This window comes from Rhinichthys klamathensis, unplaced genomic scaffold, assembly GCF_029890125.1.
Source record: "Rhinichthys klamathensis goyatoka isolate OS25496 unplaced genomic scaffold, OSU_Roscu_1.1 h1tg000372l_1, whole genome shotgun sequence".
In the NCBI taxonomy this organism is placed as follows: domain Eukaryota; kingdom Metazoa; phylum Chordata; class Actinopteri; order Cypriniformes; family Leuciscidae; genus Rhinichthys; species Rhinichthys klamathensis.
In genome coordinates, this window is record NW_026606879.1 from 1,946,164 (window position 1) to 2,234,521 (window position 288,358).

The following is a 288,358-nucleotide window of genomic DNA, read 5'->3' on the forward strand; positions in this document are numbered from 1 at the left end:
AACAGTCACATAATATGCGCCAGGTTGAAGCTCAGTAGTTCCATGGTAGGAAATATGACTCTAGTTTCTTAAATGCATGCATAAATGTTCACTTACGGACAGGGCTTCCAGACACACACTCCGTCCTGGAATGCTTTCCCACTTGTGTAACAGATTCATCTGAAATAAAAAAGACCAAACAATTTGTACAGATTGCAAAAAGAAAATTTGAATTGTGTAAATAATGTAGTCTGTACTTAAGGTCTTATAGAGTAAGGTTGCTATAGAGTAAAGTTGTCAACTAGGGTTCGAGTTTTAGTTTACTTTTACTTTAGTAACTTACTTTTACTGTTGTGCTCCAGTCTTTTTTCGATTCAGTAATTAACCAATGAAAAGGAACTTAAGAAATTATCTATCCAAAACTAATCAACAAAATCGTATCTAAACATTCATATTTAGCCTGTAACATCGTGTTTATGATATATTAGCATATAAATGTTAATTTGCAGTTTGTTGCTTATACAAAGACATTTTATTTCAACATATTTCAGTCTATTTTTACTCTCATCTCAGTAGGCTATAGCAATATATAGTTTGGTAAAAGCTAAACTAGCAGATGTGTTCATGTAAAAATAACGTACAAATAACACGGCAAAGCATAGACGTCGTGCACAGCAGCAAACAAAGACTCAAACAAAGCCCAATATATATATGCATTGGCATTATGAATTACAGCCATTAGCTGGAGCTATATCCATTATTACAGCTAACTTACAGGACCCAAAACAGTCATATGAGCATGCGCAGTGCCGGAAAATAACAAAGCCCTATGGGGAAAGGGCTTAAGGTAAAACCCCAAACCCTTGCATTACAACCACAACATCATGAAACTGTAACGTATTTCACTTAATTTTTCGTGAGAATGTGAAGCTGTTGGTTGTTTTTCCAAGACTTCCTGATAGTGAACGGTCTGCTGGGTTCTACGTAGACTTATCCATTTCTTCCAGCCAATCAGGAACCTCCGTGTTGCGTCACACGCCTTGACGTCAGGCAACCTGGCCAATCAGCATTTTAGATGGTAATTTTAAAATAAAATGGAGTGTTGCTTTCTCCGACACAGTGATACTACCCACGTGTAGTATTTTTTTAATCTCTTTCCTGCGCTTAAATATTAGATGGAGGTTTTTTTTTTTTTACTGTTTAAATGTAAAAGTATAATGCTAGTGTGTGACATTACCAAGCGGCAACCTCCCTGTCTCTCTTTTGAAACCAACACGGAAGTGAATTAAACTGCAATTCATCTACTGACCGCTTGAGGCTGGAGGCAGAAGTGAGTCAAATCTGTATCTCCCCCATTATGTTAAAATGCCCAACTTTACAGCAGAAAAAAACATGTTTACAGGCTGGAGCAAAAAGTGGTTTTAGTCTTTATAGCTTATTTTGCCCTTCATGACAACTGTGAGGGGGGTGAATTTTTTTACAACTCATCCGTTTAAATTATATTAAGCCTGCATGATTAAGGGCCCGGCCACTTGAGTGACAGGTGGATTGCGGCCGTTTGTCTGCTGCCTGATAGCGTCACTCTCAGCTAATTCCAGCAGCTGCTGTACTTGCCATCTCTGCCGTGTTTGTGCTTTTTCGGGATTATTTCATACAATTTAATACACGCATTATACCTTCGCCCACACCGTTGGATTCCGTTGTTGTCAAGTATGGAGCATAGACTGGTATGGAGAGGCGCTGTATTTCCAGTTGTTTTCCTCGCATGCACCAACGTTAATGGATGTCTGACAATTTCTTTGCTAAAAACGTCTATAGATATAGAGACCACACTCGTTATGCGGTACTAATGCTCTCACGGAACAGATATGCTTGTTTAACTTTTTAGTGTTAAATAAAAAGTACAGTCAGATAAAATCCTGCAGGTGTCATGCTTTCTCTCCGTCCATGCAATAGATGCACACATTTGAATGAGCGCGGGTTTTTAGTGCATTTACTTGAACTACTGAGGTTATATCTTTGGTTTAACCGATTTGAGAAATTGAGAGGCGGCCAAAATGGACTGAATAAAGCTCTTTACGAACTTGACGTGCGATGCCATGCTGACTGACATGTATGCGCATGAATCACTGCCACACCCACAAGTTTAGAGCAATATTGTAAGTTACTGCATGATAATACATTTTTACAGCAGAATAACAATACATCATACACAGTCTCACTTTTAGTTACGTATTTTAACTATTATAATATTTCGAAGGGCAAAAACAGGAACTATTGGCTTTTATTCTTCAATCAGCTGTCACTTTAGCGCAAGGCCAGTAGCATATAGCATTAGCACCTCAGCTCCACCCACGTCCCGCCTCTTTGCCCATTTTACTTTATCGGGTAGTGACGAGAGGCTCTTCAGAAACCGACAGGTGACGTCACGGACACTACGTCCATATTTTTTTACAGTCTATGGACATTACACATCCTTTTTTGCTCGACGGTACAGGAATAAATGAAACATGTTCTGAATGTATTCTAACAGTGATAGCAGAAAACTATTATAAACATTTTACCCAACCATTATTATTTGTTTAATCCTACGTGAAACTCACAAACAGTGTGAGTGCTACGTGCGTATTTCTATAAAGAGACGAAAAAAATCATTTAAAAAAATGTAACTACAGTTACACAAGCACCCCAGGCTTGCAACATGAACTGGTCAGTTAAGTTGGGAGCAAGCACTAACTAAACCGTGTCTATAACGTTAAGGGCTCTAATATACCTGTGCTCAAACACACCAATTTATTTCGAGCGTCCATTTACCTAAAAGCCACTGAAAGAAGACGGGTCCCCAGCATAGACAGTAAAAGAAAGGTTCCCATGCAAGTTCTGTGTATCCAGAGGGACTTCGGTGTATGTAAGTGTATAAGTAACACAACACGGAAGTCAGGACAGGAGGACTTCAATCGGTCACCTGAAAGCAGAGGCACTTCCCCCTACTGGCGTGGGGGTGTAACGGTTGGATTTGTACACCGAACTGAGCCACTTTTAGAAGTGAAATGTGAAATGAAAGAGGTCAATTTTCTTAGTTGTGAAAATCGTTCGTATTTATTTTCAACTAATACAGTTAACAAAACGAAATCAAGCACAAAACTTATTGTTTTTAGCTAAATTGACATCAGCTTAAAAATAAATATATTCTCTTGCTATGCTGTTTATCTTACTTATTTTTCATAAGACCAATAATTTTTGAGTGAATCTGTCAAGTGACTGCAAACCTTTTATATGCTACGTCATAAATTTAAATGGAGCTGGTTTAAATAAACATTTCAAAACCGCACTCAGAACAACCAAAAAAACAAAATAAAAGGGAACGTTGTGTGGAGGTACAGTGCAACCACAGGAGAACGTTTTAGTTGGTTGGTTCCCTTAACGTTTAGGGAACGTTATAACCCTGAGGGAACGTTCCCTAAACGTTAGGTTTTGGTTTGGTTCAAACTAACCTTTAGAGAAGCATAAACTAACGTTCCCTAACGTTCCCTAAACGTTCTGTGTTAGTGGGGACGTACCAGTCGTTTGCATATGACCGCCTCCAGCGCAAGACAACTACACCTCATTTCGCTCGATGGTGTTTTTAGCCCCCAATGGCTACTTCCAGGCAGCTAACCCTAACCTCATCCCTAAACCTACCCATCCCCTCACTGCCTGGAAGGCGCCGTTGGGGGCTAAAAACACCAAACACCCCTCAGCTCACATCATCGCATGCGTTGACGTGCAGCGAGTGGGTCTGTTTACAAGATGACTGCAATGCCACGCAGATGTGCTGTTCCTGGCTGTGGACAAACAACATGTTTGAATGCTGCCGAACGATCCGGACGTCAGGGAAAGCAGTTGGATGCAGTTTATTTGCAGCATATGCAGCCCGCCAAAGCCTTATTTGTTCGGTGAGTGATGTAGATGAGTGTGACAGAGCGCATGTTACTGAAAGAACGAGCAGAGAGAGAGAGAGAGAGAGAGAGAGAGAGCGCCCCGGCCGCGCGCGCGCCTTCAAACTGTCTTGCTCTCCCTCTCCCTCTCTTGATTTTGAAATTGGTGGGGACGGGGACATCAATATATAAATATATTTTAAGTTTTGATCGAAATTATTGCTAGGGATATATCAGTGTCACTGGATATTGGTAGGGAAACGTCCCTAGTGTCCCTACTAAATTCTACGCCCCTGCTCTTAACACTCAAATACTCTTAACAGTCTCAGACCACAAGCTCTCTGTCTGCTCAAACACAAAACCCACTCTGTCTGTAGAGGAAATGATGACGTGTCTTTTAAAACACTCTGCACCTATCAGGATAGAGCATCAATCACGGTGCAGGAACCAATCAGATGGCGTTCCCGATCATCCTGCAGGAACCAATCAGATAACGTTCCTGGACAGACATACAGAGAGACTCACAAAACAACAGAGAAATAACAAAATACAAACCATAAGGTCGTAACAAAAGACATGCAACTAACAACTAATGCTTATTTCAATCCAACACTGCAACGAGTCAGGTTCAGAAATATTTCAGAAATATTTCTGTACCCAAATCACTCAATATTTGCGATCCTACTGCCAACAATGGATTTCTCAGGCAAAGAAATAGCTTGACCCATAGACCTTTGCTTTCTCTTTGTCTTTCACTCACCTTTATTCTCAGGGTACGTTTACACAACACTGTGTACTAAAGACGGAAAAGATGCGTTTTTCGCATACAGACGACAACGCTGTCAAAACAATCCCCGTTCACACAGATCAGCGAAAACAATTAAAAACACTTTATTATGCATGGCAGACCAGTAGTTGGCGATGTCGCTTTGTAAGGAAACACTAATCACCTATAGACTGAACATGTAATATGCATGCGCATGACGTCACCGTTTTCACAAATTTGCGTTTTTATAGTTTGCACAGAGAGGATAACGGTATCGTTTTCAAAAACTTGCACTTTTTAGTTGAAAACGGTGTCGTGTAAACGGCTCCTAAGTTAGGCTACACGAACATAATGTGCAAAAAAATTTCTAAATTGTTCATCAGAATGAATCCTGTGTTAAATGTAGTAAAACATACACAGAGGCAGTAAGGCAATTTATAAAAAATAAATGAAACATAAAATGAAATATTAATCTACTCTTTACATTACTTAGATTTTTATTCAGCATTCAAAAGATGCTTTGAGTCCAAGTGCATTCCGATTTATCACTTGATCATAGTTATGCTGTCTGCCTCTTTCCTCTGCCTCTTTCACATATTTATCATCTAACAACACTAAACTAGACTTCCTTGTTAATAACACACTGCTAGATTCTCAAAGTGGCATGCAGACAAATTAATCTTTAGAGTTTTCAGTCAAGCACACAATCATGCAAACACAATCTTCAGCACTTCACCAAATCCACTATGATTAGATTAGCCTGGCATTTTCTCACAGTCTGCAGAACAGCCAAAAGAGAATACTGCTCTGGGTTGGCACTGGTTCTGATGACTGTGCAAGCTCAAGCCTCTGCTGTATCCTGGCAACAGTAATTGGTTATTTCTGTGTGGAAATTGCTGAAACTCATGAAAGAGGATAGATAAAATGTATTTAGCATTTCATTCTACATATATTATTCTATACCTCAGACCCCCTCTCAACGTTTGATCTTAAACTCAAGAGTATAATGATTGACCCCCTTAGTGAAAAATAAATTTACTAAAATATCATTTAAATACATTTATTTTATAAGTATACTACAAATACATTTACATATTTATGTACTTAATATAAATACCCTGCAATTGTACTTTTAGTATACTAAATTGATACACTTAAAGTCTGCTAAATTGGAACAACTAATTTTGTACTTTTGTTATTCAGAAATAGTGCTGATTTCCAACTAAAGATATACATGCTAAAGTGGAACTACTGCAAGTATACTTTAGGTACACTTTACATATCTTGCATTGAAAGACTGATGTTATACAGAGATCATACTATCCTTACTAATATAGATATTGAAACTCATTTTTGGCTTAATATTAAGAAATGTGCATTGTGCAATAAAGTTTAAATATAACGAAATGTCAGTAAATATTTTAATGGATTTGTAGTTTACTGTTGTACAGTATTATATAAAGTGCAATGCAAATACCCTGCCTACTTGTCTATTGTAGACATCTTTTTGTTACAGATATTTAGCCAATGTACTGAATATAATGCATTGTGTACAATGTTATTATTTTGTAAGAAATGCCTTATACTGTATTCGCAGAGATGTACAGTAATTGCTAGTTATTTATGTGTGTGTGCCTACCTGTCATGGTTTTGCCTGCTTATCTGTGTATTTTCCTAGTTTTGTGGCAGGACCATGACAGACCCATGTTTTGGTGTACAAGCGCATGGCCAATCGTCAGGGCCATGTGCTTGTGTTGTCTTGTTACCAGTTCCCGCCCCCCTTGTTATCCCTGTCTTGTAATCATTGTATAGTTGTTATCACCTGTCTTGCTCATTAGTGGTTCCCTATGTAATCCCCGTGTTCTCTCTGTCTTTTGTCGGTTCATTGTTTAAACACTGTCTGATGTCTAACCTTGTTGGTTCTTTGTCTATTGAGATTACTCCGTGAAACCTTTGTCATCCGTGTCTTGATCCTTGTCTGTCGTTCGAGTTGTGAGTTCCTGTATTATCAGTTTATCCTGTCCTGTTTTGCCCCATCGTGGGTTTTACTTTCTGTTTTGTCGTCATTAAACCTTGTTTGAGTTACTCGCTGTCTGCATTTGGGTTCGTTCCTCACCACATCATAACAGAATGAACCGACCAGAAGGGAACCCAGCGGACAGCGCGTCGATCTACACAACCCCGCAGTCTTCAGACCCCGAGCGGTGGTGGCAGTCGGTCGTCGCCGACAGCCGGGAGGGCAAGCTTCCTTTCCCTCCTCAGGGTAGGTCAACCCTGAGAGAGTATGTCCGGCTTGTGGAGGAAAGAGGGTTCTTCCTGCCGGACAGCCTGGTGAAATGCTACCTCATCGCGGGTCTCAACGCTCCTCCCCCTCTCGCTGAGCGAGAGAAACTGGTCAGCCGCCTGTTCCACAGCATGGTGGACGCTCTGTCACAGCGGGAGCTGCAGAGTGTTACACGAACTTCACCTTCTGCTCGACTGTCGGTTATCCCTGAAGGTCTCCGGATAGGGGTCGCGATGTTTGGAAGCCCGGTTGACTCTTCCACGACTCCTAGAGCTCCGTCCACCCCTTTTGATCTCCGTGGAAAACGAGGGAGGCGGATCTCATGGGAATCCCCGTCAGAGACGTCCTCTACGGAATCAACCCAGCCTGAGAGGACCGTTCCTCTGCCGCCTGTCTCGGACCCGACAATGGCTCCCCAACCGAGCACTGATCCACTCGTGGTCTCTGCTTCCCGTCCCAGGAGAAAGAAGAGAAAGAAGGGACCTTCTCGTTCTCCGCCCCAACCATCTCCTGTGCCCGCAGTGAGTTCCTTACCTGTTTCGGCTTCTGTTAGAACTGTTCCTGGAGCTGCTGCAAGTGGCACAACGCCCGAGTCTGAGTCGGAGAGGGCTGATCCTGGGTCAGCTGCACAGAGGAGAGTTTCCGAATCAGTGGCTGAGAACGCTGTTTCCGACTCAACGACTGAGAGTGCTGTACCAGAGCCCTCTTCTCCGAGAGTTGCGGCCGATCTAGCCGCTGAGAGGATTGTGCAGGCAGTTTCGGCGCATCAGGAGATGCCCTTTAACATTGCGGCTAAGACCCTGTCTGAATACCTGTCCCATCTTCACAAGATCCTTGATCCCCCTGTCTATCCTGTCCCGGTGAGCGCTGCACCCGATCCTGTCCCGGTGAGCGCTGCACCCGATCCTGTCCCGGTGAGCGCTGCACCTCTTGCCACCGCTGAGAACATTGTTTCCGTGACTGAATCTAGGAGTTTGGTTTCCGAGTCCGCTTCAGAAAGCACAGATCCAGAGTCGGATTTCATGAACACCGAGTCTGATTCTGTGAGTTTGGCTTCCACTCCCCAGTCACCTGCTACACCCCCGGTTATGTGTTCGGTTCCCTTACCAGCTGTTTCCCCGGCCAAGAGACTTGTTTCGTCACCCTCAGTTTTCCCTGTCACGATTCCCGCTCCGTCGCCCACTGTCCCTCCTGTCCCTGTTCAACCACGAACTGTTTCCCCTAAGTCACCTCCTCGTGTGTCCCCTTCCAAGTCTGCCCGGATTCCTCGTTCCCCGTCCTCGTCCCGCGGACCTAAGAACCCCCGTGCACCTGTTCACCCAGGACTACCCCCTAAGGACTTTGTGTTTCCTCCACCTCCCCTTCCATGTATGTTATTTTTAATGTTTCACCCGGACCCTATGATTGTGTATTCTTGTATGCCGTTGATGTTATTTGTTATGTTTTGCTGGTTCTTGTCCCTTTCTCAGTCGATCTTGTCTCGTGTTTAATGTTATTTGTTTTGCTTTGTTGGTTCATGTCTATGTCCTAGTCGGTCTTGTTTTGTGGTCTCCCTGAGGAGCGTCTGGTAGCCGCTCCTTAGGGAGGGGATTCTGTCATGGTTTTGCCTGCTTATCTGTGTATTTTCCTAGTTTTGTGGCAGGACCATGACAGACCCATGTTTTGTGTACAAGCGCATGGCCAATCGTCAGGGCCATGTGCTTGTGTTGTCTTGTTACCAGTTCCCGCCCCCCTTGTTATCCCTGTCTTGTCATCATTGTATAGTTGTTATCACCTGTCTTGCTCATTAGTGGTTCCCTATGTAATCCCCGTGTTCTCTCTGTCTTTTGTCGGTTCATTGTTTAAACACTGTCTGATGTCTAACCTTGTTGGTTCTTTGTCTATTGAGATTACTCCGTGAAACCTTTGTCATCCGTGTCTTGATCCTTGTCTGTCGTTCGAGTTGTGAGTTCTTGTATTATCAGTTTATCCTGTCCTGTTTTGCCCCATCGTGGGTTTTACTTTCTGTTTTGTCGTCATTAAACCTTGTTTGAGTTACTCGCTGTCTGCATTTGGGTTCGTTCCTCACCACATCATAACACTACCCATGAGAAGGAAGAGCAGAAGTGTGTGCATATGTGTGTGTGCTCAAGGACACAAAGTACGTCTCGGTTGCGTATGCAACCCCCGTTCCCTGAAGGAGGGAACGGAGACGTAGTCGACGTTCGACTGAATGGGTTCACGCCAGGAATGGGTTCACATATGGACTGGGCGGATGACCAGGCAGTACAACATATGGAATGTCACTGGGATAACTTCGGCCTAAACAGTGGGGAGGATCAACCGAACAGTCTCTGCCGAAGGAAGACACGGGCTCACCGGAGGGAGCCATACCGTGGAAGAATACACATATGGGATCGCCGTTTTAGAAATGGGACCAGTCACCAGTGCCGGAGCACACAGGGAATGATCTGAATGAAATTAGCGAACTGAAACAGTGAAGCACTCACTTTTCCGCCCTCAACCAGCCGTCAACACACACAAACAAAGAAATTTGTTTGCTGTTAAAACATCAGTTGAGAGCTCAAAGCTTGCGACCACCGCTGAACTGCACTGTAGAAACCACCAGCACCGGGAGAGTCTTTCCAGAAGAACACCGACACACTCGCTCGTTGAAAACAACAGTACTCTTCAGAGACATCAAACACGATCGGCTCCGAAGCGAAAGGCAACTAGTGCGTGCATCCACTTCCGTATTTATACCCGTGCCATCACCATGTGATGCAAGTCACGCACGCCAATTCCATTGGCTCGTTTCAATAGTACTTTAAGATGACTGGCTCCCTGGCGTGATTCCATTCAGTCGAACGTCGACTACATCAAACGTGAATGACTGAAAGGGAACTGTGGTTCTACTCCTATAACCTTAAAAGGAAATCAGCCATCTTGCTTGAGTTTTCTGGAGTTCAAAGAAATTAAAAGGCACACAGCTTGCACCTAAGAGGCATTGAGAAGGATCTTGGAAACTTTTGAAAAGTTACAACTTGAGTCAATCAAGAAGATTAGAACCTAACTTCGGTGTGAAACAACAGGAGTATAAAAAGACTGATGAGCTGTTTGCCTTTTTGGATACTGATACGTTGTTGCCTTTGGCTTGCTCAGTTGGGGATATTCAAATTAAATGACCCATCATACCACTGATCAGCTCTACCAAACTTGGATGTCTTTTTTCAATAATAAACAAACACTGTTGTTTTGATTGATACTGTGAAGCAGCTTTGATACAATCTGTATTGTGAAAAGCGCTATATAAATATATTTGACCTGACTTGACTTGACGTCATTAAAACCCCAACAAGAGCTGAAGACAAGAAGCCCAGAGCTGTCTACACCTTTGACTCAAAGCGTGATTATTTGCCCTCATATTTTTGAAAAAAGAAAATTAACCCCATTTAAATGTGACCCGATCTGGCGAAATGTACGGTGGCCGAGACAGCTCAACGCGCTGCAACTGAAGCAAACACATGCAAATAGAAAAAAACGCGTGCAAATAGAAAAAAACACATGCAAATAGAAAAAAACACATGCAAATAAAAAAAAACGCGTGCAAATAGAAAAAAACACCTGCAAATTAAAAAAAACATCTTGCATCAGTTTCACAACACATGTGTGCTCCAAATCCAGAAACGCGCTGCAAAAGTTCACAACACAACCAAATACATAAACGCGCTGCAAATAACACAGACCACAACGGAAATGTTTCCAGGGGAACCAAATAAGTGACGAACCCGGCTGGGACGTGCTTACTGCTCGTGAGCGTCTCTGTGCCCTACTCCCTTCGAAGGGCAGACGGCAGAGCCCTTAAAGTGGGACTTTGGAGTGAGCAGGGCTCTAGTGTGCCATTATAGCCGTGTGGAACGCACTTGATGAAGGAGCAACTAAAGACAACGTAATTCCTCATTATTTTCACCTGGGATGTTCCCATGACAACGCAGCACGGCGTCCATCAGCTGAAGAGCTGGTCTTACGACAGAAATATAATGCTGTTAACATAACGGTTGCAAATACATTTGTATTTTTACTTTTTTTTAAATATGCGTTATATATCTGTGTGTCTCAACTTTAAAATTTTGGACCCTACATTACCTAACATTTCTTACGAAACTTTTCTTTATGAAAATGTAAACATAACATGAAACAATTTGTACAGTGTAACTGATGTATAGATAAATATCTTTCCTTCATGTTTATCTTCTTTATCTTTTTTTATTTATTTATTTTAGTTTCCAATTCATTGTTCTTTTCTCATTTGTATTCTGATGACATTGAACATAATTATTGTTAATACATTTTGTACATTGTATACACGTTGTATGTCATAAAAAAAAATTAATCTCTGTATGTTTTGCACAAATAAATAAATAAAGTAGAATTTTAAGCTGTAAGCACCAGCACGCATAGATTTATGGATATCTATCTATGCCAGCACGTGGCAGTCACTTATTTGGTTCCCCTGGAAACATTTCCGTTGTGGTCCGTGTTATTTGCAGCGCGTTTATGTATTTGTGTTGTGAGCTTTTGCAGCGCGTTTCTGTATTTGGTGGTGTTGTGAGTATTTGGACCACACGTGTGTTGTGAAACTGATGAAGATGTTTTCTTAATTTGCGGGTGTTTTTTTTATTTGCATGTGTTTTTTTCTATTTGCACACGTTTTTTTCTATTTGCATGCGTTTTTTTCTATTTGTATGTGTTTTCTTCTGTTGCAGCGTGTTGAGCTCTCTCGGCCACGTAGAAATGAGTCGGAAGTCGCAACGTTCTATTTTAAGATATGGGCCGATTATGTGGAAAAACAATGAAATAATAGATTTTTTTGTGCTAATTTCAAAGAACAGACATTCAAAAATAATCTCCCAAAGTTTCGTAGTCCAGATAATTGAGTAAAGGTATCTAAATTACAATTAAAGTTTACAAAGTTTTACTAAATTCGCTGGAAATTAACATTAGGCTTGTTTGAGATGCGCCTTGCCTCGCCTGCAATGTAGTCGAGAGTAGGCGGCTGCAGTGAGAGGAGGAGTGAAAAAAGCGCAGGCAAGCCGGACAGATCTCGCTTCTCGCAGTGGATCTGACACCTGTGAGATCAAAGGCGGATATCGCGGGATTCACACTCGTGCACGGTGTTGCTAATAAACAGGATGTATTTTAAGTTTTGTTGCTTGAATATGAAAATAAATATAATGAACAAGACACTCAAAGTACTTATTTAATTCCATTTTAAATAGGCCTATATGTTTTTGTTTATGAATCATTTTTTTTCTTTACAGATATGTGTTTTTATTTTTAATTTAAAAAAAAAAAATTACATCAAATAGATCGCACTGTCTGAGAGTTTGGGGATATCCACACATAATTTATACACATAAAACATGATATCAGAGTTTTAAAATCAAACATTTTAAAAGAGAACAATACATCACGGTTGTTTAAACCAATGAGCATTAAGCTGTGCCGTCAGCAAGTCGTTTCCCATCATGCTTTTGATCAGCGCAGTCGGTTGAGAGCAACTGCGCGCGACTGCAGAATCCGACACGTGCGCCTTGCGGTCGCGAGAGTTTTTTGACTCACGTCAGCATGACATCAGAGCAAGGCGGACCGCACTCGGACACATTTCTAACCGGCATGCATCTCGCGCTGATCACCGGTGATCGGTTCTGCGCAGATTTTGCTCATCTCAAACAAGCCTTATCTCTGCTCTTTAAATGGTGTTACACGTTGTATAGAACCAATCAAAAAGCTTAGAAATGTACACAAATGCTGATCATTTGTCGATGGGAAGCCGTTTCGACTGACCGGCACGCGATTGGTCCAGTCACCCTCCTGTCAGACTCGCAGCGAGCGCTCTGGTAATAAACAAGCTAGCAGATCTCCTCAGAAAGATTAAATATTATTAATTTGAGAAATGTCGCTGTCAAAAGCGAGCAAAGTTGTCAAAGCGTCATCAAGCCCCCTGGCCATTGCACACTGAGTCCGCGTTTTTTTCGTATGCGTTTTTTCGTATTGATTCGGTGGCTCCGAATTGTCAAAACACCATTCAAACTGCTTGCTACGGATGCGAAAAACTTACGATTGTTTTTATAAAACGGATGAAAGTTTCGTAGTGTGCAAGCGTGATTGACATAACGTGATTGACAAATGTGAATGAGTGTAGCTATTTATCTGCAAGGAGAATTCATTAATGTGTTTGATTAACCCAATATTTGTTGGTATCTCCGTTATGAATTTGTTACGCTGTTATTGTCAACTAGCCTACACTAAAATATGATTGCATAGACTAGCATTATTTGATCTGTTTCCTTGTCTCTCTGCCTCTCTCTTTCTCTCTCTCTCACACACACACACAGACACACACACACACACACACACACACACACACACACACACTCTCTCTCTCAAGCAATGTAGCACCTCTGTTCAATCTTTCTGATTTTAGTACATTTTTGTAAAAGGTAGGCCTACTGTTAAATTATTTATTCAAATAAAAACTTTAAAATAATTTGAGCTTCAGCCTGGTTTAATAGCATTTATATATTAATGTCTTTGGTCAAATTAAGCTGTAAAATAAATAGTTTTCCTTTAAATGTAATGGATTTTGAAAGATATCAACAAAAAACGGGCAAAAAACTTTAAAAGCGATTTTCTCAGGTTTTCAATTGGAAAAAGAGGGCAGACGACCATAATTCAAATGTGTATATCTTTACAACCGTTTAAGGTATGACTTTGACTAGGATATCAATTGAAAGCTTAAGGTCTCCTCTTTCCATTAATACCAAAATCTCAATTTTTAAATTTGGGTCACTGTGACTCATTTTGCTGGATCAGGTCACAAATATATTTAACTGATTACAATAACTGCCCAACAAGGCTTGATTTTTTAAAGACTTTATACAAGAACATATACAGAGAAGTTTTCTGACCGAATTGTAAATCATTTAAAATGCTTATAATTTAGGCCAGACTCAACTTACTTTATCTAACCTGAGAATAAAAAAAAAAAGGTTAATGGTGTTAAGATCAATGTACACACTGCAAAACAATAAATGTATTTTAAATGATGTTTTATTAACAAAGTTCGGGAGGAGCACGTTCAGATAATTAAACCTAATTAAACACACGTGGAGCACATTCAGATAATCAAACCTAATTAGACACGAGTGGTGCTTAATCAACGAGTTAAGCGCTGTGTATATATACAGCAAACTTACCTCCGTTCATTGACAGTTTAACAGCATTTGGCCCCGCAGTACCTTCCTAACATGCCCGAATCGAGCGCTTCCCGTTTGATGAAGAATCTTCGTCCTTCAGGATTAGGAATCTTTGCCACAATCCTCTGGTATTATCTCGTGGGCGTCAGGCCAAACAAATGGGTCCTCGCCACCGCGGGCGAAACATCAGCAATCTACTTCCGCGTATTTCTTTAAACTGTCCCATTCAATAATTCCTGCCATAGAGAAATGGTCATAAGTCAATGCCGCCCTCTTAATTCGAAGGAACGGGTCTTCCTCCAGCGTCAGGCCGCCCCAGCAGGCCCTAAGTAAGCCGCGCTGCAGATTCAGTCCCGGTCAGTCCACACTCAACATCTGCCGGGTCAACTCTGTGAGTGCTTGGCTCAAAACCTTTTCGTTTTCTGTCCCTAATTGAACTTCGTATCACTTCAGTTGTTGAACCACGAGCAAGTTATGCTATCTGGATACTAATTTTGATCGGGGGAACGCGCGTTTTAAATAGTTTCCGTACAAATGATTTGCCGTTCATTAACGCGATGCTTCCTTTTGGTAAACTCACACGTAAACAATAGGTCGCACATTACGTGCAGATTGCACACAGAATCATTAAGAACCTTTCGTTAACACTGTCCTGCAATTCATTTACAAAAATCGCTTAGAAACTTAAAGTTATAGCATAAATGCATTTTTTTTTTTTTTTTTTTTTTTTTTTTTTTGAAGTAGGTAGGCTAGTTTAAAGCCACAGTTTCACTATTGGTTTTTCTGATTCAGAACGAACAAATCGGCAGGTAATATGACCCATAGAAATGATCAAAATAAACGAAATAAACGGAGAAAATAAGAACATTTTCGTACGTTTAATAATCGATCTCTCAGCCCCGCACAGTTTCTGCTGAGCTCGGGATTCCAATTGCACAGGTTAAAACCATGGGTTCAGCCTCGTCCATTTGAATTCTGGGCATTAACTTGGATACAGTTGTTTTCCAGGCCTCACTGCACAAGAAAAAATCGATAGGATATTTTGATCTCGCCCACCTTCCCACTGTTCTAAAAAGCGAACTGCTATCTTTGCTCGGCCACTTAAACTTCAGATGCGCATAATCCTGCAAGGATTTAATCTCTCACCACCTCTTCGCGTTTTTGATTAACGCGCAAGAAGACGAGCATCGGCCCACCAGGCCCCAACCTACTCCTCCCTTTGCTCAGCCTCACACCAGAGGAACTCAATTTGTCCAGGTAAATTTCTCCACTGCCGCAGCAGTGATGTCTTCTCCGCTCCCGCAGGAGCTCATTTCTCCAGGTAAGTTTTCTGCTCCCGCAGGAGCTCTGTTTCTCTGGACACAAGTTTGACCCATGCTTTTTGCTTAAAGTTGAAGACCCAACTTTGTGTATGTTTTGTAAAATTCCCTTATCTGTCAAACATGTTTTATTAGATTGTTCTGCCCTTCATGCAAGCAGAATGCTCTTTTATGAAGTTTCTTCATTGAAGGACATATTTAATGAGATTATGCCTGAAAAGGTTTTAGATTTTTTATCATGTTAATTTAAATATATATATTATATAATATGACTTGTTGTTTATATTTGCTTTGTTTTTATTGTATTTATATGATATTTGTATTTTTGTGATTGAATTTTTGCCATGAAAATAGCTCTGGATGCTGACATGGCATTAAATAAAATAATCTGATCTGTTTCTCTGGCTATTTTCTCCACTGCTGCTGCAGTGATGTCTCCTCTGCTCCCGCAGGAGCTCTTTTTTCTCCAGGTAAGTTTCTCCACTGCCACAGTAGTGACGTCTCCTCTGCTCCCGCAGGAGCTCTGTTTCCCTGGCTATTTTCTCCACTGCCACAGTAGTGACGTCTCCTCTGCTCCCGCAGGAGCTCTGTTTCCCTGGCTATTTTCTCCACTGCCACAGTAGTGACGTCTCCTCTGCTCCCGCAGGAGCTCTGTTTCCCTGGCTATTTTCTCCACTGCCGCAGCAGTGATGTCTCCTCTGCTCCCGCAGGGGCTCTGTTTCCCTGGCTATTTTCTCCACTGCCGCAGCAGTGATGTCTCTGCTCCCGCAGGAGCTCTGTTTCCCTGGCTATTTTCTCCACTGCCGCAGCAGTGATGTCTCTGCTCCCGCAGGAGCTCTGTTTCCCTGGCTATTTTCTCCACTGCCGCAGCAGTGATGTCTCCTCTGCTCCCGCAGGAGCTCTGTTTCTCTGGCTATTTTCTCCACTGCCGCAGCAGTGATGTCTCCTCTGCTCCCGCAGGAGCTCTGTTTCTCTGGCTATTTTTCCACTGCCGCAGCAGTGATGTCTCCTCTCCAGTACCTCACTATTCAGAATTAATATTCCTGTTAAAACCCCTACGTGATGCCTCTTTCTCTGTCCAGCGAGCATTGGTCTCCCAGCGGACGTTGCATGCATCTATGTTTCCTCTTTCTCTGTCCAGCGAGCATTGGTCTCCCAGCGGACGTTGCATGCATCTATGTTTCCTCTTTCTCTGTCCAGCGAGCATTGGTCTCCCAGCGGACGTTGCATGCATCTATGTTTCCTCTTTCTCTGTCCAGCGAGCATTGGTCTCCCAGCGGACGTCGCATGCATCTATGTTTCCTCTTCCTCTGTCCAGCGAGCATTGGTCTCCCAGCGGACGTCGCATGCATCTATGTTTCCTCTTCCTCTGTCCAGCGAGCATTGGTCTCCCAGCGGACATTGCAAGCATCTATGTTTTCTCCTTTTTCTGTCCAGCGAGCATTGGTCTCCCAGCGGACATTGCAAAGCATCTATGTTTTCTCCTTTTTCTGTCCAGCGAGCATTGGTCTCCCAGCGGACATTGCAAGCATCTATGTTTCCTCTTTTCTGTCCAGCGAGCATTGGTCTCCCAGCGGACATTGCATAATTCTGTCCAGCGAGCATTGGTCTCCCAGCGGACATTGCATAATTCTGTCCAGCGAGCATTGGTCTCCCAGCGGACATTGCAAGCATCTATGTTTCCTCTTTTTCTGTCCAGCGAGCATTGGTCTCCCAGCGGACTTTGCATGCATCTATGTTTTCTCTTTTTCTGTCCAGCGAGCATTGGTCTCCCAGCGGACTTTGCATGCATCTATGTTTTCTCTTTCCCATCCAACAGGTATCGATTTCCCAGCGGACAGCAAGAAATCTCCAGTCCGGGCTTCCAAAAAACGCGCCAATCCACCGTCAGCCGGTAGGGCCCATCAGCCCGACGCTGTGAGCTGCTCCCGTCGGAAGCTACATGGGCCCTCCTGGTTGGGCATTCCCAAATCTTGTCAACCAGTAGGGCCCGTCCGCCCAGCGCAGTGAGCTGCTCCCGCCAGAGGCAACACGGGCCCTCCTGGTCAGGCGGCATAAATCACGCTGTTCATCGGCCGGTAGAGCTCGCCTGTCTGACGCTGTGAGCTGCTCCCGTCGAGAAACGGTGCGAGCCCTCCCAACTGTTGTTCCAACTTACGACTGCTCCCCGTTCGTGAGCCAGCAGGCCCTCCTGGTCAAGCAACCAGGCTTATTCTCAAAACGCCAGCCCGCCAAATTCTCTGCGTTTTGGGGGGTCTTTAGTCTGGCGGCTGTCCTTTGCTCTTTTTGCCTTTTGGGGGAGTACTCTGGGTTCGGGCAAAATTCCGAGCTCGGAGCCCTCCCCCCGGACAGCACGCCAAATACGCATAATCTTTACTCTGTTTAATTGATGTAAGTGTGAACTCGTGAAATGATGTTTTATTAACAAAGTTCGGGAGGAGCACGTTCAGATAATTAAACCTAATTAAACACACGTGGAGCACATTCAGATAATCAAACCTAATTAGACACGAGTGGTGCTTAATCAACGAGTTAAGCGCTGTGTATATATACAGCAAACTTACCTCCGTTCATTGACAGTTTAACAGCATCCCTCCACCACCCCATCTCCTCACTTATAGTCCTAATACTCTTACAACAACGGGGGGAGTACTCTGGGTTCGGGCAAAATTCCGAGCTCGGAGCCCTCCCCCCGGACAGCACGCCAAATACGCATAATCTTTACTCTGTTTAATTGATGTAAGTGTGAACTCGTGAAATACATTTTGGTGTAGTTTTTTTAGGGAACATATGCTAAGGGCAGAATTTCCAAAGACAACTTTTTGCCTACAGTGTAAATGTAACAATGAGCAATTTACAAATAAAATTAATTTATAAAATATTTAAGTACAACTTCAGAAATGTATTTTTGTTTAATCCTCTGTTGACCTGTTATGATTAAATGTATCCTACAACACAATGAGCTGTATTTGAGTTCTACTTGTTGAGTATAAAAATACTATAGATAAAAGTTTATAGGAAAGGTGTTTTGAATTGCAAAAAATAAATAATAATAATAATAATAATAATAATTCACAATCATGAAGTAAGCTTAAAAGTTATGACATTTACCTTGTCAATAATTTAATTAATTTAATAATTTAACTTGAATATCAGATATTGTTTAATTCAGTTCAAATGTATTTCTATAGCACTTTCACAATGTTGCATGCAAAGCAGCTTAAATACATATAGAATGTAGCTACAAAAGTAAAGATATGTAAATATGACAAATAATGAAAACAAAATATAGTCAGTTTAAAATGATGCAAAAAAAAATATTTTACCTGCCTACCCGTTAAACTTTGAAAAGCCATTTGGGCTGTCAAAATAGCATATTATTAATTATTAAACGAATTATTAAAATAATCCTGACCAGTCCTCAAAAATTACACAAAAAGTTGTCAAATAAATTCAGAAACGTTAAATACATAAAAAGTAACAACATAAAATGTATTAAAATAATTTCAATCCATGCGTCACATTTAAATCCGCAGCATAGTGAGACCGTCAAATCGCCAAATCATTTCATTGTGTTTTACATCCAGAGCAGTAGTGCAGTAGGCTACTTCACGAGTTCACACTTACGAATGATCAGAGAGTAAATGGTTATGCGTATTTGGCGTGCTGTCCGGGGGAGAGCTCCGAGCTCGGAAATTGGGCCCGAACCCAGAGTACTCCCCCCGTATCTCTGTTTAGGAAGATAGCCAGGCAAGTGTGAGGAGATGGGGTGGTGGAGGGATGCTGAAAACTGTCGAGAAATGAAGCTTAGCGCAAGTTCTGCCAGGAAGACTCAATTGTTCACGTCATGTATTACCTTCTCATTTATCCAATCATATCCTAATAGCCAGTATAAAAGGGCGGTACTTACTCATGTCTGAGTTCTCAGATGCTGTCGCTTCAACCACCGCCATCCTCCCCGTCCACCACCAGACGGGACTTTCCTTCATCTCCCTAACATTTCTATGCTGGGTCCTCCCCTCCATCCTTCCCATCACCTCCAGACGGGCTCTCCCCTCTACCCTGAAGACGCCAGGATGTCCTCTCCTCCTTCCACCCCACCACCACCAGATGGCACCCTTCCTTACTTCGCGGGGTGGGCTGCGCCCCTGCCTTCGTCTTCAGGCAGGATATGCAGATTCCGTAACCTCGGAATGCGAGTTACGGACGGGGCCTACGCCAAAGAATTTGATTGTTTGCTGAGCTCGTAAATAAATGTTTATTGTCTCAGTATTAATTCTCCCGAGTCTTTCTGGTAGAACTATGGGTGATTCGAATGCGTATATTTATGGGCTTTACTCATGCTGATTGAGTGGACCTGTTGATTACTGATTGCTTGACAGCTGGTTGGAATGACTTGATCATGATCATTAGAACGTGTTCCTCCCGAACCTTGATAATAAAACATCAATTCACGAGTTCACACTTACGAATGATCAGAGAGTAAATGGTTATGCGTATTTGGCGTGCTGTCCGGGGGGAGGGCTCCGAGCTTGGAAATTGGGCCCGAACCCAGAGTACTCCCCAAAAAGCTAAGTGAGCAAAGGACAGCCGCCAGCTTAAAGACCCCCACTAAAAGAGCGCAAAGATTGGCGGGCTGGCATTTCAAGGAGAGCCTGGTTGTTGTTTGGCCGGGAGAGCTCTCGCAGCATCCGACGGGAGTTCAATACTTACTGTGTCGGACGGGTAAGTATGGATGTTCGAACAGGAGGAGGAGGAGGAGGAGACGAAGATGCTTGACCTGGGGAACTCTCGTTGTGTCCGCTGGGAGATCAATACTCGCTGGACGGAGAAAGAGAAGACATAGATGCTCGACCGGGAAGACTCTCGCTGAGTCCGCTGGGAGATCAATACTCGCTGGACGGAGAAAGAGAAGACATAGATGCTCGACCGGGAAGGCTCTCGCTGAGTCCGCTGGGAGATCAATACTCGCTGGACGGAGAAAGAGAAGACATAGATGCTCGACCGGGAAGGCTCTCGCTGAGTCCGCTGGGAGATCAATACTCGCTGGACGGAGAAAGAGAAGACATAGACGCTCAACCGGGAAGGCTCTCGCTGAGTCCGCTGGGAGATCAATACTCGCTGGACGGAGAAAAGAGAAGACATGGAAGTTCGGCCGGGAAGGCTCTTTCTTGTGGGATTATTATTTTTTTTTATTTTTTTTTATTTTTTATGAGGGTTTGGTGGGCTTTTTTGATATGGAATCGGTTGGTTCTGATGTAGCTTTGGAAAGCGTCTGAGGACCATCTTCCAAGCGCTTGGATCTGCTTTTTGGGCTGCTGAGGTTGCTGCCCCGATGCAGAAGGAATGGGCTGTAGAAATTCTCTGCTGGGATGCCTGATAGTTGGAAAACAGATTTGAGGTGCTTTTGGAACCAAAAGCGTGTCACGAGTTTATTGGAGTCGTCTATGAATAGGGGTTCGAGATGGGTTTTAGCATGAGCGTTTCTCAGTTGGAGGTATGCCAGTATAGTTTGGTATGGTTGAATTGGTGATGAGAGGTTGAAAATGTATATGAAATGGCCTTTTTTAGTTTGGTCTGTTTTGCTTTGTTTAATCAGAAAAGAGATTGTTTCACTGTCAAGCACTGATAGGTCTGAGATGCTTGGGTGGATCTTTGGGTCAAATCTAGAAGTGATAGCCAGTTCCGAGCATCTGAGAAAACCGAAAAAAGCTAGAATAAACATGGCGTCGAGTGTGCGAGAGGTATTAAGGGATTGGTAGCCTGTGCGGAGGGTATGAATACATTTAGTAAGAATATCTAACGTTATGGGTTGTCTGGTGTCCGGGCGGGTGGGCTGGGATCGTTGGATGCATTTAATTAGGAGGGAGGTTTGTGAATTATTAACCCCCGGGGAGGGGGCACCGTGAATCAATTTGTGAAAAAATTGGATGCCGCTCAGGTAACCTTTGATGGACCCGACTTGGAGGCCTTTAACGCTGTTAAGGTAAGTGATGAAGGAGGTTATTGAAAGGAGAGAAAAATCAGGGAATGGCAGGTTATAGGAAAAGTGAAAGGCTTTAAAACATCTCCATGTGGTCACATAGGATTGGAGAGTTCTGGGAGAAACTGCTTGGAGAATGGTATCGAGCGATATGTCGAGGAGGGATTTTTGCGGGTGGGTTACGGTTACGGAAATATTAATTCCGAATAATGAGGTACTGGAGTTGGGAACTTGTCCGCCTCTGGAGCCAGCGTCCTGAATTTCTGAAACAAAAAGCGAGACAGCAATTTGTTTTTTTGACCCAGGGATATGTTTAGCGATTAAGATGAATTGATCACACGCTGAAATCCAGATTAGACGTCTTAAAAGTGGCATCAGTGCGGGTGAATGGGAACGGCCTTTATTAATGCACTGGACTGTAGCTTCGTTGTCACAATGCACTACGATACTGCTAGGAGTCCATTCTTTCTCCCACAGGAAGGCTGCTACTACGAGAGGGTAAAGCTCGAATAACGCGGAGGACTGTAGCGTGTCCTGTATTTGGGGGGGGGGGGGGGGCATGGAGACGCGAACCAGCGTCCTTGGCAAAACCCCCCAAAGCCGACTGAGGGGGCTGCATCTGTGAATAGCTGGATGTCGATGGGGGAGGAAATTAGATCCCTATAAAAAAAAGATAAGCCGTTCCACTGTTTAAGGAATGTTATCCAAAGCCTGAGTTCGTCGTGGCACGCTGGAGTTAGGGAAATGAGATCTTCTAGCGCGTGAACTGAAGACGCGAGAGAGAGAAGATGAGAAATGAAAGGGCGGCCTTGTGGAATGATGCTCATGGCGAAGTTTAATTGGCCGAGCACGGATAGGAGTTCGCGTTTGGAACACTTTGAGCTGTCTACGAGGGTAGATGAGATAAGGATTATTCGATCGATTTTTTCCTTGGGCAGGGAAGCCTGGTATTTAACTGAATCTAAGTTAATGCCAAGGAACTCGATGGATGTGGCGGGACCCAAGGTTATTTCTTGGGCGATGGGGATTCCGAGCTTTCCGAAAAAACTTTTTGAACTGTGAGGATCTGGGCTGCTGGAATGGTGCCGGGAGGCGAAATTATAAGAAAATCGTCCAGCAGATGAATGAGGTGAGGAATTCCGTAATTGTTTGACAAAATCCAGCAAACGGCTTCAGATAGCATGTCGAAAATTTTGGGGCTGCTTTTGCATCCAAAAGTTAAGCGTACGGCGAAATAGAATTTCCCATGCCAGCGCACTCCGAATAAGTGCCATGAATCCGGGTGGATGGGCATCACTTTGAAAGCCGAAGTGATGTCAATTTTTGCGAGCCAGGCACCCCGACCCACGATTTTTATCAGGTCGACTGCGTGATCTACGTCGTGGTATTTGAGAGAAAATTCGTCGAGTGGGATCAGGCTGTTAATGCTTGGGAACGGGGATTTATGCGGAACTGACAGATCGACTATGAGGCGTTTCTTACCTGAAAACTTTCTCGTAGCCACTCCAATGGGGCTAATGCGAAAAACTTTGAAAGGAGGATCGTCAAAAGGGCCAATCATAAAACCTGACTCGACTTCTTTTTTGATCAGGTTGTCTACTACATCGGGCTCGGCGAGAGCCGATTGGAGATTATCGCAGATTATGTTTTGGGAGAGAGGGCATACCACTCCAGGTTTAAAAACCGTGTTGGAGACCGGACAGCAGATATTCAGTGAAGTCGGAGTCCGGGTGGTGAGCTAGTTCGTGAAAGGCGAGAAATATTGACGGGAGTCGATAAATAATTTTTAGATTTTTTATTGACATCTTTAAACACAGGGCATACAGGACAGGCATGGGCATCGCCACAGAAACTGCATATGTGCAAGTACCGACAGCGCTGCCTGGTGTACGTGCCGATGTTAAAATTGTTGCAAGGCTGTTTGCTGTCCGTAGATGCTCTGGAGCTGAAATTAGCCTCGTGGGGTTTTGACTGGTGCTGTGTCCGTGCATGGGGGAACGGAGGGGTTGACTTGTGGGCACGATATTGTGAAATGTGCCACTAACCTGCAGACCGCGCAAGAAATGTTCCTGCAGCCAAGGAATACTCTGCTGTGTAGGTCGGTGTTGAGTGCTCCCCATTAAGGGCATTGGTTCCACTGGGAAACCCTAACAGCGCATTTTGCTGAGAAAAGTTTGTGATAGGTTATAAGCTCGGCTTATAGCGCTAAGTAGTCGTTTAGTTCGCGCCTTCTATGAGGGAAGGCTGAGCAAATGACTTCTGTGAAGTGGCTGAAAGCGATTGAAAACTCAGAAAAAGAAAGTAAACGGGATGAATGTGTGTTTTGATTTTTTAAAGTGACTGAAAAATCCCCGCAGTCTAACTTGCGGTCAGAATCGGACACGGGAAGAAGAGAAAGTAAATGTGAAAGGTCTACATCCGCACCTGCCAGAATCTGTGCTCAGATGTTGTGAGTCACTGGGGGAGGCTCCAGAGCGACAGTGTTTGGTGGAACTGGCATCGGGGTAGCTGTAAAAAGAGAATAATGTGATTTAGCATTTAAGAGAGAGCTGTAAGGGAGAGAAGCCACGGCTGCGACTATTGGCGGAGGCAACCTCACGCTTAGGTCGGCCTGTGGGGCTTGAGGAGGGAAATTAAGAGAAGCATAAGGGGGAAAAGGAGGAAATGAATGAGATGCATGAGCCTGTGTTTCAAGCGGAGGCAGTCTTGCGCTTGCTTGTGCTGCAGGCCACTGAAAAGCTGAGAGGCAGAGTGTTGGCCGGCGGGCCCAGCTGTGAATGGCGCTACGGCAGGAAGCACCGTGCTGAAAAGCTGAGCTGAAGCGGGAGGCGAGAGAGGTCTCGCAGCGGTGGAATCTGGGGCTCGCAGACAGGCAGGAAGGAAGGCTCGCAGAAGACCTGGCGCCGCGGGCTGATGTGCGCGGAAAACCGGATCTTGTACGAGAAGGTGACGGAGTCGGGCGAGGCGAATTCGGGGCCTCCCGAGTTTTGCCCGGCCTGCTGGCCGCTTTGGAACCTGGGGCGGACTTAGGAGAGAGATTGGAAGATTGCAAGTTAATGTACAAGTTCTATAATTGAGCTTTGGTCATCCTGCGCGAGGGCTGAATATCGGAATTTATCAGCGCTTGTCTCAGACTTAAGACTGTCCACTTTCCAATAGGCGGAATCGTCGGTACGGCCGAACGATAGGAGGACGCCAGGGAGAGAGCAGGAGTCCTCGCCGTTGGAGGTGAGGGTAAGCCTCGGCGTCTTGGCGTGCGAGGGGTTGCTTGCGCAGACTGGCGCCCGCGAGATTAAGCGTGGGGCTCGGAGGCCGTGTCAGGCGGAGAAGAAATGGTCCTGGGGCCAGCTGATGGCGGCGGAGGAACCGGAGCATGATTAAGCTCGTCGTCGGATGGTGAGAGTTGCATTTGAGACATCGTAGCAAAACGGTAAACCAAATGCTGAAAACTGTCGAGAACTATGGGTGATTCGACTGCGTATATTTATGGGCTTTACTCATGCTGATTGAGTGGACCTGTTGATTACTGATTGCTGACAGCTGGTTGGAATTAGGGATGGGCATTTTTAAAAATATTGCATTCGAATATTCGAGCTCACAGAAAACGAATATTCGAATATTAGTTTATTTAAAGAAAGTTTATTGAGAAAGACGTTACTTCAAACAAACGTTAGTTTTGTCACCTATGAACATCTCTGAACAAGCCTATATAACTATATTAACAAGCTTATACATTTCATCCTTTGTATAATTGTTGAAAACATTGTGTGCACAAAAAAAGACACATAAGAATAAGAAATACATAAGATAAAATCCATTTAAGCACTAAACGCAGAGCGCACAAAAAAACGGCAATAAAGCAGGCTGCCCCAATTATTGTACAGAACGTTTAGCCTACACTCAAGTCTGAATGTTATTGCGTTGTTCTACATATTCTTGTTGAGAAAAACAAGCATAATCAACATGCTCGGGTGAAAGTCGGCATCTTAGTCTGTTAACAATAAGGCCGGCTGCAGAGAAAACGCGCTCCGCCGGCACAGGCGTTGCAGGGACACACAAATAACGGTGTGCTAAGCGGCCAAGTTTCTTGAAGCGCTTTGTGTTGTCTCTCCACCAATTCATGGGATCTTCATCTGATGGAATACACGATTCCATCAAGAACTGTTCCCACTCGTCTCGGCTTGACTCTCTGTAATCTTCGCCGAAGAACAGGCTCAGCCTTCTCCGATGACTGGGCACTCATCCTCTCTATCATTGGCGGGGGCGGCGGCGGCAACGGCTGCACCCGCACCACTCACATCAAAAGAAATGCTCTAATATTGTTCAAAAAGTTTTTCTCTTACGGCTTCTCTCATGTTTTCGTCGAAGAACCTGAGGTGTTTGTGCCGAGGATCTAGAGCGGACCCGAGAAGAGGAGTTTTCCCTGCGTTCTGCAAGTTAGCGATGTTTATTCGTTGCTTGAGAGATGCTGCAACTGTGTTTTTGAACTCATTCACTTTCTGTGATTCTCCACCGCTCATCTGAAGGTGTCTGTAGATACAGATTAAATAACTGAATATGAAAACTGAATTGTAGTCTTATTCCGTATTGCCCATTTATATTTATTTGTAAGTCATGTAAATAAATGATAAAACAATTGACTGAATTTCTTAAATTAATTAACGTTTTATTCGTTTTTATAAATGCATATATTTAAATGGAAATAACCCGATAGAATAATTAAAAATAGACCATAATCAAATTAACTAGAACTGAGTAATATGCTACATTTATTCGTTCATTTGAATTATAGACGAACCTGGAAAGAAGGCTTTGCACAAGTGGATACACCATGGAGACAGACACGTAGTTTTCGCCACCCAGTGCTTCACTTGCTATTTTCAGGGACTGGAGAACAGGTAATATTTCCTCAATTGTCTGCCAATGATCACCGATTAATTCCAAAGTCTTGGCATCCGCCAGCTTGGTTGTGGTCCTGTCAGACAGGACAGCGGTGATCGCCCAGCGTTGTTCGTGCAAACGTGCAAGCATATCAGCAGCCGAATTCCAGCGTGTTTTGCAGTTTTGCACAAGCTTGTGCGAAGACAATTCCAGCTGTCTTTGTTTCTGTTTTAGTGCATTTGAGGCAATCGTGCTATGATGGAAATGTCCAACAAGTTTACTACATGCACCAATGAGTCTATTCATGCTTGCAGCTTTAAATCCATCATTAATGGCCAACTGAAGTGTGTGTGCGAAGCAAGGTAGAGATTCCCAGTCCACGTCTCTGTTTGCAGCTACTATATTGCTAGCATTGTCATGCACGCACGCGACCACTTTGCCGTCCAGGCCCCATTGTTCCACAGACGTTTTCAAATAATCCGCCAGGTTGGCAGCGGAGTGTCGCTCTTCCATTGCTCGGGTTTGCAGAACATAACTGTTCACCTTACTATCAGCAATAAAATGACACGTTGTAGTGACTTATGACTCTGTAGTTAATACTGTCCAACTGTCAGTTGTAATGGCCACGAACTCTACTGTCCCTAAAGTAGTTTTGAGTTCGGAAACCATGCATTCATATTGAAGCTCAATTCTCGCTGTTATGGTTTTCCATGAGGGAGTGTTGTAATCTGGTTCAAGAAACTGTAAGACTTCCTTAAATCCGTCTCCTTCAACGAAACTTAAAGGAAGTATATCTCTTGCGATCATTTTTGCTATTAGATGAGTGGTCTTCTCGGCTCGCTCGGGGGTACATCTGGGCCTAACGTTACCTGCAGTCGTGAAAGCAGTGATGGGTAGCTGTCTTTCTTCGCTTGGCTGGTCAATAATGACGTTTCGGTGTTTGGATTTCATATAACTCCTCACCCAGCTAGAAATTTTACGTTCCCAGAACGTTCTGAGAACGTCCCCGCTGGTGTCAAGGACGTTGCCTGGTAACGTTCCCACAACGTTCCCAGACAGACACGATGTGGAGTTCTTTAAAGGGTTTGGGGACGTTATTTGGAGGACCTTCAGGGATCATTCAGGATGTTCTGGGAACGTTTAGAGGACAATATTTAATTCAGAAATCCAATGTTTGCAAAACATTCTGAGAACGTCCCGCTGGTGTCAGGAACGTCGCTTGGTAATTTTCCCACAACGTTCCCAGACAGTCACAATGTGGAGTTCTTTAAAGGGTTTGGGGACGTTATTTGGAGGACCTTCAGGGAACATTCAGGATGTTCTGGGAACGTTTAGAGGACAATATTTAATTCAGAAATCCAATGTTTCCAAAACATTCTGAGCACGTCCCGCTGGTGTCAGGAACGTCGCTTGGTAATTGTAATGATGCAGCGGACGAGGAGAGATCCATTTGCAGGCTTTATTAAATAACAGGGTCAGACAGGCAAGGGTCGAATACCAGCGATATAAGCAGAGCAGAATACACACAATCAGAGTCCAAGGACAGGCAAAGGGTCGGGGCAGGCGGCGAAACAATCAGAATACAGAGTCCAGGCAGTGAGTAAGGCAGGCAGCAGACAACGAGAGGTAAGGTCCAGATAAAGTCGTAACAGGTAAACAAACACAGGGTACAAACGCTCAGAATAGTTCACTGGGAAAGCAATACTTTGCACCGAGTAAATGTGAAAACCAGGTATTTATGGTGCGAGAGAAACAAGGTGATAAGACACAGGTGAATGAAATGAGTGCTGATGAATCCGGGCAGTGAGTTATGGCAAATGTAGTTTGTGAGGAAGTGATCATAGTCTATTGTGGAGCGCCCTCTGGTGGCTCTCGAGGGCACTCCAGCTGGTGATCGTTACAGTAATGTTCCCACAACGTTCCCAGACAGTCACGATGTGGAGTTCTTTAAAGGTTTGGGGACGTTATTTGGAGGACCTTCAGGGAACATTCAGGACGTTCTGGGAACGTTTAGAAGACCATATTTAATTCAGAAATCCAATGTTTCCAAAACATTCTGAGAACGTCCTGCAGAACTTTTAGGGACCAACTTAGAATATAATTTTTTTGTCCTATTAAGGTCTTCTGTTATATTTAAAGAATAAGAAGCTGATGCTTCTCCGCTTCAACCTGATCTGCAGGCTCTGTGTGTGTGACAGGAGTTTTTTTTTTTTTTTATACTGTTTACATTTTGCTGCCATTGTTGCTGAGCTTAAAACGTCTGCATTCTTGATTTTATAATAACAATTGTAAAAGACTGTTTTACATCAATGAGCCAAATAGCGGGATCACCACAACTTTTTTCCCATGGAAAAGTGGTGTAGCCTTTACCAAATAATAGGAAAAAATGACAATAAAAGAAAAGAGACAAAAATAATCAAACATATTCTAAAGACCCTCGCATTGAACTTTATGCCGCTTAGATTTCGTGAGGAGACCCTGCAGGCTATGTAAACAAGAGTTAAAATAAGCAAATTGGAATAGGCCTAGCGCTTACGTTAGCTTGTTTATCTAAAAAAAACGCCAATATAGCCTGACCATCTACGCGAGAATGGTTCATTAAAATAACTTTACATGATAATCACATTGGCTTTTTCTGGCTCACTGTCGGTGAAGAAAACAGGAAAAAGTCTGCCGTCAGGTGTCCGTCCGAGAAGGGTCCAGCCCACAGACAACCCAGATAAACGTGACAGAAGTTGAACCTCAGTTCGTCCCGCGTCACCGCTCACAGAACGTGATGTATATGAGAATGTTTTCATTAAGTTAGTCACAAAACGTTCTCATATGGTCAACAGAGAACCATATGGGAACGTCCTTATTATGTCCTCTTTGTAATGTTGCTATGTGACCATAAAATAACCAATATGGAACGTTCCCCTAAAGTCACATAAAGAACGTCATTGTATGACCAACTTAGACCCATATGAGAACGTTTTGATTACATCCTCTTTGTAACGTTGTGTGACCATAAGATTACCCTTACGGAACGTCCCCCTAAAGTCATATAAGGAACGTTATAATATGACCAACTTAGAATCATATGCGAATGCTCTGATTATGTCCTCTTTGTAACGTTGTTGTGTGACCATAAAATAACCAATATGGAATGTCGCCCTAAAGTCCTATAAGGGAGGTTATTTTTATGACCAACTTAGACCCATATTAGAATGTTCTCATTAAGTTAGTCACAAAACGTTCTCATATGGTCAACAGAGAACCATGGGAACGTCCTTATTATGTCCTCTTTGTAACGTTGTTATGTGACCATAAGATTACCATTACGGAACGTCTCCCTAAAGTCCTATAAGGAACGTTATAATAGGACCAACTTAGACCCATGTGAGAACGTTTTGATTACGTCCTCTTTGTAACGTTGTTATGTGACCATACGATTACCATTACGGAACGTCTCCCTAAAGTCCTATAAGGAACGTTGTAATAGGACCAACTTAGACCCATATGAGAACGTTTTGATTACATCCTCTTTGTAACGTTGTTATGTGACCATAAGATTACCATTACGGAACGTCCCCCTAAAGTCCTATAAGGAACGTTATAATAGGACCAACTTAGACCCATATGAGAACGTTTTGATTACGTCCTCTTTGTAACGTTGTTATGTGACCATAAGATTACCATTACGGAACGTCTCCCTAAAGTAATTTAAGGAACGTTATAATAGGACCAACTTAGACCCATATGAGAACGTTTTGATTACATCCTCTTTGTAACGTTGTTATGTGACCATAAGATTACCATTACGGAACGTCCCCCTAAAGTCCTATAAGGAACGTTATAATAGGACCAACTTAGACCCATATGAGAACGTTTTGATTACGTCCTCTTTGTAACGTTGTTATGTGACCATAAGATTACCATTACGGAATGTTCCCCTAAAGTCCTATAGGGAACGTTATAATAGGACCAACTTAGACCCATATGAGAACGTTTTGATTACATCCTCTTTGTAACGTTGTTATGTGACCATAAGATTACCATTACGGAACGTCCCCCTAAAGTCCTATTAGGAACGTTATAATATGACCAACTTAGACCCATATGAGAACGTTTTGATTACGTCCTCTTTGTAACGTTGTTATGTGACCATAAGATTACCATTATGGAACGTCCCCCTAAAGTCATTTAAGGAACGTTAAACTGCAGCACTTTCATTACCAAAAGAGGACGTTTCAGGAACGTCCCTAATGTTCTGTGAATGTTCGTCACCTTTAGAGAACTTTTAGGAAACGTTATCAATGGTCGCGGGAACGTCACCTTCTACTTGGGGCATTGTGCTGGTACTGTTATGATAACTCAATTTCATTTGACAAATTTTGCACACGACATGTTGGTCATTTTGATCAAAGTAATTCCAGACTCCACTGCGTCTAGATTTAGACGACGCCATTCTTCAAACACCAGTCATCAAATGCACATCATCAAATGCACAGGTGCCACAGCGCCACCCTATGCATTTAGTTATAACTGTGAGATTTAGTTTGCGTGACCATGATTTATGAGGGATTTTTTTTTTACGCCCATCAAAGCAACCTTTTGCGAAATTCGAATAGTGTTTTTATTTTTCGAATAATTATTGCAGATCGAATATTCGAATATTCGTGCACATCCCTAGTTGGAATGACTTGATTGTTGATCATTAGAACGTGTTCCTCCCGAACCTTGTTAATAAAACATCAAATTGAGAGTTGAAGTGCGCAGAGACAATCGGCAGAGAAATGCATGCACTGAAACACAAGCAGTTCGGCACGTTCACATTCTTCCACCAACGAATGAACTGTCTGTCACACGAATAAAACTAATATTATGCCGGCTTCCTGCAGCGTTAATGAAATATCATGTCAGGAGGGAAGCAAAATATTTTGCAAATGACATTTAATGTTGTGTCTGCTGGCTTTATTTCTTCAACAGCTTCAAGTTTAACGCACTTTCGTAGGCCGTTTCGCGTTTATTTTCACACACCACTTACTGCGCATATATTAACTTTTCTCAGCGATTAGCTTTTTTGATGTCCATTTATTTTGACCTGTCATTGATGGAAAAATGTATTTGCTTATAGCTGAACTTGTAACAGTAAAGAAAGAACACAAAGCAACCCCTGTTTTGTGTGACTCATATCTGCGTGATGGCGCAACTGGTAAAACGAGTGCATTTATGAGCAAGGGACTCGGGCGACCCGGGTTCTCTTCCAGTCCTTCGTTGTTGCTGCATTCAATGTACATACATCTGTTCACTGGATAAGCGAGTTACTGGTATACTGGAGTTTGTCAGTAGAAGGCAAATTCTCAAGCAGTGCCCTAAAGATTACTTTGAAAAACACTGTAATGATGCCATTAGCACACTTCAAGTTTTCTTGGAATGCCATTGCAATGTGTTTTAAATCACTTAAAGTGTGTTATCAGTATAATATTAATGTATGTTCAACACTCTTAAAGTGTAATTGCAATTGTAATGTTACCAAAATAAATTTGAATTTTTGCTGAGTGAATTCTGCATTTCAAAACTTAAATACAAGAGTATATTTAAAGTGTACTTAAGTATACTTGGAATAGTTCCACTTTAGCACAAACAAGTATATTAAAAACAACTTTAGTTGCACTTTAGCACTACTTTTGGACAACTAAAATGCAATTAGTACAAAATTAGTTGTTCCAATTTAACAGACTTTAAATATACCAATTTATAGTGTGGCACACATTTTTTCAACATTTCTATTGCCAAAAACCCAGACAAGAGTTCCCTTAATCTGGCCAAGGAGGGCAGCTGTCCTACAGAACGTAGATCAAACCCTGATCAAACTAAGGCCTTGTCCACACGGACACGGGTATTTTTATAACCGGAGTTTTTCCTACAGCGTTTTAAAAAAAAAAATCCCGTCCACACATGCTCGGTCTACATGAAAACGCAAAAACACGTATCAAGCGCGGTCAAGAGCATGCCACGCCAGCAGGCGGCGATATAAACCTTAACCATAAAGCCACGTTGGCCAATCAGAAGCGCAAATCTGACATCAAACACAGCGGATAACGGCGCACACTCTGACGTCGCAAGGCAAAACCCCCGGTTTCACTGTCAAAACGCAAAAACACGTATCAAGCGCGGTCAAGAGCATGCCACGCCAGCAGGCGGCGATATAAACCTTAACCATAAAGCCACGTTGGCCAATCAGAAGCGCAAATCTGACATCAAACACAGCGGATAACGGCGCACACTCTGACGTCGCAAGGCAAAACCCCCGGTTTCACTGTCAAAACGCAAAAACACGTATCAAGCGCGGTCAAGAGCATGCCACGCCAGCAGGCGGCGATATAAACCTTAACCATAAAGCCACGTTGGCCAATCAGAAGCGCAAATCTGACATCAAACACAGCGGATAACGGCGCACACTCTGACGTCGCAAGGCAAAACCCCCGGTTTCACTGTCTACACGACACGCTGTAACCGGCGTTTCTGAAAATCCTCACCCTGGCAGGGGTTTTCAAAAATGTTCGGTTTCAGTGCGTTTTCGTGTGGACGAACGGCCGAACCTCGTAAAAAAAGTCACGGTTATAAAAATACCTATGTCCGTGTGGACAGGGCCTTACCTACTTGTAATATTCTAGTTACTGAAGACCTTGATTAGCTTGACCAGGTGTCTTTGATTAGGGTTGGAGCTTAAACTCTGCAGGGGAGTGACCCTCCAGGGCTGGGTTTTGAGGAGCCCTGACCTATGCGATCCAATATCAGTTTCCGAAGTATGAGAGGCCATCAAATGACTACAGTGCAGCAAATCCCTGGGTGCCGAAAGGTTTCCTGTTGTATTTTATAAGAAGTTTTCTATATCCCTTGGACCAGAATTACAAATTATGTACACTGTACAGTGAGGCTTTTTCTAGTGGCCACTTTGTCACTGGCATCGATCACAAAAAAAGAAAGACACCTTGTTGTGAAGTAGTTATAGAAATATTTCACTTTTGAATGTTGACTACAAAATGATCCCTATAATTATAAAGTTTTTATTCCTGCATCTGCAGCAAGTGCTACCCCAAATAATTTGTACTAATCAAACAGGATTCATAATCCATTCTTCCGTAATGGGAAAATGTGTTATAAAACAATATAATATAATAACTATATGTTGCTCCAGTGGCATCAGTGGAAATTAACAGTGTGCTCTTTTCTCCTTTCTCACTTCATTGAAGCAATGTGCAGGGTCCACATTAAGCGTTTTATGGGTTCCCAATGATAATAGAAATGTATGCATTTTGCAGACACTTTTAGCCAAGGTATATATTTAAGCAGTATGCATTCCCTATTGGCTAATAAACCCCATTGGCTGCTAGTCATGCTCTCTTTGACCTACAGGAATGCCTATATCCCTGACATGACTAATGTGCACACACTAACCTGTTTCCTGGGTGAATAAGAAATCATTCATCTAAATCACCTATTTATACATTAGTTTATGGAAGAAATTATAATTAGTCTTTTAGCTGTTGTGTTAATCATTCAGACTCATTTCTAGAAAATACCTCTCAATCTTAATAAACCTTCAGAACATTCACTCTTAGGAATACAAAATAAGAGAAATAAAGTTTATTTGTGTGAACTATGTTGCCCTATTTCATTTGTTATAGCCATCAGTGTTGTAGAATAACCCTCTTAGTCAGGCCATGCAAGTTTGCTCCTGAATGTATCTCTTTGTTTTAAAGCATCTACCTAGGGGCAAATGTGACCTCTTGAAATACATGTGAGATGAACTGAATTGAAGGTTATAAGGTTCCTTGTTGAAACATCAAAATGTTTATGGGGTTGCCCAGTGACCTCAGCAGTGATGCACTGCTGTCCAGAAACTTGCATCATATGTATGAGATGAGAGATTTGAGAATATTAGGAGTAAAGGTCAACAGCATCAACAGTTAAGAGCTACAAAGGTCATTAGCTCTGCACTTTCCAATACTGTTTTTGTAAGTCTGTGACTTTTATACACTCATACACAAATAGCATGATTATAGATTTATCAAAACCTCTATTATCTTTACTGCAATGCTAAGTATTGGGTGAATTTGAATGGACGATTATTTGCACAATGTGAGGATTCATTACCCAAAGAGTCTGTTAGATCCATGATATGCATTTCTTTGTTTTCAGTTTTTTTAATTTAGCATTTGTTTTGCAGACAGTCCAGATTAAAAACCTAAAATACAACAATCAGATTTCTGAAACATATTGATTGGTTTGTTATCTAATATCTGCACTGTACCATTATACAGGTCCTTCTAAAAAAATTAGCATATTGTGATAAAGTTCATTATTTTCCATAATGTAATGATAAAAATTAAACTTTCATATATTTTAGATTCATTGCACACCAACTGAAATATTTCAGGTCTTTTATTGTTTTAATACTGATGATTTTGGCATACAGCTCATGAAAACCCCAAATTCCTGTCTCAAATTAGCATATTTCATCCGACCAATTATGCACTCGATGGTCAATACTTGGTCGGGAATCCTTTTGCAGAAACGACTGCTTTAATGCGGCGTGCCATGGAGGCAATCAGCCTGTGGCACTGCTGAGGTGTTATGGAGGCCCAGGATGCTTCGATAGCGGCCTTAAGCTCATCCAGAGTGTTGGGTCTTGCGTCTCTCAACTTTCTCTTCACAATATCCCACAGATTCTCTATGGGGTTCAGGTCAGGAGAGTTGGCAGGCCAATTGAGCACAGTAATACCATGGTCAGTAAACCATTTACCAGTGGTTTTGGCACTGTGAGCAGGTGCCAGGTTGTGCTGAAAAATGAAATCTTCATCTCCATAAAGCTTTTCAGCAGATGGAAGCATGAAGTGCTCCAAAATCTCCTGATAGCTAGCTGCATTGACCCTGCCCTTGATAAAACACAGTGCACCAACACCAGCAGCTGACATGGCACCCCAGACCATCACTGACTGTGGGTACTTGACACTGGACTTCAGGCATTTTGGCATTTCCTTCTCCCCAGTCTTCCTCCAGACTCTGGCACCTTGATTTCTGAATGACATGCAAAACTGAGCAACAGTCCAGTGCTGCTTCTCTGTAGCCCAGGTCAGGCGCTTCTGCCGCTGTTTCTGGTTCAAAAGTGGCTTGACCTGGGGAATGCGGCACCTTTAGCCCATTTCCTGCACACGCCTGTGCACGGTGGCTCTGGGTGTTTCTACTCCAGACTCAGTCCACTCCTTCCGCAGGTCCCCCAAGGTCTGGAATCGGTCCTTCTCCACAATCTTCCTCAGAGTCCGGTCACCTCTTCTCGTTGTGCAGCGTTTTTTGCCACACTTTTTCCTTCCCACAGACTTCCCACTGAGGTGCCTTGATACAGCACTCTGGGAACAGCCTATTTGTTCAGAAATTTCTTTCTGTCTTACCCTCTTGCTTGAGGGTGTCAATGATGGCCTTCTGTACAGCAGTCAGGTCGGCAGTCTTACCCATGATTGCGGTTTTGAGTAATGAAACAGGCTGGGAGTTTTTAAAAGCCTCATGAATCTTTTGCAGGTGTTTAGAATTAATTAGTTGATTCAGATGATTAGGTTAATAGCTTGTTTAGAGACCCTTTTCATGATATGCTAATTTTTTTAGACAGGAATTTTGGGTTTTCATGAACTGTATGCCAAAATCATCAGTATTAAAACAATAAAAGACCTGAAATATTTCAGTTGGTGTGCAATGAATCTAAAATATATGAAAGTTTAATTTTTATCATTACATTATGGAAAATAATGAACTATTTTTTGAGAAGGACCTGTATCTCCTATACCAAATATCATACTGTGCCAACCCCATAGCCCACAAAAGTGATCTTAAAATACATGAAAATACAAAATTGTATTTTTTTTTGTTTTAAATTTGTAGCAATGTGCAGACATTTCAGGCAAAATGTTACAACCATGTTGGTGCATTCAAGCATCTTTTCTCAGACTATAAGAAGTTCTATGTTTTTTTGTTTGTTTCTCTTGTAAATGTAGATATCCGATCCAGGTAGAAGATAGAATAAACACGCTGATCGGGTTCTGCCTTTATGGACCTTCAAGAGGTGGATAGAGTTGCATGTAGTTCTATCACTCTCTCCTGCTTCATAGGCTTTGAGAGTAGAGCGGACACAGATTTTGCTTGCTTCTTTAGGAAAACCATGCTTAATCATGCTTTGCAAGGACTTAGGCAGAGAGTATGGACTAATGTTAAGAGTATGAGTTGTTCAGCATGCTCCTCTGGGACTTAGGTCCAGGGAATGGATAATGTGAGGGCTGCCAAAGATGTTGGTCACGGTGAGATGATGGACCCCTTCGCTTATATTGGGCCCTCCCTGTTAAGCTAAAGGAAACTGCTCTCTCTCTGTCTACTGTTTCACTATTACGCATAGCAGTGCTTCATTAGGTTATGCACGCTGGTGCATTCTTATATTCGGGAGGACACATATATATATATATATATATATATTCTATTAAGGACAGTTGTATGTCTAAGGACATCCCACCTCCTTTACCTGGCTGTAGAGTGGACTGGCGAAACAGAGATTGATCACTGTTTTCATCCCTCTTTAAATTTCTGAAGGTTCTTTCCCAGGGTAGAGCTATGAAGAAGATAGTGAGAATATCTTCTCTCTTTTTTCTACCTTATGTAAAAAAGGATTAATATAAAAGTGAATAATGTACTCTCTTGTGGATGTGTTGCTATCAGTCGACATTAGGCACAAAGATTGGTAAAGAGTATCACTATGGGTAGAATGCTATGCATCCCGCATTCCTCTTATACCACCCTCTCCAATTGTTTATTGTATTTTATGCAGGGCTAGAGAGCTTCCCTCTAGACAAGGACACCTTAGGGTTGATAATGGGTAGACAAAATTATGGTGGGTAGACAAAATGATGGTGGGCAGTCCGCATTGCATCCCTCTATTCTGTTTACCTCCCTCCCCAACTACTGTTAGCTTTTGTATAGCGGTATAGCGATGTAATGCAGGTCTCTAGAGCAAGGTTCGGCAACCTTTTTGTCATGAAGTGCCATTTTTAAGTTTCTGAGTTAATCACTGTGCTACCTACCTACCTATTCGTAGTCATTCATGTGTTTTAATGGATCAGATATCTGTTTTGTTAAAACCGTTCCATTTACATTTGGGAACATAAATGTGTCTCAGCAAAACGAATATAAATCTATTCTTCAATTCACTGTGCTACAGTCCATGTCAAAGAAAGCAAGATATGAGCTTCATTTTATTTATCATCAGCCAATTTCAAGATCAAAGACCACAATTGGAAAAAAAAGTTTTTGCAAAAGTTTTTACAACCCTAGTTGGAATGAAAAAGGGGTGCAGAGAACCTAAGTGCAGTTTATTTAGAAAAATGTGAACAAACATAAAACAAAAGCTTGGCGTGGCGTGGCGTGGCATGAACTCAAAACAAGAACAAGAACAGAAATCTTACCAAACAGTGGTTACACAAACAATACTTAACAAAGACACATGGCAAACATGAGGGCTTAAATACATAAGACTAATGACTAGACAAGTGAACAATGAAACAATGAACCAATGACAACACAGAACACACGGCAGGATCACATGACTAAAACAGGGATCACATGACAGACATGAAACAAGAACATGAAACAAAACCAAAACGTGAGTTGGCTTGCTGAAGAGAGGCTCAGCTACTCCTCTGCGGCGATGCATGCTTTAGTAGCACTGTCGTATTTGAGTATCTATCACATGTTTACTTTTTACCATTCTAGAAGGAGTAAAATGAATGTGGCTTCAACAACCAACAAAAGATAAATTTTGTCCAGTTTTATCTGGAATGCGAAAAATCCCCTCTTTTTCAGTCTTTTCACGATTGGATAGTTATCCGATCAGAGAAAACACATGAAGTGACCAGGTACATATGAACGGAATTTCCACATGCATCAAAGTAATTTTGATGTGTGTGGAATGTTTAACTCTTTCCCTACCAGCGTTTTTGAAAAAAGTTGCCAGCCAGTGCCAGCATTTTTTAATCATTTTCACAAAAGTTTCATGGCCCACTTTGTTATATGAATACCTGAACATGGATAAAAAATAAAAATAAAAAAAAAAGTTTTATTCTAGCCTCATGCATAATTTTTTTATTAACACTTGAATGTGGGTAAGTTTAATAAAAACAGCAATATTTTGAGCAAAAGGCTGAGAAAATCAATTGATGCGAAGTGGTCGCGCCAATGATTTGTGAGAGCTGCGCACTTTCATTTATTTGTGCAGTTTAATTCTCACACTTTAATAGTATTTTTAACTCCTAACTTAATAAAACAAGGTGTGATACTATGAGGAATGATTACCTCAAAATGTAGATCTGTATGCAGGTACGAGGTACTTTATCTAAATGAATTACATATACCTCTCTCACTTTTGCTCACATGCCAGCGATTACCCATGGCACGTGTGCCATATGGTTGATGACCCCTGCTCTAGAGAGAGCCCTTTACCTTGGCAGGGTATGAGCTTGGGAATAAGGTGTATGGGTGGATTGCAATGTGTCCCATTCTCCTATTTGCCACTCTCCCCAATTATATTTTGGGATTTTAAGTAGGGCTCTCGTTACCTCCCTCCCTTATGATTTGTTGTAGTTGGGATATATGCTCCCCCTTGGATGGTGACGATACCAAGGTTGTAGTAAAGGCAGAGAGTTGGACTTAGCAATTGCTGTCCAATCTTTGCCTGTCGCATTTCTCAGTAACCTGAGTTTGGAGGTACTGACAGCTAACATGCTCCCTTTGGTAGACTGCTCCCTATGAGCCTCTCAGGCTTAGCATAACATGGCTTAGGTTATTTTGTGCATTTCCCTTATAGCCTTGCTTCTGGGCTTTCAGGCTAAGACCTGTCTGGTGCCAGGATGGATCTGTCTAAACTTGGACATCCTCGTCTAAAGTCGGAAACACTTAAGGCCTTCCCCATATAGTATCAACACCAAGACGCACCATCTCGTTCCCATTCTCAGGGAACTGGGTTGCATTCACAACCTGAGACATTTCCTTAGCTGCTGACTATGTTTTATGGAAGTAAAATAATGACAAATGTTTTTAAAAACAAAAGCTTGTTGAATTGCACTACTTGAACAAATATGCATTGCATTAACCCTGCTTGCATTTTAATGCATTGTATTTTTATGGCTTGCATTTTTATGGCCTGAAATTCAACATGGTTGTATATTTAAGCTGTGAATATTTCAATTCAAAACATTTCACACACGTTTTCATTAATAAAAATTCAATAATCCATATTCATATTCAAAATATTAATTCTGTTTAAAAATACAACCTATAATATTCGACAGGCAATTTTCTGTCCATTTTATTTCGCTTCCACAAATTCAGTGTTCAAATTCGACAGATAATTCAACATTTGACTTCCTGGAACAGCAGGAATTTCAGTAGATTGCAGATTGATAATATCCATAGCTGTTAGTCGACCTCACCAGCAGGGGGTGCAAGCGGCTGTTGACGAAGAAAACTATAGAGCAACGGGTGAGAGAGTCATTCGTTCATAAAAACGGATTTACAGAAATGGAGCAAGCGGTAAGTATTTGTGATGATTATCAGGGCCAGTATTATGGAAAAGGTGATAAAGACACAAAAGCTGTGTTAACATTTAAGTCTTCACATTTAGTTTTGCACATGTAAGCAGCTTTCTCTACCGTGAACGAGATTATGATGTTATTCCCCAATGCTGATGTACAGATAAAACGTAAAATTTGAGGTAGTAGACATATATTTTTCTAGGTTGTTTAGTTCTACCAGAAAGACTCGGGAGAATAAATACTGTAACAATAAGTACATTTATTGATAGCCCAGCAAGCAATAAAGTTCTTTGGCGTAGGCCCCGTCCATAGCTCGCAATCCGAGGGTCCGGACTCTGCATTTCCTGCCTGAAGACGAAGGCAGGGGCGCAGCCGACCCCGTGTGAGGTATAGGAAGGGACCATCCTGGTGGTGGTGGGGAGGATGGAGGGGAAGGGACCATCCTGGTGGTGGTGGGGAGGATGGAGGTGAATGAAAGCGTCAGCATCTGCGAACTCAGACATGTGTAAGTACTGGTCTTTTATACCGCAAGTATTAGACACGATTGGATAGATGAGAAGGTAATAAGTGACGTAGCAATTGAGTCTTCCTGGCAGAACTTAACGCTAAAGCTTCCATTTTTCTTAACTTTATATTGCGGTGATGTGCTGCAGAACTGGGGATTCCCTCAATAAGTTAATTCAATTCCAGGGTTAATTCAATGCATATCTTTTCAAGTAGCCTAGTGCAATTCAACAATGTCATTATTTTACTTCCATAATGTTCACCTGTGTCTAGATTAGTTAATCATAGGCTATTCCTTCATTTGTATAGCCCTCTGTTACAGTCTATCATTGTTGGTTTTAATTTTAATACAGTCTGTTTCTTTATCAATGTTAATCTGTTACAGAAAGAACAGAGACTACATTTAGAAGGAAAGGGTGTCAACCTAATCAAATATTCATACTGTAGCCTACAAATAATTTTTGTGAACATAAAACGATTTGAAGTATATTTTTCTAATTCAAATATAACTCCTTTGTTTCTCATTAATTCTTTTTAAATTGAAAAACAAAACCTCAAAACGTACACAGACCTGAAAATGTCAGGTTCGTGAGCGACATCAAGACCTTAAAGTCGATATGAAATGGAAGTTGCAGTAGTCTTTTCTTCTCTAAATGTGAAGTAAATCCAAATGAAATGGCTTCGCGAATAAGAGAAAATGTAGGGCGGGAGTTGAATTTGTCCATCAGGACTTGATTGGATTTTTGGATTATTGTCATTTGCTATTGCTGCAATCTCTTGTGAGTGACAGGTTGTCAAGCCCTCGCAATGAGAAACATCATCAGAGAAAAGACATATGTTGCTGAAATTGGGAAAGAAAGTTATAGAGTGCTGTTTCTTAGACTTATTTTTGTAGGCCAATCCAGAAGTTAGCATCACCCTAGAAAAAAAAGACTTTTCCGTTGGCTTTTTGGATTATTGCTGAAAATAAAGTCTGTGACTAACAAAAGCTTATGATTCTTAGCCTAAACGTTTTTTTTTTTTCATCATGATATTTACAAATGAACACAACTTTTATGAATTCAATCTCAGAAGTCAAAAGCTAAATGTAAGCTATAAATGAACTACACTCCATAGGCTACTCTCATGACTTCATTGTCTCCATCTCTAAACTTCCGACAAATCATTCATTCTTTTTAAAAACATTTTCCCTGAAAGTTCGAGTTATAATAGTTTGCAAGAGCACGGTTATAAACACAACGAGGCTGTGAAAGCAGATGAGTTTACCCATTCGGCTAAGAATGGTTTTGTCCTCGACAACCTCTGTCCCATTTGTTAGAAACCATGTTTTACAAGACAAGTAAAAGCTTTAAATAAATCACAATAAGATATTAGTATATTACTGGTGTATTTTATGTCGTAGAATAAAACGTGAAAATATCTTAAGCTTGTGTTCACCAGGCCTTATTTCAAGCAAAAACCCATTCAAAAAACCCACTGACTTAAAGTAACACCAGGTTACTTTTGCTCTCGGGGTGGGGTCCCCCTAACCTGGCCCTTCGCTCCGCCTAGCTTCACTCACATCCATCTGGAACCTCTTCCATTGAGAGTGATTTCTCCAACCAACTTTATGGTTTAGCCAATCAGGACGCAGGGCGGGAGTTTCATAGATGTGACGTAGTGGAGAAGCGACCGTGAGACTGTTTTGATTCAGACAACAATGGCGGCTCGCATCGAGGAAACAAGCGTTAACATTGATGCTGTTAACATTGATTTCATCCGTGTTGTCCAATCTACCTAATATTGTTTCATTAAAAGAACATCAGAGAACGGCTCTTAAGGCTTTTGTTGGTGGAAACGATGTTATATAGATCAGTGCCTTCTCCCGACCGGATTCTTCAGCGTCACGGGTTGGCTTCGGTGTGAGTGGTTGAAATAGCACGTCGATAAAGATGACAGACAAGTGGCTTATCCAATCATATGCAAGGATTTTTGATAAGGCCCAGCCTTCTGAAACGCCATTTCAATGGATCGGTTCCAGATGGATGTGAGTGAAGCTAGGCGGAGCGAAATTCATCTGGCTAGGGCCAGGTTAGGGTCCCCCTACAGTTGGGAAACAGTATTGTCCTCTAGACCTCTACTACTGTCGTAAACTCTACATGCACGTGCAATTGTTGACAACCACGATAGCCCTGAACACTGTAGGAGGAGGTCACATGCAGGTGTTCTGCTTGCATCTTGTCTGAAATGTCTTCATCCCAGGTACAGTGGCAAATATTTCAGCATGTCATATGAATATAATTTCATGGGTTTTATTTTTTTCTAACGACAAATGATCGCGATGATCACGTTTACAAGCCAGCGTCATTATAGTAGCCTAGTCTATTGGTTACCGTTTTACTGGATCTATATGATACTTCAATGCAATGTTTGAGTGGTAGATAATAACCATATATCGTCAACATTATAATATCAAGCTACCATAAATGAATCTGCAAATTTTACAAATCAATTTGCATTATAGCTTGAGGCAAGACAAATAAACAAATATCACAGACATGTTAGGTATCCTAAAATATGATTTTGTACATCTTATATATTTACTTGCAAGAATGTAGCCCCTACCAAACTTGTGCACGCCGTTTAGACACAGGCTTTCATTTGATTTTTTTTTTTTTTTTTGCCAAGTCCGCATCGGTCGGGCACCCCTCCTCCAATGTTGATCCTCGTTCTGCCTTGTACGCAATAACTTTCTCTTTTTATCTTTTTGCTTTGCTCCGATAAAACCTTTGCTTTCTTGTTTTTCTGTGCTGCTTCGGCCATGACTATAACATTTGGCTCGCACGTCCGATTTTAAGGAAGTGGGGGTGGTGGTGGAAGTGACGTATATGCCGTAAAGCAGTCGAATTTTGTAGTTCTCTTTGTTCGCCGGCTACTACCGGAAACCCGAAGTTTAAAAGTACGATTAAAAACGCTACAGACCCCTTCAGGCTATGGCAGACGTGTCATTCAACCTATTGTAAGTCGATGTACCATCACAAGAGACTTGGAAATATATTATGAAGGTTGAAAAGTTACCTGGTGTTACTTTAAAGGTACCGCCTGACACCGCTTAGAGCACCTTTAAGGACGATGGAACTGAAGTGGTAAAATGCGTCCCTGCACCACTCTACTTTGATTAAAGATTACAAGGGCTCATGATCAAAAAAAGATCTGCACACATAAATCAATTATTAAGAAAAGAATGGTCCATTTTGATTTCATGGTAGCCTAACTTTAAACTATTTTAAAGACAAAATAATTACATTTAGAGCAATTCCTAATTTTTTGTCATATTTTTATGTCATCTTTACTGGTGTGTAGTCTTCAATTATCTCTCACATTGTTTTGTTGCTATGTTTCGCTTAATCTGAACCTGAGCTAAATAGCACAGCATCACTCTGGGATCCGCCCAAGAAGCACAAATACCTTTAAATGAAGTGCAGTGCGCCTCCCTCCACCACGGTTAACGTGAGCAGAGCTTCATACTGACAGCAGCTCTCCAGGGTGAACACTGTTCGCTTGATTAAGCTGCAGGACTTCTAATAGAACCGGGACAAATTGATTTCGTTTTTTTTTTTTAAAAAAAGGGTGAATAGCCTACACGTATTTTTGAGGTTTATCTTCCCCCGAAATCCATTCCATTTCATCTCAGGACTTAATTAGATATCATGTCTTATAGCCTATGAACCATTGGATTCTAATATCAAGAGGTGAGAGGATTGATAATTGCTATTTTTAAAACACCGATACACTTCCCTTTAACCGTACGCTACTTTCGTTCTCGGATATCTCAAAATAATTCGACTAATTCAAGGCTACTGGAATAGGTTCTCTGACCATGCAGCTAAGTTTGTATACTCTGATTACATTTGTATGGTGTCTACCCGGCTTTTTTGCCTCGTACGTGCCCTGTGAGCCTTGCGATCAGAAGGCGCTGTCCATGTGTCCACCGGTGCGGATGGGGTGTCAGGTGGTGAAGGAGCCCGGCTGCGGATGCTGCTTGACCTGCGCACTGACCGAGGGGCAGGCGTGTGGAGTCTACACGGGGACATGTGGACAGGGACTGCGCTGCCTGCCTCGGAGCGGAGAGGAAAAGCCGTTACACGCTCTGCTTTACGGCAAAGGAGTTTGCATGGACGAGAAACTAGGTCTACACAAACCACTTCATATGCCGAAGGGTAAGTTTTATTGACATAGGCTACAAAATATCTGTTTTATATGCAATAAACGACCTGATACAAAAGAAAGTATCTATCTATCTATCTATCTATCTATCTATCTATCTATCTATCTATCTATCTATCTATCTATCTATCTATCTATCTATCTATCTATCTATCTATCTATCTATCTATCTAATATGCAATAAACGACCTGATACAAAAGAAAGTATCTATCTATCTATCTATCTATCTATCTATCTATCTATCTATCTATCTATCTATCTATCTATCTATCTATCTATCTATGCTGAATTATCTAGGTCAGGACTTCTAGGCTATAGCAGACAGTCTTGTAGGCTACGATTTATTATAGCCTATTATCTTGATGAGTTTTTGCATTTATTGAATACAGAATTAGTATTCAAATCAAATTCTTTCCTAGCAACCCCCACCCACACACCCGCAGATCTATCTCTCTGTCATCCTCTTTATCTCACTGCCTTTCACAAGCTTTAGCCTCCCCTGCCTTTCTTAGCAAAAATCTGCGATTAAGTCAGCTGCAGCACCCTTAAAACTGTGATAATGCGATCTCATCACATTTACTGAAAACAGCTGCTGCAGCTATTTCATTCTGAATCATCATCTTACAAGTCGTTAAAACTTTAGCCTGGAATGGAAGGCTTGAGTTCTGACAGAGAACGACTTGGAAGAATTAGGCAGCATTCAGAATACAAAACAACCCCTAAAATTTACACACCTGAGTTAAGGCTGTTTTAAGGAGGCTCTGCACCTCTGAATTCTGTGTAAAGGTGCAATGGTGCAAAACAGTATAAGGCTACTAAGCTCTGACCTAGTATCAAAAGTAATAATGATATTAATAATTTCATATTTTTATTCATTTAATAATTTGTATTTAGAAATTATATTGTGTCAGGCATTAAAAAAGATATATTGTTGAAACAAATTAAGAATTTGTTTGTGTGAGAAGACGCATCTATGGCCACTGTTATATTGGCAGGGACAATTTGATTGAGTTCTATTTTGCATTGTGAAAACTCAAACCATGCACATGGAATTGTTTCCCAATTCTAAATAAAACTCATTTATCTCGCAAATTGTCTCTGCCCATAAAAACACTCTCATCAGACACAGTAAAAGGACAATGCAAGTTTTAAGGGCATGAAAAAAAACATGGCCACAATTTGCTAAAACGTAAAAATTAACGAGATGTTGTCACAGTGTGAGGTAAAATGAGGCAACAATTAACAAAACATGCTCACATATTAATAAAATGCAGGATTGATTCCTTAATTTGTGGCCATAACTTTTGGCTCTGTATATTAAACAGTTTGTGTAAATGCACTCATTTGGTGCAACCTTTGTACTGTACAAATGAGATTTTAGTAATAAAATGCATGGCAACATGTAACAGAAGAAACTTAGAAGAGAAAGCAGATAGAAAGAACGAGCACACATTCTCTCTCAGGGCTGCACAGATCTCAGATTAGCATGCATTCCCAGAACAATAACCCCAGATTATGAGGCATGGAAGTGCACTCGTAACATCACTAAAATAAAACATAATATCCCTCAAATAAGACATCCGGTTAACTAATGCTTGGCAGATGATAAAACAACAGATTAAGAAAGTGGAAGCACCATGTTGATTTATTCAATGATTTCAAAGCTTTGCTGAGGCTTTTTCTCTGATTTGTCAGTGATGTCATCACAAATGGCTTGGGAGATTTGCTCATCTGCTGTGACCCTGGCTGCTTAGCTTCTCTACAGAAGACGCAGAAGGGCGAGGAAGGGGTCAAGCCCTTGAATCTGATTACTCACAGCTGGGCAATGCAGTGACGTGTAAGGGAGAGGAAGTAGGTCTAGAATGGGCAAATTGAAGTTGGCATCTGGCATCTATGCTTTCAGTTAAAAGAAAGAGCTGGTGGTTGAGTTCAAACTGTTGAGGACTTTATTGTCATGCTTGATTTGTAACTTCCAAAATAGCCATGATAGGTTTTCATAGACTGTGTATTCAGAAATACCTGGCTTTCACTTTTCGGAATTTGAATAACTTTTCTAGGGTACATTTATGTTTATGGTTGTATTGTTTGGAAGGCATGGCCAGTGAAATATGCATGACAGCTATTTTTTTTTCTGGCAGACTTGAGTGATTTCCGCTAAAAAGTTTAACAATGAGCTACTGTTATGAGACACCTGGAGAAAGCCAACAGCTAAAATATATCTGCTGATCTGTTGTCTCTTCTGAAGAGTTCTGGCTTGCTTTCAGATGCTAAATATTAGTCTTGCTAAGCCTCTGTTAAAATCAATGGACCAATTGCACAAATAAAGTAAGCCACAACATTCTCAATTTAGATAACTCTTACAAAAATAATGTTATTCTTCGTGATTTTTATTAAGTAAAGTTCAAGTATATGTTAAGTATACTTTATAAGTATACACATATCAATGGACTAGAAGTGTACTGTTTCAATACTAAGGAATAAATTGCCCCACTTTTAGTGTATAAAAGTAGGCCTATACCAGTGTAACAACCAAGTGTAAGAGTAGTAAACTTTGAGTACACAACTAGTTTATAAGTATTTTGTGTGTATGCTGCAACTATACAAGTGAACTTATAGGTGAGTTAAGTGAACATAACATAATGCTTATAGTTTACTATACATTTGTAACGTAGTTAGATGTTATGGGAAGAAGGAGGCGGGAACCGGCGAACATTCAACAAACTTTAATAATAATAATTAAAAAAAAACAATACAAAATGAAAGTAAAGACAGCAGCCCCTGCTGTCAAATATAACAAACAAAGATACGAGACCGGGTCGCGCAGGTGTCACTCATCATTAATCACGCCACCGGCCTCGCGCCGTTCTCCCACGGCCCTCGCCTCGTACTGCTCACCACTATATTATTTTAGCACTTTAAGTATATTAATATGTTCCTATTTTTTATACTTGAAATATAGGCCTACCTTTAACTGTACTTTTTTCTAGTACCATTTAAAAAAAAATGTCTAGCATCATGCATCCTGTTTTATCAACACTTGAATGTGGGTAAGTTTTTTTTTTTTTTTTTTTTAGCAGCATTTTAAGCAAAAAGCTGAGAAAATCACATTTTTGCCAAAGACTACTTCCAGGCACATCGAATTCAGAATGATGATCAAAACACAGATGGAGTAGCCTAGATCAAGTCCATCAACACCTCCAAAGCTTCACAGTTTTTAACCCTTCAGCAGTTTTGAACTTATACGCTGTTTAATGTTTGATGATCGTGCTATTTTACATTTTTACATCTTCTATCACTTGTTTCCGCTTTTTCACCTGTGTTTTGGAATCCGGAGATTCTACTATTTCGGAAAATATGTAATGGTGTCCCCTACCGTATAACAGTGAAAACATGGATAGCCGGAAAATTCAGTCAATGGTGGGGAAAGGGTAAAGTAAATTTGAAGTAAATTTCTATGTACACTACCAGTGGAATAGCCTACATAAAAATTCAGATACTCGGAATTGACTATATCTGTTTTCTTTGTAAATCAATATTCTCATAATTTAAGTTATTAGACGTTATGTAAAGCACTATGAAAAAAGTATTTAATAGGCTACTCAATCAAAAGATTAAACTCAAGGACAAGCCAAGAATACTGAATTATAATTTTAAGTATATCTCAATCAAAAGATTTAGTTCAAGTATAGGCCAAATATACTTAGACTTTTCTTTCAGTATAAGTCAAGTATACCTAAGTGCAGTTTTAGGAAGCACATAAAGTATATTTCTGAGAAGTACATAAAAAGTAGACTGAAAGTATACTTTCTTATTTTTAATTTAAAAGAGATATACCAATAGCACACTTGAATTAACTTATTTTTAGTAAGGGAAGACCAGTGCAGGAAGTCTTTGTTGTAAATAGATAATGAGAAAATTGACTGTAATCAACATTAAGCACACCAATCCAATGTGGCCTTAGATCGATGGTCTTTTTGGTTTTGTGACTGACATACAGGCGTCTTGACAGTGCGAGCAACCCTTGTTTATTTGTTACGTAAACAATGCCAATCTCAGTATGCCATTGCATTTGACTATTGTCCTCTTCCTAGATCAAGAGTCACACGAAGAGACCCTGGTTACAGAGGTAACAGAGGATCTGCTTCCCCAGGCTAAGGTTCCATTATTCCAACGAGACCACATTAACAGCAAGAAGGCTCAGGCCATGCGAAAGGATCGGAAGAGACAGCAGGCTAAACTCAGGACAAATATGGACTACCCGCTCTTGGGAAGTGACAAACATCACTCTGACATTGTAAAGTTTTTTTTATTCAACTTTCATCTGATGTCAGTGAAAAAAAAAAAAGTTTTCATGGTGTTTTGTGTTATTTTACAACTTTCTATAAATGCCTGACACCTTTTCCAGACTGTTCTGTTAATGATGTGTGTGCTAACTGCAGGGTCCATGCCGAAGAAAGCTGGATGGAATTATCCAGAGGATGAAGGACAGCCCCAGAGTCATGGCTCTTTCACTGTACCTACCCAACTGTGATAAGAAAGGTTTCTTCAAGCGCAAACAGGTTAGTTTTGCACTTCAGCAGGTTTGTAGATGTCAACTACTGGCATGCTTAGTTGTCGGAAAGTTTTCTTTCCTATAAACACTTGGCACTTGGCTGAGGGTATGGTCAAATTACTTTGCTTACTTTGCTTTGTTCATTTTCGGTTACAGTGTAAACCCTCCAGGGGGCGCAAGAGAGGCATCTGCTGGTGCGTAGACAAGCATGGAGTTCAAATGCCTGGCACTGATTTTAATGGAAGCAACATCCAGTGTAAAGATCTTGAAAGCAACGGCAGCAACAATGAATGAGACAACTTAAATTCGGTCACGTAACAACAACATCACTCACTCACTCACTCTCTCTCATCTACCATATTATGTGATTTGCCAATCATTTCTAATCTTAATCTTAAAGAGTCTGACCTTTATTTGTGGAAAATCCATATAAGCCTATATAAGCCTATTTTAAAGCACAATACAAGCATCAGTTATTGAATCCTGAAATTGTCCTCTTTGATCTTCATTGGTTGGTGGGATCTATCAAGTATCATTTGGGAGTGAACTAGTTTCTACTGTATCTTATGTCATAGACAACGAAAGTCTTATGAGCTTAAAGAGCTTTAAGGGATAGTTCACATAAAAATTGTATTTCTGTCATAATTTTCTCACCCTCGTGTCATTCAAATCTATATGACACACAGTACTTTCTTCTGTGGAACACAAAATAATATATGTTGAAAAATGATCAAAGAGTTTTTGCCATTACAATGAAAGTCATGGGGTCAAAAACAACACTTGACCCATTTTTGTTTCATTGTACTGTATGGACAAAAAACATATTATTATTTTGTGTTTCACAGAAGAAAGCAATGCATACAAGTTTGAAATGACAAGGTGAGTGAATGATGAAATAATAAAAAAATTTGGGTGAACTATCCCTTTAATATTAGCCTACTGTTTCATATGACTCTGCTTTTGTCCGTGGCACAGCACTTACTCACTGAAGAGTACTTGTCTTCACAGACTCTGTTTTTTTTGTTGGTTTGTTTACCCCTTTCCAAAGATTTCAGGAAATTTTATTATTAGTCTTGCCACATTGTTTTGCCAACCTGAACCACATAGGAAAATTCATATTCTAATAACCACTGTTTTAGTGCACTGTAAAAAAAGCAAAAAATTAAAGAAAGCTAAGCACAACTTCTTACTGATCTTAGATACATGTACAAACATGTAGTTTATATGAATCACCATAGAATAAGAAAGACTCACCATTTGAATGCACAATGGTGACAAACCAACCAGCCATTTTTCTAGTTTTTCAAACATTAACAGATCAGGGTCCTTGGGTTCTTATGGAAATATCAGTGCCTTTTTTTCTAGTCAAATATTTGAATACTGATTTACATCAAAGGCATCAAAGGGGCCACAAAGGCAAAACACAAACACTCAAAATGCTGACCTTTAGTTTGCAGGAGTGTAGATTCAAAAAAGCAAATTCAATGTTCTTAAAAAGCAGGCAAATTGAGATTATTTGCATTATGAAAATGCCATAGTAGTACAATACCAAAGGACTATTAGGTTTTGGCCCACATAATTGAATTTGGTGCAACCAGTTTTCCTCCTAATAGTATAAATATGTTCTTGGTGCTTATGAGATTTTTTGCATGGTGTGACTTAGTGTCAGATCAGAGGCTGACAGCAGTTTAGAATTGTTCCCTGATTGAAGAATTTTAGAAAGTCATCTGTCATCAACATCAACAGTGAGTGCATTTTTAAAGGACAATATCCCTCTTTTTACTATTGAATAATATGGAAATACTTCTGAACGATACAACTCCATGTGGGGAAATTAGGCTCACTAGTATGAGACAAAAATACAAAGCAGACCAGTGTGACAAGTTTTGTAAGGTGCCTATCTAATAATGGAGTGAATATTGATGGCTATACAAAATAAAAACTGGTAATTTTTTGCATAACTTTTTCAGTTGAAGTTTCTAATAATTGAATACCCTTTAATAGCTCATTTAAGTTAACCCCAAATCAAGTCATATGGGTGGTTAAATTTGTATGACATCTAAATATCTGTGTGCAATATTTATTCATGTAATTTATGTACTCTTATTTTGTCTACTTTGTAAAGACAATACATTTATGTAATAAATATATACATATAAAGATATTCAGATATAAGAATAGAATCTCTGTTTTTATTTTGTTTGTGTACTCTACTTATCAAATATAGTTTGAGATGAGCACACCCCGGGGAGTAATTTCAAATATTTAATTGGTGCATCACTAATTTTTCCTTTTATAAAAATGTGCAGCATGTTTTCATATTTTATATATTTTATAACTTTGGTCACTTGGGAAAAAAAAAATCACTGGAGAGATGATTATTCATTCAGTTACTACAAATAAAATACAAGGTATAAATACCTTGAAATATTCTTTATTTGTGTACATGTAAAACATAGGGTCCAAAACAGCAAGTGACAATAACACCTAACAGAAAGGTTGAATTATGAAAATCTGCACAAATAAACCATAATGTTAATTTAAAATTTTAGTGAACATCTCTCTGTATTAAATCTATTTAACACATCTTCAATGAGTTTTTATGCAGTTATAATTATGTTTTCTCTTCCTTAGTGTGACCACCAGATGTCAGTAGGTAGTTACATGCAATTGTAACAGAACATCAACTGCATTAGTATAAACTGCGTAGTCTTGGACTGCATCTGAAATCGGATACTTCCCTTCTAAATAGTAGCCGAATTCCCAGTACTCATAGAAGAGTAGGCAAAAAGTTCCCGGATGACCTACTATTTCCGGCGAGATTCTGAAATGTGCAAACGATGGACACTAATATATCATGAGGCCTGGGGAGAGGATTTGTAAATGACAGTGAAGTGACACAACTGATGCTGGTAGGTCACATGATAATGACAACATGGTGAATGTTGTACGTCCAGATTATATTCATACTACACAGACTCATACTATATAGAACATAGTTTTTTAGCGGTTGAGAAGTAATTACTTATTCAAAATAAGTACCTACTCAAGAGAGTATCCGATTTCGGACGCAGCCCTAGTACTAAATGGCTTGAACACTCCAGATGCATTCACAAAAAAAATCAACTGACAACTTTTATTAGCATACATCAGGTTTTTTTAAGCCAAAAGTTCTAGACTTCATAAGCAGCCCCATATCTTTTATTTCTGTAAATAATTTAAAGTAAGGAACTAGCTCTTTTTAACTTTATAATGTAGCGCTTCAGTGTGTTTGTCAAGACGAACACTGTCCTATCCAGTAAAAAACCCTTACCTTTTTCATTATATGAGAGGGGGGCAACCTATTAAAGAAATAGGGACGAATAGCACCAGCAACATAATGAGAGAACTACAACCGTACACATTATGATTAGCACAAGATACATACTAAGTATGTAAAAGGGTTTAAGGTAAGTTAAACTCTAAAAAGGTATGTTTACAATTCTAGTTAATTTCCTACAGAAAAGTAGTATTATCAGCCTGCTAACATCAGTCCTCTGGTCATACAGTTATGGTCAGAATTTTTGGCCCCCTTGGTAAATATGAAAAAAGAAGCCTGTAAACATATACATGCATTGTTAATCCTTAAAAAAAAAAAAAAAATCGAACCTTTCATTGAAGTAAAATAATTGAAAATGAGGGAAAAACCCCTATGAAATATATGTTTTTCTCCAAAACACGTTGGCCACAATTATTGGCACCCTTTTCTTCAATACTTTTTTTTTCAACCTCCTTTCGCCAAGATAACAGCTCTGAGTTTTCTCCTATAATGCCTGATGAGTTTGGAGAACACCTGACAAGAGATCAGAGACAGAATCTCTCCAGATCCTTCAGATTCCCAGATCCAGGTTGGTGCTGCTTCTCATTAGTTCACCTCACTAATTTTTTATAGTGTTCAGGTCAGGGAACTGGGACGGCCATGGCAGAAGCTTCATTTTGTGCTCCGTGACACAATTGTGTGTTGATTTCTTGCAAAGGCAGTCAGGTTTTGATTTTTTTTTTTATCTGTTGGTATTTTATAGGATAACATGTGCCTGAACAAGATGTCCAGGACCTCCAGCAACAACAAAAAAAGGCCCACAATATATATATAAAAAACAGCAGTATATTAAATATGGGCATGGGGTATACTTTTTATCCCGGTTTGCAGCCAAAACATTTTATTGTTTTGATTCATCTGACCATAGAACCAGGTGCCATTGAAGTACCAGTTGTGTCTGGCAAATTAATATGCTGGAGATTGTTTTGGGATGAGTGAGAAGGATTTTTCTTGAAACCATCCCAAACAACTTGTGGTGATGTAGGTGCTGTTTGATAAATAGTTTTTAGGCTTTCTGAACCCAAGACTCAATGGATCTCTGCAATTCTCCATCTGTGATCCTTGGAGAGTCTTTGGCCACTCCAACTACCCTCCTCACTGTGAATTAGGACAATATAGACACACTTCCTCTTTGCAGGTAGATTTGTAACATCTTTAGTTGATTGGAACTTCTCAATTATTGCCCTGATGGTGGAAATGGGAATTTTTTATAATGCTTTGGCCATTTTCTTGCAGACACTTTCTATTTTGCGAAGCTCAACAATCTTTTGATGCACATCAGAACTATATTCTTTGGTTTTACCTGTTGTGATGGATGATTAAGGGAATTTGGCCTTTGTGTTTCCTTATATTTATACTCGTGTGGAACAAAAAATCATGGCTGGACAATTTCTTGTATTTAGTCACCCTGGTGTGCTAAAAAATGAAAAAAAAAAAATGAATGGGAATATACTTCAGAGATATTTTACTCATAAAACATTCTGGGGGTGCCAATAATTGTGGCCAATGTGTTTTGGAGAAAAACATTTATTTCATAATGTGACCACACACACACTTTCAATTCTTTTACTTCAATGAAAGGTTAGATTTTTGCACATTTTTTGAATGAAAGAACAAATGGATGGATAATGCAGATTTATTTTTACAGCCATCTTTGATCATATTTACCAAGGGTGCCAATAATTCTGACGACAACTGTATGTCATCACTTGGATTTAATTTAAGTACTATCAGTTCAGTTATATCAGTACTTCAACTGTAACAATATTATGTTTAACTGTAACGTGTTTCAAACCATCTCAAATCTACAAGCGCAAAAAATTCATAAAAACACAAGGTATATTTGTAGCTTGTTTAGAGAGTGTGAAACACTGACTCTTTGGGGGGCATGATTGTGGGTTTGTAGGCTTGAAGGTCAAGATGGGAAGGTTCAGGATATTTTTAGTTTTGAGGGTCCACAGAGGGATCCATCTCTAGGCCATCAAGGTACTGGCTGCAGTTGGGATCCCCCCTTATCAGTGGAGAGGTGGGAATGGGTCTTCCTGTGTGTGGATTCACACACCAGCACTCACCACGATGCCCATTCACTGACATCTTACACTGAAACACATGAAAGAGTCCAAATACGTTTTTAGAACAAAAATTAACCAGAGACTTTAAGCTCAATTGACAGCATTTGTGGCAAAATGTTGATTAATACAAACACATTTTAATGTCTTTTCTTTTAATAAGCACTTACAATGGAAGTGAATGAGGACAGTTAATTAACTTCAACAATCATATAATTTTAGAGCTTGATAAGGGGGGGGGGGGGGGGGGGGGGGGGGGGGGATTGGCACACCATCTGTTAAGGTGGGGCTGAATGAAGCCTGAAGATTATGAAGTTAGTGGAGATGGGGAGGAAGAGGGATGCCAGATAAACTGCCAGTGGAGTGATGTAAGTTGTGCTTGGTTGACAAGATTAGATAAACAAGCTTCTCCCGAATTTATATGAATGTAAAAGTAACATTTCTTTAAATTTGGATTTTTTTTAATCTTCAATTTTTTTATCTCTGGCTACACAAGGTTATGGCAAATGCAAATCCTGCATGTGAAATACATTTTAAAGGGGTACAAATATTCCATTTAATCACTCAATTAATAACGGGCTTTAAAAGCTGCCTGCATGCACAATAATTATCAAAGTATTACCACAATGCTTATTAAAATAGGTTTAGTTGGATTACAGCAATTCACATTTATTATTTCATGTCAAATACCCAGATCTACAAAAATGTGTGTTGCTCTGAACTTGATGCTGCTGGAAAATAAATACCTGTTTCAGGTTGTACTGCCCCCTTTTGTCACAGTTGGGTATGTGCAGGGAATAGAGGTCCTCCAGGGGACCCCTGTTATCTCTGAAGGGTATTTTTGAGATTCTTTCCAGCACCTGGTCCAGCTCCTGCTGACACGGACTCTAAAATATGTAAATACATGTGTTTGAATTTTTGTCTTCAATCGAAGTACAATAACACCATTGTGTCTTGAATTGTTTAAAATATTTAGAAGATATGTTCGAATGATACCAGTACTCATAAAGTGTGATTTTCAACACTTGTGTTATCAATGACTATAAGTTATGTATTAGGCCAAGATAATGCACACTATATCATCACAGCTGAGGTGGAAAATATCTCAGGGAAAATTCAATGGATAGAACCTTAGTCAGGTTGCTATGTTTCTACAGTCATATTTAACATTAATATCAAATTGACCCCAGAACTACATTTTCCAGCCAATGATTTAATGACGTGGAAGAAAGTACATTTTAGATATTCTCTAAATAAAATCTGTAATGCATACACATCATTAAAATCACTTCAACTTACTAATGCTTTTGTGTCATTTGTGGATGTTTTAAGTTTATTCAAGGTAACAAGACCTGAAAATACAACCTGCAAAGCATCTGTGTGTGTGTACTGAGCCTGAAAAAAGTTATTTGCACTTGTTACTGTGCATTTGAAGTCTGCAGATTGCTCAGATTCAGTCACTGTATTGTGGTCAAGGCCCTCAGCCAAGATAAACAAGCTCCACAGGCAAATATTAAGCATAAGTCAATTGGAACGTGTTTAGTCCGGGTTTGGAACAGCTATGGCAGATTTAGACTTTACCTACAGCTCACAACATTAGAATGCATTAAATGAGTATCCCACTCTGAGAAAATATATTTTATAAACTTCTCTCTGCAATTCCACAAGATCAAAGATACAGTACCATTGAGACAACCTCTAGGAGAAGATAAAACATTTTTTATTGGTTTTGTTGTATTTGTTTTTGATCCTCTACCTGTTTGGCATGCGGCGCTTTAGGGTCCTCTACTTTGTGGTACTTCATCTTGGTCTTCAGCTGCTGGCGGTGTTGAAGGACAGCACTCTCCTTCCTTGGACTGTCTTTGGTGGGCTTCCTTATGGGAGGAACCTCAGTCAGACCAATGTCCAAAGAGTCCTGTACCTCGCCTGATGATAGGACACAAAAAATGTTAAAATTTGAGAGTTAAAATTGAGTATTACATTTAAAATTTAGTTAGTATAAAACTGCATCTAGTATTCATAGTTCCCTTTCAGTCGCTCACGTTCGACGTAACGTTGACGTGACAACGTAATTGGGATCGCCTTGAGAAACCAATCTACTTCGAGAGTATTAAAACGAGCCAATGCATATTGGCATGCGATAATTGCATCAGCTGCTCTGCTTGCAACGCGAGCATATAACGAGCAGCAGGTGCGTCGCATATTGTCTTTCGCTTCGCTACTGTTCCTGCTCTACAATCTTCTGACAGTGTTCAACTTCAAAGAAGAAAACGAGTCTGCTGTTCTGTCTCTTGCAAATTGTAGCCTCTTTTTCCTATTTGTAGTTCAGGGAAACGCCTCTTCAAAGCTGGTGTTGGTGTTACAGCGCAAACAGCGCTGGCCGCGATCTCACGAGGGCCGGCAAAACTACTTGGTTACTTACGTAACCTCAGTTCCCCGAGTTAGGGAACGAAGTATTGCGTAGCTATATGCAGTGGGAAAACTCCTTTTTCCTGATTTACTGAAACCTTTATGTAAAACGCATTTGCAGCTGCACAGCTAGCCCACAGATCGCTTGGCTCGCTCATAGGCTGTGCTGCAGCAACTGCACATCCAATGGCGCGGGCGACCAATGAGACCACTCTACGTCATTACACGTCAGAGCCCGTCAAGGGGCGTGGCCTCAGCCTATATTAGTCCCTGAATTCGCCATTATAGCAGGTTTATACGACTGAAGCGACAACTAGCCAGTTTAATGCAGTGCGGCCGGCTACGCAATACTTCGTTCCCTAACTCAGGGAACTGAGGTTACGTGAGTAAACAAGTAGTTCCCTTTCGAACGGTCACTTCGTATTGCATAGCTATACGCAATGGCAACACTATGCAAAACGCCGCACTGAATAACTGGTTGCCACTGCAACTCAGAGCCCTGAGCAAACAGAACAAGCCGTAATACTACACGTATACATGCATAATATACCTGAGTCAGTAACCACCACCATACCACACTAATAAACCCAGACACCGTCGGGGTAAATAGTACATGGCAATACAACCGGCCAAAGCAGGTTTAAATGTACATGAAAATATAACCAGCCAAAGCGGGTCTTATATACACTCACCTAAAGGATTATTAGGAACACCATACTAATACTGTGTTTGACCCCCTTTCGCCTTCAGAACTGCCTTAATTCTACGTGGCATTGATTCAACAAGGTGCTGAAAGCATTCTTTAGAAATGTTGGCCCATATTGATAGGATGAAAAAAAGAAGTGTGAAGTCCGCACACTGAAAAAGCTGCTCCAAAGAATTTATTAGCAAGGCAACGTTTCGACCATCAGGTCTTCATCAGGCACAATGATGAAGACCTGATGGTCGAAACGTTGCCTTGCTAATAAATTCTTTGGAGCAGCTTTTTCAGTGTGCGGACTTCACACTTCTTTTTTTCATTTGTATTACTCAGTTGTCCTGCACCTGCGCCCAATCTGGGTGTTTGGGATGTGCACACCAGTTGTGTATTTTTTTATCCATATTGATAGGATAGCATCTTGCTGTTGATGGAGATTTGTGGGATGCACATCCAGGGCACGAAGCTCCCGTTCCACCACATCCCAAAGATGCTCTATTGGGTTGAGATCTGGTGACTGTGGGGGCCATTTTAGTACAGTGAACTCATTGTCATGTTCAAGAAACCAATTTGAAATGTTTCGAGCTTTGCTACATGGTGCATTATCCTGCTGGAAGTAGCCATCAGAGGATGGGTACATGGTGGCCATAAAGGGATGGACATGGTCAGAAACAATACTCAGGTAGGCCATGGCATGTAAACGATGCCCAATTGGCACTAAGGGGCCTAAAGTGTGCCAAGAAAACATCCCCCACACCATTACACCACCACCACCAGCCTGCACAGTGGTAACAAGGCATGATGGATCCATGTTCTCATTCTGTTTACGCCTGTAATGATGCGGCAAGGACGAAGCAGAGAGAGAATCCCAATGCAGCTAAATTAATGAAGTAAACAGGTGAAACAAAGGAACACGGAACTCAGGACAGGAACATGGAGAACACTACAAGCAACAACAACGACCGACAAACCACAACTGAAACACAGAGGTATAAATACACAAGCTAAACAAGATAACAAGGGGGCGTGGTTAATCCGAGACACCTGGGGAGACTAATCAACAAGACCAGGAACACCTGTGGACAATAAGCAAACAAATAACAAAATGACAAGACACATGGCAGGATCACATGACAAACAGGGAATCACGTGACAGACAAGACCCACACCGTGACAACGCCAAATTCTGACTCTACCATCTGAATGTCTCAACAGAAATCGAGACTCATCAGACCAGGCAACATTTTTCCAGTCTTCAACTGTCCAATTTTGGTGAGCTCTTGCAAATTGTAGCCTCTTTTTCCTATTTGTAGTGGAGATGAGTGGTACCCGGTGGGGTCTTCTGCTGTTGTAGCCCATCCGCCTCAAGGTTGTGCGTGTTGTGGCTTCACAAATGCTTTGCTACATACCTCGGTTGTAACGAGTGGTTATTTCAGTCAAAGTTGCTCTTCTATCAGCTTGAATCAGTCGGCCCATTCTCCTCTGACCTCTAGCATCAACAAGGCATTTGTGTCGTGGAGCAGCCAATAGTTCCAAACACTGATAGTTCCAGCATTGAACCCCATTCATTTTCAGTGCTTCCGAAGTACGCTCGCTGGTAAATTAATGAAATTACTGTATTTTTTTTACTTTTACACACATTAGCCGACCTGTCGTGAATCTAGTTATATTTTATGTAGCCAGTTTTAGTTAATGTTTATTGGAAGATAATAGGTTCATTGCAGCTATAGCTTACGTGACCAACACTTCACTAACGTTAGCTAACTTACGGTAACCTGATGTATATAATATTATTAATAATAATATTTTATATATATATATAATATTATATATATATATATATATATATATATAATATTATACACACACACACACACACAATTCATTTATTTAAATGGGTTAGGGTTATGTGTGTATATACATATGTCAAAATGTGTGTGTGTAATACATATACATAAATACACATGCATTCATATATATATATATATATATATATATATACACATACATGCATGCACATATATATATACACTCACCGGCCACTTTATTAGGTACACCTGTCCAACTGCTCGTTAACACTTAATTTCTAAGCAGCCAATCACATGGCGGCAACTCAGTGCATTTAGGCATGTAGACATGGTCAAGACAATCTCCTGCAGTTCAAACCAAGCATCAGTATGGGGAAGAAAGTTGATTTGAGTGACTTTGAACGTGGCATGATTGTTGGTGCCAGAAGGGCTGGTCTGAGTATTTCAGAAACTGCTAATCTACTGGGATTTTCACGCACAACCATCTCTAGGGTTTACAGAGAATGGTCCGAAAAAGAAAAAACATCCAGTGAGCGGCAGTTCTGTGGGCGGAAATGCCTTGTTGATGCCAGAGGTCAGAGGAGAATGGCCAGACTGGTTCGAGCTGATAGAAGGGCAACAGTGACTGAAATAACCACTCGTTACAACCGAGGTATGCAGCAAAGCATTTGTGAAGCCACAACACGCACAACCTTGAGGCGGATGGGCTACAACAGCAGAAGACTCCACCGGGTACCACTCATCTCCACTACAAATAGGAAAAAGAGGCTACAATTTGCAAGAGCTCACCAAAATTGAACAGTTGAAGACTGGAAAAATGTTGCCTGGTCTGATGAGTCTCGATTTCTGTTGAGACATTCAGATGTTAGAGTCAGAATTTGGCGTAAACAGAATGAGAACATGGAACCATCATGTCTTGTTACCACTGTGCAGGCTGGTGGTGGTGGTGTAATGGTGTGGGGGATGTTTTCCTGGCACACTTTAGGCCCCTTAGTGCCAATTGGGCATCGTTTAAATGCCACGGCCTACCTGAGCATTGTTTCTGACCATGTCCATCCCTTTATGGCCACCATGTACCCATCCTCTGATGGCTACTTCCACCATGTCACAAAGCTCTAATCATTTCAAATTGGTTTCTTGAACATGACAATGAGTTCACTGTACTAAAATGGCCTCCACAGTCACCAGATCTCAACCCAATAGAGCATCTTTGGGATGTGGTGGAACGGGAGATTCGCATCATGGATGTGCAGCCGACAAATCTGCGGCAACTGTGTGATGCCATCATGTCAATATGGACCAAACTCCCTGAGGAATGCTTCCAGCACCTTGTTGAATCTATGCCACGAAGAATTGAGGCAGTTCTGAAGGCAAAAGGGGGTCCAACCCGTTACTAGCATGGGGTACCTAATAAAGTGGCCGGTGAGTGTATATATATATATATATATATATATATATACACATGTGTACTGTACACAGTACGTATGTATTTGTGTGTGTTTTCTGATGAATGGTTTAGTCTATTGGCGCTTTTCCACTGCATGGAACGGTACGGTTCGGTTCGGTACGGCACGCTTTGGCGCTTTTCCACTGCATGGTACAGTACGGCTCGGTTCGGTACGGCTCACTTATGGCGCATTTCCACTGCATGGTACGGTACGGTACGGCTCGCTTCGGCTCGCTTTAAATGGTACCTGGTCTGTTGAGGTTCCAAGCATACTGTACCGATACTAAAATGTGACGTGAAAACACTACAGATCACTGATTGGTCAGACAGACAGAATCGTCACTATCAGCGTCATTGTATTTGCGACACGAGACACTAAACCCACTAGATTTAAATAGCCAGTAGACAACAGCCACCACTGTAGCACCTGTTTTAAAACTACTTGCTTGACTAGCTTGAAGAAAAAAGAAAGAAAGAAAACTTCCATAAAAAAGAAATGGCTGAATCGTGGTCAGTGGACGAAGTGAAGACGTTCGTCTCGTTGGTTGCCGAGGAGCGGATAAACTATAACGGTCCGACTATAATCCCACCCACTTTGAAGCGGTACTAACTGCAGTGGAAAAGCAAACCGAGCTAAAGCGAGCCGCGCCGTGCCGTGCTGAGCCGAGTCGTACCAAGCAGTGGAAAAACGAAGCGAGCCGAACCGTGCCGCGCCGAGCCTTACTGAGACGTACCGAGCCGTACCAGCAGTGGAAAAGCGCCATAAGATTAGGGTAGGATGAAGGGGTACATTAGCCCTACTGAAATGAATCCCGTTAACAGTTATGGATCGTATGTTAAAAACATACATGTTATGGATCGTATTTAGGAACATAGTTAATTCACTCATTAACTATCTTTCCGGTTTCATTTTATGAAGTTAATATTTACCGAACATTGCTGCAAATATAGTCGTTACTTTCTATGTTATTGGAGCAGTCCATTTCCCTCCTAAATCATTCATTTGTACATGCACAGCGTAATTATTTATATTTTATGTTGGTTGGAATTCTGAACGGACCGCCACTGCAGACCTCTTTGCGTGATCACGAAGGTCGGCTAATGGCTGAATCGGAATTTATAAGCAAGATCACGGGAATCAATAGCCTAATACAGCCCAGTTGTGTTAAAATAAATATCACGAGACGTCCATCATCAGATGAATGATATGGAAAAGTTAAGTTAGAGCCGCTAAAGCCAGTGCTACTACCCATGCGAACATGAACACTAAGCTTTTCCCTCCAAAAAAAAGGCCTAAAACTTATCTAAGTAATATACAGTATTCCGTTGTCACCCTGTCACCCTGCCTCTCCAAATGCAAAACTGACATTAACAAACTGCAATAATGCAGTAACAGCTGAAAAAGTACTTGGGTGTGTGTTTTATTTTATATTTAACGTTCAATAATGCAATCGCTGCTGTCTGTCCCATAGAAGAACATCGGCGGCGAACATCAAAGAGTGTCGCAACTCTGTCTCTCTATGGCTCTGTAGGGAAGGCACCTCCATGTTATAGAATTTCATAAATGTGGAAGGCGAGGACCAACCTGCCGCATCACGAATGTCCTGAATGGGACAGCCAAATGACCAAGCCCACGACGAGGCCATGCCTCTGGTCGAATGGGCCCTGATACCTATAGGGAAAACCTGACCCACTGACGTATAAGCCATAACAATAGCATCCACTATCCACTTAGACAGTCTTTGTTTAGTGACTGGACCCCCTTTGGATCGACCACCAAAGCAAACAAAAAGCTGTTCTGATTGTCTAAACGACGCAGAACGCTCCAGATAAATTCTCAGCGCCCTAACAGGGCAGAGAAGATTAACCTCCCCATCCTCAGTAGAAGGGAGAAGAGTCAATAACGTCACCACCTGTGCTCTGAACGGTGTTGAGAGCACTTTGGGCACATACCCATGCCTGGGCTTGAGGATGATCCTAGAGTTATCCTGAGCAAACTCCAGACATGCTGGACTCACAGAGAGAGCCTGCAAATCACCCACTCGCTAGATAGATGCCAATGCTAACAGAAGAGCGGTCTTCAGCGAGAGACGTTTGAGATCAACCGACTGGAGCGGTTCAAAGGGTGGACCCTTCAAAGCCCCCAGGACCGTGGAAAGGTCCCATGGTGGCACAGAGGGAGGTCTGGAGAGGTTAATCCTCCTAGCACCCTTCAGAAATCTCATGACCAGGTCGTTTCTCCCCAGCGATTGGCCAGGCACCAGGACATGACGTGCTGCAATGGCTGCCACATACACTTTGAGCGTGGACGGGGCACGGCCCTCGTCCAACAGCTCCTGTAGGAATGTAAGAACCACTGATATCTCACATGAATCTGGGTCTACATGGTTTTTCGAGCACCAGCTGGAAAAAAACCCCGCCCATTTCGAAGCATAGAGGCGCCGAGTCGACGGGGCCCTAGCTTCAGATATAGTGTTCATCACCTTCACAGGAAGGTGCCCGGATACCCGTTTAGGGGCCACACGTGGAGGGCCCAAAGATCGGGCCGCGGATGCCACAACGTTCCCTTCGCTTGTGTCAGGAGGTCTTTCCTCACAGGGATAGGCCATGGAGCTGTGTTTGATAACTGGACCAGCTCTGGAAACCACGGTCTGGATTCCTAGAGAGAAGCCACCAGGAGGACTGGGCACTCGCTCTCTCTGATCCGTTTGATGACTTGTGGATGTCATCGAGACGGGGGGAAAAGCGTACAGGGGACGGTTGGGCCAGGTGTGGGCCAACGCGTCCCTGTGCTTCGAGAAGAACATTCCGCAGTGTGTATTGGCTTCCGAGGCGAACAGGTCTATTTCGGCTCTGCCAAACACCTCCCATATCAGACTGACCGTCTGTGAGTTCAGAGACCACTCGCTGAGGGGAGTGTTGCCTCGTTAGAGTATATCCGCACCCAAATTCTGGGCGCCCGGGATATGCGCAGCTCTCAATGAGCTCAGATTGGTCTGTGCCCATAAAAGGAGATCGCTCGCCATAGCATGCAGGTCTCTTGACCTGACCTCCCCCCTGGTGATTTATGTCGGCCACTACTGACATGTTGTCCATGCGGACTAATACGTGGTGACCCCTGAGGTTTGACAGGAATATTTTCAGGGCCAAACCAACTGCTTTCATTTCCAGACAGTTGATGTGCAAGCTCTGCTCCGTGCTCGACCAGAGGCCGGATGCAGGCGCGTCCTCGTGTAGCGCTCCCCAACCCAGGTTGGGCGCGTCTGTAAAAAACACTTTCCTTCTGGAAATGGTCCCCATTGTCACACCCTCTTGGTACCAGTCCTGTGCCCGCCAGGGAATCAATCGTGATTCACCTTGATGCGCAGGCTGCCTGACTGCCATGGCGTTTCAGCCAGTGCTGCAGCTGGCGCATGCACAGTAATCACATGCGGAGTACTGGCGATGCTGCTGCCATAAGACCCAGTAGTTTCTGAAATCTCTTCACGGGCGCGTGCTCGCGCGCTCTGAATGAAGCTTCAAGCGCTCGAACTGCTGCTCACTGGTGTGAGCCGCGCTTTCATCCTCACCGAGTCTAGAACTATGCCCAGAAAGATCGCACTCTGGCTGGGGAACAGTTTGGTCAATGTCAAGGTAGCATTTATTGTCTCCCTTAGGAGAAATTTGTTTTAGATTAGAGAACTGCTGCCGTATCAACACATAACACATGTAACAAACAACATTAAAAAACATATCAAATCATAAAAAAACCTGCATCATTAAAAAAAAACAGTACATCTCATAACACCACACTCAGTTCCTGTCTGTTATACTGCTATTGCAGTTATTTATCTTCTTGCTGCAATCGCTCATTAATTAATTAGTTTGCTCTTTGAAACATTGATTGTGAAACCCAGACATTTTAAATGGCCGAGAATCAAATCCCTGTGAGCTAGAAGCTCGACTCTCGACTGCGGCAGCACAAGCCAGTCGTTGAGATAATTCAGCACGCTCACTCCTCTCTGTCTCAGAGGAGAGAGCACTGCATTTACACACTTCGTGAATGTGCGGGGTGCCAAAGACAGACCGAATGGCAGAACTGTGTATTGATAAGCCTGGCCCTCGAAGGCGAATCTCAAGAATGGCCTGTGACGAGGGTGTCTCTGAATGTGAAAGTAAGCATCTTTCAGATCCATTGTGATAAACCAATCCCCCGGGCGAATTCGCGTGAGGATATGTTTTATAGTCAACATTTTGAAGGGCCTCCGCATGAGAGCCTTGTTCAAATGTCTTAAATCTAGTATGGGTCTGAGACCGCCGTCTTTTTTCGGAACCAGAAAGTAACGGCTGTAAAAACCCTTTTGTTTTAGCGCAGGGGGGACTAACTCTATCGCCCCTTTTGCTGATAGATTCTGTACTTCGGTGCGAAACACGTGACCCACGTCGCTTCTCACCGAGGTCTCGACAACCGCCTGAAACTTTGGGGGTCTGCGAGCGAATTGGAGCGAGTAGCCTCGCTTTATAGTGTTTATGACCCAACTCGACACCCCGGGATAGCTTGCCAGGCTAGAACCCGAGTGGCTAGGGACTGACACACAGATTGGGATGGGGCACCTAACATAGGGGGACCTGACACCCTTATAATGTGATTTGGGCATACATTGAGTGTTTGACTGACTGAACAGGCATTTGCGTGTGGGGGAGTCAGTGTTACAACAGGGGGGGAGCCGCCTAAATCTTCGAACAGGACCGGAGATGATCGAGCAGAAGAGAGTGACGCACGCGGGGACTCGGCCGGCGTGCGATCGCAAACATCCATGCTCTCAGGAAGCCGTTGGCTGCGGCGCTTCTTCTTTCTCGGCTGAAGTAGGCCCGAGGGAGGGGGCGCGGGTGACGTGGCGTCGCCGTCCCTGGAGAGAGCTAGCCGAGTCCGTAGCATGTAGATGGGCATGTTTTCGCAGGCCTCACATCCGCCGGCAGAGAGTGCATTCTGCGCGTGGTCGAGTCCCAGCCATGAGATGCAGCTCGTGTGTAGATCGGCCTCGTGCAGCTTGCCTCCGCACGTGGCGCAGGTTTTTACACGAGGCATTAGCTTTAGAATTTGTAAAAGGATACAAGGATATCGCCGGATAGCCCCAGGTGAAACGGCGTCAGGAGACACACAGCTGAAGCGTAGTCTGCTGAACTTGAAGCTGCTCAAGCTGAAAAGGCTCGTTCGATGGCGAAAAGGATCAGCAATAGTCAGAGACGTATAGTTTGTCGCTGAAGGAGTAAAATATGCTATAATGGCGAATTCAGGGATTAATATAGGCTGAGGCCACGCCCCTTGACGTAGAGAGGCGCCCGCGCCATTGGATGTGCAGTTGCTGCAGCACAGCCTATGAGCAAACCAGGCGCTCTGTGGGCTAGCTGTGCAGCTGCAAATGCATTTTACTTAAAGGTTTCAGTAAATCAGGAAAAAGGAGTTTTCCCACTGCGTATAGCTACGCAATACGAAGTGACCGTTCGAAAGGGAACAGCTGTTTTCACAGCTCAGAATGTTGTGCCTTCAAGGAGAATGTGAGTGCTCACATCAGGCAGGCTTGCACTATCTTCCTGTTTGTGTAGCCGCGGTCATCCCTGGGTGCTTCAGCACCAGAGAGAGCAGTTTTTCCTGAAAGAGCATACACACGGTTAGACACTGCGTCTTTTTCAAGACGTCATTCAAACCGTGTGTTTGTGGATGCGGTCGTTTCCTATCCTCATGTGACGGCCACGATCACTGTTTCACATGCCTGGGCTTAAGTCTGCTGAAACTGTGCTCGTGGGTGGTTTATGTTCTCTCTGGTCTTCTCAACTTTTGTTGAATCATTCTGTTCCTCCACTGGCGTCCAGCCAACGGTTCCAAATTCTCAGCAAAAGCAGCTTCTCTATCTCTGGGTCCCAAGAGAGCGAGGTTGGCGGTGTGCGACGCTATGCCTTGCCACCCTCTGCCCCCTCTTGCTTTCCTACTGGCGAGGGACGCAATCGAGCCAGTCCCTCCAGCCAATATGAAGACCGGCTTCTTCAGCCCGTACTTCATTGTACCCAATAAAAGTGGTGGGTTACAACCTATCTTGGACCTGCATGTCCTGAACCGGTCCCTTCACAGGCTGCCGTTCAAGATGCTTACGCAGAAACGCATTTCAAGTGCATCCGTCCCCAAGATTGGTTTGCAGCGATTGACCTGAAGGACGCGTACTTTCATTCCTACGGGCAGGTGTTCCCCTAGAACAAAAGTCCAGGCATTCTATGGTCTCCACGGATGCCTCTGCCACCGGCTGGGGGGCCACGTACAACGGGCATGCAGCTTCAGGTCTATGGACGGGGCCTCAACTGCATTGGCACATCGACTGCCTCAAGTTTTTAGCAGTACATCCTGCACTGGGCCGCTTCAAAATGCTGCTACTAGGCAAGCATGTACTGGTCCGTTCGGACAGCACTGCGACCGTTGCGTACATCAACCACCACGGTGGTCTACACTCCCGTCGCATGTCACAACTCGCCCACCATCTCCTCCTCTGGTGTCAGAAGCATCTGAGGTCGCTTCGTGCCGTTTATATTCCGGGCCTGCTCAACCGTGCAGCCGACGAGCTCTCAAGGCAGCAGGTGCTACCGGGAGAATGACGACTCCATCCCCAGGTGGTCCAGCTAATTTCCAGGTGCTTCGGGACCGCACAGGTAGATCTGTTGCCGCCCTGGACATATCTCACTGCCAGTTGTTCTATTCCCTGACCAAGGGGACCCTTGGTTAGTTAGTTAGTTAGTCAGTTAGTCAGCTTTATTGTCGATTCTTCACATGCTCCAGACATACAAGCAATCGAAATTACGTTTCCCTCCATCCCACGGTGAAGACAGAGAAAAATATATATATATATTTAGTTAAACGTAGTTAACCCTCTGGGGACCAGAAACGCGCCCGCGCGTTTTGCTCGTTTTTTTTTTTAGCAATGCGAAATAAACTCAAACTGATCAAACTTTTGATCTTTCATGTTCGTGTTATACATCAATTGATCCTGTTCAGTTTCTATTTTTTTTCTGTATACTCACAATAAAAATAAAGTGTTTTGCTTTTTGCCAAATAATGAAAAATGAACATGATGCGATTTCTTCACTCTCTCTGTCAGCGAACTCCAATTTGAAACGCGTTCGGAAATGATCTGTAACTCCACGAAAATTCAGTCAAACAGGCAAACATACCCACGGCCATAAAGCTAGAGATCGCATCTTTTAAATGAAGTCATTTATATTAAAAACAAATATTCTCAGCTTCTGTAATCTGTATGAAAATAGAGCGATTCCAGTCGAGCTCATTACGAACTCATTCACTTTAATTCGTTCACGCCTACTCCCGGAGCGCGCTATTCACAAGATAATGTGTTAAGCCATCTATGGAAAACAGGTAAACGCCCCCAAGCAAATGCATTAAAGTCTTCAAGTTTCATCATTCAGTTCACCTGCGCCGCTGCGCGTTAGGAAGATGGCACGATACACCGGTGTAGAAGCTCTTCAGCTCGTCCTGGATACTAGCGACGAAAAATCCACATTTTCATCAGAAGAAGAGCGCGACTCTGATGACGACCGTTTGATCGAGCCGTGGATAGAATTTCGTATGAGTAAGTATTTAGTCTTACTTCCATTAGTTGACAAGCAGTCTTACTTCCATTAGTTGACAAGCTATTCAATATAAACATGTAGCTTACATATTATACTGGGTGGACTATTTTCCACTTGCCATCCAGAGTATTGACATTTGATATATTCAACACGATCTAATGAAAGTGCATGTCTATACCATGAATTTAATATCTCGTGTTAAAGAGAAAAATGTTTTTTTTTTTTTTTTTTTTTTTTTTTTGTGCATGCTACGCACTGTAAACCCCAGTTAGGAAATTTGTATGTGTAAATGATATGTTTAGATCATTGTGTATGAAAGCTAGAATGTAGAAGTTATTTTAGAAAATAGGCCTACTAGATGTTTAGATTATATTTTGACTAGTTTAAATGCTGCCTCATTATTATCATTGACGATGCATGCTCGCAAATGAATGCTCCCGGTTAATGACTTGCGCAAATGTGTTTTGTTTGCGGTGTGCCTCTCCGGTAATGGCCCATTGACACGCATATTTATTGCACTCGCCTAAAATGATTTACATCAGTTATTCATTATAGACTAATGCTGCTATGGTTATATTTATGTAATAATATTCCTCAACTTAAAAAAAAAAAAAAAGGAAGGTAGTTTCATCACTACCTCCGCCTGCAACTCGGAGTGCGCTTAGCAACACAGTCAGAAATCAGAAAGAAAGTACATATTTACCTACAATTTTACAGATGTTAGTTCAATTTTGTTTATACTTAGTGTTAATACAATATCCGACTGATTATTTATTTATTTTACTCACATTTGATTTGCTTAGAGCAAATTTAGAACATTTAGTTTCTCCATATAGAGGAATTACAATAAAACAGATTGAAAAACCTTTGAATCTCCTCTCATTCTTGGTTCAGGCTGCCTCACTTGATGGGCCATTAGCCATTGGGAGAGTGTCTGTCACACCCCTGGTCTGAATCTCATTAATATTGATAGGCCATTACCACCCCCTCGCATAAACCTCTTCTGACCAAAAAACTGTCATACAAAGTATGAATTCATGTTTTGCTTTATGTGAACAATAAGGCAGGATGGTTTTCACATCATTTTGAAGCCAGAACTCGAAGCGACAACATCCATTAGTCAAAAGTCTTGTGGACACATATTTAGTATGTGTTTTGTGGTCTTATTTCAACAACTTTCATTTTTATTTTTTTCAAAAACCACGCATAAACATTATTCTCTTAAAAATACAAACATGTACATACATGTTGCTCATATATTATGGTAGCCCCGTATGCGCTATATAGAGTGAATTTACACCTTTGCCATTAACATGTTTATAAATAACTGAAAAAAGCACAAATGTTAGTGCTTGTCAAAACATCCCAAGGGCCCCAAAAACACCCTGGTCCCCTAAGGGTTAAACGTAGACTAGAGTTAAACCTATACTATCACATGTATGGGCATCAATAAATAGACATTTAAATTTAAGTCTGCAAGTGACATGATAGTGCAAGACAGTTTCGGTCATAGCAAACATCAGAAGTGTGCAAATGGCATGGTAGTGCAAAGACAGTTCGTCGAAAGCAGCAGCTGAAGTGTGCAAATGGCATTGTAGTGGGGGGGATTGTAAACTTCTTAAACTTTTATGTAGCCACGCAACAATAATTTCAGCATGCATTCACTGTATACACCGAGACGTGATGGAGGAACAAATATTGTATTGCAGTCTTTGCGAGACCTTGTTTGTATGTCACGTCTTCCAAATAGTTACAGACAACAACAAAAAATTAAATTCCCCAGCCTGCTTCTTCAAATCCACTCGTACTTTTGGGGAAGACATTTTAATCGGCTACCAAAGTAATTGAGCATAGAACATTGTTGGCACTTATACTAAATGGGTAAAAATGGCAATATATAGGCTTATTTTTGGAGCCAAATGTTGAAGTTGGAATAAATACCAGGTTTTTGTTTTTTGTTTTTTTTGAGAAATAAAAGCCAAATGCTTGATAATTTTACAGCCACATCATTTTCGTTATGCATTATTTGTTTTGGTTGTTTAAAAACACACACACATTTTTTTATCCGATTACTCGATTAATCGATCGATTAAGTGCTAGATTAATCGATTACTAAAAGAATCGATAGCTGCAGCCCTAACTAAGTCCAAGATATTATTTCCCCTTGTTGGAAAATCAACATACTGGTGTAATTTTGGAAGGACAGTCTTGAGGTCAGCATGATTGAAATCCCCGGCGAGGATGATGAAACCGTCTGGGTGTGCTGTCTGTTGTTCGCTGATAGCCTGATACAGTTCATTTAGTGCCTCATTCCTATCGCTGCTGTTGTTAGTGGGAGGTAAATAAACTGCAACTAGCAAGATCGCGCTGAACTCCCGAGGCAAATAGAATGGTCGGCACTTCATGATCATAAACTCCACCACTGGTGAGCAATGTTTGCACACCACCACAGCGTCTCGGCACCACTCGTTGCGGATATAGACACAGACTCCTCTGCCACGCGTCTTTCCTCCGTCTATGAGGGCCCTGTCCGCCCGGTAGCATGCTAATTGCTCTAGTTGTACAGCAGAGTCGGGAATGTTGTCATTTAACCAGGTTTCAGTGAATATAAACACACAGCAGTTACTCACTGTTCGGTTCGCTGACCTCAGCAGTCGTATGTGATCCAGTTTATTGTCCAGTGATCGTACATTTGCCAGGATAATAGATGGTATGGCTGGGCGAGTTGGGCTAACCGCTAGCCTGGCCCGGATGCCTCCGCGCTTTCCCCTCTTCTGCTTCCTCGCACATCGCTTCCGACGCCTCCTTTCCGGGGGAGGAATAGCAGGCGAGTCTGGTGTTATCGTAGGCCGCAGTAGTCTCAACTCTCTTAGGTTCTCTATTGCGTAGTCCAAAACATTGCAAATCTTATTTCTGCTGATGTCTAGCAGAGCCTGTCGACTGTACTTGTGTTTTAGACGAGACAAACACGTAAAACATTCGGACAAACACTTTCGAAACGAACATATCACTGCACAGCTGGGACAGAGAGCACGGATGGCACGGATGCTCTGGCATACAGCTGGTCCCCGGGCCTACGCAAGAATGCGTTTCCCCCTGTGAGCCTTCTTGCACGTACCTTGTGCAAGGTCAGGGAGGACGAGGAGCAGGTCTTGTTAGTTGCGCCGTATTGGCCCAACCGGACCTGGTTCCCGGAACTGGTGCTCCTCGCGACAGCCCCTCCCTGGGCCATTCCTCTGAGAGAGGACCTGCTCTCTCAGATACTACTGTAGGTATATGTGTAATATTTAATGTCAATCAGTAGTTGAGGCATGTTTTTTCTTATACAGTATATAAGCTTCAAGGACAAAAGAGTGTGACCACTGTTTTAGATCAGCCGTTTCTGTGAAGGATCCAGAAGAGGACATGCACAGTTCATCAATCTATCCATGCAGGCACTCTGAAACACCACTGCATGTTTCCTTCATTTTTGGTTAAACTAATCCTTTAAATTAAATTTTTTTTTTCCAGTTTCATTTTAATTTGAGTTCAAATTAATAAAAATAAGATTCAAAGTTTAGAATCAAATCTATGCATATTTTGAATCGAAATTTTATTCAGGATTGAGAACCCAAGAATCAATATGAATCGAATCGTGAGACTCCAAAAGATTCCCACTCCTACACAATAACTTACTAAAAATAACCATTACCTAGAGTTTTAAGAGTCAGAGTTTTGAAGCTTCTCAGACATCCGGGGGTGTTTAAAAATTCTTACCAAGGCACAAAATGCACGGGTGAAAATGTAGCACACCACTGCAAAAAATAGCAAGACTGAACAGCAGGTAATAACAAAAACTGCTTCATTTTCCACTCGTCAACACTTCTTAAGACCTTGCTGCTTAACCTCAGTGGTGATCTCTTTGAAGCTAGTATCCCAGCAGGTTCTACAGAAGAGGAAAGAAATTAGGGTAACGGTATGCAAGAGTACCACACCAAAGGTAAAGCATTTCTGAAAACAAGCATTGCTTTCCTGAGAAACTTCAGACACTGTCTGGAATAAAGGGGGATAACCCCACCAAGCAAAAGGCCACTAAAGTCCTGCACACAGTGTCGCTTCTTATCTAAACACAGAAGATTAGTGCACTCTCCCCTCCTCTTGCAGAGGCTGTGCATTTGAATGACTTAGCAAAATTGCCTACAAAGAACTCAACAAAACAGGAGCAAACAAGGGGAACTAACCGAGACATGGGTGTAACTAATCAGTAACCAAGGAAACTAACAAGACAATAATCAAGACTAAACTGAGGATATGTTTACACAACAAAGATGTACTAAAAATGGAAACGTTTTCCTTTGCATTTTCTGCATACAGACGACACCATTTTCCAAACTGTTCACACAGATCCGGGAAAAAAACAAAAAATGTTGTATTATGCAAGCCAGGCCAGTAGTTAGTGCAGTCACTTTGTAAAGAAAAACTACGCGCTTATAGACTGAACATGTAATATGCATGCATGCACATAATGTAATATGTTAATAATAATGTAACAATGTTTTAACAAATTCACATTTTTGTTATTTACACTGAGACGATAACGGTATCGTTTTCAAAAACTTGCACTTTAAAACCCGTTTTCAAAAGTTTGTATTTCCAGGCCCCCAAAACGCTGTTGTCGTGTAAATGAACAGCCAATAGGCATTCAAAGTTTTACATTTTTAGTTGAAAACGGTGTCGTGTATGAAAATGGCCCTTGAAAGAAAACTCAAGAAACAGATACATGAACAAAAAGACAATTAAACTCATCATAACCCGGACAAAACTAACATGAACAAACAACACACAATTATATTTGTATTAACTTACATAAATAAAAATGAATAAAGACTGTAAATTATATTGTGAATTCAGCTAATGCACTAACAAATTAGACATAATTGTAAAATGTTACCCTATACTGTATTTTTTTAATAGATTTGCATACCAGTTGTAAACTAATATTTTTTTCATGCACAACTGAGCCATCTTTTCTTTTTACCATACATAGAAACCATGAATCATTTTTGTATCACACTGAGTAAATGTTAAAATCTTACTTTGGTTGGTCATACCAAGAACAGCTTTATGTTCCAAGTCTTATCTTCATGTTTTCCATGTATTTGTGTTCACAAGCCACCATTAATAAGCTGCACTGGACTTTTTGGATGTCTTCACAAGTTCCCCAAGTACAAGCATTCAGTGGAAAGTGGAAGGAACTTTTTTTAATCTGCAGATGTTTTCCAAGTCCTTCAGGAAATAAATAGGGGGAGGGACGCATACACTAAGGATGTCAATTCTTAAAATAATCCACATGGAGGGCCAATCATCACTGTCAAGCAGGAAACAAATGAATGCAAAACGAATGTGATTCATTTTTTACAAGCAGGGGGCAGAGTGTTTTTATTAAGTTGTTTCCATTACCTTTACATCTTCCATGAGGATATAACTGCATGGATGCTCAAAATGCATGCTGGTTTGAATGGGTAAAGAACTTACAGTGCTGGAAGGGATGCCAATTTGTTGGCATAGGGTCATGCCAACAAGCCTAATCACAACCATCTTATCTGGCATCATCCAGTGCAACCTCTACACTGGAACTCTGGCATGGTAGTCAGCACTGATGGTACATGGGAACTACACGCTCCTTGCCTTAATAAAAAAATCTCCTCTACATCTGTTTGGGATCAAACATTTCTGTTTTAGTATCCACTGAAAGGATGGCAGTGAAAACCATAAGATAGAGATCTGCACCACTGCTTCAACACTAATTCAATATCCTATGTGTTTTACAAGGCTATTTTTTTTTTCCAGCAGAAGAAAAGTATATATTTTGATTGTTAGGTCCTCATTAGTAAGCAGATTGGGTTATAGCCCAAAAGTGTCCTGCCAATTGAATTCTTCATTAGGATTCCCAATGAAATAAGGGCTGATAAAAAGTTGATGTGCTTTAGGAGAAGTGGGACATTTAATGATATATAATAATAATGGATCAGATAATATAATGGATATGACCCTGTGTTAACCCAGGCTAGTTTTGCATTTTCAAAGCACTTTTCCTTTATATTATATTATATTTATTAGTTTTATTTTTTAGGTAACTTTGATTTTAGTTTTTGTTTTGTGGATACTGATCTATTTCATTTTTATATAATTTAGTTTTAATAATACAGTTTAGTAATGAACACATCCCAAACAGCTGAAAATAAGAAAAAAAAAAACATTTATATTTAAGCACACTTTTCTTGTAAGCAAGTGTAAACAACTGAATATTTGCATAGTTTACTTAGATTCAGCATATCACATAATAACAATAGCATTTGAAATGAGTTGCCATTTTCCCTTTTTAGCACAATCATCGAATTAACTGGTGCAGCACTTGGAGTTATGAACTTGGGGTCAAGAGCAGCATTAAAAGGTTTAAATTTAGTTGAATATCAAAGTTAAATTTCTTATATTGATTATATGTTTGTCGTCCAAACCTCAAATCTTTGGAAACGCAGGGTTAAAGTCAGCTACTTCTAGCACAGCCTTCATTAAAGATGGTACTCTTCTTTTCCAAACCTTGGGTCATGAATCATTTTGTACTCCTTGCTGTGCTCTAAAATCACTTTCCTCTATTAGGTTTGTGGGATTTTATCCCTTTAATTTGAACACCACAAATCATATAATTGGCTGTGATAATTCCTTTGCTTTTTCCATTTTCATAATTAAACTCAAAATAGTCCCACACAGGGCTGCGCTGTTTCCAACCAGCCATCATTTCCCTGTCGTCATTATCAGTATCCACTAACCTCACATGCATCACACACCACATCACCAACTGAAGTTCTTCACATACAGCCACACAGTTCAGATTATTCCACTGTGATGAGTAAGAGCTTAATGATTGCAAAAACTGTAATGTTTGAATAATTATTCTTTAATTTCAGTTAGTGTTTTAACAACTGTTCTTGTCATTTAGTTGTATTTTTTATTGACTTTGCTTAAGAACGTGTAAACACACTCATTGACACAGCTAGATTTTTGTCCCTTACCCTGCTTTTGCTCAGCATGTAAATACATTAATCTGTGTTCTGTTGGCTTATTGAGGTGTGCATGTGAAATGTAACAGGAAAGCATCTTAACTGCAGATTTAAGCGCATCCAGACAGAGCGAGCATTTTGCAAAACTCTTGAGTCTTTCTTGACCCAAGAAATTATGGTGTTCTCATCTTGTGCAGTCAAAGTAGAAGTATTTACTGGTTATTTATTTAACATCACATCTCATGTAACAAATGGAATACTCAGAGTTAAATAATGATTAGGTTTTGACTTCACTTGGTAAACATGGTTTACTTGCGTTACCAGGTTATTGGTTTGCATGAAAACCGGAACAACAGTTTAATTTAATTCGCTGATTTTTAGGAGTTATCAGCGTATTGGTGTCTATATAAACATGTTCAATGATTAGAGACAAAGAGGTTTGCTTTACAGCATGCAGGCAAGACAGTACAAGCTTGACTAAAAGGTGTTAAGTGACTAACAAAGTTCACTGAGTAACCATAATCTGGGCCTTGGCCCTTGGGGTAACAATGTTGCCCTACATCCTCAACCCAGTCCAACATGTATGAACTATAACTATACCATGAAAAATCCTGAAAAAACCCCACCAGCTCCACAAATTCCAAAGAGGTCCTTAAACCATTGCTTGCTCCCACCCCAAGTGCACTCGCCTCAACATTTCTCACATTGTTGGTGTTATCTCCAAGCTGCTGCGGGGAGCTAGAGAGTTTATTCTGGACATAGACACAGTAAGATTCTTGGCATTTGAGTTGCTGAGTAGCCCTGGGGGGGTGGCAGCCATACCCGCTCTTGCAGAAAACTGGGGGATTAGTTTGCTCTATTTTAGTCCAACGGGTACCGCTTTTCCACAGCCCTGTAGGAACAGCTCATAAGCATTCCGTTTATTTTTGAGTCCCTCTGCCAGGTGCTGAGGGTTTTGTGAGGCCTATTTTTTCGGGTCACTGCAAATGGGAAGAGGGTCACCAGCCATTTCCCTCTTGATGAAGATGAGACCAATATATGAGGACCTACTTGCTCTTTTCTGTCAGCACTCTCAGTGCTTTCCATTGTGGTCAAAACTCTACAATGGGGGTATTCCATGACCCATTTTTAACTTTAAAAATTCTCACAACTCCACCACTCAACTCATATAATGAAGCTATACACTTTAAGATCTTACAGGCAAAAAAATAACCATTCTTAAGAATAACAAACAATTTCCTTATTTACTATTTGTTTTTAAGCATGCTGTGTAAAGCCCAGTTTATACTTCTGCGTCTACCTCCCGCCGTAGCTACGTCGAAGGCTGTGGGTAGTGCGCGTACCCTTCGGCGTACCCTGACGTGCACCTCTCCAAAAATGTAACAACGCGTCAATTCTATGCGGACGCAAGCGCTGTGATTGGTCTGCTAGAACCGCTCCCTCGGGTTTCACATGTTCCCTCTGCGTGCATTAACACGGACAACGATGCAGAAGTATTAAAGTATTAAAACCAACGCGTAGTCTACAGCGTAGAGGCTCCGGCGTAGGTCCGACGCAGAAGTATAAATCAGCCTTAATGAGTACAACATTTTAAAGTTAACAGTATATCAACTAAGGTAAACAAGTATACCAGAGTGTTAGCGACAGCTGGATCATTACGCTGGCTGCGTCCGAAAGCAGAAAAATGTTTCCTCCGCAGGCAGCATTCGGAGGTAGGAAGGCAATAAGCCACGTCTGAATCTAATGACCGTGTCACAGCCTGTCTACTGATATACTATTGATTTTTGAAGGCAGCATAGATGTATCCTTCACTGTCTATCATATGCCATTATCCTGTGCATTTGAGTCTTTAACAGTTGAGCTATAAAAAAAAAAAAAGTAGTCTGAAAGTTGCTTTTGGTGGGCAGTTTGTGTGTTCTTGCGAGAAATTAGCACTGCAGTAATTTAATATTCGCTTAGTTGTCACCAAAGCTCTCTGTATTTTGTTGTAGAATCTAGATCATTAAACCTTTATGATCAGAAACTTGTTTGAAATCAGTTTCGTGGGGTACCTTCATGTGCAAACGCCGCCTGCAAAGTCATTGCCTGATAGGGCAGCGCGGCAACAATTTAGCTGCTTCAGCTTTCGGATGCAGCCTTTTGAGTTTACCTTTATGGCTAGGCCATCCTTGCATCCATTGTTTATCCCTTGTGCTTCCCCCCAGTCCAAGCTTTCATTCAACATTAGACGCGTTTCTACTGTCAGGCCAAAAGGGAGAGTGCTAGTGTGTGCCAGGGCCAGTTGAGTTTTCACTTTCATTTCTGGGGCTTGATGGGGCCTCCTTGGGGCCAATGGCCAGGGGTTTTTAGCCCCCGCCGTATACCTTGGTCCAAAGCGAGCCAACTGGGGCTTGGACAAGTGGTCATGAACAAAAGCAGAGTTTACCTGAGAGGGTCAACACCGGTGCTCATGTCCCATGTTTTCATATCAGGCTATCAGCTAACCTCAACATTTAAGACATTTTAAACAATTTTCAGCTCAAAACTCACTTTCAGACATCAGCGAGTTTCTGAAATAACTTCTGATTGCAAGCGTTGTAAATGCTACTTAGTATGATAACAATTTCCATAATAAATACATACAGTATATGCTTATGGAAAATACCAGAGACCAATTGAAGAACTTGAAGAAGACAAACCATATATGCTTATAATTGTGTTTTTATTTGGTTTCATGGTCCACCTGTCTCTTGCTTGTGCCTTTGTTGATACCGGATTTCTACATCTGCATATCTCGTAAATTACATATACTTCGGTTAACTCATAAAACTCTTGTTTTCTGTCCGTGAGCTCCTTCTGTTGTTATGACTGAAAAGATAACAGTAAAGTGAGATGAGAGAGATCGCCCAAACATCCTCAAATCGCATAATCCCTTGGAAAATTAATAGAAATGCTTATTATTTTTAAAGAAATGTGATGTAAAGATATATTTTATTAATATTTTTCTAAATGTGTAAGCCTTTGGAATTAAAAGCCTTAATGGAGCGGTTTTGTGCATTCCTGTGCTCACAAATAAATGGAAGCAGGCACGACTGAACAATTATGCATTTGTGTTCTCTTTAACTTTGATTGATTGATTGATTGATTCAACTTTAGCATGATTGATGTGCACTCCTAAAACAAATAAATAAATTACTGTCACTGTAAAAAAAATATATCGTAAATCATTGGTCAAATATTGATGCTGGAGTCTTTAAGTGAAGACCAAACGTCATGTGCATTTTGTGATCTAGCTAGTTTTCAGTCAGCTAGCGCCATGCTGGTGAAATTCTGGGGTTGTATGACATTTTCTATGGAGGCGTGTTAAGGGCGGGTTTTTGGGTAACGCTTCGGGGCTATTGGCCCCACAGTGGAAACATAGTTTGATTTTGGCCTTGAGGTCTGAGGCTATCGGCCCCGTCCGGCACATTGTTAGCACTAGCTCGCACTGGCCCTACACTGAAAAAACGGCTAATGTCACTTTACTTGGAGGAGGGCAAGGGAGCTGCTTTTCCAGGCTTAAGAAAGGTTCCAGGCACACTCAGGTACATTTGTGTGCAAAAGTTTATGGCTCTCTACCAAAAACAAAAGGGTGCCAGCTTGGCATTGCAATTTTGTGGTCCTTCTTATTGGTGAGGTCCTCAGTCTGGTGGTGGTGCGACTGCAATCCCTCCATATGGTTCACCTGGTATCTTAGGTCTCCTGCATCATATCCATTTGTCTCAGTCCAATTTCTCCCATTGTCTCTTTCTTTCCTCCATCCCCCATTTTGTAAAAGCTTTTCCAGTGTACACCCCACAAGGAGGATGCTGGATTCGCAGGGGTGGAGGGAATACCAGTATCTTTTGGACCTTTCGAGGGGTACAGCATTAAATGTCGCTGTCAAGAGCCGTCCTTAACTGGTCACATATCCATGGGTTCCATAGTTCCATACTGTTAAGACTCAGCTGATCTCTGGGTTTTCTCTGCTTGTTCCGTTTGTCTAAGTAGGCTACTCTGTATTCTTTTTGTGTTTGCTTTTGTTTTTCTTTCTTAGTTACTGATTATTACATGCCACACCTGTTCCTAATTTCCTCCCCTATAATTCTCCCTTTGACTGCTGTGTTGTGCTGGACTGAACTGTCTTAAGACATTTTACCTTGCCAGTCCAGCATTTATTGTTCTGTACTACCTGTATGTTTGCCTGTTACTATTCTCTGTTTGACTCTGGTCTGTCCGTGACTTAATGAACCCTGACAGCATTGCACATTTATGAATGAATGGATGAATTGTTCTATTTATTAATTTTATTTTAACTCTCTTTAATAAATAATGAGAATGTGAGAAATGTGAATTTGGCCAGGTCATTTTCAAAAAGCTTAACAAAAGTATACATTTCTTCATCAGTAAATCATTTTTGATTTTAAATGAACAATGTGACTTCCGGTTATGGCAACGCGTTGACAACGCACGATTTGGCTCCGCTGTAATTTGTAAAGAGATTTCCTAAATTTTACCCCGGCTTTCTTCAAACTTCGACCACGATTTGTTTTACAAGTGAATGCTGTCTGAAATGTCGCCTAAACCAGCAAAACAGAAGATGAAAAAAGTAACAGATATTGCCTCCGACTCCGAGGGCCTGGAAGAACTGTCGCGTGTTGCTTATGGCGAAGAAAATTCACCACCGAGTTTTGGAGACCATGCTAGCGGCGTCCACTCTGATACAAGTGACATCCTTCAAGCAATACAATCAGTTAGAGTCGATATGGTTTCTCAGTTTGAGACTGTACTTTCAGCTGTACAAGATGTTAAAAATCAAGTTGCAGAGTGTTTCGGAAGATTAACGCAGACGGAGGAACGCATCTCACAGACCGAAGTTTCAATTTCTAAACTTCAATCGATGACCAGTGCTCTCGAAAAGAAATTTGCCTCACTTACAATAAATCAAAAAGCTCTCTAGTAATTGCTGACTCTATTACTCCAACTCTGAACGAACTCTCTGCTCCTCATCACGGTGCGTCTCGGGTGCTGCGGTAATCACTCCCGTCCAAGTAGCAGTGCTTCGCCTTCTGAGAATATAGTTCCCAATACAATATTTATACGGTTAAAAGATGACTGTGTCTCATATGACCTTGTTATTTGTACACTCTGTGACTATACAAATCACAACATGTAAATAGGAAAATGTTTGCGTTATTTTGTCACTTATTGGGATTAGTATGCTAGCTGGAGCCATTTACATCCAGTCTTTGTGCTAAGCTAGGCTAGCGGTGGGTGCGTCAGATAGAGTTACAGCACGCACGGAGATGAAAAAGGTATGTATGGACTTATCTAACTCTGCGGGATACGGTGAATAAGCTAAAGTCCCAAAAAGTCGGCGTGTTCCTTTAAAAAAGGGAGTTTCTTATATGGCCATTCTATCCCTGGACGCTGAAAAGGCTTTTGATTGGGTGGAATGGCCCTATCTATTTGAGGTCCTGAAAAGATTTGGGTTTGGGGAATTTTTTGTAAATGGATTGAGATACTTTACACACGTCCTATGGCTGAAGTACTCACTAATATTATAGTTTCCAGGACATTTAATATTCAAATCACCTCTTCTTTTTGTCTTAGCAATCAAGCCACTAGCCATAGCAGTAAGGTCTCATGGTAACATACGGGGCATTAGATAAAATACCACAGATATAAGTATTTCTTAGATACGCAGACGATGTCATATTATACCTAACAGATTTGGCGCACTCCATCCCTTCCCTAATAAATCTTCTTTCAACTTTTGGTAACTTCTCTGGCTATAAAGTCAATCAATCTAAATCATGTATTCTTTTATTGAATAAGGAGGATAGTCAACTTTCAGCTTTTGCTCATTTTAAGATAGTAGATTCCTTCACTTATTTAGGAATTAAAATCTCAGCTAATATAGATAATATATCTTTGGTAAGTTACCAACCCCTTTTAAAGGTGCTATATGGAACTTTTCACTAAAATGAATCCTTTTTTTATTGCCTGTGTGTGAATCACACATTGTAATCACACATTACAATGATCCACTTGTCGGGTTTTGCTATTACCTCTGAAGCCCAGTATTCCTATTTCTATGTGAAGTCTCCGGGTCGGATTTTTTTGCGAAATCCATCGGATGTGACGTGCATGCGCGCTCCCGAGCCTCTCTCCTTTTTATATACAGTCTATGCGACAGCACTGCAGCTGACGACAAGAGTCTGATAACACCTAAAACTCCTGCCTCCAGCACAACACAGACTCCAAAACAAACTCCACATAAATATAAAAAACAAAACAAAAATGTATCTGCTGAAGCTCGTCAGGTCAAACGTGAATCGGATCGACTTGGGACGAAAACACGGATCAACATCGGCAGAGCATTTGAATTATGGAGAGACCTCCGCTATATTTTTATTGTGATAAATTACAAGTTTTCAGATAAGCTGAAATAATGGTAAACTGTAATGAAATAGCAAGGTAAACTACAACATACATGAGATATGAAATACAAAAGACTGTTCCAGGATAACAAAAAGTAGGTGCTTTAGGATGTAACTTATTTTATGTACTTGATCTACTGTCTAACGTCACTCATCCCACTACTATCATATTGTTTATAATACACATTTCCAGACACGTTCAGTACAGTAATGTTACTTCCTACGATCTTACTGTTACACTGAAATTGTTCAGTCTAGTCACTAACCGTTTTCGTTATCATATTATACATTCATCTATGTTGACATTGCTGCCTGATTGTGAAAGACACGAATAGTTAGTGAAATGCCTTATGCTAACACCACATGTCGGCTAAATGCAGTCAATGTAACGTTATCATGGTACGAGCATGGAGCATTAGTTCAACGTCAAGCTGATAAAAGTAGCCTATTATTGTAACGTTGCAGTGGGAGTTTACATGAGTTTCCAGCATGTTGTGTGATGCTTTCTCCGGTGTGTTGAAAGTCTCAGTGTGGCCGTGTACCATGAGTGCTCGCTCTTGTGTTCGAGCACGCGCAAGAGCATGAGCGCTCTTGTAAAAATTGGTTGCAATCTGAAACATCACCGATAGAGGCCGCTAAAAAATACATATAGCACCTTTAAATGACATCTCCAAATTTATAGACAGATGGAGAAGTCTACCCATATCGTTAATTGGGCGTATTAACGCAATACAAATGACCGTATTACCTAAAATACTGTACCTCTTTCAAAATATTCCTCTGTGTCCTCCATCCTCCTTTTTTTATGTCGCTTCGGAAAATATTCACTGATTTCATCTGGAATAATAAACAGACGTGTGTTCGTCTGTCATTGTTATATTTACCACACAATAAGTTCTCCAATGGTCTCCAATTTACAATTTCCAATATTGGGCAGCACAATTACGATCTACTTTATACTATTTTTCTTCTGAAGCCCCCCCATCATGGCTGGACATTGAATCTTTCTTTATAAAGTCAAAATTACCACTTAATCTTTATCTTTATTCGACAAATATCAAAACTCTCAGAAAAGGCAAAGATATTATATCTCATAACCTTATTCTCATTAATACAATTAAAGTCTGGTGCGATGTGCATAAGTATTTAGGCCAGTCAAATACTTTATCATGTTTTACCCCAATATGGGGTAATGAGAGTTTCAAACCAGCTACATCAGATCCAGGATTTAAGCTATGGTATGATAAAGGGCTGTACAAAATTGAGGATTTTTTATAAAGGAAATGACTTAATGTCTTTTGCGGAGATTGTAGCACAGTTTGATATTCCCAAAAAACATTCCTTCAGTTTAGGAGCTATGTTTCTTCCTACCAAGGTGCAAAGCTTACAATACCTACTAAGACTTCTTTTGAGATTTTACTATCAAAGTCTTCCCAATCTAAAGGCTTAATATCAATGTTTTATAAATTGTTATACAGTCATACACTAAAGAATCTTCAGAATCCAAATTGGTCCTCTGGAGAGATTTAAAAATGAACATTTCCTTAGATATATGGGAAAATATATGTATGAATGCTCATTCGCAAACTATTAACAGTAATCTCAAATTAACACAGTACAACTGGATTATGAGAACGTATTTTACTCCAGTTAGGTTAAATAAAATTAATCAGAATTTTCCAGACACATGCATTAAATGCTCAACTGATAAAGGCACACCGTTGCACTGCATGTGGAATTATCCTAAAGTACAGGAGTTTTGGAAAGAGGTAATTTTACTAATTTCTAAGATAAAGAAACTAACTGTCAATCTCCCAATGAGACCAGAAATTTTTATTTTATTTTTCCAGAGAAAATGGTACATTGTAGCAGCACTCGTAGATTCATTGACATATGTACAGTATACTTCAAACAAAGCGTTTAATAGCTATGTATTGGAAGAAAGTGGAAAAGCCACCTATTGTACAGTGGATCAATAATATGTCCTTTTGTTTGTCAATGGAAAAGATTACATATATTTTGAAAGGTAAATTGTCTTTTTTTAAGACTATTTGACCCTTTATATCCTTTATTTCAAATTCTGATTTTAGTAATATAATGAATGAGGTGAAAGAGATAAAGAGAACTTGATTCTCAACCTATTTTCACTCGCATGTTATTACTACTAGACCATTAGTCATTTAATCATTTACTATTTTTACTAAATTACCCCCAAGATGTCATATATATATCTGAATCAAGATAAAGAGAACTTGATTCTCAACCTATTTTCACTCGCATGTTATTACTACTAGACCATTAGTCATTTAATCATTTACTATTTTTACTAAATTACCCCCAAGATGTCATATACACTCACCGGCCACTTTATTAGGTACCCCATGCTAGTAACGGGTTGGACCCCCTTTTGCCTTCAGAACTGCCTCAATTCTTTGTGGCATAGATTCAACAAGGTGCTGGAAGCATTCCTCAGGGAGTTTGGTCCATATTGACATGATGGCATCACACAGTTGCCGCAGATTTGTCGGCTGCACATCCATGATGCGAATCTCCCGTTCCACCACATCCCAAAGATGCTCTATTGGGTTGAGATCTGGTGACTGTGGAGGCCATTTTAGTACAGTGAACTCATTGTCATGTTCAAGAAACCAATTTGAAATGATTAGAGCTTTGTGACATGGTGGAAGTAGCCATCAGAGGATGGGTACATGGTGGCCATAAAGGGATGGACATGGTCAGAAACAATGCTCAGGTAGGCCGTGGCATTTAAACGATGCCCAATTGGCACTAAGGGGCCTAAAGTGTGCCAGGAAAACATCCCCCACACCATTACACCACCACCACCAGCCTGCACAGTGGTAACAAGGCATGATGGTTCCATGTTCTCATTCTGTTTACGCCAAATTCTGACTCTAACATCTGAATGTCTCAACAGAAATCGAGACTCATCAGACCAGGCAACATTTTTCCAGTCTTCAACTGTTCAATTTTGGTGAGCTCTTGCAAATTGTAGCCTCTTTTTCCTATTTGTAGTGGAGATGAGTGGTACCCGGTGGAGTCTTCTGCTGTTGTAGCCCATCCGCCTCAAGGTTGTGCGTGTTGTGGCTTCACAAATGCTTTGCTGCATACCTCGGTTGTAACGAGTGGTTATTTCAGTCACTGTTGCCCTTCTATCAGCTCGAACCAGTCTGGCCATTCTCCTCTGACCTCTGGCATCAACAAGGCATTTCCGCCCACAGAACTGCCGCTCACTGGATGTTTTTTCTTTTTCGGACCATTCTCTGTAAACCCTAGAGATGGTTGTGCGTGAAAATCCCAGTAGATTAGCAGTTTCTGAAATACTCAGACCAGCCCTTCTGGCACCAACAATCATGCCACGTTCAAAGTCACTCAAATCAACTTTCTTCCCCATACTGATGCTTGGTTTGAACTGCAGGAGATTGTCTTGACCATGTCTACATGCCTAAATGCACTGAGTTGCCGCCATGTGATTGGCTGCTTAGAAATTAAGTGTTAACGAGCAGTTGGACAGGTGTACCTAATAAAGTGGCTGGTGAGTGTATATCTCTTGTATGCAAGATTATTTCCAACTCTTCTTAAGGTGTAGCTATCCTAATTGACCTGTGCCTGTTTTTTTTTGTTTTTTTTTAATTTTCTCTTTTTTTTTAAATGGATATTTCATTTTTTTATTATTATGTAAACGAGATTAACTTTAAATGTATGATTTTGTTGTATTATAATGCCATAAGTTGTATCTCAATAAATAGAGTATTAAAAAAAATTAACAATGTGTTTCTTAAACTGATCATTTTACATAATGTTACTCAGAACTTGTAAGTATTATTAATGTAGTTTTTTTTTTATTAGTTTATATTTATTATTGTTAAAATTATCTATTCAAGTCAGTTCACTCTGCATTCATTGACTGTTTTATTTAGAAGTTGGGACTCCCTGTACTAGAGGTGCTATTCATGACATTCCAATTTTTCCAATTTATTGTAATATCAGTGGCCATTTTTAAATGGCATATTTAAATGGCATTCTGGTGCTAAATGTGTCAGCATTTGGGACTGCTGTTTCCTTAGTTGTGCCACTAGATGTAATATCACTCACCTGTGTTTTCTCGTTTGTGTAATTATCTTCACCTGCACCTCGTTTCCCCCTGTGTATATTAGCTCTGTCTTGGTTCTCCCTTGTTACTTGGTCTTTGTATGAGATGTCTGCCTGGTGCCCTGAGTTTCTCTGGATTTTTGAGACCCTGTGATATAGTAAGGTTTTTGTTTGTTATTTAAAGTTGTGCATCTGTTTATTTTCTCCCCTCGTGGAGTTTTTTTTTTTTGTTGTTGTTGTGTTTTTTTTTTACCTCCATTTTGAGAAGACCCTTTGTTGAAGTTTTTTGACATCATTTTTTTATTTATTAAACTATCTTACCTGAGACCTCGTATCCTGTGTTTCGATTGGATCCTACCCCTGCTTTCTGGTGGCTCAGTGGTATTACCACCTAGCTCTTACACCGGAGACCCGAGTTCTAGGCCGGGTCGTGACAGAAAGACCAAGTCACACATGGATCCAGCATGGGTCAAGCATGAGGTAGCGTATCAACGCCATGAAGCAGTTCTCACCCGTCAGGAGGAAACTGATGGCCAAGCACTCTGACCTTCTCGCTGATGTGACGAGATCCATTGGCCAGCTTTTTCAACGGATTCCAGAGAGTTCACCTCCTCCGGAACCACGTCCGCCTCCCATTGATAGACCCCAAGTAGTCGCTGAACCTCGGCTTCCACCTCCTAAGCCCTTTTCAGGAAATGTCAATTCATGTGGAGGATTCCTGACTCAGTGTTCCCTGACATTTGAACTCCAGCCCTCAAGCTTCCCTACCGACCGCTCTAAGATTGCATACATCATCACTCTCCTTGCAGATAAGGCACTTTCCTGGGCCTCTGCGGTGGGGGAATCTCAGGATGTCTGTTGTGGCTTATATGCTCTCTTTGTGGAGGAGTTCAAGCGGGTGTTCGACCATCCAGTGAGTGGTCGGGAGTCTTCCAGGCAACTACTCACCCTTAAGCAGGGATCACGTAGCACTGCAGACTTTGCTATAGAGTTCCGGACCATTGCGTCTGGTAGTGGATGGAACAGCGAAGCTCTAATGGCCTGCTTCCAGGGAGGGTTGTCCGGACCCATTCGGGACGAGTTAGTTACTCGCGAACCCGCGACTGATCTCGAGTCCTTGATCACCATGGCTATTCGTCTAGACAATCGGCTAAGAGAGAGAGAGTCAACCCGAAGCAAGACGTCTCCGCCCCGGTGGTCTGGAAACAGGCAACCCTATCCTGCACGCATCTCCTCACCTAGTTCTGAGAAACTCGAGCCCCCGGAGGACATGCAGTTGGGGCGTTCCAGACTCTCCCCTGCCGAGAGGGATCGCCGCATTAGGGAGAATCGCTGCCTATACTGCGGTGCATCTGGGCATTTCCGTCTCCTGTGTCCCGAGCTTCCGGGAAACGACCGGCCCCGCCCAGTTACAGGAGGGCTGTGATGGGGAAGATTAGTGCTCCTCCTTCCAATGCAGTGCTTTCTGTTCCTGTAACTCTTTCCTGGGAGGGCCATCAACATCAGGTCCGAGCCTTGATCGACTCCGGGGCTGCTGGCAACTTCCTGGACCGATCTCTAGTTAGGAGGCTTGGAGTACCTACCCAATTACTTTCTCGGCCCCAAACCGTTACTGCCCTAGACGGCAGACCCTTGGAACCGGGCTGCATTACGGAGATCACTTACCCTCTTCGCCTCACTCTTCTCCAACATCAACATATGGAAGAGTTTTATCTGATTGACTCTCCCAAGTTCCCGGTGATCTTGGGTTACCCCTGGCTGCACCAACACAACCCTAGCATCGACTGGCTAGCTGGAACCATCCTGAGTTGGGGTACGCATGCCAGGCTACCTGTCCCCTCTCGGGTCCCCCAGTCCCGAGTCTCAAGAACCCATCAACCTGTCTCGAGTCCCTAGTGTCTACCACTGCTTCCAAGCTGTTTTTAGTAAGTCCCGAGCCACGTCCCTACCACCACACCGCTCCTATGATTGTGCCATCAACCTTCTCCCTGGTAGCTGTCCCACTAGAGGTCGGATCTTTTCCCTGTCTCCTCCCGAGCGCATCGCTATGGACACATACATCAAGGAGTCCCTAGCGGCTGGCATCATCCGTACTTCTACTTCCCCGGCAGGAGCGGGCTTCTTCTTTGTGGGGAAGAGGGATGGAGGACTCAGGCCATGTATCGATTACCGGGCACTTAATAAGATAACGGTTCGAAATCGCTATCCCCTGCCTCTGATGGCCTCCGCCTTTGAGCTGCTTCAAGGGTCTTCCATTTTCTCGAAACTGGATCTACGCAACGCCTACCATCTTGTGCGGATTCGGCAGGGGGATGAATGGAAGACGGCCTTCAACACTCCCACGGGTCACTATGAGTACTTGGTGATGCCGTTCGGGCTCACCAACGCTCCAGCAGTCTTCCAGGCCCTAATAAATGACGTACTCCGGGATATACTAGACAAGTTTGTTTTTGTATACTTGGACGACATTTTAATCTTTTCGAGGTCTCTCGAGGAGCATGAAGGGCATGTCAGTGCTGTTCTCCAACGACTCCTGAATAACCATCTCTATGTGAAACCTGAGAAATGTGAGTTTCACGTCACCCATGCTCAGTTTCTCGGTTTTATCATCACCCCAGGTCATGTGGAGATGGATCCCAAGAAGGTCGAAGCAGTCCTGAAATGGCCTACCCCTACGACAGTCAAGGAGGTTCAACGCTTCATCGGCTTTGCAAACTTCTATAGGAGGTTTATCAAGAACTTCAGCTCAGTGGCTGCACCCTTAACTGCACTGACTAAGGGAGGTGTCACCAAGCTCTGCTGGTCCTCAGAGGCAGAAGGGGCCTTCCGTGACTTCAAGCGTCGCTTCACATCGTCACCTATACTCTCAGTTCCCGATCCTGAAAGACCTTTTGTGGTAGAGGTGGATGCATCGGATGTGGGAGTTGGGGCTATCCTTTCTCAGAGAGGGGAGGACGGTAGGATGCACCCTTGCGCCTTCATGTCTCGTCGCCTGTCAGAAGCGGAACGCAACTACCGCGTCGGGGATCGGGAACTTCTTGCGGTGAAGCTTGCCTTGGAGGAGTGGCGCCACTGGCTTGAGGGGGCTAACACCCTTTCCAGGTTCTCACAGACCACAAGAACCTTGAGTACCTCCAGCAGGCTAAACAACTCAATCCTCGCCAAGCTCGTTGGTCTTTGTTTTTTAATCGTTTTCAGTTTCTTCTGTCCTATAGGCCAGGCACCAAGAACGTCAAGCCAGATGCCTTGTCCCGAGCTTACTCTCCTGAGTCAGAAGAAAAGTCACTAGAATTGATCATCCCTAAGGCTAGGATCATCGCGCCGCTGCGCTGGGAACTGGAAAGGGAGATACGTGAGGCCCAAAACCAAGAACCAGACCCAGGAGGTGGTTCCCCAGGTCGCCTTTACGTTCCTTGATCCGTCCGAGCCTGGGTTCTACAGTGGGGTCATGACTCTCCCCTGACCTGCCACCCTGGTATTGCACGTACCCTGGACTTCCTCCAGCGGCGGTTCTGGTGGCCTTCCATCAAGGAGGACGTAAGGAGCTTTGTGGAGGCCTGTCCAGTGTGCTGCCAAGGGAAGTCGAGGCGCCAGCGGTCTTTCTCCATCCCAGGGCAACTCTGTCATCCTGGTTATTGTGGACCGGTTCTCTAAGGCCGCCCGATTCATTCCCTTAACCAAACTGCCTTCAGCCAAGGAGACTGCTGTGCTCCTGATTAATCACGTCTTCAGAATCTTTGGAATTCCTCAGGATGTCGTTTCCGATCGAGGCCCCCAGTTTTCATCTCGATTCTGGGGGGCCTTTTGTAAATTGGTTGGGTCGTCTGCCAGCTTGTCCTCTGGGTTCCATCCTGAGTCGAATGGCCAGACTGAACGGGTCAACCAGGACCTTGAGACCACCCTGCGCTGCATGGTGGCCAACAACCCCACCTCATGGTCCACCTTCATCGTGTGGGCAGAATATGCCCACAACACCCTCCGATCATCTGCCACGGGACTGTCTCCCTTCGAGTGTCAGTTTGGCTATCTTCCTCCTCTGTTTCCTGAGGATGAGGCACAGGTCGGTGTCCCATCTGCCCAACACTTCGTCCGACGCTGCCAGTCGACCTGGAAGAAGGCTAGACGTGTGCTTCTTCAGACATCCTTGAGGTACCAGCATCAGGCTAACCGTCATCGACAAAGGGCTCCCAGCTTCCGGGCCGGCCAGCAGGTCTGGCTGGCTACCAAGAACTTACCTCTTCGGGTTGAGTCTAAGAAACTTGCCCAGAAGTTCATTGGCCCTTTCCGTATTGCCAGGAAAGTAAACCCTGTGTCTTACCGTTTGTACCTTCCTCGTTCCCTTAGAATTAACCCTACCTTTCATGTGTCTTTGTTAAAACCTGTTTTGTCTTCTCCTTTTGCCCCCCCCACGCAGACCCCCTCCACCCCCCAGGATCATTGATGGCCAGCCAGCCTTCACGGTCCGCCGGATATTGGACTCGCGAAGGGTCCAGAACTCCCTGCAGTATCTGGTGGACTGGGAGGGTTTTGGGCCAGAGGAACGCTCCTGGGTTCCGACCAAAGACATCCTGGACCGCAGCTTGATTCGGGATTTTCGTTCCCGGAGACCGGGGTGTTCTGGAAGGAACGTCAGGAGTCGTCCCTAGGGGAGGGGGTCCTGTCAGCATTTGGGACTGCTGTTTCCTTATTTGTGCCACTAGATGTAATATCACTCACCTGTGTTTTCTCGTTTGTGTAAATATCTTCACCTGCACCTCGTTTCCCCCTGTGTATATTAGCTCTGTCTTGGTTCTCCCTTGTTACTTGGTCTTTGTATGAGATGTCTGCCTGGTGCCCTGAGTTTCTCTGGATTTTTGAGACCCTGTGATATAGTAAGGTTTTTGTTTGTTATTTAAAGTTGTGCATCTGTTTATTTTCATCTGAGTTTTTTTTTTTGTTGTTGTGTTTTTTTTTTACCTCCATTTTGAGAAGACCCTTTGTTGAAGTTTTTTGACATCATTTTTTTATTTATTAAACTATCTTACCTGAGACCTCGTATCCTGTGTTTCGATTGGATCCTACCCCTGCTTTCTGGTGGCTCAGTGGTATTACCACCTAGCTCTTACACCGGAGACCCGAGTTCTAGGCCGGGTCGTGACAAAATGCAGCTATGATTCACAGGTAGTGTAAGTTTTCCTCTCTTCCACCAGAAAACCTTCCGGCACAACAGGATTTGGAGAACACTTGTGTAGGGCTTCAAAGCACCAAGATCAAATATTATCTGTGAATGTTCAGTATTTTAAACAAAAACAATGGATTCATATGGACCTATTCACACTGGGCACGGACATTCGCCCACAGACAGACAGACAGACAGACAGACAGACAGACCAAAGTTGTTGTTTGCATTTATAGAGAGCTTTTGGTCACATTTCCCAAGTGCTGCTGTATAATCCAGAATGTTGGTGCCACTGAAGGTTGCAAAGGGGCGGAAAATTTACGGTAAATTTCCGGTAAATTTCCATGGGAAGTTAAGCTGGGGAATTTTGGAAATATTCCATATTAGAAACTTTCCACGAGAATAATGGGAATTAATGGGAATTTAGGGGAACTAACTGGGAATTCATTGTAATGTAATTGATCATTGTATCATATCCAAGGATAAATATAAACAGAAGTCATAAGAAAACATCCATGCAAAATGTTTTCAACAGATTTATTTGTTAGTAGAACAGAACAAGTTTTAATTATTATACTGAACAATCACTTGTTTCATGGAAGAACAAAAACAGGAATATTGGGTTAAATATTACTCATCCCCCAACCCCACTCAATCAAAAATGAACCCCCATCCAAAAATCCCCACAAAGTCCCATTCAAAATGTTAAATGAAAAAAAAAACCTCCCTCCAAAACGTCCCATTAAACATGCAAATCTTCCTTCAAGCAATCCTCTGCAGTTTTGCTCAGTCAGTGGGCTCTTTGTGGGCCTCATCAACATCCAACAACACGTCCACTTCCTCAACTTCCAACTCTTCCTCTTCAGTGTCACTTTCCAGCCTTGTTGAGGATGGCTCTGTGTCAGCCTCAAAGAGCCTTAGGTTTGCCCGAATGCCAACCAGTTTTTCCACTCTTACATTTGTGAGCCTGTTGTGAACCTTTGTGTGCGTGTTCCCATTAATAAATATATTTCCCCATAATATCATCAAAACTTACATCACTTTGGTTAGTCCACAGGCTCAAATGTGTGCCTTCAATTGTCGTGGGCTTTGGGCTTCTGTACATGTGATGGAGGCATGCAGTGCCAGTAGGGGGTGTGGTCTCAATAGCAATGCAGTAAGCAGTGTTCTATGTGCATGTGATTGAGGATTCAAAGTGTATTTGAATGGCATCTGTTTGTTTTAGTCAAGATTATGCTAAAATATACTTTCCTCAACTATATTTAAATTCCCTATGAAGAGCCAGCCCTCAACTTTGAAAATTCCCACTTTATTCCCGTTTATTCCCATAAATTCCTGTTAATTCCCTTAAATTCCCATTAATTCCCATGGAAAGTTTGCATCTTTGAAAATTCCCAGAATTTTGAAACCCTAGTGCCACTAAAGTTATTTTGACACTAAAGTGAAAGGGTACTATTTGAGTCAAGAAAATATCAAATAATAAACGTGTTTTTATAAAAGATAATTTGTTTACCATTTGCTAAAGGGCTACTTTTTAAGTATACTTAAATATTGTTTACAGATCTTGCTGTTTGGAGCTATGTATTTGCATGGCATGCCATTTTTGCTGTATCACTATCATCCATTTATATACACCAGTGATTCTTAAACTTCTAAATACCCCCTAGACACCAACTAAAGAACTTAGTCAGGGTAGATTGCATTTTACATGGGTGAAAGTATGAGGGATATTACACAGATTTACAGTCTTTATGGCACTGTTACATATAATTTTCAAAACTCAACTGTTTTATGGAACTTGTATCAACTGAATGTTCTTTTAATCATCTAAATAATTGCCATGTTGTTAAACAACAATACAATCCATTAAACACACTGTACTTCTGTCCATCACAGCCTCTTGACTGGCCTTTGCAGGCATATGGAGAAGCCTATTAATAGTAGCACAAGCAATAGTAAACAAGCACACATTCACCACAATCAAAACATTTAAAAGCTTTGCAACTGAATTCAAACTAATTATTTTGCAAATGATTCCAAAGTTTGCAATCAAATTCAATCACACGAATAAATAATATTTTAGGAATTTGGCCAGCGTAGTCTAAAACATTATCTTGTGTATTTAGAAGCATTTCGAACTGTCCAGTCGGGCTTCATTATCAATATCATGATCGAAAGTGCAAAATCCATGGTTTCAAAACAGTCACCAGAGTCAAAAGCAGACTGCTCTTTAACGTCACCATGAAATCAAAATGGACAATTCTTTTTTATGGAATATTGCACATAATTATTGTTTTTAAAAATGAATGTGCCCTCGTAATCTTTAATCACAATAACTTCCCTAAGCCACTCCTCCTTCTCTTCTCTAATGACGTGTTATCCGGTGCGAGGGCGGGTCACTCACAAGAGATCACGGCAATAGCAAACCACAACGATCCAATGAACCTATCAATTCTCAATGGACAAAATCATGTCCCGACATTTGTTCGTGCTCGGAAAGCCATTTGAATATACGTCACAATAGGGAAGAAAAGACAATTGCCACTTCCATTTCATACCAGCTTTAAGAGCATTAAGGGCAACCAATGGGCAACTTAAAAAGAAATCAGGTATTAGAAATATAAACACACACCTGAAGGCACTTTCATACAACTGGTTGTGAACTTACCACAGTTTGAAAACCACGGATCTCTATTATTTCACTAGATTGAAATGAAATGCACTGTGGACCTTACATCTAAGAAACAAAAGTGCTGGAGCCCACATCCCACCCTTTACTCAGATATACATCCATCCGTCCACCCAGGGCTTGACATTAACACCCGCCAACCCGCCAAATGTGGGTGGATTTCAGCAGTGGCGTGTAACACAGTCACATCCACTAGCCACTCTGGCAGGTTGAATTTTATATTAAATAAATATATTTCAGAGGGAAGCATGCCTCTTTTTTTACATGCATGCAGGTTATGTGTTTCTTCCAGTGTTTCAGAGTGGCTCCGTTCACAGTATGCTGCTCCACAACTATGTCTCTTTATGTGCTGTTTGTTTGGGTTTCCAATAACGTGCATATGGGAACGCATATAAAGTCTGATGCGCTTTGTGTTTAATAGCGAAGTGTTGCACTGTTATTATCTTAGCAGCTTGGTTAACAAACTACATCTCTGCATATGCTGTGAGTTTGGGTTGCTAATAAGGTTAATCTGGGAACGCCGTGTAATTTCACCAGATTTGTAACATAAATTATATATAAACCTACACCAAAACAGGAGAATACATCAATATGTTTCTAAATATGCGAAATTGTTGTTCATCGTGATTTCAAAATAAAAATGTAAACCCTCGCTCTGTGTTTTGATGTCCACATTTTCTTGTTCAAGCTGTAGGATTTCTATGGTAAATAAGTGGCCAAATATTAAAGATTAAGTGGACATTTGGATGAAATGTTTGGCCAATATTAAACAAGGATTTGATCAGGCTGTAAAGTGTAACAACAACAATCACCAGGCCATGGTGCCTCAGCACGCATTTGTTATAATACATAACACATAAATTTATGTTTATAATGTATATGACATTATGTATTTTAAAAGGGTTGTTCAATAAAAAAACAAATAATTACTTAAAGCTGCAGTCCGTAGCTTTTCCTCTTTGTCGCCATCTCTCTGTTCGAAATCTGTAACTGCAGTGATTCGCGGAATTATCATCTTTACGTGGGTTGTAAATCGGCATGAAACAGCGCGGATGAACACAGTGTTTTGAGGCGAGTGGTGCTGTCAGTCACCGCGCTGTGTGGATACTGTCATACAGAATCACAGATTCACTTTTTGAAAGTTTGACCAACATAAGAATTTTCATAAGAAAATGTCTTCTGAACAAGTAAGTAACATCCATTTTTGTTCTGACCAACTAAGGGGGAAAAAGCATTCGACATGATAAGCTTCGTTAGATTTAATCAACGCGATTTACAGCAACCGTGCAAATTATAGCCTACTTTGTTCTCAAATTGTTCATGTTAACAACATCACATCAGCATTGCGTGACTAATGTTAAATTTAATGTGTTTTATGATTACCTGTGTAGTTCAGAATTCATATTCTCCATAATAGCAAAACGAGAAAGGCACAACAAAGGAAACTCCATAACTGTGTGAATTAAGAAAACGTACTGTTACACGATTGAACTATTGAAATGTCTTAACTTACTTGTTCAGCAGAAAAAAGCCGTCTCTTCTTCCGTTTTGAACCCCTTCAAAACACGGAGTTCACGCACTTTTCAAAAGCCCCGCCGATGTTTAAATCCTTGTGTTCGCATGAGACGGTTTCTTTCTCTTTCTCTAGCCACCTTAAATCCGAAGTACGAAGTCTTTTGGGTTTTATAACTGCTGAATCTCCAGTTGACACTGATGATTGTTGTTTGGATCTTTCTGGATGCCATAAGTTTAATTATGTAAAGTGCTGCGAGAAAAGCCTATACATCTAAACATCTCGTCACGCGCAGTATAGCCGGCTAGCCGAAACTCTTTCTTTATGTGTACGGGTGTGACGTAATGACGCAAAGACATGCTCGAATTTCCCGCGGAAACCCACCAGTACCACTGGAATTAAAATCATTATTACAAGCTAACCGTTTTGAATCTAGCTATGGCAAGCAGATAGTTTTGACCACTGGCAGAATAAGTTTTTTTTAATATAATTATTTTGGATTATTTTTAACTTAAAAAAGCTACGGACTGCAGCTCTAATTTTGATATTTTATTTGAACCCATTATTATTGCCTCATTGTTATTATAGCTTATAGCCTCCCATAATACCTGATGTACTCATTACATCATAAGAAGAATGGCATCTACGCTAAAATAAGTCTCTGTGTTTTCAGAGGTTTTCCGTACTCAGCCGATCCGGGCCGTATCCATCAGATGGAGGACCTGCGCTTAGACACGACCACAATGCAGCCCTGAAGTGTCAGCAGAGACCTCTGTACAGATGAAAACGTTATCAAAATGATTCCCGTTCACACGCATCCACGGAAACTATACTAAAAATACTATATTATGCATGCCAGACAAGTAATTGGCGATGCCACTTTGTGAAAGGAAAGACTACGTGCCCGCGCACATACGCATTCAAACGCGCATGCCTATAGACTAAACACTTAAAGCTGCAGTCCGTAGCTTTTTTTGGGTAAAAAATGATCCAAAATACATATTTGAGAAAATACATAACCAGCCAGTGTTCAAAACTATCTGATTCAAAGCGGTAAGCTTGTAATTATGTTTTTAATTTCAGTGGTACTGGTGGATTTCCGCGGGAGATTCTAGCATGTCTTTGCGTCATTACGTCACATCTGTACACATATAAAGAAGGAGTCTCGGCTAGTATAAGCTATATTGCGTGTGAGGATGTTGGAGGAGGAGATTTATGGCCTTCTCACAGCACTTGATATAATTAAACTTATCAATTTGATGGCGGATCCAGAAAGGTTTAAACGACAATCACCAGTGACAACAGATTCACCCGCCGTAAAATGCAAAAGACTTTGTTCGGACTTCGGAGTGGCTACAGAAAAAAAGAGACTGCAACCGGACCCATGCGAAAACTAAGGATACATATCGGAAGGACATTACATGTAGTCACGCAATGCTTGCTTATGTTGTTAACATTAACAATTTGAGAACAAAGTATAATTTGCACGGTTTTGCGTGATATGATAACTTATAAGCGATTGTTAGATTTAATCAGCGCGATTTACTGCAATGTCAGAACCAGAACAAAGGTGGATGTTTCTTACTAGTTCAGATGACATTTCCCTGTGAAACTTCTTATGTTGGTCATACTTCCAAAAATAATAATCTGTGATTCTGAATGCCAGTATCCACACCAGCGCGGTGACTGACAGCCTCACAGTCTCCTCAAACACTGTGTTCATCCGCGCTGTGCCGTGTCGAGGGTGTTGAACTACAACTCACGTAAACTTGATAATTCCGCGAATGACTGCAATTGCAGATTTCGAACAGAGATGGCGACAAAGAGGAAAAACGCCGGACTGCAGCTTTAATACGCATGTGCATGCCGTCACCATTTTCTCAGTTTCACGGTTTTGAAGTTTACACAGAGATGATAACGGTCTCAACGGTAGCTTTTAAAACCCGTTTTCAAAAACTTGCACTTTGAAACCTACTTCAAAGTCTGTGTTCTCAGGACACCAAAACGCCATTGTAGTGTAAATGAACAGCCAGAACGCATTAAAAGCTAATAACTAATGATTTTTACAACAGAAATTAATCAATTAAACTTTCTTAAGCTAGACAATGACTTTCTTCTAGAGCTGCTGTACAGCCAAAACAATTTCCGATTATCATATCACTGTAAAACTGCTTTGAAACAATCTGTATTGTAAAAAGCGCTATATAAATGAAGGTGACTTGACTATAGTACATGTATTTAAGTAATTTTAAAGGCTATTGTTCATTAATCATTATGCCTATTTTTATTATCGCAAAAAAATATTATTGATTACACGATTAATCGTCGAGATATTTGTCTGATTACTCGATTACCAAAGTAATAGTTATTGACAGCCCTATATTAATTAAAACATTTTACATTTCACCATGTTGTGACTTTCAGTTGAATAAATGAATATTATTTCCAGTTATATATTTCATCGTTGAAGATTTATTTCAAATAGTGTTAAAAGAGCGTTGCGTCTCGTGAGCTAAGTGAATCGGCACCCCCAATAAAACAATTTCCTAAGAACAAAATTGTGGCCAGTGAAAATGCTGAGTGACTAGCAACTTATGAAAACCACTAGCTGCTGGTGAGCAAAAATGTTAATGGCAATTCCTGCATTCACCACTAAGTGGTGCTATAATAATTAAATTTACGTTTTTGCTATAAACTCCAGAATCAAAATTGCTTTTCTTTCATCTTCCAATGTTATATTATATTTGCCATTCTGAATTTTCTAGAACATCTAGCTAACTAGGCCTAGGCTACTGATATTAGTCGAAATTTGAAACGTATCCTATCATCTCGCCAAAAGTTAACAGAAGAATTCTGATTCGTCAAATCGATTCACAAACCTCCTGTGTGGACACAAAGTCAAAACGTTACACTCACTCGAGCACGCCTGAATGTCATCATTCTGGATATTTATCTACGTATTTAGGCTAGAGACGTGCATTACTGAATAAGCGGTGCAGTAGCCTACCCTAATGCCGAGTTCAGACTGCACGATTTTCAAAATAATCGGGTCACTGTTGTTTTCACATTGCATGACTATCTGGGGTAACATTCAGTTGCTGCTGTGTTCACACTGCACGATGGATCGGCGACTGGAGGTTTCACACTGCATGACTTTACAAAAGAAAGAATCGCCGACAACTTCTGCCTGGTCCGCAAACTACGTTTCACAACCAAACAAACGTGAGAAGTGATAAGGAAATAACGGAAGATCACGCGTGCGTGAGACCGGAGTTCTCGCGCGACACGGAATTTGTTATTAAAAATGATAGCCTACTAGAAGATTGCGATCCAAATTGTCTGTGCACTGATTAGCGAAAAAAAAAAAAAAAATAAAAAAAAATAAACAGTTTATGCAGGAAATGGTTGGGAAGACGAGGGGAGCAAGGACTGTGTTTTGCAAAGAGAGTTGGGGGTAAATAAATAATTTTGCAAATGACGTCCTGCTGTTGCTGCTGGTCTCGCAAATGTTTGTGCTTTGTTTCTGTTTGATATAATTGTAGATATAGGCCTATTCTATTAAAATACTGATATTCTGGTCTATAACTCCTCCCCGAACAGCCTGCTGTCCTGTATCTTGCTCTCTCGTTGGCTGTCGGTCATCGCCGATGTAGTTTTCAGTCAGAACACATTCACACAGCAGGATTGTGAATCGCCGACAGGTCCAGATATTTAGCATGCCAAATATCTCACGGGCGTCGGCGACTCGTCGGCGATTCTCTCAGACCGCGTCTTTGCTCATTCACACTGCGTGATTGTCACTCGCGTGAACGAGCACCGATTTGCCTGTGATTTCGGGCATTTGTCGGCGATTTCTCAAAACCTGTCGGCGAGCCAAAATCGGGGCTAAAATCGTGCAGTCTGAACTCGGCATTATGCCGAGTTCAGACTGCACGATTTTCAAAATAATCGGGTCACAGTTGTTTTCACACTGCATGACTATCTGGGGTAACATTCAGTTGCTGCTGTGTTCACACTGCACGATGGATCGGCGACAGGAGGTTTCACACTGCATGACTTTACAAAAGAAAGAATCGCCGACAACTTCTGCCTGGTCCGCAAACTACGTTTCACAACCAAACAAACGCGAGAAGTGATAGGAAATAACGGAAGATCACGCGTGCGTGAGACCGGAGTTCTCTCGCGACACTGAATTTGTGATTAAAAATGATAGCCTACAAATTGTCTGTGCACTGATTTGTAGCGAAAATGAAAAAATAATAATGAACAGTTTATGCAGGAAATGGTTGAGAAGACGAGGGGAGCAAGGACTGTGTTTTGCAAAGAGAGTTGGGGGTAAATAAATAATTTTGCAAATGTCCTGCTGTTGCTGCTGGTCATGCAAATGTTTGTGCTTTGTTTCTGTTTGATATAATTGTAAATATAGGCCTATCTATTAAAATACTGATATTCTGGTCTATAACTCCTCCTCCTCCCTGTATCTGGCTCTCTCATTGGCTGTCGGTCATCGCCGATATAGTTTTCAGTCAGAACACATTCACACAGCAGGATTGTGAATCGCCGACAGGTCCAGATATTTAGCATGCCAAATATCTCACGGGCGTCGGCGACTCGTCGGCGATTCTCTCAGATCGCGTCTTTGCTCATTCACACTGCGTGATTGTCACTCGCGTGAACGAGCACCGATTTGCCTGTGATTTCGGGCATTTGTCGGCGATTTCTCAAAACCTGTCGGCGAGCCAAAATCGGGGCTAAAATCGTGCAGTCTGAACTCGGCATAAGGGAGACATACACAATATGCAGAGCAGTGGGTCCCTAGGACTGGAGTTGGGAACCACTGACTAATGCCGAGTTCAGACTGCACGATTTTAGCCCCGATTTTGGCTCGCCGACAGGTTTTGAGAAATCGCCGACAAATGCCCGAAATCACAGGCAAATCGGTGCTCGTTCACGCGAGTGACAATCACGCAGTGTGAATGAGCAAAGACGCGATCTGAGAGAATCGCCGACGAGTCGCCGACGCCCGTGAGATATTTGGCATGCTAAATATCTGGACCTGTCGGCGATTCACAATCCTGCTGTGTGAATGTGTTCTGACTGAAAACTACATCGGCGATGACCGACAGCCAATGAGAGAGCAAGATACAGGGAGGAGGAGGAGTTATAGACCAGAATATCAGTATTTTAATAGATAGGCCTACATTTACAATTATATCAAACAGAAACAAAGCACAAACATTTGCATGACCAGCAGCAACAGCAGGACATTTGCAAAATTATTTATTTACCCCCAACTCTCTTTGCAAAACACAGTCCTTGCTCCCCTCGTCTTCCCAACCATTTCCTGCATAAACTGTTTATTATTTGTTTTTCATTTTCGCTACAAATCAGTGCACAGACAATTTGTAGGCTATCGTTTTTAATAACAAATTCAGTGTCGCGCGAGAACTCCTGTCTCACGCACGCGTGATCTTCCGTTATTTCCCATCACTTCTCTCGTTTGTTTGGTTGTGAAACGTAGTTTGCGGACCAGGCAGAAGTTGTCGGCGATTCTTTCTTTTGTAAAGTCATGCAGTGTGAAACCTCCTGTCGCCGATCCATCGTGCACTGTGAACACAGCAGCAACTGAACGTTACCCCAGTGTGAAAACAACTGTGACCCGATTATTTTGAAAATCGTGCAGTCTGAACTCGGCATTATTTAACACACCTGATTCAGATCCTCAGCTCGTTAGGATAGACTCTGAACTGAGTGTGTCAGATAAGAGAGATATACAAAATGTGCAGAGCAGCGGGTCCCGAGGACTGGAGTTGAGAACCACTGCCCTAAGTGTTCAAATATTAGGACAACGCATTTTTTTTAAACAATTTTTGGTGTGCCACCCCACCTTACTATTTTTACTGGATTCATCTGGCCATCCATTAAAAATATCCTCAAGGACATTTCTGCGTCGAGACCCGTCCTCCTGCTGTGCTTGTTCAGACCCATCTTCTCTCTCTCTCTCTTTCACACACACGCGCAAAAACACACAATGATATAAATTTACTGCAGGAAGGGTCAAAGCGCAAAATCCGTCTTTCTATCACTGTTGCATTCCATACTCCCCAGTTCTCCAGAAACTCCCCTTTCTTTCTTTCTTTTAGAGAGAAACACTTGCACTGTTGCAACAGGTGCTTATTTAACAGGATGTTAAAATGTGTAGTGTTTGAGTTCGAAACAATTAATTAATGCCACGGTAGCCTACTTACAGCAAAAACAAACAAACAAACAAACAAATAAAACTGCTTGTTTCTGTCACTGTAGCCTATCAGGGCATATAGCCTACGTCATAGTAGTTTAGTAAAGATTTGCATTTTTTTCACAAATCTGTAGGTTTTCATCAATTATAAAATTGTTCACGAGAAAATAAAAATAAATAAGCCCAAAGTCTAATATTAATGGGACACTTTATAAGCCCAAGATTGTTCCAAGAAATCAGCTGATATGCCTATTTATTAAGGCATATTAATAAAAAAAAAAAAAAGACGCAAATTATGAAAATCCCATATTCCTAACGTTGTCATAGGTAACTGCAGCATTATAATTGTGCACCCATTAAATCACTTACCGCTGACTTCCCGAGGCTCTGCGCTTCCTGTGGGCTCAGTGTCTACTTTACGTCCACATCTCCCGAGCCCTTGAACCAGCTGCTCCAGGGGCAACTCCAAATCCGGCTTGGGATAACACCGCAGACCACTGGAACATCTCGGTGTGTAAACGCCGCACAGCTCGCCCTCTTGCCGGGCACACACCGGACAGCAGCCGCAGCCCGGCTCTCGCACAATCTCCGCGCACGGCTCTGTGATCATCGGGCAAGCCGCCTGGCGCTCTGCGGTGCAGCTCGGACAACGGAACACCATTTCTGATCCAGCGGCGCCGTGAAAAGTCACCAGTGCCAGGAGCAAGATGCAATTCACGTAAAACAACATCGTGTCCACGATGTAGAAACCCTGCAAATCGGAGGACTAAACTTGTGCAGGTAAGAAGTGCACGCGGACAGGTGAAGGCTAACTGGGGCTGCTGCGCGGGCTCCTATCAGTGTTCACATGCCGCTGACATCATAGGAGATGACAGGCGGGCTGCAGCTTTGTCAAACAAATCCTCAAAAGGACTACAGAGCCTTAATTAGGTCTGTATTGTGTTAGGCCTAGGTCCTGCATGCCTCAGTTTTAAAACAGATATTTTATAATACATATTTTTTTATCGTAACGTTTTGATGCATGTTGTTTAGACTTTCATAGCACTTTTATTTAACCTTAAATTGCAGCTGGAACAAGAAAGGATGCTTAGCTCCAACAGACGTTAAGAGAATTCCTGAGCTAAGCTAAACCAGCAGGGTCTTGATATATTAAACGGCTTAATTAAATGAAATTCTTGGTGAAAATTACCCTCAAGTGGAATTCAAGTTATTAAAGTTCTTTATTTTCAACTGGGGGAGCCTATCCTCCTCCAACAAGGCAAACACAGCAAATGTGTGAAATATTATCTCCACTATAAAAAAAAATCACAACATTTTTCCCTTTTGTCAAATCAACTTAGATTAGATAAATTGTGTGGTTCAGAACTATCTGTTGATTAAACCAAACTCCTTCATCTTCAACCCATTTTTTATTTTTTTTATTTCAATGAACTTCAAATTAAGGCAAGGTTACTGACTTTTTTAAGTCAAACTAAAAAATATTTTTTTACAGTTACATAATATGTGCAATACTGGACATGTGTATCGTATAGGACTACATTATGTATGATGAAATGATTAAATTTTAATGATTAATAATAAAACATTTTTTAGTCCTTTCTAAAACAACTAAAGTGGAGAGAGGCAGTGGTCAGTGAAGTGTCTCTCACTGTTCAGTCTGGGCTGTATAGTTTGCAGTAAGTATGGCGCAGCTAGCAACACAGTTATTGGGAATAAACAAATAAGTAAACTCATCTGTGTCGTTGTAGTCATGTCTACAGTCTCTGCACATATTAAAATCCATTGGCATTATCAGTGCTGTACCTTCTTGTACTTATAGGACTAGCCTACAAGCTGAATGTTGTTGCAATCTCTCAGTTGCATGCCTATTGATTACAGGGGCCAGGAGTCGAGGTATCATGCTTACCAACCAAACAACCATTAACTCGTCCAGAGCAAAGCCCACACTCTGTTCCCCTCTGAGACTAATCGTTGTTTATTTAAGGGTACAGAAATAGCTGCGCATGTGAGACCTATGGCTACAGTGGTTGTTGAAGATTTGGGATTCTTTTTCTTTTTGGGTGCCCTCTTATTTCATGGCATTTTATGTATTTGTGGCTGCCAGGCTTCCTTTTCGCCTTGGAGATTTTGATGGAGAAAGGTGACTTTTGATATGCCAGGTCTTGTGGGCGTCGTGATGAAGCAGGAGTGTTTAGAACCTTGTGTGTCATAAAAAAAGGAACTAGCTGGAGACTGGACCCACAGGCTCATAACCAGTGTCTGTGTACTAAGAGTTTGTGCAGCGTCTGGGTTTCTGTAGGATTTTGAGGGCTATAAGCCACAGTATCTCTAGTTGGTTAAGTGCAGTTCTCCATCAGGACATTTCTGAGTAAACAAGAGAGACAATTACACTAACGCCCTGAGGAACCTCTATACTGCATACTCCACTGTAGCAAATGAGAACCTTTAACTAAGATACAAGCACATAGAATCAGTATATTTAATCAGGTTCAGTGCAGAAACATCTATATTATTTTAATCTGTTTTAAATTTAAATATTGTGTATTGAAAACATTTTGAGAAACTTTTTTGTAGACTCTGGGGCTGAAATCGAAAAGGTCAGATATATGTGACTGCATTATGAGACTATTCAAATCTATTTTAAATTGCATATTGGATTCTGTAACACTAATGCGTACTTTGGAATATTGTTAGTGTTTGATTTCCAAGAAAAACAGAATGGTTGTTTAGTCAATGTGGACACACATATTTGCACATTAGCTACATGTCTACCATAAAAACAACAGTTACACAATCAGGTTGGTAGCTGTTTTTGCACTTTAAGCCATTGTAAAGATAGACATGTAAAGATAGTGCTTTCAATGAGATAAGAGCTCTAAACTAGTTTAGACTGTGACATCCAGCAGCGAGGGTGAACAATTGGACTACTTGCACTGAGCTTCGTGACACACTTCCGTTTTGAAACAGTAGGCCTACAACTATTTTATTTCCGGTTATGTATATTTTCAAAGTGTTTTAGTCTTCTACTTGACTAAACGCCACTTAAAATGAGTGTCGGCAATGAAGGTTTAAAAATCTGGACATTTTTAGAGACAGGATTCTGATGATAACTGTGAACAGAAACAGGATACAACAACTAATTTCTCTCACATTTTTAAGTCTTAAGGCACAATTGGTTTAACATTTCCGAGCAAATAAAAAGCTTACCTTCAAAATACAAGTTCTTGCTGTTTGTATTATAATGCATGTGAAAATAAACGCAGGAGGGCGCGCTTAGTTAAATATCCACTTGTTTGGTTACTTCGGGCCGCCGTACCTTTAGATCATATGACTGCTACCATCAGGATGTCAACAAACGTGAAAGGGAATTAAACTGAACTGAATATAATGACGGTTCAAAAACGGATATAACGTTATTTTCGTGGCTACGGCTCACGTGTTTGTTGAAATATAAGGTATGCTTTAGCGCATTTTATGAGAACAGAATGATATTACCTTAACATTATCGTTGGGGCACCAGGAAGAGCTGCCAGTTTTGTTTTCCGTTCACAAGGTTATAACGTAAGAGTCAGTGTTGAAGTTTAGTAAGTTAGCTATATTGTGATTGAAAATTTGCTAGGCTACATCTTAAAATATATAGTTAATGTCTAGACACCTGATTTTTTATACTCTGTTTAATAATATTAATAATATTTTGAATTGCTTTCTGACAGTTTATATATGACACTTATTGGCTGCATGTGTTAACGTTAGTTCACTGGTGTGACTGTGAGGAATTTTTGGTTGTGGAATCCCACCCTCTTTTCAGCTACATATGATTTCACAAGGGTCAAATTATTGTTGTATTACCCAAATTAATATCATGTCTTTTGTAGCAACTATGAATATTCAGATTAGAATAATTTCCCTTTTGCTTGTAACGATTTGGGTTGTTTCTGTTATGTTTCACTCTTTTTAGGATGACATCCACTCAGGCCCGTCAGTCAATGGTTGTTCACAGACTTGCCACATTGCTGCGAAATAATGGTATAGAATCAGTATTTCAATTTTATTTTTGTTTATTTTTGCAGTTTCACCAGGCCTAGTTCCAGGGAAAATAATTTGATGAGGGTGCAGTTAATACATTGGTGTAATCATGTATGAAAAATAGTACCATGTGACAGTGTGACAAGTAATATATTGATGCATTCAGAGGTATAAACTCATTATTAATCTTTTTTTTATTTATTTTTTATAAATCACACACAAACAAGATTTGTCTATGCATGCACACTGCAAGAACTGTTAGAAGTTGTCGGTCCACTGATCTATATTTTTTACTATTTTTGCAAGGTTTAGATTTGGATTGTTGGTAAATTAAGAATTAAATGCTATCCTCTTCATGTTGAAGACGTGGAGACAAAGCACTATATTCCTAATTTACAACTGCAGATTTAGAGACTGATATGCAGGACAATGCAGAATGATTAGATATGATTTTGTTTGCATTTTGACTGAGATATAATCGGTAAAATCCGATGACGCTTTTGCATTAGTTTGAGGGTGCTTGGTATGCTCAGGCTTTTCCTTTAAAGCTGCCAATTAGTTTCAATAAGGCGGTCATAACAATAAAGTTCTTGTTGGTCTCTGAATAGGTGACTCTGTGCTGGATGGTTCCAGTACTCTCACTCTGCAAGTGGGATGTTTACAACACCTGACACAACTCTTTGAGCGGCACCTTCTCTCACGCACACATCAGCATGGTTTTCTGGCCCTGCCGTCCCACCCAGCAGACACTGCCTCTCTGCTGGAAGTCCAGTTCCTCTTTGACATGCTGCAAAAGACAGTATCACTTAAGGTACTGAAGACTCTGATGATGCTTTTACATGTAAATGGAATTACAAACTTGTTAAGTGTACAGTTTGATGCTGATACTCTGAGGACATTTTACTCCAGATTAGTATTACTAGTAGTAAATCTTTTCTATTAAGATGTCTTAAGTGTCTTGACTGATCCTTATTTATGTCTTTTTTTTTATTTGTATTGAAATGCATCATAATTCTCCAATCCAATAGAATGAGTTGTCGTTGCAATGATCTGATCATTTGTGTCTGTAAAACAGCTTGTGAATCCACCTGGTGTGAAACTACAGTATGCTGTGAAAATCTTCCCTTTCAAATCCCTCAAATATTTAGAGGTATTTCAAAACAAACTAACCAAATTAATTCAGTTACATTTGTTGCATTATTCTGCATTATTGTTCTAAATAATTACTTTTTTCTTTGATTGTTTTTCTGTTCAGCTCAAGCGTATTCCTCCTCATTGTCTTGAGGGTCTCAGAGGAGTGTATTCTCAGCTGGAAGTCTTCACTTGCTCAAAAGGAGTCAGTTCTCTAGAGGTAATGTTTTCACCAACGGGCATTGGCACAGTGGCCATAAGTTTAACCATGTTCATATACAGAAAGTAATTGTGTGTGTGTGTGTGTGTGTGTGTGTGTGTGTGTGTGTGTGTTTAACAGGAGCTTCTCTCTCTATGTGGAGGAGATCTCAGCTCAGCTTTACCTTGGTTAGAACTTCATACCCTTAATTTCAGTTACAATTCCATTTCCCGTCTCGACGAGTCACTAGTAAGAATTTCCTTTTTTCTGTAGAGTATAGAGTTACTGATTTTTGGAATCTGTATGTAACAATTTTCTAAATTGTTTAGAGTCTGCTAAACGTCCTGAAGTGGCTTGACTTGAGCCACAACAAGCTCCATGATTGTGCTGAATTTTTAAAGGTAAATTGCTCTTGTTTACTTTTATTTTTTCTGTATTGGACAACTTTTTCACATTTCTTGCTCAGATTGAGTGAAAATCTGTGGATGCATAGGGGAAAAAAATATATGAAATGTAATACTAAACGCTTACTGGTGACTGAAAGCAAAATCAAATTAGCCAAAATAATAAACAGATGGGTAGACTTTTTGAAAGAGCTAAATTGCCCAAAATAACAATAGTGTGCATTTATTCATACTTTTTCTGTCTACATCAGTGATGGGCTACTAGTTCACACCCAATACAAATTAACGGGCAGGGCCCCATCACTTGGTTCAAGGGGGGCCCCCTAGGTTTGAGGTATGTTAAATGTTAGGATAGAGTGAATTTATTCATACCTTTTCTGTCTCCATCAAGCCTCTTACTGAACTGGAGCATCTGAATTTATCTTATAATAACCTCCAGAGAGCACCAACACTGGGCCTGAGCGCCCAAGCCAAACTCACCACCTTGATCCTTAGAAACAATGAACTGGAAACTATCAATGGTGAGTTTTCTGCTCATTTCCATGATGAACCACTTTGACTTTACCATCAATGGAAAGTAAATTGAAAAATGCATCTTTCTATCCTTTCATTCACCACGTTGGTTCTTTTACAGAACCTTTCTTCGCCATTCTTCATGCTTGTTTGTTCCTTTATTGATTTTACTGGATGCAATTTCTTTCAGATGTTAAGCTGTTGAAATTATTTTGAGTTTTCAGTTGACACATATTGGTTTTTTGAAATTGTTGAGAAGAATTTAAAAAGAAATTTCCTGAAACAAAACTCTGAAAATGTTATCTGAGTGTCAGCATCGGATTTAACAACTTAGTCTTTAATGAATACTTTAAAAAAAAAATGTAGTTAACATTCTGTTCAATGCACATTTGTTTTTACAGATATTTGTTTTTAAACACCTACAATTTGTCAGAGCTCCTGATTGCAAAAGATTCTGTTTATGTAATGCAATCATTTGTGTTTTGAATAGTTTAACAAAATGTGATTAGTTTGAATAAACAGTCAGTTTACTAAAATAAAGGTTTATCTAATTTAATGTAAAAAGTATTGTCCTAACTGCAGGGGTGGAGCACTTGTCTTCACTTCAGTGTCTTGACCTGGCTTATAACCTTCTTATGGAGCATTCTCAGCTGGCACCTCTGTCCCTCCTTCATAATCTCAATACAGTAAGTTAGACCCACCTTGCCTAGGTAATTCTTATCTTAAACTCCCATTTTTTTCCAGTTTTCCTTAAGTGTTTTACCCCAATCCCAAATTTTAGTCTCAAAAAGACTTTATGATTTTTATGATTTTAACAAGTTCCAACAGTCTAGAAAAGACACGTTTTAATACCAGTTTCCAGTTCAGCCAACTGGATATTATAGTCTCAATATGAATATTTCCCTCTGCTGCATGTGATGTATCTCTGACTATTTTGTCTTCCCCGTATAGCACCTTGACAGTTTTCTGATCTCTTTTCAGTTGACTTTGGAAGGAAACCCTTTGTATTTTCTGAAGACACACAGGGCATCAACTGTCTGCCACCTCTCACGAGCTTCTTTCAAAGTGAGTCTTTCCCTGATCTTCAAAGTCATTGTTTTAATTGCTCCTTTTCTCAAAACTGTATAGTAGAAGTTCATATGTTGTGGTATCAAAAGAGCAGAATTCCTCCAATGAATTTTTAGTGAATTAAATATGCAGTGTTGATTGTAGTCATGTTTACCATCGCAACCACAGGGAGGTGCCAGTTTCCCCTTTATTCCTGATGTAATTTATAGCAGTAAGATGTTTTCTTGAAGTTCTTTCTTGCTGTTCTGCAGATGTTTCAGAGTTGTAAGCTGACATTTTAATGTCTACTTGTGTTTCAGCTCCAGCTGGATGGCACCCCTCTGTCCCAGTCTGATCTGCTGGTGGGTATCAAATGTCATTTCATGTGCCATGTCAGGTCATTCCACCTTCTTTGTTTCTCATGTGATTCATGCTGAATTGTGGGAGGCAAATCTCCTTTTAATTTATAGTAGAATAGTGGGTTTACTTTCTCTGATCAAATGGAGTTTGTGAACTTTAAATGGCTGCAGGCATGGCCCAACAATCACAATAACACTTGATGTTAAATGAATTACATGTGATGACATTTTTTTTTTTCAAATATAAAATACTACCGTGGTGTTTTTAATTATTTATTTTTAAATCATCCACTGATATGCACTATATTTCATTTTCCACTGTACTGGTATGCACTATATATTACATCCACTATATTTTTCAGGGAGTGTGTATTTTATTAATAGTAACACTCAAACAGCCCATTCAAAAGCCAAGGAAGGCATACAGGCATGAAAGAAGTAGGCACACAGAATTGCTGTCAAGTCAGGAATATTTTTATTGTGGAGAAAACAAATTGCAATTATAGCTGTTGATTAAATTTGCTTTATAATATTTAAAATGGGACCTATTATGCCCTTTTTTAAAGTCTTGATATAATAGAATAGGTTTTCCTATTTGAATGTTCAAAAACCACATTATTTTCCATTTATTTTTCATTGTTGCTGCACCTCTCTTCCCAGTCTGTTTGCAACACTGTTTAGTTCCGGTCTCTATGAAGCCCCTCCTTCCTTATCTGTACCAATGTGTTGTGATTGTTCAACCGCTTCGATTGGTCTACTTGTTTCGGAAATGTCACACCTTTACCAACTTTTCTTCCACGTTGACATAGAAAGGAATTTGCACCAGCATGATGTCCTTTTCAATGGCACCAAAGTCTTGAAAACATTGGTAAAATGTAAAAGAATTGCTTATTTTTTATAGGAATGTTGACATTTTTAAAATTCAAGATAATTTGTGTTAAATTGATCTTATTGATCCCCCCCACCAACACCTTCTTGACAATGATGCAGGCCAAAGATGTGATAGCGACACCCAGTGTCCATACAGTATAATGGATTTCTTTTTTCTTTTCTTTTTTTTTACAATAACAGGCAAAATAATTGTTTACTTTTAAAATGTCTTGCAGGCCAGCACGGATTATGGTTAGGAACACCTATGTATTAGATGCACCGATCCTATGATTTCTAGGAACTAAATAATAAGTGCTATCCATCAAAAAAAAAAAAAAAAAAAAATTACATTGAAAAAACAAATCTAGCATGAAAAATGTGACCCCCTTTAAAGTGGATGTTTTTATACAGCTGTCTCATAATTTTCTCAACATATTTATATCACAATTTGATATCAAATTTATTGTAATTAATTGTAATAAATAAAAAGTAGTAAACTAAATTGAATTACCAAAAATATAATATTTAGCTGTGCTGGACACATCTCTGTTAGCACTTGATTACAAGCAATTTTGATTAGCCTACAAGTAACTTATTTTGGTAACTTCATATTATGGTATTTTAAAGGTTCCTAATTTAGTTTCTTCTACAATTGGTTTACATGCACCTCCTTTCTGAGAGCCTCCTTTGCTCTGATTGGTCAGATGGATCAGTCTGTTGTGATTGGTCTACCACTTATAGTGTGTCGGAAACAAAATGTCCATTACCATATCTAAATTTCAGCTCTAGAGGCTTCCTCAGCACTTGTATACTCGGTGATACAAACAGTAATGATGGCGTTACTGTGTCCATTCGAGCACGAGTTCTCATCCTTTGGAAGGTGGATTTGCTTTCACAGTGCAGAAAACAGCATCTTCCCAACATATCAACCACACAAACCAAACTCTTTCAGGCCTCAGCTACAACTGCAGTGTTTGAGGCCGGGTCAAAGTAGTCATTGTTCACTGGCAGCCAATGAAGACCATAGGCTGGCATTATGCAAATTTGTTACAAACCTACGTAGGTTCATGCAGGAATTTAAGACTGGAATTACAGGCAGTGCAGAATCGGTTCTCTCTTTTGGGAGAAAGTAATTTCTTTTATTGTGCATTTTGATCTTTGAAACTTTGCAGATGTCTTACATTCACAAACATCTACTATTACACACTACATGATAGGTAAAATCCGAAAAAGCATAATAGGGACACTTTAATAAACATTTTCATACAGTTTGTTATTTCCAAACTCAATCTTTAACCCTATCACCCAGGTTAATAAAACAATTTAACAAGTTTATAAATAACAAATAACAAACCAGCATTTGCTTCAAAATCTACCCCCCACTGAGTATTTATTGCTAGAATATAAAAAAAAATACACAAATACATACTGATATTGTAGTTGCCTTTTAAAATGTATTCTGTAATATTGTCTTATTGACCAACAATCTATTGTTTTTATTCTGTGGCTTTTGTGACATGATTTTTTTTTTTTTTTTTTTCACAGAACTTGCCTAAATCCGGACAACTGGCTGGTCAGATGTCCCACACTTCTCAACATGTTTCTGTGGTACCTGACCAAGGAGGGCAGGAAGTGTCCAGTGGAGGTGGGGACATTACTGACAGTGTGACTATAAGCATATCAGGAGTGACCCGAGTTCGAAAGAGGAAACACAAAGTAAGTCCATGTCTAAAATCTCCCCAATGTTTTTGTGGTAAACTGATTTTAAAATGAGCAGGCACAACGAACATGATTCCTCATGGAGAACATGAAGCTGCCATTACAATTTTAGTAAGATAAGTTCTGATGTATGATGCAAAGCACAACTTTTTGCCATTTGCAGAGTAAGGTGAAGGTGAGGAGAGCCAGTATCTCAGAGCCCAGTGACACAGACCATGAGATCAGAGTGCAGTCTGCTTTACAAGGTGATGAACAAATGACTTGACAAACGTTAACTCTTCATAGGGCATTTTAAAATTGACTGTCTTTTCAGTGATCATGTTAATTAACATTTAAAAATTAATTGATGAGTTTTTGCTTTTATTAAGCATATGTTATATGAGTGTCTTTCTCATGTGAAATGTTTGGTTCTCTTCAGATATTGTCCTCCCCCATAAGAAGGACATTGAGAGAATGGACAGTTTTCGAGAGCAGTTAGGGGAGGACTGGCTACGCTATCAGCATCATCTTGATGATACTCCAGTCAACCCAGCTTTCCCAGGAGTAGAAAGTGTAACCATTAAAGTGAACACCAATGGTTGCAGTACACCTCCATCTCCCCTGCTTAACACACCTCCAACCAGTCTGGAGTTGCTCCCCCCTCCGCTGCTGTCCTCTGAACTGAAAGAGGAAGAGGACAAAGAAGAGATTGAGAGCACAGACTTGCAGCCTGAGACCGAGTCTACCCTGCAGTGGACAGGGCAAAGCCTCCCGAACACTGAATCTACTCTTGAGACAAGTCTAGGAAACACCCAGGCTCCAACTGAGGCCTACTCTGACCCACAACCACCACCAGAGGAAGATGACGATGATAGGGGAGGTCTGTCTATTCTTTTCTAGGGATGCATTGATAGTGATAACTATACTGGCCAGATACTTACTTATATTTATACTGTGATTGTACCATCCAATATAAATTTTCACTAGCGTTACAGTTGTTCAGCAGTAGTCTAGCTTAATTTCTATGTACAGTACGTCATTGGAAAGTTTCATTCATTCATTCGTTCATTCACGCTTCTGTTCGACAGTTTGGAGTCGGTAAGATATTGAATGTTTTTGAAAGAAATTCTCACCAAGGCGGCTGCATTTATTTGAAAACAAATACAGTAAAAACAGTACAATTGTAAACTACTATTACAATTTAAATTAAAGCTGCAGTCTGTAACTTTTTTGGGTTAAAAATTATCCAAAATAAATGTTTGAGCAAGAACATAACCAGCCAGTGTTCAAAACTATCTGCTTGCCTTAGGTCGATTCTAAACGGTAAGCTTGTAATAATGTTTTTAATTCCAGTGGTCCTGGTGGATTTCCGCGGGAGATTCGAGCATGTCTTTGCGTCATTACGTCACACATTAAGAAGGAGTCTCGGCTAGTAGGCTATATTGCGTGTGAGGATGCTGGAGGTGGAGATGTATAGCCTTTTCTCACAGCACTTGATATAATTAAACTTATTAATTTGATGGCGGATCCAGAAAGGTTCAAACGACAATCACCAGTGAGAACTGGAGACTCACCCTCGGACTTCGGAGTAGCTACAGAAAAAAAGAGACTGCAACCGGTCTTATGCGAAAACAAGGATAAATATCGGAAGGGCATTAAATGTAGTCACGATGATGTTGTTAAACATTAAAGGGATACTTCACCTCTAGAAAGATGAATGTGTATTTAAAATGGGTCATTTATGTAGAAGAAATATGAAATTATTTTTGAATTTTGAGCTTTCTAGACTGAGAAAAACCAGAAAATGTATTTTTGGCTTATGTGGATGAAAGACAACAACTCCCAGATTGCACTTGCTTCGCTGCCCTAGGAGGCCACGCATACCGGTAACAGAGCGCAGTAGTTAAACAACAAGTCTAGGCTACTAGTGAGTCTCCGTGATGAGTCTGCCCGAAAATGTGTTTCGAGATCGCCCATAATGTCTGGGATTCGGCTTTTGCGTTCTACAGTCGCCATTCATTATGTTTACTGTGGCGAGCAGGACGAGGCTAGGGCCGCGGGAGAACGGCGCGAGACCGGTGGCGTGATTACCGATGAGCGACACCTGTGAGACGCACCGGTCTCGTATCTCTCACGGAGGAGCGGGAATTTTCTTAGCAATGTTAAAACGCACATCAACAGATCACTTGTTTAGAGTTCGTGTAAACACTACATTCAGATTCACCAATCGGAATGAATTCAGTTAGATTGAAACAAAAGGTGTGCATGTAAACAATGAATGGCGACTGCAGAAAGCAAAAGCTGAATCCCGGACATCGACGGCCGGACATGTCCGGGAAAAAGAGGATGGTAACCCCTACTACTCAGCTTTCTCCACAGAACAAGAGTCTGCTAGCTTAGCTTCCAAAAAAAGATGGCTGACTATGTGTACATTCTGTGAGTGAGATCCCACCCTCTATGGGCGGGTTGAAAACAATCGGGACAGCCCCTACTACTGACTGTAGTCTTTAGCCTCTGGCCAAAAAATCCGCAAATGTTATCAAATGTTTTTTGATAACATTTGCGTCATCTGAGGATTTTTTCCAGACAAAAAATACATAAATCTCTCATCTCAGGGGGATATGAGGGTGGAAAGCATGGTAATTCGAAAATACTACAGGTTTTCTACTAATACAAAGCTTAAAGCTACACTGTGTGATTTTTACCCCCATCTAGCGGTGAAAGGGTATATGACCATCCAGTGAATATTAGTTTCTGTTCCTCTCAATTACGATTTCGTTTTAACTACTACGGTGGCCAATGTAGTCCAAGATTAACATGGCTTCCAGTTCGACCTCGTCCATGAGTGTTCCTTCAAATGATGAGGTTATTTTAGAAAACTATTATAATTTGCAGTAATTTAATTTGTCAGGTAACATGACATCTATGTAAAATGAATAGGCCTAATAGTTTTATGTTTTCGTTATTTTTTTTACCATTTCATTGCTAACATCAGTTATCAGGTTCCCAGACGAATGCAAGCTAATCTTAGTAAAGTAACTTTTATCATTGCTTCGCGAAAGGCGAAGCTTGAATTAACGGGTATGTCCCTCTTTGGCTAATGTACTTTCGAGATGGAGGGGCAACATGGCGACCGACATTAGAACCCCTTACCCGTATGTATTTTCAATGGCATATTATACACTCACGAGAATACTTTATTACTTGAACGAAGTAAATATACATTAATGAGCACATATATTTTTGAAAGAACTAAGTGTTTTTAGCTAAGAGTAAACTAAAAAAGTTACACAGTGTAGCTTTAATGCTAAATCCTGAAGTATCCCTTTAACAGTTTGAGAACAAAGTATAATTTGCACGGATTGACGTGATATAATAAGTGATCGTTAGATTTAATCAGTGCGATTTACTGCAATGCTTTTTTTTCCCTTAGTTGGTGGAATGTAGATGTTACTTACTTGTTCAGATGACATTTTTCGGTAAAAATGATTATGTTGGTCATACTTCCAAAAAGTAGAATCTGTGATTCCAAATGACAGTATCCACACCGGCGCGGAGACTGACTGCCGCACATTCTCCTCACAACATTGTGCATCAGCACAGCGCAGATGAATCCAATCCACGTAAAGTTCATAATTCGCCTTTGGCTAAGCCACACCCTAGAATGTAGATTGACCAATCACAGCGCAGCCAAGAACGAGCTCCCACAGAGGTCCGACACTTTTTCACAGCTCTCCATTGACTTTAACACAGGCGTCTCATATTTTTGGTCTCGGCAGGCTATTACCGTCGTAGTTTTATCAAAAATATGGTTAAACGTTGTGCCTGGGGCATTTGTAACACAGATACGCGTTTCCCAGAGAGGTTGGAGGGGGGTGTCCGTGTTTTTCCCTTCCCAAAACCGAAGTCAAATCCTGACAAGTGTCGTCTAGCACACGCTGCTAATAAATACAACATTATACTCGCGTAGTCCGTTTGCTTTGTAATAACGATTATAGAAGTGAATAGAGACCTACCCAGCTTTGCATGAACAGTGTTGCTCCTTGATATTGTTAGTCCCAGCCTCCGTCTCGATTAGTAGGATATGCGGTGGTTATTTTTTTGACTGTGACCAGTATGCTTTTGCCTCTATTTGGATGCCTTGTTGTTCCTTGCGTTTTACCTGTATGTCCTGAATATAGCCTTCGAACGTATATTGCAGCCCCTTTTGCCTACTTCTATCGGACACTTTATTTGCTGCTTTATAGTTTGATAAAATTTCAGCAGGAAGAGCTGTCACAGCATAAGCCATGTTGATACCAGAGCCCAGATGAAGTTTGTTTGTCGGACGTAGCAACAATAACTAAGGGGGGCGGGGCTTAGCCAAAGGCGAATTCTGTGAATAATTGCAATTGCAGATTTCGAACAGAGATGGTGACAAAGAGGAAAAACTACGGACTGCAGCTGTTTTTTATTAAAATATATTTTACAGTATTATTTATTTATCCGGTTATAAAGCTGAATTTTCAGCAGCCATTACACCAATCTTCAGTGTGATCCTTTACAATTCATTCAAGCATGCTGATTTGGTGCTAAAGTTACATTGCCTATTAATATCAATAATGAAATATTATGATTTGTGGAAACTGTCATAAATTAGGATTCTTTGATGCTTGAAGTTCAAAAGAACAGCATTAATTTGAATCGGAAATATTTTATAACATGTTAAATGCATCCTTGCTGATCAAAAGGTTTAGGCCTACTTTCTTTACAAAACAAGAAACAAAAGTTTGGAGCTACTTTATTACTGTAAATATTGATTTTATGCATTTATACTGTCAAAGGCCAAAACCAAATGGTTCTTGTACTCACCTAAAAAAATCTTGTCATGATACACTTTTTTTATATAATTTCATGGTTCCGGTTGAATAAAAGAACAACCATTGAAGGACCTGTCTAGTTTATGTCCAGAGCTCTTTTTCACTCTTGCACTTTGTTTAACAGTGGACCTATGCAGGCCAATGCTGGTGGGGCTGCTGTCAGAGGATGTGGAGACAAATCGGAAAAGGGCCTCTGAACCACTCTTCCTGCGAGTGTGGCAGGGTCACCTGCTGGAGGTAGACATGCACCAGGGGTGTGTTAAAACACGAGTGGAGCTTGACAGTTTGCGAGATGTTGTAACCACTGAGGCTACGTGCACTGTAGAGGTAAGATGACATATTTTCTGTTCATAAAGGTCTATAAGTTGATTATAATTCTGCAGTTTTTTTTTTCTCTGTTTTACATTCTCTTTTTAAATCTTACAGAAGGTTGAGAGGACTCACCCAGCCCTGGAGCTCCACTTCCGGTACATTAGTCGTGAGAGACGTAAACGTTGTTATATAATGTTGGATGACAAGCCACAGGAAGCATTGGAGGTAAGGAGGTGCATTCAATATTAGACAATCAGACATAATCAACCAGTACTTGGAATTCAATCCTAAATTGACGACAGATATTACAAGTAGGGGTGCACCAATCGATCATCATATTTAATAATCACTTTAAAACTATGATCACTTTTGCTTACTTTAATTAGTGTCCTGTGGCCGTCATCTTAGCAGCTATAGCTCAGACATCATTTATTTTCATTGCACAGGTCCTGTTGTCGCAAATATTTGCTCCCACTGAGATTTACTTTAGTAGAAACAGTAACAGTATTACTAGAACTGCTAAATAATTGTGTGATACGTTGGGATATTGCTTTGCCCTATTCTTTTTTGAACTGTTGATATAGAAAATGTATATCCTGCAACTTATTAGTCAAATCGGCTTGCAAATGAATGGCATGATAATTGAAGAATTCTACAAGTGGAAATTAATTTACAGATATCAAGAATAATTGTTTTTACTAGAAAAACGAATTATTTTTTTAACTATCAAAAAAGATGATTTTTGTTATTAATTATGTGATTTTCGATATACAGAATTTGTGGTGTTACTAGTTGAAATGTTTTTTTATTTTTTTATTAAGAATGATAATTTAACTAGTGGAAATTGATTTGTTGATATCTATAATTCAAATCCTGCAAATGAATAAATGTAAAAACTGCATGCCATAGATGGCAGAGTCGGATTCTCTTTTGCCTTCTTTCAGACAGACCAAAATCTAATGACTTCCAAGTGTGCAACGTGCGATTACTGTAGCCTTGCGAAAGTCATGCATTTGACCTCACCTTTACCTTGCTCTGCAAATGGCAACAAGTTGAGCTTTGCATCATACATCAGAACTTATCTTGTTAAATTATAGGTTTACTATTTCTAGCTTGTGTTTTGCTATTATTTTGTGGTTAAATTACCACTTATGCATAAAAAATGGCTAATTATGCAAGAAGCTTTTGCAATTGCATTCCACCATAGCGAAATTATGAAAAACTGGAGGGACTGATATTTGCTGCAACCTCAGTTGTGGCAGTCAGATGGTTTGGAACAATAGAGACAGTTTGCTGTCTTAATTAGTGGGTTGCATTACAACAAAATGTTAATATGGTAAACAAAACATTGATTCTAATGGTTACTGGAGCATTTTTAGAGCTTGTAATGGAAATGTGACTCTTTATCACTGCTGCTGGTGATCATATTGAGTTCACTGGTTGCCAGTATGTCTGAATGATTATGATAGTGATAGTGACTACAAAACTGTTCATAGCTCTTATCAAAGCTGCAGTCCGTAGCTTTTTTAGGTTAAAAATTATCCAAAATATTTTTAGCAAATACATAACAATCCACTGTTCAAAACTATCTGCTTGCCTTAGCTTGATTCAAAACGGTAAGCTTGTAATAATGTTTTTAATTCCAGTGGTACTGGTGGATTTCCGCGGGAAATTCAAGCATGTCTTTGCGTCATTATGTCACATCTGTACACATAAAGAAGGAGTCTCGGCTAGTAGGCTATATTGAGTGTGAGGATGCTGGAGGTGGAGATTGATAGCCTTTTCTCACAGCACTTTATATAATTAAACTTATCAATTTGATGGCGGACCCATAAAGGTTCAAACGACAATCACCAGTGACAACTGGAGATTCACCCGTTGTAAAATGCAAAAGACTTTGTTCGGACTTCGGAGTGGCTACAGAAAAAAAGCGACCCTTAGTCTTTTTCCCTTAGTTGGTCAGTACCAGAACAAAAGTGGATGTTACTTACTTGTTTAGATGACATTTTCCGGTGAAAATTATTATGTTGGTCATACTTCCAAAAAGTATAATCTTTGATTCTGAATGCCAGTATCTACACCGCGCGGTGACTGACAGCCGCACACTCACCCCAAACATTGGATTCATCTACGCTGTGCCGTGCCGAGGCACAACTCACATAATGTTGATAATTCCGCAAATAACTGCAATTTCAGATTTCGAACAGAGATGGCGCCAAAGAGGACAAACTGCGGACTGCACCTTTAATTAAATGTATAGTACATTTTAATGCAGCCTATTTGCTTTAAAAGTGTAGTTTTAAACGGGACCTATTATGCTTTCCACAAGATGTAATATAAGTCCCTGGTGTCCCCAGAATGTGTCTGTGAAGTTTCAGCTCAAAATACCCCACATATCATTTATTATAGCTTTTCAAATTTGCCCCTATTTGGGTGTGAGCAAAAACACGTCGTTGTCTTTTCAAATGCAAATGAGCTGCTGCTCCTTGCCACCTTTCCAGAAGAGGATAAAGATACTCAGGCAACAACAAAACTGGAGAATGTCACGCAGCTAAAATGTCAGAAATTGTCAGTAGCGGTGTTCAGCCTTACATGTTTGAACTGGACACTGATGAAGAGACTCAGGAAGAAGTTACAACTTTTAAAATGCAACTGGACATTTCTGAATGGTTAGTGGATACATTTATGTAGCTGTTGTGGAGTTCAGTTCACTCATCGACTAGCATGTACCATCATGTTTCTCTAAAAATCTTTCAGAAACAACTTTTGTGCAAATCCAACATTGAACAACTGACCCTCGTTTAGGAAGCAGTCCGGCGTGATTGAAATTTTTTGCGCAGATAACGACTTTTTTCGGCACATTTCCTTCATAAATGAAATTCAACCATGGTGTCCTCAGTGGCTCAGATGCTGGGAGTCTATGAAGACTCTTATGTTCATTGATATATCCAATAACAACATTTGTAATGTTTTTTTATTTGGCGCAGATATTGTATATCTCCAGCTGCGACAGCGAGGAAACAGAAATGGCGGACTGCTGCGGCTCACTCAGGGTGGTATCTATGCTAATAGGGCAGATCATCACTAGTCATAGGCGGGGATTCTGGAACCACTCGTTTGGAGAGACTGTTTATGATTTATGAGGATTATAAAAAAAAGGGAGTGGATGGATTTTTAATATTATAGGCTGGTTGTTTTCACACACTGTGACACACATCTGTGTTTGAAACACCTTTTAAAAGTGAATTTTGCATAAAAGGTCCCCTTTAAGATTAAATGCTGGTTATTGGTATCTGTCGATCTTGGTGTTAAAATATCAGTGATCGGTATTGGCCTCAAATTTTCAGATTGGTCCACCATAAGCTGTGTGATTGGCTATTTCACAACCTGTGTAACCTGAGCCTTTGCAATATTTGAAATGGTTGATTTTACCAAATCTACATCTGACAACAACGTGTTCATCTTAAGTCTTTTTTTGACACATTCCCACAAAATAACATGCGTGGAACTTTAAAATTTAAAGCAACGTGATGTTACCTAATTTACCTTATATTATCCTGTTTTTTGACTGGTTTTGATGAGAATTTTGAATCCTCAGGTATTAGCAGAGGTTCTCTCGAGAGTCGTGGAGGAAAACAAGCAGCAAGTGGATGAGGAGAGACCAGAAACAGTTTGGCTACAGTGCCTGAAGTGTCAAGCTGAGTTCTGCCAGCCAGCCACTGAGTCAGACAACAGCCTGAGCCATCTGGATGAGCTAAGGAATGACAGTAAGGATATGGTCCTAAAAATCAAAAAGAGCAATTTTCTTTTTCTTTTCATGATCAAGGCCTTTGATGGATAGGCGGACCTATACTCCTGCCAGAACATTCCAGGGAGCGGCTCAAACACATGCACCTCTCAACAAACATCTTACTAGTACTGTATTACAACAATTACAATAAAAAAAGCATGAATCTGACTTACCATAAGTGGGTGATCATCTTGTTGGAGCATGACAGAACCTGGCTAAAATGTCTCACTAAAGAATTTCATGAATACAGAATGGTAGCCAAGCACTGGGTGTGAGCGCTTTTTATCTTGGGACTCCATCAGGCAGCCAATAATTTTATCATATGACCCATTTTCTGAATAACCCACTTAATAGACTTTTACTTTTTTCCACTGTTACATCTTGCAGGCCATTTTTCTTTTAATGACTGGTTTGAAACACAGTTTATCCTCCTCTGTAGCACTGTGTAGTTTTAAAACATGCAAACCAGAGGTTCTAGGACATTTGTTCAGCTGCTTTCAGTCTGTTTGCTTGGCGTCCTGCAGATCATCTGGGTCAAACACATAGTTGATTCTGCATGGGGGCAGAGATCAGTGAAGGTGTTTATTTTAAAAGCATTAACATTCTTAAAATACATCTGAAGGAAAGCATGTTAAACACTCTGTGTACATCTCTTTGATTTTCTTTTCTGCCATAATTTAAAACCTAAACTATATTATATGGACAGGATATCTCATGAGGATTTATCTTTGTATACCTTATTTTTATTATATATTATGTATTTTTTATGTGATTTATTTTTATTTTTATTATTATTATTTTCAACAGGTTGTACTGTCATCTGCTCAGAGTGCAATAGCGATCATGTGGTTCAGTTGGCTGTCCAATTAGCTCCTTCCACCAGTACACCATTGGAACAGAATGATGCCAGATACTTTACATTTGATGACAGGGACAACCCTGTCCTTCCCCTTCGCAACAAGGTCTGGGTTTGTATGGTCTTTTGGCTTGATCTATCCATGACAGTTCTCCATTACTATTCTCTTTTGACTTACTTGACTAGCTTCATTCCTGTAGGCATTGGTCCCAGGACAGTCTTTGCTATCCCGTGGCAGCCCCCTCCATTTGACTCAGCATTCAGAGGCCTCCACAGAGGGAGCCACAGCTTACTTTCATACAGCCCATAGCTTCCTGTCCAATTCTTTGACCAGTCAGAATGAGGCATGCGTTGACCAGAGAACCTCTCAACTAATCAACTTCAGCACTATGGATGGACAGGTGCAGGGTAGCTCAGAGGGGTTTAAAGAGAAGGTGGCTGACAACTCCTGCTACAATGGCTATCAAAAACATCAGGACCAACAGTCATCAGAAGGATACAGCAATGGTAGGTGGTCCACTCTGGGGATGAAGAGCAGTAGGGTGGTTAGAAAAATAAAGAAACTAAAGAAGATGAAACTACCCTGGAAAAAGACAGATTCACATTTTTATTTGAAATAACACAAAACATTGTAATTATTGGGCCTAGGCCTGTTTTAGGAATGGCATTTGAATTGCATAGAACTGAAAAAAAACGAACAAGTCTTAAAATATCTTAAATTCAGTTTGATCAAATTTAAGGTCATAGAAAGTCTTAAAAGGTATAACAATAATCTTAATTAACATTTGTTTAATTAAATAATTATCATCTTTAAATTGTGGGTGGAAAAACAGCAATCGTGATACGTCCTAATGTGATTATTAAACTCCACTATTAAACAAAAGGCAATTATGTGCTGTTTTGTCATAGGAAGGAAAACTAAAATGTCATTTAACACGTTAATTAAATGTGTATTTTACTAGAACTTTTAAAAAATCTGGTTGACTTGACTTTCTTTAAACATTATCGAATCAGCAAAAACCTATATCGATTGACCTCTAATTCAAATGTATTGATACAATAGTGCCACCATCTTCAGTACGTATTGAATAAATCATGTCTTAAGTATTTTAAACTTGCAGTTACCTGTTTTGCATTTGAATGTGTCCTGCAGCCTATTTAGTTAAGTTAAAACATGCTCTTTTGTGATTGCATGGGTTTGTTCCGTATGGATGTACAGAATTAATTTTATTTGTGCAGGTCTTAAAATTACATTTGATTTACTTTACTTGCATTTGATTTTAAAAACTCTGCATATACCCTAATTTAAAGTCTTTGTCCAAACTGTGTGCTTTTTAAACATGACAAACTATAGAGAGAATAAGTAAATTTTTCTCTTGTATTTGTAGATGTGACACACTAAATTGGTACCAGACAATAAAGCCTAATGAATACCCAATATGGCAGACCTTTCTGGCCATAAACCAGTGTATATATATAGCTATAATTACAGATATTATATTGATATTACAGGTATGTTGTCATATTTTGATGTTTTCTAGCACAATAGCCTTTACCTTTTTATTCCATTGAGGGATTTAATCATAATTCTTTTCATTGTAGGTCAGTTTGACCTGCTGTCAGAGACAGTAGACCATCGGCTCCAGCTTTTCCTGGATGTGGATGTGTTTGGGGGAGAAGAGGAGCTTCGCTGCTTTTTAAAGGCAAGATAACCTGTTTACTATGCCCTTATGAACATGAACTGAAAAAATAGACTTGGGAATAGTGCAAGACAAACAAATGCAACCAAGTAGCCATGTTAGATCCTTTATTCATGAAGGTAAATTTATGCTACTTTATTGCTACATTTCTCACAGTCCACATTCCACCATATCATATGTTAGTTCACATGCTGGCTAAAGTCTTTATTGTGAACTATGAATTTCTCAGTGTAGTTTCATAATTTTACTGGTATCCTGCACTCTAAATATATTCAAACTTGCCCGTTTGGCCCCTTATGGGTGCCCTCTGCCTTAGCCACCTGGTTTTCTCCAAAGAAACCATTGATTTGATACTCTCTTCACACCAGCCTTTTGCTCTCTCACAGTTTAGAGACTGTATTTCCCTTTGTTAATTTCAAATTCCAAAGTGCTGGTAATGCTTAAAATACGATCATTTCACCTCTAATGCACTCCAGCAAACTACTTAATTGCATTCTTTTGTATTTATTCCAAACATTTACATTTACATTTAGTCATTTAGCAGACGCTTTTATCCAAAGCGACTTACAACCGAGGATTAAACCAAGCGAGTCATCATAAAGAGGCAAAAACAACGCAAGAAGTGCTCAAAATACAAAGTTCAGACATTGCTCGGAGTAGCATAAGCCAGACAAGCGAGGATTTAAAGGAAAAGGAAAGATTTTTTTTTTTTTTTTTTAGGTTAAGTGCCCTCGGAAGAGATGAGTTTTCAGTTGTCTTTTGAATGCTGTCAGGGATTCTGCATTCCGGATGAGGGTGGGCAGATCATTCCACCAGCATGGTACCGTGAATGAGAATGTTCTGGAGAGTGATTTTGAGGCTCTCTGTGATGGTACCACGAGCCGTCGCTCATTGACCGATCGTAGGCTTCTGGTAGGGATGTAGACTTGTAGTAGTGAGTGGAAGTAGGAGGGAGCTGAGCCTGTGGTCAATCTGTAAGCAAGTGTCAACACCTTGAACTTGATGCGAGCAGCGAGTGGTAGCCAGTGCAGAGAGATGAACAGAGGAGTGACGTGGGCCCTTTTGGGATCGTTGAAGACAAGACGAGCTGCAGCATTCTGGATCATTTGTAGAGGTTTAGTTGCACATGATGGAAGTCCAGCCAGAAGAGCATTGCAGTAATCAAGCCTAGAAATGACCAGGGCCTGGACGAGAAGTTGTGTTGCATGCTCAGTTAGGAAAGGCCTGATCTTCCTGATGTTGTGCATAGCAAACCTGCATGATCGAGCTGTCTTTGTAATGTGGTCTGTGAAGGTCAGCTGATCATCAAAGATTACTCCAAGATTTCTGACCGACCTTGATTGGGTGATTGAGGATGAATCTAGCTGGATAGTGAAGTCGTGCTGTAGAGACGGATTGGCAGGGTGGATGAGAAGCTCAGTCTTTGCCAGATTGAGCTGCAGGTGCTGTTCCTTCATCCATTCCAAGATATCCGCCAGACAGCTTGAGATCCGTGCAGCTACTGTGGTCAGTTGATGTGCTTTGGATACCTCACCTCTCCATGTGACCCTGAAGGAACTACCTGTGAGATAGGACTCAAACCAATGGAGGGAAGTTCCAGTGATGCCCAGTGATGAGAGGGTGGACAGAAGGATCTGATGATTCACAGTGTCGAAGGCAGCAGACAGATCCAGGAGGATGAGAACTGATGATTTGGAAGCAGCTTTTGCGATCCGCAGGGCTTCTGTGACCGACAGCAATGCGGTCTTGCTTGAATGCCCTTTCTTGAAGCCAGATTGGTTGACATCCAGCTGGTTGTTCAGAGACAGGAAAGATGATACTTGGTTGAAAGCAACTCGTTCAAGTGTTTTCGCAATGAATGGTAGGAGAGAGACAGGTCTGTAATCCACTAAAAGTGATGTGTTTAACGTCACTTTTACGTTCACGCCAAACAGGCTTGAAATGTTTTTAGTCATGATTACAAGTGTTTGAAATAAATTTTGCATTTCTAAGTGTTTCATTCAGCATTTTTGAGAAGCTGTAATAATTTGTATTAACCTTTTTTGTTGTTTCACTTGATTTTAGATGTCCATTGTGAAGTTTGGAGATGCAGTGGAGTTCCATTCCCTCATGGTTGTGTCAGACCAGTACATCTACATCTTAGAAATCACCTCACAATCTGAGTAAGCAACTTCTGTTAACTTCTTGAAAGTTCAACTAACTATTGTTCACTACATAAAACACCTACTTAAAAGTTGATTTTAGTCTAGAAAAAACCCCCCACAAATTATTTCCTTATTATGTTATAGTGAGTTTTATGTGTAAGCGGGGTAAATGTAATTGCTACAATATCCAATCCACTCCACCTAATCAGTATTCTCAGCATACATTAGTGCCAAATTGGGTTTTATTTATATACATTGAAGCAAGTTCACATAAGAAGGCTGTATTTCTGTATGTCACCATGGCCTTGTTGCACAGGTAATCACAGCCATGCTGGAAAAACAGCATGATTGCAAATGTATAATGAACTGTTGTATGACAGCAACAAGAAGAGTAGTCTGGAGAAAAAGAATCACTGGGACTTTTGTGTTTTTCTGACAGGCTGTCAGTCTGTGTATTAGTGGTGTGGATTTTTCAATGTTGTTGGACTGTTATATCAGCACTCTCAGCTTACATAGAAAATAAGATGGAAAAAAGATGCGTGCTGAGTGTCATGACCACAGACTGTAAAAAAGATGAACAACACATCTCAGCTTTCTTCCACTGTAGAAAAATGAAGTCAAAATATCCGCAGTATCAAGATCCTGCCCACACGCTCCTGCTCCCGCAGCCTCAATCGCAAGAACAGCAGTCAATCATGACGTTACACCACATTTTTATAGTATCAAATAACAAACTAAAACTAAACTTACGTGAACATACATCTGTGTGATAAGTGGATTTTTTTATTTGACTCGTTTTCAATTACATGGAGAGGGTGGGGTTTATGACTTATACTGCAGCCAGCCACCAGGGGGCGATCAAAATACTTTGGATTCACTTTATAGGATGTGTACGGCACACTTGGTCATGACAATGAAAAAGCAGCACTGACGCAGCATTTTAGAAGAAGCAAAAAACCTTAATGTACCTAACACTTGAGATCGTAAATGTCTGGTGGATGACACAGATTGTCCTAAAAGTTGAACACACAGTTTTGTGACATGTCAGCTTGAACAAGATTGAAGCTTGAACAAGTTCAGTTTGTACTGCTGCACTGTTTTTCATACACCAAACTTCAAACTCATCAACTTGTTCTTTCTTGAAAATTTTTACCTTTTACCATCATAGCGATACATTCAGTTTTGAATGCAAGTACATAATCAGGTGTCTGGCATTTGAGACTTGTGCATTGTCACACCCTCTACACAATGCTGCGCGGGGCTTCTTGTCCAGTGTGTGACCGGCTTAACACTATGTTTGCTGCATGTTCAGGAAATGCAAATCTAGTTAAAGGGTTTGTTCACCTAAAAATGTAAATTATCCCATAATTCACTCACCCTCAAGCCATTCTTGGTGTATATGACTTTCTTCCATCCATCAGTCCCAAAAGTACCAATACCAAAAGTAATCCATACGCCTCCAGGGTGTTAATAAAGGCCCTCTGAAGAGAAGCGATGCGTTTTTCTAAGAAAAATATCCAGAATTATAACTTTATACTGTAATCACTAGCTTCTGGATAACGGCCGTCCGCGCGTTCACAAGAGAGTCGAGTTCCGGCGGAAGAGTAATAGCACCTTTTTACCAAGTACTTTCAAGGCCAGTATCGACATTATAAATACAAATACATCATTTATTTTAAATAAACCCATTTTAATTATTTTTCTTTTTTTTTTCCTTCAAAGCTTTTTAATGTTTAAATTTCATGGTAAATAAAAAAAAAACAGTGTATCTTTTTTATAATAAAAAAAGTGTACTATGATTTTTATGTGAGGATCGCTCCACTCAATATGATTTTATGAGCCAATTGGACTTTCACTTATACCTGCATGGCTTAATATCTGAGATATACACGTTACTGGCAGAATCAACCAGGGGTGCGTTTCCCGTACAACGACGTAACTCGATGCTTCACTACCATAGTACGATACATCGTTGAAGAAATCAACTAGCTAGTCACGACTTTTTCCCGAAACCATATTGTCGAAAAGTGTTTGTTCAACCACATTGGTTTATGACGTCACACACGTGGTGGAGTAATAACTTATTTTAATGAAACTGTTTGAGATTGAATTAATGATAGATGTTTTGATATAAATTACTAGCACAGCCTCAAAGCCCTTATTACTCTTATCAAACCATTATTACTATGACTATGCATTAGTTCATTTAATGTTTAACTATTGCACAGTATGCTGTGATGTATCATGATTAAATGCACCATATTATATTAAAATGTGTAGTCCTAAAAAAATGACATTCAATCCCCTAATTAATAAAGAATCAGCATAAAGGTAGTAAAAATCTTAACCCGACGCATGACGTGTTGACGAAGTGCAGAGGATAGAACTAAACAAATCACCAGTCACGAATTAAGTCTAAAATTTGAATTTTTAAAGAGAAATGTCAGAGGGGCTTGAGTTTGTTGCCCAGCCCTATTTGTTTGAACCGCGAGAGGCGTCTACTCACCTAAGCTTACGCTATGCTTACGTCATACACCGGAACTCGACTCTCCTGTGTGCACGCGGACAGCCATTATCAAGAAGCCAGTGATTACAGTTTATAAAATTAAAATTCTGGATATTTTTCTCACAAAAATGCTTTGCTTCGCTTCAGAAGGCATTTATCAACCCCCTGGAGTCGTATGGATTACTTTTATGATGGATGATGGATGCACTTGTTCGGGCTTCCAAAAAAATGGTGCCATTCACTCCCATTATAAAGCTTGTATATTTGTTTAATATAACTCTGATTGTGTTTGGCTGAAAAAGAAAGTCATATACACCTAGGAAGGCTTGAGGGTGAGTCAATTATGGGATCATTTTAATTTTTAGGAGAACTAACCCTTTAAAGGTTTAAATCTCCTCTAACTTATTTTATCTGTAAATTCACGGACAAAGGGAATTAATCTGATTAAATATATAATGACCCTGAATGTAATGATTTTAAATAATATAAATATGTATTATCACTTTTCTTTCCATTTTCCCTCTCCCTTTCTTTAACTGTCTCTTACTCCTGATGCAGTGGGCAACCCTCAGACTGGCTGCGGAAAAGAGAAAGCCATCGGTTGTGTGAGCTCAGCTATCTGGAGGTGGGTCTGGGCTCTCAGAGCATCCATCTGGAGTTTGATGAGGGGGCAGCAGCGTACACACTACTAGTGCGAAACAGTGCCCGCTGCAAATGGTTCTTCAGCAAGCTTACAGGCAAGGCTTTCTTTTGCATGCTAGGTGGAAATGACAAATAGCAAAGAAAAAACGAAAAAAATTATTAAAAACAATGTTGGGTGAGCAATGGATTAGCAGGTTTGCTGTTTGTCTGATTGGTTAGCAGTTCAACATGACTAATTATTGTTTAATAAAAGGAACAAAAGATTTGCTTCCTGGATGAAAGCAAAAGAATAGTTTACACAAGATTTAGAAGGAAGTACTGAATGAATGAAGGTGGTTTCCAAAAAAGTGGGAAGTTATGTGTGCACCCAGGTTGTCACTCTTTGTGGTGGTAGTGAATTGTATTGAAGAGTGAGGTTACAATTTATTTTGATAGTCCACATTAGACATTCTACTAACTATAAGTAACTTTGCAACAAACTCTTATTAATTTTCAACTATCTCTTGTACTAGTAAAATGTTGATATATTAGATTCCATGGGGGAAAACTGCCATTTTTTTATATATATATATAAATTAGAGGGCTGTCAACGTTAATGCTGCGTTTAATTTTTGCCCAGTTTAACCCTCTGGGGTCGGCAATCACGCCGGCGTGATCTGCTCGCTTGTTTTCTTATAAGTGCAAAAGAGACTCAAAATACTCTGTTGATTTTGATCGTAAATATAAGTGTTATACATCAATCGATCCTATTAAGTGTCTATTTTTTTGTGGATACTCACAATAAAAACAAAGTGTTGTGCTTTTCGTCAAATAAAGAAAAATAAACATGATGCGCGTTTTGCCTTCTCTCTGTCAGTGAAGTCCATTCTGAAACGCGTCCGAAAAATTAACTGTAACTCAGTCAATACTTGTCACAGAGATACGAGAGATGTATCTTTATGAAGCTGAAATTCTCTTCTTTTAAATGAAGTAATTTATTAAAAAATAAAATATTTCCTATGTAATCCGTTTGAAACCAAGGAGAGGTACAGTTTTTTCGTTCTCCCTTCATTATCTTTAATTAGCTGAGGCCGCCACGCCCATAGAGCTTTTCACATGGTAAATAGGCGATCTATGCATCGCACACGCGGCACGCCCCCCGATCAATGCCATAACAACACAAAGTAACTTTCTTCATCAGAATCACTGATAGTTCATCGCGTTTTGAGGATGGCAGCACGCTACTCCTTCAGAGGATTATGGACAGCAGGGAAAAATTCACCTTTTCCTCAGAGGAATTTGAAACTCACAACGAACGGCTGCATTTTGAAGAACGAATTGACCCCGCGGATGATACAAGCTCGGAGTAAGTTGTTTAGTGTTATATAATTCCTTTTCTGATCATAACGCTCAAATGAATTTTTAGACTATATTTTGTCTAGTTTTGACATAGGAAATATTACCTATACGCTCGTGTAAACTTTTTGAATAACTGCTTCAGTGGTCTAGTGGCAGATCTTTTGCCAAGCGTGTCAGAGGTAACGGGTTCTAATCCGCCCTCGGTATAGTTTTTTTTTCCCTCATCAAAACCGAATATGTTCATCAGTAGTTACAGTCTATATCAAGCAGTTGTGTGCCTTTTATTTTGTGATTTCACCGGAATGAATAGTGTCCGCCGCAACGGCGATAGATTGAAGAGCGCGTCCGAGTGAAGACTGCGCGCGCGCCGCCACAAGAGAACACTGTATCAATGACACTGATAGCAGCGGACACGAGCGCTTAGCTTGAGTTCAAAAACAAAACATTTTAGCGCTAGATCTCTTATTTAAGAGCGGACTAAATGAATGCTCTGCTCGTTAACTGGAGATGTTTTTTGTATTAGGTACATCCGTGCCTCAATGTTTCCAAAAGTGGTGGGTACAAAATGACTCATGACGAAATCTGGTGGGGACGCGTACCCACCGCCCCCACCGAAATCGACGTAAATCGAAGTAAATACAAAATATTTTTTATATATAAATGTTCTGTTTTGGTTAGTCTATTACCCAGGCTGCCAAGGCAACTGCAAAAGGCTGCAAATATAAATGGACAGATGTCAGCATCAGTGAGATGTACCGCTAACTTACCTAACTAACCATCAGCCTTCAGAAATCATTCTGATATGATTTTTAAAAAAATCAATGTTGGAAACAGTTGTGCTGCTTAATTTTTTTTAACCTGTAATAGTTTTTTTTAGGATTCTTTGAATACATTTTTTTTTATAAAAAAGTTTGGTCTTTTTATGTTTGTTTTTTTGAAAGGATGTGTTAAGTGATAGTAATGACTTTAAGTCTTTACGTTCTTAGGAAAGATTTCTATTTTGAATAAATGCTGTTCTTTTTAACTTTTTATTCATCAGTGAATCATTCTTAGTTCAGGCTGCCTCACAGCACCTTGATGGGCCATTGGGGGAGTGTCTTTAGTCTCCCCAGGTGTAAATCACATTAATATTCATGGCCATTCACACTCCCACACATACAGCAGTGCTGACCAAAAACTGACGTAAGAAATTTAAATAGTTATATTGTTGTTTGTGAAAGAGTGGTCAGAATGATTTTCACTTCATTTTGAAGTAAAAATTCTAGCCTACAAGAATACTAACTCAAAAGTCTTGTGGACAACTATTCAGTATGTGTTAAATGGCCTCATTGCGGTGACATTTTTTTCCCCAAAACGTACTAACCACGCATAATATTTTTTCTCTATAAAATGCAAACATGTACATCCATTTTTCTCAAATATTATTGTAGCAGAGTTTGTGCTGAATACTGCAAATTTATATGTTGGCAAATGGTATGATTTAAGTAGCTGAAATAAGCACAAATGTTGGCATGTCAAAACATCTCAAGGGCCCCAAAAACACCTCAGACCCCAGAGGGTTAACATGTTAAAATATTTAACGCAATTAGCGCAGCATCCGTGTCATCATTTGCCGCTTGAACGAACAATAACACACACAATTATGCCAAAATGTCAGTTTTGTTGAGTATCCTCATAACATAAGAGTAGTCTTAAATAGGTTAAATAAAGTCTTAAATGACCGTACAGAGTTGTGAGAGAATGAGGCGCGTGTGAGATCCGCGTCATGTGCAGCAGCGGCTGGTTTTAAAGGGACATCAGCCAATAATGCTGTCTGTCAGTAAAGTTAATCAAAGAACAAAGGGAAAAGAGAAAATTACTCAAGAACTTTTGTAGCTTTAATAAGGATTAGTCTATATTTAACTTTATTTAATTTATGTATATTGTTCTGTATACGTTAGACGGGTAGGAAGGGCACAGGTAAATATGACATTTATTATGGGTTTATGTGAGTATTGTTTGAAGTTCACTTAAATTTCATTCAGTTTCTAAATCATTTTTATCCAGACATCAATAGCTGTATTAGTATCAATATGAGATGCCATTAAACAAGTATTTAAAATATACTGTCTTTATGTTGTCTCTACATTCATTTGGAGATTAACTGTGACATTATTACACTATAAAATATATAAACTAAATATGAACCTATACAAACGTAAGTTTTTTTTAATTGCGATTAATCACAGAAAAAATGTGTGATTAATCGAGTAATTTAATTTTAATCGATTGACAGCCCTAATATATTTACTTACAAGCTTGAAAGTACATGACATATAAAAGTAATCCATATTAATCGAGCAGTTTAATCCAAGTCTTCTGAAGAGACATGATCGCGTTATATGATGAACAGATTTTAATTTAAGCTTTTATTCACATCTAAAAATTAATCAATTACCATTACAATTATACACATGAACTGGAAATCCGTTTCAGTCTGGCGGCTCAGATCGGATTTCGCGTGTTTTTCTCACGCCACATAAAACTTAAGCTTCAGATGTTGTTATAGGAAACGTGCAGAAAGTCGCTGCCAAAACAAGGCTGTGTTGTTCCAAAGTGCCGGACGAGTAGAAAATGACAATATAACAGAGACATGTTTGTAAACCGACAGGGCAGAAAAAAGCCTCCTATGGTCCTGCAGCTGCCTCAGAAGACTCAGTAGACCAGCGAGGCAGCTACTTAGTCATGTTGGAAAATTTAAAAGTGACATATCATGCCCCTTTTCACAAGATGTAATATAAATCTATGGTTTCCCCAGAATGTGTCTGTGAAATTTTAGCTCAAAATACACCCTAGATCATTTATTATAGCTTACCTTTTTTGGATGTGAGTAAAAACGCGCCATTTTTGGGTCTGTCCCTTTAAATGTAAATGAGCTGCTGCTCCCAGCCTCCGTCAGAACGACAGAAGAGTTTGCATGCTTTGCTCAAACTTTTGTCATTGTGTTAGAACTGGTTACACTGTTGTTGCTTGTGAAAACCAAATGGTAGCACCGTGGGTGGAAACATGCAGATTATGGGGCGGTAATATTATTATAAGATCCCCTTCCTACGTCAGAAGGGGAGCGAAGTCTGATCTGCTTATTTTTTTTTCCTGTTTGAAGAGAACGGCTTACCAAAACAAAGTTACTGATTTGTCACTTTTCACGTTTTCTGGGTTGGTAGATGCAACAGTGACCCGATTATAGCACTTATCATGAAATTCAGACTTTTTCCATTAAGTCCCCTTAAAATAAGACAACATCTCTATTGCAAACCCCTCCATGTTGCAGTTGTTGTTGTATTTGGCGTTTACCTACCAACACAACGTCATCGCCATAGAAATTAGAAACCAATGCAGATATTCCGGAAACCGAAAGAGCTGCATGGACACACAAATCGGACACACTTCAATAAATTTAGATCAGATTCCAGTCGGATACACGAATAATCGTATTTGGACTGACAGTCTGAACGTAGCCTTTGATCATTGTTCGAGCTGAAATATGCAGGAAGGTAGATCTCCAGGATCAGGAATGGGCTTTCATGGTACAAGGAAGTTTGATTTCAAACTTTTAAAAAATGACTAAATAAAGATCAGTAAACAGTAATAAAATAATAAATGACTGACAATAGTACAAATAAATAATACATACAGATACAAATGAAATAAACAGTGCTTTAAGTTTTTCAGGTAGGTCTTACAGTAGTATTCAGGTAAGAAATACTACAGAAATTGAATAATTGAGTAGGCTAATCAAATGTAAAATAACACTTAGTTTTCATTGTAAAAAATTAAATACAGATTAATCCTTACAATTACCATACAGTTACAAAAAAAGATACAAGTTATTCAGTCACTGAGTGCACTGAGTGATTTTCTCTTACGGTATGTTGTTGTTGTTTGATTACCGATTACCATACCGAATTATTGTCTGCCAAAAGAAAGAACCAAATCTGAACTAGAGAACTGAAAAGTCAACAGTCATTTCAGTCTTACTTCCTGCACAAACCTAAGTAGGTTTGTAACAAATTTGCATAATGCCAGCCTATGGTCTTTATAGGCTTCCTTCCAAAAATGTCTACTTTGACCCGCCCTCAAACACTGCAGTTGTACCTGAGGCCTGGAAGAGTTTGGTTTGTGTTGTCGGCATGTAGAGAAGACACTTTTTTTCTACGCTGTGAAAGCAGATCCACTTTGCATGCACTTCATCGTTAATGTTTGTGTCACTTTGTATAGAAGTGCTAGGAAGCCTCCGGAGCCGAAAATCATATATGGCTATGGCTGTTTCTTTTCCAACATGCGCTGAAAGCAGTAGACCAATCACAACAGACCAATCAGGGCTGCGTTTCTCAAAAGCATCGTAAGCAAAGTTGATCGTAGAGACCATTGATGGCGATGGTTTTACAATCTACTTAGGCTTACAATGCTTTTGGGAAACAGCCCAGAGCAGAGTAGGCTCTCGGAAAGGAGGGGTTTAGAGAGAAAGAATCCTTAATCAAACCGTTTCAGACAATGAGAAAAGAGGTGATGCTGCAATGTATATTATGAAAAAATTAGTGTTTTTTTATTTTATTTTTTTACCTTGGTTGCATGTAGACCTATTGTAGGAGATCTGCAAAATAAAATTAGCTACCTTTAAAATAGCATAATACTTTAAGATAACTTGCATTTATGGTCATTGCCATTGTCACTCTTCATGGATCAACTGACGGTATGAACTTTCAACCACAATCCACCAGTATGCCAAGCTCAGAAAGTATACTTGTGGAAACAGTAACCTTCTGGCACAGCCACTGATCTTAGAAGCTGACAGACATCTGACACTCTTACACATTGCAGGAACCAGTTGCAACCAGACAAAACAGCAGGAGTATTTACCTGTCCATCCCAGTGTTCTTTTAGATGGTATTCATTTTCATCACATACTGTTGGAAAACAGAGGAACAAAAGGGTGTTACAAATATCACAATACAGCAGAGGCAAAACAAAACATTGACCTGATTACAAAAAATGGCACATTGTCCGACCTGAACAATGAAACTGACACTTTTTTATTTTTCTCACAACAATCCATTTGGACCATTTTATCACAGCAACCCATTTGGGCAATTTAATTTGTGATTTATCAGAGCACCTGCACCATTTACATTTATTCATTTAGAAGACGCTTTTATCCAAAGCAACTTACAATTGAGGAATACAACAAGCAATTCATCTAAAGAGGCAAAAAACACAAAAAGTGCTATCAATATAAAATTTCAGCCATCGTTCAGGATAGTACAAGCTAGAATAGGGAGAGATTAAGGAATACAGAGAGCATAGGTGAAGGCTTAGTGAAATATATATTTTTTATTATTATTATTCAGCAGGCTGGAGTTAAGTTACCTTTTTCTTGAAAATTGTGAGTGATTCGGCTGTCCGGATGGGGTTGGGAAGATCATTCCCACCAGCAAGGAACAGTGAATGAAAATGTTCTTGAGAGTGATTTTGTGCCTCTCTGTGATGGTACCACAAGGTGCCATTCACTTACACACCGGAGGCTCCTTGAGGGCTTTCTAGGTTTTGTTGAAGACCAGTCAAGCCGCTGTGTTCTGGATCATTTGCAAGGGTTTTATTGCACATGTTGGAAGTCCAGCCAGAAGAGAATTGCAGTAATCCAGCCTAGAAATAAGGGCCTGGATATAGGTGGTCAATATACTGGTAGACACGATTTACCTATTTTGGACTGGTAGACACGATTTACCTATTTTGGACTATCTTCTCTAACGTGGTTACGCTCACGTGACATTGCTGTGCTACGCAGTCACGAAAGTTTGTATGCGTTTTTAAGTATTGCGGTTTAAAAACAGGTGATGTTCCACGTCCCTAAGGCTAGTTTCCGTGTCCAGGGATCGGGTTGTCGAGGTCCCCGCCTGCGACTGCCACCCAATCCTCTCTGCACCGGCCCCTTACGGCTCTTCCTGCAGGTGGTGAGCCCACGGGAAGGCGGTCCCACATCACTCCTTCGGGCTGAGCCCGGCCGGACCCCGTGGGGAGAGGCCCGGCCACCAGGCGCTCGCATACGAGCCCCAACCCCGGGCCTGGCTCCAGGGTGGGGCCCCGGCTGCGCCATACCGGGCAACGTCACGGTCCTTGGATGTTTGTCCATCATAAGGGGATTTTGAACCGCTCTTAGTCAGACCCGTCGCCTAGGACCTGTTTGCCTTGGGAGACCCTACCAGGGGCATATAGCCCCAGACAACATAGCTCCTAGGGTCATTCAGGTACTCAAACCCCTCCACCACGTTAAGGTGGCAGTTCAAGGAGGGGCACCTGCACCATTTACCATTTCTCAGTCGGAAAAGGGTGGCTTGCCCACTTCAGGTTGGTGGAGAGATCCTTCCGCAAGTGGAGGAGTTTAAGTATCTTGGGGTTTTGTTCACGAGTGAGGGAAGGATGGAACGGGAGATTGACAGACGGATCGGTGCAGCTTCTGCAGTAATGGGGTTGATGTACCGGTCTGTTGTGGTGAAGAAGGAGCTGAGCCGTAAGGTGAAGAAGGAGCTGAGCCGTAAGGCAAAGCTCTCGATTTACCGGTCAATCTACGTTCCTACTCTCACCTATGGTCATGAGCTTTGGGTCATGACCGAAAGGACAAGATCCCGGATACAGGTGGCCGAAATGAGCTTTCTCCGCAGGGTGGCTGGGCGATCCCTTAGAGATAGGGTGAGAAGCTCGGTCACTCGGGAGGAGCTCAGAGTAGAGCCGCTGCTCCTCCACATCGAGAGGGGTCAGCTGAGGTGGCTCGGGCATCTGTTCTGGATGCCTCCTGGACACCTTCCCGGGGAGGTGTTCCGGGCACGTCCCACTGGGAGGAGACCCCGGGGAAGACCTAGGACACGCTGGAGAGACTATGTCTCCCGGCTGGCCTGGGAACGCCTCGGTGTCCCCCCGGAAGAGCTGGAGGAAGTCTCCAGGGAGAGGGAAGTCTGGGCATCTCTGCTCAGACTGCTGCCCCCGCGACCCGGCCCCGGATAAGCGGAAGATGGATGTTTTAAAAACAAGTGATTTTAAACCGTTGAAGTGCAATAATCAGTGAAAGACAACTCATTTTGCTATATGCGCATAATGTCAGAGAGAATGTTTCTCAGCGCTGTCTGAGAGACGTGCGCACATGAAGCCGTTGCTCATAAAGCAAGTGAGAACTGAACTGAGTGCTTTTTGCTGACTAATTGGGCTTGAACGTTTAAATACATACTTATGTGTCAAAGTGACCATGTATTTGCAAGTAAACACAGTAATTTATGTCTTAAGTGAATGTAAGCAGTTGAGAAAGAGAACGCACAAGTATATTGGATCTGTGCAGTCAGTTAAAGTGACAGCATCCAAATTTACCTGCTGTCATTTATTAATGTTAATCAATCAAAAAAGAGAAAATCTCTCACTGCTCTTGACTGAATCACTTTTGTAACTTTAATAAGAATAAATGTATATTTAATTTACACAGTGAAGACTATGCAGTGTTTTTTTTATACATTTGATTACTTTATACAATTTATGTAGTAGCTATTTCTTATTTCTAGTGCTTGAAGTTTTCCAGGTAGGTCTACACTCACCTAAAGGATTATTAGGAACACCTGTTCAATTTCTCATTAATGGAATTATCTAATCAACCAATCACATGGCAGTTGCTTCAATGCATTTAGGGGTGTGGTCCTGGTCAAGACAATCTCCTGAACTCCAAACTGAATGTCAGAATGGGAAAGAAAGGTGATTTAAGCAATTTTGAGCGTGGCATGGTTGTTGGTGCCAGACGGGCCGGTCTGAGTATTTCACAATCTGCTCAGTTACTGGGATTTTCACGCACAACCATTTCTAGGGTTTACAAAGAATGGTGTGAAAAGGGAAAAACATCCAATATGCGGCAGTCCTGTGGGCGAAAATGCCTTGTTGATGCTAGAGGTCAGAGGAGAATGGGCCGACTGATTAAAGCTGATAGAAGAGCAACTTTGACTGAAATAACCACTCGTTACAACCGAGGTATGCAGCAAAGCATTTGTGAAGCCACAACACGCACAACCTTGAGGCGGATGGGCTACAACAGTAGAAGACCCCACCGGGTACCACTCATCTCCACTACAAATAGGAAAAAGAGGCTACAATTTGCAAGAGCTCACCAAAATTGGACAGTTGAAGACTGGAAAAATGTTGCCTGGTCTGATGAGTCTCGATTTCTGTTGAGACATTCAGATGGTAGAGTCAGAATTTGGCGTAAACAGAATGAGAACATGGATCCATCATGCCTTGTTACCACTGTGCAGGCTGGTGGTGGTGGTGGTGTAATGGTGTGGGGGATGTTTTCTTGGCACACTTTAGGCCCCTTAGTGCCAATTGGGCATCGTTTAAATGCCACGGCCTACCTGAGCATTGTTTCTGACCATGTCCATCCCTTTATGGCCACCATGTACCCATCCTCTGATGGCTACTTCCAGCAGGATAATGCACCATGTCACAAAGCTCGAATTATTTCAAATTGGTTTCTTGAACATGACAATGAGTTCACTGTACTAAAATGGCCCCCACAGTCACCAGATCTCAACCCAATAGAGCATCTTTGGGATGTGGTGGAACGGGAGCTTCGTGCTTGAGAGTTTTTTTTTTTTTTTACTCTGGCTTAGGGCTGGGCGATATGGCCCAAAAAATGTATCACGATATTTTTTTTTATATCAGTCGATATCGATAATTATCACGATAAATGTCAAATCTTTATTTCTTTCAAGTTTAAAGGCAGATTTTTGATCCTAAGGGAAAGTTGTACCAGAGCGTTGTGGTTTTAAAAATCTGAGGTAGAACATTCAAACATTTGTCATTTTTCCTTAACAAAATATTTCTTCAGCACAGTTTGCAGTGCAGGCTGCAATATTCAAATTACATGTTTTGTCTCAAAATACATATTTGACAGTGAGTTGACAGTAAATCTACATCCTAACTCAAGCTAATGCTGCTATGTTAAATTTATGTTCATTAACAAAAACAGGAACATCTGTTTTTATTTTATTTTAAGGACCACATTTTTTTTTGGTAAAATGTAATATTCTGACTGTTTGAGTTTTATTAAAATTAACCATTGGTCATCCAGTATCATGCATTTAGATCATGATAACCACAGATAAAGCCAGGTACAGCCTATAGCACCTCACTATCATGGCAAAATGTAACTTTATGGTTTCTATGGTATTTGTATGAAAAACAGTAGCCTAACAGTTAAATACATTATTAAATACTGTAATTATATTCAATTAGTCATTTAATACATTGTCTACATTAATAATATTATACAATTCAATATGTATATCCCACATTTCATGGTGCAGTTAATATTACTAGGCTAACGTTACAGTAAATCCATGGTAGGCTAAATGGATTCAGTATCAATTCAGATTCTGAATTCGCTGCGCAGAGTTTCTCCTGTTTGTCAGCGGTGTTTCATCTGCCTTTAAACTGATTTAAACTGGACATTTGTGTTCTTCGCTGAACTTAAGCGCTTCTCACTGGATCTCGTGACCGAGACGATCAGAGTAAACGCGTCTGCTCTAGTGAGCTCGCGCTGCCATTTGGACTTTGAGCCGAGCGGATAAACGGTCCGTGTGGCGCGCGGTTCAAATGAGTTTCGTTCCGTTCCGCATTTCGCGCATACACATTATCGAACATTTATCGACCTCTTGATATCGTTTTATCGAGAAATATTATATCGCGATAATTATCGTTATCGTTTTATCGCCCAGCCCTACTCTGGCTTGTATTAGTTTTTTTGTGATATTGAAAATGGTGACAAGAATTATGAAATTTTAATTAACCTTATTTAAAGCAAAACTAACAATATTTTGATATCGTTAACATGAAATTAAATTGGTCATATCGCCCACCGCTAGGCCTGGACGAGAAGTTGTATTGAATGCTCAGTTAGGAAGGGCCTGATCTTCCTGATGTTGTACAGTGTAAACCTGCATGATCACACCAGAAAGTGTAAACTGTTAATGGCTGTGCTAGAAAGGATCCATGTTCTCTGTTAAGACATTGTCCTCCCAGATTGTTTTGAAACTTGCTGTCTGAAATTTTTCTCAGGAATTTCAGTTTCTTTGGTCAATGCCATTGTTTTGTGGTTGTTCTTTAAAAGCATCAAAAGTAACTTGTTGGTTGATGGGTGATGTGTTTAAAGTTGAAGGAGGGTGTTTAATGCTAAGATGAGTTACAGTAAGTTATATTTTTTGTTGTTGTCCTCCAATGCTCTCCGAATGACATTTTGAAAATGTCTGCATAGCTTGACACCACACTTGCCACAAAATAACTAAGTACCTAGACTTTCTTTTTAAGGGGGCACAGTGCACTGAGACTGTACTCCGGGATTAAGGCCCTGATATACTCACAGTGAAGTTCTTTTTAGTTCTTCGCTTAGGGGTAAAAAGTTAAAAATACTTGACTAGTGATATACTGTTAGTGCAGTGTTTCTCAACCTTATTGGAGTATTGGACCCCCATAATATCTGAAACCAGCCTCATGGACCCCCCTACCCTTGTTCTCACCCGCCATCCACTGTTTTCTTTCCAATCACAATGATTTTCACAGTTAAACGCTATGAATGCAATATCAGTGAATGCAAGTTAATTAATTAATACTTTTTTTAATGACTGGCAACTAGAATTTAATTTGATTGCATTGAAATGGCACAACAATTACACAATCAATCACAACAACATTGTCAATTTCAGAACAATATTCTACTGCATTCTGTAAAACATCACATGTCCATTAATGTCCAATTTGAGATTAATATTTTAACAACGTCCATTTGACTGTTACTTTCTCTCCCCTATGAGACAGTTCTCTGACTGAAATCAACGCGCTGTAAACGTACTGGATTGAGTAATATGGCGGCATATCGCGGTAAAAATAAAAACGCACATGAGGTCATTTAAAATAATTTTGTAATTTCAACTAGGGCTGCACGATTTGGGGAAAAAGTGACATATTGCGATTATTGAGGTCAATATTGCGATTGCGATATAATAAACAAAAGGTTTCATGAGTCAACTTGCTTAGTTCTAAAGCAAAATGCACACTCAGATTAGTGATACTTATGTATATTAATGTGTATTTATCCACTCAAACTAGCAACAACAACTAAATTATTGATAACACCTTTAATGATCAATAAACCATTGATGCCTGGATAAAAATGTCATTACAAGTGAAAGCTCTAATTTTTTTAAAAAAACATTTATTAGGCTTCAAAAAATATAACAGCTTTTAATTTGTGAACTTCAAAAAATCCTCACGATAAACCCATTATAAATGTCATATTTACCTGTGCCTTTCCTGTCTGACAGGTAGGACATGTACAAAAATTGAATAAAGTTATCAAATTAGTCTGCATAAATTATAAATTATATATAGACTAGGCCCTAATCCTTATTAAAGCTACAAAAGTTCTTTAGTCAAGAGCACCGAGTAATTTTCTCTGTTCAATTTGTTCTTTGATTAACTTTACTGACAGAAAGCTTTATTGGATGCTGGCGCTTTAAGAGCAGCCGCTGTTGAGACGCGGATCTCACACGCGCCTCATTCTCTCAATACTCTTTGCGTCCATCATAAGACTGCTCTTATGTTATGAAGATACTCGACAAAGCAATATTTTGGCATAATTGTGTGTGTTGTTCGTTCAAGCGCGAAAGATAACTGTATTCTGGCGCGTCTTTCTGTGAGTCACAGTCAGCACATTCACAGGCAGCGCGCTCTCTTTTGACTTGTCGTGCAAGAATGCTTTAAAGGCATTCACACGAATAAGAGCGGGATCATGTAACACTAGCCAAAGGATGACAAAAAATAACAGATGCTGCGTTAACAGCCCTAATTTGTTTATTTCATATAAAACCGCGGCATCTTGCATCATATAATCGCAGAGGCTTGACATCGCGATTACTATTCTGCCGTGCAAAGGCAAAAGACCGTAACTTCGTGTTTGGTCGAAAATTAGTTTTTTAAATTTTTGGCACATTCAAGACCCCCTTTATCATGTGGATAAGTATCTTGAGTCAAGTCCGTCGTTTTTTCGAGAAAATAATGGGTTGTCTTAACAGTAACTTCCAAAAGCCCGTGAGAAACCAAGGCAGAACACCGTAACACCAGTTACCGCTCTTTGGCTTTGTTTTGGAACGCTCATATTGAGTTACGGCACTCTGCCTTTGTTTAGCCGCGCGTCAATATGAAGTTACGGTGCTGGTGTTCTATCAAATATGCTACCTTTCAGATTGTACGGTGTTCTGCCTTTGTTTTGCTCTCCATTAAAATTGAAATTACGATGTAGCCGGTGTACTTTGTACAGGTGCCATCAGTCCCTGTAACTTCTGATGTCCTCAGAGCTTTGTCCAGCACAAATGCGGTCAGAACATTTAGTATGGTCTGAACCCGCTCCATCGACAAACGTGCGATAGGCTATCCATCGCGAATGATATATAGTTGACAGAAAAAAATGTTACACACGCCGTAGCGGGTGAATACAACAAAGAACTAAAGCACCGCCTCACCCACATCGGGTACCGGACCTGGTTGAAACAATCATGCATCTAGCTGGCAGAGTGCCAAAACTTTGCCGGCGCCTTCAGCTCCGCCCTGAACACAGTCGGGCCGACGCGGGACTAATATGTCACAGGGAGTGATAATAATGAAGCAACAACGGTATATTGGTGCATACAACATAATGAAGCAAGAATTGCTGGTGCATACAACATCAGACAAGCTGTTACAAGCGGGTTGTACCTACAATCACAATGTCCGGAATAAATCCGCGGGACGAGCAAAGTGCACTGCACAATAATAGGGCAGACAGCTGAAACCAACGCATACTGAAAAGACGCAGAACACAGAAGGTTGTGCTATAAATGTATTAGTCGTCTAGGTAGTTCAGAGCGCGCTCCCCACCGAGTCTCAAGATGGAAAGCACTGCGTTCGTACTTCGTACTTTTCGTGAACGTACGAGGAGCATGACACCTTCGAACACGAATATACTATAAACGAGTCCCTGGGTCGAATGTGCGCGAGGACCTGTTTTATCGTGATCATTTTGAACGCGCGTTTATCAAGTCTTATGCCACTCGGTACCAATTGAAGATCTTACCGCTATGGAGGTATTTTGCCATGTCTCATGTATTAATAATGCCACCAGAATGCAACCAAAGCACAGGGTAGCAATAAGTAGATGTCTATAAGTGTAAATCATACAAAATAAATGCCATGATCACTAGATTTTATACAGGTGTTACTATAATGATTTTGTTAATGGTGATCAGCAACCAAATATTGATAATGTGGAAGTTACTGCCTTTTGACTTGGCATGACTTCTCACTTTTTGCTGACAATGCAAAGGCAGAGTGTACAGTAACTTTAAAATAGTGGTCAAAAGTCAAGTTTGAGCTCAAGATTTTTTTATGTAGATAATTTTCATTACTAAAACATCTAATTGCCAGATTTACAGTGTCCTACCTATAATTAATTTGGAGGGACAACTGAAAATCTTTAAAGTCATTTTTCTCAGTTCCACACTCTGAGTTAAGGTCTTTCTCATTATTTTTTTATTTTGTAATATTTTGTAACTATTGATGTAATATTAACCCTTACTAGACAGAACTTACTAAATGTTATTTTAAGGCTATCGTTGTTATCATAGAAATGTTTGTATAGAGTGATAAAAGCCAAAATGGTCAATAAATTAGAAGTTAAGGTATTTTGCCTTTGTATGACCCATTATTGTTTTGCAGATAATGCACAGGCAGAATACAGTAACTTCCGAATAAGGGTCAAAGGTCAAGTTTGAGCTAATTTTTTTTTAATGTAGATAAATATATTCATTATGACAACTACTTGGCAAATTTTCATTGTCCTACCTATCATACAATTGGCTGGACAACAAAAAAAACCATCAAAAGTCATTTTTCTCAGTTTCACACTCTGGTGAGTTAAGGTCTTTTGCCTTTGTAGGGCAGTATTGCGATATGATTAATAGTGCAGCACTAATTTCAACCTTGATTCTGGTTTTAGTAATACTAAAGTAAACAATAAAGATAAAAAATAAATTTAGGATTTTTAAAAATATATATTTTTAAATGGTTTTTCTGACCCCCTGCAATTATGCCACGGACCACTAGGGGTCCGCGTACCCCCGGTTGAGAAACACTGTGTTAGTGAACATTCCAGGTCTGCCCACATTTTAGATGAATATACAGTTGTAATCAAAATTATTCAACCCCTATTGCAAATCTGGTTTATTGGCAAAATGTACAGACTTTCAGCTGTTTGCAATAAACAAATCAAACAAAAGTAATTGAAATAGCTCAAGTTATTGTAATTGAAATGTTTCAAGTGGATTTCGCAAATTCAACTGAAAATGCAACTTTTAATGGCTTTAACCCTCTGGGGTCTAAGGTGTTTTCTGGGTCCTGGAGGTGTTCTGACATGCTCTGTCATTTGTGCTTATTTCTGTTACTTGTGACATTGTCATGTCTAAAGTCTGTTTACACTGTATTCAGCACAAACTCTGCTACAATAATATGTCAACAGCATTTATGTAAAAGTTTGTAGTTTTGAGATAACGACGTTTATGCGTCGTTTGTGAAAAAAAATTGTCATTGAAATAAGGTCATAAAACCCATACTGATTATTTCTTCACAAGACTTTTGAAAATTGTATCACGTAGCCTAGAATATTTGGGAGGAAGAATGGATGTCAAAAGAATGGTCCAAAAAGTTAAGAGAAAATATCATTGCCCTTCACAAACAAGGAACAGGATACAAAAAGATAGCAAAGGCACTAAATGTTCCTAGAGACACCGTTGGAAGCATAGTTTGCAGTTAAAGGAACAGTGGTTACACTACCTGGACGGAGCAGACAAAGGAAGCCATCAACGGCTGCAACCAGATTTCTGAGAAGGCAGGTTCAGAAAAACCTTTGAGTGACTGCAAAAGACCTGCAGCAATACTGGCAACATGCAACTGGTTTCAGCTTGCACAGTAAGGCGCATACTAAATGCATGCCAGTACTCCAAGACGTTCACCACTACTGACCGGCTCTAATTTGTTTAAAATTATATAATTAAGCCACAGAGGTTTTGGGATTCTGTTCTGTGGAGTGATGAAACAACTGGAACTTTTCATGCTGAAAAGAACACTGCCTACAGTTAAGCATGGTGGTGGCTCGGTGATGCTCTGGGGTTGCTTTGCATCCTCTGGCACTGGAAACATGCAGCGTGTGGAAGGATAGATGGATTCATTGAAGTATCAGGGAATACGCCGTCAGTGAGGAAGCTGAAGCTAGGGTGTCATTGGACCTTCCAACAGGACAATGATCCCAAGCATACCTCAAATTGCACCAAGGCTTGGTTGCAAAAGTCGTCCTGCAAGAATCCACTGTGGCCATCACAGTCACCTGACTTGAACCCCATAGAAAATCTCTGGTGGGATTTGAAGAAGGTGGTTGCAGCACTCAAACCCAAGTATATTACTGAACTGGATGCCATTGCTCATCAGGAATGGGCTAAGATTCATAGAAACGCTGCCAGAAGCTGGTGTCTGGTTATACATCTCGTTTGCAGCAGGTCGTAAAAGGGTGTTCTACTAAGTACTAAAGATGCTTGTAATGAAGGGGTTAAATAAATTTGAGACTGCAGAAGTCATTAAAAGTTGCATTTTCAGTTGAATTTCGGGAAACCATTTTAAACATTTGTTGTGTTGAGCTATTTCAACTACTTTTGTTTGATTTGTTAATTACAAACAGCTGAAAGTAAATTTTGCCAATGAACCTGATTTGCAATGGAGGTTGAACAATTTTGATTACAACTGTATATATGTGCTTCTTTCCTCTCAATAACAAAATACACACACAACAAAAATGACAGGGGTGAGAAAACGGTAGTTACGAAAGCATCTGATCATAGCGATGTGGCTATTTTTGCACGAGCTCTGCAATTTGACACTACAGTAAAGTCATATAACGTTTATTTATATAGCACTTTATAAAACGTGTTTACAAGCAAGCCGCTTTATAGTATAAAACATAAAAACAGTGTCATAGTCTACGTTTGTAGTGTGTTCTTGTTTTGACTCGCAGATGTCTGACGTTGATGGACTGAACAGAAGAAATTAACTAGAAAAGATTTCCACATTAAAAAAAAAGGAGCACAAATACCTATTTTATGTAATTGCCACAGCAAGATGTTTCGAACTCCCGAAACGAACACCGAACAAACTTTGTTTTGGTCTAATTTTGTTGAAATGACGTCACGCCAGTTTGTTCTTAAGTTTCGCTTGAAGTATATCTTTATTCTTTAGATATACTTCAATTCTTTTTGAAGCCTTTATTCTTTTTTTATATAACTTATTGATGCTCTGGCCCACATATTTATTTAGTGGGGACACTGAGTGTTCTGAGGTCTGGATGAAAATCTCCAGAATGATAACTGTAAAAAAAATGAATTAGTATGCTGTTCTCTGTCTTTGTGAACTTGTTTCTTAAGAAAGTAGAGTAACAGAGGCTGCATTGTCTTCGATTCATGACTCATTTACTGTTGACTTTCTTTTACAATCTAAAGCCAAACACGCTACGAGACTGAAGATCTCTGTCCTTTTGTATGCTCAGGTTTCTTAGTTGCGTCAATTGCTGAATTTAAATCTGAATCTAGCTATGATCCCGGAATACATTCTCTCACAAACTCATGTACTGTATGTGGCAATTGGAAAGTATTTTTGACAACGTGCCATCAAATAACATGAATTCTCAGTGCTAACACATGAATATGTCAGATGCCACATATCACAACATGCCCTTTTATTCGGTCACTTTGGCCTTGCCTCATTTGCTGATGATATGGGAACCCCACCCAGAAGTGATGATCTCTAAAGCACGTACAGTATTCACACCAATTCATAGGCAAATGGAGCTCTACAGTAGCTCTTTTTCTCAGTTGTACATCTCGACCAATATAACTGAAGCCCAGCACCATTTTATCCAGATTTTGGGTCTTCAGGGTTACAATAACAGTTTCTCTTAGCCCAACATGACATTTCTTCATCTTTTCAGAGCAAAAACTGGATTAGTTTCCCTGTTGATCTACGTGTATTATAAAATGGAATCAGCGCTACTAAATAAATTTTACTTTGAGTTGTGAATATGAATTTGCAGTCTGTATTGAAAGTGATGCAATCATGGCTCCAGACTGCGACCAAAATGGTCTACATATATGCGACCATTTTTTGAGAATGTGCGAGTTAAGATTTGACGTGGTCGCATTTGTGCGAGTGCATGGTCACGCACATAATCAGTGTCTGCCTACCTGCACTTTCCTTAGAAATGTATCTAATCTGTCATGTATTATTGTAGTGTCATGTATTATTACTGTCATGTATACTTCTGTAGTAGAACGACAGACAAGGGAGACTCCGTTCCTGAACTTTTAATCAGAACGCAAGAACAACTGTACACAAAACGCACCAGCTTAACTCAAATGCTCGTTTCTCTCTACCCGGCCTTTTCCGAACTCACCGCATTGCCGGTGCAAAATAAAACCGCAATTTCACAACAATTATATAGAGTCTGTGTGCTACAATATGATTTCCCACAAAAAGTGGACCCATTAACTTTCATAGTATTTTTTTTCCTACTATGGAAGTCAATGGGTCCAGTTAACTGTTTGGTTACTGACATTCTTCAAAATATTTTCCTTTGTGTTCAGCAGAAGAAAGAAATTCACACAGGTTTGAAACAACTTGAGGCCGAGTATTTGATGACATAATTTTCATTTTGAAGTGAACTATCCCTTTAACAAATTTTCAAGTTTATAAAAACAAATATAGTTGACTGTAAAAGAAATTTCACTTATATAGCTTTGGAGCCGCTGCTGTGACGCTGTACAAACACTTCCACTGTGAATACTTACGCGCGTCTGCAGCTTCAGTGACGATGTAGTTGTGAAATGGCCGAAATTCGCGCATGCGCAACAGCGCTGTTGCCGTTGTATCAGCAGCTGCTGGTAAAGTCCCTATTATCAGTCATGTACACGTGCACTGTTGATAAAACCTGCAAATTAGGATATTTTTTTTATTTTATATACATTTATTTTTATGTTTTTTTTTTTTTTATCTGATACAGTATGAGGTCTCGTGTCACTGTCAGTCTTTTTACATCAGTGTAAAACTCGAGGTATTTAGATTAAGGCCATGTCCACACTAATACATTTTTGTTTGAAAACGTATATTTTTCTCTCCGGTTTGGCCTTCCATCCACACTGAGACGGCGTTTTAAGTCAATGAAAACGTAGCTTTTGGAATACGCTCTCCAAAGCGAATAAATTTGAAAATGCCGTTTTCGCGTTGTAGTGTGGACTGTGAAGCCGGAGGTATTTGAAAACGATGATGTAAGTTTAGTCGTGATCCATGTTGTACCAATAGATATTCATGTTTACCGGTATTGTGCCTGTAATGTGCTATTCACTTTTACACTGTTGCTAAAATATGTTACTTTGCACACTCTTCATATCACAGCACTGCAAAGATGACAGAATATGTACTCACATTTGCTGTCCCGCGGCAATACAGGAGCGCAGTTGCGTTTTAGACCAAACATATGGTGACTGAGTGCGACTTGGACGCATCAGTGATGGTGAGATATTTTGCTAAATAAAATTATCCTATTAGAAGAATTGCGCGATAACTTTATTATTTATTTTTCCATCTGTATCATCTCAGTGAGCTTTTGTGAGGTTTCACACATGTGCAGTAAGGTGAATTTAGAAGTTTCTCATCCACACTGAAACGTCGGAAAACGCTAGTGTGGACGGAGAGCGTTTTTAAACGAAAACGCCGTTTTCAAATGTATCCGGATTAATGTGGATGTAGCCTAAGACAACTATTAATTCGGCATTTACCGATTAATTCTGCACAAAAAAAAAATAAAGATTGCAAATCATGTGCTGGTGCGACCAACTGAGAAAGTTGGTAGCACCAGTGCAACCAGTGGAAAAGTTATTCTGGAGCACTGGCAATACAAACAAAATAATAGCAAAAAACAGCTTTATATTGAAGATAGAAAGCCCTCATGGGCTGAACGCAAATCAACATACAATGCAACCAGTTTAGGAAAAATGACTATGAAATGGTTCTTAAATAAATCGGTCAAAAAGACAAATCACTAGTTTTAATATATTTGACGAATGCTTCGCTGAAATGAATCCGTCAGAGCAGCTAATCAATCAACATCTGATTCACTTTGTGAACTGCAAGGACTTTCAGTGATGGGCATTTTGAAATGTGTCTATCATTACTGGTTAGTAAACGGGGATCTACACACCCAATATGACTCAGAAACACTGACAGCTTTTAGTCTGCTTAGTCTTTAAAAGCATGCAGTTTGGCTCTAAGATTGGGTCCATTACACAGATCCCCGCCCATCAAATAAAATAATGTGATTCAAGTCGGACTGTGCTGAGACAAGCTTTTAGGCGAATTGCTAATTGGCTCTATTAGATTCATCAGAAATGCAGGCATGTGAAAAAAAGTCCAAAGACAACCTTTGGAGAAATCAATTTATTTTATGTACAGTATAGGGGCCATTCACACAGAATGCGGTTTGTGGTTAAAAACATGAGGTCTAAAGACGTAGTTTTTAAAAGTAGAACAACTTTTAACTTGAGTTTATTGCAGTGAATTCAAAAACACGGTTTTCGTATGCAGCCCCTTAGAATAGCTGTTGTGGCCTGTAACTGGTTTCTTTAGTCTAAAGCTATCCAAATTAAATAAGTGTTATCTGAAGGAGGACTTGATTTAAGCTGAGAATAAGCTGACATCCCTGCCCTCTCTACAATTCCTGAGGCATCCAGCAGTTATCAGGCAGTCAACCTTTCCAACAACATGTTTCCATGTTTGCCTCCACTCATGTAACACACCATCACCTTGTAAAATCCACTGTTTATTAACTCCACAACTATTCAAAAATAAAAGCTGTAAGAAAACAGAAAAGGGGGATGGTAGGAACATACATACTGTATGAACTACATAAGACGTCATAAGAACTAACATAATCACAATTAATCACACCTTTAATTACAATTTGTAATCATAAATATATTTTCAGTTGAAGCTTAAAATGAATGTGCAAACAACATAATGACAGTATTTTAATTATTTGACATTTTAAACATTTGTTTAATGGTTTATTTTAACTAAGCACTATTTATGAAGGTCAGTATCATCCATTCCGATATTGATGCCTTTATTAAATTGATAGCAAAACAATTAGTAATTATAGCTATTGAACATTACAGTATAATTGAATTCCCGGCCTAATCGGAATCACAAAATAACTTTTAATTTAAATGAATGTAAAACAATATTCACATAAACCCATTATAATAAATGTCACGTTTAGCTGTGCCTTTTATGTAGTGTGTTTGGTGAAGTTTCTGTCGGTCAATACTCTGTTTGTGTGAGAGCTGTCAGTTTTTTCCCCTCTTTAAAACTTATTTTGCACATTAAGCAAATAATTAATACAATTACAAAGATTTGATATTAATATTTTTATGTGAGGATCAGTTCCCCTGTACAACATCAGTACTGCAAGCAGGGCCTCCGCTTCACAGAGCTAGTGAGCGGTGCACAGATTGCGTAAATATAATGTATACTGTAACACTGGCCAAAGGATGTGGAGAAAAGACATTCACATAGTTACTTCAGGAGATGCATTCATTAATTTTAATGTGTTAAACAGCAAACATTAATCACATCATTTATATATTTTTCCCAGGCCTAATATCCACTGCCCTGCCAAAAAAAAAGTCAGCACCTGCATTTAAATGAGCAAATAGGCAAGAGCCTCTGATTGAATAATTCCTGCAGTGATTAATACGTCTCAGCTGGCAATGTTATTTAATCTTAACTGATGCAGTAGGTACCTTCTCAATTCCTAAACAATCTTGTCGGAAGACACATCCCATCTGCGTTTCAGAAGGGTCAAATTATAGGCCTGCAACAAGCAAAGAATACAACTAAGGAGATTGCTGAAATTACTAAAATTGGACTAAAAGCTGTCAAGCGCATTATTAAAACTTGGAAGGATAGTGATGAACCATCATCACAGCGAAGAAAAATGTGGTCGGAAAACAATCTTGAATGGCCATGATCGGAGATCACTTAAACGTTTGGTTGAGTCGAATCGTAGAAAATCGACAGTAGAACTCACAGCAATCTAATGGTGAAAGTAAGAGCATTTCCACACGCACTATGAAACGAGAGCTCAAGAGATTGGGAATGAACAGCTGTGTGGCCTTAAGAAAGCCACTTGTTTGCTGATCGTAAAAAAGGGTTCAGTTTGCAAGGAAACAGATTGGGCTCTGGAGCAATGCTAAAAGGTCATGTGGTCTGATGAGTCCAGATTTACCCTGTTCCAGAGTGATGGGCACATCAGGGTAAGAAGGGAGCACATGAAGCGATGCATAATCCCTACTGTACAAGTTTGTGGAGGCAGTGTTATGGTCTGGGTGGGGTTGCTTCACTTGGTCAGGCCTAGGTTCAGCAACAAAATGAGTTCTTTAGGTCAGCTGACTACCTGAATATACTGAATGACTAGGCTTTCCCATCTATGGTCACCACAGAGTCCCGATCTTAACCCCATTGAGAATATTTGGGATGTGCTGGAGAAGACTTTACGCTGTCTTTCACCTCTCCCATCCTCAACACAAGATGTTGTGAAAAATTATTACAACTCTGGAGTCTGGGCTGAAATATTAAATAAAAGTTGAAAAACATTGCATGATTTTATTTATATATATATATATATATATATATATATATATATATATATATATATATATATATATACTAGGGGTGTAACGATACACGTATTCGTATTGAACCGTTCGGTACGAGGCTTTCGGTTCGGTTTTCGGTACGCATTTTTGAACCGAACGGTTCGTTGGACCATTTTTCCTGCCGACCAAAATTTCGTTATTTCAAATGAAGGCGCGTCACGCGTGGCAAGCGCGCTCATAATGTGCGTGACCACAACATTGCCCAACATCAAATGGCAAATGTAATGTAAGCGGAACGAAACCACTCGTTATTGTGTGGTTGAAGGACCGTTTATCAGTTTGGACAAATACAGCGCGAGCCGATCTTAATCATCAGCACTGTTAGGCCTACTACACAGCCAAATCCAGTAAAGAAAGCATTTGAATTCGCCACTGAAGTAATAACATCGCTGCAAGATCTAGTGAGAAACATTCGCATTTCTCCGTTATTAACGGATCAAACAGCGCTGACGTGGAAACCAGGAAGAAACATTGTGCCATGAATGAACTATCCAGTGTCCACAGATCAGCAACATTCACCATGGGTTTACTGTAGTAACACTACTAACTGTAACCATGGAAGTTTGGCAGGAATAGTAGGCTATAATGCTTTCAAGTAACATCACGTCGGTTTTATTTTGACATTATGAATACAATTGCTGCCCTCAAATGTTAATCTGAACTAAAATAAACCTTTGTTTATAACTACTACAATATTACATTTAATTTTGTCCAAGGAGCTGTTTTGTTTTATAAGCTCCTAAGAAAAGTCAAGTATAGCTCCATCATTGCTCAAAGTTAAAAAATATCATACTTTATGATGTTAGTTTTAATAAAAATATAATTAAAAAGATTAAATCAAGGAAATTTCTCTGGCATTTCTTTCTTTTTGCTGTATCGGAAACGTACCGAATCGTACCGAACCGAACCGTGACACAAGTGTATCGTATCGAACCGAACCGTGAATTTTGTGAACCGTTACACCCCTAATATATACTGTATATATATATACACTCACCTAAATGATTATTAGGAACACCTATTCAATTTCTCATTAATGCAATTATCTAATCAACCAATCACATGGCAGTTGCTTCAATGCATTTAGGGGTGTGGTCCTGGTCAAGACAATCTCCTGAACTCCAAACTGAATGTCAGAATGGGAAAGAAAGGTGATTTAAGCAATTTTGAGCGTGGCATGGTTGTTGGTGCCAGACGGGCCGCTCTGAGTATTTCACAATCTGCTCAGTTACTGGGATTTTCACGCACAACCATTTCTAGGGTTTACAAAGAATGGTGTGAAAAGGGAAAAACATCCAGTATGCGGCACTCTTGTGGGCAAAAATGCCTTGTTAATGCTAGAGGTCAGAGGAGAATGGGCCGACTGATTCAAGCTGATAGAAGAGCAACTTTGATTGAAATAACCACTCGTCACAACCGAGGTATGCAGCAAAGCATTTGTGAAGCCACAACACGCACAACCTTGAGGCGGATGGGCTACAACAGCAGAAGACCCCACCGGGTACCACTCATCTCCACTACAAATAGGAAAAAGAGGCTACAATTTGCAAGAGCTCACCAAAATTGGACAGTTGAAGACTGGAAAAATGTTGCCTGGTCTGATGAGTCTCGATTTCTGTTGAGACATTCAGATGGTTGAGTCAGAATTTGGCGTAAAAAGAATGAGAACATGGATCCATCATGCCTTGTTACCACTGCGCAGGCTGGTGGTGGTGGTGTAATGGTGTGGGGGATGTTTTCTTGGCACACTTTAGGCCCCTTAGTGCCAATTGGGCATTGTTTAAATGCCACAGCCTACCTGAGCATTGTTTCTGACCATGTCCATCCCTTTATGGCCACCATGTACCCATGCTCTGATGGCTACTTCCAGCAGGATAATGCACCATGTCACAAAGCTCGAAACATTTCAAATTGGTTTCTTGAACATGACAATGAGTTCTCTGTAATAAAATGGCCCCCACAGTCACCAGATCTCAACCCAATAGAGCATCTTTGGGATGTGGTGGAACGGGAGCTTCGTGCCCTGGATGTGCATCCCACAAATCTCCATCAACTGCAAGATGCTATCCTATCAATATGGCCCAACATTTCTAAAGAATGCTTTCAGCACCTTGTTGAATCAATGCCACGTAGAATTAAGGCAGTTCTGAAGGCGAAAGGGGGTCAAACACAGTATTAGTATGGTGTTCCTAATAATCCTTTAGGTGAGTGTATATGTATATATTATGCCCTTACAGTATCAATTTTGTATCAGCACTCTTTGTATTGTTGGTCAAAAGTTACAGTATAAGCAGTTGGTAAGTAAGTAATTCATTCTTTTTAAGGCCTTTAAACGACTTTGACTAAAATCATCAAACAAATTATATTTTCAGTCTTTTTTTTTCTTCAATCAAAATGTTGGTGCTCCTATAATTTCTGCTTGCAGCTTTATTGTACCATGAAGTTGGTTTACTGACACTATTTTTTTTCACATGTGCCTCACTTTTGATTTCAAAGTGCGTTCAACCTATTATACGATGAAGTATTTAATTATACTAAATTATTTAATTAAATTTAATTAAGCAATTATGTGAACATGATGTGATAAAGCTATTTTAAACACTGACTCATTCATTTTGAGTTTAGAGTGTGTGAAGAAATTTTGCAGATATTCTTCCTAACTACTGCACTTTTTTCATGCAGAAATTGCAAGGGAATTGGCCCCAAAGTCCGACAGCAAGCTGAAGGGAATCTCTACCACCCGGCTCAACCCACAGCACCACCTCTGGTATGCAGTGCAAACAGGCAGGCATTTTTTGCTCTCCAACTCCTTCTCTTTTTATCTCTGCCTCAGGCGTTAAATTTTTTTTGTCTGCCTATCCTACCCAAAGCCCAGCATTAATGCACAATGGCAATCAAGAAGATTGTCCTCTCAATTGCACATGGTTGAAAAAAAAGTTATTGTTAATTGCCACAAGGTATGCATATTATCCCATTAAACATTTGTTAACATATTTTAAATCCTGATTTGTCTGTCCTTTAGGCATCTAGTCTGTGAGGACGCCCTGCCATGTGATGTAGAAGACAGCCATCCTCCTTTCCGGTACCTCTTGGCATTTCTTCAGCAAGGTGAGTGTTTATGTTGTCCAAGATAGAGAAATGCAAGCTTTTACCTGCTTCACCCAAAATGTTTTTGTTGCTAGAGCCAGCAACAAGAACAGTACGAGGAATGAGATAAGGAATTATATGGTGACTACGGCATGTGATGACTTGCCCGTAACAGGGAAGAGCTACAAATGGTCAGGGTAGCTGAACATGCAGTTGTCAAGTCAAGTCACCTTCATTTATATAGCGCTTTTAACAATAAAGATTGTTTCAAAGCAGCTTTACAGTGATAATAGGAAATTAAAGTAACAGAGATTGTTTTGGCTTTACAGCAGCTCTAGAATAAAGTTATTGTCCAGCTAAAGTTAGTTTTTGATTGATTCACTTCCGTTGCAATGATCATTATTTACTAACTTAGGAGCCGCTTACACGACACCGTTTTAACTGAAAACAGAAAACTTTGAATGTGTTCTGGCCGTTCATTTGCACGACAACGTTGTTTGAGTTGTAGACTCAAAGAATGATTTATATCTAATACATTAATACATAATTAGAGATTATTAGACTAAATAAAGCTTGAGATGGGTGTGATGTTCACCTTCAGGGAATGCATGGTCTGTTTGTTTCACATGCCCCTTCAGTTCCATTTAAGATGTGATTCACACATGACAGTTACAGTTAATGATTCATAGTACACTGTGATTTCATCAGATCACTGTGGGAAATAGTGCTGCCCAGGTTAACACTAGGACACAAAGGTATTTGTATCAGCACTTGCTTTTGTTAGGGTCCTGCTGTTATCCTTGGAACTAAACTCTGAGGTCTTGATGGAAAAGGGGAGAGTCACAGAAAACAGATTTATCTCATTCTTCTTGAGAGAGTGATCCAACTGTGAGCGGCTGGTTCAGCTTTCAAGAGCCCCAGCCCCCTGCTGGCAGCCTGACTCTCCTCCAGAACCCCCCTATCGGAAGGGCTCGCAGCAGGCTTGACTTGTGGTGTGATAAGCATTCAGCTGGTGTGACCAAACCCACCCAACAATCTGACAGTGATTTTAAAAAGACAGGAACATAAAGGAACATCACTCATGCCCTCTTTTTCTCCAACGCACAGATTGTTTCACATAGTCATTTGTGATTTCAGTTGTGTGCACATGCCAAAATGCTCATTAACACTAACATACACAGAACATTTTAATGAATAAAAACAAAGTACAGCTGATATCATAAACAGACTTTTTGTTTCCTTCCCTGCAAGATATATTCTTGTTTTATCTCTGTAGGTGGTCAGTGAACGGAATTGACCGTTATAGTTCTTTCAAAATCAAAAATTCATGGAACTGAGCAAATACAAAAAAAAAGTGTTAAAAACTGTCTCCTTAGTACCAATTTGTGTACTTGTGCACAATTCTATGTCATTTAGTAGTATAGTGTGAGTAGTGTGTTCACACTAAAATTGCCACAAAAAAAGGTGCTCTTTAAATACCCAGATGATGCACTTAATTAACCGGAAAAAAACTATATTGGACAACACATGCACTCAAATGTTACAGCTTTAATTACATAGCGGATGGGCAGGAATGACAAAATAACCTTATAAAATTCATACGCTATATGGTTGAGTACATGGGGCAGAGTAAAAGTGCATAGTGTATAGTGCGTAATTTGGGACACAACTCTTGCATTACCCTGATTCACAATGGTGAGCTTTGTTATAATAATGATTTATTATTTGAGCTGTCAGGAAATGTCAGTTTCACGTCATTCGTCATTGCTTGGTTACGTTACATCCGTGAAAAAAGAGAAGAAGGTCCAGCTATTACAGTGCCACGTGATAAGGCCCTGATATACTTCAAACGAAATCTCGAACATCATTTCAAACAAAATTAGGCCAAAACAAAGTTTGTTTGGTCAGTCACGGTCAGACGTACGCACTTAAAAACCTGAAAACACCTGAGACCTGCTTTAAAGTAGAAACTGAAGTTGTAATTCTGACTTGAAAGAGACACTGACACTGTTTTATTTTTTTAATGTTTAAGGCTGTACAGCTGCTTGCTTTAAAGCTTGTATAAAGTGCTATATAAATAAACGTCAAATGACTTGACTTGAGTGCCAAATTGCAGAGCTCATGCAAAGATTTCTTTATTAACTGGCATTTTCTCGTTGTCATTTTTGTTGTGTTTATTTTGTTATTGAGAGGAAAGCACGCAGAACATTCATCTAAACACCACTCCCAACAGCGTGGGCGGCATCGGGATGTTCGCTAAAATTTTTTACACAAGACCTACAGTATAAACCTCAGAAGAGTGTGCATGTATGATTGTCAGAATGGCAATTCTTGCATGAACTTTAGGACACAAAATTTTAGGCATATAATATACCCAAGTCAATTTTTCTATTAGTATTGTACTACTAATTTAATAATTTAAAAAGATAATAATCTTGATTTATTATATGTAGTTCAATAAACGCTTTAAGAATCCATACAACTGTTGCAGCAGATGATTATTGTTCTGTTGATGATAGCAAGGTTTGATCTTTGGCTGACCAATCAGTGGAAAGGGGCGTTTCATTCCCAACCACAACTAGAGATCAAATATTCAAGCTGTTTATTCATTTTCTACCCCTGAATGTAAAACGAAAAATCAAGCTGAATTAAATTTTTTTGTTTGTTTTTCTGAAAGAATTTTTCATTTTCTCATTTTTCTACTTTCCATATAAAAAAAAAAAAATGAACAAATGATACACTGATTCGTGGCTGATTAACTAAGTGAATATTTAATTAACACAATAGTCATTTCTGGCTAGAAAGTGTCAAACGTTGGTCAAAATCAGATGTTCAAAAACTGACAACTAAAGCCAACTCTGACACCATCTTTATTTTTTAGTTTAACTGTCACAGAATGAAACGCACAGGATTGTTGGATATCAAAGGCAAAATTTATCAGATAAAGGTATCTCAGCAGACAAGAAGTGAAGGTAACATTGGATTCAGATATGCCTTGATGCCTTCCTACCTTGGTCAGCATTTTTAAGCTGTAACTGCATTACAGTATTGCGCTGCCACACTGGTCAAACTGCGTTATTGCAGGCGTGTACAATAAGTCTAAGAGATTCGAATTTTTTTTTTTTTTTTTGTGGGACATTGTTGATAATGTCAACTAATCATTTCATCCCTAGCAACAACTAAGAGACTATACAAGATTTAGAAGCGATCCAAAGTTTACTCTTTTTTTTACTTTTTTTTCTGGCTCGAAAGGTAAGATATCCAACGATCTTTTTGCTAAATGTCATTGTCCACTGGTGGTGGTTGAGGAGAGACCCAGACATGATTGTAAAGCGCTTTGGGTGTACATTAGTACATATGAAAAGCACTATTTAAATGCCTCATTCACTCATTCACTCATTCATTCATTCATTGTTGCCTAACTTTTGTAATGTTATTTGTTTTACTTTTACATCAGTTATTTTCAACGATTTAAAACAACAAAGGCAGGTACCTACTAAAAAAATATTTTACAAGTTTGGTCTTTCTGTTTTTTTAGATGGCTCTTTGGACTCTGTGAGTGTACTTGCCACCAAAGAAATGCTTTTTCTCCTTGATGAAGACCACCAATGGAGCAAGAGTCAACCTGAGGGCCAAATGAGCAGTGGGAAGGTGACCGTTCAGGAAACTCAGCCAATCAGTTGCCTCAGCTCCATTTATCTGTTCTCATCCAATCCATGCCAGGTGGACCTAAAACTTTATGATGAGGTGTGTGTGTGCGCGCGCGCATCTTTACATGTTCTCACTTAAACCACAGAGAACTTAAAAGCAATTCTCTAAAGTATGAAACCCTTAAACAATATGGCTACTATATGGATAGAATAAATGGAGGTTTTTGTTGCTTGTTTTTTTTTTTTTTTTTTTTTTTTTACAGATGACCAAGAAAGAAAAGACATGGTCTTTACATGCTGAAGATGAAGAGCTGGTACAAGACCTGGTGGACTGGATCACAAATCAGTGGGAAAAAATGTTTGGCGTCAAACTGGCTACTATCAAGCAGTGACCTCTAGCCACAGTGTTAAAGAAAAGCACACACCTTACAAAATGAAGATTCCTGCCTCAATCTGCCTGCTTTTAATCTGTATTACTGTCTTTGTGTAAATGTGGGCTGTTTGTCTTTTTGTCTCCAAATTACCCTCACAAATTCCCTTTTTACCTGCTCTTGGTTGTGCTAATGTCTTTGTGCAAATTGTGCAGTAGCAATGCTGCAATTCTGAGTGTCTTTTTGACTTTGTACAGCAAAGCACCAACACACCTTATAATACATAACTATGCATGCATTAAGTTGATTTATTTTGAATTTTGTAGATGGTTCGAATATGGAATTGAAGGGGTATTTGTTTCTCAGGGTGAAAAGCCTTTCTTTGTGCTCTCAGAAAGGTTCATAATTTGGTTATGCATGTCACAGGATAATAACAGCTTTACTTGTGTGTTGGTGGTGTTAATGCAATGCTAGTTGTTAAGACATGTTGCTGAACTAAATACCATCTTACTCTTTGAAACATTCTGTTGAAGAAGTTTCTCAACTGTAAATGTGTACACATTCATTTTCTGTGATCAAGCACTTGCAGTATTTTTTGTCATGATTTGTTTAAGGAAACCGGCATACATGTATCTCATAAATGTAAAGTTTAACAATTGTTTTTGTTCCTGCCAAGTTACAAAATATTCTATTCCAGCACTTCTATAGAGCATGTAAAAAGAGAGCTAGTGACTACACTTTAAAACGTAATGGTCACGGGAAAGGAAACCTCAAATGGCTGTGAAGAGCCTGAAGAGAATATTTAATATAACCACATGCAGTTTTGTACCATGTCATTTGTGTCATTCAGATGTTCTGCACTTTTATTTCTTTGTAATTGGTCTAAAATAATAGTGAAATGGCACATTGTTGTTAACAAAGTTGAAAGCATATTGTCAGTCAATTTAAAATGTATTTAATGTGTATTTATTTATCTTTGTACTGGTCTCCAATAAGGAAACATGATAACTTTTATTTTTGTAAACATAATAAAGTATTCAAATCTTATACATCTTTTCATTATGTCCTATCAATGGCAGAGAAATAAGGATACGAAAATTGATTGTTGCACGTAAGTTGGTAATAATTTTGTATTGTATGAGTATCAAGTATTGTATGCTGTGACATATTTTATAATATAGGTATATAGGTACAGTAAGTATTTTATGTTATGACACACAAATTAGTTATACAGTAATTCTTGCACTCCCTTGCACCTCTTTTCAGTCCTTTATGACAAAAGTTTAATTTTTTTCATTCAGCAGACATATTTTATGTAGAAACGGCTGCACAGAAATAATTGAGTGTTCTCTGGTTCATATAAGAACATGCAAACATCTGGTGTAAATCTTGCATAGGCATGTCAAGCCCGTGTGCTTAATGTTAAGCAATTGTTTGTGATGTACTACATTTGCAGGAAAAGGAATGCCTCTACCTGCGTCTTTTGAAATAATGTATTTAGGTGAAATGAAAGGGACAAAAATATATTACATCTATTACTATGTAAGTTACATCTGGCAATTATATTTTGGTATTGCTTTTTTGGATGCTGATATATGATAAGGTTGTGTGCCCTAAATGAGAATGCCTTTTAAATTCCAGTGAAATTCTGAAATTTGAATTGAGGTAACAAACAAGATACAGAATTGCATTGTGAATTTGAATTAAATGAAGTAGAATTAAACGTATAATTTTAACTAGAAAAAGAATGTTCATCAAGACAAACTTTTCAGGTTATAGACAGAGAGACAAAGGCAAATGGTCACATGAAAGACACGATGCTACATAATTTATTTATTATGTACTATTTTACATTTAATTATTTTAAATAACTTTATTTTATAGTGAGAACACTTTATTACCTTTGTTGAAATTGTATAGGCTATAGCAAGTTAATAAATTCCCCTTTCTCTAATTTCAATTCAACTTCCATGTGGTCAATTCAGTTAATTTTCCTCAAACAATGCATTTTTAATCCTTACGAATTGTATGTTATTATAATTATTATTTTTACAGTGGAGACTGGATGGGATTTTGTCGGGAATCAAATGAGCTCAGGTTTCAGATTTAAAGACCTAAGTGTGGGTGTAGTCAGAGGTGAAACCTGCTTTGGATGGATGTTCACGTGGTGTGGGTTGAGTTCCAAACAGTGTTTGGGTTAACGTGAAAAAAGTGGGTGGAAGTTAATTGAGAGACGAGTGTCACGCTGTGTCGGGTTATGGTTAAACGCACAAGCATTGTCCAACAGCTGAGGAGAGGATAGCCTACTAATCACTTGATAGTCGAAGGTATGAGAATGTTTTTGTTGTTTCTTACCTTGTTTACAGTTTAATGGAGCTGCGGATTTCATTCCATTGATACAAAGTTTGCCGCGTTTAAAACTTAAAAGAAAGTTTGACCATCTCAGGTTGATTATACGTGGTAAATCCCGATTGTGGAATTTTTTTTTTAGTATAACCATTGGCACATGAAGCAGCAAATGTAATGACTCGAGTGTTTATTATATTAATAATGACATTATTGTAGTTTAGACATGAACTATGTTCTGAATGCATGGCTAGGTAAACTCCAACAAACGATAACGTGTATTATTATAGGCTACAATAATTTGTAGTTACATTATTTACTAGTAACGTATTTCATTGTAGCCTAATGAACGTGTGGCTTTTATTGACGTTTTTATTAATTAGCTATAATTTTTGCATTTTTTATACATCTGGTCTGTATCTGAATATTGCTTATACGTAATGTTATAATTTTAGCCTCCTTTAGAAATTAAGTTACCATGCAATAGGCTATTACTTGTCACTTTTTAATACATTTTGTAAGTGTTTTCCAATATGCTTGTGTAACGGAGTTTAAATTAATGATTCCATCCGCACAAACACACACAGTCACACTTGCACATGTGTTAGAGTAGTGTCAGTACTCTAAAGGTTTTATTAATTCACACCTTTTACCTCAAGTTAGAATAGTCAGACATCTACCTCAGCTGAGATTAAAGTCTTTATATTTTTGGGAATGTTATGATAGTCTTTTCTGAAAAGACTGTGATGATGAGTGATAGTCAGTTATGAGATTACTGCAGCAAAGTAGCTGCTGTTTTTTTAATGGCCTATCTGTGTCACAAGTCTACAGAAAAACTGAATCATTATTGTATTATGCCAACACGCCTCTACATCAGCGACACTCAGTGACTTCACTAAAGACAAGTGGATTTAAAATGGGAATTGTCTTAGTACATAACTTTTCACAACACATTCTTTAGCTATCTCTTGACCACAGAACCTCAGTCTTGGTTCTTTATGTCAGATAATGACCTGCCATGACTTGTCCTTTGCTTTGAAGCTCCAATAGGGTGAGGTCGCTGATGTTGGCAGGCAAGAGAAGCTATTCAGTCCATTTACATTTACAGGACATGACAAACATGAATTTAATGGTTTTCTCATGTTTGGAATACTGTCTTTTTTATATATATATATTATTGTTATATTGGTATATTTCATATTCAGTTATTATCATATGTAAAATCTTAACCTGTGGCTCACTTGTAATGCTGTGAAACGTATGTAATGTTTATGTACATCAAGCTGCGTGTTATTAAAATACGGTGAGAAACCTTAGACTCACAAGTTATTCAGTCTGTTCCTGAAATGCAGTCTGTTGGCAGTTAAATTAAGTTAAATAAAATCTTATATTTTTACCTGTATATTTTTTAAGAAATGTCTTTTATTATTACATCTTATCTTCTCCTGATTGTACTGTATGTGACAGAGCAAAAACACTGCAGGCCATTAATAGCTTTTATGAGTTAGCCTTGAATTATTTATTTTTTTCATTAAAATATTTATTCACAATCAAATTTTCTGGCTAGTGTATTTGTAATCCTTTTTATAGAAAAAAAAATGCACAAATGTGTGTTTTTTTTTTAGAAATGATGTTCGTATTAATATATGTGCACTGAATATGTATAAACTTGACACCGGACAGAGGTCGATTTTTTGCAACAGTGCTCTTGTTTCACTCAGACAAAGTTCTATATTCATAATAATCTATCTTTATCTGTAACTCCAAATGCTGCTAATGTGAGCATTTTACGTGGTTACACCACCTGACATTTTTAGAGTCATTATTTATATTCAGAAAAGTTTTGAAAATGTAGTGCTATTATAAGACCTTGATGTGTTTTAAACTACTTTTTTTTTTTTAAGTGAATCAAAAAATTGAATCAAAGTTGTCCTAAGGCAAGAACAGGTATTGTTCAAAATTCATGTATAACTTGGATGAAAGGTTTTGATCCACTTCAAATGTTGACTGCTGTATTTCCCTTAGGCTGAACATGAACCCATTAAGAGTGTGTGAGTGTGTGAACTTGTATAGTTTTCTTTGTGAGGATCAGTTTGTCTTTTAGACCATCCTAGTGAGGACAGAGTAAAGTGATGACCTTTTGGCCTTTAATTTTATTAAGAATAAGTTAGGGTTAGGGGCTAGGGATTGCATTATATCAATGATTGTCCTCTCAAAGATAGTCATACAAACGTATGCATGCATATGTATTGAACACTGACATCTGCTGGTGCTGTGACTAGTATTTCATCAACAAATGAAGCACTTCATTATGTCCAATAATGTAATGTGTTACAGTGTTAAACACATGCAATTAATAACATGCATTGGTTATTGCATTCATTCTCTTTTTTTTTTTTTTTTACTCAAACATGTTCACCATATTGTGCTGGACTTTTATTTCATGTCATCTGCAAAACATTGTTTCTGATACTTCTGTTAGCCACAACTGAGGCCATTTACTGTAATGGTTGTCCCAATTTAAATGCCTCTATGATTCTACTACCTCCTCCTATCTTCTGCAGATCTGACAGGTCTCCTGTGTTGGTGGCAACATGAGTTGGACCTTCTTGACGCGTTTGCTTGACGAGATCTCCAACCATTCCACTTTTGTGGGAAAGATCTGGCTCACTCTCCTCATCATCTTCCGAATTGTCTTGACAGTGGTGGGCGGTGAGACCATCTATCATGATGAACAGAGCAAGTTTGTGTGCAACACTTTACAGCCCGGTTGTGATAATGTATGCTATGATGCTTTTGCCCCTCTATCACACGTTCGATTCTGGGTTTTTCAAATTATTATGATCACCACACCATCCATTATGTACCTCGGCTTTGCCATGCACAAAATTGCTCGCATAGCTGATGACGAATACCGACCACATAAACGCAAACTGCTGTCTATGGTTCATCGTGGAGTGAGCCATGACTATGACGAGGCTGACCAGATGGGTGAGGAAGTTCCCATGATCATGGAGGAGATTGAGCCATCTGAGAAGGATAGTAAAGTGGTATCTACAGCCAAGTCTGCTGCTGAATCTGACATTCCAGCTACGAAGCATGATGGCCGCCGTCGCATCAAGAGAGACGGTCTTATGAAAGTATATGTGTTACAATTAGTCTCTCGTGTTGCCTTTGAGATAGCCTTCCTTTTTGGCCAGTATGTTCTGTATGGTTTTGAAGTTGCACCATCATACATTTGCACTCGGAGCCCTTGCCCACACACGGTGGACTGCTTTGTCTCACGTCCCACTGAAAAGACAATCTTCCTGATCATCATGTATGTTGTCAGTATACTTTGCCTTGTGCTGACTGTGCTGGAAATCCTTCATCTGGGAATTGGTGGCATAAGGGACGGTCTCCGCAGTCGATCAACACGGAGGTTTCCCGTACATAGGCCATCAACATCCACCATCTGTCATCGCCTTGCCAATGCCCCACCGGGATATCAGGCTGCCCTGAAAAAGGACTCATCTGGTAAGCTTAAGGCTGAGTTCCTGGGAGACTCAGGACGGGAGTCACTGGGTGATGACAACACTAGTCGTGATCTAGACCGTCTACGGAGACACCTGAAAATGGCACAGCAACATCTGGACAAGGCATACCACTCTGAGGAAGTAGGGCCTTCACATAGCAGCGGTCCAGATGCTAACAGCATTGCAGTTGAGCAAAACCGACTTAACCAAGCACAGGAGGCCTATGTCAGCACTGAGGAGAAAGGTTTGTTTTGGGCTACACTTCATTCTTCCACATACATTTTTTTAAATGACCTCCTACTAAGGCTCAATCCCAATTCACCCCTTGGCCCTACCCCTCCGTTTTGCGCGTTCACGTTAAGGGGTAGGGTGTCCCAATTCTTGTTTAGATCGAGGGGTAGGGCTACATAGCCCTCGAAACGGAGATTTTTCAGAGGCACACTCCAAACGGAGGACTTCGAGAAAGTTTGCAGAATACATCGCGAATCACCGGCGAGATGGCTTCACAAACGGTTAAACATTTAAATTTAGCGCCAGATGACACCACCGTGCACTTTATTTACTCTTATAATAATGATATAGTCATTTAAATTAAGAAATTGTATAATAAATTACCTTTCCGAAACAGAAAAGACATACATTTCGAGGAAGGAACGTTATAAGCATCATGTTTCCTCAAAGTTAAGAGCAGCTGCGCTGATTGTCAGTCGTTGTCATGGAGAAATCCTGTAAAAACTCCGTAACGGCAGAGCCATCGCCGACGACTGATGCCGTGTATCGGGTTCATGAAGGGTTGTTCCATTTCGTAGGGGAATATTTCAACCCCTTGGCCCTTGTAACTCTGTTTTAAGGGCCAAGGGGTACACTCGAAAACAAGGGGTAGGGCCAAGGGGTGAATTGGGATTGAGCCTTACTCTCCAAATGTGGGTAAAAATGCAATGCTATGAACTCATTACGGTGCGGTCACATTTACCGTTGTTCTGTGAAATCTTGCAAGCAAAATCCATTAATTTCAAAAGGAATCTGTTATGAATCTGCTCACCGGAGGAGAAGCGCAGTGTTGCGTTGTATGTAGGACGAGGTATCGCAAAGTGGACGTGCACATTCTATCCGTTTGTGGTCAACAATATCGTTACGTTTAACCCTCTGGGGTTGTTCGGCCCAAATGGACCCGAAGCATTTAAATATATTTTTTTTTTTAAATCATAGCTTTATCGGAATGGTCCGAAATTTGGTGACTTTGTTGGTACTTGGTATATGAACACCCAAAAAAATTGGGGACAGGATTTGAATAGTCTAAGTGGTTGTAAAAAAAATATTCACACTCAGGACCTTCGGGTCCAAATGGACCCGCATAGGAAATGAATGGGAAATTGGCAAAAATGTGAAAATACAGAGTTTTTTTGTGCGTACAATCTACAAATCAGCCACGATCCAGAAAAAAAAGCACACAACAGTGAAGGGGTGAACCTTTAAAACATCAAGAGTGCAAAACAGACACATCCACACACACACACACACACAAACACACTTTTATACACATTCACACTAATAAATTCAGATTACATATGGGTTTTGAATTTTTAAAATGCTCAGTTTTTTTTTCCACCAGATGGCCTCCATCTCATTTCAAAAATTGCTTTCATGAGGCCTAGGCTTGACTCTAAAATGAAATACAGCTTTAAAAAAAAAAAAAAAAAATAATAATAATAATCTATTATATTCAATGGGGAAAAAATGGCTCATAATTATTGCATTAATATTAATTATAAATCATTTTTATTTTTGAAATTATCTCAAAACACCAAAAAAGAAAAGAAAAAATATTATAAAAAACAAGTAAAAAAAATAAATAATAATGATTTTTTTTTTTTTAAATATGAATCCTGCCCTTTGGGTCCATTTGGACCCGAACACCCCAAGTGTGACTGTTAAAGGAACAACCCCAGAGGGTTAAGGACATTATGATAACACCCAGTTCTGGCATGAAACTCTAGATGGCGCAGGCTGATAGGTCCTTAACTTATTTGGTAGCTTTGCATCATCATCTACATAGCGCAGCTGATTAGTTGCTGTTGCATCAGCAGCCAAGACCTGTTTAGCCAATGTTTTCATTAGCTATGCTGACGTGTGTAGGTGATTTGATGCAGCATCAGAGCACACTGTCTTTCTATATCGTCTCAACAGCTTTTCACTTATCAATTAGGTTATGTCAATGATACATCGAATGATTTAATTATGATACTTGCTCAGGTGGTTGTTGGGTTTTTATCTCTATCAGCTTGCAATGTATATCTATTGTTAATGAGAACATACAGGGCACATTTGTAGAGTTAAGCCATTCGGCATGGTAGCCCAGGCACACATAGTCATAGGCCACTACTGTGAAGACATTCAGCAAGGTATCCCAGTCACACATAGATATTAAAAACATGTGGTCTCATGGCTCTTAAAAGAAATAAAAAAGAATCTTGGTGTAGAAGATCTATTCTGCCAAGACCATTAACATTCTCATATCCATTACCGTGCCAATCTCTCCGAGAGTTGTCGACAGAATTAAGATTATGTCTGTACTGTTTGTTATGTTATGATTGTAGGCTAGTATCAATTAAATACAATCGTTGCTTACCTCAGTCACTGAACATTATACTGAATTACTGAATTAATTGGGAATCTCACCTGAAAATCCAGTAACATCAGCAATCTTCCTCCATGCAGCTGATTTCCGTATTTTGTCTTTAAAGAATGTGTGGTTCATGGCATATAATTCAGGGTATTTCCCAACTTCTTTGAGTTTTTCATTGTCCTTTTTGTTATCGTTATGCTACTCCAGGGATGGGCAATGTCAGTTGTCCTGCAGAGTTTAGCTCCAACCCTAATCAAACACGCCTGAACAAGCTAATCAATGTCTTTAGGATTACTAAGGTTACAGGCAGGTGAGGGTTTTTTTAAATATCAGGGCTGGAGCTAAACTCTGCAGGACAGCGGCCCTCCAGGACCGAATTTGCCCATCCCTGAGCTACACCATGCTATTTAAAGGAACACTCCGACTTTTTGAAACTTTAGCCTATTCACCTTATCCCCCAGCGTTAGATAAGTCCACACATACCTTTTTCATCTCCGTGCGTGCTGTAACTCTATCTGACAAACCCACCGCTAGCCTAGCTTAGCACAAAGACTGGATGTAAATGGTTGCAGCTAGCATACTAATCCAAATAAGTGACAAAATAGCGCAAACATTTTCCTATTTACATGTTGTGATTTGTATAGTCACAGAGTGTACAAAAAACAAAGTCACATGAGACCCAGACATATTTTAACCGTATAAATACTGGGAACTATATTCTCTGAAGGCGAAGCACTGCTACTTGGGCGGAGTGATAACCGCAGCACCTGAGACGCGCCGTGGTGAGGAGCAGAGAGCGCGTCTCAGGTGCTGCGGTTATCACTCCGCCCAAGTAGCAGTGCTTCGCCTTCAGATAATATAGTCGCCTTCAGAGAATATAGTTCCCAGTATTTATACGGTTAAAATATGTCTGTGTCTCATGTGACTTTGTTTTTTTGTACACTCTGTGACTATACAAATCACAACATGTAAATAGAAACATGTTTGCGTTATTTTGTCACTTATTTGGATTAGTATGCTAGCTGCAACCATTTACATCCAGTCTTTGTGCTAAGCTAGGCTAGCGGTGGGTGCGTCAAACAGACTTATAGCACGCACGGAGATGAAAAAGGTTATGTATGGACTTATCTAACTCTGGGGGATAAGGTGAATAGGCTAAAGTCCCAAAAAGTCGGAGTGTTCCTTTAAGTCAACTGAAGTGTCTTGTGACCTGGTACCTCCAGTAGGTGGCAGCACAGGACAGTGAACAGCTTTAGCACTGAGGTTAGTGTAATAACAAAGGGCACAAAAGGGCAAAATTAAAGATTATAAAGGGCTACGTTTATGTAAGCAATAAGGTACGAAAGGCCGTGCTGTATCGTGAATAAGTCACGGCTGAAGGGCGTTGTTAGGCACGACGCAAAGCGGACCCCTTCAGCAGTGACTTATACACGATACAGCTCTAGCCTTGAGTATCTTATTGCTTTTATAAAACGGTTACCACACAATACAAATATTAAAGCCGAAATATATGTTTCTATGCAACTTTCATGAAGTAAAATCACTAAAAGCCTTCCTTCCGTTGTAAAAAATAGTCCCTGACCGTAAACAGCAACAGAAGTTACATACATTATTTCTCCAATAGATGGAGACAAAGACTGTCTTAATGAGTCAGTCAGTCAGTATCTTGCAGTGCAGAGTGAAGTCAGTAACCTTAACCTATGTACATTAATGGTGGTTTGGGACAAATATATAATTTAATTTAATGAAAAAAATGTTAGTGTGTCGTGGCAGGATTTTGAACAGCCTCCTGAGGGGTATCGCTGCACTGCGGACAGACGTGTGGCACTGCCGGTGTGTCTGCACTCATAGAAAACAATGTGTTTGAATTTCTTTCACTTTGCATACCATCACTATCAGAGCAATTTTTTCAACCTCTTCTTACTCCCTAAATGTCTGATTAAATGCCATATCCAATACTTTTACGCATCACTATACAGTGATAGAAACATTGCAACATTCCCAGTAAACCCAAAGCTTTAAATGAGTGAAGTTCATGGGAATTTTATCATCATGAAATTATATGCTGAGGTATAATTTTGTCTTTATGACATGATATTTTGGGGTATGCATTTCAGATATTTTGGGGTATGCATTTCACTCATTATCAGACACGTTGGGAGTGAGAAAAGGTTGACTTTCTTTAAATGCATGTCAATAGTGGAGAGGCTTCAATACACTGAATTCAGTAAGCTGACTTTTGTGACGAAACGGTTGATCACTTTATGAATTGGCACCCTGTGGCTAATTTTTTTAACATGTTTGCCATTAAATATTCACTTTGAAATTAAGCTACATTTAAAACTAAATAAATGTTTTATAATAGAAGTTGATAGAAGAATTTTTCAACGGGTTGAATTTACTTTGTGTTAATGCTCTTTCATTTTTATGGTTTTCACAAACAATGATTGACTGCCATGATAAAACTGAATGTGATTCAGTAATTCATAATCAAATTTTATAATAAAAATATTTAAATCTGTGATTTTGATAATCTGGTTTATTTCTGATATTTTTGTTTTGGATAGTAGAAGTTCTGAATGTGCAATAACTCAGTGTATAGTAACCTGGTGAGTAAAAGTTAATTTCAAACCCTGTACATAAGATATGGATAATTATTTCTAGTCAAATATGGAGTGCATGTCATCAGAAATTGCCATGTTCTAATGTGATTTCTTTTTGTGCCTTGTTGCACTTTTTTTTTAAAATAATTGGTGGATATTTAATAAAATGTATATTTTTCTTTTTCTTTTTTTAAAGAGGCTCGTGCTTGAAGCATGTTTTCCTATTCAGCTGGCTCCCCATCAAAAACACACCAACTCCATGCTGAGATGCACATTTTGGAGGGCAGTCAGTGACCAGATTTTGTTTTTCCTGTTCTTCTGACTCTTCATCGAATGGACTAACTCAAGAATGAGATGCAAATAATGGAGAGCAGTTATTGACAACATTTTGTGTGTTCTCCTCTAATTGCATATTAGAAAAGTGTTATTTACAGTATTAAAACATAGCTGCCATATATAATGACAAGAAAAACACCAGTTCATAAAATGCACACTTACTGTACCATTATCTTCCAAGCAATATTTGCTCACATGGTTTTATAACAACAGCACAAGAAAAAAGATACATTCCCTGACGGTAATGTCGAAGATATTTTCATGATTGTTAATTATTGTCCATTTCAGCAAATCGGTATAAATTGAAGCCAAAAACAAACAAGTCTTCCTGTTCAGATCATTGCAATGAAAGAAAGATATATCCTTGTCTTAAAAAAAAAAGGTGGTTATGTGGTTTTTGGTTAAAGTCTGCCTGTGTTCTGATATTTTTGTAACATTGTCCAGTATGTAAATGTCTTAAGTTATGGGAGAGTGCTTTTCAAACAGAACTGACGTTGTATTTAGAACATATGAATAAATTGATTGCAATACATGTGCATTTGACCAGATTTTAAAACTACAAAGAACCTGGAAAATGCTTGAATTGTTTATTAAAAGGTTTCATGCTCTGTGTTAGTGTCTGTGGTTTACATGGGATTTTTTTTTTTAAACTGGACTTCAGATTTTGCAATGACATGATAGAGATGCACACTATTTGTGGATTTGTTGGTGATCCAAGTAATATTTAAAGGGATAGTTTAACCCAAAATGAAAATGCTATCATTTACTCACCCTCAAGTTGTTACAAACCTGTTTTAATTTCTTTATTTTGCTGAACATAAAGGATGATTATGTTAACGAATGTCTTTTTTTTATTTCTTTTTTTTATACTATGGAAGTTAATGGGGCCCATCCAGTGGTTGGTTACCCATATTCTTCTAAATATATTTTGTGTTCAGCAAAAGAAAGAAATGTTTTTAATGTTTGGGAGAATATGAGCAAATGATGACAGGATTTTAATTGTTGGGTAACTCCCTTTAACTGAAAGTTTTATATCTTTTATTTAGTTTTACAATACTAAATGAATAGTGTTTTGACAATATGTTTGAAATTATGTACACAAATGAGATGAAGGCTCTTTTTTACTGTTCAATCAATTCTGTTTTCCTTCATTTGTAAGTCACAATGCATACCTTCTGCTGAATTAATAAATATCAGAGGCCAAGAAATACCCGTTATTCTGTATTAATTGATCCCCTCTCATTTTGGCTGCCATGTTGAGATTATAGCCATGAAATCCAAATCAGGGACGCATAACACTGTTTAATGCCTCAATAAAATGAATGTGTCCTTAGTTTCTTAACTTCACCTATCTTCACATATCATTTTTATTATAATCAGAATGTTACAATTGTATGCAAAAATTCTGGCCTGGTAGGTCAAAGGTCTTACTCTTGAATTATTGTAGAGCCATTCTTTTTCACTGTGCCCTTGAGCAAACCTAAAATGCTTTATGGGACTATCCAAGTAGTTTGTAGCTTGTTTTAAAGCATCTGCTAAATAACCCATTATGCTTTAATGCAGCATTTCTCACCCTGGTCCTGGAGAACCCCCAACACTGCACGCTTTAGTTGCACATTTGACTTGAAGTAGTGCTGCGCAGACCCATCGGTGTATGACATCAAAGTACAGCGAGACTGATTGGAGAGCGGACGGCTCTGTATGATTTTGAACTGAATACATTTTCTGAATGTTCCGATCCAATCCAATCCGACTTCTGACCTGTAATGCTGCCTGAATCATAATCATACACTGTTCATTCGTTGGCCAGAGGAGAACTCTATTTTCTGTTTTGTTCTTCAGGTTAAAAATGAATAAAAAGAACTACATAATAATGACACGTCTCTTTTTCAAACATTTATTATTTATTGAAATATTATGTAATGTGTATTTTTTTAAATTAGTGCACAAGGTTAAGATTCTTTACTCTGTAAATGGCTGTTTAATTCAAGTATAGGTCTCTGCAGGACAGTAGTAGGAGTTACCAGATCAGGGGGCGAGGCCATAAACGGGCGTTTTCACCACGTTACCTGATTTCCCCACGTCACAGTGAGGGTAGGGTTTAGGGGTGGGGTCGGGTGAAGGGAATAAACACCCACCAGTTTGAAAACAAATTTATAAATGCCCACTTTTGTTTCCGCAGAGACCCCATACTTGTTTAATTTACTCGCATAAAGAAATTTTAAAAAGTTATAGAGCAATATTTTTGTTAATTTTTGTATCAACAAAGTTGTCATGTTAATGAAGGTTAAAATTTGATAAAGTTAAAGTTACAAGTAGAGGTTATCTATCTACAGTATCTTCTTAATCCACACAGCATTTAAAATAGCTGACTTGTGTTTGAAAAAACAACAACATTCTCACACCTTACAGATAATCTTAAAGCTAAACAACTGTAGAGTGTTAGATGCAGTTGCACTCTTCTGGTATGATGTTAGGTAGGGTCTCGTACTTGAATGAGTATCCCCCGTCTGAGGTGGTGGTGAAACGGAGGGACTTCATGCTCTCTGGAACAGGGGCGCAGCACTGGTTGATCCCGAGTAGCGTGGTAGTGCGCTCAGTGCTGGAACAGTTGCCATGGCAGTAGTAAAATGTGAAAGCTTTAGGATGAACAATCCAGTTGTTCCAGCCAAGGTCCTCGAAGGAGATTTCGATCTGTTTTTTTCTGCAATCTGCATCCTCAGAAGCAGGTCTCCTGAGATTTTCGATAGCAGCCGGTGACCAAGGGATTTTGGGCGCCCTGCGGGAGCGGTCAGGGCCGCTTGAGCGTGTGTGGAGGTGCAGAAAGGGGGTTTTATCTTCTGAATCATAGCAACTGCAGGATGGGCAACGGACCTGCAGCATGAAAGGGCCATCAGCCATGGCAATGTGGAGATGGGGAGCTAACTTATAGGTGGTCCAGCCATCAGGGCAGCGTTTGATTGGACTGTCAGATGCTTGGAGCAGCTCCTGGTAATGAGTAAGAATGAAAAGGGGTGCTGAGATGTTGCTAGAAGCGATGGTCTCTCCAGCATAGAACCAGAAGTGGGCAGAGGTGATGACGGAGTCCTGGCTGTCCATAGAGGGCTGAAAGTAGTAAGTAAAGTGACGGGATGCAGCATCTGAGGAGTGATCAGGCATATCCTTGCATGTAGACTCTGAAAGTTAATAAGAAAGGTCCGAATGTGTATCAAATGAAACAATGTCAACATGGCAAGATACCCCTGTTGCTTTAAAATGTGATTTAATGATTCCAGCTTTAGGCGGATCAATGTGTCCACGATAAAGAAAATCATACATTTTTCAATTAATGTTGGTTTCATATGTTTTTTAAAAAGCTTTTATACCATTTTAACAAGCATTTAAATCGTATGACTCTAAAAATGTCATGTGGTGTAGGCTAACTATCAAGTAAAAAGTTAAAACATATTTTCCTTCCACCTTATAGTGAACACCTCTTAACCATAAAAAAGTCCTATATTTAATTAGGTTTCGCACTAGTATTAACCTTGCCTTGTCTTTAAAAGAGTACACATTTCTGTGTTGCTTCACATCACATGATGATTTGACTGACAGAGTATTTGAAATATTTATGATATGATTATAATAATATTTAGTTATGTTATTCATGTTGAAGCTGTAATATTTCTCTAAGAAAGCTATTGGAGCTTACCTGAGCTTGGGAACAGAATAACCTGTGAAGACTCCTGATGGTGTCTTCTTCCTACTCTTGTCTCCCTAGTCATTCGTGAAGCTACATGCTGAGCAACTCTGTTCACCGCCTGCCTTGTTGGCAGCTGCAGCACTGGCAGAGGAGGCTCATCCATCTCCAAACCTTCTAGGATCCGTCTTTTCAGCCAGCCAAGCACCATGTCACGCGGTAATTCATCTCCTTGACAGGCCTGGACCAGTGGAGGTGAAAACAAAGCCCACAGCGTCAGGACACAAGCAAATGAAGACAAACAGCCGGTCCAGGTCAACATCCCTCAAAACTCAAAAGAGGATAAAGCAGACTAAATATGAAAAAAAAAAAACTATTTCAGGTAAAAGACAGAGAGAGAGCAGGAATCAAGCTCAGATAGGTTTAGTGTCTTCTCTCTTGATCTATGTTGTAGAAGGAGTCTGTAATAATTTGTTTTACACTTTAGCAAATGGAAACTATTTGTTTGGGTTCATGCTATCACTGTCTGGACAGGATAAAACAGCTTTTGAGATTACAATTCTTGGATACGGTCTATTTCCCTGTTCCCTTGTCCTTGGAGGAAATTGACACAGTATAACATAAGATTTTTTTTTTTTTCACAAAAGTGGATCATGCTTTTATACTTCCTGCTTGAAATGTTTAACCCATGTTTCTAATCTTAAATGCAGAAGCCTTCAATATTTATTATGTGAATGTGATGTTATTGAATTGTGCCTTATAAGTGTCCAATCCTGCTCTTGGGACACCTTAATGTAGAGTTTAGCCCCAACACACTTGATTGGTGGAAGGAAAGTGTCATTGTTTGTCAATGTCATGTTATTCTAAACCTTTATGACTTAATTTCTTTTGTGGACTTCAAAAGAATATATCTGAAGAATGTTGGAAACTAAACCATTTTGATGACCATTGAACAAAAAAAAAAAAAATTATGTTTCACAGAAGCCAGTTTAGAACATTGTAAAAGGTGCTATATAAATTAAGGTGACTTGACTTGAGAACATGAGGGTGAGTAAATAATTTCAGATTTTTTTTTACATGAATTATGAACTCATAAGTGCTCACAAGGGTTTTAAATGTTGAACTATATATTATTTTGTGGCTGTATAGTGGCTCTTAGCTAAATTTATGTTATATTTTTGAGAATTCTATTGTTGCCTGTAATCAAAACTCATTATTAGCAAAATCTTATTACTCTATGTTCTTTGTAAGATTTTCTCTGAGAGTTTGGATACTATGACACCTGCTTTCCCATGTGAGCTTGAAAAGTACAAACAAGAACATTATCAAACGCTTGTGGCTTGACCTTGCCGTGCAAATATCTCTGTGTCTGGTGTTTGCCAGTTTTTGGCAGAACTATTTTGCAATAGAGAAGATCAGTTCAGCCACTTCACATACACCAGAATATAAGGAAAATAATTAAGATCTTGAAAATTCTTATGTTTGAACTTTTGTAAGTTCTGTTAACAGAAGCAAATACTGTATAATTCTGTTAGTAACACTTTACAATAAGGTTTCATTAGTTAACATTAGTTAACTACATTATTTAGCATGAACTAATACTGAACCAACACAGTCTCATCCCAAGACGTCAACCAACTGACGCTTTTGACCATACGTCAACATCCGACGTTTTAGGGTACCCTTTAACGTCAGTTAGATGACGATCCTGGGGCGTCATCCAACTGACGCTTTACCTTTAGCGTCAGTTAGATGACGCGGGTAGGTTTAGGTCTGGGGTAGGGTTAGGATTAGATAGCGTCATCTAACTGACGTTAAAGGGTATCCTAAAACGTCGGATGTTGACGTATGCGTTGACTGAACTGCACTTCTACAGCATTTATTAATCTTTGTTATGTTAATTTCAACATTTACTAATACATTTTAAAATCAAAAGTTACATGAACAAACAACGAACAGCTGTATAATGTTAACAAAGATTAACAAATACAGTAACAACTGTATTGCTCATTGTTAGTTCTTGTTAGTTAATAATACATTAACTAATGTTAACAAATGAAACCTTGTTTTATCTTATTACCATGCTGTCTTTGAGCTAAAATTAGCTGAGCCACCATTTTAAAAGTAGAGTATTTTTCATGCCTAACACTTTGACTCCTTATTTTTGTTAGTCACATCTCTCATTTAGGTTTAGACCAGTGTTCCTAAGGGGTGGTGTGGCTTATGCATGGATTGCTTTTGCTTCTTATAGTCAACATAATAGAATATGCATGACCATGGAAATATGTCTAAGCTTTCTGCACTGTGCCAGCAGGTGGGGTAAACCTATTGCAGTTGACTAATTAAAGGGATACTCCACCCAAAAATAAAAAATCTGTCATAATTTACTCACCCTCAAGTTGTTGCAAACTTGTATGAGTTTCTGTCTTCTGCTGAACAGAAAGGAAGATATTTTGAAGAACGATTGGAACCAAACAGTTGTAGTAGTAGAAAAAAAATACTATGGAAGTCAATGGTGCCAAAGTTCCAATCGTTCTTCAAAATATCTTCCTTTGTGTTCAGCAGAAGAAAGAAACTCATACAGGTTTGCAAGAACTTGAGGGTGAGTAAATGATGACAGAATTTTCATTTTTGGGTGGAGTATCCCTTTAATACAGTTTGCTTTTCCAGATTTGCAGTCTGTAAAATGTAGGAAATATCATAATTGAATTGATATTAGTAGTAGTATTATTAATTCAATAGAAAACTTAAAACAATTAAACTGGTCGTTTTCTTCAGTATAAGCACAGCTGCATACTTTTCTCTGTTTCAACACAATAAAAAGCCCATATTATTCTAAACTCTCCGGTAATCATATCATGTGGCTCATGCTGTCTTTAACAAATGAATCAGTCAACATTCATTCAATGTCTTGTCTTCACACACACATAACAATGGTGGTGGATGGTAACAAAGTGTCTGGTATGTTTCAGGGGAGTGGAGGAGGAATGTCACGTGTGTCACAGAGTGTGATCACATTTATACTTGTCTGTACTATGCCTTTAAGAGCAAGGGGTCAGGTTTTGTCTAGTTAGTTTTGACAGTTAGTCCCTGCTGGTAGACACAACTACATCATTATGCGTGCAAAGTCATCTTTCTCAGTTGATTACCACTGAAAACTAATGATGTATTCTGCCAAAATAACATTGTTGTAATGTTACAAAGCTCCTACCTGTATTGAATGCTCAATTTTCATAGTAAAAGCATTTCAAGAGGCTTTGGGATGACCTAAAAAGTTCTGCCTACCCTTGCTCCAGCTGTCACTTGAAAGCTGGTCATACTCGCCTGTCACCTCTACAGGGAGTCAGTGAAGTATAAAGGTCATGGAAGAAAAGATAGGGGGAGAAGACAGAATGGAACGTGTTAGATCTTTAAATGACTTGAGCTCTAACATGCGCTACCCCGCCATCTAGTCAGCAAGGGGCCATGTGACGTGCTGGTAGATTGCTGGAAGAGAGGGTCACTATCCAAAAGAGGGAAGGAACACTCAATTACCCTCTCTTGTGTAAACAGACACTGGTACTGACACTGGTAATACGACATGATCCTGAGAAGGCTTAAAGATTAAGCTGCAGTTAATGGAGATATTCAGAGGCAATGTGTTGAGGTAAAATGTTACATGTAAAATGTTTAAAAAAGAAAATCTTTTTATTAATGTTAACTGGATATTTGTATAAAGAGGTATGAGGTAAGGCAAAATTTTCCTTGTGATTTACTGGTCCACGTTATCCTTTTTTTCCCCTTTTTTTTGGAGTATGTTTTACAAGAAAATACTACTTCAGTCTTTCTACTTAAAAAAAAATCATGTTAAATTGAATGTTACTTGCTGTTTCTTTGTAATTGATTGGGAAATTTACTAGCAATTTCTGAGTGAATATTTTTTCTACACCATTTTTTTCGGTGAACATTGTGTACATGAAATCTATTTTATTTAATTTTTAAAAAATCTCATAGCAAATTATTACTATATTAAATAAATAGTAATAAATTCTAGATATATTTTGATGTTATGTACACATATTCATTTTGTGTTTATTTATACAAGGTTCTGTTTATTATGCAAGCTTGTTTCCGCCACAGAATAAAAAAATAAAAAAGGTAAATGCAATTTTTTTTCTCACAAATCTGACTTTTTTTTAATATCTCGAGTTTATATCTCGCAATTCTGAGATAAAAAAAGTCGCAATTATCTTTTAAATTGTTTTATGGTGTGGCGGAAACAAGCTTTCATAGCTTTAGATATTCTGCAAAAGATAAATGTTTTTTCTTTCTTTTTTTAATTGCTAAATCTTTCATTTTTAATTATTTTTGCAGATTACAGACAAGTTTCATCATGACGGCCTCTGAAAAATTGGGGAATATATTATCTAAAGTCAATGGCAACAAAAGGAGTTATCTCACCACAACAGGGTTAAAGAATTATTAACAGTATTGCTCAAGATAATAATCACAATGAGAAAAGCTGAATTGCTGAAGAAAAACTCTAGTTCCATGATTTCCTCAAACCATGAAACACTCCCGGATCAGTACCCCGTCGAAGCTCCACCTGAATTCCTCCGAAAGCTGAAGTGGGCTGCTGTTGCGGGAGGTTGTGATGTCCGCCTGAGGGTGTCTGTGGGAGGCAAGCCGAGACCGACACTGCATTGGTACCATAATGATGACCCTCTGATAAATGATCATGAGGATTATGATGGCTTGTGGATACGAGATTGTAAACAAGCTGATGGAGGCCTCTACACCTGTGTGGCTGTTAATCAACTGGGTGAAGCTAGAACCAGCGCTGTTCTTGCTGTGCTGGACCTTGGAGAAGGTAAGATCTATGCTGCAAGTATGTCCCTGCAGAGTAAAAGCAGCACCTCCCAGAAACAACAAAGATTGATAATTGAGTTTCGGGTTGAAGAGTCCTGAATTAGTGGAACTATAGAGGAACAGTGTAAGCTTTCCCAATGCATAACATTTGTTTGAAGCCAACTTGACAGATTGGCTATATGGTCTGAATTAATATGATGGGAGAGAGTTGTTTTGTCCTGACTCTCTTGGTATGATGCATGGCATAGACTGACTTTATTTCCTTCAGTGGTTCTTAAACCTACTCTACCAGAAAGAAAGAAAATGTGCAACAATTGTACAACAGTCACTGGGGCGGTGAATGTGATTCCACCAAGTACAACACATAACCTGATTTCACCAAGTGCAACATGTTTCTGGATCAACATCTTTGTTGATCCTGGAACAAAATTCTAATCAACCAATCAGATTTGAGAGACAAGTTTATGTCAAGCTTGGGCTTACAACCAGGGTTTGGTGCTTCTACATAAGTGTTATTCATCATTTCCCTCTGATTTTAGGGATAAGTCTTACTTGGAAAAATCACGGTGACCCACTGGTACCTTATAGGGGACCTGTTATGCACCTTTTTATAAGATGCAACAGACCAAAGTCTCAGGTGTTCTTTAGAATGTGTCTGTGAATTTCGGCTCAAAATACCCCACAGATCATTTATTATACCATGTTGTAAATGCTCATTTTTGAGTGGAAGGGAAAACATGCTCTTTTCGTGCATGTATCTTTAAATGCAAATTAGCTGTTGCTTCCCTACCCAGAAGAGTGTGGAGCCTTTACAGCTCTTGCCTCAGAATACTCTGCCAAAAACTAAAACATCTGTTTGGTTTTTATTATAATCTCTATCGTGGTCATGCTCACGTGACATTGCAGTTCTTCATCATTATAAAAGTTATAATGTTATAATTATCTGCATGCGTTTTAAAGCCATATATGGTTTTCTGAGTGCATACACCCGAAGCACGTGCACAGAAAGCTGGATGTCAGACGGTGCATCCCGTGAGTATTAAACTAATTTCTCTTTCACTTTAATGCGCAAAACTTCAAAGTTCACGTGAACACAGTCGGTTATGTCTGTGAACATAAACAGCAGGGAAAGAAATCTAATGTGTATATTAGATCTGTGTGGAAGCAACTTAATATACAGTGAAAAGTGAAAAAGTGAAAGTATATTATGCGTAATTTACAGAACCTACTGCTTCATTTCCTGTTAATAGTTATGCTAATAGGACAGAGTCCGTCAGCAGTTGTGGGTGGTGCCTAAGCATTTGTGAAGTTGTGAAGGCTTGTACTGAGACACTGCTTACTATTAATCGGGATTACAAAAAGAGGAGTGGGTGGATATTTACCATAGGGTGGTTGTATACACACTGCCGACACACATTTATGTTCAAACACCAATTTGAGTGAATTTTGCATAATAGGCCTCCTTTAAAGGGACAACTTTGTACCTTAACTACCCCTAAAAGATGCACAATAGTGCCTTAGCGTAACATGTTCCCTTAAAGTACTGGGTTTTAGGGTTAAATAAGTTACAAAAATGTCCCATTAAGCATACTACCCCAATGACAACCTGATACAACAGGTATCAGGTATCTACAGGTATCTACACTCTTAAAATGAAAGGTTTATTATAAAAAAATCTTCAACCTCCATGGAACCTTTCCAAACCACAAAAGGTTCTTTATGGGAAAGGGCTCTTTATATTATTAAAATCAGCAAGAAAAAAAATATTGTTATAAGAACTTTTCACTTAAAGGTTATTTTGGGAACCCAAAATGGTTCTTCTATGGCATTTCTGGTAAAATCCTATTTTAGAAACTTTCTCTTGTAAGAGTGTAATAGTAAATATCATTTTGTACATGTTTTTCTAAGATAGTAAATATGATTATCCATAGACCTTAAAGTAGTTTTTTATTTTAATAAAGGTACACTGTGTGAACTTCAATGCTTCCAAACCAATTCAAGTCCCAGTTATGTGAGTTATTGCTGTTCTCTATCTAAAATACACAAGAGCCACACCAACTACAACACAATAAATGGCTAAGACTGCAGGGTCATTAGCTGTCAAAACACTCAGCACCTCTTACTCTTTCTCTTTTAGGGACTGTGTGTATCTCGTCCTTTTCTCTTCTCTCCACAGTCTCTCTCTCTCTCTCTCTCTCTCTCTCTCTCTCTCTCTCTCTCTCTCTCTCTCGGTCTATCTCAGGGTATTTACAGCCTGGAATGTGCCAGAGCTCCAGTTACAGATTTACTGTTACTCTGCTACACATCATCCTCAATTATAGATGTGGCTATGTTGGACTGCTGCCTGTGTTTTTATTTAGACCCAAAATGATAACAAGTAAAGAGTTTAGGAATTACTTAGAACCATTTATCCAGTGAAACATTTATTTCCCATTAAGTGAATGAAAGGTTGCTTATTGAAAAACACAGTGGGATACTTCTTGGCTTGACTAATAAAATAAATTTTGACTTTGTATGAAAACTAATAAAGTAGAGCACAGAATATCTTAGTGGCTGGGGAAGCACACCTGAAGCACAAGCAATGGGATTGAAAAAATATGAATATTATATTAAATATTTTGTTGTGATTTTGTTGTGAAATTCACAGATAGAAAGAAGAGCTATGATGAAGAGCTGTGCCAAAACCTGAATATGCATTCATGGTAATCTGGTGGTATTAGTGAAAGGCAGAGTGTGAGAGGGGTCCACTAAGGGTTTATTATACCACTCAAAATAGACCACTGGACTCTCCCAACAACATCAGTGCATTCTGATGTATAATCCAGTAAGAGAAACATACATGGATAAAAGGGTGAAATTTCCACACTTTTAGGGAGGAAAATATAAGCTTTACTTTTTTGGTCTAGAGATAAGTCAGGAATGACATCATCAGACTGGAGGACATGATAAAGCAAAAGCTGTTTGATCAGATGGATGCTTCGAGTAGTGTGAGGAGGGGAACTGTTTGTTCTAGGAAGGAGAAAGAACAAGGTGAGTTTGGTTTGTGCAATTTAAATTCTGAATTCAGACCTATATCTTTGTGTGGCAGAGCCAACAGGTGAGTGCTATAAGTATCCAGTTTGCTATGATTAGGTTTGTAAAATCAAAATATGTTGATCAAACTGACCAGTTGTTTGGACCACACTACATAAAACGGTTTTGGCATATTCAACATAATTCTATTCTATTTTTTTTGTCTGACTGCAAACAAAGTCTGACTTTTGATCAACCTGATGAGGGGATTTACATATTTTTTTGACTAGGAAAGAATCACTTTAATATCACTGTACTATCTTACACAAAGGACAACAATGTTTATATGTTTATATGATGTCACAAAATAGTGAAGGCTTATGACTATAAATTCAGTTATGCAATGTATTTATTTGTGTATTTGGGGGTGAGGGTTGGGGTTCAGGGGGCACACAAAGCCTACACAGAGTCTTTGTAGTTTTTGTCTGCCTCCCTATTTGATCCTGCCAGTAATAATATTCCACCCTGTGCATGGATAACTGCGGTAATTCCATTTTCTGAATTTCCATGTCAAGACAGAAATGTAAACAATAACATTATAATGTCTAATGATCACAGAGCTTTTTTTTTTTTTTTTTTTTTACATTAGCAATAACTTATTGAACAGTGATTTTAAGGAGCAATACTTTCTTTTTTGGGCCATTCAAATAACCAAGTGAACTTGTGACATTTAATTTGGTAACTTCATCCTTGCATCTGTCACTGTCAGTCCCAAAATTTTGTTGGTCAGTGGATAAATCCAAGGATCAATGACAAATTATTAAAGTCCAGTTTTCTTCATTGTGCAGACATATTTTGATTTAAACAGGATGTTAGCGTCAGACATATTAAAGGGTTAGTTCACCCAAAAATGGAATTTTCATTTTTGTCGTTCCAAACCCATAAAGGTGATGATACACAGGGCAACTTTTTGAGCAATGTTGCTGGGCAATGTCGGCGTCAACGGGCAACCAGATGAGACACAGGGCCCACGACTGATCTAAATTATCCAGATAGAAATGTATTGCCCATTTTCAATGGGAAAGTGCCCAAGCAACAATCGCTCGGCAAGATTGCCCAGCAAGATTGCTCAAAAAGTTGCCCTGTGTATCATCACCTTAAAGTCCCACTCCGATCATATTTTTAGCTATTTTTAAACATTCCCAGTGGTCTTTAAATTATGATTATGCCATTTTTAGCCAAAATCACAAAACCTGTGCCGTTTTCTGGGACTTCGCTTCAGCAGAGCGGCAGTAGCTCATTAGCAATTCGCCTCTGCGTTGTGGGCGGAGCCGTTGGCACGGAGACGACCCTCCCCCTGCCCGTTGCTGAGAGCTCTGTCTCTCCCGCTAGCTTACACCCCCAATACCGGTGGGGCAACAGTATTATATACACGTTAATTATTATTATCCGAAGTTAATCAAAGTTATCACCGATCACCGATCATTATTTCACTCCAAGACGCGTGTGGAGACGCCCAGTGGAGTTACTACGTCACAACTCCAGTCTATTTTAGCCGGCATTTTAGCGTCTGCTACTGATTCACAGCCATTTGAATGTAGAAATACTCAGAAATACAACTTTGAGCTTATTTTTCTCAAGATATGTCCTCTAACATCAGAAAAATGCCACAAGAACATGTTAACAACTAGAAAAACATTATTTTCATCGGAGTGGGTCTTTAAGACCTTCGTTCATCTTCGGAACACAAATGAAGATATTTTTGATGAAATCTGAGAGCTTTCTGACCCTCTCCATAGACTACAACATTATTACCCTTTTCAAGGCCCAGAAAGGTAGTAAAGACATTGTTAAAATAGTCCATGTGACTACAGTGGTTCAACCTTAATGTTATGATAAAAATAACAACGCTGTTCACGTTGTAAACACAGTGCAGAGCTTCCGGGTTCTACCTCAGAACGCCGGCTCAGTATTGGCCAGCTCCTGCTTCAGCACCACACACATCCGTCGTGGTGCTCACGTGAACAGAGACTGACATGGAAGAGAAGAAATTATAGAATAAAGTCGTTTTTTTATTGCGCACAAATGTATTTTCGTTGCTTCATAATATTAAGGTTGAACCACTGTAGTCACATGGACTATTTTAACGATGTTGGCATTGAAATTAACTGTTGCTTGAGTAGGTCGAACGCTTGTGTTGTGTTCATAAGTGAATTGTATTGTTGACTGCTATTTTTTCGAAAAGTCATGTAATGACGTAATGTGTGTGAGAAGGAAGTAAATAAGCAACAAGATGGATGAAGTTCACTACTCCTCTCTCGTGCGCTTAATTTTTTATATCTTCAGATAGGAAAAAAACATTTAAAAAAGACGACAATGATTAGGCATTTTTTTCACTATCTTTGGTCTCGAAGATGACCAAATTGAAGATGGCTGTTGCCAAGGTGCCTTCCCTGAGTGCCTTGCCGAAGCGAGCCTGCTATGCCGTTCAGCACATGACTGTGGATATTTCAAAATTATCTACGAGTTGACAAAGGGAAGCTGGAGCGCTGCTGGTATCCTTTTTATCCTCTGATGCTCTTAGGAGGGTTAAATGTTCATAAAAAAGATTGGAAAAAATCCAAGTCCAGGTGACACCAACACCCCGATGAAGGCCAGTGGGCCGATACGCATTGGTGTTTTAATGTTTTAGCCCTCAACAAAATAATAAAGGCTTCTTAACTTTTGTAACCTACTGAGTGCCTGGACTTGGATTTTTTCCAATCTTTTTTATTATCTACGAGTTATTGATGCTACAGGTGATATCTGGCTGGATGAAATATGGAGACCGGTACTGCTTCACTACCTTGGCACATAGGGACAATGGATTTTCTAGTCATTGCCTAACATGGGTACGATGTACAAGGATGCAGAGGATGCATTGAAAGCCTAACATATAGCTGAATGCCACACCTTCGTAAACGCTGTCAGGCGCCTCACGAGACAGTTTTACAGTGCGTTTTTGCTTCGCGAGAGCTTGGTGTTTCATGCGAGTTTGGTGCCAGTACTGACGAAATGATTCTCGATCAGTTAGTAGAGAATGTGCTTAGCCCACTAGTATGTGAGAGACTTTTACTACAAACCCCATTTCCAGAAAAGTTGGGACATTTTGTCAAATGTAATAAAATCGAGAATCTGTGATTTGTCAATTCTCTTGAACCTTTTGTAGTGTGTGGGTGACGTAGAGATCACCCATTGGGTATATCAAATGAGGAAGAGCGTATTTAAATGGGCTGTGCCAGAGGGGTGATGCGATCGGTTGTAACACCCGCCCTATTGGTTGGTTATCATTCCGGCTCGACGTGCTGCAGGAGAAAAGGTATTTTATGATTGTGTGTTCTTTCTTGTGTGTGTATTCAAGCCAACCTGGATTGTGTTTGTTTGTCTAAAAATGCAATGGTAAATTTAATTGTTGTCTAGTTTTTTTTTTTTTAAATTGATTTTCAGTTCTGTTGTTTGTTTTTCATTTAATTGATTTATTGAATAGCTTGACTTATTTTGCTGCTTTTTGTTGCTGTGGTGTGATCCGTGACTAAAAAGAGTGTTTTTGGTGTTTGTAGATTCAGTATTGTGATTTATTATTTTCCTTTTTTTGTATGATTTTGTTATTATTGGGAATGCTGGGTTTTGGGGCACGGAAGCCCAGCTGACTGTTCCATCTCGACCTAATTAATTTGTTTTGTATTATTTTGACAGTGACGAGAAGTTGGAAATTGTATTGTTTGTTTATTTTTTGTATTTCCATGCAGGAGCTGAGGGCCACTTACGCGGGTGTCCTAGGGCTGTGGTAGTGGGGTCTCCCGTTCACGTGAGAGTGCTGTATTTCACCGGTGTGGTGTGGTGGGAGTATTGAGTGAGCTTGTTTTACTTTCTTTGGAGGTCACTTCAAGCCGGGGGTGCCCGAGGTGGATGTCCTCAGCCCTGTATGGTTGTGTTGATGAATGTGTTTGGAATGGATGTGTTATTTTTATTTGTTTTTCTTGTGGTGATTTACCGTTGCTGTTTATGGACATTCAGCTTTTTGATTATTTCTTTTTTCTTTTTCCATTCTTGTGTGTCCAGTTGCAATTGAGTATTTTGTATAATGCTCCATTGAGGGGTGATTTTTATAATGTGTCTGAAGTTTGTTGAATAAAGTGTATTTTTTTAGAACCCATGACTCTGCCCAGTTACTCGCTGATAACGGACCTGTGTGCTTCGAGTACATAAAAGCCGGTGGCTTGTAATATATTTTTAGGGTGCAAGTCCCTAGATGGCGTAGTCGACAACCAAAATTATATCAATAGCCTAATTATTTCTGTAGTTTAGGCTGATTCCTGTCTTGCTGGTAGCCAGTGGTCACACTTTATTTAACTGACAAATGTACAATGAAAAGATTTCCAATGTTTTCACTGAACAACTTTATTGTACAATATATTTTGATTTTGATGTCTACAACACACTCCAAAAAAGTTGTGCCGGAGGCATGTAGCACGCTCCACTGTGTCAAATCACCTTTTCTTTTAATTACACTTTTAAATCATTTGGCAATTGATAATTGTAGTTTTACAAGTGGAATTTTTACCCAATCTCGCCTGTTATAAGACATCTGCTCAACAGTCTGTGGTCGTCGTTGTCTGATTCTCCTTTTCATGGTGGGCCGAACATTTTCAATAAGAGACAGATCTAGTCTGCAGGCAGGCAGTCAGGCACATCCACTCTATGTAGTAGAGTGTCTACGAAATTCCTCTGTTGTAGCATCTTGATGGCAGTTTATGTCTCTGTAAATGCAAATATACAGTTGTGGTCAGAATTATTGCCACCCCTTTGTGTGAGCGTGCAGTCTCGATTGTGCTCGAGCCGTGCGCTCTCTTGTCTGTGTGCCTTGTTTCATGTTCAGAGCGTGGTACAAATGGCCATCCAGCAACATCAGCTGGGGTAACTGACTTCATGCAGGTGTACCGTGCCACTCCACATGCTGCAACCGGTACTCCACAGTTTCAGCTCCTCTATAGCAGGCAAATGCGAACAAGGCTGTCTAAAAACTGACTGAGAACACTGCAACACATTCATTCCACTAGACCTAAATGTGATGTTCAGGACTATGTTACTTAAATCTGATGGAAAATGTATGCCTTTATTCTACTGATCCTCTGACCTCAGCCCTAGAATCCATTCTTTCTCCTTCCACCATCATCAGTCCTAGTGGACCCTAGATGAACAAATAACCCACGCCAATCGGAAGCCCTGTCGACAGTACATTAATTTCTGTCACCCTGCAGAATTCACTCCTGGACTCCTTTCGTTCGTCTCCATCCAGGGATAACCCAAATCCTTTCACTCATCTGCACTCATGTCCTCGATGTCCTCAATGTCCTGATGGCCTTTGACTGTTTCTCTAAGGCCTGCTGTCTGGTTCTACTCAAGGTGTTACCAATAGCCTTTGAGACCATGGAGACACCATTACAACATGTCTTCTGGAATTTCGGCATCTCGGAAGGCGTAGTGTCTGCCCATAGTCCACAATTCATATCCCAAGTGTAGATGGATTTTTTTCAAGCTGCTGGGCACCACTGCCAGTCTTTCTTCAGGCTATCATCTCCAATCCAGCAGCCAGTCTGAGCACAAGATCTAGAAAATCTCTTGATTTCTCCTAACTGTCATTAACACCAGCAAAATTGGAGCCGCTTCCTGCACTGGGCTGAATATGGCCAAAACTCTCTCCTCCAGCCATGTCATGCCTCCGCCCAAACTCTCAGCCTCCTTTGTGGTGGTGGCTCAGTGGTTCATGTAGGTTGTCTACAAACCGGAAGGTTGGTGGTTCAATCCCCGGTTCCACCTGACCAAGTGTCGAGGTGTCCATGAGAAAGACACCTAACCCCAGCTGCTCCCGACGAGCTGGATGGCACCTTGCATGGCTGACACCGCCGTCGGTGTATGAATGAGTGAATGAATGGGTGAATGTGAGGCAATATGTAAAGCGCTTTGGTGGCCATGGGTCTGTTAAAAGCGCTATATAAATGCAGTCCATTTACCATTTCACTTTCTGCTCTCTTTTCCCGACCAATATATAACAAACAGCTGTTCATTTTTAACTTGCTCATTTAGACTTCAAATACCCACCCCATTCTTGCCTCTGTTTTCTAGTCTTGCAAACAGGACTCTCCGGCTGCACTACCCTTCCGCAGTGTTCTCCTTATGACTCCATTGTGGATCCTCTTCATCTCTCCATCTCATGTCTACTGTATGTCAGTTTGCTCTATATGTTCTGCTTACTCATGTGTTCAGTAAATCTCCCGGCACTTGGGTTCACACAGTCATATGGCTCAGTCTGCTTAGTTACAATTTCATTAAAAATCTAATAAAATATAGCAAAATACCTTAAACGTAAGAATTAATTTGCAATATAAACTAAAAATATGAATTAAATGCAGTTGCAAACTAAATGTGAAATAATTAGGCCATTGCTTCAATGTATGAATTTTTCTGTCTTGAGGTAGACTTAGGAGAGAAAATAATTGATCAACAACATTATTCTTGTCCATGTGGTTTTATTGATGCATGTGTGCCAGTTGAAGATTGAATATCATTCTCCATGCTTTACACAAAATTTTATTTATGTATAGAAAACAAACATAAAAAAATGTCATTGTGTATGCAAAATAAATATAGTAAAGAGGCCATTCTAGCAAGAGAATGACCTCTTTGACTCTTTTTCAACTGTGCATCATTGGAGTACATCTGGCTGGTCGCTGGCGCATGTTGGCTGCCGCTTCTCCGTCTGGCTTTGTTTTAATGTTTATCGATTTTAATTATTCTTAACAGTATTAATTTGATTATTACAAATTCTCTCATTCTCTCATAACTGTACTCTCAACGGATAATGCATGAATGAAAAATCGAAGCGGATATCTGTCCTGGGAATATCACTTAGGACAAACACCAGAACAAGCAACAAGAGCCCGATTCAATTCTGGCCTTCGAGCAGATCAACAACTCTGATCGCAAAGAAATTTAGGACTTACATACTTGCTGAATCGGACTGGAATTGAGACGCCCGGCTTCTGTGATCAAGCTTGTGCTAGCTTTGCGCTAGCGCACCACGCCTGGATCACGCCACCGCTCTGCTCCGCTGTCGACTTCCGCCCATTCAACAATCACCTCTGTCCGGACTGCATTAACGTCCTCCAAGAAACTGGACTACCTCGCCGTCCTCCTCACAGAGGCTCTGGTCGTATGTTCAACTACAAGTTTTAAACTTTAAACTCCATTCCATCCATTTGGTCTTACTCGCGCACTGCAACTTCCTCACTACGTCATCACAACAAACGACATGTGGTCCTATCTAATCTTCGCCCCCTTCCTCTGTCCTCTCAATCCATCACAAAGCAACATCACCTGAAACTGGCTTTGCTTAACACCCGCTATCTCAATAATAAAAGTGTCATTTTAAATGAATTCATAACTGACAATAACCTGGATTTCCTCTGCATCACTGAAACCTGGCACAAACTTCTGGACTATTTCTCACTCAACGAAACCACACCCACAGGATATACATACATGGACAAACCCCGATCTGAGGGGCGGGGAGGCGGTGTCACTGCAGTGTACAGAAAGGACATTAAAACATCCATCATCTCCATCCCTGCTGTTCAGTCCTTTGAACACATCACTTTCAAACTCTTTGGTCCCACTCCTCTGGTCACCGCCATAATCTAAAATGAAATCTCGAAAGTGTCAGCTTGAAAGACTTCATAGGAAAACGTCTCGGTTACGGATGTAACCCTCGTTCCCTGAGTAGGGAACGGAGACGTTACGTCGGATGACGGAGAATGGGGGTTTCGCCAGAAAGCCTATCATCTTCGAGTATTATAAAACGAGCCAATGGCGATGAAATGGCATGGGTCTGCATAATTTGCATAGCGTATCTCCGCCCCACCGCGTGGGTATTTAAGGAGAGACACCGGCAAAGGCAGATCATGTCTTCGCTGAGGAGCCGAGACTGAACTCAGGCGTCTACCCAGCGGTACAGCGGAAGTGGCAGGGAGACGTAACGTCCCCGTTCCCTACTCAGGGAACGAGGGTTACATCCGTAACCGAGACGTTCCCTTTCGTAGTCACTCCGAGTTACGTCGGATGACGGAGAAAGGGGGTCCCCGTGAAATCACACCACCTTCACAGCTGTCTTCCAGTGCCCTGCGAAAGTCTGACCTCCCTGTCGTGATATAGGCACGGACGAAGGAGTCCTACTTAACACAGGAATACCAAGGTACACTGGGAAGCATATCTCAGGGGAAATATGCCGCAGCACGCCTACCCGTAGGGAGGACTTAAGAATACACATATGGCCCGAGGGGGGCTTCATATGGAGGAACACTGGAGTGACCAGCCCGTGGGGTGACAACTTTCAACTCCAGGAGTGGCAAGGTGGCTTGCCAAGGGAAAGACACATGCTCAAAAGAGGCTTACAGTGGAAATACACATGTGGGGGTTACTCAGAGGAGGAACCATGCACACGGAGGCACCTAGCCGACGGACAGGCAATAGACACTGGCGCCAGCGTCAACAGTGCTGGAGGAACTCAGGGCTTCAGAGAGGAAGGCTCACCTGAGGAAATATCGCACGTATCCAGTCCGTGGAGTGGAATGGCGAGCAAGCAAAGACACCTGAGCGGGTCCAGTACTAGCTAACTGAAGCGAGTACACGAGAGGACACAGGCTCCACTCGGAGATTATAAAATCTGGTGAATGTGTTGGGTGTCGCCCAGCCTGCAGCTCTGCAGATGTCTGCCAGCGAAGCGCCATGCGCTAGAGCCCAAGAGGAAGCCACACTGCGGGTGGAGTGCGCTGTCACACCAAGGGGGCACGGTCGGCCTTGCTGTTGGTAAGCCAAAGCAATGGCGTCCACTATCCAGTGAGACAACCTCTGCTTTGAGAGAGCCTTCCCCTTCAGTCTCCCACCATAACAGACAAAGAGCTGGTCTGAGGTCCTGAAACACTGCGTCCTGTCTACGTAAGCACGGAGAACGGGTACTGGACAGAGCAGTGCCAAGGCTGGGTCTGCCTCCTCCCGGGGCAGCGCTTGCAGGTTCACCACCTGGTCCCGGAAGGGAGTGGTGGGAACCTTGGGCACATATCCAGGCCGGGGTCTCAGGATCACGTGAGAGTGACCCGGCCCGAACTCCGGGCACGCTTCGTCAACGGAGAATGTGTGCAGGTCCCCTACCCTCTTGATGGAGGCCAATGCAACCAGGAGCGCTGTCTTCATTGACAGGAACTTAAGCTCAGCTGATTGCAGAGGCTCAAAGGGAGCCCTCTGCAGGGCATTTAACACCACTGAGAGGTCCCAAGAGGGAACGAGAGGAGGGCGAGGAGGATTCAGTCTCCTCGCTCCTCTCAGGAACCTGATGATCAGGTCGTGCTTTCCAAGAGACTTACCTTCAACTGCTTTGTGATATGCGGCGATAGCGGCCACATACACCTTCAGGGTGGAGGGAGACAGCCTTCGCTCCAACCCATCTTGCAGGAAGGAAAGCACGACACTGATCGAGCATCTCCTGTGGTCTTCTCGGTGAGAAGAGCACCAGTTGACGAAGAGGTTCCACTTCAACGCATAGACATGTCTCGTGGACGATGCTCTAGCGGAAGTGATGGTAGCCGCCACCGCTGGTGGCAGGGTACTCAAACCTGCCTCGTCCCGTCCAGGAGCCACACGTGGAGGTTCCAAAGATCGGGACGAGGGTGCCATAGGGTGCCCCGTCTCTGAGAAAGGAGGTCCTTCCTCAGAGGAATTGGCCAAGGAGGTGCTGTCGTGAGGAGTATCAGTTCGGAGAACCAGGTCCGGGTGGGCCAGTACGGCGCAACCAGAATGACCTGCTCCTCGTCCTCCTTGATCTTGCACAGGGTCCGTGCGAGAAGGCTCACTAGGGGAAACGCATATAAGCGGAGGCCCCACGGCCAGCTGTGCGCCAGTGCATCCGTGCCGAGCGTGCCCTTAGTCAGGGAGTAATACAGGGCGCAGTGGGATGAGTCGTGGGAGGCAAACAGGTCTACCTGTGCGTCCCCGAACTGGTCCCAAATCAGCTGGACCGACTGGGGATGGAGTCGCCATTCGCCGGAGATGGGCCGAAACCGTGACAGCTCGTCGGCTGCAAAGTTCCGATCTCCCGGAATGTAAATAGCACGAAGGGACCTCAGGTGCTTCTGACTCCATAAGAGGAGGTGGCGTGCGAGTTGCGACATACGGCGGGAGCGTAGACCACCTTGACGGTTGATGTACGCTACTGTCGCGGTATTGTCTGAACGGACTAGTACGTGTTGACCCTTGAGCAACGTTCGAAAACGGTGCAGGGCAAGGCGTACTGCCAGCAACTCGAGGCAATTGACATGCAGAAGGCGCTGGGGTCCTGTCCAGGAGCCCGCGGCAGCATGTCCGTTGCACATGGCGCCCCAGCCCTTGGACAAGGCATCTGTGGAGACAACAACATGCCTGGAAACTCGTTCTAGGGGAACTCCGGTCCGTAGAAAACTGAGGTTCCTCCACGGGGTGAAGGTCTGACGGCAGGTCGGAGTCACTGGGACTCGGAGCGTGCCATGTTTCCATGCCCACCTCGGGACTCGATCGTGAAGCCACAGCTGAAGCGGTCTCATATGAAGCAATCCGAGTGGTGTTACCGCGGCTGCAGATGCCATATGCCCCAGGAGCCTCTGAAACAATTTCAGTGGGACCGCACTCCTGCCGTCGAACTGTCGAAGACAAGTCAGCAGTGAGTGTGCGCGCTCGCTCGTAAGCTGCGCAGACATGGCGACCGAGTCGATCTCCATACCGAGAAAAGAGATCCTCTGCACGGGGCAGAGTTTGCTCTTCTCCCAGTTGACCCGAAGGCCCAGACGGGCTAGGTGCCGGAGCCAAGGTCTCTGTGTTCGCAAACCTGATCTCGAGAGTGAGCTAATATTAGCCAGTCGTTGAGATAATTCAGGATGCGAACCCCGTGTTCGCGTAGGGGAACAAGGGCTGCCTCGACGAACATCGTAAAGACGCGAGGAGACAGAGCCAGCCCCTCGAACCACGTACTGGTATGCCTGCCCCTCGAAAGCAAACCGAAGAAACGGTCTGTGTCGAGGTAAAATGGAGACATGAAAGTAGGCGTCCTTCAGGTCTATCGCTGCAAACCAATCCTGTGGCCGCACGCATTCGAAAATGCGTTTGGCCGTGAGCATCTTGAACAGCAGCCTGTGAAGGGAGCGGTTCAAGACGCGCAGATCCAGGATTGGCCGTAACCCACCGGTCTTCTTGGGGACAATGAAGTACGGGCTGTAAAACCCTGACCTCATTTCGGCTGGAGGGACAGTCTCGATTGCACCCTTCGCCAGCAGGGTGGCAACCTCCGCTCTCATGATCGGGGCATTGCCACCGACCATAGTAAAGCGGACTCCTCTGAAGCGGGGAGGAGACCATGCGAATTGGATCGCATAGCCGAGCCTGATAGTTCGGGCGACCCAGCGGGACAGGTTGGGAAGCTCTAACCAAACTCACAAGAACTGAACTAGCGGAATCATCCGAACCACAGACGTCCCCCCGGAGGGGCAGCGAAGCGGAGTGACCAGCCCAGGCGTGGGTGGCATAGCAGCCCGGTGCGGGGGCGCGGTCATGCTCCGCGTCCTGACAGAGGAGACCAGGGAAGGACCAGCGTTCCACGGGGGTCTGCTCTGCCAGGGGTCTGGCGACAGAGGGGGACGAGAGTGGTGTGGTCCGGAGACGGCACACACTGTCATCCGCGCCCTCAGAGACAGAGGGGGACGAGAGCGGCGAGGCCCGGGGGCGTCACGCACTGTCATCCGGCTCTGTGTGCTCAGTGATGGACATTTCGGTTCTTTCTTTAACCACATTAGGGTGCTGCCCACCCGTGGGTGAGCAGCGGGGAGCGGAGAACAAAAGATTCTCCCCCGGCCCTCCACCGGGGGAAGGAGGGGGCCTGCAACCGCCTCCTGGGAAAAAAGCGATTCCATCACTGAGCAGCCCGTCTCAGGAGCGCCGATTAGCCTGGCGTTTTGCGGGGCGCGGGGCTGGAGAGGGCTGTGGCGCCTTCCTGCGGCTTCCTCCACGACGCGGCCCGGGTGAAGGCTGCTGCTGGGGCCGTGCGGGAGGGGCGGGAGCCACAGGAGGGCGCCCTCGGCGGCGAGCAGGCTGAGGTGTCTGTACCGACGGCTGGGTGGAGGCAGCAGCGGGCCGTCGGGGCAGAATGTGTTTTATCGCCTCAGACTGCTTCTGTGCGGTTGAGAACTGCTGGGCGAAGTCCTCAACCTGACCCAGGGAGCGTGAGGCCACTTTCGTCGCTAGGAGAGCGAGGTCAGTGGCGGCACGCAGCTCATCAAAGAGCCCGGGGTCAGTCCTGCCCTCGTGCATATCTCTGAGCAGCTGGGCCTGGTAGACCTGCAAGGTGCTCATCGCATGCAGTGCGGCAGCCGCCTGTCCTGCAGCTCTGTGAGATCTCGCCACCAGGGTAGACGAAAATCTACAGGCCTTGGACGGGTGCTTAGGAGTACCACGAGAAGAAGCACTCTGAGGACACAGTTGCATCGCAACAGAGCGTTCAACCGGGGGAATCCCAGTGTACCCATGGGCGACCGCCCCATCGAGGGGAGGAAAGGCTGAGAAAGCTGTCGAGCGTTCACGGGAGGTCAAGGGAGCCTTCCATGACTTCGACAGCTCCTCATGCACCTCCGGGAAGAACGGTATTGGGGTTGGCTGCGGCCGTGAAGCCGCAGCCGCACCCAAAAACCAATCATCCAACCGCGAGTGCTCGGGGCAGGGCGGAGGGTTCCACTCTAGCCCGATGCTCGCGGCGGCCCGGGAAAGCATGGCCGTCATTTTGGGATCTGATACGGGCAACGCTGGCACTCCCGAGGGAGGCAACGCAGCCGCATCATCACTTCCCGATGACTCTTGCCCGCCTTGTGATGCTGCGATCGACATCGAGTCCTCCTCTGGAGCGCCGAATGAAACACGCAGGGCATCCGCAGATGGACCCGCCTGAATCACCGCGGCACTCGCGGGTTGCAACACTGTAGAGGGGGGCGTGGTCCGAGGACGCATCGTCGGATTGTTCCACACCGTCACCCTCAAGTCACCCTGTCCACCAGCCGAAGTACCACCTCTCGTGGAGGGTGTAGATCGGGGTGTGGATGAGGGGACTCTCTCTCTCGAATGAGATCATTGAGTCTCGACCTCAGTGTTGCGATGGTCATGTTCCCTCAGAAGGAACATGAGTCATCCACAAGCGCTGCTTTAGCGTGTTCTAAGCCCAGACACACAAAGCAGCGATTGTGCCCATCAGAAGAAGACAGAAATCGACCGCATCCAGAAGAACACGGGCGAGACATCTTTAAAAAGACGTGCCACGTCCAGCTCTTTTAGAGAGGAAAAACTCTGCGATGCTGAGGAGACCAGGGAGAAGCACACAGACCGGCAGACCACTGCTCAGATCGCCGGCAATGTGAACTCGCTGGGTACCGCCGTCACACCAACACCGGAGAGCTCGCTCGTCTCGAAGAGAAGGATGTCACTGAAATAACTCAGGATTTGGCTTGTGGAGTGAAGAGATGCTCTTGGCTCCGAAGCGAAAACATGATCTGCCTTTGCCGGTGTCTCTCCTTAAATACCCACGCGGTGGGGCGGAGATACGCTATGCAAATTCCGCAGACCCATGGCATTTCATCGCCATTGGCTCGTTTAATAATACTCGAAGATGATAGTCTTTCTGGCGAAACCCCCATTCTCCTTCATCCGACATAACTCGGAGTGACTACGAAAGGGAACCAATTTATCTGTTCATCTACAAGCGTATACAGATTATCTTGAGCAGTATAAAGAAGCACTCAAGACTGCCCGGTCCACCTACTACTCACACCTCATACACTCTGGTTCTACCAACCCCAAGGCTCTTTTTTCAACAGTGAACAAACTTCGCAAACCCAGTGATAATACCACCAACTCTTTCACAACTGAAAAATGTAATTCTTTTCTTTCATTTTTTTCTGACAAAAATTGACACCATTTACAGCAACCTGTCCTCTTCCTCTGTCACTACTGCATGCACTCCTACTCCATCACTTGCTCCTGCCCTCTTAACCTCTCTGTCCTTGTCTCAGTTCTCCCCTGTGTCGGCAGGGGAGCTGTCTACAATCATAACTGGAATAAAAACATCTACATGTGTCCTGGACCCCATCCCATCGTACCTCATCAAAAACTGTCTACCAGCTATTTCTACACTCATCGCTGAAATCATTAACTCCTCTCTCGGCCCTGGCTCAATTCCTCCTTCACTCAAACTGGCTGCTGTCATCCCTATCCTTAAAAAAACCTGGACTGAACCCCCATCATGTCAAATTTTCGGCCCATTTCCAATCTCCCCTTTCTGTCAAAGATACTGGAGCGGACTGTCGCCAAACAACTCATAACCCACCTCTGCTCAAATTATCTGTTCAAACCATTTCAATCGGGCTTCCGTTCGAAACACAGCACTGAAACAGCCCTCCTCAAAGTCACCAACGACATCCTTCTCTCCGCTGACGCTGGTCATCTCACCATCCTCATCGTCCTGGATCTCACTGCAGCTTTTGGCACTATCAACCACTCCAGTCTTCTCTCCCGCCTCGAATCTTCCCTCAACATTACCGGCACCACCTTCTCCTGGTTTCAATCGTATCTCACCGACAGAAAACAGTTCATCCAGATTAACAATTGCACATCCTCCACTGCTCCGCTGTCCCTAGGAGTCCCCCAGGGTTCGGTGCTTGGTCCTCTCCTCTTCATAATATACCTGCTCCCCCTTGGCAACGTCATTCGCCACCAAATTCGTACAAATTCGCCCGGGGGATTGGTTTGTCACAATGGATCTGAAAGATGCTTACTTTCACATTCCAATAAACCCTCGTCACAGGCCATTCTTGAGATTCGCCTTCGAGGGACAGGCTTATCAATACACAGTTCTGCCGTTCGATCTGTCTTTGGCACCCCGCACATTCACGAAGTGTGTGGATGCCGCACTCTCTCCTCTGAGACAGAGAGGAGTGCGCGTGCTGAATTATCTCGACGACTGGCTGGTGCTGGCGCAGTCAAGAGTCGAGCTACTAGCTCACAGGGATTTAAAATGCCTGGGTTTCACAATCAATGTTCAAAGAGCAAACTGTCCCCCAGCCAGAGTGCGATCTTTCTGGGCATAGTTCTAGACTCTGTGACGATGAAAGCGCGGCTCACACCAGAGCGCGCGCTCTCAGTGTGAGCGCTTGCAGCCTCGTTCAGAGCGCGCGCCCTTGAAGAAATTTCAAAACTGCTAGGTCTAATGGCAGCAGCATCGCCAGTACTCCGCATGGCATTACTGCGCATGCGCCCGCTGCAGCACTGGCTGAAACGCCGTGTGCCAACCCATGCATGGCAGTCAGGCAGCCTGCGCATCATGGTGAATCACGGTTGTTTAAGGACCCTGATTCCCTGGCGGGCTCAGGACTGGTACCAAGAGGGTGTGACAATGGGGACAATTTCCAGGAGGAAAGTGGTCTTTACAGACGCGTCCAACCTGGGTTGGGGAGCGCTACACGAGGGCACGCCGAAATCGACCTGTTCGCCTCGAAAAACAACACCCACTGCAAGATGTTCTTCTCGAAGGACATGGATGGACGCGTTGGCCCACGTCTGGCCCAACCGTACCCTGTATGCTTTCCCCCCCGTCTCGATGATTCCACAAGTCATCAAACGGGTCAGAGAGAGCGAATGCCCAGTCCTTCTGGTGGCTCCTTTCTGGAAATCCAGACCGTGGTTTCCGGAGCTGGTTCAGTGATCGGACACAGCTCCATGGCCTGTCCCGATGAGGAAAGACCTCCTCACACAGGCGAAGGGAACGTTGTGGCATCCGCGGCCCAATCTATGGGCCCTCCATGTGTGGCCCCTAAACGGGTATCCAGGGACCTTCCTGTGAAGGTATTGAACAGTATATCTGAAGCTAGGGCCCCGTCGACTCGGCGCCTCTATGCTTCGAAATGGGCAGGTTTTTTCCAGCTGGTGCTCGAAAAACCATATAGACCCAGACTCATGTGAAATGTCAGTGGTTCTCTCATTCCTACAGGAGCTGTTGGACGCGGGCCGCTCCTTGTCGACACTCAAAGTGTATGTGGCAGCCATTGCAGCACACCATGTTCTGGTGGCTGGCCAATCACTGGGAAGAAACGACCTGGTCGTGAGATTTCTGAAGGGTGCTAGGAGGATCAACCCCTCCAGACCTCCCTCTGTGCCACCATGGGACCTCTCCACGGTCCTGGGGGGCTTTGAGGGGTCCACCTTTTGAACCGCTCCAGTCGGTTAATCTTAAACCTCTCTCAGTGAAGGCCGCTCTCCTGTTGGCATTGGCATCTATCAAGCGAGTGGGGGATCTGTAGGCTCTCTCTGTGAGCCCGGCATGTCTGGAGTTTGCTCAGGATAACTCTAAGGTCATCCTCAAGCCCAGGCATGGGTATGTGCCCAAAGTGCTCTCAACACCGTTCAGAGCACAGGTGGTGACGTTATTGGCTCTTGCCCCTTCTACAGAGGATGGGGAGTTTAATCTTCTCTGCCCTGTTAGGGCGCTGATAATTTATCTGGAGCGTTCTGCATCGTTTAGACAATCAGAACAGCTTTTTGTCTGCTTTGGTGGTCGATCCAAGGGGATTCAGTCACTAAGCAAAGACTGTCTAAATGGATAGTGGATACTATTGCGATGGCTTATACCTCAGTGGGTCAGGTTTGCCCTATAGGTATCAGGGCCCATTCGACCAGAGGCATGGCCTCGTCATGGGCTTGGTCATTTGGCTGTCCCATTCAGGATATTTGTGATGCGGCCGGTTGGTCCTCGCCTTCCACATTTATGAAATTCTATAATATGGAGGTGCCTTCCCTACAGGCGAAGGTTCTTTCGGTATGATTAGGGCCCGACTGTGTCCGGTCCTGTCATTAATATTACTGTGCACAATCACATTCACATGTATATATGAGACCCGCTTTGGCCGGTTATATTTTCACATACATATAAAACCCGCTTTGGCTGGTTGTATTGTCATATGCTATTAACCCCGACAGTGTCTGGGTTTATTGGTGTGATATGTTGGTGATTACTGACTATTATTACTATTACTATTATTATTACTGATGTATTATTTTAGACCTGACGGTGTCTGGTCTGATGCATACATGTTAGGATTACGGCTTGTTCTGTATGCTCAGGGGTCCTGAGCTGCAGTGACAACCAGTTACTCTGTGCGGCGTTTTGCATAGCGTTCCCACTGCGTATAGCTACGCAATATGAAGTGACTGTTCGAAAGGGAACTACTTGGTTACTCACATAACCTCAGTTCCCTGAGTTAGGGAACAAAGTTTTGCGTAGCCGGCCGCACTGTACTAACTGGCTAGTTGTCGCTTCAGTCGTATAAACGTGCTATAATGGCGAATTCGGGGACTAATATAGGCTGAGGCCACGCCCCTTGACGGGCTCTGACGTGTAATGACGTAGAGTGGTCTCAGAGGCGCCCACGCCATTGGATGTGCAGTTGCTGCAGCACAGCCTATGAGCGAGCCAGACGGTCAATGGGCTAGCTGTGCAGCTGCAAATGCGTTTTACATATAGGTTGCAGTAAATCAAGAAAAAGGAGTTTTCCCCACTGCGTATAGCTACGCAATACTTCGTTCCCTAACTCAAGGAACTGAGGTTACGTGAGTAACCAAGTAGATATGATCATCATCGGTCCCAAATCCATCACTAAAACCACTCATAGTTTCTCCCTCACTGTTGATAACTCCACCCTCTCTCCTTCCCTTCTCAGTCGCAACCTCGGAGTCATCTTTGATAATAACTTCTCATTTGAACCGCATATAAAACAAATCACCAGAACTGCCTTTTTTCACTTAAAAAACATTGCCTGTCTCCGTCAAAAAATCTGTGACTGCACTGACCTTCCAAAATTCAAAACCTTGACAAAAACTGATCTTTTTAAAATTGCTTTTAATGTTTAAATTAATACTGTCTGTTTTTAGTGTTTCTTACTTTCTATGGTGTTTCTTCTGTCTTATGATTTTCTGTAATGTGTCTTTGAGTACTTAGAAAAGCGCTTACAAATTAAATGTATTATTATTTAGAAGCGAAAGCTAATTCTCTGTGTCAGCTTTCCTCTTTTATCATTCCAGCAGCAGCACCATCGACATGGGAGTACTGTGACGTAATCACTGCCTGACAGAATATATAATTAATGCTTTGTGCTGAGACCAATAGTCTCTCTCTTCACACCAGCACCAGAGACAAAGGAAGAGATGAGAGAGAAAGAGAGAGTGCACGCTAAGGCTGCTGAAAATCTTTTGCTTTGATTGCACTGAGATCTGCCTCTGTTATTGGCTGCTGCTTGTTCTTTGTTTCTCCCTTCAGTCTATCTCCTCTACCACTCCCCTATTTATATCTTTATCTCCAAATGGGATTGGGAGAATGCAAGTGGGTATCTGTTAGAGACAGTTTTCTCATCCCTTCTGTTGTGACTAGGACCGATCTGACCTCCACCTCCTGCTGTGCCTTGGAATATCCTGTCACTTGGATTTCTGTTTGTCATTCAAGAGCTTCTGGGGGATCCAATAGAACTTGGATGTTGTTGTTTACTTGAGGAATTTGTTCTTCTTCATTTGTCACATGAGGATCATGATTGGATGTTTGTACTATTTCTAGTGCTTTTTGCATAATTGTGGATTCTGGTACATTCTTCCTGAGGTAAAAGCTCTGGGAAGGACATACAGTAATTGAGACTATTAGGAGTGTACACAGGAGTCAGAAATAACCAGGAGTCAGATTAGAAATAGACAGTGATATTCTTTGCAGAAACACTGACAGGTGACTCTGTTGTTTAGTCTGAAAGGGAGATTAAGTTCATCTGAGGCCATGAAGAAAATCTGGTCAAAGAAAAGATTCCAGGTGAGTCGAAGCATTCTATCCAGAGTAATACACTTCAGAAACTATACAAATTGACTTTTCGAGATTTTTCTTACATGTGGCAAGTCAAACTCATAATGTAGCAATGTAAAATAAGTTGTATATGTCTGTTATAGTTCCTTGTTTATGTACAGCCAGTACAATGACTTTAAAGAGCTGATGGCACAGATAACATTGTTATTGTTGTTTTTTCATGTCAGACATTTTTTTGTTATTTGCCTTTATTATGAATAATAAACGATTTCTTAGGCACTGAAAAGACTATGCCCATAGGAACATCCTAGTTGCCTTGGTAGCAATGTGGGAGTGCATTTGAAAAGCTGCAAGCCAGCATGAGAATTGACAAATGAGGAAAAAAGCATATAGGAATTCTGTTTAATATACTATAGTTATCAGCCCTGTGTCATCATCATGTATAGACTGTTGAATGAAAGCCAAATTAATTACACCACTGGCATTACCCTATACAGTAGATGCAACAAGCAGGCTAAGAAAAAATCTTTACTAATTAGCACTTCTCAAAATTAACAGACAGCCTTTTGTTTATTTTTTTTTTGTCTTTCCAGAGAGCTGGGCATTCTAGCTGGACGTTTGGGAGATTCACTCATGGTGTGTTTTGCTTACGACAAAACTGTAGAAAGTCTTTTTTGTAACAAATGTAACAATTAAAGTGTGCGCACAATCTTGCCGTAGATGGTTAAACAGGCTTTAAAATAGCTGCCAAGACAATATTTCTGTAGGTACATTTTTATATATTGACATCACAAATTGTTGGGTGCAACGCAGGCTGAATGATTATACAATTTAGAAATTTAGCCTGTGTGTGTTTCTGTGTGTGTGTGTGTGTGTGTGTGTGTGTGTGTGTGTGTGTGAGAGAGAGAGAGAGAGAGAGAGAGAGAGAGCATGTGTGTTATGTTTATGCTCCCACACAAGTACATGTCTGCAGACATTGGTTTCTATAGTAACAGTCTTCTCTTGTCCACCTCTGCTTGCTGCCGTTATGGAAGTGAAGTTTTTCGCTTGTGTAGGAAGCAAAGCAATGGTAATTGTTTTTATACATTTCTAAAATCCTCATCTTTCATTACTGGGCTCTTGGATTGGTTTGGGATTGCAGCCATGCAATATTATACACAGAACTGTAAAATATACTGTAGGTTTTCATTTGGAGCTATAGTTTCAGTTTGATTTATATTGTTAAACTTAAATTCTACATTATTTATTTTGCAAAAAGTAAAGCTTGTTCTGCAGAATGATATCTTTCTTTCTTTCTTTCTTTCTTTCTTTCTTTCTTTCTTTCTTTCTTTCTTTCTTTCTTTCTTTCTTTCTTTCTTTCTTTCTTTCTTTCTTTCTTAAAAAAAAAAAACTACCAGTAATGTGAATTCCTAGAATTTCAACCTAGAGATTGTATAAGATTTCCACATTATACATTCAAGTCACAGCACAACTTCAATACCACAAACTTTCAACTAAATGTCAAAGATTTCTTGCAGCTAGTTTATTACGAAAGCATCTATGCTATGTATGTTTTGCATGTTTTGTTTGTAAAAATTCCCATTTCAACATGCCAAACCCATTCCTGTAGACTCAAACAGTACAGAAGATGAAAGTGCAGAGCCTCAGGTCTCCATGGAGATGAAGGAACAGTTCATGCCTCCTCAAGCAATCAACAGTCAACCGACTGGTAAGAACATACTGAGTGATTTTTTTTCTCTTCAGCAATATTCAGTTTGTAGCATCAATTTCCACATTTGGCCACAAATCATAACAAGGTGTTTTAACAATCACTATATTCTAACAACAGGGATGCCGTTGTTAATGATTTCAGAATCATTTACTGCATGAAAAACTAAAATTGTGATGGGTAAACTATGGAAGCTTGTTTCCTTCACGGAATAAAAAAACATTAAAAATTAAAAGATTGTGACCATTTATTTTAAAATTTCAACATTTATATCTTGTAATTCTGACTTTTTCTTATTTGCGAATTATGTCAGAATTGCATGATATAAATTCGCAATTCTGACTTTTTTCCTCACAATTGCTAGTTTAGCTATATCTCGCCATTCTGACTTATTTTCTCAGAATTGTGAGATATAAACTCGCAATTGTGAGTTATAAAGTCCAGTTCTGAGGAAAAAAATTCTGTTTATATCTCACAATTCTGACTTGCAATTGTGTGTTATAAAATCAGAATTGCGAGATGTAAAGTCAGAATTGCGAGAGATAAAGCAATTGCGACTTTATTTCACGCGATTCTTGGGGAAAAAAATAAGAATTGCGAAATGTAAACTTACAATTGTGAGAAAACAGACATAATTGTGAGATAAAAAAGTTATCAAATTCACAATTTCCTTTTTTAATTTTTATTCCATGGCAGAAACAAGCTTCCAAAGTAAACCCTCCAACAAAGCTTAGAATTCATAAATGTTTTTGAATTAATCAATTCATCTATTTAACTGATTGATAAAAAAAAAAAAAAAAACATTATTGTAATATAACAGATAATTATGTATTTTCAGGCAGGGGGAGAGCAATGCTTTCGCAAATCCCAAGTGATGGTCTAGTAGTGGAGAGGGAAATGCGAACCTTGGGCTCTAGAGCTCCTGGTCTTGAGGATCCTTTTTCACCTGGAAGGCAAGCAAATGCTGGGTGTGTTGAGAGCCCTCCGGTCAGACACCTGGGGATTGAAGCTCTTGTGCGGGCCTCACAAATAAGTGTGTACTACATTGCAGTGGGGTCAGAGGAGAATATGTCTTTAGCCAGTGACTACTATGGCAGTGTTTTGAGCCTCTATCGAAGAAGGACCTTTTCCATTTACAGTGTTCAAGAATGAGTGCTGGCATGCTGGATATGAAAAGGCACAAAATAACTTGAATTAGGGGGGCAACATTTTTTTTTCCAATTTAGTTTACAATGGGTCTAAAGGAACATTTGAAAAATAATTTCCATTACATTATTTTTTCATTTAGTGCGGCCATTTATTTATGTTTTCTTGATTTCCACTTTCCTCAGACTCCACTTGCATCATGTTTTGATATGCTGTGATAATGTTTGCCATGGCTTTTTTGTACAAACCTTTTTGCATGCCTTTGTTTTATTTTGGATTTATTCATCTTCGACAATGTTTTACATGTTTCAACATGTTTTTCTGTGCATGCTGTGTTTGACCATTTAGATTTTTTTCACTTTGCCATTTTATTATTTTTACTTCCCGTCATAACACAACATTTTCCACAATCACCCTCATTTCAGGGGCCAATTGGACTTTAAAACAAGGGAAGCTTCTTTATTTGTCCAAACCCAGCCATTCCAAAAAGCTCAAAGCCCCATTACCTTAAGTGGTGTAGATCGAACAACTGCCCACAATGGCACCAAAACAGCCATAAATGGATCTGAACTCCCTGTTAAGATATCAAAAATCTCCGCTTCATCTCAAAGCAGTGGTTCCCAAGAAGCATCCTCTATCCAAACTCCCAAAGTGACAAAGCCAAGTTCCAAAATATTAGACAAAGTGAGAGCTTTTGAGGAACAAAGACACAGCAGTAACATTCCAAGGGTGTCTTCATCAAGACTTTCATGGGGTTTCAATCGAACATCATCGTGCAGTTCTGAGGATGGAAGGAGTAAAGCAGGGAAGCCCCAAGACAAGAGTGATGTAGCACTTAAGAGGTCTTTCCTCAAGCAGAAAGCATCCTCTCTGGAGGAACAGTCAACCTATGTAGAGAAAGGTTTTCAGAGTAAACTCTCAGAAGAGCTTCACCGAATAAAGAAACTTGTCGGAAAGTCCAACATCAAGAAAGCCTTTTCAATGGATCAGCTCACCCAGACTGACAAACAGTCTACTGGAAACATTGAGTCAGTTCAAGCCCAGATAATTCAGAAGGTGGAAGATACAAGAGAGAAAAAATATACTAATTCAAGTAATTTATCAGAGGCAAAAAAACGATCCTTAGCCTTGCCAAAGGAAGAATCACCAGACCTACCGAAAAAGAAAGTGCCAGAGGACTCAACACAACATGAAAGGAAAGCACCCCCTGATATTACAGAAAACCAGTGCAGGATTAATTCTAACCCCAGGCGATTGTTAGACAGAAAAGTCATCAATGAAAAGGTTGCTATCAGTAAAATACCAGGACAGTGTTCACCAAGGGTACCAAGGATAAATGTATCCTGCAAATTACCAAAGTCACCTGTAGAAATACCACCTTGCCAACCCATAATGCAAGTGGGTTTGTTGCAAGCACCCCTAAAACCTCCAAGGTTGTTTGGTTCAGTTTCCAGACTCCCAAAATCTTTTAAGGAAAAAGAGGAGAAAAAAGACTCATTACTTGCACCTAAAGTAACCATACCTACTATTATGGTTGAACATAAGCCTGTGGATGAAGAGGCAGAAAAAGCAGAGTTTGGTCAAAAGGAAGCTAACAAAAATGAACGAAAACCAGCCAGAAGAAACAGAGGTAAAACTTCTTCCAGAAACGTTAAGTTAACCAGGTACAGTAGGTTAAAATATATTGTGTGACTCGTGCTTTTGTAAATGCTGTTAAATGTCGAGCACTGCAGTTAACTGGATGAAAGTTCATGAATAAATCTGATTAAAGGAAATGTTTAAAAGAATATTCTGGGTTCAATATAGGTTAAGTTCAATCAACATAATTTGTGGCATAATGTTGTTTACCACAAAAAATAACTTTGGCTTGTCCCTAATTTTTTTTTTTTTTTTAAATAAACATTTAGGTTATGCTGAAGTGCTTACAATAGAATCGAATACGCTGATTTCACGTAGCCGCCATTTTGAAATGGCTCCGGTGGGAAGAAAACTGGAAGTGTCGCCTGGAGAGTCGCGAATGCGATGGCGTATTGTTGTGTTTAATGTAGAAAATATTTATTCTAAAAATGTACATACATTTCTTTCATACTTTAGACTATATACAGTGAAATTCATTTATAAATAAATTAATTTTTTTATATATAATTCAGAACGTAAAAAAAGAAGCAGGAACGAACTATATACATATCCTATATTGGATAGTAACATCCAATAGTGTAAATCGCGGCAGCAGCTTCAGGTTGGTAGTTCAAGGCATTGCTGTCTATCTGTACTTCCGGGGTTCTTCCCACCGGAGCCTCGCTTTCGATTTCAAAATGGCGGCTGCGTGAAATCAGCTTATTGGGATCATTTTGTAAGAATATTTAACTGCAGACATGTGCAGCTTATAATTTTATAAAAGCACTTAGATTACTTCTTGTTAAAAGTTGTTTGTGACTTGAGCTGTTAATCTGTATAAATCACTGTTAGAGCTGTTTTAAGGTTTTAGCTATATGATGTCAAGGCTAGTTGTAAAATTCAATAGTTTTCCACAGAAAAGGTTAGTGAGCAAATTTTCCACAACAAAATCATGTTAACACATATTATTTATGTCTTGTGGCTATATTGTTCAAACATTGAGTATTTTAATGATTATGAATTATGTACCATTAATTTCCATTGTAAATGGCTTACTTTAATTTAGGTTTTTTTTGCTTTTTTTAAAGAAAAAGAGGGACTGGTGGAAATTCCTTTTTGTGGTTAGAAACATGCCGCCAAATGCTGGCTATTGATCTTAACTTAAACTGAATGCGGAATATTCCTATAAAACTCAAAGATCATACCGATCAGACACATCCTATTTTACTGCATTGCAGGAACAGAATAAAATTGTGTTTTGAGCCTAATGTTTAAATTTAGATCACTACAGTTATTTGTAACCAGAGACAGATGACTAGACATTGTGAGGTTGTTATGACTTCATGATAGTTTACCTTATCATCACTTGATCTTTGTGTAACAACTGTTGCCCGATCCTCCCAGAAGACCCATCAGATGACTTCTGCATGTCTGTGGAGGAGGACCCCGCAGAGGCCCCCATGTCGGAACTTCCTCGTAAGGATGTTATGGGAGCTTCTGGATCAGAGGTGATGCTTCAGAGCATCATCAAGGGAAACCCTGGCCCCAGAGGTAAGATATCTCAGACCTAAGCTATACAGTATTATTTACATGCTAATCATCTGGGTCTTTAAAATTATCTTATGATCTCTTTGCATCAACATCTTCATGATCTTCTCATTTAGGACTATACAAGAACGAGTTACAGTGGAGACACTCAGTAATTAAATCATATAACATGGTTTGAAATGAGCACCCACCAAATGAAAATCACCCATTTCGGGTAATGCTGTCAACTTACTAGCCAATTTGATGAGTTATGATTCATATATTAAATATGAATCTATAATTAGACAAACCATCTCTATGAAATAGATAACATCAGTGGTTTGTAAAACCCCTAGAGGAAAGTTAATGTAAAAGCTCTGCAGATTCAGCAGAAATCTTCAATTTATAAGTCATGATGTAAATACTATTTTGTGCAGCATCTGCACAGATCTGTCTAACATTAGCATAATCATCACTAAGCAACAAATGACTCACATGCTGGTTGATTTGTGTCATATGAGAAGAGTTTCATAATAAGTAAATATATACAGGCCTATATACAGTATACAGTGCCATTCAAAGATTTAAAAACACCCAAGGTAAAAGAGGGTTTTGGACAATATCAGCATAAATTCTTATCTTTATATTTATCAAAACAATCTTGCATACCCTTATGAAAAAGAAGTTTATTCAAGTGTGCTATTAGTATACTTCTTTTAAAAGTAAAAATAAGAAAGTATACTTTCAGTCCCCTTTTTAATGTTCTTCTCAGAAATATACTTTATGTACTTCTCAGGAATGTACTTAAAATTGCACTTAAGTATACTTGACTTATACTGATAGAAGTACATTTGGCCTATAATTGTACGCAATCTTTTGATCGAGATGTAAAAGTATACTTAAGTATTCTAAGTATAGGCCTACTTGGCTTGTAGTTGTGTTTACTCTTTTGTTTGAGTAGCCTATTAAATAGGGGAGAGCGGGCCATAACCTAACACTTTTGGACATTCTCAGATTGTGTAAATCCACTTCAGAGTATTCAGAGTATTTATTTTTCCCCACATTAATTTCACAAATGTCTAGTACAATTATGTGGTTTTGTTTTATTAAGACAGTGTATACTTTTTTTCTTTATTTACCCCGAAAGAATGGAAGTGAAATGTGACAACATGCCCCATTGTAACATGTGAGGGGCACATTGTAACATGACCATTTGACAGCTTAAAATGTTATCTGATGTCTTGTGCCCCGCTGACCCCTACTTTTTTCACATAGTTTAATGTCTTGTGCCCCGCTGACCCCTACTTTTTTCACATAGTTTAATGTCTTGTGCCCCGCTGACCCCTACTTTTTTCACATAGTTTAACATACTGTCTTAATACATACTGATAAACTTATATTGTTTGAAAATACTTTTTTCGATTGTGGCTTTTTTAATGAAAATTACCCACATTCAAGTGTTGATAAACAAAGGATGAATGTAGGATGAAATAAAAAGTAAATAAATGGAAAGAGTTAAAGTACAGTTAAAGTTATTTCAAGTAGCCTATAAAAAATTAATTCCTAAATAGGAACATAGTAGTATACTAAAAGTGCAAAAATAAAATATAAATAGTAAACTAGTATGATGGTATGTTCACTTAAAGAAAACCTACAAGTACTTGCAGCATGAAACTACTAAACTAGTAGTTCTGTCATGACAACTCTCGGGAGATTGGTATGGTAATAGAGATTGGCATGGTAATGATAATGGATATGACAATGTTATTGTATTTTGTCTTGGCGGAATAGATCTGCTACGCTGCTGCAGAGCAAGTACCGAGACTTGCTACTGCCAATACATTCACAGACATTGCTGTGAGCATGTAATACATGCTGCTGCTGCTGCACATTTAACATACATGATTTAACCCCCCAACAAAGCAGGAGACAAGAAAAAAGACACTAGTGACCTAAGGCTATGTGCGCCTTGGCTACCTTACTGACCAGCTTAACACTAGAAATGCATGCTGTGCGGGGCCGGTTCTAGGCATGAGCAGGGGTGGGCTGAGCCCACCCAAACGTCTGCCTTGCCCACCCAATCAGAATTTAGGAACAGATAGTATTAATCTGTTTTTACAATTTGTGCATTGACAATCACGCGAAGACGGGCAGAAATGTTTGCGTGCTATCAAGGTATGAATTAGGAGGAGTTGTACCTTTGTGAATATGTATCTTCATATTTACTTGTAGCCTAAATATTAATATACAGCCCAGATTTGATTTTTTTTATTCATACCAAGATGAAATAAGCTAGAAAACCTCGCTCATTTAAGAACGTGCATTTATTGCATGGACGGAGCAAGAACATAATGTAAGTGTTTAAAATGCATAACCTAGTTCAGTTGAAACCTTGCCCTCGTTGGCTTGCTGTTAATCTTGTTGAACTGAATGTAAGAGGTGGACTGTCTGCTTAAATAACAGCACTGAAATAGGCTAAGCACGCGCGGTTTAACTTTTAATCAGTTAGGGGCCATTTACATGTGACGCGTTTTCAGTGTTTTTAAAAAAAAAAGTTATTTTAACTTGAGTGCCGCGCTTTAGAAAGCCGCATCATGCACGATACTCTGCAAAATTATGGAAGCGAGATAAAGCGCAAGAGTCAATTACGTCTAGGGTGATGTTTACATTAAAAAAGATAGAAAAGTAGCGCAATGGAATGCAAAAAAACACAATGTGTGTGCCATTTAATTGCCCCTTTCCACACAATTAAAGTTGCATTCATTGCTATAGTAGGTTTCCATCGCGTTTTCTTTCCAAATTATCCATGGACAGTAGAAAAGTGAAAATGTTAGCATTATACTTAAAGTGAAAATAAGACAAAAATAGTCATGTCATGGAGAGGTGTGTTATAAAATGTTAATATATAAATAAATATAGATTAATTTATTATATTTTTATGAAATTTATAATACAAATGTAGCTATTGAGAGCATCTATCTATCTATCTATCTATCTATCTATCTATCTATCTATCTATCTATCTATCTATCTATCTATCTATCTATCTATCTATCTATCTATCTATCTATCTATCTATCTATCTATCTATCTATCTATCTATATATCTATCCTATCACCCCCCCTCCCCAAAAAAAAAAAAGCCCACCCAGGATATCTGCCAGCCCAACCTACTATAGGTGCCTAGAACCGGGCATGCTGTGTGTTCTCGTGAACAATAGATATGACGTTGCTAGCTGATAGAGAGAGGAACCCAGCAACCACCTGAGCAAATATCATAATTAAGTCATTTGATAATGATTACATAACCCTTATCCTCTTATTTGATAAATGAAAAGTCATTAGGAGTGATAATAAATTACAGCGTGATCTGACGCTTATAAATATGTTAAGCATAGCTAATGAAACATTATCCTTGAAATAAAAGAACGTTTTTTTAAGCTAACATGTAATCCCATTGAATATGAATGCTTGTTTTACTTTGACCTTCACATCCATAGCTTAGACAGCGTATACTCACAGAGATACAAACAATAGACCATTGTCTGCTGCATAGACACAACTGCATAATGCTACATCACTTGTACAGCAGACCACAAGACTATAAACATGATGCTTAGTTTAACTGTATTGATTGTTCTTTTAACATCTGAATCAACCACACACATTTAGCATAGCTAATGCAAACATTGCTCTTGGAATAAAAGGATGCGTCATTAAGTTATACCACTAATATGGTAAATGCCGTTTAAATCGCAAATGCTTATATCACTTTAACTGTTTCATATAAAACAGCAATGACATACAATAGCCTGCTGCTGCTGCATGCAGTAAACTATGGAAGTAAAATAATGCCAAATGTTTTTGAAACAAAAAACCCTGTTGAATTGCACTACTTGAAAAAAATAGGCATTGCATTAACCATGCTTCCATTTTAATGCATTGTATTTTTAGGGCTTGCATTTTTATGGGGTGAAATTCAACATGGTTGAATATTTAAGCTGTGAATATTTCAATTCAAAACATTTAAAACACATTTTCATTAGCCTATTAAAAATTCAATAATCCATATTCATATTTCACTTCCAAAATATTCAAACTGTTTTAAAAATACAACCTATAATATTCAACAGGCAATTTTCAGTCCATTTTATTTCGCTTTGCAAATTCGCTTCCACAAATTCAGTGGTTCAAATTCGACAGTAAATTCAACGTTGACATCCAGGAACTGCAGGAAAAGCAGTAGATTACTGAGCATAATCTCCATCTGCTGTTAGTCGACCTCACCAGCAGGTGGTGCAAAAGCGCGTGTTGTTGACGAAGACCAGAGCAACAGTTAGAGCAAGCCATTCATTCATAAAAACTCATTTACAGCAATTGAGCATGCATTAAGTTTTTATGATGTTTGTCTGGGTCAGTATATATGCGGAAAAGATGATAAAGACACAAAAGCTGTGTTTATGTTTCATTCAATAACTTCATTGTTACTTTGCCTGTGTAGCCTACATGTTATCAGCTTTCTCTACCATGAAATGTATTATAATCAGTTTCCCTCAATACCTCATCATATTCAAGGATTCCCCTTCCGTCGGGACAAAACGCTTAACGTAGCTTAATGGACTAATACAGTGAAGACCAAACTCGCAACTTATCGGGGATGTAGGGTGTACTATATAGGCTACAGGCAAGCAGACTCAGAATATGAACCTAACGCGCAAAATTTCAGTCAGTATCAGTATACCGAAAAGTATCAGTCAGTATCTGGTGTGACCACCATTTGAACACATCTCCTTTGCATAGAGTTGATCAGGTTGTTGATTGTGGCCTGTGGAATGTTGGTCCACTCCTCTTCAATGGCTTTGCAAAGTTGTTGGATATTGGCAGGACCTGGAACATGCTGTCGTATACGCCGATCCAGAGCATCCCAAACATGCTCAATGGGTGACATGTCTGGTGAGTATGCTGGCCATGCAAGAATTGGGATGATTTCAGCTTCCAGGAATTGTGTACAGATCCTTGCAACATGGGGCCGTGCATTATCATGCTGCAACATGAGGTGATGGTCGTGGATGAATGGCACAGCAATGGGCCTCAGGATCTCGTCACGGTATCTCTGTGCATTCAAAATACCATCAATAAAATGCACCTGTGTTCTTTGTCCATGACATACGCCTGCCCATACCATAACCCCACCACCACCATGGGCCACTCGATCCACAATGTTGACATCACCAAACTGCTCACCCACACGACGCCATACACACCGTCTGCCATCTGCCATCTGCACTGTACAGTGAAAACTAGGATTCATCCGTGAAGAGAACACCTCTCCAAAGTGCCAGACGCCATCGAATGTGAGTATTTGCTCACTCAAGTCGGTTACAACGATGAACTAAAGTAAGGTTGAGACGCAGATGAGGACGACGCCGACGAGCATGCAGATGAGCTTCCCTGAGACGGTTTCTGACAGTTTGTGCAGAAATTCTTTGGTTATGCAAACCGATTGTTGCAGCAGCTGTCCGGGTGGCTGGTCTCAGACGATCTTGGAGGTGAAGATGTGGTCTGCGGTTGTGAGGCCGGTTGGATGTACTGCCAAATTCTCTGAAACGCCTTTGGAGACGGCTTTTGGTAGAGAAATGAACTTTCAATTCATGGGCAACAGCTCTGGTGGACATTCCTGCAGTCAGCATGCCAATTGCATGCTCCTCTCAAAACTTGAGACATCTGTGGCAGTGTGCTGTGTGATAAAACTGCACATTTTAAAGTAGCCTTTTATTGTGGCCAGCCTAAGGCACACCTGTGCAATAATCATGCTGTCTAATCAGCATCTTGATATGCCACACCTGTGAGGTGGATGGATTATCTCGGCAAAGGAGAAGTGCTCACTAACACAGATTTAGACAGATTTGTGAACAATATTTGAGAGAAATAGGCCTTTTGTGTACATAGAAAAAGTCTTAGATCTTCGAGTTCAGCTCATGAAAAATGGGGGCAAAAACAAAAGTGTTGCATTTATAATTTTGTTCAGTGTATGTCAACCTCAAATGTAAAATTGGATCTGTACATCCGCATCGGGGGAATAACATTAAGAACATTAACAGAAAGATGCATGTAGGCTACACAGGAAAAGTAACCGTGAAGACACTGAATTTAACATAAAACAGCCATCATAATAATCACAAATACACTTACAATGAGTTTTTATGAATGAATGGCTTGCTCTAACTGTTGCTCTGGTCTTCGTCAACAACACGTGCTTTTGCACCACCTGCTGGTGAGGTCGACTAACAGCAGATGGAGATAATGCTCGGTAATCTACTGCTTTTCCTGCAGTTCCTGGATGTCAACGTTGGATTTACTGTCGAATTTGAACCACTGAATTTGTGGAAGCGAAATAAAATGGAGAATTGCCTGTTGAATATCATAGGTTGTATTTTTAAACAGTTTGAATATTTTGGAAGTGAAATATAAAAGGTGAATATGGATTATTGAATTTTTAATAATGAAAATGTGTTTGAAATGTTTTGAATTGAAATATTCACAGCTTATATATTCAACCATGCTGAATTTCAGCCCATAAAAATGCAAGCTCTAAAAATACAATGCATTAAAATGCAAGCACGGTTAATGCAATGCATATTTTTTTCAAGTAGTGCAATTCAACAGGATTTTTTGTTTCAAAAACATTTGCCATTATTTTACTTCCATAGTAAACACTGCTGCTATTTGCTTCAGTGATTCACTTGTGCACTGTTGACATGATGCTATTTAAAAACATTTCTAACATGAAACTAGTTTAAACTTGTAAAGATAATAATAATAATAATAATAATTCATTACATTTATATAACGCTTTTCTCAGCACTCAAAGCGCTTTACATAGAAGGGGGGGATCTACTCACCCACCACCTGGATGATGCGACGGCAGCCATATTGCGCCAGAACGCCCACCACACACCAGCTTATTGGTGGAGAGGAGACAGAGTTATGAAGCCAATGAGTATATGGGGATGATTAGGAGGCCATAATGGACAGAGGCCACTGGGCAAATTTGGCCAGGATGCTGGGGATTTTTTGTGACCACAGAGAGTCAGGAACTCGCTTTAACGTCTTATCCGAAGGACGGTGCTTTTCAACAGTATAGTGTCCCCCCCCCTTCACTATACTGGGGGTGTTAGGAGGACCCACACAGACCACAGGGTGAGCACCCCCTGCTGGCCTCACAAACAACTTTTCCAGCAGCAACCTAGTTTTCCCAGGAGGTCTCCCATCCAGGTATTGACCAGGCTCAACCCTGCTTAGCTTCTTGGGCTACAGGGTGATATGGCTGCTACAAAGATTGCTCTGTTTAGGAATTAATAACCGGACCACACAATATGCGAAACACAAGATGTGGAATAACACATCAATCACTTATCTTAGATGTTGATTCCAGGTGAATTCTGAAAGCGTTTCTGAAAGCTCACTGCATACTGCTACCAGAAACACCTCGGAATTTGTTTGAAAGTTGAGCTGCAGCTCATTGGACGCTGATGCAACAGCAGCCAATCAGCTGTGCCATGTAGATAACGTGATCGCTACCAAATGAGTCAAAGACTTATCAGCCTGCGCCATCTAGAGTTTCATGCCAGAACTAGGTAATTTACTGAGAGTATACGTCAAAGTGTACTTTCATAAACTAAACATGTGCTGCAAAAATGTGCTGCAAGTATTTGACTAGTAAACTATCAGTATACCTATAAGTTCACTTGTAGGCCTAGTATAGTTTCAGTAGAAACTAAAAAACTTAGTTTTAAACTAGTAATGTACTCAAAGTTTACTAGTTACAATTAAAGTACTTTTATACACTAAAATGTGGACCCATTTAGTCCCAAGTATATTGAGACAGAACACTTACAAGTATGCTTCTAGTACATTGATATTAGTATACTTACTAAATAAAGTATACTTAAAAATATACTTGAACATTAATTCAGTATACTTAAAATGAACTTGAAGTATAGTTCTTTTTTAAGGGTATAGCTAGAAGTGTTTGTCCTCATTTTGCACAGAGTATGTTTTAAGCTTAGAGTGAAAGAAAAACACCTCACTTTCATTTCTCGTGTTCCACAAAGAAATTAATCGGCGTCTTTCAGTTCGTTATTGAAAATGCATTTCATGTGTTCATTTTAGTGCGGAACAACAACAAGCATGTAAAGTTATTATTTGAAACCATACAAACTAAAGTGAAAGTATCAGCAAATCAACTTATAATGGCACAGAAGCAGCTTTCTTCTCTGCAAAAAAAGACCAGAGACAATAACTTTATAACACTGCAAAGGAAATTGAGGATTTAAAAAGAAAGAAAGAAAGAAAGAAAGAAAGAAAGAAAGAAAGAAAGAAAGAAAGAAAGAAAGAAAGAAAGAAAGAAAGAAAAGAAAAGGCAGTGAGCTTAACATTCAAAACAGGACATATACATTTGTTTAGTGAATTGTCAGGACAAGTTTACTACTGCTTAAATGCTGTGACACCTTTCAACAAAGCAATGTTCCTGGAATTTTCCATGAAGCCGCAGTGTCTGTTCCGTGCTGAGGCCACTGCCTTTTCATCGGTGGAAACAAATTTATTGGATCAGGGACCACGTGGTAAATCTATTATCTCCCCAGCTGTGGTCAGTTATCTCACTCTGAGCCATCTGCTTTTGTTCACTGGCCAAAATCCTCGGCAGTTTTTCTCTTCTGTTGCCAACCATTACACTGTCATTACAACATTAATGGTAGGAAATAAAAACCCAAGTGCAGTAATGAATTGTGAAAGTAAGAGTGGGTGGAATTAAATTACTAACATTAAGTACAACAATACATTTTATTGTGATGATGTTGATAGCAAATTAATAATAGTAATAATGTCTGCATCAAGTTTTTTAATATAATTTTTTCCCCAATAATATGACCAATTTTAAGACCAATTAATTATTTTTGAATATTATCAAAATAAGTACAGTGAAAAGTTTAGTCACACTATACACCTACAACTATGGTATACATAAAACTATACGTCTCATTGTATTTAGAAGTCCTTAATCATAAAGTGAAAAAAAATCTTATTCTTAGTACCTTCTGGAGTCTATTTCCTAAGTTTTTTTATTTTTATTTGATAAAAACTAAATACTTAAAATGTTCCTTCTGTAAAAATCTTTTTTCCTCCATAAAACATTTTAAAATAATTCTCAAGTCAACAAATGTTTGCTAGCTAACAATAAGTATGTCATACCAACACCAAACACAAGGTGCCACTATCAATATGCATAATAACTAATAGTTAATACTCACAAGGTGACAGAATGTCTGTTAGTGTATCTGCTGATTTGTAGTTTAATAGACTACAATCACAAAATAAATTCAAGCCATAATCAAAATACGAATGGCTTTTATTTTTATTTTTTTTATTTTTTTGCATTTGATTCAAGGACCAGAACTAACTGTTCTCTAGGATATATCCAAATATTTATTGTCTAGTTTCATTACGGAATGCCATACCAATGAGTCTTATAATGAACATGCCTTAGGTTTCAGGTGGCAATCGTTGACGTGTGACAACACGAGTAATAATAATAAGGAAGACCAAGAATTTATAAAAGTGCAAGGGGTAGGAGGGAGAAAGCATTGAGGATTTTTTTTTCATCTTGTGGTTCAGTTATGTTCCCATTTTGCTTTACAGCAAGCAATTGTGCTGGTATGGACTGATGAAAAAAACTGATGATTTACAGTATGCCTTTAATAGAAGGTTTTGCAATTTAAAAAATTCTAGAAATGCATTATTGCAATTAATTAGCATTTTAGAGGCTTTTATTTTGAATGCTGCAAGGACAGTTCTGTGTTCTATTTAGAGACAACATACTGTAGTACATGATCATATTTTGCTCCTGTCGTTGAAAGTTCTAGAATGTAAATTAGATAAAATTACATACATCTCCCATTTAATTATTTACAGTATTCACAATATGTACAGATGCTAACATGGTCAGCGTTTTAGAGACTTTGAGAATCTGTTCATTTTACCCCACACTTTTTTTTATTTATTCCAGATTTAAATGAAAACAATCCCTGATTTTCAATGTCTTTAGACTTTTTAACCCCACTGCATCTTAAAGGTAAGGAGGTGGTTTTCGGAGAGGCTAGCAATAGCAAGCTAGCTTTGAAAGCATAAGATCCCACCCTCCCTTCAGAGCGTCTCAAAAACCACGCCTCCTCCAAAACACATGAATGCGCATGAAATACCTCATGTCTCACATGAACTACCTCATGTCTCAAAGCACATAACATTACAATAATAATGAACATAAACACCTAAAAAGAGCACTGACCTGTATCACCTGACTGTTGCAGATTCATTTCGGCGTTGATAGTATTGCCATTGAAACGCATAAATTCGAGTTATAAATGCAGCATTAGCACAATGTTTTGGTTCAGGAAGAACTGTAAAAATTTTGGTTTGCGGTGCTCGGTAACTAACATCTGTCTAACTCTGCATAGCAAAACACGCTGTTGACTTGGGATGTCTGTGAAAGCAGGGTTCGCGAATGTGTGAAATATATACGTTGACAGGCAGGTAGGACATCGTTGTCCTTTTGGAATGAGAGCAATGATTAGATGAACATTTTATGGTCTACACCTTCCACAGACCATACATACATTACATTTAGACTACTTAACTAAATAGACTACTTAACTTCTATCAGGATCAGAAGAGACTTTCAACCAGCATAACAAAAAGAAAATTCTGGAACAAATCACTTGCCTTTAATATTGTCAATAAATGTTGATATTTCTGCAAGTAATTCTATTTCAAGCTAAGGCTTGAACTTCGGATTGAACATGACTTGTAACTGTTCTTTTCTGCCTAGCAGCTACTGCTGAGTCATCTCTGACCATTGCCAGACCTATGCAGGATGTGAAAGTCAAGGCAGGAGAGATAGCCTTGTTTGAATGTTTCATAACTGGGCCACAGGCTTTGGATGTTGATTGGCTAGCCAATGGGAAGTTGATACAGCCAGCACTATTTGATTGTAAGATGCAGTTTGATGGACATCGATGCCATCTTCTGTTTAAATCTGCACATGAAGACTACAGTGGAAGCTATACTTGCAAAGTCAGTTCAGCAAAAGGTAGGAGTCATACCAACTGTGAAAAGTGAGCATAGCTGTGTTACATCATATATGCTGTAACAGGCTACATGATGTATGTAATAGGCTATCTATAATATAATATAATTAATATTGCTTTCCAATAATGCTTATTTGCTTGCATAACTTCTGATTAATATTAACTGTGCTTATTTTTCCTACTTGTATGGTACAGAAAAACTCACTTGTACAGCTAATCTTCTGGTGATTCCATCGAAGGAGCCACTCTTTACACGGAAACTAGAGGTACTGGAGGCTACTGAAGGCTGGTCTGCACAATTTGATTGCAAAGTCAGTGGATTTCCCCCTCCTGAAGTCACCTGGACTCATTGTGGTAAAAATAAAGAGTCAGCTGCAGAAGAATTTTTCTGAAATAACTCTGCTTGGAACAAAAGCAACAAAAACATTTGTCAACACTGATTAAAAATACCTATTTTGTGTCTTAGAACAACCTGTGGTGGAGACTGATAATATTCGCATTCTCCAAGTAAATGGGCATCACTCTTTGCTCATCACTCATGTTAACAAGGAGAGTGAGGGATTTTACACAGTAATTGCTCGAAATGTTCATGGAGAAGCGGAGAGCTCAGCTGAACTCTATGTACAGGAACCTCGACCGGCCATATGTACTCACATGTAAGAAGACCAACTTTTCTTATCAATGTATAATTAACATTCTTTATTCTTTTTCTGTCTCATTTGTTTGTTCATTTTGCACTCAGGTCCAGGTTAGAAAAGATGCCATCAATTCCTGAGGAGCCTGAGGTGTCTGAGGGAGAGGTGGAACACAAGACAATGCCAGACTTCATAAAACCTCTCAGTGACCTGGAAGTAGTAGAAGGGAAAGAAGCAGTATTGAAGTGCAGGGTAACAGGCCTGCCATACCCCAAAATCTTTTGGTTCCACAATGGCAAGATGATAGAGAGCACTGATGAAGTAAAGATGATACAGTGTAAGTCCACACAAATATTGTCAAAAGCATTTTAAAGGATATTAAAGGCCATCTATAGTGTAACAATGCCTTGAATTCTAACTGGGAGGTTCTTATTCGTTTACTACATTTATTGTCTCCCGAATACATGTCGTCTTTAATCATATCCTGTCATGTACCTCTTCTAGACAGGGATGTTCACAGTCTGGTCATTAATTCTGTGTGTCATGGCCACAGTGGTGTGTATAAATGTATCATCTCCAATAAAGTGGGGAAGGCTGCCTGCTATGCTCATCTATATGTTGCAGGTAAGATGGAACTTCCTCTCATATATAGTAGTATTGTAACATTCATATGTGTCTGCCTCACTAACATTGTAGCTTCATGACAGTTAGCCTTCCTGAGCCACCTGATGGTCCTCCACTAATTGGATATGTAACTGGGAAAACGGTCTCATTGAGCTGGAAAGGACCAAAAAACCTGGATCCATCCATGGGTAAATTTGTCTATGTCTTTTCTTAAACTATCCTGGCATGATAGTTCCTGATATTTTTTGTTTAAAGTTAAAGTTTTTTTTTTAAAGGGGTTATCAGATGCCCATTTTCCACAAGTTGGTATGATTCTTTAGGGTCTTCATGTACAGTTTGGTTAAAATTTCTCAATGGTTGTGTAAAACAGCACCCTTTTACCTCCTCAAAAACAGCTCTGTTCACAGTGACCCGTTTCGGTGCATGTCTCTTTAAATGATAATGAGCAACTGCTCACCCCACCCATCTCTTCCGTGGGGGGTGTCGACACAAGACTACCTTGGCAACCTGCCTTGGCAGACAGAATACAAATGGCTGAGGGCGGAAATATGCTAATACTGGACAGTCCGTCAGTGGTCGTGGGGGGAGCATGAGCAATATGACATCATATTGCTCAGAGAATCCAAAAGGCTTGATTATTGAGAGTGTTTAGGCTTTTTGAGGATAAAAAAAAGAGTGAATGAATTTTTTTCATTTTTGGATGGTTGTGTCTACACACTGCAAAGACACATTTATATGCAAACACCATGTAAAAGTGAATTTTGCATCCGATGACCCCTTTAAGTTGCCAGCCACCGCCAGCATTTTTGCTTATTTCCACAAAACTTTCATGGCCCCCAGAATATTTTGTTGTATGAATATCTGAACATGCAATATACGGTAAAGGCTGCCCTTGGAATTGGTGATATCATCCAGCAAGTTCAGCATGGAAGTGGGGGTCTTGGTCTCAGTTTTGCTCCTCCTACATGGCACAAGGCAGCCCCAGCTCAAAGGAGGAAGCTGGTAGTCAATGAGGTGCAAAAGCAGGAGGAGAGGATTAGGTGTAGTTCCCAGGCCAAACAGGGAAAATGGATGAGATGGGAAAGTGTGGATGAACTCAAGATTGGCTGGCAAGACCTATGGTCAATGGAACAGGAGTGCGTTTCCCGAAACCATTGTTAGCCAACTATGGTCGCAAGTTCCGTTGTTATCAGCATAGTTCAGTGAGTCGATGTGACCCGAAATCATCGTTCCAACGAACATTCGCAAACAGCATCACAAAGTTGTGTGGTTGGAACGACAGCTCTCGATCTGTGGTTAGAAGCATAGTTTCTACATTGCATGACATGTGGACTTAATAAATCCTTATCTTGAGCAAAATAAGCAAGCTGACATTCAGTACCATCTGTGTCTTTTATTTATAATGCATACAAATCATTTTTCGTCTTTGAGTTTGTCAAGAGATTTAAAACACCGTTTTTGAAGACTGCGCATGTGCGAACGTGCTCTAGCTACTATGTAAGAACGAGTCTATGATATAATCTGGAAATAAAGTGAAATAACTGAGAAAAATTAATATTCCTCAGATGCCATGTCTGTAATTTATATCAAGTCAAGTCAAGTCAAGTCATCTTCATTTATTTAGCGCTTTTAACAATGTAGATTGTTCCAAAGCTGCTTTACAGTGATAATAGGAAATTAAAGTAACAGAGATTGTTTTGGCTTAATGACAGCTCTAGAATAAAGTTATTTTCCAGCTAAAGTTAGTTTTAATTGATTCACTTCCGTCTCAACGATCATTAGTTATTAACTTAGGGGCCTCTAACACGACACCGTTTTAACAGAAAACACTTAAGTTCTCTCTACGCAAACTTTAAAAACGCGAACCTATGAGAACGCTGATGGCGTGCACATGCGTTATTAAGAGTTCATTCTATAGGTATGCGCATTTGAATATATGTGCGCAGGTATGTAGTCCTTCCCTAAAAAAAAACAACCCTCAACAAACTACTTGACTGGCCTTAAAATTTATAATACAGAATTTTATCGCTTCGGCGTAGCCACGTGAACCGGAATTATCCCGACAACGATTATCTGTACAGAGGTAAAGGGAAGGAGGCCTTCACAGGGAGGGACTAGTGACACTTCAGGACTGCGTTGTCGTCGCGTCCAGACGCAGGACCTTCATCAGATCTGGATACGGCCTGGATCCGGCGGACTGCGGTAAACCTCGTGATAAACAAAGAGACTAATATTAGCATAGATGCCATTCTTCTTATGATTTAACGAGTACATCAGGATTTATGGGAAGTGTTCCCGGTTCCTGCTGACCTAATCTATGCAGCCTAACATTGAATTATAGAAGTCTATCGTGTGTTGTGTGTATGCAAGGTCAAAGAGATGTGTTTTTAGTCTAGCTTTGAACTGACAGAGTGTGTCTGCTTCCCGGACAATGTTAGGAAGACTGTTCCAAAGTTTTGGTGCTAAATAGGAAAAGGATCTACCGCCTGCAGTCGATTTTGATATTCTAGGTATTATCAACTGGCAGGAATTTTGAGTTCGCAATAGACGTGAAGGACTATAATGTGTTAAGAGCTCATTAATATCAAAACATCAGGCATTAATTCGATCTCAAACAGTTTCATTAAAATAAGTTATTACTCCACCACGTGCGCACCAACGTGGTTGAACGACCACTTTGCAACAATATGGTTTCGGGAAACGGTCGTGACTAGCTAGTTGATTTCTTCAACAATGCATCGTACTATGGTAGTGAAGCATCGAGTTACATCGTTGTACGGGAAATGCACCCCAGAGTATGATCAGTTTCATCATCAGGTCAACATATGATGTTCTCCCATCAACACAGAACCTAAACCTCTGGGTAGGGGAGGATCACTCATGTCCTTTGTGTTCATCACCTGCAACATTAAGGCACATTTTGACAGGTGGCTCTTAGCCAAGGACGGTTTACTTGGCGCCATGACCAGGTGCTGCGATGTTTGGCCTTAGCATAGCGCAAGCGTAACATGACCAATAAGTTGCCACCTGTTCTATCAAAACATTACACACAAGAGACAACATTCCTCTACCCAGGAGAGCAACTACCAATAAAAGGTGTTAAAACCAATCCTCGCCCAGGACAACTGGAAGCTGCTAGAGACTGGAAAATGCTGGCAGATGTTGATCAATGGCTTATTTTTCCACCTGAGATTGCCACCACTAACCTTCAATCAGATATTGTCTTGTGGTCTGGATCAGCACTCCTTGTTCACCTGACATAGTTAACAGTGCCATGGGAGGATGCTGTAGATGAGGTGTATGAGAGGAAGAAACTGCGGTATGCTCAACTAGCCACTGAAGCGGAACAGTGAGGATGGTGAGTCCGGTTTACCCAGTGGAAGTGGGTTGTCGAGGATTTGTGGCACACTCTCAGAGAAGTCGGATTCAGTGGCCAAGAGTTGCGTCGCACAGTGAAGAACTTATCTGAAGCAGCAGAGAGGAGCAGCAACTGGCGGAAAGATTCTGGTTGAGACTGAAAGATTCTGGCTGGGGATCTCAAGCACAATAGAAAGAAACGCTGATGTACAGATAAGTAAGCTGGGCTGAGTTGAGTGGCGGAAGGAGGGGGGTGATATTGGGACGCCAGAATCACCGTTGAGCCCTCTTGAGGTGCCTTGGGCTAGTCGACGAAACACTGAGGACGGAAGGTGCCCAATTGAAGACCCCAGAGATGTACCCTACTTATCTCAATCCAGACGGTTGTTATGCTGATGCGCCAGGGAGAAAATAAGCTGATCCCTGGAGCCAGCAGTATACTTCAGCCATTAACACCAGAAAGAAGGATATTTACATCATCATATGGAAGGAAACGTAAATGGATGGAGACACATATGGATCACATTAGTTTACTGTAAGCTACGTCTTCTTGGCGAGAGCCGAGTGCAAATCAGCATGAAGTTTTAACATCTACTCTCGTGTAATGGAAATCAAAAGAAACCGAGCCTCTGCTTTTAAACTTTTTTTTAAACAGCAATTTTATTCTAGCTTCATGCATTCTTTTTTATCAACACTTGAATGTTGGTAAGTTTCATAAAAGCAACATTTTGAACAAAAAGCTGAGAAAATCATGTTTTTGTCAGAGTCAAAGACTGCAACATGTGCATAAGTGCTTATCTTACTTGTTTCTGCTTATTTTTCCCTTGTGTTTTGATCTGGAGATTATATACTCTTTCAGAGGATGTGTAATAGCATTCCCGCCCTACCATATTATAGTGAAAACCTGGATTGCCGGAATATTCCGTCAATGGCGAGGAAGTGTTGTCAAATGACGGAAAATTCGGTAACACTTTACAATACGGGTGGACTAATATGCATTAATTCATGTTTAACTAATTCATAGATAATCATGAGTTAATGTATGATTCATAAAGAACTAAACCATTAATTAATGATTACTGCATCAGCAACTAATAAAGAGTCTATATGATTAATAGATTAAGTAATACATGAATTGCTATTAATTCAATGTGTCATTTTGTATTAATTCCTTAATAACATATTTTATTAACTAATAGTGTAAATTAATGTGTTAATTACCACAATTAGTCAAAGCTATGCACTTCAACTTCCAGTTGTCTGCTTTAATTAATCATTAGCTAATGATTTGCAAAGGTATAATTATGTTATGACTTTACTTGTTGAGGCACATCATTATTAACTAGTCATTTAGTAATTGTAGTAATTTACACATGAATTTGCACTAACAATGAAGTAATTAATCATGTATTAATGCATGTTAGTGTACCTGTATTATCTGGAAGTTGAAATACAAGGCTTTGGCTCATTCTGGTAATTAACATATTAATTAACACTATTAGTTAAAAAAATGAGTTATTAGGGAATTAATTCACAATTACATATTTAATTAATAACAATTCATGTATGAACTAATACATTAACCATACAGACTCTTAATTAGTTCCTAATGGGGTAATCATTAATGAATAGCTTAGATAATCATTAGTTACACATTAATTCAGTATTATCTGTGCATTAGTTAAGCATGAATTAATGCTTATTAGCGCACCCGTATTGTAAAGTGTTACCGGAAATTCTGTGAATGGCGGTGAAAGAGTTAATTTAACAAGTGATGATATACATGTCCATATATTTAGAAATGGCTCATTATATACAGCTGTATGTGAATGAGAGTTGCACAAGAGAAACATGATACAAAAAGTTAGAGCAGGAAGTTTATTTTGTCTATTTTGATCATTGGATTGTTGTTGTTTGCTAATGAGTGCGATTATAACGTATTTTTAGCATCGCACTGTCTCCCTTTACAAAACCAGTGTGATTTCTCTATTGGCTTTTGAATTATAAGCTCTGTGACCAACACAAGTTTATGATTTTTGCACATTTTGCTCATCATGATTATCTCTTCAAATGAACACAACATTTATAAATTCTAAAGCCTAAATACAATAGGTAGAAGTAAAAAGCTAAATGTAGGCTAAAAACTAACTACACCAGAGTTGCACAACTTCAAGGTCACCACTATTAAGCTTCAGTGTCTCTTTAAGTCTTTTTTAAAAAACATAAAAGTTAGATTAGTTTGCAAGAGCGTGGCTATAAACACAATAAGGTTGTTAATGCGGGACTAGTGGGGTAGATGAGTTTGCCCGTTCATTGTGATGACGTTTAATGTCCCTGACAATCTCTGTTGTTCCATTTAGCCACTTATTAGTAACCACCTTTTTCAAGTAAAAGCTTTACAAAATCACAAGGGGGCATTACTGATGTATGTTATGTCATAGAATAAAACATGATAATATATTGAGCTTAATCACAGATGTCATTTCAGTCATTTAAACAAAAATCCATTCAAAAAATCTTCTTTTTTGAAGATCTTGACTTCTCGATCATCTCAGTCAAAGTATACCTGTTAATCTTAGCCTCCCCTATAGCATTTTCCTTGTCCTTCATTCATTTCAGATCCTGCTTCACTCATGTACGTTCTTCAACAACAAGCTCTGGGCTCCACCCAATGGACAACCATTGCCTCCAGCCTCAGAGACACCTCTTATACGGTTCCCTCACTTTCTAAGGGAGTGTGTTATTCCTTCAGAGTCCTTAGTGCCACCGGAAAAGCATTCAGCAAACCCTCACAACCCACTGACCTGGTCCAGCTCATTGACAGAGGTATAGAAAAAAATTGTGCTCAAGTTCTCTGTATTCACTGTAGATACATTTGTAGATATCCTTTACTTTTTGATGACATATTTTCATGCTGTTCCTGATGACTCATACAGCACCTTCTGGTATTCTGCACTTTAAATGAATGCAATTGTCATAGCTTTTTTGCCTGGGAAATCATGAATGTGTGTAGACTTGTTGAAATCATGTTTTCATTATTTTTCCATAATTTCCATAGGACAGTATTTACACAAAGCTCCAGTCATCCAGGACAAACCTGATATCGTGTATGTAGTTGAGAACCAGCCGGTCACCATCACAATAACCCTTAATCATGTCCAAGCAACATGCATGTGGAAAAGGTTAGTGACAAATGCAAACCAAACATTCAAACTACAATATAAATTGTGAATATTAAGTATGATTGTTTACCAGAAGGGGAGTGGTGCTTGTCAACAAACCTGGTGCATTAGAGATGACCATGCCTGATGATGACCAGCATGCCCTCCACATTGCCAAAGTGAAAAGTACGGATGTAGGGCAGCTTATCTTCATGGCAAACAACCAGTATGGCAGTGACCTCTGCACTCTGCAGCTGGTCATGACAGGTGAAGGCTCACTCATTTTTTTTAGCTGCACATCAGCAGCAATGCATGGCAGAGCAGTAAAAGAAATGTTTTATAGCACATGTACATAATGCAGGCAACTATTCAATGTGCAATTTGAAGGATTTGTAACATTTTAAGTGTTTTGCTATTCTATAATATGCCTCTAATCTAAAATGTTTCCTGTCGGATATCATAATGGCATTAAGCAGATATTTTCATGTTTATGTAATATTATCCTTTTTTTTTCTGAGATGTTATTTGAGAAGGGTCTGTCGGCATCTCGCATTAAGCCATTCCCCTTCAAGTTATGCCTCAAAAAAACAACCCTTCCAAAAAAATAAGTTTATTCAAGTGGCTATTAGTATATTTTTTTTCAATACAAATTAAGAATGCATTCTCTCAGTCTATTGACTGAAACCATTAAAATGAAGATACCAAAATAAATGTTTGTTAAAAACCAAAATCTAAAAAAGGATTTTAAGATATCTTCAATACTTATTGAGTTACAGGCATGCAAACTTGGGGCAAAAAAACAAAACACAAGTGCTTTTCCCAATTTTTGAACTGTCACCTTTGGCATATAATGCAACAAAGATTGCTAAAGTACACAGATTTAACTAATAGACATACCAATATCCATGTAACAATAAAATGATGAGGCTGTCATCTTTCTAAAGCCATATTTACCCCCTGTAATTTGTCTCCAAATCTCAGGTGAAAATTATCCTTTTGACCCTCCCTCTACAAAACAGTGAATTACTCAGTAAATATACATTCATGACTTTTAATATTTTGGCTTTCTTCTTCATTTATGTATTTCTTTCACCAGAATTATTTTTTCAAAATTCAACGTCGTCGCTCCTCTTACTGTACGTTCACACCGCCGCCGACTTGAGCTTCCAAAGCGGCCGGAAGTCATTCATTTTCAATGGAAGCTGGCTTCTCTCAGCTGCAAGGAGCGTCAAATTCATCAGCGTCGCGTTTTGGGCGTTTTGAGCGTCTTGAGCGTCAATCAGAAAGTTTAAAGAAGCTCAACTTTATGGTAATGAGCTGTGACGCGGTTCAGCGGCAAGCAGCGGCAAAACGCCAGCAACCAATCGGAATATAGACGTCCCTCGCGCTGGCTGATTCCGGAGAAACACACGATGTAAACTTTCGTTCCTACCAAAACATTAGTTCCGAGAAAAATGGAAGAGAAGCCAATAATCGCCGTTGCTGGGTTTCCTATCATTTATGACATGACGTTGTTTGCTTATAGGGACCGTGAGAGCGCAACTTTTATTTGAAATATTTACGATCGCTCGTTTTAAAGCGGGAATGCAATTCATTTGCTCACGGTGACACCGATTTGAGCGCAAATAATATTAATAATAGTTCTATTCTTTTTCCCCCGACCAAATGTGACCAAACCGGTTATAAAAATGCTGTCATTATAAAAGGTTTCTTTAATGTATTGCTAGTTTTTTTCCTGTTTATTACATTTTATGTTGTGACACTTCTATTCTCCCTGACACGTCAGAGCGTTCAAAGCGTCCAAAGCGTCAAACAAGCTTCCCCGTACTTTTTGACAAGCGTCCTTGACAGGGCGGCCAGAGCTTCTTTGACGCTCAAGTCGGCGGCGGTGTGAACGTACAGTTATGCCTCCGCTCCTCCGTGACTGTACGTTCACACCACCACCGACTTGAGCTTCCAAAGCGGCCGGAAGTCATTCATTTTCAATGGAAGCTGGCTTCTCTCAGCTGCAAGTAGCGTCAAATCCATCGGCGTCACGTTTCGGGCGTTTTGAGCGTTTTGAGCGTCAATCGGAAAGTTGAAAGAAGCTCAACTTTATGGTAATGAGCTGTGACGCGGTTCAGCGGCAAGCATAGACAGTAAAAAAAATGGACACAGCGACCCCATATAGACTTCAACGGAGAAAAGTGAAGTCAATTAGAAGCACTCACTTCCTGATTGCCAAGCGCACTGCGCAGGCTCACACTGAGCTTGATGACGTAGTAGATGTGACGTGAGCAACCTGTCTGACAAGAATCACTTTTCATGATGAGAAATAATCAAAACATAGATTAACTTGTATATGATCCAATAAAATCAAACCTCATAAGTCATGGGACATAAAGGGTAAAAGTAATATAATAAACTGTATGTATAATCCAATATGACAACATGTCAATAACATCAAAACTCTCATGACATCATCACACAAGCATCACATATTTTTTGGGGGCGAATTATTCCTTTAATTTCTTTGTACTTGAGTATTGATTGTCTGCATTGATCCTGCTTCAGTTTTTAAGTTTTTTTTAATTGGTTTTTGGTGTCCATTTCAGTGCCCCCTACATTTGAGATCATCATGGAGGACTTGGATGTCTGTGTGGGGGAAACATCTCGTTTAGCTGTTGTTGTAGATGGAAAACCTGACCCTGATATCATCTGGTTCAAGGTACGTTTACACTCTTGATCATGTTAATGGTTATAGTCGTGAGAATGTGAATGTCTATAATTGAAATTTGAAAATTAGATTTTTTAATTTTTTTTGTTGTCCTTGATGATTTGTTCTGTTTGACTTTCAGGATAGTATTCTTCTTGTAGAAAGCAGTCATCTTACCTTTGTGTATGATGACAGAGAGTGCTCGCTTGTTGTTCTCAATGCTCAGCCTGAGGATATGGGGGTCTACACTTGCACTGCTAAGAACATGGCTGGGTCAGTGTCCTGTAAGGCTGAGCTTACTGTCCATACTGGTAAGTTATACAAATTAGTTTGAATATGGCTAGCCTGGCCAAAAGCAATTCTAGTGAATAACTCAGGGTTTACTTATTAGAAACTTGTTTTGCATGTTTAGTATAGTTAACAGGATAATGTGATACACACACACATATATATATATATATATATATATTCACAGCCAAAAATGTGGAGGAAGAAGAAGAGCAAATGGAAGATGAAGGCACAATTCTTCGGAGGATGCGTAGGCTGGCCGATTACTATGACATACACAAAGAGATTGGCAGGTCAGATACCATTCTAGAAGGACACTGCTATTATTAGAAGAACACCGGGTAACACTTTATTTTAAGGTGATGTAGTTACACATTACTACATGTACTTACTATAGTAATAACCTTAAAGTATGCATAATTACAAATTATTAGCCCTAAACCAAACCCTAACCACAACTCTATAGTAAGTACATGTAGTTAATTAATATTAGTCAGTACTTATTTGAGTAAGTACAATGTAACTACATCACCTCAAAATAAAGTGTAACCGAACACTGTGTATATTTGGATCTGACAGGTTTGTAATGTCTTCATGTGTTCACAGAGGGGCTTTTTCATATGTCAAGCGAGTGTCACAAAAAAAAGGTAAATCATTTGCAGCAAAATTCATCTCAGTGCGGGCAAAGAGAAAGACTTGTTCCCTGAGAGAGATGACCCTCCTGTCAGAGTTAGACCATGAGAAGATCATCCACTTCCACGATGCTTTTGAAAAGAGGCGTGTAGTGGTCATTATTACTGAACTGTATCCTTTTCCCTCTGATTAATTATCCTTTTTTAATAAGAAGCTGTTTGCTTGCATCATTATCCTTAAATTATTATAAAGTTGCCACGAAGAGCTTCTGGAAAGAATAACAAAAAGAACTACCATCTTAGAATCTGAGGTTGGTGTTTTGATTGGTGTTTGAACTGTGTATTTAGTTAAATGAGTTGCTGCTGATTGATGCTAAAACAATGTAAGTAAATTACTTACAGATTAATATATTCCATAGAATTAATGTTTGTGTTCTATGTGCAGGTTCAGTCTATCATACGACAGCTACTTGAGGGTATCGCCTATCTTCACCATAATGGCATAATTCATCTTGATATAAAGGTCAACAGATAAAACTGTATAATTTACTACGCTTTACTAATAATTTTAAATTACTGTTTTGACTTTTCAGAGAAAAGTAATTATGCAGTATGTGTGTATATTTCAGCCTGAAAACATTCTCATGGCAGACCAGAAAAGTGATCACATTCGTATTTGTGATTTTGGCAATGCTCTGAAAGTCAAACCAAATGAAGAATTGTACTGCAAATATGGCACACCAGAATTTATTGCTCCTGAGATTGTAAACCAGTCACCTATCTCTAAATCTACAGACATTTGGTAAAAGACCATCACATCACCTAACTCTTTGACAGTTGGTTAAACTTTCATTCTCAATATTTTCTAAAAAAAAAAAACCTTTCTCTCCATAGGCCAGTGGGTGTCATAACTTATTTATGGTATGTATAGCCTATTTGATGACGACGGTGACGATGACGATCACGGTTTTCTCCAGAGCGGCTATATATATATTAACTTTTTTACAACAAAAATGAAACATCACAGAACTTACTTAAGCTGGACTGTGCACTATTTTCTTCTGGAAACAAACTGTTGCATTATTTTCCTGTTATCTCTGTAAAGCTGGTTTGAAACAATCTGTATTGTAAAAAGCGCTATATAAATAAATATGACTTGACTTGACTTGACTTTGAACTCTCCACTGACATAATTTTGCATTCAACATGTGTAACATGTCTTTATCTTTCACATAATTCATAGCCTAACAGGAGTTTCCCCATTTGCTGGGGAAAATGACCGTGACACTCTGCTGAACATCAGGAATTATAATGTTGCATTTGAGGAAAGCATGTTCAAAGACCTTTGCAGAGAAGCAAAAGGGTTCATCATAAAGCTCCTTGTACCAAACAAACTGTAAGTGTTTATTGCACCACAATCATTGTGGTAAATATGTCTGACGAGTTATGATCTCTTTAATGTAATGTTCAACCATTTGTACTTTAGGAGACCTGATGCCACAGAATGTCTTTTTCATCCTTGGTTCAAGGTATGATAGAATATTAACAAACAGGCTGCAGTACCGATTAATGCAGTAAAACAAATTATACATACACACTTCAGTTCATCACTTTTGGTAACTTTGACTCGACTCCTACCAACAGAAGCTGTGTACAAAATACATAGCTGCCATTCAACATAACAAAACAGAGATACTGTCCCTTGAATTATCGAATACCTTAATGCAATCTGCTAGCAATCACATCATTACTACATGGCACATGCTAATTGCATCTGCAGCCAATGGGCTTGCTTGCTTAACATTTACAACCCCATTTCCAGAAAAGTTGGGACATTTTGTAAAATGCAATAAAATTCGCAATCTGGGATTTTTTAATTCTCTTGAACCTTTTTTGTTTACTGACCAAAGTACAAAGAAAAGTTTTCCTATGTTTTCACTGAACATCATAATTGTATTTTAAAACACATTTTGATATTGATGGCTGCAGCACACAACAAAAAAGTTGGGACAGAGGCAAACAAAAAAGTAAAAAAAGATTATCCAAGTTAGATTATCCAACTCTTTTGAAACAAGTTTCCAAGTTTCCAAGTTTTGAAACTTGGATTATCTATCCAAGTTAGATAATCCAACTCTTTAGATTATCCAACTTTTTTTTGAAACCTGCTCAACACAATGAGCAGGTGAATTGGCAATAGGTGAGGGAATCGTGTTTGGGTGTAAAAGAGCTTCTCAGTCTTTGTAAGCAAAGATGGGTCATGGCTCACCACTTTGAGATTTTGTCAAATAATTCAAAAATCACATTTCTCAATGCAAGATTGTAAAGAATTTATGTTTTTCACCATCTTCCATACATAATATTGTGAAAAGATTCAGGGAATCCAGAGAAATATCAGTCTGTGTAGGGCAAGGCAGGAGACCTCGCGTTTAATGTGCGTGACCTTTGAGCCCTCAGACGGCATTGCATGAGAAACCATAATGCTACTCTGTTAAATACAGCCACATGTGCTCAGGAGTACTTTAGAAAACCATTTTTTACGTGACACAGTCTGACGCTGCATCAATAAATGCCACTTGAATCTCTGTTACGCAAGGAGAAAGCTATACAACAGTTCTAAGCAGAGATGGGCCCAAGCTCATCTCAGATGGTCTAAAAGACAGTGGAAATGTGTGCTGTGGTCAGAAGTGTCCATGTTTCAGCTTGTTTTTGGGAAAAAACAGACATCGAGTTCTCAGTCCCAAAGACGAAAGGGACCATCCAGACTTTGATCTGTCCTGTGGTGCATCAGTGCAAGCGGTATGCGTAACTTTCATTTGTGTGAAAGTACCACTGACATGGAGGCATATATTTGGATTATACAGAGACATAAACTGCCATAAAGATTACATTTTTCCTGGGAAGCAAGAAAATGCCAGGCCTCATTTTGCACATGCTAAAACTGAGTGGTTTCTAGACACTCTGCACCATAGAATGGATGTGACTGACTGCCTGCAGTCCAGATCTGTCTCTTATTGAAAATGTATGACCCACCATGAAAAGAAGAATAGGACATTGACGACCACAGACTGTTGAGCAGTGGTCTTATATCAGACAAGATTGGACAAATATTCCACTTGCAACACTTCAACAATTAGTATTCCTAATTCCCAAATGATTAATAAGTGTAAGGAAAGGTCAAGTGACACAGTGGTAAACATGCCTCTGTCCTAACTTTTTTGGAGTGTGTAGCAGCCATCAAAATCAAAACTTGTTTATATTTAGTTGGGCAGTGAAAACATTGGAAATATTTTCTTTGTACATTTGTCAGTTAAATAAAGGTTCAAGCGAATTATCAAATCACATATTCTGGATTTTATAGCATTTTACAAAATGTCCCAACTATTCTGGAAATGGGGTTGTAAATAAGTTGGCTCTGTGTTTGCTGTAAGCAAGTCTTGCAGCATGCTATCAGACACCCACCACCTCCTCCAGCTCCAGCCCTGTAGATCTGCTATGGGCAATGTCATGTATGGTATTTGTATGTCAGAAGTAAGTATGTCATATGCTTACAGCAGCTTGCCTGTGCATGTATTGGCAGTAGCAATTATCTGTAATTGCTCTGCAGCAACAGCATAGCAGATCTATTTTGCAAAGACCAAATACATTAACATTGTCATATTTATTAACATGCTTAAGTATTCCAAGAGTTGTCATGCTTGAAATGTATTTTTAGAGCACATTAATCTAATTGTCATATTTTCCTCAGTCACTGACAAAGGGAAAAAGCATCATCACAACATTACATAAGCAAGTACTAGCCCGACGGAAATGGCAGGTAAGCAATAATAAAAAACAAACATAAAAAACCTTAACATTTTTTTAAAAAAGGTCATTACCTTACTCGGTTTTTTTATTTTTTTATTTCAGTGTTCACTCATTAGATACAAATCTAAAATGGTGATGAGATCCATATCAGAATTGCTGGATGACTCTTCAAGCCATGTGTCCCTTGCTGTGCCTAGAAACCTTAAAGACTGCTCACCACCTCCATCGTCGTCATCCGACTCAGATGAGGACACTGATGAACTTCCTTTCATCCCTATGCCCCACACAATGACGTTGTTCTCTGGTTCCCGGATGTCTCTTACTGAGATTCACGAGGACGATGATAATGTCATCAGAGGTTACAATGATACCTACCAAAAAAACAGTCATTGGCTCGAAGACATCACAGAATGTCAGGCAACTGATCGACAGGAGAATGTAGACCACCTGGAGATTGCCGAAATGACTGAACACTTGAAAGAATCCTTGCAAATGGGTGAAAGTGTAGAAGCTGAACAGGTAGCAGCCAAGTCCAGAAGAGAGCTGATGCGAAGAGGGAGTTCTGCTGACAGTGCACTTCTACTGCAGATCACACCTGAAGATGGTAATGTGAATGATAATACAAAGGAAAGCCAAAATCACATGAAAAAGGCAGTTTCCATGGAGCTTCCACACAGGAGCAGTAGTCCAAAGACAGGCAAGCTGAGCAAGGAAGACTATGCTCTAAAACTTGATCTTATGAGGCAGAGGTTGCTAAGAGGGGGCACTGTTGACAAGAATATGAGTGGTCTTCGTGGCCCCCTGCTTGAGACACTGGGTGTTGATGATGACAGGCGAACTGCCTCTTTGGATCGTAACTTCAGACATGCAGGGTTGAGTGCTTCAGGAGTTTCTCAGGCATTCTCCACTGACAGTCCTGGGGAAACAAAAACGGTATCCAGGAAGAGGTCTTCTCTAAGGGAGGGAAACTCAGAGTCAATTTCACCACATAGGAGATCTGGAGCCCCACTAGAGATTCCCTCCCTTTTTCTGGAAGCCAAATCTAATATCACAGATCAAACCAAGGCTGGTCCGACGCCTGTGTTTCCAAGAGAAATGTCTTCCAAGCCATCAACTCCAGACTTAGAAAATAAACAGGTGTCTAAGGAAGACGAGGCTATTGGTAATGTCCATATAATAAATACCTCCCAGCCTGAATCTATATTAGATGACACTGAGAAGGAGTTAGAGAAGATGGAAGAACACACATTCTCTCAAGACAGTGTGAAAGGAAAGATTAATAAAAGTACTAAATCTTCTCTTGATATACTTCCACATGACATATCCTCAAATTATTCAAGTAAAATGCAGGTAAATGGCAAACGGGCATCCTCTCTCTCAGTGTTACCCATCCCTATCTTGAAAATCTCACAGCCAGATACTCAACCTACCACTGGACATCCAGTTGTTTTTGCTGCTGCTTCGTCTGCATACCAGCCGACTCTTAGAACGGATATCAAAGATATTGATTCAGAGGAACTTTTTGAGGCAAGATTTAAGAAGAGGGAATCATCTTTGACACATGGCCTGAAACGATTAACAAGGGCAAAGTCTGAAGAAAACTCGCCAGTTCTTCCACGGAGATCAAATGAAGAGGTTTATCGACCTGGCCCTGTAGGAGCCCCATTGGAGTTTGGACATAGAGGATTACAGGAAAAATCCAAGTCTGTCCAAGACCTCAGGGAGGTGGAGAAAGAATCTGGGCTTGGACTTTTTGGAAGATTCTCTATGCGTGCAAGGAGATTGCAACCCATTCATAAAAAAGGGAAAGACGAGACCTCAGATTCTGTCGCTAACAGAAGACGAGTTACCTGGGCTATGGGACGTAGCAAGTCTCTAGACAAAAAAGAAGTTGAGACAGGAAGCTTTGATAACACTATAGATACAAACGAAGCAAATCTTGTGAAAGATAAGAAGGTTGCTGAATTGCCTGTCCTTGCTGTGAAACATAAATTCGAATCTAATGTTTCCGAAATATTTGATAGCGTGCATAGTAAGTCGAAAGACAGAAAGGACAAGGAATCTAGACCCCACGTTGATGCAGAAACTCTAAAAGAAGATAAGCAAGACATCAAGAAAATAAATGATTCCCCAGTTCTAGCATTGCGAAAAAAGTTTGAGTCAAAGGTATCTGGATTTTCATTAAGAAAACAAAGTCAGCCTGACAAGAGGGGGGGAGAAAAGGAAACTAGAAATGAAGGACAGAAAACACCTTTGCTCTCCTGTCATCGCCGCTCTCAGTCTCATGGACTCATTCACAAGAATGTGGACATTCCAGAGAACCAGCTTTGCTCGCATACTGCTACAACATCATCCAAAGAAACACTGAACTACACTTCTAGTAGTACTTCTGTAGAGTCCTTTCAGAGTATGTATTATTTAGTTTATGCAATTTTTGTCAGTTATCCAAAACTATTCCAACACTATTCCAAGTGTGTAAGTTGTTGCTAAGTATGCTAGTTAGATGGTACTTTATGAGTTAAGCTTTGGAAACTAATTTATGCAAATAATGCAGATTTGTTGATTAACTGCAAAATTTCATTAAAAGCATTTATTTGTTGACAGCTCCTGAAACTGACAGAAGGTCTAGGTGGGACAGGTGGGGTTTGTCCAGAAGTAAGAGAGACAGGACACCATCTAAATCAAGTGCACCTGCAACTCCAAAAGAAGGTGAAACAAAAATGCAATTCCATTCCTTCTGTTCCTGGTATGCCAAGTGCTACAGTTTTGATCAGCAATTCCAATTAATTCATCCTTTTTATTTTTTATTCAGATTTTCCTCCAGTTTTCCATATTACACTAAAGGACCATGTTCTTCTTGAAGGAAATCCAGTCACCCTTAGTTGTCTTCCAGCTGGTAGCCCTGAGCCTATAATAGTATGGATGAAAGGTATGTTTCATTCATTGGTTTACTTTTAATTATGAAAACGATAGTTTTACAACAATTTTTTTTCTCCGTTTCTGTTCGTAGATAAGAAACCTTTGGAGATTCATGACAGAATGAGCTTAGTGGCTTGCCCAGATGGAAGGCAACTTTTGATGATCATGAAGACCTCTAAGAAGGATGCTGGAATCTATGAATGTGTAGCCACTAATAACCTGGCTTCAGCAACTAGTTCCTGTATACTGTCCTTAGCCTGTAAGCTCTGGAAGATTGCTTACTATTTAGTATCCACATTTTTCCTACACCCTATGATGCTTTGTGCGAATTATGAGAGTTACTTCCGTTAAACTGTAAATAATCAGTGAAAGGCTTGGATTCAATGAAATTACCTTCTTCTACTCACCCTACAACCATCGAACATTAAAGGGAAACTTAAAATCATTAACAAATTACTACAACAAACCATGAATAACCCCAAAAGCTTGATTCTTTCCGCAGCAATATTACCATTATTACCAGACATGTTAAATATCACTGTAGTAATATGTCTGTATTATGTAACATTGCCTTAGTAAAAAAAGTTAATTAACTTTAACATTGAGTGATAATATTTCAAAATGCTTTCCATCATTTTGACAGGCCACAAATATTGAATTTACCTGCTTTAGAAACATTCCAGTGAACACTGTTAATAGGGATTAGAAGTGAAAAGAGGAGACAATTACATTTTAAAGCATCCATGTGAAAACAAACCTGAAAAGAGATGTGAGGATTTGGGGAGAAAAAAAAAGAGATTCAGAGCATTCTGAATTATTCTTGGGATATATATTGTAAATCAAATAATGAGAGCAGACCACAAGTGTGCAGTATGTTGTTCATATTGTTACAGAGAAAAAAAGAAATAATCAGGAGGAAAAGAATGCATCGAATGAAAAGAGCTCTTGCCACGGACATTCTTGTGATATCATGTCACATTAAAATACCATTTATTTTTTTGAGTGGAAGTTTCTCAAACCGGAAGTGCCTCCCATAATTAAAAATGCAGTAAGCTTGTCAGGAATAAGGTGAATAGCATTAATGCCCAACAGATGTTTAGGTGTTTTCACATTTTGTTCATTATATGCTTGCACAAGTTATTTTCTTTTATCATTTATTGTTTATATCACATTTTAAGGTGTTCCAAAAGCGCCAGGAACCCCCGAGATTCCACAGATATACAATAACACTGCTCTGGTGCAATGGAAACCATCAGACACCAAAGTTCCTTGCTCATACATACTTGAGAGAAGATCTGATGGTAGGGAATGTCTAATACATCTTGCATAGACTGATTTTTTATGTTTCATAATAGTATGGAATGGATATTATTATATCTTTGTCATTTATTGTGTGCAGTGATTAAAATGTTCTCGTTTTATCTGTAGGATATGATAAGTGGTGGACTGAAGCTACAGGAGTGACTGATTGTTTCTACAATTCCTCTAAACTTCCATCTGGATCTACCATCCGATTCCGTGTGGCATGTGTAAATAAAGCTGGCCAAGGTCCATACAGTAATGTATCAGAGGGAGTAAGCATTAACGTTGAAGGTACTGAGCATACAGTTCAGTTGTACTTAATTACTTAGCCTACTTAATTACTTAGTAATATAAGCTTTTATTACAAGACATTTTACTCTTTTAATTAACTGGTTAATGTCATTTCATTTTTTATTCTCTGGATTAGGAAAATAAATGTATGTGTACATCAATCCTATCTGTTTTGCAGTGGCACCACTCCATAAGCCGGCTGAAATGAAGACACACCCCTCGGCCTCTTACCCTGTTGTGACCACTGCTGTGACAACATCTGCTTTTACATTAGCACAGCCAAGTGTGTTTAGTCAGTCTATTAGTCCAATTATTGCACAGTCTGGTGAAGTTACAAATACTTCTTCAGAAGTCCCTGTTTCTCACTCTTGCCCAAAGACGTCCATGCCTCCTCTTGTTCTCCCCAAGCCAACGAGCACTATCAACATGATTCCCCTTGTTACGCAAGCCCAGACTGTATCTCCAAGGTCATGCACAGCTCCACCCTCAATAGGCAGATCAATTTCCCCTGTCCCTACATATGTTCCAGTCACTTGCTCAGTTTCTCCCACACCTGTCTCTCCCCATGTAATTCTGGTCAGCAGTATCAGTCCAATAGGAGAAGGAGCAAGCTCACCCACACAAGAGACACCTTCAGGACGAGTGGTATCCTGCACAAAAACTGAGACCACTTTGAGGCAAGGAGTTCCTCAGAAGCCGTACAGCTTTTTGGATGAGAAAGCAAGGTGAGAAAATAAAATTACTTGTCCCTTTATTTATACAAATAATTCTCCATCTATTTATACAGTTTACAAATCTGCAAGCACTTTCATGAAACACATTTGTTTTTTGATAGGGGTCGTTTTGGAGTGATAAGAGATTGCAGAGAAAATGCAACAGGGAAGATGTTCATAGCAAAGATAATTCCCTATGATCATCAGACTAAGCAAACTGTCATAAAGGAGTATGAGACCCTGAAGTCCCTTCATTGTGAAAGAATCATGGCCCTACATGAAGCCTATATCACACCTCGCTACCTTGTACTCATAACAGAGTACTGCCCAGGCAAAGAAATCCTGTACAGTCTCATTGACAGGTGTGTATGAGCCTTTCGGGTTGTCAATTTTTATAGATTGTTTTATTTTAAATAGGATGTGAAAATGAAGTTCAGTGTCTTCAGATGGGTCTTGGTTTCTCTTCCAGATTCTGTTACTCTGAAGATGATGTAGTGGGTTTCATTGTCCAGATTCTTCAGGGTTTAGAATATCTCCACAACTGCCGGATTCTTCATCTGGACATTAAGCCAGACAATATCATGGTCACCAACCTCAATGTGATTAAAATAATAGATTTTGGCAGTGCTCAAAGGTTTAACTCTCTCTCACTTCAACAATACAGCAGAGATCTTGGGACTCTGGAGTACATGGGTATGCACATTGTGCAATTCTTATCATGTAATGTTTCTCTACATCAGGATTTAAAATACATATCCATGTCTTATTGACATTAATGAGATGTTTTCTGCCTTTTTCAAGCTCCAGAAATGCTGAAAGGAGATCTAGTAGGACCCCCAGCAGACATTTGGAGCTTGGGAGTTCTTTCCTATATTATGTAAGTCATCTATAAAGGAATTAACCAATCAGCCAACTTTACTATTGTATTAAGGTGTATTTCTAAGATAAACAGCTTATCAAACAAGAAAAAGTGGTGTTTATTTTAAGTCACTTTGTTTACTGTAGGCTCAGCGGTAGACATCCTTTCCAAGACAAAGACCCAAAAGTGACAGAGACCAAAATCCATGCAGCAAAGTTTGACTCATCTAAGCTCTACCCAAAGGTGTCCCAAAGTGCCTCCACGTTTTTAAAGAAGATAATAAATGGCTATCAATGGTGAGTATCAATTACACAGCCGGGAGCCAGTTGCAACTTAAGTTAAAATCACCCTTAAGTGAAGGAGTTTTCAGACTGTTCCTGGAGCCTCCACAGCATTGCACTTTTTAGATCAGGGGTAGTCAACCCTGCTCTTGGAAGGTTGCCTTTCTGCAGTATTTAGCTCCAGCCCTATTCAAATTCACCTTAACCAGTAGTCAAGGTTTTCAGGATGACTGGAATCTTCCAGGCAGGTGTGTTGGGGCCGGATCGTGCTAAACTTAGTAGGACGTTGGCCCTCCAGGAGCAGGATTGGACACCCCTGTTATTTAAAGAAATACCAACCTCCATGCCTTTACCATTGGAGAAAGCACAACTTGGTTCACGTGTGCCTCAAAAAACAATCACATTATAGCCTTGATGACATTGAGTCCCCCTTTTTTTCAATCACTGTTTATGTATACCGGTATACCATAGACATGAATGACTAATTCCGTATACGGAATTTTCACGTTCTGTTATAGTTTCGTTTTCATTTTCAGTTTGTATTTGTTATTTACTGTGTTTCCCTTTCGTTTGATACCGAAAGCTTCAGAATTCAGTTTCTGGTTTCTAAGCAAGTTTTCATTGGTTTCTTTACAGTGTATTTTGGTGTCATACACCAATCGGTCTTCACAGCGCCGATTCAAGTCGAACACATTTTAAATCTGCAGTGGTCAGGTGGTATAGCAGCCATGTGGTAAAAGACGTAGCTCTCAGAAATGTTTCTTCCTTCCTTCACTTGTTTGGATTACTTATTTTGTTTAATAAATATCATGCTGCATTTTAGATCCGCTACATCTCACCGTCTCCCTTCATCATTATCTTCAACCATCCGTGACAGGATTGGTTGCAAAATTGTCCATGACATGTGTTACAAAACTTTTTAGTTGTAAACTCCAAATATAGCTCAGTCCAAAAAAAAAAAAAAAAAAATGTAATGGCAAACATGTTGAAGATTAGCAGTAAGGCCGTCAGTTCATTATAGGAATAAGCCGTTCCCTTTCAAGGGAACTTCGAGCTGCGTTTGAGACGCGGTGGGAACGCTCTGCGTGATTGCGTCATGAAGCACGTGTAAAATCAGTCCAATGGAAGCCCGATACGTCATGGGTGACGTCATAGACCAGGAAACTATAAAGCACCCTTGAAAACAGACCGCGACAGCTTCTGTTGTCTTCAGCAAGCGCTCTCTGTGATTCTGTCCTTGTCTATTTATTGTTGTTTGTCAAGCCCAATATATATATCACTATCTATCATTATGGCGAGCAAAGCAATATTATAGACGTTGTGTTGTTCCCTGCCCTCGTTACATCACGGGTGGGGACACACATCAGCTTTTTGTTGCTGTTTGGGAGTGGAGCATGCAACAGTCATTTCTCGAGGGATCTGACTGTGCATTGCGAGAAGCTGTCCGTGAGGACGCTCCGCTCCCGCCGGGCGTTCTTCGAGGAGGACGTTTCGGTTCGCGTTCCCCGAGCGGGTCTCTCTGTTGCCGAGGCTCGGAGACGGCTCGTATTTCGGGGTTCGAAAACGGATCTGACAGCGGGGGTTGGGACGGGCTCTGCCCTTTCTCAGCTTTCACATGCCAGGTCTAGTGTGCTGCGATTTCCAGTTCCGAGGAATTGGTATCGTTAGTGTTTTGTTTAAAAAGAAAGAGAACAAAACAAATACAAATCTTTATAAAAAGGCAGATGTTTGAGTTTTCAATTAATACATTTTCCAGCTCATAACTCTGTTGAATAAAGAGGAGCTTTTTTAAAGAGAAAAAAAAGGAGGTTTTATCTAGTGCTGTTGCCAGTTTAATATTTACTGGCCAGTTGAACATTATGAGATTGAAAATAAAGAAGAGTTTGTTAGATGAACTGTATCTTAAAACAGGAAAACTCTGTATCTCAGCCTCCTCGTCGGGGACTGTGGTTTTTCCTTATCTCCACACTGAGGTGTCGAGATCGTGGAATAAACCGGTTTGTATTTTATGTGTTTAATCCCCAGATGTCTGACTATAGTAATGTTTGGGTATTAAGTATCATAGTATGACATTGCCTCGGGTTAAAGAGACGCTTGCGAGCTTTCTCTCTCCCGAGTCGGCGTTATCGTTATTAACCCCGACGTTACCCACCAGCCATCTTAATAATGAATACATTTTTATTAGGCAGCGCTGGTGGGTAGAGTATATAAGGACATGGATGAATGTGAGGGGCGACTCTCTGAGGAGGGTCGCAGCGCTGCCAGTTCGGTTGTTTCCTGCTGGTGGCCGCAGAGTGATATATATGTATATATATATAAGTTTTTTCTGATATAAAGATAAAGGAAAATAAAGATATAATTATGTCTGTTCTTCTGGACGCTCCGCTTTAAAGAAAACTAAGAAATAAACCATTCAGCGGCGTTCCAGAGGTTTCTTCCTCACCAATCTAATGTTCCTGAGACGGCCAAAAAATATTATGCTCCTCTCAGCACAAAGTGCAAAACAGAGCGTCGCCATTCGGGCTCCTCCGCAATTGAGGGGTACCTGGGTGGTGGTCGCAGTCTAGCCAGTTAGAGACATGCAAGATCTGTTTTATCTCTAAAATAGCTTTGACAAAGAAGAAGCCCTGACGCCGAGGCGATCAGGCTTCTAAGGGTGGTCCCCTCTGGGGTAGGGACGGTTTTGAGAAATCGTTTCTCCTCAGCGCCCTTTGGGGTGCGACTCTCTGAGGAGGGTCGCAGTACTGCCAGTTCGGTTTCCCTGCCGGTTCGCCGTTTCAGGGCACCAAGGTGTCAGTGTCCCCAAACGAGCCTTCAAATAAGAAAAAAGAAGAGCAGTCAGTTCGGTTTCCCTGCCGGTTCGCCGTTTCAGGGCGCCGAAGTGCCTGCTTTTTTCAACGATCCTCTGAGGAGGGTCGTAGGAACTAAGCTAGTTAGAGGTAGGCAAGATCTGAGGACTGTCATCATCTCTAATAAAGCTTAGACAAGAAGTCCTGTCGCAAGAAAACAAGGCTATCAGGCTTCTGAGGGCTCCTCCGGGGCAGGGACGGTTTTGAGAAATCGTTTCTCCCCTGCGACCTCTGGGGTGCGACTCTCTGAGGAGGGTCGCAGCGCTGCCAGTTCGGTTGTTCCCTGCCGGTTCGCCGTTCAGGGCACCGAGGTGTCAGCGTCCCCATACGATCCTCCTCCGAGGGTCGTAGAATGGTCAGTTCGGTTTTCCCTGCCGGTTCGCCGCTTCAGGGCGCCGTAGTGACTGTTCAAACAAATCCAGAGGCCAGTCTTGAGAGACTGGTTCCCCTAGTAAATTTCTGGCAGCGTGGAAACTACTGCCACATATTTCTCAGTGGGTCCTGCACACTATAGAAAAGGGTTTCAGAATTCAGTTCGGTTCTCGTTCGCCCAGATTTCTAGGGGTCCTCCTCTCATTGGTGGACCCCGAGCAGGCTTTGGTTATGGAGCAAGAAGTACTGTCACTTCTGCAAAAGGAGCTGTAGAAGGGGTTCCTCCTCCCAGCAGACAGCCATTACTTCATTGTTTCCGAAAGAGGATGAGGGAGGTTCCCGAGGTTTGCTTTCGGGGGCGAAGCATACCATTATCGGGTTCTTCCATTCGGCCTAGGTTTATTACCCCACACCTTTACAGTATGCGTGGATGCAGCTCTGGCTCTTCTGAGACTCCAGGGCATTCGCGTATTATACTACATCAATGATTGGTTGCTCCTAGCTCAATCTGAGTTTATGGCAGTTCGGCATCGAGATGTCGTTCTGTCTCATTAAGGATGTTGGGGTTGCCTCTCAACGCCAAGAAGAGTGTGCTCTGAGGACCACTTTTCTAGGTGTAGCAATTCTTACAGCCGTAATGGGGTATATCTAGGCCAGTCACTCACTGTGAAACAGTTTCAGACGGGTGGGTCTCATGGCAGTTGCGTCCAACGTATTACTTTTGGCCTTCTGTTCATGAGACCCCTGCAGTGGTGGCTCAGGACCAAGGGGTTTTCTCCGAGGGGAAATACGTTTTCGCATGATCAAGGTCACGCGGCTATGCCTTCGTGCTTCGGTCATGTGAAAGAACCTTGGTTCCTCGCCCAGGCCCAGTGTTGGGGGCTTCTTGTCGACGCATATTGCTATCGACGGATGCTTCCCTCACAAGTGGGGGCGATCATGAGTGGTTGCTCGGCGAATGGCGGACAACACACTGATGGTCTCGTATATCAGAGCAGATATCCTGTTGAGGCAGGGGCTGAGGCCCAGGGGATTGGAGACTTCACCCCGAGGTGGTGGAGCTTCTTAGGGAGAACTTTGGTCTAACTAAAGTCAAGTCGACCTTTCACATCGTTTGTACAACGCATTGCTCTATATGGTTCCCCCTCACGCAGCCAGCTCTTCTCGGACTGGATGCGATGGTGCAGGTGTGGCCGAGGCTGCACCTGTACGCATTTCCCCCGATATCTATGCTCCCGGAGGTTCTGGAGAGGGTTCGCCGAGAAGGGGCTCATCTGCTACTAGTAGCCCCATACTGGCCGCCTCGAGTTTGGTTCTCGGACTTTGTCTCTTCTGGACGGCTCTCCCATGGAGATTCCGTTCAGGAGGGACCTGCTGTCCCAGGCAGGGGGCACGATATTTCACCCTCGACCGGAGTTGTGGAAACTGTGGGCCTGGCCTCTGAGGGGGCCAGGCTCATAGAATCCAGTCTCTCGACTGAGGTCGTTGAGACATTCTCCATTCCAGAGCTCCTTCCACGAGAAGACTGTATGCACTGAAATGGAAATTTTTCTCCACCTGGTGTGGTGAGCGTCAGTTAGATCCTGTTAACTGCCCTGTTGGTTCAGTTCTCGATTTTCTGCAAGACCGTTTCTCTGCTGGATTATCTCCTTCCACCTTAAAAGTTTGTGGCGGCTATTTCGGCCTATCATACCCCTCTGGGGGGTACTTCTTTTGGGAGAGATCCTCTGATTACTCGTTTTCTCTGTGGTACATTGAGGTTGAGACCTGCACTGCACTCTAGAGCACCGGCTTGGGATTTAGCCATTGTACTTGAGGGTCTGGCTCTGGCTCCCTTCGAGCCTATTGAAGAGGTTTCAGAAAAATTCCTCACTTTGAAAGCTTTATTTCTCCTTGCTATTTCATCTATCAAGAGAATTGGAGATTTGCATGCCCTGTCGGTTGCTCCGTCATGTCTGGAATTTGCACCTGGTATGGTGAAAGCATTTCTATACCCTAGACCGGGTTATATTCCTAAGGTCCCAGTTAATGTTGGGGGCCCAATAGTGTTGCAGGCCTTTTATCCTCCACCTTTTAATACCCCAGATCAGGAACAACTGAACCTGTTATGTCCAGTTCGGGCATTGGATGCCTACGTTCACAGAGCTGCCCTGTGGCGTAAGTCAGAGCAGTTATTTGTATGTTTTGGGTCACTCAGAAGAGGGTGCCCTGCATCTAAACAGGTTATGAGCAAATGGATAGTCGAGGCTATATCATTGGCTTATGAAGCGGCCGGTCAGCCTTCACCTATGGCTGTACGGGCCCATTCTACAAGGAGTATGGCGGCCTCTACGGCCTTAATTTCGGGTGTTTCCCTTCTTGACATTTGTAATGCGGCAGGTTGGTCCTCTCCACATACATTTGTCAGGTTTTATGACCTTGACCTCTCCACTCCTGGGGTGAGGTTGCTTGCTTCTTAGTGTGCGCAAGGACTTCACACAGAACGGGCATTTGTCACTATGGCGTAGTGGGTATGGGGTTCCCACCGCGTCTCAAACGCAGCTCGAAGTTCCCTTGAAAGGGAACGTCTCAGGTTACGTATGTAACCCTGGTTCCCTGAGAGGGAACGAGACGCTGCGTTTGCCTGCCATACTTCCTGCATGCCCTGATCGACTTGCTTCAGACTTTTTCAGAAGCTGTCGCGGTCTGTTTTCAAGGGTGCTTTATAGTTTCCTGGTCTATGACGTCACCCATGACGTATCGGGCTTCCATTGGACTGATTTTACACGTGCTTCATGACGCAATCACGCAGAGCGTTCCCACCGCGTCTCAAACGCAGCGTCTCGTTCCCTCTCAGGGAACCAGGGTTACATACGTAACCTGAGACGTTTTCTCACAAAAGCAGTTTATTCAGCATACTGAAGTCTTTTATTATTATTATTGAACAATTATATAGCAGATATTATGTGAAAGACACAGTATTGTGTTTTATACTGCCCATAGATATGAAGAGTAATGAGGGTAACCATGAAATATCCCAATACTTTTTTACCAGTGGCAGGCCGTGCATTTCACACCTAGGCCTTCAGTGGTGTACCTGAATTAATAACTTTTAATAGTGTAGCAGCGCACAGACTCTCTATAATAGTTGTGAAATTGCGGTTTTTATTTTGCACCGGCAGTTATGGGGTTGGTTAATGCTGTGAGTTCGGAAAAGGTCGGGTATAGAGAAACGAGCGAGTGAGTTCGACTTGTGCGTTTGTGTACAGGTTCTTGCGTTCCAATTATAAGTTCAGAAACGGAGCATCCCTTGTCTTGTCCTTCAAGGGTTAAAATAGTCCCTTGTCAGATGTTACAATAGTTTGAATGTTTGAAAAAAAAACATTCGATCATAAATTTACAAGACAAATTAAGAAGAAAATCATATTCACCACGGAAAAAACAGGGGCAAAAAAGCATTATAGCCTACTCACCAAAACTGTAACTGGTTATTTTTTTACACAAAATCCATCCTAATTTATTTCTTTAAAAATACTTAAATTAGGCCTACTCTGTTGTCATAGCTGCCAACTCTCACGCATTGGCCGTGAGACACCCGCATTTGATTGGTTTCACACGCTCACACGCCACACTCCCGATTTCTCACGCTGAAGTGTCAACCCGGGCGGTCAAATGCCTGGAAGATGAGTTTATCTATATATCTACCTGTTGAGCCACTCGTGATCGACTAGTTATACCGCAAATTCGTTAAAAATCTCCCGTTATCTAGAGCGAGCGTGCATGCGAGACAGAGATTGTGCTCCAAACCGCGTAGAGCGAGCGAGAGACCTTGCGCGAGCGAGACCCCCCCCCCCCCCCGTCAACAAATCTCACTCGTCTCTGCCCCCCCCCCCCCCCCCCCCCCCCCCCCCCCCCCCCGTTAACAGATCTCACGCCGAGCAAAACTCAAAAGTTGGCAGGTATGTGTTGTACAGGCTATCTGTGCGTTTCAGTTCCAACAATAAATCTTTTCTATCGAGGCTATTGATGAAAGTCGAGTCTGTCCCGTCGTCTGGGCTGAGGGTGTTTGCTCGACAGAAGCAGTGGACACTGGACACAGGGACAGTCACCGCAAAACATGACGATGTGTAGGCTACAGGCCTACAGCTGACCCATGCTCTCAGCGGGACTTTTGCCTTCAAAATCATTCGTGGCGTACATTACTGTTAGTTTTGCTTTTACTAGGACAGATCGCGTTAAGCTGGATAAGGCTGAAAAAGGTATTATTTTCCGGTAGGTTTGAACCTGCTGGGGGTCGAGGAGGGAAAGAAACATTAATTTGTGGGTTGAAAAACTATTAAATCTACAGAAATATATTTTAGTTTATGCAGTTCGCTACAGATGCGGCTAGCGCTCTGACCATCCAATCAAAGGACGTGAAAATGCAGACGTTATTGTACGCCTGTTAGATGGCCCCGCTGCAGTGAAATCGAAATCTGATTGGCTGATTAAATCTGACTGATTATCTGATTGGTTAAAGCAACGGTTTCATTGCCGATCATTTTAAGCTACAGACGCCCGCACTGTCGATTCTGAAGGCCTGAAGGCAGATTTATCAGCCCGTTCTCATCCCAAGGCGTCATCTAACTGACGCTTTTGACCATGCGTCAACATGTCGACGCACATGGTACCCGTTAAGCGTCAATATGAGACGCGCATCCTAGTGGTCTAACCCTAACCCTACCCCAGACCTAAACCTACCCATAACGGAAGCGTCATCTAACTGACGCTAAAGGGTGCCATGTGCGTCGGATTTAGACGCATGGTCAAAAGCGTCAGTTAGATGACGCCCGAGGCTGAGCGTCTCATATTGACGCTTAAAGGGTACCATACGCGTCGGCATGTTGACGCATGGTCAAAAGTGTCAGTTAGATGACGCCTTGGGATGAGAATGTGTTGGATTTATTTGACCCTGGCAACGCATGATGGCTGAAATATGATTGGATAAAAGCACTAAAATAAATATACACTACTGGAAGCAGCGCAATCAAGAGAAAAGCTATGAAATTAAGATAATTGACTATTGGGAATAATTTAATACTCATTCATGGAAAAAATATATTAAAGTGCAAGTCAGTGATTCTGATAGTGTTTAGGCCAGCAGAGAAGGCCTTGCTGGCCCTGACCGCCCACCACTGATTTGTACTGATTTTATGGACTTTTTCCCCAGGTGCCGACCCACCATTAAGGACTGCCTCAAACATTCATGGCTTCATGACTCGTATTTAAAGAAACTGCGTCGACAGACCTTGACTTTCACTACCACACGACTCAAAGAATTCATGGGGGAGCACCAGCGCAGATGTGCTGAGTCAGCTACTAAACACGAGGTCCTTCTCAGAGTCTACCAGAGTGGGCCTTCATCCCCAGCCTCATCTACCAATCCTAGCTCATCAAGCACACCTATCAGTGAAGAAAAACAAGGACTTTGAACAGTATAAGGAAATACTCTTTCAGCGCTGGTAAATGTCTGAAAATTCTACCCAGGAGCTTTCTCAATGACAAATAATATGAGTTGAAGAACAAACTGTACTCTATCTCAAGAAAAAAAAGAGGAAAAAAAACAGACTACATGTTAGGGGTGATAATCGGAAAGTTGGGCGATAGCTGATCGACAAGTAACAGTTGTATCAAGGCAACGGACATTACATAAAGAGCAATACTGGATTAAATTAACTTTGGATCAGTGATTGTACCAGAATGATTTTTGTATATATATAATATCATTATCATTTAGTATTTATGTAGGTTGGAATTGGTGATGCATCCATTTGAACGTGAATTGAGTATCATTTTAAGAATTGCAGAAGCAAGTAATAAGAGCTGTCCATGAAGAAGGACATCTACATTTACTGAGAAGAGATTTTCTTTTGAGAATTGTCTGCAGTGTAAAATGCTGATTTGTCAATGTTTTAAATATATAGAATGTCAGCAACATAATATACTTTTAAGTTTAGAAAGAAATTATGCTCTGGTGTTCTAAGATGTTTCAAAGTTTATTTATGAAAGCCGTTACTGTAAAACCAAGAATGAAAATGTTCTTCTTGCTCATTATGTCACTATGTCTGTGTAAATCTTAGATGTATGTTTACATTTGATTTTATATTTCAAACTTTGTATATCACACTGTGTTTGGCATGTCTTTCGATACATTCAATTTCAGTATAGAATTTTTGCTGTTTCGCTTTTGCAAAAAAAAAAAAAAAAATTAGTATGGGTACTATGATAACAGGTAAAAGTATATATTTACATATTTTTTGTCCACTTTCTATGGAAGTATTCTTTCAACAGAATTAAAAATAAAACGGGTTAATTGAAGACATACAATCGACATTTCATAACAAATGGGAATCTTCTGACTAATTTTATTTTTTTACATTATTTTTATGGGATATCACTTTTACAACAGCATCGTTAGTACTTTGGTATGGTTGCATATGATATAAGCTTTGATATCAGTGCTGTTTTCATTTAACTAAATCCAGAAAAGGTTACATTTTAAACAAACATTACATTTATTTTGCGTCTATAAAATAGAACCTTCTGTCATTTTGTTCTGTAAAATATTAAAAATTATAAATACTATAAAAAGTTTTCCATCCATATTAGACATCACATACATTCTCCTCTTTATCAGCATGTATGAGAGCGTTGTTACATTGATATATTATTGTGTGGTTCTACTACAAAAAATGGCATAAAGAGGAAATCCTCAGGTTTTAATCCCTTTGCATCTTCATATACTTTCAATGTCCACATTGAGTTTACAATGACACTTGCTTCCTATCACATCCTGTTCTGACACCATACAGACAACCATCAGGTTTAAATTACGACTTTTCTCTCTCAAATATCAATCCCTTTCAGGAGTAAATGTGTGCAGTGGCTAGTCTATATCTCTTTCTATATCACGTCTCACTTTTTAACTTTGAGGTAAACAGGTTAAAAGATCTAAGAGCATTACTTTAATTTGCTTGATATGATCACACATCCATTTATATATACTACTTCCCTCTCTTTTATACTGTCCTCATGTGCGTGACCTTTGATAATTCACTAAAGCACTGTCAGTTTGGCACTAGTCTTGGCTTTCCCAGTGGTAAACTTGACTGTCCCACTCATGTCAGAGCTGGTGTTTTTGAGTGTCAGTTTGTGGACAGTCCCTTGGTTCTCTATTCGAATATTGGGCCCAGACTGCAGGTTCTCCCCATTTAATGTCCAGATAGGAGGCTTGATGAGGGTCACGGACACTTCACACTGGAAGCAAGCTGTTTCAGGAGCTCTCACTTCCACATCCTCTATATCCTTCACCACTAGGATAGACTGGGCTATGAAGTCAAAAAGCAGAAAGTTTAAACTATGACCTTTAAAGGGATAGTTCACCCAAATATTACATTTACCCCATGATTTACTCACCCTCAAGTCATCCTAGGTGTGTATGACATTCTTCTTTCAGACGAATACAATCGGAGTTATATTAAAAAATAACCTCTGACTCTTCCAAGCTTTATAATGGCAGTGAATAGCCATTTCTGTTTTGAAGTCGATCAAAGTGCATCCATCCATGATAAAAGTAATCCACACGGCTCTGGAGGCTTAATAAAGGCCTTCTGAAGTGAAGCGATGTGTTTGTGTAAGAAAAATATCCATATTTCAAACTTTATCGACTAAAATAACTAGCTTCTGACAGACGACCGTACGCATACTACACAAGTCGACTTGCGCCACAAGAGTAACCCGTGACGCATGTAGAATGTAGGAGTATCGTAAGTTTAGATGCCTCTCGCCGTTCAAACAAACAGGGCTGGGCAACAAACTCAAGCTCCTCCGACATCTCTCTTTAAAAATTGTCGTTTTAGACTTCTAATTCATTACTGGTGGTTTGTTTCGCTCTATCCTCTGCGGTTCCTAGGGTTGCCAACCGTTCCGTATAATACGGAATCGTTCCGTATTTGACACATAAAAGGCTTGTTCCGTATTGAACTGATACGGAACGCACTTTGTTCCGTATTTTTGAGAATCAATTCAGTGCAAATCCATGACAGACGCATAGCTTCTAATATATATGTCAGACAGACTATGATGAATGAACGAAGACCCGCTGCTATAATGGCAAATTCGGGGACTTGGCGCCACCTTGAAGGGCTCTGACGTGTAATGACGTAGAGTTGGCTCATTGGTCGCACCTCAGAGGTGCCCGCGCCATTGGATGTGCAGTTGCCGCAGCGCAGCCTGAGCGAGCCAGACGCTCAATGTGCAAGCTGTGCAGCTGCAAATGCATTTTACAGGCTTCAGTAAATCGAGTAAAATGTGTTTCCGAAGACATTTGTAGGCTATGATAAGAAAAACTACTAAAAAAAATGTTAAAAAAATTTTTTGCACCGGAAAGAACATTCTAGAAGTCTAATTCTATTGAATAAGTTCGCACAAGGCTACAGAAAACTGTTGTGTTTATTTTTCTTCAAATGCAGTCTAAGCCGATGAGTTTCGAATGTTATATGTTGTATTTGTTTAAGTTAAAAATAAAACGTATTATAATTAAACAAATACATGGTTAATTTTTGGCAAAATGATCATGATAGCCTTTATCTGATCTGTGTGGTTAAGTCTTGTATATTGATTAAGCCTACTTTGCTATTCTATAAATATATAGGCCTAATAAGTTGCATTATAATATGATATAAAATGTATATTATATACATTTTATATCTTATACTATATATGTATATATTATACATTTTATATCTTATACCCCCCCCTGTTACTTCTGTTACTTTAAAACAGAAACGGCCATTCACTGCCATTATAAAGCTTAGAAGAGCCAGGACATTTTTTTTTATATAACTCTGATTGTATTTGTCTGAACGAAAAATGTCATATACACCTAGGATGGCTTGAGGGTGAGTAAATCATGGGCTAATTTTCATTTTTGGGTGAACTAACCCTTTAATGCCATGCATATCTCTTTTAATTTCTCAAATCAAATTAATTTAAATATTGTCTTAATAATTTGTCCTATCTATTTAGCATACTAAAATCATTGATACATAATAAAAATGGTAATTTTCGATCCAAACAATTCTCACCTTCAACCATTAGCTTGGCTGTGCATGTGTGCTCCCCAACCTCAATACTGTAGGTTCCTTCATCCTCCAATGCCACCTGGTGGATGACAAGTTTATGGTAACAGCCTTCTTGTATGATCTCCATGTGTTCTGTGGATTCCAACTCTTCATCCCCTTTGTACCAGGTGACGTCACAATTTGGTGATGATACAGTGCATTCTAGAATGACTCGATGCTTTTCCAGAGCTGTTCGATCCCTGAGGGGACGGACAATGCTAACAGGAAGCTCTGTAAAAACAGATATTGACAAAGGATTTTTGATTGAGATCAGATATTTGGTAAAAGTTTACTATAGGGTATCATTTGTTAACATTAGTTAATGCATAGCTAACATTAACTATGAGCAATAAAGTTGTTCCATGATTGTTCATCTTAGTTCACAGTGCTTTAAATAATGTTTTCAGATACAACTTAAAAATGTATTAGTAAATGTAGAAACTAACATTAAGATTAACAAATGATGTAGAAGTATTGTTCATGGTTAGTTCATCTTATCCAATAACTAATGTTAACACATGAAACCTTATTTGTAAAGCTTTACCAAATAATATTTTGAATCACTATGAATGCAGAATTATATTCAATTAAAGTACATATTTTATACAATACCTTCAACCTCAAGATAAGCAACTGACTCCACTTGTTTGGAAACAAACTTGACTTCTCCAGAGTCTTCAGCCTTGACGTTGCATATAAGCAGGAAGTGTTTTGTGCCTATTTAAATGGTAAAAGAAAAATAACTCTTTCCTTTTTCAAGTTTAATTTAAAGTCTGAAATTGTCATAATTCCTACAGAAAAATAATAAAGGATCAGTTCTATGTATATTTACAACATTAGTTCAGTTTATCCTCACCCTCTGTACGAGTCTTGATGGTGGTAGTGGGACGTATCCTGCTGCCATTTTTGTACCATTCCCCAGGCATATCTTCCATAGACAGCTCACACATAAAGACAGCATTCTGGTCCTCCTTAATCCAAAGATCCTCCAAGCCAGTTATGATCTCTAATTCATGTTCTGAAAATGAATATTTAATATTTAAGTCATATTTAAGGCACAGATTATCTGACAAGCAATTGCATAAAAATCCCTGTCACAAATCACTGACATAGAAGTGACAATGATAAAGGATCAACAAAATATATGCTAGCACAAAACTTCTTGGAATAACAGATTTTTAAATATTCAAAAGTTACAAGTATTAGTACAGCTGTGGGCCCTTACATAGAACATGATCTTGTTAAATTTGGCATGATACAGAAATTGTGACCAATGTTATTATTATATTATGATTTGGCTAATTGAACATGAAAAAAAGAAACAAGGACAGCCTATTTGATCCATCTGTTGTGGATTGGATTGTGAAAAATGAACATTGCAAACTGGAATGGAAGCAGATCTGAATGCGATTGGCTTAACTGCAGTATATAGCCTAGTCATAAATATTAAGGGAGCTATTTCACAGGAATAGCAAGTTATACCAAAAATATTTTATAAAGAAAATGTATACACGGATGAATGATTCACAGAGACCAGTAATAATATGTTTTGATTTCATGCCAAGTTTAACTCCAGCTAACCATTCATGATAATAAAGCATTAGCAAAAGTAGTGAGCCTCTTCTTTACTATCCATCTTGAATTTCGAGTAGAAGCTGAAGCAACTGACATAGAAGTGACAATGATAAAGGACAACTAAAGTGATATATAGGCTTACCATAGACCTCAAGTTTACAGGAAGTGCTGAGATCACCTATTTCACAAGTATAAAGGCCCGAGTCACTGATGCTGGATTCCAAGATCTGTAAACAGCGCTTACGCCCCATGGAATAAATCCTTAAAGTCTTACTGGATTTCAGCTCCAACCCATTCTGCCAATCAATCCATAGAGAGTTCAGTGAGAAAAAGTGAAAACATATTTAGGAAGGTACAGTGGATTATTTATTTATTTAGCAGGACCTTCTGCCATTTGACATCCACATTTGGTCTAGACAGCTCACACTCCAAAATGACTGAAGATTCCTCCTCAAGTCTGACATCAGACAGCTTCTTAATGATCATAACTGGTGTTTCTAAGATTTTGAGGCACAAAGCTTGTTATTTTTGGCAATTATGTGACAAATATTAAGACCTTAAATTTTTATATATATATATATATATATATATATATATATATATATATATATATATATCTTATTAGTTTTTGTTGAATCCCAAGCATAAATGTTTCTCCTCTATATACCCACCTTTGACTACCAGTCTGGCAGTAGTTCTCAGACCTTCTGCAGAGAAGACAATGCTACCCGTGTCCTCTAATGTGAGGTTGGAGAGAGTGAGGCCATGTACTAGTCCATTGGAACTAACACGCCAGTTGTTATTGGGTTTGACACGCAGACCATCTTTTTGCCACACACCGTCCACATCAGCATGAGAAAGTTCCACCTCGAAGGACGCTGTCTCTCTCTCAAATGTTTCAATGTCCATCAGCCCCTTGCGTATGACAATCTTCCTCGCTTTAAATAGTAACATAGCTTATTTAGAATGCAATAATGCTACTAATAAAAACTGAATACAAATTTTACATCATGTACAGACAGGTTCAGAACTGTTAGGCTAAGGACCAGAACTATAGCTGATGCTTTAATTGAAATGCCTGCCAAGATTTTACATGCATTATTTTACTTAATATTATCAATGGATCGTATACTATTTCAGCAGAGTTATATTTAGTTAAGCTAAAACTCCAAATGCCCCTTTAAGTAATTCATGTGGCTTTGATCATTTATCTTACACAATCAAGAGACATGCTCAGAGTTAGACATGCTCAAGGCCACTTACGCTCCACATTGAGCTTGACCTGCGCACGGTCATGGAGGGTCTCACAGCGGTATGTCCCTCGATCAGACAGATTGAGGTTACTGATGGCCAAGATACGTTTACAGCCATTCTGGGTGAGTTTATGTCTGGGTCCTGGCTGGATCACCACTCCCTGTCTCATCCACTGCACCTCTCCAGACTCCAGACTCACTTCTGTCTCTAATGTAGCCTCTCCAAACTCCTCAGCCATCACTGCCTCCATTCTCCTTGTAAACAAGACCTGTGCCTCTGTATGTAAATGTAAAAGGTTACCAAGTTACAAAGTTCATACATTTTCCCTGAATATTAGTGAAGATAATTAAATAAATTTGCCATTGAAATGAAACTTTCAACCAATCTTGAGAAATAATCACAAACACTGATAATTTCCTAATGATTATATTAAACTTCATCCAAAAATGAAAATTATATCATTATTTTGTTATCATAAAAGAAAATAGTTATGTCTTAAAGGGTTAGTTCACCCCAAAATGAAAATGCTGTCAGTAATTACTCACCCTCATGTTGTTCCAACCCCGTAAGACTTTCGTTCATCTTCGGAACACAAATTAAGATATTTTTGATTAAATCTGAGAGCTGGATCACTCCTCCATAGGCTTCTTAAGGGATCGAAACTGGCCGGCCCAAAAGTTATTAAAGACATCGTTAAAATAGTCCGAGTGACTACAGTGGCTCAATCTTAAGTTTATCAAGCGACGAGAATACTTTTTGTGCGCAAAAAACAAACAAAAATAACGACTCTATTCAACTATTAATTTCCTTCTCTGTTGGCCTCGAGATTTCACGTAGTGGAACTGCGCAACAGTTCTGTGTTGTACGTCACACGCAGGCTCACTATTGGCCGACACTGGTCATGTGTGTGATGCGTGTGACGTACAACCAGAAGCACTGCGCAGTTTCACTACGTGAATTCTTGAGGCCAACAGAGAAGGAAATGAATAGTTGAATAGAGTCGTTATTTTTGTTTGTTTTTTGCCCACAAAAAGTATTCTCGTCGCTTGATAAAGTTAAGATTGAGCCACTGTAGTCACTTGGACTATTTTAACGATGTCTTTAATAACTTTTGGGCCGGCCAGTTTTGATCCCTTAAGAAGCCTATGGAGGAGTGATCCAGCTCTCAGATTTAATCAAAAATATCTTAATTTGTGTTCCGAAGATGAACGAAAGTCTTATGGGGTTGGAACAACATGAGGGTGAGTAATTACTGACAGCATTTTCATTTTGGGGTGAACTAACCCTTTAATCTTCAATTAGATTACATTTATTTTTAAAGCACATTTAAATACAACGCACATTGTTTCAAAATGCTGTACACACTCAGTAAACCGTCAAATAAAACAACAAATTCACAAAACATCAATCGATGATACAATTTAGGACCCTAGACACTATTAAATGCTAAATAATAATACTACATTTTAAGAGCTGATTTATATGGAAGCTTGTTTCCGCCACGGAATAAATCAAATTAAAAGATAATTGCTGTCTTACAAAGTTTATATTTCCCAAATCTGATATAAAGTTGCAATTGCGAGTTAAAATGTCAGAATTGCGAGATATAAACTCACAATTATAAACTCGCAATTGCGAGTTAAGTCAGAATTGCGGGATATAAACTTGCAATTACGAGAAATAAAGTCAGAATTGCGAGTTTATATCTGGCAATTCTGACTTCATAACTCGCAATTGAACAGACCAAAACTGAAGTCACTATTTGCTGAAAAAGTACCTTCCACTGTTGCTGTCAAATCTCAATCATGGCTTCAGTCTGTTCATCAAGAAACTATTGCATGGCTTTAGAAGACTTGTTTTGTTTGTAGAAATAATGCCCTATTATATATGTTTTATTTTTTCTGTTTTCTGTATTTTAATGCCTGTTTTGAGTGTGTGTGTGTGTGTGTGTGTGTGTGTGTGCAGGGCCGTCGCTAGTGGGGTGAAAGGTGGTGACAATTATAGGGGCCCCCGCTGCCCAGGGGGCCCCACAAATGCCAGCAGTTATACTATAGGCCACTGTTGCATGAATACTTTTAATATTTATATTAGTTGTATGCCTGAGATTTGAAATAAAAACCACAAAAACATGCAATTTGGTTAATTAATTTTTCCAAATATCTGCTTCTCTTACCTCCCTTAAAATGGTTTAGTCCGATGACTCCGATCTATTTATTAATTATTCAGTCAGTGACAAACATCAGATGGACCCAATAAAATTGTAAGTCCCACCCCAGCTCGTGAAGAGAACCAATCAGAGTTGAGGCGGCATTGCCTGAAGACGTTAAACTGGTGGAACTGACTGACTGAGATATGTCGGGAAAACGAAAATATAAGTCAGGTTATCAGAAACGCCACGAAAAGACGGACAGGGAGGCCAGGAGAGTTGTTGGATCCCAGTCGATAAAGACGTTCTTTAAGACAGGTTAGTGTATTGTTATTTCGCTGGGAATAAGGGGCCGCAGATCTGGAACGGGATTAGGTGTTGCCCACTATCTCCAACTTCAAAAGACAATTAAAACATAAGTTCTTATTAACCTATATCTAATTCTAAAACTGACTTTCATGGATTACTGGGATGTGTGTATGATTGTATGAGTGAGTATGTTGTTAATATGTATGTTGTGGTATTCCCTGTGTGCACTTATTGTGTTCTCACTGTACCTTGTCTATAATTACTTGTACAAGAACCATGGGCCCCTATTTATAAGCTTTTTAGCTTCTTTGGGAGACCCATTTCATGATACTTAACCTACTTTGTATCTTCAAACTGTACTATTGTAATGTGTTGAAGAGGTATTGTATTGTGAATAAACAAACAAACAAACATATCATATTTCTACAATAATAATAATAAATGCGAAATTTAATGTCAAAAAAAAAAAAAAAAAAAAAAAAAAAAAAAAGTAAACTACCGTCTACACTACAGCCTGCCGGGTTCTGTCACTTTTCATCATCGGTGCGCAGTGCGCACAACAATCGACTTAATGATTACGCGGTCAAAATCCCTGTATTTTTTACTGTAAATAGTTCAAAATTGTACACGAGTCATGAAGCATTGCATTATGCATATCTATGACCTGCCAGCTGATGATGTATTTCATCGAGAAACACGAAATACAACATACTGCACTTGAATGAAATGTATGAGCTTTATTTTAATATTATATTACCAGTTCCATATTATCTTTATTAAAATACATAATAAGAAATTTGACTACATTCTTGTCAATTTCTAAATGTTTACTTTTTGATTATTAATTATAACAGACTGATTGGGAAAAAAACATTATTTTTCTGTTCCTTTTTTTTTTATTTGTTTTATTATTATTTAATTTTTTTTTAGCTTTTTGTTAATTTTTATTAGTTGTAATCTTATAGAATTTTAAGATACTCATTGGGTATATTAACTTGTCAGGAATCACTTTATTATTTATATTTAATATATTTACAAGTCACATCTATTTTAACTGAACTGAATTGGACTATCTAAGTTATGGTATTTGTTGTCTACAGAGACAGGTTCCTCAACCCAGCAGATGCATGACAGTAGGCCAACATCAGTTAGTGAAGGTCAAAGTGAAGAAGCTGAAAGTAGCACCAGTCAGGACACAGTCACAGACAGCCCAAACACATCAAGCGCAGAGAGAAATGAAGGAGAGAGTGAAGGAGATTTTTTGAAAACTGATCCAGGATTATGGCCAGAGAGGTTAACAGATCGTGAGCGTGAGGTGATCGTTAGAAAGCTAGCCACTACCAGTCAGACAGACCTGAAAACTATTATGCCCAAGGATTCAGAAGGCAAGACATTTCCAGAGTATCTCCAGTTTAGTAAGTCAGCAAATGGGCGAGAAAAACAGAAGAGAGACTGGTTGACGTACAGTCCAAGCATGGATTCATTGTATTGTGTGCCATGCATGCTCTTTTCACAGGATAACGTCAGAAAAACATCTAGTGCGCTAAACACTAAAGAAGGGTACAAAACAGTAGATCTAAAATGGCGGAGAATGTACAACAAATTCCCTGACCATGAAGCAAGTAAAGCCTAGTTCACACTACAGGATTATAAACCCGATTTAAGCCCGATTTGCAAATCGTTGAGCTCGCCGACAGGTCAGGGTGTTATCGCGTGCAAATCGCGGGGGATTAGCGGACGATGGACGCTCGCCAATCTGTTAGTATGAAAGAGCCAACAACGCATCAAAGACGCTCGCTGACGCCTCGCAGACGCGTCGCCGAGCCCAGAAAAATATCTAGCATGCTAGATATCCAGAGCTGTCGCCCGACTCAACCTCAGTGATGTCATGAGCTACAGCCAATCAGAGCAAGGCATGGTTCTTCGTCTTCTTCTCTGGGTAGCGCGCGTGATGTTTCGCGTCATTTCCGGTTCGTTTTATCGCGTGATTTTTTGTGACAAAACGTGGTTTGTAGACAAGATTGAATCGTTGGGTGACAGAGTTGTTGTCAACTCGTGTAGTGCGTTACCTCCTGTTGCGGATCAATCACGTTGTGTCGTGTGGTGTGAACAGCTCAACAACTTGAACACTCCTGATTTCACAGAGAGCAAGTCATGTAGTGTGAACCGGACAGTTCAGCCCGACGTTTTAAAATCATGTAGTGTGAACTAGGCTTAAGGCACACAAAGCATGCTACCTCAAATGGAAAAATTTGAAATATTCTATGATAGAGGCAAAAGGAATAGATAGCAGCTTGCAAATACAAATACAACTGGAAGTTGAAAAAAACAAAGCAATTCTTGAAAGAATATTAGATGTCACACTTTTTTTGGCATCAAGAAACTTGCCATTCAGAGGGACCACAGACAATTTAGGTGATGTTCACAATGGTAACTTCCTTGGCACATTAGAGCTGTTGGCTCGTTATGATCCTCTGCTCAGTGATCATTTGCAAAAAGTGTCAGATAGGAAGACAGGTGCAAGAATGACACATTACCTTAGTCCAGAATCACAAAATGAATTTATTGAGATCTGTGGAGAAAAGGTCTTGAAAGAAATATTGAAGGAAAGGGAGCATGCAATTTATTATTCTGTGATCTGTGATGCAACTCCTGACATTTCTCATATGGAGCAGAATGTGATTCTGTTAAGATATGTAGCAAAGAAAGAGAACGATCAGTGGGAGATAATTTAGCGTTTTTTACACTGCAAGGCTTTCAATGGAAAGACTGGACGCGAAATATCAGAAATGATATTGAAGACTTTGGAGGAGCATTGCATTGATATTTCAGATTGCAGGGGACAAGGATTTGACAATGGGGCAAATATGTCTGGCAAAGTGAAAGGGGTTCAGGCTGAAATAAAGAAAATAAACCCTCTTGCTACATATTCCCCATGTGCCACACACTCTCTGAATCTTGTTGGTGTACAAGCAGCAGAGTCATGTCTTGAGGTGTCCACATTTTTTGGCTGTTTGAACCGCTTATACAATCTCTTCAGTGCAAGTCCAGAGCGGTGGGCAATCCTTAAAAGTCAGACTGGTTGCTCCCTTCAACGCTTGTCAGAGACCAGGTGGAGTGCACGCATAGCTGCAGTTAAACCTGTTGCAAACCACTTGCCATCAGTTATAGAAGCTCTGGACACCATCTGTGCTAAGTGCAGTTTAACAAATGAAGCTAGGTCAGAGGCCAGTGGTCTAAAACAGTACTTCATGTCCTTCAAAGCCATAGTTCTTCTCACTGTATGGAAGAAAATCCTGCAGTCTATTGAAGACCGAAACCTAATTCTGCAATCAGGGAAAATTTCTATGGAAGTTGAAATAGACAACATACAGGCACTGAAAGAAGAGATGGGAGTTTTTCGAAACTCGTGGGATAATCTTTTGGCAGAAGCCTCCCTCATTGCAGAAGCTATGGATGTGCCCAGGGGGTTTCCAGTCCGCCACAAGAGAAGGAGAAAGAAGTTTGCAGATGAGAGTCAGAGTTCAGAGGATGCAAACCAACAGGAGACAGAAGAAATTTGGTTTCGGAACAATGTGTTCCTTGTCGCATTGGATAATATAATCTCTGCCTTGGATACCCGCTTCCAAACCACTGCAAAGATATATGAAGAGTTTTCTGCAATCTTAAAGTTAAAAGACTTAGAAGAAGATCAGATTCACCCAGCTTGCCACTCATTAGTGAGCAAATATACAGAGGATCTTACCGCAGGCTTTGAGAATGAAGTGAGGCATCTTAAGTCTGTGTATAATGCCACGTTTGCAGACTGTCAGTCTCCTCTCGACCTGCTGAATTCAGTCTACAGAATGCAGCTCCAGAGCATTTTTGGAGAAGTGTGCGTTGCAGTGCGCATCTTCTGCACTCTACCTGTCTCTGTTTCTGGTGCAGAAAGGGCTTTCAGCAAGTTGAAACTTGTCAAAAACTATCTCAGGTCTACCCAAACTCAAGAGAGGTTAAATAGCCTTGCCAGACTTTCAATTGAAAGCCAGCTAAGCAGACAGCTGGACTTCAAGGACATAATCAGTGACTTTGCCAACAAAAAGGTCAGACAATGGGATTTTGGTTTATCCTAGGTGAAGTGACGTGTAAGGTCATCAAAGGTTAAAAATCAAGCAAACCGATATACATATAATAATGAATCGTATAATTTTCTGAGTTTCTTTCAATGTTTATTACTGAAGGAAATTCTGTTTTAGTGTTTGCTATTTATTTGCTTTTATATTTAATGTTATATTCGTGTATTTTGCTTTTGCTGATGGTCATTAAAAACCTTTATTTACATTTATTTGTTATCTGCTATGTTACTCTGTAAGAAAACCCTATAATTACATGTGGGCCTCCATGCTCATATATTGTACAGTACGCAAACAATATATGAGTATGCATACAATATATTGGTGTAGGGTGGTGGGGGGGCCCACATCAATATTTTTTCAGGGGGCCCCGGATTCTCTAGCTACGGCCCTGTGTGTGTGTGTGTGTGTGTGTTTTGTTGTTGTTGTTTTTTTTTTTTTTAGTATAATGAACATTTACATACCCTGGACCTTGAGACTGGCTTTAGAAATTATACCCTCAGCCTCTGCGGTGATCCGGGATGAATCCAGCAGCTGGACCTTCCGGATAATCAGAGTATGGCAGAGGCTGTTTTGTTCAATATGGAAGCGATCACTGGGTTTGATGGGCTGTCCATCCATGAGCCAGACAAACTGAACATCATCAGGGGAGACCACACACTTAAAGGTAGCATCCTCACCCTCCATGACAGTGGTATTGTGAAGCTCTGTGAGGAATTCCACCACACGAGGCACTGCAGAGGGAAAGCAGATGGAGGTTATTGACTAAGTGTGTTGTTTATTATCTTCCAACAAGTAACTAGTTTCACACTTACATTCCACCCTTACTCTGGCGCTGGTGCAGTCATCTTTGGACTCACAAGCATACTCTCCGGCATCTTCTTTGGTGATACGATGGATTGTGAGACTCCTTTCCGTCTCGTTGGCACGGATAGAGAAGTGACGGCTGGGTATGATCTCCACTCCATCCTTCTTCCACTGGACATCTGCTTTAGCTTTGCATAGCTCACAGATTAGTGTGATCATACCATCTTTATGGGCCACTGTGTCAACCAGCGGCTTCACAAATTTAATACGCATATCTGTAACGCACAAAGGTTACATGGTTATTATTATACATTGTATGAGTTGCAATGCTACCATGACTTTCCTTTAAAAGCTGAATATCTGTTCATGTCACAAGTAAAAGCATGATTCCGGCTACCAACCTCTGACCAGGAGACTGAAGTGCATCTCATCCGTGTTTGCATCACATGTGTACTCTCCACTGTCGAGCTTCTTTAATGGGTCAATGGTGAAAGTGCGAGTCAGGCCCAGGCTGGCTATGTGGAAACGTTCTCCACTGAATGGAGTCCAGTCTTTAAGCCACCGCACTTGAGCATTAGTTCTGGAAACCATGGCAGTAAGAGTGACAGCCTCTGCTTCATAACCAGTGACCAAGTTCACCTCTTCTTTGTTGAGGAACTCAACGGGAGGCTCTGGAGAAAAATACAACACGTAAGCCACATGCAGTCTCATTGCGTTTTGCATGTAAATGGGTCAATGACACAAAGAGTGTCCACGATAAAGAAAAATCTAGTTTAAAACGAAATGTATTTATGTTGGTTTTATATGGTTTTGAAATACTTCAATACCATGTTAAAAAAATGTTTCAATTAATGATGTTTTAATAAAATGTCATGTGGTCTTTATCATTTACTTTTCAAGATAGAATGTGTTTTTTAAATATCATGAATTATTCATTCATAAATATCATTAGGCTTTTAGGGAGTCAGATCACATGATATTATAATGACCATATTTTCCAAAAATTAATGTAATGTTTAATGTAATTGTAATGTTATGTAATTAATGTAAAACAAGAATCATTGTATGTAACAAATGTATTTGAATACATTAATAGATAGAACAAAACATGAGCGTTAAAGCAATGTATTCATAAATCAGATGAAATATGTCATTAGCTCCCTGTACTTAAACACAATTATTGTATACCTTGAACTTTAACAATAGTTATCATTTTGTCATCAACAGCATCACACATGTATTTCCCAGAGTCAGAAAGGAGGATGCTGGATAAGGTCAGTTTCCGGAGTGTTCCGTGGCTTTCAATATCCGTGCGCTCATCAGGGACCAGTGGTTTATCATTGAATAGCCACTTTACTGGTGCGTTGGCTCGAGAAACTTCACAAGCTAAGATGAGGTTATCTCCTGTCACCATCTCCTGATAATCAGGATCACCAGAATTGTCAATGATCTTCACTAATGGCTCTGGTGGAGAGAGAGTTCAAAAGTCTGTGTCATCATAACTTTTGTCTGCTTTAGGGCTCATGCACAGGTTCAAATCAATACAACTGAAAGACACTTGTTACCTTGTACTGTGACATGAAATGAAATTGTATCATCTTTAGCATCAAGGATATATTCTCCAGAGTCCTGCAACTCTGCACAGAGAATGACCAGGGATCTGAATGTCCCTTCCTCCTCAAAACAGAAGCGCTCATTCTCCTCAATAGCGCTGCCATTTTTATACCAATTGACTACGCCATTGGCCGCAGACAGCTCACACTCCAATACAGCGTCATCATATAACACAACCTTGTGCTCATTCTTGATCTGATCTTTATTCAGGATTTTTATTGGTGCCTCTGGAAGAGAGAAAGATTTTAAAACTTTTAGTGAAAAAAAGAATAATAGATAAGAATAAATTAATAATAAAAGAAAAAGAGTAATACTTTTTTTCAAAAGACCTGTAACTAAGTTAAACCAGGTAGTGGTTTAACATCATACCAGTAATTTTGACTTTAAAATCTATTGTGTCATCAATGGCATTGCAGGTGTATATCCCAGAATCATTCAGAGCTGGAAAATGGATAGTTAGCTTGCGTATGAGGCCATTCTCAGTAATTGTGATGTTGCTGCTCTCTTCCACCTTTACTCCATCTTTCATCCAGCACACCTTTGCATTATCACGAGAAACCTCAAGCTCTAGGACTAAAGGATCACCAGCAATACTCTCTGTAATGCTGCCTGTGTCCTTGGAGCAAGAAAGTTTAACAGGGGGCTCTGTGGAAAAAAGTCTCATCAACAACACTTTACAAAAAGCAATTTTTCTTGTAATACAAGTCCCTTAGTCCTTTTATGTGTCAGACCAATTGGTTTAAAAGATCCTACCAATGTTACTGATATATTTAAAAAAATATATACAAAATTATCAAAATATAACAAATCAATTTACTGAAAAAAACTCTCAATCTGAACTATTAAAGGATTAGTTCTCCTCAAAATGAAAATTTCCTGATCATCTACTCACCCCAATGCCATCCAAGATGTTCATGTCTTTCTTTCTTCAGTGGAAAAGAAAATAGGTTTTTTGAGGAAAACATTTCAGGATTTTTCTCCACACAATGGACTTCAATTGCAACCAACATGTTTAAGTCCAAATCAATGCAGTTTCAAAGGGCTATGAAGTGCTTCAAACGGCTCTGCACGTTCCCAGCTGAGGAATAGGGTCTTATTTAGCGAAACGATCGTCATTTTCTAAAAAAAAACAAAAAACATTTATATACTTTTGAACCACAATTGTTTGTCTTGTGCTGGTCTGCGACGCGCCAGGATTACATCATCATGTTGGAAACGTCACGCGTCACGTCATCTATCTAAGTTATTTGTCTGTGTAATCCGGTTTAAAAAGGCAGGGAAGGGGAAAAGATTCCATCTCATTTTCTCCCGTTTTCTCCTCCAACTTCAAAATCGTCTGATATTTGTCACGGTGTGTTCAGGCAGATGAAGACGAGTAAGGCTGAAGGTTCCAATACGAGACTTTTATTCTCAATATAAATCAAAAGGGTATAAACAGGCAGGGAAACACACTCTAACTAACGTTAACAACCGACAAGGACAGACTGAACAGAAGCAAACTAAATACAAGCAAGAATCAAACATAACAAGGTGAAAACAGGTGACACTGATGATGATAACGAGGGACAGGCTGGTAAGTGAGGGAGTGAGTTCAGGTGTGGAGACGAGGAGGATTCTGGGAAGTGTAGTGCAGACACAAAGACAGACTGGTGCAGACGAGGACTGTGACATTACTCCCCCCTCCCGGTAGGCGTGACCTCACGCCGTAGAAGAGGGATGGGAGGGAGGGCATCCTGGCGGCCAGGGCGGAGCTGGCAGATCAGGTGGCCATGGCGGTGAAGACCCTTCAGGCGGCCACGGCGGTGAAGACCCTTCAGGCGGCCACGGCGGTGAAGACTTTTCAGGCGGCCACGGCGGTGAAGACCCTTCAGGCGGCCACGGCGGTGAAGACCCCTCGGGCGGCCACGGCGGAACCGAATGTCCGATGAGCCATGGCGCCATTGCAGGCTTGGATGACTGAAGCTGCGCCGCTGATCTGAGGGACTGAAGAGGTGACGTAGGGATGGATGACCGGGGTGACGATGTGGTGAGGGAGGCCGACAGGGAGGACTGAGGAAGGGAGGAGTCCATGGATGCTGAAGGGGTGGAGGGTGAGGGCGCAGCCCGAATCCCGGAAGTCCGTGGCAGTAACTGGACTTCGACCACCGAAGGCCAACTTGGAGTGGCGATCGAGCCCAGCGGAGCTTCCGGGCAGACAGACCGCGGAGGCGATGAAGGAGCCGAGGATCTAGGTGAAGGCGAAGGAGTGACAGGCCGAGATGAAGGTGTGTGCTCTGAGGACTGAGGTGTAGCCGGGGACTCGGCCACTAGCCACGCTGGAGCTGCAGGCTGGCAGGCCCACAGCGACTCCACCTCGTCAAAGGTGTTAAGGTGAGCTGAGGGGATGACTGGCGGTGGCGGAAGAGTGGAATGGTGGCAGATGAGAGGAGGTGGGAGAGGGAGGCTGGGTGGGAACACAGTCTCTGGCTGGGCAGACGGGACGTTGACAGTCTCTGGCTGGACGGTCTCTGGCTGGACGGTCTCTGGCTGGACGGTCTCTGGCTGGACGGTCTCTGGCTGGACGGTCTCTGGCTGGACGGTCTCTGGCTGGACGGTCTCTGGCTGGACGGTCTCTGGCTGGACGGTCTCTGGCTGGACGGTCTCTGGCTGGACGGTCTCTGGCTGGACGGTCTCTGGCTGGACGGTCTCTGGCTGGACGGTCTCTGGCTGGACTCGTAATGTCACAGTCCTCGTCTGCACCAGTCTGTCTTTGTGTCTGCACTACACTTCCCAGAATCCTCCTCGTCTCCACACCTGAACTCACTCCCTCACTTACCAGCCTGTCCCTCCTTATCATCATCAGTGTCACCTGTTTTCACCTTGTTATGTTTGATTCTTGCTTGTATTTAGTTTGCTTCTGTTCAGTCTGTCCTGGTCGGTTGTTCTGTCACGGTGTGTTCAGGCAGATGAAGACGAGTAAGGCTGAAGGTTCCAATACGAGACTTTTATTCTCAATATAAATCAAAAGGGTATAAACAGGCAGGGAAACACCCTCTAACTAACGTTAACAACCGACAAGGACAGACTGAACAGAAGCAAACTAAATACAAGCAAGAATCAAACATAACAAGGTGAAAACAGGTGACACTGATGATGATAACGAGGGACAGGCTGGTAAGTGAGGGAGTGAGTTCAGGTGTGGAGACGAGGAGGATTCTGGGAAGTGTAGTGCAGACACAAAGACAGACTGGTGCAGACGAGGACTGTGACAATATCTTTGTTTTAATTTATTATAATTTTTTTTTTTAAATCGTGACGTTTCCAACATGATGACGTAATCCCTGGCGCGTCGCAGATCAGCACAAGACGAACAATTGTGGTTAAAAATGATATAGATGTTTATTTTTTTTTTGAAAATGACTGATCGTTTCGCTAGATATTTGATTTGATTTGATTTGATTTACTTTATTAATCCCCCAGGGGGGAATTTATGTGTCACAACAGCATAGAAATTCAATGAATAAATAAACAACAACAAACAACATACACAACATACACAACAGCAACAAGTCTTGTTCTCAAGTATCAATTTTTCAAAGCACCATGATTATATAAGACCCTATTCCTCAGCTGGGAACGTGCAGAGCCGTTTGAAGCACTTCATAGCCCTTTGAAACGGCATTGATTTGGACTTCAAAACGTTGGTTGCAATTGAAGTCCATTGTGTGGAGAAAAATCCTGAAATGTTTTCCTCAAAAAACTTAATTTCTTTTCCACTGAAGAAAGAAAGACATGAACATCTTGGATGGCATTGGGGTGAGTAAATTATCAGGAAATTTTCATTTTGAGGTGAACTAATCCTTTAAGGCAGTTAGCTATAAAACCAATTGAACAAACTATTATGTGTCTGGATAGCATAACACAATAATCACTGAATATATTTTACTGTCTACTTCAGTACTACAGTAGATGTAACTGAATTGTATTTCCCTTTCAAGGGAACTCACGCTGCGTCGATTGACGCGAAGGGAACGCTTTGTGTGATGATGTCTCCAAGCACATGTAAAATCAGTCCAATGGTGTGACGGAACTTCAGAGGCGGGTGACGTCATGAATCAGGAAACTATAAAGCCTGCCCAAACAAACCAGCGCTAGCTTCTGTGTCTTCACAAGCGCTCTATGTAAAATTGTTGTCTATTTGGTGTTGTATATATATATATATATGTATACACATATTAAGTAATGGTGAGTAAGCAGCAGCAGTTCAGAATGTTATTTAACGGGTGGTTACATCCCGTTACATCCCGCCTGGCGTTCTTTAGCGAGGACGCTCAGGCTCGCATTCCCCAAGGCTCAGGTCCCGCTGCTGCTGAGGCACAGTGAAGGCTTCAGACTTGGGGTTCGCAAATGGATGTGTCAGCGGGGTTAGAGACGGGCCCAGCCTTATCTCTGCCTTCACCTAACAGATCCAGTGCCTTCTCTCAGGGTTTGGAAGCACACGTTGCGGTTACTTCCGCCCCGATTGAGGCACAGACACTACAGCTATCTAGTTCCGAGGAATTAGATGTTGTTAGTGTCGAAGCAGGAGATACTGAGGACTCACCACCTCAGTCTCATTCTTTTGAGGATCTAATGAGGTTGTAACGAGAGCAGTCGAAAGATTAAGCATCGATTGGCCGGCAGATAAGCAGGACGTTCGTTCTAGAAGCAAACTAGAGGAACGCTTCCTGCCCTCTCGTTCACAACCTCAACGGCGGGGCCTTCCGTTTTTCCCCAATCTCCACACCTCAGTTTCTTATAGAGTTTATAGTTCACAAACATCTCACTATTCCTCTATTTCAAACTATAAAGAGCACGGTTATGGGGAGATGCCAAAGGTGGAACAGACGCTCACGAGCTATCTCTCCCTGAATCAGCATCTTCCCTTAAGGCCCCCGTATTATCCACCAAACCAGTTAGAGTAACATCAGCTTTGGTAGGTAAGGCTTATTCAGCGGCTGGTCAGGCTGCAGTGTGCCTTCACACCATGTCACTGCCGCAGGATTACCAGGCTGAACTGTTAGGAGATCTTAATGAGGGCGGGTCTATTGGCCCGGACGCGGTTTGCGAACTGTGTCAGGCCACAGATTTGTCTCTCAGGGCCACCAAGGAGACGGCTAAATCTATCGGCCGGTCTATGACAACCCTGGTGGCCACTGAGAGACATCTCTGGTTGAACTTGAGCAATTTTAAGGAGAAGGATAAGAACTTTTTAATGGATGCTCCTATTTCACCCTCTGGCCTCTTCGGCAACGCTGTAAACTCAGTTGTCGAGAGGTTTCAGGAATCAACTAAGCAAGCGGCTGCATTCCAGAAACTCCTCCCCCTCTGTACTGATGTCTCCGGGGCTGCTGAGAGGGAGCAGCCCCAAACATCTAAAGCCAGCTCCTCACACCGTGCCACACAAAAACAGAGCGTGGCTTCCAGTGCACCCCCACACAAAGACTGGGGACGTGGAAAACGCGCTCAACCACAGCCTTCAAGGGGTAAGACGGATCTGAGGACAGTCATTATTTCCAAGAAGGCTGCGGGGAAAAGGTCCTGACGGCTCAACAACAACTTAATCCAGAAACCAGACTCGAGAGGCTGGTACCTCTAGTAGAATTTTTGACAGCGTGGAAGCTATATTTCTCGTTGGGTCCTGCAGACCATAGAAAAGGGTTATCAAATACAGTTCAGGTCTCGCCCGCCCAGGTTTATGGGAGTCCTATCCACTATGGTGGGCCCCGAGCAGGATCTGGTAATGGAACAAGAAGTGAAAACCCTGTTGGAGAATGGGGCCATAGAATATGTACCTCCCTCCAGCAGGGACACCGGGTTTTACAGTCGGTATTTCATCGCTCCAAAGAAGGATGGGGGGGTTGCGTCCCATTTTGGATCTGATAGTTCTGAACAAGTCAATCATGCAGCTAAAGTTCAAAATGTTAACACTGAGACAAATCGTGCCACAGATCAGATCCGAGGACTGGTTTGTCACGATAGATCTCAAGGACGGATACTTCCACATTTCCATCCTTCCATATCACATGAAGTTCCTGATTTTGCTTTCGGGGGCAAAGCATACCAATATCGAGTTCTTCCGTTCGGCCTAGCACTATCACCCCGCACTTTTACGAAATGCGTAGATGCAGCTCTGGCGCCACTGCGTCTGCAGGGTATTCTCATCATGAACTACATCGACGATTAGTTGATTCTAGCTCAGTCGCATCAGTTGGCGGTTCGGCATCGATATGTCATCTTCACCCACATGAAAGAGCTGGAGTTACGGCTAAACGCCAAGAAGAGTGTGCTTTCTCCACTACAGAGGACCACTTTTCTAGGTGTGGTTTGGGATTCTATGTTGATGCGGGTGTGCCTTTCACCGGCACGCATAGAGTCCATCCTGTCAGCTGTGAAAAGAATAAAGCTAGGCCAGTCACTCACTGTCAAACAGTTTCAGAGACTGTTGGGTTTGATGGCAGCAGCGTCCAACATGATACCTTTTGGCCTGCTGTACATGAGACCCTTGCAGTGGTGGCTCAGGACCAAAGGGTTTTCCCTGAGGGGCAACCCCTTTCACATGATCAGGGTTACGTGGCGATGCCTACGTGCCCTAGTTATGTGGAAGAAACCTTGGTTCCTGTCCCAGGGCCCCGTGCTGGGAGCTTCTTGTCGTTGCAAAATGCTAACGACAGATGCATCTCTCACAGAATGGGGAGCAATCCTAGAAGGACGCTCGATTCAGGGTCTATGGGGGGACCATCATCTCTCCTGGCATATCAATCGCCTAGAGATGTTGGCTGTATTTCTTGCCCTCAAGAATTTCCTCCCTGACCTCAGGGGCCACCATGTGTTGGTCCTCACAGACAACACATCGGTGGTCGCCTATATAAATCACCAGGGGGGCTTGCGTTCGCGTCCGTTATGCAAACTGGTGCACCAAATCCTCCTGTGGTCTCAGGGGAAGCTGCTGTCACTCAGAGCAGCTTACATCCCTGGGGCCCAGAATATTGGAGCAGGCATCCTGTCGAGACAGGGGCCGAGGCCCGGGGAATGGAGGCTCCACCCCGAGGTGGTGGAGCAGATATGGAGGGTGTTCGGCCAGGCACAAGTGGATCTGTTTGCGTCTCGAGAGACGTCTCACTGTCCACTCTGGTTCACCCTCACAAATCCAGCTCCTCTCGGACAGGACACGATGGTACAGACGTGGCTGAGGCTACGTTTGTATGCTTCCCCCCCGATTGCTCTGCTCCTGGGAGTTCTGGGTTGGTACAGTGCTGGAGTTCCTGCAGGAGTGGTTCACTGCAGGTCCATCCCCATCCACTTTAAAGGTTTATGTGGCGGCCATAGGTGCTTACCACATTCCTTTGGGTGGATTGTCTTTGGGTAAAGACCCCTTGGTATCTCGTTTCCTTTTTGGCACTTTGAGGCTTAGGCCTGCTGCTCGCACCAGGGTTCCTACATGGGATCATGGGACATGGAGGAGGTGCCAGCAAGATTTCTTTCTTTGAAACCTCTGTTTCTCCTTGCTTTCTCATCTCTTAAAGGGATACTCCACATTTTTTGGAAATAGGCTCATTTTACAACTCCCCCAGAGGTAAACTGTTGAGTTTTACCGTTTTTGAATCCATTCAGCCGATCTCCGGTTCTGGCGGTACCACTTTTAGCATAGCTTAGCATACATCATTGAAGTGGACAAGACCATTAGCATTTCTCAAAAAAAAATGACCAAAGTGTTTCGATATTTTTCCTATTTAAAACTTGACTCTTCTGTAGTTACATCGTGCACTAAGACCGACGGAAAATGTAAAGTTGGGATTTTCTAGGCTGATATGGCTAGGAACTATACTCTCATTCCTGCGTAATAATCAAGAAACTTTACTGCCGTACCATGAGTACAGCAGGCGCAGGCACTTAGTCCCAGTCACGTTGGAAGTTACCGAGCCGGGGACTATTTTCAGGCGCTGCGTCATATCATTACGCCTGCTGCACTCATGGTACGGCAGTAAAGTTTCTTGATTATTACGCAGGAATGAGAGTATAGTTCCTAGCCATATCAGCCTAGAAAATCGCAACTTTACATTTTCCGTCGGTCTTAGTGCACGATGTAACTACAGAAGAGTCAAGTTTTAAATGGGAAAAATATCGAAACTCTTTGGTCATTTTTTTTTTAGAAATGCTAATGGTCTCGTCCACTTCAATGATGTATGCTAAGCTATGCTAAAAGTGGTACCGCCAGAACCGGAGATCGGCTGAATGGATTCAAAAACGGTAAAACTCAACAGTTTAACTCTGGGGGAGTTGTAAAATAAGCCTATTTCCAAAAAAAGTGGAGTATCCCTTTAAAAGAATAGGAGATCTTCAGGTTTTGTCGGTTTTTTCTCCTGGCATGGTTAAAGCGTTCCTTCATCCTAGACCAGGTTATGTTCCCAAGGTCCCCACTAATGTGGCCAGACCTATAGTATTGCAGGCCTTCTGTCCTCCTCTATTTCAAGATATTTCCAGAAAAAGAACAATCTGTTATGCCCAGTTAGGGCACTTGATGCTTATGTCCACAGAGCTGCCCTGTGGCGTAAAGCCGATAAACTATTTGTATGTTTTGGACCCCCTAACAAAGGGTCCCCAGCATCTAAGCAGAGAATGAGCAAGTGGGTGGTCGAGGCTGTCTCACTTGCTTATATGCCGACGGACAGCCTATGGACTATGGCTGTCCGATCCCACTCAACTAGGAGTATGGCGGCCTCTAAGGCCTTATTGTCCGGAGTGCCCCTCCAGGACGTTTTTGATACGGCAGGGTGGGCCTCACCACATACATTCATCAGATTTAACTATTTGGACTTGGACTCTACACCAGGGTCTCGGGTGCTTTCGTCCTAGTGCTGCTCTTGTGATTTCACACAGGACAGACACTTTTCGCTATGGTGTCGTTGGTATAGACGTTCCCTTAGCGTCAATCGACGCAGCGCGAGTTCCCCTAAAAGGGAATGCTTCGGTTACGACTGTAACCTCGGTTCCCTGAAGAGGTAATGAGACGCTGCGTCACCAGGCATATCTCCTACGTGCCTGTAAGCGACTTGCTCAGACCTTAAGAAGCTAGTGCTGCTTTGTTTGGGCAGGCTTTATAGTTTACTGGTTCATGACGTCACCTGCCTCTGACGTTCCGTCACACCATTGGACTGGTTTTACATGTGCTTCAAGACATCATCGCGCAAAGCATTCCCTTAGCGTCAATCGATGCAGTGTCTCGTTCCCTCTTCAGGGAACCGAGGTTACAGTCGTAACCGAGGCGTTTCTTAATTTTCTGAGTTTTCAGAGCTGATTTTAGTTTTTTGGTTTTTAATTCATAATAAACCTCTATAGTACTGTATATATACCGTATATATATATATATATATATATATATATATATATATATATATATACATACATACATACATAAACTCATAAGCCCTAGAATAGAATATTATGAACAATTTCAAAAGTTAGGTAAGAGAAAAAGTTACCTTCTATTTTCACCCAAAATGTGACAGAGTCATCTGCAGTCTCGCACACGTATTCCGCAGAATCGTTTATTGTAGCACAGGGAATTACCAGCCTGTGGTAAATCCCATCATCCTCCAGTTTCAAGTTATCATTCTCATCCACCTCCATGCCATCACAGAACCAGCAGACTTCTGCATTTGCATTTGAGATCTCACAGCTCAGGACCAGCCTCTCAGAGCTCAGTATACACACCTCTACCTCTGACTCACTGGGAGACACAATGCGGACTGGAGCCTCTGGGTTTAAGAAAGGTAACAGTGTGTAATAGTTGACAAAACATAAATACATACTGTACATGCTGCTTATTTATTTTTTCTACAATGAGGAATAGGTAATTACAGCACTATATAAATGAGTATAACTCATATTTGTTTTGGATAATAACTGAATTGATTACTATATTGGTTACTATTTAATAAACAGCCATTCTAATGACTACTTGATCATTTTCAAATAATTACTCATAATTAAATTATTAATTTAATAAAACAAATCTAGAAATGAGGCATAACAGAGAGAAAGAAGAGGAAGAAAATCTCTTGAAACCTATGCTTTGATACTTACCCATAAGAATGAGCTGAAAGAAAATCGAGTCACCTCCTGTGTCACATACATACTCTCCTGAATCCCGTTTGGAAGCACAGAGAATGGTTACCCTCCTGTACGGGCCTTCAGCACTGATTCGGATATTCTCACATTCCTGGAGTTTTAGGCCATCTTTAAACCAGTGAGCTTCTCCATTAGATCGAGAGAGCTCACAGTTCAGGACTATCTCCTCAGAGACATAACGCTCCAAATGTATGTCATCTTTTGGGTCCACAATTGTAACCAGAGGTTCTAGATGTAAGTCAGTCATCATCATTAGATCAGTTTATTTTTTGCCATTTAGTGTACTATGCTTCACCTTAGATTGTAAGATAATGATATGTTAACATATTAATAACATACCTTAGATAGAATATGATTTTTAATGCAAAACTGATAGTTAAAGAGCACCACTCTGTCAACTTTACCTTTAATGTTGACAGAAAACGACATGGATTGATCGCCTGCTTGGCAAGTATACATCCCAGCGTCTACCAGCTCTGCTGAACGAATTATAAGTCTTTTCATGGTGCCTTCAGACTGGATGGTGATGTTTTCTGACTGAAGAATTGCAACTCCATTTTTAAACCAGCAGGCTGGTGCATCTGGTCGGGAAAGTTCACATGTCAGGACCACAGGGTCCAGTTCCATAGCGCTTTTCTGCCTCTCATCCTGCGTAATCTCTTTAAATGACACAGGGGGGGCTGATGGGAATAAAAAGAGCATTTTAATTATTTAAATTAACTATAAAATACAATACACATTGTTTCTAAAGCAACACTATCAACGACTTAATGAATCTGCAGCTGTCAGGTGGTACAGCGGTCATGTGGTCAGAGCTCTCGTAAAATTTCCAGTTTACAAGTTTGTTAATATTTTCTTATTTCGAAGGCTCCACTTTTGACTATCCTTGTGTAAGACTGCCAGTGTGTAACTTCTTTCCGTTATGTTTTGTGCACATCATGGACACACCTAGACAAAACAAGGACTAGGCCTTGGACACACTTATACAATCACATGCAAACGGGAACTCAAGACACGCACATATATTTAAACATCTGATCTCTCTTATTATTATATTTCTTAATATGCCATATATGGTAGTGGTGATCTTTGAGTACTATGATTGGAAGGACTGGACATCGTGGATGATTCTGCTTTATCTTGTGTATAAATATGACCCTTTTTCCTTAATAAACTTGAGAATGTTATGGTACTAGACTGTCACTGTGTCTGATTGATCATTCTCCCGAGATCGATCTCGCACTGTTGCTGCCACACATCACAGGGGTTGAGGCGCCTGTTTCCAACTGATGACTGATAGCTTCGAGACTGCAGATTATTTACCTGAATATTAATCTAACAAAATTGTAATTACAAGTTTTACAAGGACATAAACACTTTTTAAGAACACACCTTTATTGACTGCCACCATTATATATATGAGAACTGGTATATTATTATATAACTATATATAAATTAATAACTTTTTTGCATAAAAAATAAACCATTACTGAACTTACTTAAACTGGACTATGATGTTATTTTCTTCTGGAAACAAACTTTGTTGCATTATTTCCCTGTCATCTCTGTAAAGCTGCTTTGAAACAATCTGTATTGTAAAAAGCGCTATATAAATAAAGGTGACTTGACTTGATCTTTACGTCAGAAGTGTGAAATTTAAATGGCATATGGGTGTGTATGCCTAATGACCTATTAATTATTCTCAAGTTAGGATGGTTGACCAGCTAATTGATTCCGGAGTTCCAGAAAGGGCTATAAAGGGACAAAACTGAAAGTTGTCTAGATAATATTTCAGTAAGGTTCAGTTGTCAAGCCTTGGTGTTAGATTGTTAATCGATAAAGGTCAGAGGCTATGATATGTTGGAAGGAGAAAAGACAAACATTGAATAATTAAAGGGTTTTTAGAAACAATTGCTGTTAATTTTGCAGAAAGTCACACATACACAATTTAAAAGGGATGTTTGTGTATATATTCAATAATTCAAATGATGATCAAATTATGTGGAAGAGCACTATATAACCAGACATATATCTAGATGCACAGTATAATCAAGTGCCCTAAGCCAGATTGCATTTAGCACTGATTTTAAGAGTTTATACCATTGTCTGATTTGCATAATTCCATCAGTGAATCTAGCACTAAACAATTTAGATAGCATGTGTAATAAACAACAAAAATTATAATAGTGTGAACAATGCTGTCTATGTGAATTCCTTCTTGTAATGTTTAATGTTACAATAGTCCAGCAGACAATTCAAATGTCCTAAATTACTGTTATTCCAGGAATGTGACCACTGCCACTGTCAAAAAAGAAAATAAATATTGTGTGCTTGTGTATAGTAATGTTTTCACCTTCAACATTCACATTAAATGTGAGCATGTCATTGTTTGATTGGCAGGTGTACACTCCAGAATGAGAGTACTCTGCTGATTGAATGACGATCCTCCTCATGTTGCCATCTGATTGGATATTCAGACCCTCCTCTACATGTAGAGCCTGTCCGTCTTTGAACCATTGAACAGTGGCTGTGGGGTAGGACACCTCGCAGTACAGAACAATGGGATTTCCCACCTCAGTGCACTTCTTGGTGTCCATCTCTGACAATGGTAAGAATTTCACCTCAGGTACTGCAAAATACAACATTAAGTATTTTCTGTGAGAAAGTGAGTCTGTCAATGTCATAAATCTTAAAAAAGAATGCAATTAAGTATATTGGCTAGAAATATGAGTGCCTCTATCTGAGCAATATACAAACTTAAAGTCGGCTTGAAATAATTTTTTTTCTAAATTCATATTGATCTTATTGGGAAGGATTCCTTGATTGATTGATTGTTCTAAATTTGATAACTTGATTTTCCAGTGAAATGTAAGATTTCCTTCTGTAGATGTATGCCAGACTTCTCTAATCATTTTGTCTCCTTGATTCCCGCCCCTTTATTATAATCGACTGCAACCTTGCATTCACATCTGCTTCTATCCAATCCACTTGGACAGACCCAAGTCCCGCCAATTTTTTGCAGAAAAATATGTAGAAAAGATATGTCACTATTTCTGTTTCATCATAACTTTAATTGTAACAAACTGGAAGAATTTCATGATGGGTATGATGTCTGTTAACATTTGAATATTAATATTAAGTAATTTATGGTGGCTAAAACCTAAAAAAAGATCACAATCCCCATGTAAGAACTGACCTTTAATTTGTAGCGCAGCTGAATCTCGTACGCCAGTTGCAATAAAGGTGATTTCAGCTCCATCATAGACATTTGGCACATGGTGGATTCTTAGGATGTGTTGGTTCTTTGACTGAGTCATGGAGAACCGTTCACTATCCCGCAGCTGCTGGCTATTCAGGAACCATGTGCCAATCAAGTTAGCAGAGAGCTCAATGGAGAACACAGCATCCTCCCCCTCAGTTAACACAGCGTTCTTCATGGGGGTTTTGATCTTTGGACCTGGGACTGCAGACAATAAAATATAAAAAGTTATTTCATGTTATCTTAACACTTTAATCCACATTATCATACTACAACATAAAAACAATATAATACTACTACGGTACTACTAATAATAATCATTTCTGAAATGTTGTTATGTTTTTTATTAAGACACTGCTGCCCTTCTGAGACATCACAGCTTTCAAGAAACAGCTGAAGACATATCTTCTGCAAGCGCTAAACAAATCCAAAACCATAAGCAAAGACAATTTATTATAACTCCTATTTATTTAAAAAAAAAAAAAAAATGTATTTTGTGATTCTGTATTATGAATATTGTTGGCTCTTATGACCAACCGTTAGCTCCTCACTTATAAGTCACTTTGGATAAAAGTGTCTGCTAAATAAATACATGTAAATTAAGTATGTTTAAAATTACAGCAGTGACAGTTAATGTGTCAGGAGTAACATCGCTACTTTTATGGTTTTAAATGAAGTCTGCAGTGTTACTCTGTTTAGTTGATGCATGTCAGCTAATTAAGCTCTAATTCCATTTACTAACAGCAGATACTTTGATTCTGTGCCAAATAGATAAGTAATTTACTTTTTATTGTTAAATTTTTTATTGTTATTTAGTAGTAGTACTTTACTTTTTTTAATTATTTTAAAATAATAAGCTGTATTATTTATTTATGCAAGTTTTAGGGGAATAGAATAATCTGCATTTTCTTTTTCACAGCAAATTTTATTCCTTAATTTCTTGTTTTATTCCTGCATCAGCTTCTTGTTTCCATAAGGGTAGGTTGTACCAAATATCCATCGCTACCTTCTTCTTTTAGGTTTCTTAGTAGTAGTGTGTTTGTGATGCAAATAATTCGTGACAGATTGGAATTACAGAAAGTTTGTGAAATTTTCATTCTTACCCAGATGTACTACTTTTGGGAACTCCACATGTCCACTTCTGCCGTATTTATTAACACAGGAGATACGGAAACGGTAATCACCCTCACATGGCACACTGTCACCCAGGACTTCAGCAGATGTGCCTGTCTCTGTTGTCAGGCATCGCTGCCATTCCTGAGAGCCTACTTCTTGTCGTTCTAGCACATACACTGACTTAGTGGAGTTTTGCAAGTTGGGTGATGGTGACCAGGAAAGGACAGCACCATTTAAACTGTCAGTGTTCATTTGGACACTCACTGGGCAGATGGGCGGGCAGTGTCGAGCAGCTGATTGAAAAGAAAGATATCTTATTCTAAATATCAAGCCCACACTGTAAATATATATTATTTTTATTTTTTTCAAAAAGATCTAGTAGAAATAGATACATTTTTATTATGCAATAATATAAAGTTTTTGAATTGTGCAACTTCTTATGCATCACAAAGCCATGTGTGTGTTTTCTCACTTTTGACCCTGAGTTTGGAACTTGTTGTTGATCTGCCTGCCATAAAGGTGACCGTGCCAGAGTCTTGATATGACGTATTGACAAAGACCAGGATGTGGGTTTTGCCAAAAGACTTGATAATGGTTTGATGTGTTTCTCGCAACTGCAGTCCGTCTTTAAACCAGCAGATCTCCATCTCATCTTGTTCCACCTCCACAAAGAATGCTGCATTCTCTCCTTCCATCACTTCTAATCTCCGTGGAAGTTTCTTTACAATTGTACCTACCAGAAAAATAAGTAAATGAAATTAGCCAGATCTCATATGTACTGCATATCAAACTGCAATGCAAACTCATGAGACATAAGTCAAATTATTTGTAATGATAATTTTTCATTTTATTTTAAAAGAAATTGAAATGAATTGCTGCTGGACATGCAACACTAAATATTGTTATTGGCTTGTATTGTTAATTTTTTTAATGCCTTTGTCTATTTTGAAAATTGCTGGTATTAAACTTGATTAACTGAAAGCATGAACATTTTCACTATGAAAGCCCTAATGAGGCTTAATCTTTACGTACTGTACCTTTAACTGCCAATTCTGCAATAGTCTTTCCACCATCAGGCATCTCACACAGATAAACTCCATCATCATCTGCCCCAACATTTTGTATGGTTAGTCTTCTCCGCGTGCCCTTCTGTTCCATGTTATACTTATTTCCTGGCTGCAGCCTCTGATCCTCCAGGTACCATGCAGTGGAAATGGACTCTTCTGGAACCTCACATTCCAGAACAGCAACATCCCTCTCCTTGACCTCTGCATCTTGCAGAGCTCGCTTAAACCGAACTGCAGGCTCTATAAATGTGAGAGATACCATAAAAAAGGCTTTCATTTTTAAAATTTGTCCAGTGACTAAAACATATCACACTTCAGATGCTACAGACATTCAGATTGCACAACATAAATTGTTCCTAACACAACATATACTTATCTATACACAATAAACATTTCACAATACCTCAGTTGGGATGTGGCAGGCCAAGAACAGTGGTTAAAAAAAAAGTTGTGGTCATGCACTCACAAAGCAAGAACATAATCCTGCATGCTTAATTGCACCAAACAAAATGTAAGTTATGCCCCATTGCATTGCTAATAAGATTGCAGTGATGCTGTCACTCAGGAATGCACTGAGCCCTGCGGCTTTTCTCACCTTTCATCACGCATTGACTACTGGACAATGTTATCGAATACATTACTCAGTGCATGACTTTATTACTAAATATAGTTACCCACAAAAGTGAGACAGACACTGTTATATCATGCTGGTATAGCGAAAAAGAAATTTGTTCACATTACAACCAATGTTTTAATAAGTATTAAGAATATAAACACACACAAAAATAATTGGTCAAAACTGGGTATATCTGCCTTAATAATATGCCATAGTCACATATTTGAATTATGGCAGATGCTATTTGCACTGTAGAATGCTATAGGCCTACACTTTTTAAACAGTATTTTGCACTAAGTAGCAGTGTTGGGTAAGTTACTCTAAAAAGGTAAATAATTAGCTACTAATTACATCTTCAACAGTGTAATTAGATTGCTGTACTAACTACACTCTCTAAAAATTATTGGATTACTTATTACTAATTACTCCTGTCCGATTGCTCCTGTCTGCCTTGCTGCTGAGTGGTTTGCGTCTGTAAGCTCCGTATTGCTTTCTGTTTTGAATCTTTATTTACTATCATTCCGTGTTGTTTATATTGCTAATTATATCTTACTCATCACCACACATTAATATGACATGTATCTAGATCGTTATCACTAGCACAACACGCTAGTAATTTCGCTAGCCTGCACAACACGCTAATAACTCGCTAGCCTGTTAACGCGCCATCCGTGCCTGTCGTCTTCATTTATTATTTTATTTTTTTGCGCCCGCGTGCTCGCACCATCCGTGCCTGCCGTCTTTATTTATTTATTGTTTCTCTTGCGCACTCGCGCCTTTCACAAATCCATCAAATAACTGTGGTACGTATAGGATTAGTCAACAAACACGGTGAGTAATGTCTTCTCCTGTTATTGTCACTTGCACTTCATGTCACATAGGCCTATAGCCTTCTCTGTCAGCAATATAGGATTTACATGTGATAAATGCAGGGAGACAGTCAGGCTGACAGAGAAGATTTCAGAACTAAAGACACGCATCCATACTTGAATCGATAGTAAGAGTGCAAGGGCTTTAGATACTGCTTTGGATGCGACTAGCTTAGTAGTCGTTACATCATAAGAAGAATGGCATCTACGCTAATGTTAGAATTTCCATTTATTCTGAGGTTTACTGAAGTCAGCCGGATCCGGGCCGTATCCAGATCAGACGGTGAACCTGCGCCTGGGCACGACTACAAAGCATCCCTGAAGTGCCAGCCTCATCAGACCTGTGAAGGCCTCATGGACACCTCAACAAACTCGTCTCCATACCGGCTAGATGACTCCGACCTCCAACCAGATGGAACTGAATAAATATTGTGAATGTTCCGATCTGACGTCTGACCTGTAATGCTGCCTGAATCATAATCATACACTGTTCCTTCGTTGGCCAGAGGAAAACTGGCCCCCTGACTGAGCCTGGTTTATATATATCTTCGCCTTTGTCACCATTGGCTTTTGGCTTGCTTAGTTGGGGACATTTACTTTTATATTTAACAATATTATTACGACATTATTTCCCTGTTATCTCTGTAAAGCTGCTTTGAAACAATCTGTATTGTAAAAAGCGCTATATAAATAAAGGTGACATGACTTGACTTGACTACTTTCTAAATCCCATATCAACCTTGACCAGTTGAACAATAAAAGGATAGACAGTATTTATTGCAATTACATCAGAGGTAACTGTAATTAAATTACAGAAAAAATTACTTTTACACCCCATTACTTTCAATGAGAAACCTTTGGCATCATACACAGATGCATTGGGCATGGAAATGTTATCGTCATGATGAAATTATATATTGGGTTATAATTTTGCCATTATGACATTTGTGTTTTATATGATATAAAACACAGAATATAACAGGCAGATCCGACTACAGGCACAAGTTATTTGAAAAGTACAAACATTCCAAGTGTTCCGAGGCCAAGCAATTGATTTGTGTGAAGAAAAGACCCAAAAGCGATCAATGTCTCATTCTGCCGTAGCTCACTCACACGTTATGTCAGCTTTGATAGTTAAATTGCATTGGCTCTCGTATGTCTCGTGACCAATTGCGTCATTACGTCAGTTTTAATACCTCATTAGCGGCCATTTCAATGGGCCGCTATTCGTAAGCCGTCCGCCATATTGGAGCTGTCCATGAAAATTCGACAGCGAGTAGTTAGACGCATGTATGAAAAGAATATCTATATATGAAACAGTTAAGCAGATGATTTTGCTAAACTAACACAATACATCAAGACGAAGGCGTCAGCTGACATTACAAAGTTACCATAGTAAAAACATGTAATATTGAGTTATACATTTAAAATACAAACCAACACATTCTCACCTGTAAAAGGTTATCCCATTTCTTTGGGAATTTAAATCTTGGCGGTTTCATAACCAGAATCTGCGTAATGATGTTGCATCATTGATTCTTCTGTGAGTGACGACATGCTGACCGTTGCAAGATGGCGGGCGCGTCTACGTGTCTGGAGCGGTCGAATGAGGGATCTACGTCTACATAACTATGTGTAAAATGGCTTTGGCTTACATGTGTCTCGTCACCGATTGCGTCATGCTAAAGAGTAGGGTGAATCTTTTGAATGAAACATGACTGCGTGCGTTTGGCGAGGTGGGATCATTTCAGCGATTAAAATATTAAGATTCATCTGTTCTTCACATAAATATATCGTATGGGTTCAGACTTGGAGTGCAACACGAGTCAAGACTTTTATACTGTTTTTGGTCAGTTTTTGCAATAAATACTTGTGACTGTACTTTTATTTGCCTGTTACGTGTTTTATATTGTTTAGAAGTGGGTAGGTTTAGGGTAGGAGTGGGGTTAGTGGCTCCAAAATATAAAAGTAGCCTGTACATATTTATAAAATCATGTCTACTTTTACAAATGCAAAGAATTATGCATCTTGATCTGACACATAAGGCAAACATTGACAAAACAAGACAAAATTGCTGAAAGCAATGGAGTAGCCTTCACTCCGCAAAAGTGGCGCCGAGGGCTCCTGTCCAAGCGTCAATATGTGACGAGTTGGGTGTGAGAATGTGACAGCGCGTTGCCGTCGATGTGTCAGCCTGTCCGATCAATGTGAGGACACCACATTCAATTTCAATTACTGGCCAATTAAATACCAGTTAAATACTTTATACTCCCTATTATATACCTGTCAAACACTTGCTAATGTTTCACAGCTAATATGTGATAAGAAAAGGGAGAAGAATGAGTTCCGAAAAGGGCAGATTCGAACTGGGTCGGTCACCTCAAAAGCTATCGCCACACGCATTACTTTCTACACCACTGCTCCTGGTATCAAACTGTTTTCTTTTGTAATTTTGGTGGTCGGGGGTCTACAGCAACATATTAACTCATAATGAGAGGTAACGGATATATGACAGTAGCTACCAAAACATACAACTCAAAGATTTTAGGAGCATATTTTAGTTGTTAGATCCTTAAAGCATTGTTACATTGCTTTGTTTCACAAAAATGCCAAATGGTCATAAAACGTAAAGATGTTTTAGCTTTTTTAGTTAAGTACAATTAATAAAACAATTGGCATAATTAGAATTTGAGTTACCTTTAACTGACAGTTGCACGGCACTCAGTGTGTTTCCCAGTGCATTTGAAGCAGCACATATGTAGAGTCCGGTATCCTGCTGCTTACAGTACAGTACTTTTAGGGTGTAATATCCCTCTCTATCCTCAAAAATGAGATGTCTTCGACTCGGCACAATATTCTCTCCATTTTTCTTCCATACAATCTCTGGTTTAGGCTTTCCTGTGACATAGCAACGGAATTTGGCATGTTTGCCTTCTGAGACAGTGAACTTCTTAGCTTTCGACACATTCAGGTGAGGCTCTTTTGAGTGTTTGGCCCTTGAATGCTGTGGTGAGTAATGACCATTGGTGTAGCCATTTGTCATGCTTCCCTCTCTTTGTTCTGGAATGGCCTCTACCAGGAGCACTGCCCCAGTTATCACTTCTCCATGCTTGTTGACTGCTTTGCACATGTAGACACCTCCGTCTGGGGCTCTTGTTCTGAAAATCTTCAGCTGGAACCAGCCACCATCTAGCTGGCCCACATGGTAGTGGGCACTCTCATAGATCTCATTCAACTGTTTACCATCTTTCTCCCAAACCACCTGAGGCAAAGGCTCACCTGTCAGCTTGCAGGAGAAGGCAGCATCTTCTCCTCGGTCTACTCTTAGAGAAAGAGGTTTGATAAGAAAACGAGGCTTGTGGTCTTGAAATGGGTCTGCTTTCTGTACTACCCCATCCTGTTGCTGTATCATCGTTTTGATTTCTTGTTCTGGTGGAATCACTTTTACTTCATTTTGTTGTGGAGGTGGCTGTGTTTGCTGGAGCTCTTGAGGCTCTTCTTCCACTTTAAGGGTAGCAGCTGCATATGTTTCCCCAATATTGTTCGTGGCTCGGCAAATATACTGCCCAGAATCTTCCATTGTCACCCCAGAAATGTAAAGGGCGTACACCTTGCCATCTTGGGTAATACGGTAACGACCCTCAGGAAGAATAGGCTCATTTTTCCGCTCCCAGATCACATCTGGTTGGGGTTCTCCACCAATCTGACATTTAAGCACAGCATCTGTTCCAAGTTTCACCAGAACTGGGCGCGGGTAACCAAGAACACGTGGAGCACCTCCAAAAATATCCATATCTTTTACTGCTTAGTAATCACTTATTCTGTGTTATTATTGGAATTAAGAATGGCACAAATTTCTATGGCACATACCCCCCTCTGAAAAACAAAACAAAGTTCAACACTGGTCATTATTTTTCAATCTGACATTTATAACATTATTGTCATTGTCATGAGTTATGAGATTAATCTGGGAACTCAGTTAATCACACTAAAGGCATTTTTCAGATTTTTATAATGTCAATGTACTTAAAAGTTTTTCCATTGCGTTTTTTGTGTACAGCCGACAACATTGTCAAAGCGATCACTGTTCACGCGGATCCACAAAAACTACTAAAAACGCTGTATTATGCATGCCAGGCCAGTAGCTGGCGATGTCACTTTGTAAAGAAACACGACACACATATAGACTGAACACATAATATGCATGTGCATGCATAACCATTTTCACAAATGCATGTTTTTGTAGTTCCCTTTCGAGGGAACTCTCGATGCGTCACTTGACGCCTTGGGAACGCCCCCAGCGTGCATGCGTCTGAGCATCAATGTCAACTAGTCCAATGGAAAGAATGAGCGTCACGGGCGGGTGACGTCATGACCAGGAAGGGATAAAGGCTCACCCGGTGAAACGCGGCATTAGCTTCTGCGTCTCAGCAAGCGATCTGTGTCATTTTGTCTCTGTCTATTTACTGTTGTCTGTTGCGGAAAAGGATGGAAACTAAACAAGTGTACAAACAGTGTGCTTCTCCCTGCCCGCGTTATTTAACGGGTGGGGACACACACGAGCTTTGTGTCGTTTGTTTGGGAGTGGAGCATGCGGTCTCAGCCTTCGAGGGGGCTGAGTGCCAGCATTGTGAGATGTTACCGCTTCGCATGCTCCGCTCTCGCCTGTCACTCTTTGATAAAGAGAGTGGGCAGGCTCGCGATCCGCAGGGATCAGGACCCGCATCTGCTGAGGCAGCGCTGAGATTGCATTCCTGGGGATCGCAAAAGGAACTTTCGGAGGGGTTGGAGACGGGTCCGAGGGCTCTTTCTCCTTCCTTACCCGAGAGATCCAACGCTCTCCCCCCGGTGTCGGAAGCACGCTCTGCGGTTTCTTCCGCCCGGGGAGAGAGCCCTCCATTACTTTATTGCTCTTCCTCCGAGGAGGTTGATGCGATGAGTTTGGAGAGTGAAAGCACACACATGGGGGAAAGAGATTCACAATTTATTTCCCCAGCATATGATGAGCTGGTGGATGTTATGTCGCGGGCTGTAGAGAAATTAAATATTGAATGGCCATCTGAGAAGAAGGGCGCTCGTCCTAAAAGCAAATTAGATGAGCGCTTTTTATCTTCCACCACATTATCTCCACCACGAGGGCTTCCATTTTTTCCCGATTTGCACAATGAAATATCTAAATCGTGGAATAAACCTTACTCATCACGTCTTTTCAGCCCTCAAGTTAACACTTATTCGAGAATAAGAGGGCTGAAAGAGTATGGTTATGAGGCGATGCCCCAGGCGGAAGAGAATTTAGCCAGTTATCTTTCCCCTGGTCCCGCATCGTCTCTGAAAGCCTCGGCTTTGCCCACTAGACCGCTCAAAGCCACTTCGGTGTTAGTGGGCAAAGCTTATACGGCAGCAGGTCAAGCTGGAGCATGTCTGCATACTATGGCAGTGCTCCAGGCTTATCAAGCTGACCTGCTGGGGGATCTGGATAGTAGTGAGGGAGTCAGTCATGACGATATTCGTGAACTTCGTCGGGCTACCGATCTTTCTCTCAGGGCTACTAAGGAGACCGCCAGAGCAATTGGGCGGTCTATGGCAGCCTTGGTAGCTACTGAGAGACATTTATGGTTAAATCTGTCTGAAATTAAAGAAAAAGATCGAGCTTTTTTATTAGATGCTCCGCTTGAACCTTCTGGTCTCTTCGGCGACGCAGTCCACGCGGTCGTCGAGAGATTTCAGGAGTCAAAGAAACAAGCTGACGTTTTTAAAAAGTTTATCCCTCGCCGGGTCCAGCCCCCTGGGGCTGCTGGGCGTGAGCAGCCCCAGCCGTCGAGCTCATCATATCGTGTGCATCAGAAAGAGAGTGTTGCGTCTCGTGCACCTCCACGTATAGACTGGAGACGGACGCAACCCTCTCAACCGAAGTCTTCTAAGTCGAAGCCGGATCTGAGGACCGTTCTTCAGGCGAAGAAGGCTTCGGTTCAAAAAAAAAGGTCCTGATGTTCATGCATCAGGCCTGTGAGGACAGCCCCGACCGAAGTGGAGCGGTGTACACCTCATTATACGGTGCCCGTTCCATTTCGGGGTCCTCACGAGACCGTTCTGCCAACCCTGCCACCCTCGGTGCTTCAGGGCGCAGCGGTCTCCAGCGAGTCGCTGATGCTATGCTGCGGCACAGCATCGGTTTCGCGCCCTCTGAGGGGGGCCTTAGAGCGGCCAGTTCAGGTAGTTCCTGCCATTATGTTTCAGGCTCCGGAATTAGCCGTCTCGATAACACCAGAGACCAGCCTCGAGAGGCTGGTTCCCTTAGTAAATTTTCTGGCAGCGTGGAAGCTTCTGCCGAATATTTCTCGTTGGGTCCTGCAGATTGTAGAGAAAGGATACAGAATCCAGTTTGGTTCTCGTCCTCCTCGTTACAACGGGGTGCTGCCCACAGTGGTGCATCCCGAGCAGGCTCTGGTAATGGAGCAAGAGGTAAAGGCCCTGTTAGCAAAGGAAGCTATAGAACAGGTGTACTCACCCGACAGAGAGTCGGGTTTTTACAGCCGTTATTTCATTGTTCCAAAAAAGGATGGAGGGTTGCGTCCCATTTTAGATCTTCGTCTGTTAAATCGTTCAGTACAGAAACTCAAGTTCAAGATGCTGACACTAAAGCAGATCGTGACTCAAATCAGATCCGAGGACTGGTTTGTCACGATAGATCTGAAGGACGCTTACTTCCATGTCTCCATCCTCCCTCAGCACAGGAAGTTCCTAAGGTTTTCTTTCGGGGGCAAAGAATACCAATATCGGGTTCTTCCTTTCGGTCTAGCTTTATCACCCCGCACGTTCACGAAATGCGTGGATGCAGCTCTAGCCCCTCTCAGGCTTCAGGGCATACGTATTCTGAACTACATCGACGACTGGCTGATTCTAGCGGAATCAGAGCACCGGTTCGGCACCGAGGTGTCGTTCTCGCTCATATGCATATGTTGGGGTTGAGGCTCAATGCCAAGAAAAGTGTGCTTTCTCCAGTGCAGAGAACCACTTTCCTTGGTGTGGTATGGGATTCAGTGACGATGCGGGCCACTCTATCGCCCGTTCGTGTAGCTGCTATCCTGACAGCCACCAAAGAGCTAAAGCTAGGCCAGTCACGCACTGTAAAACAGTTCGAGAGACTGTTGGGTCTTTTGGCGGCAGCGTCCAACGTAATTCCTTTTGGCCTGCTGTACATG

General features: G+C 40.6%; 7 protein-coding genes and 2 long non-coding RNA genes across 20 annotated transcripts in view; 5 read left to right on the forward strand and 4 right to left on the reverse strand.

The window, feature by feature from the left end:
- The window catches only part of LOC130069600 (uncharacterized), a 371-nt gene extending 201 nt beyond the window's left edge, over positions 1 to 170 (reverse strand). The window contains exon 1 of the long non-coding RNA XR_008803781.1: positions 97 to 170. This is a non-coding gene — a long non-coding RNA (uncharacterized LOC130069600). The remainder of the gene's footprint in view (positions 1 to 96) is intronic.
- A 43,933-nt stretch (positions 171 to 44,103) lies between these two features.
- Positions 44,104 to 49,961, forward strand: igfbp5a (insulin-like growth factor binding protein 5a). Its single transcript, XM_056233552.1, has 4 exons — positions 44,104 to 44,683; positions 48,783 to 48,985; positions 49,131 to 49,250; positions 49,400 to 49,961. The coding sequence occupies exons 1-4, from the start codon at positions 44,344 to 44,346 to the stop codon at positions 49,535 to 49,537; spliced, it is 801 nt and encodes a 266-aa protein (XP_056089527.1). The 5' UTR covers positions 44,104 to 44,343; the 3' UTR covers positions 49,538 to 49,961.
- A 4,261-nt stretch (positions 49,962 to 54,222) lies between these two features.
- igfbp2a (insulin-like growth factor binding protein 2a) lies at positions 54,223 to 102,709 on the reverse strand. The gene is made up of 4 exons (XM_056233551.1): positions 102,203 to 102,709; positions 56,427 to 56,596; positions 55,417 to 55,557; positions 54,223 to 54,701 (listed from the first exon to the last, which is right to left on the reverse strand). Exons 1-4 carry the CDS (start codon positions 102,561 to 102,563, stop codon positions 54,543 to 54,545), a joined length of 831 nt encoding a protein of 276 aa, XP_056089526.1. The 5' UTR covers positions 102,564 to 102,709; the 3' UTR covers positions 54,223 to 54,542.
- A 2,450-nt stretch (positions 102,710 to 105,159) lies between these two features.
- stk11ip (serine/threonine kinase 11 interacting protein) lies at positions 105,160 to 160,290 on the forward strand. 3 transcript variants are annotated; one of them, XM_056233545.1, is made up of 26 exons: positions 105,160 to 105,288; positions 105,792 to 105,859; positions 106,468 to 106,670; positions 106,935 to 107,009; positions 107,115 to 107,210; positions 107,331 to 107,438; positions 107,519 to 107,590; positions 107,985 to 108,114; positions 108,689 to 108,792; positions 109,088 to 109,171; positions 109,474 to 109,515; positions 111,928 to 112,098; positions 112,265 to 112,346; positions 112,520 to 112,960; positions 117,064 to 117,266; positions 117,366 to 117,476; positions 120,850 to 121,018; positions 121,849 to 122,003; positions 122,098 to 122,404; positions 123,500 to 123,600; positions 125,662 to 125,759; positions 128,806 to 128,984; positions 154,818 to 154,902; positions 155,158 to 155,243; positions 158,761 to 158,969; positions 159,136 to 160,290. In XM_056233545.1, exons 2-26 carry the CDS (start codon positions 105,793 to 105,795, stop codon positions 159,262 to 159,264), a joined length of 3,507 nt encoding a protein of 1,168 aa, XP_056089520.1. In that variant the 5' UTR covers positions 105,160 to 105,288; position 105,792; the 3' UTR covers positions 159,265 to 160,290. The 3 variants fall into 3 exon arrangements, with proteins under 3 accessions (XP_056089520.1, XP_056089521.1, XP_056089522.1); XM_056233546.1 differs by having other exon boundaries at positions 117,369 to 117,476; XM_056233547.1 differs by lacking the exons at positions 158,761 to 158,969; positions 159,136 to 160,290 and having other exon boundaries at positions 154,818 to 154,919; positions 155,158 to 155,240.
- LOC130069599 (uncharacterized) lies at positions 114,749 to 115,393 on the forward strand. The gene is made up of 2 exons (XR_008803780.1): positions 114,749 to 114,945; positions 115,143 to 115,393. It is a non-coding gene; the product is annotated as an uncharacterized LOC130069599 (long non-coding RNA).
- Positions 160,291 to 161,461: 1,171 nt separating the features above from the next.
- On the forward strand, positions 161,462 to 171,279 carry LOC130069595 (gap junction gamma-1 protein-like). The gene is made up of 3 exons (XM_056233548.1): positions 161,462 to 161,570; positions 164,154 to 165,348; positions 170,530 to 171,279. The coding sequence occupies exons 2-3, from the start codon at positions 164,184 to 164,186 to the stop codon at positions 170,541 to 170,543; spliced, it is 1,179 nt and encodes a 392-aa protein (XP_056089523.1). The 5' UTR covers positions 161,462 to 161,570; positions 164,154 to 164,183; the 3' UTR covers positions 170,544 to 171,279.
- A 1,645-nt stretch (positions 171,280 to 172,924) lies between these two features.
- Positions 172,925 to 174,700, reverse strand: inha (inhibin subunit alpha). The gene is made up of 2 exons (XM_056233550.1): positions 174,361 to 174,700; positions 172,925 to 173,845 (listed from the first exon to the last, which is right to left on the reverse strand). Exons 1-2 carry the CDS (start codon positions 174,668 to 174,670, stop codon positions 173,112 to 173,114), a joined length of 1,044 nt encoding a protein of 347 aa, XP_056089525.1. The 5' UTR covers positions 174,671 to 174,700; the 3' UTR covers positions 172,925 to 173,111.
- Positions 174,701 to 177,903: 3,203 nt separating this feature from the next.
- Positions 177,904 to 248,976, forward strand: spega (striated muscle enriched protein kinase a). Of its 9 annotated transcripts, none has more exons than XM_056233538.1 (39): positions 200,527 to 201,208; positions 201,793 to 201,835; positions 202,239 to 202,268; positions 202,809 to 202,907; positions 203,746 to 203,875; positions 204,479 to 205,683; positions 207,075 to 207,221; positions 218,083 to 218,343; positions 218,537 to 218,695; positions 218,808 to 218,997; positions 219,084 to 219,313; positions 219,481 to 219,600; positions 219,684 to 219,788; positions 225,577 to 225,783; positions 226,016 to 226,139; positions 226,213 to 226,385; positions 228,713 to 228,825; positions 228,956 to 229,124; positions 229,289 to 229,394; positions 229,708 to 229,905; positions 229,987 to 230,044; positions 230,179 to 230,256; positions 230,363 to 230,535; positions 230,628 to 230,654; positions 230,977 to 231,129; positions 231,220 to 231,262; positions 233,479 to 233,547; positions 233,640 to 235,944; positions 236,142 to 236,246; positions 236,350 to 236,466; positions 236,548 to 236,715; positions 237,635 to 237,757; positions 237,885 to 238,049; positions 238,228 to 238,774; positions 238,885 to 239,124; positions 239,232 to 239,455; positions 239,564 to 239,639; positions 239,768 to 239,917; positions 248,312 to 248,976. In XM_056233538.1, exons 1-39 carry the CDS (start codon positions 201,176 to 201,178, stop codon positions 248,571 to 248,573), a joined length of 8,925 nt encoding a protein of 2,974 aa, XP_056089513.1. In that variant the 5' UTR covers positions 200,527 to 201,175; the 3' UTR covers positions 248,574 to 248,976. The 9 variants fall into 9 exon arrangements, with proteins under 9 accessions (XP_056089511.1, XP_056089512.1, XP_056089514.1 ...); XM_056233542.1 differs by having other exon boundaries at positions 201,191 to 201,208; positions 202,234 to 202,268; XM_056233536.1 differs by lacking the exons at positions 200,527 to 201,208; positions 201,793 to 201,835; positions 202,239 to 202,268 and adding exons at positions 177,904 to 177,994; positions 178,702 to 179,197.
- A 534-nt stretch (positions 248,977 to 249,510) lies between these two features.
- Positions 249,511 to 288,358, reverse strand: part of obsl1a (obscurin like cytoskeletal adaptor 1a) — a 43,878-nt gene continuing 5,030 nt past the window's right edge. The window contains exons 2-24 of one of the 2 annotated variants that reach the window (XM_056233553.1): positions 283,854 to 285,032; positions 279,642 to 279,911; positions 279,077 to 279,337; positions 278,592 to 278,897; positions 277,426 to 277,692; positions 276,583 to 276,858; positions 274,634 to 274,909; positions 274,185 to 274,457; positions 273,581 to 273,856; positions 264,450 to 264,725; positions 264,032 to 264,307; positions 263,655 to 263,930; positions 262,868 to 263,137; positions 262,475 to 262,741; positions 262,124 to 262,393; positions 255,102 to 255,368; positions 254,510 to 254,776; positions 254,223 to 254,335; positions 253,981 to 254,134; positions 253,120 to 253,281; positions 252,876 to 252,980; positions 252,228 to 252,494; positions 249,511 to 250,469 (exon numbers count right to left, since the gene is read on the reverse strand). In XM_056233553.1, coding sequence (XP_056089528.1) covers positions 250,198 to 250,469; positions 252,228 to 252,494; positions 252,876 to 252,980; positions 253,120 to 253,281; positions 253,981 to 254,134; positions 254,223 to 254,335; positions 254,510 to 254,776; positions 255,102 to 255,368; positions 262,124 to 262,393; positions 262,475 to 262,741; positions 262,868 to 263,137; positions 263,655 to 263,930; positions 264,032 to 264,307; positions 264,450 to 264,725; positions 273,581 to 273,856; positions 274,185 to 274,457; positions 274,634 to 274,909; positions 276,583 to 276,858; positions 277,426 to 277,692; positions 278,592 to 278,897; positions 279,077 to 279,337; positions 279,642 to 279,911; positions 283,854 to 284,949 — 6,543 coding nt within the window. In that variant the 5' untranslated portion in view covers positions 284,950 to 285,032 and the 3' untranslated portion in view covers positions 249,511 to 250,197. The remainder of the gene's footprint in view (positions 250,470 to 252,227; positions 252,495 to 252,875; positions 252,981 to 253,119; positions 253,282 to 253,980; positions 254,135 to 254,222; positions 254,336 to 254,509; positions 254,777 to 255,101; positions 255,369 to 262,123; positions 262,394 to 262,474; positions 262,742 to 262,867; positions 263,138 to 263,654; positions 263,931 to 264,031; positions 264,308 to 264,449; positions 264,726 to 273,580; positions 273,857 to 274,184; positions 274,458 to 274,633; positions 274,910 to 276,582; positions 276,859 to 277,425; positions 277,693 to 278,591; positions 278,898 to 279,076; positions 279,338 to 279,641; positions 279,912 to 283,853; positions 285,033 to 288,358) is intronic. The other variant, XM_056233554.1, reaches the window with a different exon arrangement.

Excerpts from the sequence above, each read along its gene's own strand:
- inha (XM_056233550.1), bottom strand. The coding sequence starts at position 174,670 with ATGTTGACCTGGACCGGCTGTTTGTCTTCATTTGCTTGTGTCCTGACG. Across the intron at positions 173,846-174,360 it reads TATTCTGTTCCCAAGCTCAG|AGTCTACATGCAAGGATATG; the intron begins GTAAGCTCCAAT and ends ATTAACTTTCAG.
- LOC130069595 (XM_056233548.1), top strand. The coding sequence starts at position 164,184 with ATGAGTTGGACCTTCTTGACGCGTTTGCTTGACGAGATCTCCAACCAT.
- spega (XM_056233536.1), top strand. The coding sequence starts at position 178,840 with ATGAGAAAAGCTGAATTGCTGAAGAAAAACTCTAGTTCCATGATTTCC. Across the intron at positions 226,386-228,712 it reads TCTGCAGCTGGTCATGACAG|TGCCCCCTACATTTGAGATC; the intron begins GTGAAGGCTCAC and ends TGTCCATTTCAG. Across the intron at positions 239,640-239,767 it reads GGAGTTCTTTCCTATATTAT|GCTCAGCGGTAGACATCCTT; the intron begins GTAAGTCATCTA and ends TGTTTACTGTAG.
- igfbp5a (XM_056233552.1), top strand. The coding sequence starts at position 44,344 with ATGCAGCTAAGTTTGTATACTCTGATTACATTTGTATGGTGTCTACCC. Across the intron at positions 44,684-48,782 it reads ACCACTTCATATGCCGAAGG|ATCAAGAGTCACACGAAGAG; the intron begins GTAAGTTTTATT and ends TCCTCTTCCTAG. Across the intron at positions 49,251-49,399 it reads GTTTCTTCAAGCGCAAACAG|TGTAAACCCTCCAGGGGGCG; the intron begins GTTAGTTTTGCA and ends TTTCGGTTACAG.
- stk11ip (XM_056233545.1), top strand. The coding sequence starts at position 105,793 with ATGACATCCACTCAGGCCCGTCAGTCAATGGTTGTTCACAGACTTGCC. Across the intron at positions 106,671-106,934 it reads AAAAGACAGTATCACTTAAG|CTTGTGAATCCACCTGGTGT; the intron begins GTACTGAAGACT and ends TCTGTAAAACAG. Across the intron at positions 107,439-107,518 it reads CCCGTCTCGACGAGTCACTA|AGTCTGCTAAACGTCCTGAA; the intron begins GTAAGAATTTCC and ends TAAATTGTTTAG.
- igfbp2a (XM_056233551.1), bottom strand. The coding sequence starts at position 102,563 with ATGTTGTTTTACGTGAATTGCATCTTGCTCCTGGCACTGGTGACTTTT. Across the intron at positions 55,558-56,426 it reads AAGCGCCGCATGCCAAACAG|AGTCCGTGTCAGCAGGAGCT; the intron begins GTAGAGGATCAA and ends TACATATTTTAG. Across the intron at positions 54,702-55,416 it reads GGCAGTACAACCTGAAACAG|TGTAAGATGTCAGTGAATGG; the intron begins GTATTTATTTTC and ends CATGTGTTTCAG.